At 45.3% G+C, this 211510-nt stretch overlaps 4 protein-coding genes across 10 annotated transcripts; 3 read left to right on the forward strand and 1 right to left on the reverse strand.

Moving 5' to 3' along the window:
• Positions 1-6421: 6421 nt before the first annotated feature.
• On the forward strand, positions 6422-18595 carry ICMT (isoprenylcysteine carboxyl methyltransferase). The gene is made up of 5 exons (XM_051988706.1): positions 6422-6663; positions 10356-10444; positions 11364-11533; positions 12770-12987; positions 14918-18595. The coding sequence occupies exons 1-5, from the start codon at positions 6478-6480 to the stop codon at positions 15098-15100; spliced, it is 846 nt and encodes a 281-aa protein (XP_051844666.1). The 5' UTR covers positions 6422-6477; the 3' UTR covers positions 15101-18595.
• Positions 18596-20318: 1723 nt separating this feature from the next.
• On the reverse strand, positions 20319-36024 carry RNF207 (ring finger protein 207). 7 transcript variants are annotated; one of them, XM_051988699.1, is made up of 18 exons: positions 35288-35691; positions 34631-34824; positions 33475-33607; positions 30662-30806; positions 30473-30554; positions 29323-29398; positions 29111-29236; positions 28648-28766; positions 27863-27935; positions 27209-27277; positions 26237-26305; positions 25989-26086; positions 24462-24648; positions 23607-23792; positions 23065-23116; positions 22148-22265; positions 21639-21722; positions 20319-20627 (listed from the first exon to the last, which is right to left on the reverse strand). In XM_051988699.1, exons 2-18 carry the CDS (start codon positions 34819-34821, stop codon positions 20522-20524), a joined length of 1914 nt encoding a protein of 637 aa, XP_051844659.1. In that variant the 5' UTR covers positions 34822-34824; positions 35288-35691; the 3' UTR covers positions 20319-20521. The 7 variants fall into 7 exon arrangements, with proteins under 7 accessions (XP_051844659.1, XP_051844660.1, XP_051844661.1 ...); XM_051988700.1 differs by having other exon boundaries at positions 27863-27968; positions 28720-28766; positions 35288-35690; XM_051988701.1 differs by having other exon boundaries at positions 28720-28766; positions 35288-35688.
• A 7418-nt stretch (positions 36025-43442) lies between these two features.
• Positions 43443-53671, forward strand: RPL22 (ribosomal protein L22). Its single transcript, XM_051988707.1, has 4 exons — positions 43443-43547; positions 45668-45772; positions 50468-50592; positions 53471-53671. Exons 1-4 carry the CDS (start codon positions 43536-43538, stop codon positions 53613-53615), a joined length of 387 nt encoding a protein of 128 aa, XP_051844667.1. The 5' UTR covers positions 43443-43535; the 3' UTR covers positions 53616-53671.
• A 10870-nt stretch (positions 53672-64541) lies between these two features.
• CHD5 (chromodomain helicase DNA binding protein 5) lies at positions 64542-207218 on the forward strand. The gene is given in 42 exon segments (XM_051988709.1): positions 64542-64777; positions 102397-102587; positions 132911-133090; positions 135810-135928; positions 137541-137779; positions 140348-140472; positions 143846-143969; positions 144671-144837; positions 145198-145416; positions 148495-148701; positions 148980-149046; positions 149049-149190; positions 150918-151049; positions 151604-151712; positions 154079-154270; positions 154589-154789; positions 157260-157397; positions 157561-157682; positions 159167-159340; positions 160766-160907; positions 162873-163004; positions 163811-163928; positions 165799-165923; positions 168638-168869; positions 171541-171669; positions 173127-173299; positions 175293-175467; positions 177009-177101; positions 177533-177621; positions 177750-177883; positions 178539-178683; positions 179512-179662; positions 185519-185613; positions 186554-186686; positions 186926-187015; positions 189177-189314; positions 190627-190735; positions 191148-191280; positions 194323-194518; positions 201898-202061; positions 202281-202395; positions 206818-207218. Coding segments are annotated over 42 exon segments (6066 nt in total). The 5' UTR covers positions 64542-64689; the 3' UTR covers positions 206937-207218.
• Positions 207219-211510: the final 4292 nt, after the last annotated feature.

Here is a 211510-nt window from a genome sequence, read left to right on the forward strand (position 1 = left end):
TTTTTTTCAAACTATCAGTAAATAAACATTGATTAAAGGATAGAGGCCAAAAGTGAGATCATTTCTGTCCTGGAGGAACTTATCATCTAGCTGGAGGAGACAATGTACAATATTTTGGGGGATACTAGAAGCTGGGGGTGGAATCAGTTTAGGCTTCATGTTATGATTTCATTGAGCTAAGGAATTTCATTTAGGAGGCAGGTTGGTGATTTCTTCATAATTTATAAGGGGCAGTTAGATGGCCCAATGGATAGAGTGCTGGCCCTGAAGTCAGGAGGATCTGAGTTCAAATGTGGCCTCAGAACTTAACATGTTCTAACTGTGTGACTCTGAGCAAGTCACTTAACCCCAATTGCCTCAGCAAATAATAATAATATTAATAATAATTTACAGCCTTAGCTGTTGACTAGAGCATTAAAAGTTAAGTGTCTTGCCCAGGATCACACAACCACTATAGGTTGGGGCTTGGATGCAGGTCTTCCTTGCTGTGAGACTAGTTTATATCCCCTAAAGTCCCTCTGCCTCTCCAATTGAATCAAAATAGACTTGTTACATCTAAGACCAACAAGTGTGTTTAGCTGTAAAGTGGTCACATCATTTAAAAATTCATTTGTGCAATCCATTGCCAGTGAATGAATAAAAAAAGGCATTTGTTTTTAATACTATTATTTCTATGGGCAAGACACTGAATAGTTTAATTTTTAGTCAGCATAGGAATGAATACAGGATAGTTTCCTCTCTCAATACCTCAACTTAAAGAAAAAATAATTTTGATTTTCTCAAACTCCCTCTTCAAAGTGTTTTTCTCTTCCTTGTTTCCTTCTTTAGAAAAGATCATTAGGCTGTTGTCTTTGATGAAAGTTGAGAGGGACAACAGTTTCTGCCCAGAATCCAATTGTCTCATCTGAATAACTTTTTATTTCACTGTTTCACAGATTAACACAATTTCTAGGGAGAACATTACAGAGAAAAAGAAGGTGTTCAGTGCAGATGTAAATTAGCAGATGCAAATGATGAATTTGCTTGGCTTTTTTTAGGAATTTTAGGAATGAGCATTTCCAGGAATCCCAAACTGGTCTTAATCAGTGGTGATGAAGCAGCCAGTGAGCTCCCTCTAGTGTGCATCACTGCTTCCAGGTCAGCTCCTAGGAAGGGTCTAGATATAGTGTATTTAATCCCTAAGATAAAGGCCTGGATGGAAACTTAAGACTTGAGTCTGGAAAGACTGGTCATAAGTACCTGAAAATAGGTGAATTTTTATTTTAAAAAAATTTGCTGTTACAGATTTTTACAATTTAAAAAAAGTCAGTTTATGAAAGTCGATATTCAGAACTTGTTTAATGCTAAAGGGAAATATCCTAAAACCACAAAGTTTAGATTATATAAGAGGGATTAAGACTGCCCTCTTGACTGTCACTTAGAAATATTACAAACTTCACAATTTGCGGAGGCCACGAGGTGGCGTATTGGGCATCAGGTTGCACTTCCAAGTCAGGAATATATGAATTCAAATCCACTTCACTTAATCTTTTCTTGCCTCTGCTTCATCCTCTGTACAATGACTTCTAAATTCCTTTTTAGCTCTAAAAGTTGCGTTTAACCCAATTTTTCCTCCCTTCTTCCAGCATCAGAAAGGACCAGAAAAGCTGGAACTGGAAGAGAACTGCAGAGTTTCATCTAGACCAACCCATCATTTTACAGAGGGGGAAACTGAGACTCAGAAGTAAATGATTTTGCCACAGATAGTAAGCAGACAAGGTAGAATTCAAACTTCTATCTTCCACTCTGTTTCATGCAGCCTCACAAATCAAAATATCTTTAGATGGAGCCAAGTCATCAATAATGTGACAGAAAGTAATTATCCCAACTTCAATTCAAAATGAATATTATTTACATGGCAATGGGGTATGGTGATTTGAAGTCAGAAGATCTGACCTGTCATCTTTGTGGCTCTAGAACTGGAAATCTGGCCCCAAAGAAGAAATCAGAAAATGTGTCTCTCTCATTGGGGAAGATATGGGGTGAAACACCATAATTACTATTGATTAATTGGTTAGAATTACTTTTTTCATTTTTTTTGTTATCAAAATATTTTCATTAATATTTTTCTCAATAGTATTTTATTTCTTCAAATATTTGTAAAGATAGCTTTCAATATTCATTCCTCCAAGATCTTGTATTCCAATTTTTTTTCCTCTCCCCTCCCAAGATAGCAAGCATCCATTATATGTTATGCATATACAATGCTTTAAAACATATTTTCATTTTTGTCATATTGTACAAAAAAAAGACCAAAAGGGAAAAAACTGTGAGGACGAAAAGCAAGCAAACAAACAACAACAAAAGGTGAAAATACTATGCTTCTACCCACATTCAGTCTCCATGGTTCTTTCTCTTTCTGGATTCAGATGGCACTTTCCATCCCAATTCTAGTAAAATTGTCTTGGATCACCAGATTGCTGAGAAGAGCTATTCACTTTTTTTTTTTTTTTAAAGGAGAATGGCTATCTGGTTGGGATAGGAGAGGGGGATGTTTTTGGAGATGGAGGGGATATAAAAAGCAGAGGATATTAAGCAAAAAAAAATTTTTTTTAATAAGGAGGTTTGATGAGATGACCCATTAAGTCCCACATTTTGCTTAACAGTCCTGATGTTGAAATGTGGATATAATCACATAGGAGTTTGTGTAATTTTTGTTGTCTTTACCTCCACATATGTGAATTTTAAACTTATCACCCATCAATCATATCTAAATAATTGCCTCCATGAAAGTTGAAATACTTTGACATTTCTGTGAAGTTTGTTATTATTGCCTCTATGTAGGTGGCTGTAAATTGTGTGCTGACATTTGGTTGGACTGTTAAAATTCAAAAATTAATTTTTGTAAAAAATGTGGATATAGACAAAGAATTGGGTGGAAGCTGGGATAGATTATTGGATCTGCAGTCAAGAAAACCCGAGTTTAAATATGGTCTGAGACATTTACTAGCTTGTGAACCTAGACAAGTAAATTCATCCTGTTGATCTTAGTTTTCTCAATTGTAAAAGGGAAATAATAATAGCTGTACCTCCTCTGAGCCTGTGAGAATAAAGTGAGGAAATTTTTATTAAGTGCTAAATAAATGCTAGGTATTATTCTAAATGTAGCTAGGTGCCTCAGTGGATAGAGCAATGGGCATGGAGTCAAGAAGACCTAAGTTTAAATGTGGTCTGACCTTGCATAGCTGTGTGACTTTGGACAAATAAATTTATCTAGTTTGCCTCAGTTTTTTCATCTGTAAAATGAGCTAGAGAAGAAATGGCAAACTATTGCTGAATCTTTGCCAAGAAAACCCCATATTATGAAGAGTTGGACAAAGCTGAATAAAAACACTCTTCTGTTTTAGTCCAAAATAAATCCTTCTCTTAAAGCATACGTTGTAATACTGTACTAAAAAGAGCCCAAGGTGTTTTTAACCTGATTTTTTCTTTTCTTGTTATTCCTGCTCCTTTCCCACCCCCCCACTCCCACCCCCCCCAAAAAAAAAAAACACTACAGTGTCAAAAGCGTGGGTCCTAGTGGGAATGGCCTGATTTTTCATACCTTAAAGAAGTTTCTCCTTGACCCACCCACTTCCTCCCTTAGGTGCCTTTGAGCAATCTTCCTCAAACCTCCTCCCTTCAGGCCAGCCAATTCTGTGCCCCAGGCTCCAAAATTACTTTTCCCCCCGAACTCATCAAAACTCTAAGGAACTGACCCCATTTGGCTGTAGAGAACTAGAATCAAACTAATCCACACTCAAGTGTGAATGACAAATCTGTGGCTTAATGTGTTAACTCCACCAGGTTGTATTTGCATTTTAAAAGGAGCCTGGGAATCCTAGCTAAAGGATCGCTAATCCATGAATTTCAGCTATTTGGAGTAGTAGTCTTTGTCATCTTTTATCTGGAAGACCCCAGATTTCTCGTGCGGATGGAGGAGGATTCCTCTAAGGTCATATTCATCTCTGGACAATTCTAGTGATGGGGTTTGAGGCCAGTAGATTTCATAGTTGGAGTGGTAGTGGTTAGGGTTCTGGATCTGAAATCAGGAAGGTTTGGATTTCTTTCCCTTCTCACTCAGCTCCTCGCAGTGTCCCTCATTCCCCGTATCAGTTGTTTGTCCCCACATCTGGGATGAGCTCCTTCTCACCTCTGCCTCTTAAGATCGCTATCTTTCTTCAAAGGGCAGCTGAGATGCCACCAACTTCATCACCTCTCACCTACATTATTGCAATAGCCTTCAAATTAGCCTCCTTGCCTCAGATCTCCCCCAGCCCCTTCACTCCCAATCCATCCTCCTTTCAGCTGCCAAAGTGATTTTCTGAAGACTCGGAGGTCAATAAAATACAGGGACTTCCTATTGCCTCCAGCATCAATTATATGATTCCTCTTTTTGGCATTTAAAGTTTTTCAAAACCTGGCCCACTTTTATCACAAATGACACTCTACATTCCCCTCTGCAATCTTTGCATTGGTTGCCCTCGTGCCTGCAACTATTTCTCTCCTTACTTCTGCCTCCTAGCTTTCAAGATCCCACCTGAACAATGGGTGGTGACCCTGGGCAAGGAAAGGCTCTTGAAGTGGGCTGCTTTACTCTCTAGCTTTCTGTTTTGCCTGTGGAGGTTGGGTTAAATCAAAGGTTCTTACCCCGAATCCTGTGAACTTGTTTGTTTTAATAAATATTTTGATGTTTGTTTCAATTGAAATTTCAATTAATTCAATTTCCAAAAAAAAAAAAAAGTTTTCAATTAAAAAACAATCCCACCTCCCCTCAAATTCTATATTTTGCAAGAGACCCTTCTGTTCTTTCCTGATACTATTTCCCCATTTACAAGTGAGAGTTTAGTTGTTTTTTTAGTGTCTCCTCTTTAGTGTCACATTAGAATGTGAGCTGCTTGAGGGCAGAGTGTAAAGACTTTGCTTTTGCTTGGCACATAGTTGGTATTTAATAAAACCTCGTTGCCTGACTGGGTAAAACCTAATTTCTAATGTTTTAGTCAAATACAATGAAAACATCTTGTATAAATTCTTTCCTTTCCCGGGGCCTCAGTTTCCCTATCATTTGTAAAAGAAGGGAGTTGGACTAGATGATTTCAGAGGGCCTTTCCAGCCCTGGTCTGGGGTCCTTTTCCCATTCTGGGGCCTCAGTTTCCCCATTTGTAAAAGAAGGGGGTCCGACAAAATGGTTTCAGAGGTCCCTTCCAGCTCTGGATCTGGGGTTCTTTCCCAACCCAGGGCCTCAGTTTCCCCATCCGTATAAGGAGAAGGTCGGACTAGATGGTTTCAGAGGTCCCTTCCAGCTCTGGATCTGGGGTTCTTTCCCATCCCGGGGCCTCAGTATCCCCATTTGTAAAAGAAGGGGGTCGGACTAGATGGTTTCAGAGGTCCTTTCCAGCTCTGGGATGGGGTTCTTTCCCAACCCGGGGCCTCAGTTTCCCCATCTGTAAAAGAAGGGGGTCGGACTAGATGGTTTCAGAGGTTCCTTCCAGCTCTGGTCTGGGGTCCTTTTCCCATTCCGGGGTCTCACTTTCCCCATCCGTATAAGGAGAGGGTCGGACTAGATGGTTTCAGAGGTTCCTTCCAGCTCTGGTCTGGGATCCTTTTCCCAACCCGGGGCCTCAGTTTCCCCATCCGTAAAATGAGGGGGCTTGGACTAGTTGCCTCGGAGGTCTCTTCCAGCTCTGCTCTGGGGTTCTTTCCCAACCCGGGGCCTCAGTTTCCCCATCCGTAAAATGAGGGGGCTTGGACTAGTTGCCTCGGAGGTCCCTTCCAGCTCTGGTCTGGGGTTCTTTCCCAACCCAGGGCCTCGGTTTCCCCATTTGTAAAAGAAGGGGGTCGGACCAGATGGTTTCAGAGGTCCCTTCCAGCTCTGGGTCTGGGGTTCTTTCCCAACCCGGGGCCTCAGTTTCCCCATCTGTAAAAGAAGGGGGTCGGACTAGATGATTTCAGGTCCCTTCCAGCTCTGGTCTGGGGTTCTTTCCCATCCCGGGGCCTCAGTTTCCCCATCCGTAAAATGAGGGGGCTTGGACTAGTTGCCTCGGAGGTCCCTTCCAGCTCTGAGTCTGGGGTCCGTTCCCGTCCCAGGGCCTCAGTTTTCCAGTCTGCCCCAAGAAGGGTTCGCACCAAACAGCCTCCCAGGTCCTAGCTCATTCTAAGTCAGAGGCTGGGCTGTTCCCGGAGGACTGGCGGGGCGGGGACGAGGGGGTGTGGCGTCCTCAGCTCGCGCCAATTTCAGGCCAGCGTCCCCGAGGGCGGTGACATTCTCGCGATACTTGGCCGCCCAGACCGGGGAGTCCCAGTCCGGGCACTCTCTCGTCAGAGCGCGGCTTCGGGCGGCGCAGTGCGCAGGCGCGGCCGGTGGGCCGGCGGGATTCCCGGGGCTACAGCGGCGGCCGCGGCCGCCGCCCGAAGCCGCTGTCTGACGCTCGCTCAGCCGCTCGCAGTGCCCTGAGCGCCATGGCTCCGGCCGCGCTGGGCTCCGAGGCGCGCCTCAGCCTGGCCACCTTCCTGCTGGGCGCGTCGGTGGTGGTGCTGCCGCTGCTCACGCGCTCCGGCCTGCAGGCCCGCACCGTGCTGGCGCTGTACGTGGCGGCGCTGAACGCGCTGCTGCTGCTACTCTACCGCCCGCCGGCGCGCTACCAGGTGAGCCCCCCCGCTGCGAGGAGCCTCGGCCGGGGGAGCCGCCGGGGCCGGGGACGCCCACCTGGCTCACCCCCATGCCAGCTGCGGGGAGCTTCAGCTTGGGGGGAGTGAAGGGGAGCAATGGAACCGGGGTGCCCACCTGAGTCACCTCCCTTCTAGCTACCAGGACGCTTAGTTTGGGGGAGCCAGGGTATTAAGGGGAGCCGCCGGGACCACGGCTGCCCACGTGGGTCACTTTTCTGCCAGCTGCGAGGATCCTAAATTTGGGGGGAGTTCAGGGGAGCAGTGGGAGCAGGAGTGCCCACCTGGGTCATCTCACTAGGAACAAGTAGCTTCAGTTTGGGGGAGCCAAGGCGTTAAGGGGAGCGACGGGACTAGGGGTGCACATCTGGGTCATCTGGTCACTGGCTATGAGGAGCTCACTTTGGGGGAGCCAGGGCATTAAGGGGCGCTGGGTCACCTTCCTGCTACAAGTAGCCTCCGTTTGGGGGGAGTTACGGGAAACAGCCGAGATCGGGGTGCCCACCTTCCCCCCTCGCTGTGAGGAGCCAAGGCATTAATGGGGGCCGCTGGGAGGGGGAGCTGTGTGGGGCCAGTCCGGGAATCAGGAATGGGGAAACTGATGCCGAAGGGGCTGCAAGTCTGGGAGCACGGGTGAGCTGGGGTTGGGGGATCCAGGGAGCAGCCCTGGTAGCGAGGGGTAGGGGCTGCCTGTGTCAGCTTCTTGGGAGCCTGGGGTTTTAGGACAATCAGGGAGCTGTTTGGGGGCTCTGCTTTGTACCAAGGTCCTAAGCCTGTGGGATCACGGGATACTTACCTTGTTTGGTTCCTTGTAGATACTGGGGAGCTGCGCTTGGGAGGTATGGGGGTTCCAGGAGAGGCGATTATGGGAAGCTGCCCCTTTTTAGGGGCTGAAGCCACTAGGAAGGGCTTGGGACTTGAGCAGTGGGGAGCTCTAGTTTGGGGGGGAAGATGTACAGTTAGAGGAGATCTATATTGGGGGGCATTTGTGCTGAAGAGCTGGGGAACACGGGGCTGGTGTTTATTTGGGCCATTCCCTTTTCAGCGATGAAGATGGGAGGATTAGTTTTAGAAAGTAGCAAGGAAAAGGACCCTGAATGAAACCAGGGGATACTTAACCTGGTTTAATTCCTTGTAATAGGGAGCTGTCATTTGGGGGATCCACAAAGCAGTCATGGGGAACTGGAGCACAAGGGGTCCGTGGGAGATGGGATGGTGCTGATCTGGCTCAGTTCCTTGTGAGTAATGGGGAGCTGTAGTTTGGGGGTTCCAGGAAGCCTCCTACCCCAAAGGATATGGACCATGGGGGGTCTTGTGAGTAATGGGGCTCTCATTTGGGCAGGGTACAGAGAGCTCGTGGGTCTTTGAAGAGCTGCTACTCTTACCAGATAGGTAGGAAGGATGTGGGGTGTTGGAGACCAAAGTCCTGCATGAGTAATGGGGAGGGGGGAGGGAGGGAGAGTATGGTATATGGGCTATTAGGGAGACCGGTGGTTATGGGGGCAGGGAAAGAGTTGATGGTCCCCTGTACCAGTTATGAGAAGTAGAGTTTAGAGGAAGTTGGGTAGGGACTGTTTAGAAGGCCACAGTTGTGGAGAGCTCCTGTTTCTGAGGTGGGGGCCACAGGTTGGGGTCATTACATGCAGTTAGCGAGGGTTTGCGGAGGGGTAGGCGGTCCTGGAGCCTGGCAGGTAGGCTTGGGTGCCAGGTTTGGAAGTGGTAGTTCCTGGGATCATTTCTAAAGTATCAGGAGAGCAACTGGGGGGAAGATGTACAGTTAGAGGAGATGGTTTCCATGGGGGATGACAGGAGTGGGGTTGCAATGACCGGGGTTATTTGTCAGTAAGTTAGGGTGTGGTTAAGGTGGGTAGTAGAGAGTAGTGATCAGGGGGTCAGTTATGAGAAAGATTGTTGGGGGGAGATCACTGGGAGGTACTTAGGGATAGAATTGGTTAATGTGGGATATGGCTGGGGCTGCCTTGGGGAGTTTGGGATTAGGCTGTTAATCAGGATAAAGGGAAGCCAGGGATTATGGGTTAGGTGAATTAGTGTCTGAGTGGAGGATGATGAGAGTCTGGAGCTGCATTCTCTCTCCCCCTGGAAAGAGTTCATATCAGATTCCATTCAGTTGGGTTTTGTTGGTGGGGTGCATTTGGGGAGACTGAAGAAATGAATGTTAGGGAGAATAAAGGGGTAACAGAACGTTGGCACGTGTTGGGGCTATGGAAAAGGAGTGGGGTACAGATTTAGGAGGTCCACAAGCTGTGTTGGACAGAGTGAGTAGGGGACATAGGGCTTTAGGGGGTTTAGGGGAGACAGGGCTGGGAGTTATGTGTGCAAGGTATGTGAAGACTAATTTCAGGGCATGATAGGGTCCAGCATTAGAGCTGTGTGGTGGAAATCACTTGTTCTGTCATGGACTCCTCTGTGACTCCGTTTAGGGGTTTTCTTGACAACTCATTTTATAGATGGGAAAACTGAGGCAAATGAGGTAAAGTGACTTGCTCGGGGTCACATAGCTTTGAACTCAGGAAGATGAATCTTCTGGACTTGAGGCTCTGTCCACTGCACCACCTAGCTGCCCCATAATAGTCATTCGGGTTTAGGGCTGGAGAGCAGGTGCTAAGCATTTGGCAGGGGGTTCTGAGAGCCCTCAGTGTGGTGGAAGAGGTTGTTGGGGATGCCTGGAGCTGGGCTGTAGTGCCAGAGCGGTTGGGAGCCTGGGGGGAAGGGGCTGAAGGCTGAGGGAAATTTTCTGGTGTCCCAGGGACTAAGGCTGGGAAGGAGGCAATGGGGGAATAGTAAGGGACAGGGGGTTGGGATCAGAGTGGGGGAAGGATTAAGGCAGTTGGTATAAATTAAAAGTCAAGGGCTGCGGAACAGAGATAAAGTGGGGGATTCAGAGTGGTTGAAGATATGGGCACTGGAAGGTTGGGGGTGAGGAGCCTTTGTGGGTGTGAGGGATGGCAGTTAAGGAAGGCTGCAGTGAGGGGGGCCTTTGAGAAGGGCCAGGACCTTTAGGTGACTGCATTTCTGGTGGGAGTGGATGGGAAGATCATTATTAGAGGAGGGGAGCTCCCTGAAATCTCCTTTTCCACATTCAAGTCTGGTGGCTGGCTTCCCTGAGGGTGCAGGGGAGGTCTTGGGAGGAAGGCCTGACACCCTCCCTAGCCCGGGAAGTGGGTGTTATTCGCAGTTGGTGCATGTCAGCAGCTGCAGCAGAGGCAGATGTGTGTGGGGTGCAAACATGTGACTTTCTTTTATGTAACTGAAGGTGCCCTGCCAAGTTAAAAGGGCCAGTCCCTGCCTTGGCCCCAGAGGCTCGTGCCCTCTGGGGCTCTGCCCTACATCTTAGGGGTAACCTTGGGGAAGTACATGTTCTTTGGCTGTCCTCTCAAAAGATTAGATTCACTAATCCCCTTTACAAAATCCTGAATCGAGGCTGGGAAAAACGCTTGTCTTTGAAATGTCTGAATGTCTGTCTAAAAGGTATTGCCACATCTGGGTCAGCATTCGGAGGTTTTTGCATTGTGGCGCAGAATCCTGTGGGGATCGTGAGGTGATAGAGCCTCTCTCTCCCCTCCCTCTCTCTCTGTCTCTCTCTTTCTCCTCCCTTCCTCCCTCCCTTCTCTCTCTCCTTCTCTCCCTCTCCCTCCCCCTCTCTCATTCAGATAGCCATCCGGGCCTGTTTTCTCGGCTTCGTCTTCGGCTGTGGATTGCTGCTAAGTTTTAGCCAGTCTTCTTGGAATCACTTTGGCTGGTAAGCAATAAGGGGTTTGTTTTCCAGTGAGCGGGTGGGGTGGGTTGGTATGGATGGAACAAGAATTAGAACTAGTGCCTCATTACCCCTTTCACCTCTTGGTCACAGTATTTCATCTCTGACTTTCCGAAGGCTGTTCTGTACTTGTTACCAAGTCATACCTCTCCAGTTTCTGATCAGACTCCTAGGTCTCAGTTATTTGGATGAATCCTTCTCATCTGGCCCTGTTGTTGTCAGGAGACGGGTCTGAATGACCATCTCCCTGAAGGTGTCCTCCACCTGTGTGTGCAGTGATGTGTCTCGTCCTGACCCGAATGGGATTCAGAACAATGACATCGAGGTGAAAGGCTCTGTTTGGATTCATAGGCCTTTTCCATCTCTAATTTCTATTAGGTCACATCTAGTGCATCCCCCACGGGCCATTGTAGGATTTTCCCCTACAATATGATTTCAGTCCCTTGAGCCTTCTAGTCCCTGACCTGGATTTGAACCAGTGACCTAAAGGTAAAGAGCTTTATATCCTATTATCAGTACTGTGAGCCATCTAAGCCTTCTTTGCTGGAATTATGTTGCAGTTATGTTAAACTTTATAATTGACATACATTGTAGCTTTATTTTGTGCTGTTACTCCATTTTCATGCTTTCTCACATGTAATGGCCATTTTTAAGAGGTCTGAACAGCAAACAGTACAGTAACCTAATGTTTTATTGTTTGTGGAATTGAAAAACCAAGTCCCAGTAAAAATTCTTGCTATACAAAAGAGGAATAATTCTGCAGCCGGTGCTGGGTGTTGGCTCTGGACTAGCACCCATTTCATAGACTCCATGAACAAGTGAACAGCATCACAACCTAGTTCACTCTAGACTTTGTCATCTATCTCTCCTTCTCTTTTTTCTTTTCTTTCTTTTTTTTTTTTAGGTATATGTGCTCCTTATCATTATTCCATTACTCTGAGTATTTAGTGACAGCAGTTAATAATCCCAAAAGTCTCTCCCTGGACTCTTTTCTTCTGAACCATAGTCTGGAGTATACAGTAGCTGCTGTCTCTTCTTGGATAGAGTTCACAGTTGAAAATTACTTTTGGCCAGGTTGGTATGTATATCCTTTCCCCTGGGGTATGGGATTTTAAGGAGAATAGCGTTTGACTTTCTCGGGGGTATAGATACAATTTTTGTCTCCCTTCATCTAAATCATTTAGGAAGGATGAATCTTTCTGCTGGGTAATATTCCTTGATTTTGAAGTCAGGGCAAAATCACTGACTTTTTTTCCTTTGATATCCAGTATGAGATGGTATTTTATTTAAATCCCCAGCCTTCTATAGTTCCAGATCAGGTGCTGTAGACCCTTGAGGTATTCTGGTGCAGCTTAGAGACTACCCCTTTTCTCAGAATCATTTTTTTAAAGTGCAAAAATAGAACACATAGAATTACATTAAAAACCAGTTATATAGAAATAGTTATTTTAAAACCCCCTTAAAAAACCCAAATCCGTTAAACTCTCGTGTCTGTAATATACTCTGATATTGAGTGACATTAAGACTGTGGTTTTGTGAACTACTAAATAAAAGGTTGGTTCTCAAGATGGTATTTTATTTAAATCCCCAGCCTTCTGTAGATCCAGATCAGGTGCTGTGGACCCTTGAGGCATTCTGGTGAAATTTAGAAACCACCCCTTTTCTCAGAATCATGTTTTTAAAGTGCAAAAATAGAATACATAGAATTACATTAAAAACAGTTATATAGAAATAGTTATTTTAAAACCCCCTTTAAAAAACCAAATCCGTTAAACTCTTATGTCCATAATATACTCTGATATTGAGTGACATTAAGACTCTGTTTTTGTGAGCTACTAAATAAAAGATTGGTTCTCAAAGTCAAGTTCGGAAGTTGCCTTTTGAGGGCCCTGGCCAAATGTGCTTGATTCATTCCTGCTATTTCCTTCTTCGCTGCAACCATGATCAAAGTACTGAATGATGGAGTTGATGTTCCTGGCAGCTGTGGCACATAACTGCTCATACAATGGTCAAGCTGATTACTTAGAGGAAATAGAAATTATGTATTGGAGCATTGCCCTTTAATTCTTTGCCTTGTGTAGAAGCATTTTATTTTATGTAGATGTATGGACTATCCGATTTAAGAATATTATGCTGATGTAATTTGGCTGTCGCTATATCATGAGTGTTAACATGTGACCCTGGCCAAATAATTATGTCATCTTTCTGTCTTTAAAAGATGTAATTTCTTGGAGCTGGATTTCAAAGAGAGGTAAGCTTCTAAGTGGAATAGTCTGATCGTTTTGTTTTCTCTTGTGTCTTTTATTGCAGAAATGAAGCAGATAGTGTGGCTCAGTGTTACAGGGCTGCTTATGGTGGTTTTTGGGGAGTGTCTTCGGAAAGCTGCCATGTTTACAGCTGGTTCTAATTTCAACCATGTTGTTCAGAACGAGAAATCAGAGACACACACCCTAGTGACGAGTGGCGTGTATGCGTGGTTCAGGCACCCCTCTTATGTTGGATGGTTTTACTGGAGTATTGGAACCCAGGTACTGTCTGTGATTGGGGATCCTTCTTTCCTGTACCTTTTTTTAAAATCAGATTTTAATTGTAACATGTAACATATACCTGAAGCCAGGAGTCAATAGGGGGTTTAATAGTGTGGTATCTTCTGCTTGATAAGAGTCTCTCTCAACTCGTGGCTTCCTCCTTTGCCTCAACATAGCAGGTGGTGACTTTTCTTCCTGAAGTTGAAGGCACCAGAACGTAAGCTGTGTCTGGTTCCCCCAAGCCAGAAGAACTTTCCATATAGCCCAGCATGTCTGTCCTTTGAGAATAAGCATTGCTCCTTGGAAAGAGAGCACTCATCTTGTGGGTGAATTTTCCCCCTCCAGGAACTCCCAAAGACCTTCCAAATAGTAGAGAGCAGTTTCAGTCTGTATTAGTGAAAGGAGCATCCACAACCACAGAATCAATGTGCTTTCCCAAAAGGTGTGAAATGTGGTAGGTCTCAAATGGATGTTCCCTAGATTTGCAAGTGTGAGGGGAAGCTGGCTGCTGCTGACTGTTTCTGCTTTCTACTCTCTGGCACAGTGAGAGGGACAGGTGATCAACAAGGTGCTGGGGAGAGGCTGGCCAGAACCTAGGAAAGGCTTGCCTTGCTAATTCAGCTCTGTCACTGGTTAGCTCGTTTAATGAGGTCACACTGACACTTTGGTCCAATGTGACCTAAATAGTCTCTCTTTCTTCCTTGACTATACATCGTTACATTGCTTTTTGGAAGCCATCTCTAAGATGGAAAACTATTAGACAGGGCTCAGTGGGGGGGAAGAGGGGAGGGGTCAGACCGGATCATCCACAGAGAATCCACTCACTCTCCAGATTCTACTTCATTCATTACACAGCATCTTATTGCCCTCAGCTACTTCCTCTGGCTTTAATATTTTCCCATGACAGTGTTTGAAATCTTCTGTAGCTGTCAAGTCTGCGAACATCCAAAATTCACACTTTGCTTGATTTCTGAGAATGTGGACATTTCTATCAACTGCTCTGAGATGCTGTGAAAGATGTGCTTAGGGATTAGAGATGAGGGTGGGATCGGGATGGACACATTTAAGGGAGGAGGAGGAGGAAGCTGTGGCTTTTTATTTTAATTTGCTATTTGGTAACTGGAAAGAGAGTCACAGTATCTGGATATTTATTGCACTAACTCACATTTATATAGGTTTGGGATATACTTTTCACATATTATTTAGTTCTTATTCTGTAAGGTAGATGGGGAAAGCCTTCCCTGAGGTGGGGAGGGGAGGGGGCTTTCCCAAAATCATACAGCTTGTAATTATCAGAGCTGGGATTTTTAACTCAAGTCTCTGCCAGTCCTAAATCCAACACTTTCCATTAACCCATCCTCCTTCTCCAAGGAGTAGAAGGAGAAATGAGAGATCATCTAATACCACCCACATCTGTGAGGGAACTAAGCCTCCCAGTGCTCAGTTTTTAATTTCTAAAAGGCCTCTCATAAATGATAAACAGACAAACCTAGATTCAAATTCAAGGTGATTTAACTAATTGCTAGATTGATTTTAGCTCCTAAAAGAACAGTAATAAGGTTCCTGAACAGTCCTCTCTGGCATAAAAAAATGAATAGCATCCAACCCCAAGCTTCTACTATATTCCAAGAGAGTGACTTGGGGAACTTAATGGAAATTGGATTGATTTAATAGATTCTGAAAACTTTAGAGCTGGAAGGAACCTGAAGAGAGCATTTCATGTAATCATTTGTAAAGTTGGTTTTGTTGGTGGGAGGAAGGAGAAATAGAAGGGGAGAGAGAGACGGAGACACGAAAAAGGGAAAGAAGGAAAGGGAGGGAGAGAGAGAGGAAGAAAAGGAAGGGAAAGAGAATGTGCCTTTGAGTGAATGTGGGTGAGTTGTTTGTGTCCCAAGTTCAGTACTTCTGATTTCCTCCTCTCCTTCTCTAGGTGATGCTCGCTAACCCAATATGTGGCATTGCATACGCTTTGACAGTCTGGAGATTTTTTAGAGATCGAACAGAAGAAGAGGAAATCTCATTAATTCACTTTTTTGGAGAAGAATATCTAGAATATAAAAAGAAGGTGCCCACAGGCCTACCTTTTATTAAAGGAGTGAAGGTGGAACTCTAATCCAAGGCATGGCATGAAGGGTGACGGTGTCTCTGAGGAGGTGACGCCAGCTCTGGGCGCATGAGGAAAGGAGCCACATGAGCTTCTCTGTTAGAAATTGAAGGATTCTCTTAGTCATTTTGTATTTTACCAATTATGCTGTGGAGAAGCACTAAGGGCTGGGCAGTCAGAAGGCCTTGAAATAGGTTCGAGAAGACACAGATCCATACTCATCCCTGGCCATGACAGGTAGGACTTGTAGCTAAAAGCAAACTAGGAGGAAGTGACTCCATCTCCTCTGGTGGCGTTCCTCAGAACAGAACTTGGTGACCAGCTGCTTAGCCTTTCCATGGCCCACCAGGGAGGAGCTGGCTGTGGAAGAATCTGCAACACGGGTGGATTAACTGCTTCCCAATAGTAATGCTATGAAAAGGCAAAAAAGGTGTTATGGGTGTTGGGTGGGGATGGGGATATAAGTGCTTCTTATTTGCATTAGAAACTGGATTGTCAAACTTGATTTAACAGGCAAGCTCAGACCTCACTGCTCTGACCTCTTGGTTTCTCTCCTTTTCAAGTGCATGAGCATCGATACCATGTTGAAAATATTTGCTTATAAGATGCTTTGGCTTTCCCCATTTCTGTAATTTTTTTTTTTTTTTAGCAGCAATGTTATTCACTCATTTTATTTTTTGTTTTAGACTTCACATGTGTATTTGGCAGCAAATAGGTGTGGGAACTTAACATTTTAAAATGATTATAGATTGTCTTAAGGTGAGTGAGAACTCTTTAAAATTGAAAATTTTCCCTACCAGGCAAAATGTGTAACTAGCAACTTTCCAAATCCAATGACCTTTGTGGGAAGATTTATTTCCTACTTTTTATTCCTTCCCAAAGGGTGGCGTTTGTGAAAAGTGAGATACTTCCCAGTATCGGGACCTCTTTTTGTTGCTGTCAGAAAGAGGGAGTAGGGAACAGAAAGCTTTCATTGCAGATGTTTTGAAAAGCTCTGCTGGCCAGTACTCACCCATTTAATTGCCTGCCTATTGGCTGTACTTCTTGCATTTCATCCAAAATTTACAATCTAACGCTGTTAACCCCAGTTCTTGGTGGTTCTCTTTTTCCAGCGTGCTTCATGATTTTTGGCATTTGATGATATGTTACTACAAATTTGAGTTCATTTATGAAAATCAATTTTCTAATCCCACCTGGGATCCTCGTTGTTCTTTCCCAAGTGCAGGGGAAATAATTGATTTTACAAATCAAATGTACAAGCTTTAAGAGGTAAAATGCCTGTTGGATTCTGGAATCGTTACAGAGTTAGTCTGGGTGTGAGATCATTTGAAGTGACACTAGCTAGCTATGAACGTGAAGGCATCTGGGGCCAGTGGGGAGAGCATTTCTACCACTGATTCACCATGAGGCCTTGTGCAAAGTCAAGTAACCCTTCTGTGCCTAAATCTCCCCATGAGCTTAGTGGGGATAATGACACCTACCTCACAGGGGTGTTGTGAGGATTCATTAGAAAGAATGTCTCTTACACATTTTTAACTCAGATGAATGAGAGAGATGTTGTCTAAGAGAAAACTACAATTCGTGCAAAATAGAAAAAATGATTGTGTGCACCCATTATATGCACACACACCTAAAATGTATGTTTCAAACATCTTAGGTCTTAGCAATTTAGAAATGTTACTTATTTCCAGGTTTCATGGCTTCATTTATTTTCTGTTCCTATATACCAAAGAGGCTTTACAAGTTCTTTGATTACTAGTAGGAAAACTTGCTGGTAGGAGAACTGCATGAAAATTGCTAGACTTTCAGTCTTTGCTTTAGTTACAAACTTGAGATAAGATTAAGAAAAAGGCACTTGCTGAATTTGTGGTCCTTGGGGTTCTTGGCAGCAGCCCTTTGGCCCTTGATGGTAAAATTATGTGCACTGTTAGTGGCTCCAATTGAGTTAATTCCCACTTTATTCTTCTCCAAACTCAGCTGAGCTGAGAGACTGGCATCCCCCCCGGCACGTGAGGAAGGATTTATCTTTGCTTGAATCCAGCAAGGACCAAATCCAGACTTCCATTTCTTTTCTTGAAGGCCACACATTTTGAACTTTGACTTTTACTGTGGCATGTGCTCTTGGGGGGGACAGGTTAATTACTATACCTGTGTTTCGTGGACCAGAAGCCTACAGGTATCAGGGTGTAATTATTTACTCATCCTCTTAGATCCCCAAGTGCATTATCTTCATTTTACCAAGCCCCAATCCCAGGCTACCCTAGACCTCCAGGTCTTCAGGTTGTACTGTGACATTTTGCTGCTATTCAGCTGCCCTGGATACTGTGTTTCACTCTGGTTTATAGAAAAACCTTGTGGCATTCCTATGGGAGCAGGTGAGAAATCAGTCCTACATTAGGGCAGATGTTGGCAATTACTCACGGGGAGAAAACAAAAATATTTGAGGGCAGGATTTGAGTACTTATGACTTCCATCTGATACCATGAGCTTCAGTTTCATTTAAAATATATAAACTTAGCAATAACTATGTACAGTACAGATAATTAGATGGATAAGTTCACTGCTTCTCTGGCATTCACTTTACAGTTGACATCACTAATTCCTTCTAAATAATGAAGTGGCAGGAGATGCTTTTTTATATTTCAAAGTTTTTAAATGGATATATATATGTAATATGTATATATATTCTTATCTAGAAAAGGGGTCCTGTGAAACCCGTGGGCCCAGAGCTGTGTAAAGTGAAGCAGCATTTCTTTAGCTGGCCTTGCGGTTATTCACAGGACTCCTCAATGAATCAGGTTGGGTTGAGTTTACAGGGAATGAGTAGGACTAGGAGCCAAATCTATTTTTACAAGGTCAGTAAATGATGACATGAACCTGACTGTTCCTTAGTACAAATTGCTGCTGATGCCGAAAAGGTAGTCAATTTTATTAGTCCTGTCTTTCCCTCCATTTACATAATATTCTTCCTAATTCAGCTAGATTTCTGAATGAGGGGGGGAAAGTATATATAGAAATATATTCCTAAACCTATAGGTTATTAGTATAAATATCTTTGTTTAAGGCTCAAGGAAACCTTAATCCCAACTCACTATAGGCAATCACCTCTCAGTAATGAGTTCAGTCAACCACTGTTCCTCCTTGGCACTTTGTTACTTACTGCCTGGGGTAGCATCTGAGCTCCTATTCTATGTGGCTTTTGTACTAAGTTAGGGATGTTCTAAAAATCTGAGTGTTTCTCCCTTGGGGGATGCTCATTGTATCATTGTTCTGCTCCTACAAAAGCTTGGTCACTTGGGATGGGCTAGGGACATGGTCCTGTGTGCCTGATTCTTGGAAGCTTGCCCCAGACCCAGGATGTATTCAATTAATGGAGTAATTATTCTACTCTTCTTTTTACATGAAGAAAATGTTTATTTAAATATTTTTAAATGAATTTTCTTTCACAGATATTGATTATTCTTTCCAATTCTTAAATAAAATTATTGATTTCAATATTAAGAATGTGTGGAGTTTAAAACACATTTCTCTCAAATTGCATTGGATGCCAGGGTGCTGACCTCTCTCTGTCTCTCTGTCTTTCTCTCTCTCACACACATTCACACCATATATATATATATATGTTTGATGTGTGGAGGGGGGAGAGAATCAGTGACAACCAGGAAATCAGGAAGGGTGGCAGCAGAACTGAAAGTCCAAGAAGTGGAGCGACAACATTCCAGGTTTGGGACCAGCCTGTGCAGGGTCCAAAGCTGGGGGCTAGGAAATCCTGTTTAGGGAACACGTTTACCTGTTCATCTGGAGTAGGACATGTATGAAAAAGAGGAACAATAAGTGAGGTTGAGAGGCTTTAAATGCCAAGCTGGGGAGTTTTACATTTTTCCTTACAGACTACCTCTGAGGGGCCACTGAGCTTCTTGAGCAGGGAATGATTTGCTTTCCGTGCTTCTGGAAGAGGGCCCTGATAGCTGAGTGGAGGATAGAGTGAAATGGGCTAAAGACTGGAAGCAAGGAAATTATGAAGAGGCTGTGGTAATTGTCCAGTGAGAAGTGGTGAGGGCCCCAAGGAGGGTTAGGTTAATGGCTCAGGTACAAAGTAGATTGTAGCAGCAAATTCTGCATAACCTGAGGAAATGGCCAGAAATGGAGATACTGTCCAAATGTCAGCATAGAATAATGAAATCTGTTTAGGTGAAACTTAATCTTTCCCTACCTGCTTTAGTATTTCTTATCAGACAGGGCTTGAATCCAAAAGCCTGCAAGGCTTAGGCTGCTTCTGCTAGGTATTAGCTATGAGACTTGGGTCAAAGTCTCTGGTGGAATGCTGGAAAGTGTACAGGACTCAATTAGATGGGGCACCTGGGTTAAAATCGCACACGCATATGTATGTTTGTGCATCTTAGATAAATGACAACCATTACTGAACCTTTCCAAAATGAGTATTCGGAATATTTCATTTGCTTACCTTCTAGATTTTTAATGCAATTAAAAAATAGACTCATCCGCCTCTGTAAACATAGTTACCAAGAGGAGGGATGTTTAACACAAGCTACCTGTTACTCAACAAACAGGAAAATCAGCTTCAGGATGGACCAGTGTGAAATATGGGTCTTATTGAGTCAGGATGAGGATGGGAAGGTATAGATTAATTTGGGATCATGTGGAAATAATTTCTTTTAGAATATAAAAAAGCTTTAATCCAAGTGGCTTTTTAATTAGAAGCAGTATCTGCTGAATTATGCTTTCATGTAGCAAGTGAACAAATGATAATGGCTGTATTTGGGGAAGAAACTGAAAACGGAACTTGCTTTTGGAGAAGATAACCTTGATAGTTATTTTTGTCAAACACTTCTCTGAAAGAGAAGAGAATCTGGAAAGATTTGTTTCCTCCCTTTATGCTAAACCTATACATTAATTAAAGAATAAACCTTTCTAAATTACATGGCCCTAGTAGGAAGGCTTTGGCTGAAAAGAAATTGGAATTAACCATCTCTTAGAAAGAGGTGTTGGCAAAACCTCCCAAAACTTGGCCTAGGACTGGACAGATGGCTAAGGGATAATTATTGACATGTCCAGTGGGGATAGATTTTCATTCTGCTTTGAAGTTTAATTGAATAGAGGAGAGTTTCTAAATCTCATTACCCAAAATGGTAGTTTGATGCTATAGCTCACTTGTGGGTCTTCAAAAGGGAAAAAGGGAAAAGTTAGCTCAAGCAAGAATAAAACCTTAATTTGAAAAGCCTGAGCTCAGTCCACAATTTATTGTTGGCAAAATTACCCATTATATTCAATAAGTGTGATGGAAGGAAACCTTTAAATTTCCTTAAAAAAAAAAAAAAAAAGCCTGATAAAGCAAGTTCCTTTTGCTAAGATATAGATTCTTTGCTAGCTGTGATATCCCATATTTCTCTTTGGATTTGTTCACGGCCTTTATTTTTCAGGAGTTCTTCTGAGAGTCTGTTCGGAATTTGGTTGTCCCCTCTGTTGTACTCCTGTATCTTCTCTTTTCTCTTCAGAACTACTTGTTGGCTCATTCCTACAGAAGGAGATTCACCTGAAAATTTTTATATAACTGCTACACTTCCCCCTCTTCCCCATTTCATTATATCCCCATATTCCTGGGGTTTAGCAGTTGGAGAATGATACCTGACATATCCCTTGCAAATGGGTCTTATCAAGGGTATCTTGTTTGCACAATATTTCAGCCCACCCTTTCCACTGCAATTATATTGGAACAGGTAGGTTTCAATCAACTTCCTTTTCACATTTAATAGAATTTGAACTATTTTACTCAAATCAATAAATACTGAACATCCACAGCTGGAACAGAATGTAATGGTTAGATAAGAACAGCTCTAACCCTCACGGAAGAAACACAGTAATATTTTGAAAAGCATCTTTGCTAGCTGGACCTAGATATGTCATCTAGAGCACTTAATCTCTTAGTGCCCGAATCTTCTGGACCTAATGGCTTCTAAGATCTGTTCCACCTCATATGATCCAACACAAAATAAACAGACCTAAAGAGACTGGGGGTGGGTGGGGAGCATCAGAGAAGGCATCCTGGAGGAAGTTGGTTTTGCCCCAAGCCTTAAAGAATGGATAGGAACTGAGAATGTATTGAATCAATGTCAAAAGTTTGTTGTTTAGTTATTCAATTATGTCTCTTTGTGTCCCCCTTGGGGGTTTTCTTGGTAGAGATATGGGAGGGATTCACTATTTCCTTCTCCAGCTCATTTTACAGATGCGGAAACTGAGGTTAACAGGTTAAGTGACTTGCCCAGGATCACACAGCTCATAAGTGCTGAAGATGAATTATCCCTATTCCAGGCCCTGTGCTCTATGCATTATGGCATCTACTAGCAGCCATGAGTCAAATTGCCAGACCTAACTTAGGACTCTCTTTTACTTTAATATGTTGCTGTTCAGAATTTTCTAAGTTTTAATTCTGCTAATTAAATTTAACATTTTTTGACTACTGTTAGAAAAGGGGGGGAAAAACTTATTGTATTGACTTTTCTCTCTGGACAAGACATCTTTCATCTACCTGGTTTGATTCTCATTGATCACCACCATATCTTCATATATTTTTTGTAAATTCTCTGATTGCTCATCAATAGGTTCTTGGAATCTGTCAGAAAGAGAGTATTTTAACTGTAACCTTTGGTAGCTAACAAGTTTAAGCAAAGACATAACAGGCTCTAGTTGTGAATTCCCTCCTTGCCCAACTCTCCAGGAGTGTCTTGAGATCTGGACTATTTGTAAGGATACCAGATCTTTTCCTGTGGAAACGACTACATTTTACCACTCTTCCTGGCAAGGCTGGTGATGTCCTCTTTTAAGTCCAGGAATGTTAACCTTGAATCCTGAGGAAGTTCTCACCGATACAGAGGGAACATGCCCCTGCCAGTTTTCTGACAGTGTTTTAGGAGCTACCCCACCCACCTTGCATCTTACATAACATCCTCCACAAAAACCTTTGCAGATACAAACCTGCAGATCCAGCATCTCTACTTGTTCAAGAAGAATAGGTGAGGAGTTAGCGCCTTTTCTTACCTTGGCTCTAGCCGTTCCTTCACTTTAGCGATGGAGCGGACGTAAGGGGTGATCTGCTTGGTGATATTGATCAGATAGCTATTCTCTTGTCTCAGCTGGAACAAATCATAGAGCTGGGCTGCCCAGAACAAGAAAGTTCAATTTGAAGAACGGCCCTTACCCATTAAATTTTTGTCATAGCATGAACACATTTGCAAAGAGTTTCACAAATATCTCCACAACAGGTGCCATTATTATCCCCCTTTCACATAGGAGGAAACTGAGACAGGTTAAGGCTTGTCTACTCTTAGTCACAGGGCTCATTGGTGGAGCTACTCAGGCTCTGGACTCCAGGACCATGCTCTATCCCCATTACCACCTAGCTACTTCCTGGTTCTTAGTCTGAATTTGAAATATCCATCTCCTTTCCCTAATTGAGTACCTTTCTCACTTATTACCCACTTCATTTTGGGACAGGAGGGGAAGAGTAATAGGGCAGTTAATGAGGATGTTAGTTTACTCCAGACCCAGATGCAATACCATCTAGTCAGTGCAATTTTCTGGGATGTTTTATTTCTTATTTTAAACAATGTTTTATTGGTGCTTATGAAAAATCAATATCATTTCCCAATGACTTTTCTCTTCCTAACCTTTTTACAATTAATAAATCAGTCCCCTGGGCATGGCTGATAGGGGATGCTTCATTCTGCATTTGTATTCCACTATTTCTCTAGTGGGAAGTTGGAGGCATCCTTCCTATTCAGACCCCTGAAATAAAGATTGGTCACCACCACTAATACATTTCCTTTTCAATATGACTACAACATTTCCCTTCCTATTTATTTTTCTATAGTATATATCTTCTTCCATCATGCAGGAAATTTGTTAGGGTGAGTCAGGGAAGTTTAATCTCTTGGCAGGCACAATTCCTTGGGTACCTTCATAAATTTCTTGCTCATTTGCTATTCTCTGATAGGTTTCTTCCCATGTCTGAAAGAAAAAGGGAAAGAGTTGGACTGGCCTGCCCATCAGAGCACTATGCTGTAATAACAATAGCTAGAATTATATGTATTACAAGGTTTGCAAAAATCTTTACAAATATCTCACCTCCACTCTGGGAAGCAAGTTTTAGGATTACCTCATTTTACAGAGCTGAACGCTCGGCCAGGCAAAGAACAAATGGCTTTCCCAGGATCGCATAGCTAGTGTCTAGGGCCATATTTGAACCCAAGACTTCCTGACTTCAGTCTCAATCTACTGGGGTTAATGGTCACTGAGAGACTACTCTATCCCACCTATGCGTCTCCTATTGAAGAGGATACCTGCTTTAACTGAGCTCTAAAGACCTCTCACTTCTACATACATGCAAAGGGAATTCATTGATCACTTCGCTTCTGGCTCCAGCTTCCCCCACCACTGGGTGTCTTCTGAGGGAGGAGGAAAGACACTCTGGAGACATTTCTCCCTGGAGATGTCTTACCTCTTCAAAGACAGGTCTCATCATCTCTACAGAGGCGTACTTGGAAGCAATGTGCCCATCCACCTGTAGGGATTTCTGTAGGATGTCACTCATGATTTCTGCCTTAATGAGGGAATGGTGCTTGGTGAGGTCCCGATGCAATTCTTGTACTTGGTCCTTCAGATTCTGGATCTCAGATTGCAAGGTCTGTGTTCAGAGAAGCCCAGATTTGGGAGTGAAGATAGGAAGGGAATAACATTTATATGGTGTCCACTGTGTGGCCAGCTGTGCTAATTTAAAAATTAACAAATACTATGACAACAACCCTAAAAGGTAGGTGGGGGTGTGAATCCAGGTCCTGTGTTCCATGAGTTGTCTCTGGTACCCAGGCAGAAGGGAATGAGCTCTGAGAAAGGGCTTTAGGATCCCAGAGTAACTAATTTTTTTCCTTTGTCAACTTCAGGGGCCACCAGAGTTTTTGCCCATTCTCATGATGGTGTAGCAGCTGATGGATGAGAGGAATACGGATCTTTGTGACCCCTTTAGAGTTTTCTTGGCAAAGGTACTGGAGTGGTTTGCTATTTCCTTCTCCAATTCATTTTACAGCTGAGCAAACATAAATAAGTGACTTGCCCAGAGTCATATGGCCAATAAGGATGATGAGTGTTCCTAGTACTAAAGCCAACACTCTATCCATTGTATCACCTAGCTGCCCACTATGAGAATAGCCTGGAATTAAATGGATATTTTATCAACACTCTCAGGATAAATTGCAAAGGTTTTTGTTTTTTCAGGAACCCTGCAGTATTCCTCCCTCATATGCAGGATTTGCTCCTGACCAAGAAGGGGAGACAGGTTGCTCAGCTGGCCCCTTACCCTGTATGTCTCCTCATAGTGGCGGCAATGCTCTGTGAAGGGGGTATCACTTCCCTCTGCCAGCAGCACCTTTGTACTGATGGACCGGTGCAGTGTGGGCTTGTGAATAGGAGACCCAGACATCTTTCCGCCTGGGGATGGGCAGCCAGAACTGAGCAGAGCCTTGGTAGTTGAACACCCAGAAAGCCTGTGGAGAAAAGGAAGTGACTGAACGGATGTGTTGGGGGACAGGATGGAGATGAATTGGCTATATCCTCCTCCCCTAGCACCAGCTGCAGAAAAAAGCCTGGACTCTCATCATCAAGGTTTAGGAGAAAGTTTATCAGTGCAAGCCATTTCTTAAGGACCCTGCTCAGTGAATGCATACTGCTGCCCTAAACCAGACCCAGGGAGTGTGAGTGCCCATACAGGGTTATATGAAAAGCTGCTTTGAGACTTGCTCATTTTCTCCTGTCCTTGCAAATCCCACTTTATCTCTTTTATATTCTGACATCATTTTTCAGACAGAGAACTATTCTGTCTAGGTATATGATATGGAGACACACTACCTCAGGCTGGGTAGACTGGCTCATTCTCAAATCGTGCAAACGAAATTCGGAATTCGGGGAGTTGAGCTTCTCATCTGCCTTTGAGGCCGGAGACCTTGCTCCCCTCTCTGGGGACTGAGTCAAGGATATTGGGGGAAGCCAAGAATCAGTACTGGCATCCATCAGCCTCTCCCTGGCCTTCTTTCTCTTACCTGAGTCTCCTTAGCTCTTTGAGCCAGCCTTGTCCTGCATTCCCCCAAACCACTTGAGTCCTGCCTCCCAAGCCTTTGGCGGTTCCCATGATACTTAAGGAGTGGCGGTTCTTCCTGCCTTGAAGGTGCAGCCAGTGTTTGGGAAGGAAGCCCGAGCCTTTGGCAAATAGCCACATATCTCTTCCTCCCTCCGGCCCTCCCAGCCCCACTCCAGCGCCTCCCTAACTCTGTAGCTTCCGTCCCTGAGCTGCCAGGAGATGACTCATGCGCCGATGCTGCAATACCAGGTGGAGAGTGCTCCCCATACCTCAGCGTCTGGCCCCAGAGTAAACCTTAACGTTTCAAGGTACAGCCCCTGCTTGTGCACCTTTCCACCTCCCAACCCCCTCTTCCCACCTCTTCCGGGCTCCATTATTAGGTAGCCAGGTAGAACTCCGCCAGTCAGGGCTCACGAGAGGGCCGGGAGGGCCCTGGGGAGCCAGACGCCCCAGGGCTCCCCAGACTTGCGCCTCGGGACTTCAGCCTCGGCTCCTCTCCTGTCTCGGAGCCCGGGCAAGGTGCCCAGGTTCGGAGACGCACCGCACCTTCCCTGGAGGAGGGCGTGCCCTCTCCACAGCCGGGCGCTCGCGGGAAGCGCTGGTTTCGGCCAGTTCCCAGCCGCTTCCGAATCCTCCGGTGTCCATCACGTGTCAGTATCCCCCCGTCCCCACCCCGCCAGGGTCCCAGTGCTCCGAGCCGACCTGAGGGCTGTGGGGACAGGGAAGGACCACACTGGCCACACTCCTCACATGGTGGCTGCAGCCCCGGGCGCCGGCGCCCTGCGCGCACCTAGCAGCAGCAGCGGCTCCAGACAGCGGGCGAACTCAGCGCGGTGATCGCTGGTGATCTGGGGGGGCATTGGGAGGCAGGGGGGTCAGGAGCGGAGTTCTTGAGCCTGGAAACCACTTTGCTCAGCTCCCCGCCTCCCTCACCCGGTCCCTGGCACCCGCATCCGTCCCTGGCACCCGCATCCGCCCCTAGGTTCCCGCATCTGCACCTTACTGCTCTGCGCGGGCTGCAGGCGGTGGGGTCGGGTGACGATGCCCTGGAGACGATCCATCAGTTCCTGTGGCAACCGGAGGGGTGTTTTTCAGGGCCCTGGGACTTTACAGCCTCGGGGGAGCCTCTATTCCGACCCGCCCCCCTCCCCCAGTCATTTCCTAGCTAGTCAGAAGCCGGGCGGTCTTCTGGGGTCAGGGAAGGCAGAATGAGTACCAAGGGAGGTGGGAGGCGCCATATTCCTCCTGGTGGCGTCCCCTCAGTCCTGCCCCGCACTCAATCCAGCTCTTAGGGAGCCCGAGTGCGGAGACCTGGAAAGGAACCAGAAGGGAAAAGGAAAAGGGAAGGTCCCTTCTGGCCGACTTCCCATATTCCTAGAGTAGCCTTCCTCGGAGGTGCCAGAGGCAGCAGAAACAGCCGAGGCAGACAGGGCTGGACTAAAGGCGTTTCTGTCACTCAGTGGAGTTTGGCCCAACTCCCTTGCTGCTCAGTCTCCTTTCTCTTCCCCCAGGAGCTCCTCCATCTCCCCATTACCCTATCAGATGAGTCCCCTCTTTCTCCCCAGCCCCCAACCACAAATCCTCATCAGGAACAGAGGAGCTATTCTTGGGAAAGAAATCTAGTTATTTATAATCATCCACTATCATGTCTGTGAGCCCCCAAGGCTTCCCATTTGGGTTTTAAAGATCCTGGAGGGAAGGTCCTGTTTCAATTCTCTTTGTTTTCCCAGCATCTGATTCCTAGTAGGTTCTTAGATTATTTTCTTGAAGTGGATGAAAAAAGGAGTTGGTCAACCCCAATGATTCTGCACTTGTTGAAAAGCATGGGGAAAGGTCAGTGAGCAGTGCCATCCACCTTGTTCCCACTCCCATCCCCAGAGAAACCCTTGACAGTTCAGAAAGGTTGCCCAGCCCTGACCCACAGGTGAATACCATCTCTTTCCTGAGGAACCCTCCATGGGGTGACTCACATATCCCAGGTCCAGGAACTCTGCCTTGTTGGCTGAACTGAGGAAAGCTGAGCAGGTGACCAGGTGGACCTATGGGGACAAGGTAGGGCCCACAACTGATCACCCACAGGGGGCATCTGAGTGAAAAGAATGATTGCCACTGAATGATGCTAAAGTCCATGGGAGAGGGAATTTTCTAAACAATTGATCTCCCAGGTCCAAACAATTTTTTTTTTTATTTGTGTATGAGTCATATTCCCTTCCTGTTAGCTAACCTCTGTGGGAGCAAGGGCCAGTCTCATTTAAACTCTATACCTTCCCCAGTTTAAATTAGGGTTCTGAACAGAAGAGACCTCAGTTTTCTCAACTGGAAACTGCAATAATAACAGCACCTACCTTGCAGGATCATGAAGATCAAATGAGATAATATTTGTAAAGGGCTTACCATACTACCTGGCACACAATTGGTACTATATAAATGCTTATTCCCTTCCCTTTCCTCATTTCCTAAACATTTATTGAACATTGAGGGAAATTCAGATGGCATGGAAATTCTAAGTGAGAGAAAGGGGAGGGGAGTAACTGCCCAGATATCTCTTCTCCCACTCCAGCCACTTGCTAGTTTTTTGGCCCTGCTCACTTTGGGTAATCAGGAAGCTGACTCTGGCTCTTTACCTGCAGTGTGGGCAGCAAGGATAACAGGTGGGAGAGCTGATCCTTGAAGGCCTTGTCTTTCTCTTCATACTGGCTGGGGAGGCAGGAGAGGTAGGTCAATAGCACCCTGGATTCAAGGTTCAGTATGAAGAAGGGGGAAGAGAAGGGAATATGCATTTATATAGCATTTCCTACGTTCCAAATACTTTATAAATGTCTCATTTGATTTTCACAACAACCTGCAAGGCAGGTGCCTTTATGATTCCAATTTTACAGCAAAGGAAACTGAGGCAGACATAGGATAAGTGACTGCCCAGGATCACACAGCTAGTAAGTGAATTTGAACTCAGATCCTCCTAATTCCAGGCCCAGTACTCTATTCACTGTATTACTTAGATGCTCTCACTTAAATTCACTTAAGAACTCTGGGGATTTACTCTCTGGGTCTCTAAACCTCCTCACAGTGCAAAAGGAGAACGTTCTTGATTCAGGATCTAGACTAATTCCATGATATTGGAGAGATAACTAGCAGTATCTCACATTGGTGCATTTTAGAAAATGGTCCTTTTCCTTTGGATGAAGATGCCCCATCTCAAGAGCTTTCCTGAAGACGGTGACAAACACTATGGGTACAGTTCTTAAATGCAGTTTATAGAGAGAGTGCTAGGAAAGTCCTAATATGGGGGAAGCAGTGGACTTGGGATGAATGACCTAGGTGTGAGTTCCAACTCTTCTGTGTGACCCTAGTTTTTCTGGGTCCCGTTTTCCTCACTTGTAAAATAAACAAGAAAGCTCCCACTACTTACCCCACAGGATTGTGTGAGGCAAGTGCTTTTTCAACATTTAAATGAATCAATATGATTCTTGGCCCTACCAACCTCCGAACTGCCTTCAGTAACAATGCCTTCCTCTCCGTCAGCTTCTCCTACAAGAGACAGATAATGCAGCAATCTGACTTTGGGTGGGGTAGAGGGCATAAAGGGTTGCCCAGCTTACCTTTGGAGAATGGGAGTCTGCAACTATTGTTCAAGAAAGCAGAATGGGTTGAGAGTTAGGTAGAGTAGAGAGTTCCCTAGCATTGAATGTCATCAAGTAGAGAGTGTAGAAGGAGCCCAGATATGAGTTGGGCCAAATGTGCATCTGAAATTCTTTCCAGCTCTAAGGTTGGTTGGTTCGTATGGCTTGTGTGGCCACCACCATACCCGAGTGGTCCCTCAGGAAGATCCACGATGGATGTCATCTTGCTCTTGGAGGGGGGGGGGAACTTACTTGCAAGCTGCTGAAGAGGGTGTGGATGGCGCTCTCCTCCTCGGCTGCACTGCGCTTCACCTCCTCCACCATAGTCTGCAGCAGGGTGATTGCCTCCCGAGTGGAGGTCTGCAAAGCCTTCACAGCCTTGGGAGGAAGGGCAGACTTGAGATGACCGATGCCTCCTCATCTCAATTCCTCCCAGCTCCCCAAAGCCAGCACCAATTACTCACCATGACAATTTGGTCCAGCTTCTCACAGCCCTGCACATAGGCTGTCTCTATGTCGATACAGTGTGCCCGGCTTTCCCTGCAAAGATGACCTGCCTCAGGGAACCCCTAGACATCTTTTCATGGGGCCCACAAATCCCTCCCTTGGTCTCCTGATATCCTGGTTCCCAAACTTGGGCTCTACGGAAAATTTGATATGATAACCGGTTGGTGTGACTGTCAGACTAGATTCTCCCTCCCTTCCAAGCCATCCCCGGAAAGGGCTGAAGTTAAACCCCAACCAAATAACCCCAGAGCCTGGCCCAGAATCCATGGTCAAAACCACAAGCTGATCAATTCAAATCCTCCAGCAGAATGGCAAGTCCATGAAGGTGAGGCTGTTTAGTGCTCCATCTTTGTATCCCAGGTGCCTAAGAATAGGGATGGGACCTGTGCACCTTCTCTGCTAATTGTAGCATTGTGATCACTTAATGTCATGCTAAGGATCATACACCAAGTAAGTATCTGAAGGTAGATTTGAACTTGGGTCCTCTTGACTTTGGAGCCAGTATAATAAATAAGTGGTTATTCAATAGAAATCCACAATGGAGTGGAACCCATTTGTCCTTTCCAGCCTTACCTTTATTTTCCTTCAACTCTCTACTCTCCACTTAAACTAGATTAGATTCTTCCCATCTCCTTTCTCTAAGGACCCAACATTATCTTGCCTCCACTATAGTTTTTTCTCTGTGTGAAACTTCTCACCATTTAAAGTCTTGCCCAGTGAGTTCCCACCTCAAACTCTTCTTCCTCTGAGTTTTTCCTGATCTCTACAATGTAATAACAGTCATGATCTTCCACTTTTGTTACTCACATAGTACATAGGAAATGTGGTTTATCCATTGTATAGTCTTAACCTAGTTGACTGTCAGTTCCATGAGAGCAGCTATCTCCCCTAAATCCAGCTTGGTGCTTCATCAATGTTAGTTGAAGGATGGAAAGAGGGGAAGGAAGGAGAGAATGAACATAGAAAGGAAAGAAGGAAAGAGAAGATGAAGGGCAGGAGTCCAGAGAAGGAAACAAGGGGTGAAGGGAGGAGAGGGGAAGAAAGGAGGTGGGGATAGAAAGGAGTAAGAGGAGAGAAAATAGAGATGGAAGAGAAGGTCCTACATACCCCTGCATGTCCCGGAAGCATCGAATGCACAGCATGGACTTCTTGTCAGTGGAGAACATAATGTAAGGCTCACCATGCAAAGCTATAATAGGGAGACAGGTTCACTGGTTGGGGGGGGGGGGAATGGCAGGGGTAAAATGGTACTCAGTGGTTCCTTATTTCACTTGGAGACAAGGATTGGGTACTCACAACATTTCTTGTGGGTGTCCTTGATGCGTTTGCCCAGGGCCACAACATCGTGGCGTGAGAACATTTTGGCTCTGTGAGTCTCCTCCCGGCAGTGAGCACAGAGTGGCTGACCACAAGTGTTGCAGAAATAGGTGGTCTCTGCATCCTAGGGAAGAGGAGAGAGAAAAAAAGAATTTGGGACACATGGATTGAACCTGGGTCAGGTTTGCTTCATGTTTGAATTCAAGAAATAAGTCTTCCTGACTCCAAGGCAGGTGCTCTTTCCCATGCTCCACCTAGCTGCCCTGGTCCGTAGTAGGTGCTTTATAAATGTTTAGTAACTATTGACTTGGTAAATATGAGTAATTCTTTAATGAAGAACCTTCCAATATCAATGCAGGTCACCATCTTCTCTGTAATTTACAAATCACCTAAAACACTGAACAAGATGAAATGATTTGTTCTATAAGAAGTTAAACTCCCTGGGCCTCAGTTTCTCCTCCTGGAAATGAGGAGACTTGAATAAATAGCCTATGGGATCCCTTCCAGCTGTAGCTCTTTAAGTCTATTATCTTAGGGCAGGGACTGCAGCCAACTTGTGTCAGAGATGGGGCAGGGTCTTTGTGGCTCCAAGGCTAGTCGCTTCTCCCGGCACAAACATAACCAGGCTTACTAAGTGTGTGATAAATGAATGACTCAATGAGATTGCTGCAGGATATAGCAGAGAGATTGCTTGGTTTGGAGTCAAACTATCTTCATTTGCATTTAAGCTCTTCAGACTCTGAGCAAGACATTTAAATCTCTGCAATTAATCTATGGCCTGAGTCTAGTTCTTGGCTTAGACACAAGTTTTGTGACTCTGCGTATTTTCCCCATCTGTAAAATGAGAGGGAAAAAAAAAAACCCTACTTGTGCTATCTATTTCACAGAGTTGGTGAAAGAAAGTGTTTTGCCAACCTTCAAGTGTTAGAAAAAAGGTGAGCTGGTGTATTTAGTGTCCCAATAGCATAGGGAGTGGGTGGAGAGCTGGCTGCAGAGTCGGGGAGATTCAGTCTCTAACTACAATCCCGGTAAATGCCTCTTGGTGCCCCTAGGGAACTCTATTAGCTATGAACTGTGGAGAAAGTGGTTGCTTGCTTTGGTGAAGGGGATTTCCTTGTTGATGAATAATTCCCTGTACTGTTGAAATCATAGATCTAATCCCTACTCCTCCGTTTCCTCTCCCCCATCTTGGGCTTTTATTCAAAACCTTTTTTTAACAGAAAGGGAAATTGACTCCCAGAAAATTTAACTTTTTATAGAACAGATATCAATATACATTTGCAGAGGGAGTTTCCTTACTGGGAACTCTCTTACATCAATAATGATAGATTAGTCTACCTATCCACACATGAATATTTATTTTTTAATTAATTAATGAAAGCAAATTAAAAAACAAAGATCGTTATTATTGTTATCCAAAATTCCAAGATATCTTCTCCAAAACAAGAAAAGAAAAGAAAAAGCCCTTATTTTGGGAGGCAAAAGATAACTTGCTGATCTTTGAACAAAGGATAAATTGTCTTAAATCTCAAAGGAGACTGAAGGATTTAGAACTCGACAGAAGTTCCATTTTGCCAGTAAGTGATAAACATGGAACTTGCACCCAAGTCTTCTGATTCTAAACCTATTTTTTTAAAACCCTAATAACTGCTCCTATTTTCATATGAACCTCCAAAGGTTCTCCAAACACTCTCATCACGAAATTCTTGTGAAGTAGGGACTGAAAGTATTATTTTCTCCATTATGCAGATAAGAAAAGAGAAGTTATATGACTTGTTCAGGTTCAGTAAACACCAAGGGTTGCTTTCCAACCAGAGCTCTTCCGATCACAACATTCTGTTATCTCACTCTGGTCTCAGCCCCCCCAGAAAAGTGTGGTTGGTCATGGGAAAGGAGTTGGGCTGGGGAAGTCCCGTGACTGAGCGCTAGTGTGTGTTGGGGGATAGAAGGGTGAAGTCTGGCTGTAGTTTAATGGAAACAATGGTGGATTTGGAAGAAAGGGGCAGGGTTCAAATTCCCCTCTTCCCTCCCCTTTCCCCCCAGTCTCCAGATTTATAATTTGAGAAGAGTCACTTGTTTATTGGCTTCAGTTTTCTTGTTTGTAAAATAAAGGGACTAAAGTCTGTTCTAGTCTAAAATAAATGATCCTATTTCCCAGAGTTGTTGAGAGGACCGAATTAGATATTTGCAAAGTGCTTTGAAAATCTTGAAGTGCCATATAAAGCTATTAATATAACGCTATTTATTAGCGAGTGTTTTAAGAACAGGACTTGTCTTTACGCTCCCAGTACCACCACACCAGCGGCACCAGTACTACCATCACCACCATCATCATCCCCACACCATCATCACCATTATCATCATCAGCACTACCACCAGTTGCAGCACCTGCACCACCACTACCACGAGCACCATCCTCCTCCTCTTCCTCCTCTTTTTCCTCTTCCTCCTCCTCTTCCTCCTCCTCCTCCTCATTTATCCACGGCTCTTAGCGCAATGCCTGGCTCACAGGCCACATAGGCGCTTAATAAGTGTTTATTGACTGACTTACTAAAAGCAAGTCTTTGGGGCAGTTAGGTGACGCAGTGGATAGAGCACCAGCCCTGAAGTCAGGAGGACGTGAATTCAAATCTAGGTTCAGACACTTAACACTTCCTAGTTGTGTGACTTAACCCCAATTGCCTCAGGGGAAAAAATAAAAGTAAATCTTAATGAGACTAAACGATATCTGCCCCCTAAGCCGTAATTTCTCCGTGGATATCTCCCCACTCCCTCCCCCCACTCTTCCTTGCCTGGGTCTGGCATTCCAGGTCACAGTTGGCGCAGCGCACAGCCTCCTCGGAGTCCGAGGAGCCATCCACCAGAAACTGCAGGAGCCGGTCCACGGGAGGCAGCCCATTGGCCCCCTTCACCACCGTCTGGTGGCTGCGGACGGGACAGAGGCTGGAGCCGAGCCCGGGTCTGGTCCCCCCTCCCTGGCCCGAACCCCAGTTCCCTCCTGTCACACTTATACACCAAGACCTAAAAATAGTGGAGAGGCGCCCGGGAAAACGGTCCGTCACCTGCCTCTTGTCTCAGTTATAAATAGCTTCCAGGGCCCACTTCTATCGCATCCCCTCGGGCTGGCCGAATGCTTGCTTAAATGGGACTTCTGTGTTCGCGATCTCCAAGCTCATAAAAGCCTTCCTTCTCTCTCCTCCCTCCCCCCTCTCTTTCTTACTTAAGTCCCCTCTCTTCCCTCGCCTGGCGGCTTTAACCTGGTCTGGGTGATTTCAATATTCACTCAACCCCAGCGCTCATGGAAAATTTGGGTTGTTTAGATCCAAGACTCTAAAGTCCAGGAAATGAGCGGTGTAGACCCGATCCCGAAATCAGGAAACCAGATTTCGGGGATGACTTAGCAGAAAGTCGGCTGTTCCGTGGCGGGCAGTGAAAGCGCATAGTTGTGCTATCTGGGGCCCTCTCGCAGGGCTCCCATTCCAGGGCTAGTTAGTTTGTGCGTCCCTCCCCTCCCCTTCCCCCCCCCCCCCCCATCTGCAGCCTCCCTGGAGGCTAAGGAATGTAAGAGAAAGGTAGGGAGCGAGCTGCCCCTCAGTGAAACACCCCCCCCCCCCCCCCCCCCCCCCGCCAATCCTCCCAAAGCAGGAAAACTTCCCCTTCTGGGGCAGCTTCCTTCCTCCCAGTTTCCGGAGCTTTGATCTCCACCCGGGGTCTCCCGCGGGGAAGGGGGCCAGTTTCGGGAAAGGCTCGGAGACCCGGCTCCCCCAGCCTTGCGCCCAGCCTCGGGACCACTCCGGGGCCCTTTGTACAGAATCCCCTCCCTGCGAACCTCTCCCTCATTCCGAAGCCCTGGGCTCAGACTCCTTGCTTAGCTTCCCCCTAAGCCCAAAGCGCCCTGGGGGGCGTCCAGCCCCGGGCCTTGGGCCCACCCGAAAGCGCACTGCTCACCCACAAAGCGGGCAGGCGAGCCGGCCGTCAACGGCCCGGCCCCGCAGGCAGCTGGCGCAGAAGTTGTGGTAGCAGTCTAGCAGACACGGGTGCTCGTATTGCCCGTGGCACAGGAAGCAGACGAGAGGGTGGCCATTTGAGGCTTCCAGGGCAGCGAGGCTCTCCAGCGGCAAGAAGATCTCACCCGACATTTGCTAGGAATCGGAAGTTGGGTTGGGTGGGAGAGGAGAAGGAGAAGGTAACAGGGGAAAGACCGAGTCAAGTCTGCTTTGACCCCCTGTGCTTTGACCTCGGCTTCCAAGGACATCTGCCTGGGATCATAGGGATGGGGGGAGTAATACTGAAGGCCCAGAAGGTATCCTGGGGCTCACTGTGGCTCAGCGCGCGCGAGGGGAGGGGGTCAAGAAAAAAATCGCTCTGAATTTGGGGCACCCCCGAGTTTTGGGCAAATATAACTCTCCCCTACTGGCTGCCTCCCACCTGGACTGTGGCCCTCGCTGAAGCCCCGGCTCCGTTGGAGAACTGGGGAAACACTTCTGGCGCCGACGGCCCACGAGAGACCATGGGTGTGATTGAATTTGTGCGAGGATGAGAAGATACTTCATGATTCCCCTTGGGGTGAGAAGGCAGGCAAGCAGACTGCGGTTCCCCTCCTACCTTCTCAGCAGATGTTTCCAAGGCACCTTTCCCACCTCTGCTCAATTATTACTCGAGTTGTTGGGAAAGGCGCTGGCCAGGATGCCGGACTAGGTTCTCTAGAGTCACAGAATAGGGCATCGGGTTCCCAGTGGACGCTGGAGTTTGCCCCTCTACTCGGGGGAGATCATTTGGTCGGCTTCTGTCCTCTCTGGCGGGCAGGAGGAGGGGCGGGCATCAGGCCTTCCAAAGGCCAGGGGCTGGGCTGGACAGCACTATGCCCATTCCTGAGGCAGGGCGGGGCTGCGGGAGGGAGGTGGGGTGGGATTCTGGCACCTTGTGGGCAGGGAAAATAGACCAGGGAGGGAGGAGGCCATTAGGGAGTTCTATGGCACCTTAGGGGCAGAAGCACCGACTGGTGTTGGTTGCTGGGAGTGAACTCTTTATCCTTTTTGGTCTGGACTGAGAAATTCCAGACCTCCTTTCCTGCCTCTCTCCCTCTGACCGTATTCTCTATTCAGGAATCCCTTAGCTGGCGTTCCCTGGGTCATGCTCCATCTGTATCCGGCTCCATTCTATAGGGAACAAAGATCTGGTTCCCAGTAACTCTGTCTGCAAAGCCCTACTTCTGGCTACCCTTCCTCCTCAACCCATATTGGAACCCTCCCACCTTGGCCAACAGACCTGTCACCATTCCACTTAAAATGTATTCCATCAGGCCTTTGACAGCCTGGCCACCAAGCTTAGAAAACTTTTCCTCCTCCTCATCTTTTCTTGGAATCCCCAGTTCCCTTCAGGGTTTATAAAATAGCTAGCATTTATATCAAGCAATTCGAGATTTGCAAAATTTTGACAAATATTATGTCATTTTATCTTCACAATAATCCTGGGAGATAGCTACTATTATTATCCCCGTTTTACAGATGAGGAAAAGGAGGCAGGCAGTAAAGTGACTTGCCCAGGATCAGACACTGTTAAATGTCTGAAACTGGATTTGAACTTAAATATTCCTTATTCTAAAAGTAATATTCTTGCCACCTCATCTAATGTTTAGCTCAAGGGTGACCAGCCCCATAAGGCTATTTCTGATCCACCCCATTGGTAGGAAATCCTCTTCTATCTCCTGAAAAAGGACTTTGCATTTTCTTCATATATTCCTTGTATTTCCATGTCTATCTTTATTAGTGTACAATATAAGATTCCTTATTTACTGTACAATGTGAGCTTCCTGATTGGGGAGGGAGGGAGGGTGTGATTCTTTTTTTTTTTTTTTTTTTTTTTTTTTTTGCTTTCATATTGCCTGCCTCTAGCTCACAGTGCCTGGATTTTTGCAGAACCTTAAGTGCGTGGTGAATTGAATTAGCAGAACTATGCCAGATTTTGTTTTCTAATCTTTTTTTTTAATTTAGTAATATTTTAATTTTTCAAACACATGCAAAGCTAGTTTTCAACATTCATCTTTGCAAAACCTTGTGTCCCAAAGTTTTCTCCTTCTCCTCCTTCCCCTGCCCCAAGACAGCAAACAATTCAATATAGATTAAATTTGTGTAATTCTTCTAAACATATTTCTGTATTCATTCATACTACATAAAAAAAAAAAGATCAAAAGGAGGAAAAAAACACAAAGAAGAAAAAAACCCAAACAAGTAACATATGTTTTCTAATCTTAGCTGGACTCTCTATTGAATCTCTATGGTACTCTTTCCCTGAACATTTCAGACTTTTTCTTCTTCCCTCAAGTCTTCCATAGCACATCTTTCTGATATTCTCAGCTGAGGTTCTTATGTCTTATATCACTAAAACCCAGTCATTCTATGTAAGCTCTCTCTTTTCCCCTCTCCTTGTCTTACCACCCTCATATATCTCCTAATATCTTTTTCTTTGCTCCGGTCTCTGATGAAGAGACGGCCCTTCTGTTAGGCAGTCAATCCCATCTACATCTCAGCACCTTCTACCACTCACAGCAGATTGCCCTCATATCATCTCCCCAAATCTCAAATTTTTGCTCTCTATTTACTAGGTCATTCTCCAACCTCTCTTCCTCAGCCTTAACAATGATCACTAGATCCTACCATGACTGCTGGTATCATCTATCTCTTCTCTCCTCATCTAAAATCCTTGAAAAGAGGCAGTTCCAATAGACTTGTGATGGAAAGTGCCATCTGCAGCCAGAGAGAAAACTAGGGAGATTGAATGTGGATCAGAGAATTATATTTTCCCCTTGTTATTGTTGTTTGTTTGCTTGCTTGTTTTTTCTTCCTTTCTTGTGTTTTTTTCCCTATTTGATCTGATTTTTCTTGCACAGCATGATGAATATGGAAATATGTTTAGAAGAATTGCGCATGTTTAATTTGCATTGGATTACTTGCTGTCTTGGGGAGGAGGGAGGAGGGAGAGAAGGAGAAAAATTGGGAACACAAAGTTTTGCAAAAGTGAATGTTGAAAACTATTTTTACATGTGTTTGGGAAAACAAAATACTATTTAAAAATAAAAAATTCAAAGTAGAACCCTGCAAAATAGAATTTTTTTTAGCATAAAAAATAAAGTCTTTAAAAAAACTCCATTATGAAAGTTGGAAAAATCCATCTCCATTAAGTGCCTCCATTTCTGTTCACTCACTTCTAAACTCTCTGTCTTTACACATCTCCATCCAACATAACTGCCTCTTCCAAAGTTACCAGTGTTCTAATTGCTCAATTGAATGGCCTTTTCTCAATAAATGCCTGTGGCCTCTGTTTATTTAACTACTATTGACTATCTCCTCCTCTTTGGCTATGCTCTTCTTTCAGGGTTTTTGTGATATTGCTCTCTTCTGGGAACCCCTCCTACTTGATTCACTGCTTTCTCTCAGTGTCCTTGGCTGGATCTTCATCTAAGTGACATCACTAATGATGAGTTTACCCCAAGGTTTTATCCTGGGTTTTATCCTTTTTTCTCTCTACACTCTTTCTCATACTCTCATACTCTCCCATGGATTCAACAACCATCTCTATGTCGGTGACTCTAGTCTTTTTCTTGAGCTCCAGTCTCAAATCATCAATTTTCTATTAGATCTTTCAAATTTCATGTCCAGAAGGTATCTCAAACTTTAAAACAAAACTCAAAAAATAGCCTTCCCCCTAAACACATCTCTCATCTGATATTCCCTCCTCTTCTAGGAGATACCTTTATCTTTCCACTCGCTCAAGCTCACAGCTTCAAAATCCTCCTAGAGTTCTCATTCTCACTCATTTCACAGACAATTTTCTTATGCCTACTAGATTGGTTAAAATGATAGCTGCCCTTCAATTGTAGAATGGCTAAACAAGTTGTGGTATATAATTGGATGAAATACTACTGTACTTTAAGAAATGATGAACTGGTTGATCTAGAAAAACATAGTAAGATTTGAACCTATGAAAGATGACTCAATCCACCTCCAGAGAAAAAATTGACAAATAGAAACATGCATAATATGGACTTTACATATTTTGTGCATATGTATATGTGTGTGTTTATAGATATGTTTGTATGTATATATTCTCTAGGGTGGGGTGGGGAGGAAAGGAGAAAAAAGTGCACAGCAGAGAACAAAAGAAAACTCAGAAGGAAACACAGAAAATCTGGGTAGCTTTGAAAACAATGTAGAATTTATACATAAGTTCAAAAAAACAATTTGAAATGGAATTTTAGTGTTATATTGAATCCTCTTATATTCTGCTGTGTACATGGGAATGTTTTTTTTTTCTTTTTTTCTCATTTAACTTTAAAATGAATTAAAAAAAAACACAAAACAAATCCAGACAGTTGTAAATCTTGTCATTTCCCCCCTCTAGAAGATTTCCCCTCTATGTCCCCTTTTTCCTATTTGTACCCTCCTGATGCAGACAATCACCTCTGGGCTGGATTATTTTGGTAGTCTGCTAATTGATCTTCCTACCTCTAGTCTCCTACTCCCATTTACCCTTTACTCATTGACCAAAATGACTTTCCTAAATTGTAAGTCACACTACCTGTTTTAGGAGCACAGTCACACCCAAGATAGGCTCATTTTCTTTAAAAAAGATAGAAAGCATCCTTGAGAATTAATTGTTGCAGAATAAGTTGAGCTAAGTGTCATGCCTGTATGTACATGATTCCATATTTCTACTTCTTAGAATTCTTATTTTCCTTTAAGTTAGATCATCTTTTTAAAAAAAGTTTTACGTTTTCTTTTTTTTAATTACATGTAAAAATAATGAACATTTTTAGATTTTGAATTCCAAATTCTCTTTCCCTCTCTCCTTGAGAAGGCAACCAATTAGATGTAGATTATATATGTGCAGTCATGCAAAGCATATTTCCACATTAGTCACGTAGCTAAAGAAAACACAGACTAAAAAAAAATAAAACAAAAACAATTCAAGATAAAGTTAGAAAAAAAGTCTGTTCAATTTGTACACTCAGATTATGTTCTTTCTTTCTTTGGAAGTGGATAACACTCGGAGATGTCTTGAATCATTCTTTTTATTGCTGTTAGCTTGTCTTTCATAGAAAATTTTCCTGGCCTCCCAAGCTTTAATTCCCTTCTCTTGTCAACTTGTATCTACTTTGTTTTGTGTGTATAGACATGTTTATATTATCTACTAATATAGCCTAATGAGTGTGGAACGAATGAAAGCTTATTTCTTTCTGTCTTCAGCTTGGCTCCATCACAAATGTCTTCACCTGCTAAACCCACACACCCGAAAGGTGATCACTCTTTAGCTTGTGATGTCTGTTGCAGGTTAGAACTCAGGCTCATCAATTTGCCATTTCCTCTATAACCCAGAACAACTAAGGAAGATCTATCAAGCACATTCCCATTTATCAATTAGCAGGGATATTCGTTCTGCTGCTCTTTTTGCTGATTCCCTGGATACACAGGCATGACGATGATGAAATACCACCGGAAGCCATGATTCAGTGCATCCTGGGAGCCCAGACTCTCTGACTTGTCAGGCAAGATTCCTCAGGCTCAGGGATCCTGCTGACATCTGACTTGGGTACTTAGACAGCCTGGGAAGTTACCTTATAAATCTCTTTCCAATATCAATATATTGGTTTCATCACAGAAATCCCCAGGGTTCCCATCTACTCTCCATCCTCCATCTCCATCCTGCCTCTAAAAATGATTTAATTAGTCCTCTAAAATTAATTTTGTTGATGGATTTATTTTAATACTATAGTCATTTCTATTCTAATTAATTGTAAGTCCTTCCTTCCATCAGTCCTCAGTCCTTTCACCATAGTCACATTTCCTGCTCTACTCCCAATCCTGAGCAGCCTTTCTTTGAAACCAAGAAAAACAATAACCTACTGACTCAGAGATTGTGTACACATTTCACATTCCGCATCTGTCTGACTCACTTATTTCCTCTGAAAATGTTTTCTTATGTTTTCTCCAGGAATATTGTTCAATTGTTTAGTCTTGTCTTAATTTTCATCACCCCGTGGCCCATACTATCCATGAAGTTTTCTTGGCAAAGACACCAGAGTGGCAAACCAAGTTAATTTATATATGTTTCTAGCATATATAGTTTATAGCTAGTTTAAGTGTCTGAGGCTTATGCCTCTTCCCCCAGGAAAAGATCAGTCATTTCTTGTTCTCCTTCTCCTTCTCCTTCTCCTTCTCCTTCTCCTTCTCCTTCTCCTTCTCCTTCTCCTTCTCCTTCTCCTTCTCCTTCTCCTTCTCCTTCTCCTTCTCCTTCTCCTTCCTCCTTCCTTCTTCTCCTTCCTTCTTCCTTCTTCTTCTTTTCCTCCTCCTCCTCCTCCTTTTTTTTTTTAAATAATAGCTTTTTATTTTTCTAAATACATGCAATGATAATTTTCAACATTCAACTTTGCAAAATCTTTTGTTCCAAATTTTTCTTCCTCCCTCCCCCCTTCTTTCCCCTCCCTTAGACAACAAGCAATGCAATATAGGTTAAACACATGCAATTCTTCTCAGCATATTTCCATATTCATCATGCTGTGCAAGAAAAATCAGATCAAAAGGGGACAAAAAACCATAGGAACAACAACAAAAAAAGGTGAAAATAGCATGCTTTGAAGATTAATCATTTCAATTGTTCAGCAGGAGGCTTCATTTTAGGTTATTTTTGTTGGTGTTCTTGTGGTCATTGAGTATATTGTATAATTTGTAGATTTCTCACGAAATTTGATGTGTGTTTATATATATATATATATGTCTAATATTTCAAGTGAAAGATGTCATGGCTGCTATAATCTTTGAGTTGGAAGGGAATTTGGAAGTATACCCGATCCAACCCTTTATTGGTCTGCAGGATAGAGTGGCAAGGTCTTTCATTAAAAGAAAAAGAAGTGTCAAGGACTACATCATCCTAGTCGATATCACCCTGGCCTTGGCCTTGGAACCAAGAAGATATGGATTCAAATCCTATCTTTTATGGGCATCTAGATGGTGAAGTAGAAAGAGACTCATCTCCCTGAATGCAAATCTGGTTGCAGATGCTTCCAAGCTGTGTGACTCTGAGCAAGTCATTCTACCCTATCTGCCTCAGTTTCCTCATCTGTAAAAATAAGCTGGAGAAGGAAATGGCAAATCAACCCAGTGTTTTTGCCAAGAAAACCCCCAAAGATTACACAACATTTTTGGATGCCATTTTCCTCATCCGTAAAATGAGAGGGGTTGGGTTGCATGGTCTCTAAGTCTATACTCCTATGACTTTGTAAGTTTAAATTACATATTCCTAGATACATGCTTTGAGGGGGTGGATTTATTAAATACCTACTGTGTGCTAGGTGCTTGTGAGAAAAAGACAAAAATGAAACGGTTCTTACTCTCAAGGAAATTGCTTTCTACTCATTTTAAGAGATAAGAAAAACAAAGTATCTATTAAGTAAACACTAAGCAAGTTAAGTGTAGGCAGAAATCTGTAATGGCTTCTGGTAACATGAATGGGGGAGAAGAGAAAGGGGAAAAGAACAAGCATTTATTAAGCACCTATTAAAGCAAAGAGCTTTACAAGTATTATCTCATTTGAGTCCCCTTCATGGGGGGAGGCTCCTATTATTCCCATTTAACAATTGAGGAAACTGAGGCAGACAAGATTATTAAGTGTTTTAGCCAGGGTCCTTGAGCTAGGAAGTGTCAAAGAAGTCCCAAAGCTCTCACAACCTGGCTCCTTTCTCACGCTTTATTCCCCTCCAGGAATTCGGCAGTCCGGCAATACAGGCCTATTTATTGTCCCATTTTTGCCTCTTTCTGTATCCTCAGCACCAACACTGTTGGTTGTTGACAGTATTTTATTTTTCCAAATTTTCAAATTTTTCCAAAAACTGGCAAATGCAGTTTTCAATATTCATCTTTGAATGTTCCGAATTTTTCTCCCTCTTCCCCAGACAGAAGCAATCTGATATACCGATTAAACACGTGCAATTCTTCTAAACATGACTCTTATCGGCCCCGTTTGGCGTTTTCTTGACAAAGACATTAGAATGGTTGGTCGTTTATTTTTCCAGTCCATTTTACAGATGATGAAATGGAGACAAGCAGGATTAAGTGACTTGACCAGAGTCACCAGCTAGTAAGGAGCTGAGGTCGGATTTGAACTCGGGGCTTCCTGACTCTGCTATGCCGTCTGGCTGCCCTGGCATATAGTCGGAGCTTAATCGATTGGTTAATTAAATCCATAAGTTAATCAATTGCTTCCTAGAGAGCGTTAGGGTTTGCAGAGCATTCTCCATATGCTATCTCATTTGATTTCCATAATAACTCTGGGAAGTAGTGTTTTTAATAAACCCATTTTACAGAAAAAAACAACTGAGGCACGTTGCAAAGTCTTGAGCAGGGGGTGTCTGATGGTTGAGAAGACGAGACATCATGACTCTAAAGAAGAAACAGCCCCTGCCTTCAAAGGACTTACTTTTAGTAAGGACACACGTTTCCAAATCGGTAAATACTCTCTACGGAAGAAGCGAGGGGGGAGGGGCCCTTGCGTGCTCGGAGAGCATTCCCACCCCCATCTCCCGTTCTTCTTGGAAGAGTCCACAAATCCGGGCTCCCCCTTGCATTCCGCCTCCAATGGAACGTTCCGGCTTCCCGGCGGAGGAAGGAAGGAGGAGGGAAGTATGCACTTCAGGTAACACTAATCGCTCCCCGATCGCCGAGCCCAGGGAGGAGGCGATGGAAATCCAGAGGCTTGATTGAGGGATTGGCTGTGCCTGGATCCTGCGTGCTGGGCGTGCTCGCGGAGGGTTTTGCGCCTGCGCGGTGCTCGGCGGTCTCTTTCTGGCTCCTCGATCGCCATGGCGCCCGTGGTTAGTATCGCGCTCCGTGCGCGGCCTTCCCTGCGGGCCGCCCCGCGCTCGCTCTTGAGCTCCCGGGGCTGCGGTCCGACCCTAGCCCTAGTTGGGGGGTGGGTGGGGTGGGAGATCGGGGCCAGGCACAGCCGCCTTCGCCGCCGCCGGCTCCGCCTCGGCGCCGTCCGGTTGCTGCACGCTGCTTGGGGAGGAGGCCGAAGTCGGGGCCTGGCGCCCGGAGGGGCTCGGGGCGGGCTTGGGGCCCGCTGCCCGCGAGCGCCAGCTTCTTTCCGGCTCTCTGGGCCCCCAGCCCTGGTGTGGCCTTAGTCTCTGTTCCCGGGGTCTCACCTTACCTCTTCGTGAGCAGCGGAGCCGGGGCGGGGGGGAGGGGGACGTCCCGGGCATACCACCTGGCCACCGCCCCTGCTTCCCTTGGGTGGGTTCAGCGGCGGGACGTGGGGTCCGAGGTTCCCAGTAGTCCTAAGGCGACTTCTAGGCTGATCATCAAACTTCTGAGCCTCAGTTTCCCTCTCTGAAAATGGGGAGAACTGCCGCTGGAACGGCGGCGGCCGTGTTTGAGAGAAGAAGGAAGTCTTGCAAACTGCTAAGCGTGTGAAGACGCGGGCTTTCGAGGTTCGGGGACTTGAGTGACTGCGAGCCCAGTTCATTAACGGGGGTCCCTTCTTCCGTGACGGAAGCCTGTGTGTGGCCGAAGGGCCCGAGCGAAGCCGGGAGGACCTGGGTTCGAGTTCCACCTCGTGCCTCGTAGACTTGGCCCGTCCCTGCCTTCCCTCTCGGGCCTAATTCCAGGCCCTGAGCTTTAGACTTGGAGCTTCTGGGGGGCAGGGGCTGTACTTGGGTCAGTTTTTGCATCCCTCCCCCCAGAGCTCTATACAGCTGAGTGAGTGAGTCTGTGAACACATGGCAGGCGTCAGTTTCTTTCGGTCACGGGAGGAGTTCAGTTTCTTGTCGGTAGGGTTGCTAGTACCGTCCTACCTTCATAGACTGAGTGAGGAAGCTCGACTTTTTTGATGGGAAATTCTAAAAGAAAATCACCACTTTTACGATAGCATTTGAGAGTTACTGGGTTCGAGGCATATTCTCCGTAGTTGTCGATTCCAGTCTTTGTATCTCTCATTTGATAGTTGTGTGACAAACAAGGCACTAAACCTTCTCATATATCCTCAAAGATTTTGTTCCTCTGTAAATGCATGGAAATTTGGAATAGACCTCTCCAAGTCTTTAGCATTTTGTGCTTCCAAAACCGGTGGTCTTCAAGCACTGTAACTATTCAGGAACAGTGTAATTTTGTGAAAAGTGTTATTTAGCCTCCTTTTTCTATTCTGATTTGCAAAAGGGATAACACCCCCTTTTCCTCAGGGTTGTTGTGAAGATCAAATGAAATAATTATGAAGTGTTTAGTACAGTCTTTGGCACATAGTAATTGCTGTATAAAATTAGCTGCTATTATTGTGTAGGGAGCTTAGGGAAAGAATTTTTTCCTTAGTCTTTGAGCGTGTGGTAGCCTTGCTAAGTTTCTATTTTGAATGTTTTAAGAGTTGAGTAATTGCAGTGAGTGTTGGGGTAATACTATATATAATTGGTTGCTTAGGGGACTCCTGATTAAAGATTAACCCTATTTAAAAGGTAGAATGTCTTTAAGAAGGGTATTGGAGATAAAAATATAAAACTTGGCCTATCTCTCAATTCTAAAATTGTTCAGTACCTACTGTGTACTAGTCACTGGAAGTGTAAAGATGCAAACAGGATAGCCCCTGCAGTTTAGGGGTGGGGTGAGAGTACAAGATAAATCTCAATGGTATACACATCAGGAAATTACTACAGATAGGAGAAAAGTTAAACAGTGACCAGATTCAAGGAGGGAGAGATCTCTTAGAGCATATGAGAGGATTAAAATAGGTTGCTGCAAATTTCAGAACTACATGCTGGGAAAGGAGCAAGAAATCACAGTCATGAGGTCTTAGAAATAACACTCATAATTTAGTATTCAAAGTATACAGAGTAAAAATATAATTAAGTTCAGGAACGATTTGATTAAATCCAGGCACTTATTTCTATGCCAGCAACTTTTAGGCCATGACCCTCTACTTACAGACAATATTTGTGTTTTTCTGCAGAAGAAATCAGTGATGAAGGGCGGCAAAAAAAAGAAGCAAGTCCTCAAATTCACCTTGGATTGTACCCATCCTGTGGAAGATGGGATTATGGATGCAGCTAATTTTGTAAGTTACACTCCTGAAACTATTCATTTTTTAAATGATAATAAACTTTGCCATAGTTTTGTAAGTATAGGTGTGGATTGCATTCTTGAAATGACTTTAAGAAGGGTCAAGAATCTTTAGTTAGAAACTTTTGAAGACGGGAGAAAAGGTATTTCGTTAGCTAATTTCTAGACTTTGCTTGTCTGAATGTGATGACTTCAAGCCTTATCATAGGATTAGCATCTCAGATTTGGAGGTGAAGTGGATAGTGTCTGGTTTGGAGTCAGCAAGTCTCATCTTCTTTAGCTCTGATCCTGGCCTTAGACACTTTCTGGCTGGGCAACCTTGGTCAAATTAGCTTTACCCTGTTTGCGTCAGTTTCCTCTTCTATAAAATGAGTTGGAGAAGGAAAAGGCAATCTACTCTAGTATCTTTGCCAGGAAAGCTCCAGTTGATGTGGGACATGACTGAACAACATGGAGATACTGAAACTTTGAAGAGTTCACTGTATTTGACGATTTGTTTTTAGATTTTGGAGTGCATTTTGGTATCTTCTGAATTAAAATATAATTGCCACCTTGGGTTAAATTCTTTTGATCTCTTTTTGAACTAGCTTCTTTCAAGTGCTAAATTATTTGGGTTTCTGTTTTGCTTTTTCTTCTTACCCCCATGAAAATCCTGTAGAAATGGAATCCATTTCTGCTTTGTGAGGCTACTAATCAGCTCTTTGGTCTTTCTTTGCTTTCAGCACTTAATTGGTGAGGAGAGCTCACATATAACATTGTTTGGAGAAGATTCCCTAAAAACCTTTTTCCTCCCAAATGTCCTTTTGTATTTTTAGCTCACCAATCTCGGGGGATTCACCTAGTGTTATAAAGAAAATATAGCAAAAATATTTGTAAAAGCAAGATTCCTAATCCCCGATTTTTGAGCGATGCTTTAAAGAACACAATTGGTATAGTTCCTTGTAGTTTGTAGAATGTCTGAATCAAGAGCCTTAAAACCCATTTCATCCAAAAAGCTCTATGCCATCCAGACAAATGGTCATCCAGAGTGAGGAAGCAGTGGCACAGTGGTTTAGATGCTGGGGTTTAAATCCAGGGCTCTGCCAGCTATCCCAGCCAAGTCACCAGTCTCTGGGTCAACTGTCAGATGAGGGGGGTTCATCTAGAAGAATTAAGGTTGCTTTCACGTCTCATACTATGCTCTTTATGGAAAGATCGTTCCCTTTTTAGCTCTGACTTTTTTTTCCCTGAGGTAATTGGTGTTAAGTGACTTGCCCAGAGTCACACAGCCAGGAAATGTGAAGTGTCTTAGACCAAATTTGAACTCAGATTCTCCTGACTTCAGGGCTGGTACTCTGTCTACTTCGCCAACTAGCTGCTTCCAGCTCTAGCTTCCAGATTTTCCTTTTGCTCTGGTCTCTTTCCCCTTGTTCAGATCCATTTTTTCACTGCCCTTTTGCTCCTACTTTCCCTCATTCTCTTTTTGTTCTTTTTAGTTTTCATTCCTTGGCTTTTTCCTTTCTCCAGACATGACCTGGTCTTCTCTGTGTTTGAAAAGTCTTTGCTCAGCTCAACCAAATTCCTGGGAAGGTGTGTGTCTGTACTTCTTGCCTCCATTTCCTTGTCTTCTATGTCCTTGAGTACTTCCAGAGTTGTTATGAGGATCAAATGAGATAATATTTGTTTTTTGTGGTTTTTAAAAAATTTTAATAGCTTTTTATTTTTCTAAATATATGCAAAGATAAGGTACCTTTGTAAAACCATATGTTCTAAATTTTTCTCCCTTCCCCCTTTCCAAGACAAAAAAAGCCAGGTCAAAAGGCGAAAGGGAAAAAAAAAAAACTCAAGCAAACAAATAACAAAATAGCTGAGAGTACTATGCTGTGATCCACATTCAGTCTCCATAGTCCTTTCTTGGGATACAGATGGTATTTTCCATTTCAAGTCTATTGGAATGGTCTTGAATCAGCTCATTGTTGAGAAGTCAGGTCCATCTCAGACGATCATCACATAATCTTGTCGTTGCTGTGTACAATGATCTCCTGGTTCTGCATCAGTTCTTGTAACAATCTCCAGGCCTTTCTGAAATCACCTTGCTTTATAGAACAGTATTACATCATATTCATTTATCATAACTTATTCAGCCAATGAGCATTCACTCAGCTTCCATTTAAGAGGTAATATTTGTAAAGGGGCTTTGCCCTGCCTGACCTATAGTGGGTGCCCAATAAATGCCTATTTCCTCCCTTCCCTGCTCACCTGCCACTGAGGATGCCTGGCTTTCTTCAAAGGCCAGTTGAAGTTCTGTTTCCTATTGAAGGTCTTTTCCTGATCTTCCCTTTCCACTCCTCCTCTCCATGTGTTAATGCTTTCTCCCTCTTTGGATTGCTTGGTGTATAGGTACTTCCTCTTGGCGGAGGTGACGAGAGTATGTGCAGATCAGGGAATGGGGGGTGCTGTGACTGCATCTGTCCTGAGCAACTGTCAAGGCTTTTCTTTTTTTTGTTGGTTAATTGGTTTTTTGTGAGGCTTTGGGAGTTTTAAGTGACTTGTCCAGGGTCACACTCGTAAGAGTCAAGTGTCTGAGGCACTGAGGTCCTCCAGACTCCAGGTGGGTGTTCTGGCTCCTCCTGCACCACCTAGCTGCCCATGTTCCATTTTTGATTCCTGTTGAGCTTGTAGTCCACTGAATTCCCAGATTTTTTTTCAGATGAATGATAAGCATAGCTATAATTTACTCCATATTTTTTTTTTTTTTGTGAAGTTGATTTTTAAAACCAAGTTTAAGGCATTGCCTCCACCCTTCTGTCACTTTTTGTGTTTAGTTGCATGTCATCTATAGTGTAAATGTGATGAGCATCACTGAAGTCATTGATAAAAATGACAAATGTCTTGGGAGGCAGGGGTGTGTGTATCCCCAAGATACTCCTACATACTAGATATCAAACTATTATTCAGCATTCCCTGGCTCTTCAACCAGTAATTGTGTGATGGTTTACCTTTCATCTTCATGAAGGTAATGTAAGAAACTTTAGCTCATGCTTTCTGGAAATCTCTAATTCTCTCTTCCAGTCTAGTAAGAATCTTGGCGTGACCTGCTCCTCATGAAACAGCAGCTGCTCACTTATTTAGATAGCCATTAACAACCTTGAGATGCGTCAGTATTTGACCTGGAGTCAGTGATACTTTGTAGGGTTCAGTCTGTCTCCTATTTTTGATAATTAGAATATTGTTTACTTTTTTTCCCATTTGATGCTAGTTTGGGAATCATGTGCACTGTAATTTCCTAGGATGGACATTGAATTAGGTGACTTGAATTTACTATTGTGGTGTGATTGATGTGATTTTTTTTTTTTTCTGTCTTGTGTAATGAACTTTATTAATTGTTTTTGTTGTGGCTTTTCTCTTTGGCAGAAAAATTAGAAGCAAAATAAGAGCTGAAGAGGTCTTTTCTCTGTTCTGTCCATCTTTGGCTGTGGTTGCATGTCTTTTTTGATCATTTTCACATTCCCTCACCCACCTACCCCCAATAGTTTATGAAAAAACCCAATCCTTTTTGAGGGCACATGGGCCTTAATGTACTAGGACCATCGTATGTGGTCGAGTAGCTCATTTTACACTCTTGAAATTCTGATGCCTTTCCTAAAGGACCCGATGATGGATTCTTCTGCATCCTTTCCTTGCTTGCAGGTTCTCTTGTCTTTAAAGCTTGGGGGTAGTTGATCAATAATAACTTTGTTGTGTACCTACAAGATACATGCTCCCTTCTTTGTGCTTGGAGTTCTTTTTGTTTATAACTTGTAATGATAACATAAAAAGTATTTGTAAAAACACTTTACATGTCTTAAAGTGCTATAATAAAGCTACCTAGTATTATTTGAACTGCTACTTTGTTCTCTGTGTATTACAATGCAATTGCTTTTTCCCCACAATGATTCCTTGTTACAGTTGAGGATTCACCCTTGACCTAGTTGTTTGTCTTGAGCCCCATCCCGTTACCTTCCTTGTGATGACTGCTTTCCATCTAGCTGAATAATTCCTTTGGCCTGTGCTTCTAAGTGGCTTGTTCATTCCTGTATTCCCATTTTAACCTCGATGTTATTGCAGTATTTCTATGCCATCAACACTAAGTCTAAGTCTATCCTGTACTGTAATATTTGTAAGTGGTAATTGTGTTGTTGTGATGAAAAATCACGCTGTCCATTTCTTCTGTACTTTGTGAATCTGTGATGATCCTCTTGGTGTGAGTTCCCCTCCCAGGGAACTTTCAGGTTAGATTTTAATTGCAAATCTCCATAGCATTAGTATCCCTCATTCATCTTTGGTAGTGACTTAGTGCTAAATTTTCCTCCCACATGTTCTAGGAGGTGAAAACATAACCCTCATGGAAGTTGCAAGAATAATTTCAGTGCTATTGGTTTTATTTATAAATTATACCAAAAACTGTAAATTCATATTTGTATTGTAAATATTCCTTTATGGTCATAATTGTATTTTTTGGGTCTTGGAATTTGGACCTCTCGGGATTTTAGGGATTGCAGACAATCACTGTTTTTTTTTGTGAAAAACCAGGAGGATCCTAATTGCTTATGGATGCATTTTCCTTACATTTAGAATCTAGAGAGAGTTGAAATGGTAAGAGGGGGGTGGGGGGGAGGTGAGCCTGCTGTGCAGCTGGACGCTCTCACCAGGCCCTCTCTGGGTTTTACAGGAGCAGTTTTTACAAGAACGAATCAAAGTGAACGGAAAGGCTGGCAACCTTGGCGGCGGAGTCGTAACCATTGAGAGAAGCAAGAGCAAGATAACCGTGACGTCAGAGGTTCCATTTTCTAAAAGGTGAGAGGGTGGCTGTTGGTGGAGGAAGTGAGAAAGTGGGGCCTGGACACAGGAGGGCCCCAGGGCCCAGGCTGGTGGGAGTGGGAGAGGAAGTGCTTTGCCAGAAGAGTAAGTGGAGTTACAGTTGGGCGAGGTGTTAATCACCACCGCCATGGGATTAAAGGAGACAGTCATTTTGCCTCAGACTTGTCAGATCTCCCTCTATGAGCACTTCATCTCAGATGAGCAGTTTCTTACCTGTAAGATGGAGCCCATGCACCTGGATGCAGTGCCTATCTACTGGATTTATCAAGGACATACAAATAGAAAGTGACATCATAGCTTCTAAGCTTTGGGGAGGCAGCAAAACCTTGTAGATACAGGTGGTCTCTTCAGGGAAGCTTGTACTAAAATCATAAGAGCTACCAGATGCCTTTTTTAGCAATTTCATTGGAAATGTAAGCTTTCCCCAGTGTTTCAGGATAAATTGGAACAGTTTAGGGATTTATCTTTGATCCTTAAAATTGAATTTTCAGTGCCTTGAGTCTAGTCATATGGAACTCAGGTTAAATGTGGGAGCCTTAGGACTAGGACACTCAAATTTTAAAATGTATCTTCATGTTTGCCTCTGGAGATAAGTCTTTCTTAGATGAAAGTAACATTGGTTTTTGCTGTTTAAGGAGTATCAGTTACTTGGTTACATTGAGTTGATATTTTCTCTCTGAACACTAAGTAGGAAGCTCTTGAATTTACTTTCATCTCCAGCTAAACTCTGGCTAATAGTTTTCCTTTGCACTCAAAATCAGCTACCCATCTGGATCCAGGGAGTCTCCTATGTTTATTCTGAAAGAAAAGTACATAGAAACACAGAGCCTTAGGAAATGGCAGGGCTTCTTGTCCCCATCCCCTGCTTCTAGGTAGCCTGTACAAAAATTCTTCCAGTATGGTGAATGTGCAGTGCATTTCTATTCAGTGCCCTTAGAATGTCAGGAAAAGTATCTAGAGAATTCTTCACTTATTCAAAGTTTTAACACCTTCTCTCCCTTTGCTACAGAAAAAGTTTTCCTGTATATTTAATCTAATTCTTTCTCTACTTTAAACCCATCTCAGTTTGTTTCTAGAGGGAAGGAAAATTGATTAATCCAGGGATCCATGCATTCTTGATCTTTTCTTATATATTTTTTCTCTTACTAACCATCTTAATTTCTTGAAACATCTTTTCTGTTTTCTAACTTTTTTATTATTCCTTCTCACCCTGCTCTGGTAGAGTGTAGGAAGAACCTTGTCAAGATGTAGAAGATAGTAGCAAGAGTATATGTAGCAGTAAAATGTAGTGCCCTGGAGCTAAGACTACTATTTGTTCAGTGTTTCTATTTAGGAATTTAATTGGGTGATGATTTTTAAATTTCCTGGCTTAGTGTGGGTGATTTTCTTTTCCACTGTGTGTAGGTGTGTGAAAATCCTTTATCCCAGTGACCTTTTGGGGCTTAACACATATTTTAAAAACTCTCATCAAATAATAGAAGAATCCTGGCTAAGATCCAGAGTGGAAACTAGATGTCATTTCACTAGAGGGTAACCCATTAAAATGGCTACAAATCCTTTTTTTCCCCCTCATTGTAATGGTTGGCATTTTATGATTGGACACAGAAATCCATTTGTTACTTTTTAGAGACTAACTTAAAAGGCAAGAAAAGTGAACACCAGTAGGCATATGCACAGTGAATAATAGTGACTTATTTAAGGGCACTGGTGGAATGAGATTAGCAATTAGGCCAACTGATTGAACTTCCAAATAAATTCACTCTCAAGAGATGAAGTATCATTTTAGGGCGATAGCCTTTTTCTATTTTTAATTTTTCAATAGTATTTTATTTTTCCAAATATATGTAAAGATAGTTTTCAGCATTCATTTTTGTAAGACTTTTGTGTTTCAAATTTTTCTCCTTCCCTGCCTTACCTCCCCCTCCCCAAAACAGCAAGCAATCTGATAAAGGTTAAATATGTGCAAATTTTTGAAACATTTCCATATTTGTCATGTACAAATAAATCAAACTGTGAAAGGAAAAAACTATGAGAAAAAGAAACAAAAGAGATAATACTATGCTTCTATCTGCATTCAGTCTCCATAGTTCTCTCTAGATGTGGATGGCATTTTCCATCTCGGGTGTATTGAGATTGAAGGGTTGATAGTCGTAAGAGAAGAGCTATATGTGATACTATTTAGGAGATAACTCAGTGTTGATTTAAAAAGAATTCTGTATTTTATTTTCCCCACAATTATATGTAAAAAGTTTTTCAGACCCACCCTCCCTCCTTCCCCACTTCCTGCATTGAGAGGGAAAACAGTTCAATATAGGTTACACGTGTAGTCATTCAGAACATATTTCCACATTAGTCATTTTTGTGAAAGAAAACAAAGACCCCCACAAAACAATAACATTTCATATTAGCCATTTTTGTGAAAAAACAAAGACCCCCACAAAACAAAACAATAACGTTGACTCTTGCAAGAAAATTCAGAGTAAGGGAGATAAGCTATCTTGGAACTTTTTGGAAAATGGAGTTAGAGACATTAATATTGTATATTTGTTTCTCAGCTTGAGATCATGACATATCCTTGCAGCAATCCCTAAAAGTCATGTAAGAGTTATTCTCTGTTAGATGGACAACTCTTCTTGGCTTTATTCTTATTAACTACTATTCATATTACTGCTGCTTGGGCCCCATACATGGGGAGTGCTTGAAACCAGTCCTCAGATTCTCTGCTCTCCATGCAAGGTGGGAAAGACAATGAGCCTTGGGTCTGGGTGTTGGCCTGTGTGGTGAGTGTGTTGGAAGGGAGGCCTCTTTTGTGGCCTGCCATGTGGCCTAGTCACTGAGCATCCTCTCTCTGCAGGTATTTGAAGTACCTGACAAAGAAATACTTAAAGAAGAACAATCTTCGGGATTGGCTCCGAGTGGTGGCCAATAGCAAGGAGAGTTACGAATTACGGTACTTCCAGATCAACCAGGATGAAGAGGAGGAAGAGGAAGAGGATTAAACCCTCTTGGGTCTGGAAACCTTTTGTATATGGTCTTGAATAAAACTTGAACCAAAGTGGTGGTTATCCTTGTCTTTCTGCACTGTGGATTGTACAGGATACTGGAAACAATTGGAAAGGGCTTTGGTTGGGCTGCTGTGCACTCATCAACATTGAGCTGCTTCTTCTTGGGGATTTCAGTTTGGAATGTAACAGTGCCAAATTGGAAGTGAAAAAAAAAGTCATTTAAGGGACCTGAGGCAAATTCTGACTGCTTTGAACAGGGGCCTTCTGCTTAGAAGAAGGCAGTTAAAGATTTGAGCCCTTCCGCTTAGTGACTTTGGAGGAAAGTATTTCCCTTAATTAATAAATCTTGTCTGTCTCTTTCCTCAAGGAAATTGATATACAATTGAAACAAAGCTGGGGGCTCTTAGTTCATTAAAAAAAACCAAAACCAAAAACAAAACAACCAAGAGTTGATTTCCCTTTGAGGCCCTTTAAATCAGATTGGAAACTTAAAAGTACTTAAAAAAAATTCCTGGGGCATTTGGCTGAAATACTGAATTTTTTGATGGAAAAATTAGACCTGGACAGGAAGCTGCTTTGAATAGCCCTTTTCCTATCCAAAGTAAAAGACAGTCCATTATCTTGAATGACAATCTGTCCTGCAGAATGGGGCATGGGGTGTGACAAAAATATGATTTGAATGGAGTAAGTCTGTACAAGGATATATTAGTCAATAGCCATTGTTGGAAAAATCCTCGTTATTTTTGCTGTTCAGCTGCAGACAGTGGCCTCCAGCAGGGGGAGCCAGAGATAAGGAACAGGCTTGTTTTTACCCAACCATAATGGTGGTCTACACTGGGTAGACCAGTGGCAAAAAAAAAAAAAAATACTTGTTGATAGAGTGTGGGCAACTAAGAACTGTTAAGAGGAAGCAATTCCTACCAGGCTGGCTCTAGAATAAAAACTGACAAATTGCCCTCCGAGTTGGCAAACTTCAGGTACTAGAATAAAGCCTGTGTTCTTGGGGAGGAGAATGAGATAATTTGTCTCTAATTCGATTTTCAATTTGCTATGTTAAATTAGAAATGGGGAAGGGATATAATTGAAGTTCTAATGACATTGCAGTGAGGCAGAGAGCCACCTTGAGATAGACTCAAAGATGCATTTTCCAAGTATTTTGGGGAACAGTTCTGCTGGAGCTCTCTCCTGTTTACAATTAAGGGTATTTGGATGTGTAACACTCCCAATGTCTGCACCCAATTTCCCTGGCTCAGCAGGATGGTTGGAGGTGGTGGGCCCGTAGCCAGGAATCAGCTGAGACTAGCTCTAGAATAGACTCACCTGGGAGGGGTCCAACTTTAGCCTCCTACTTGTGGGTTGAAGCAATCATGTGAAAGCTTGGTATTTGGACTTGAAGAAAATTTCCCCGGACAAATTTGTTGCTATGTAAATAAATGTCCCTGAAAAACTGTTCCTGTAGCCCTCCTCTGTAATAAGAGAAGGATCTCCCCAACTTAGAGAGTCTGGGTCATTCTTTAGAGTGGCACGGGGATTATATGTGGGATTATATTTGTTACACTTATTAAATTGCATTAAATGTTAGATGTGAGAGTATAGCCTGTTCCAGGGGTCATCCATCTACCCGAGAAAGCACTGTCTGCAGAGGATTCTAGTGAGGTTGTAAAAAGTTCTGGGTTGAAAATTGGCTACTAAGAATTTTAAAAATTAAAGCTCATCCCAGATTTTTAAACTTGTATAAGACTTAAGTTCATTGATTTTTTTAAAAAAAAGATGCTTTTTTGAGCTCTTGTAATGAGGCATTTGATCATATTTTATATTAAAGTGGCTAATGTGGCTATGGTTCTTGTGCGAGGACTATTTTTTTTAAAAGACCTGACTGTTTTTTTTTTTTTGTTTTTGTTTTTTTTGCTGTTTGTTTTTTTACATTACACTCATTTCCCAGTATAATCTAAGCCAAGTCTATCTTACAGTTTGTGTGTTACTCCATACTGGGATTTGGAGTTAGAAGTTCCTCAGTTCAGACCATGGTTGGGCTATTTACTGCTTATGTGGCTTTGGCAAAAACATTTAACCTGTGAGAACTCAGAGATCATGATTTCTTCCCATCCCTTCATTTTAAAGATGAAGAAAGTGAGACACGGAGAAATTGTAAGTCGCCTAACAATTACATAGCCAGGAAACAGCAAATCTGTGTCCAGAGCGATTTCTCTATAACTGTTAAATGCGATTTGGGTTTGTGATCTCAGAGATGCCTTTCCGCTCCAACTCTGTGACTGACTTCTACTGAGGAGATGGGGTGGCTTTCACTATCATGTTCAATCATGATCCAGGATTGGTCATTGCAATTCCATTTTGAATTTAGCTGCCTCTTTTAATGTCACTTAAATTTCCTTTGATGCCTTTTGCATTCCCCCCATGAATCTCCCTGTCCTATTGAGCCCTCCCATATACCAACATTGAAACAGACATAGTGACCACATCAGTATAAACCTCATCTCACAACCATATTCCCCCGAGCTTTCGATTTAGTGGAGGGAAGGGGCTTCGACCGTTAATTCTTCAGGATGTAAATTGATTTGACTTTTGCACTTAATTTGCCTTGTTTTTAGTTTTTGTAGTCATTGTCTATATTCTCATACATTGTTTTTTCTTTATTCATAGCAAGTTTTCCCACATTTTAAATTTCTATTTAAAATTTCTTATGGCACTTGTAATACTCCATCACGTTCATATGACAACTTGTTCCCTTGTTCAGTTGTTCCTCAGATGATGGGTATCCACTCTTGTTTCAAAGCTTTGCCACAATAAAAGGTACAGTTATGAATATTTTAATGCCTGTGGGACTCTTCCCATTTGGCTCTGACTCCTGGGTATATGCTCAATAGCAGAATCACAAGGTTACTGTGTAGGGAGAGTTTAGTGACTTTCTTTAACTGATTATTTATTGGTCTCTACAGCAACCGAAATCCAATCCCCTGGAGTTATCCAAATATTTCTTCTTCAAGTGAGTATGTGATAGGTTACATTTTTTCTGAAAGTGACATTTGTCCATCCTGATTCAGTGCCTGCCATGTGTTGGACATTTCCTTTTTTGTGGTTGTGAGACGGGTGCTAACAAATTCTTGATAGTACTTCTTATTTACTTTCTCCTCGGTACTTGGATTTGCTAAAATCACTTGAACATTGGATTTACTGGGTCTCCCAGTAGAGAGGCTGCAGGATCACTTTGCTTGCTTTACATTGATTTTTAGTTGGACTCGTGAGGTACCACTGCCCATAAGAATGAAAATCTAAATTGTGATTTTCAATTGCTAAAGCTGAATTTTAGACCATTTTTTTTGGAGATGCTGCTCTCCCTATCTGATTGACTAGCATGTGATCCTGCTTGGTTTGAAATACACAGGAGCATTATAGACCTGAGTTAAATGAATTCATAATTTAAAATGTTCAGGGTTGTCAACGTTGGCTGTAAAATACTTCTTCACTGTGGATGTTACAAACATTGGACATCACTTGAGTGATAACATCCTGAAATGCTGATTTCCATCTAGAAGTTCTTAAAGCTTAATATTTGTTCACTCTCAGCCTTCAAGCTCATTTTTCTGAGTGTCCCTTTTCAAGTATCAAAGGAAAGGGTTGTTTTTTTCCCCATAGGCACCAAACAGCATGATGGTAATTCTAAAGAAAAAGCTTCCACATATCAAAACATCCTCTCATGTTATAGAATTTACCGTCCCTTTCAAAACCAAAAGTTATTTTTAAGGCCCATTACACAGTTTACCCCGTGTAACCTGGGTGCCAGGGATTGCCTACTCAGATTTGTACTTCCTGGATGACTCAGTATAGACTTGTGCTTATTTGTAGAATCAATGAACAAAATGGAAAAAAAAGTGATAAACGAATGAAAATACAAATTTATGAATTTCGCAAAGGGTTAGATTTAGAGTCATGTCTCTGAATGTTGCTTTTTGAGTCTTAATGACTTGGTTTTGAGTCAACAGGCTATTGGGCCACATTGGGTTCTCTGGTCAGGTTACATCTAAAGTAGTCATTTTAGTTCTGGCCCTCATGTTTTGTTAAAGACATTGACAGACTGGAGGATACAGAAGTAGGGTGATGAGGGTGGCAAGGGATTTTGAAGCCATGCCAGGTGGGATCATTTAAAGGAATCGACTGATGTGGAGAGGACGGGCTTCATGTTCTGGTTTTCAAATCTTTGAAGGTGCCCAGGTCAAAGAGGGCTAAGACTGTTTCTGCCTGTCTTTGGGGGCAGCACTACCCATAATCCCAGGAACCTGCAGAAAATAGACTGAAGACTGATATAAGATGACTGTCCTCATGCTTCTTCCAGCTTGACACACATGATTTTTGTGAATTTTTCCCTTTTTAGTTTATTGAAAGTGTGAGAAAGACATTTTTCATTCTAGGCCCTGCTGGCCATGCAAAGGACAGTAAAGCATACCACCCTCAGCTAACTTTTGCAGCTTGTGGCATAGTTGGGAGATTCAAGGCCACTCTACATAAATAGTATATGGATCACAAAGCTAAGAAGTGGAAAATTGAGTTCTCTGCCTCTTCCTTTGTGATTCAAAAGTGTACCACCTGAATAACTTGTGCCTCAGTTTCCTTATCTGCCAAATGGAAGTAACTTTTGCTTTATCTACCCTATAGAGATTGTGAGAATCAAATGAGGGAAATTTGCTATTATTCAATTAGATAATTAGGGGAAATAAGCATTTATAGAGTATCTGGCTTGTGCTGAATACTAAGTGCTTTACAAATATTCTCATTTTATATCTTCACTACAACACTGCACAGTGGGTGACCTGTTGTGATGGAGTCATGGAGTTTTTATAAGTGGTTTGCCTAGGGGTCACACAGCTAAAAGTGCCTGAGGCTGGACTTTACCAATAAGAGCACCTTAGCATCTGGCATCAAATGTAGTCTTGGCCTCTTCCTCTGTGACTTTGTTCACCTTTAAAATGAAAAGTGTGTGAACATCCCATAAGGTCTCTTCCAGCTCTTGACCTTTGATCCTCTGCTGTACCAACCCTAGAATTAATAGAGCTGGCAGAGGCCTTGCAAGCCTTCCACCTTTCCTACTTGAAGGGAACTGAAGGCTGAATCATAGTTGATTAGTGGCAGCAACAGACTCCAAAGCCAGGTCTGATCATTCCATGGCCCCATGCTGGTTCCATTGGTTTCTGTTGTTCTAGTAAACTAGGGAATCTGGCTACATTTGACTGCCCCCATGTAGCACCTTGGCTATAGGAAAGACTGAATGTGTCCCTTAGAGAACTTGGAGAAACTGCTGAATGGAAGGGGAGGCTTTGGTTTTTAGGCCTTTGATTATTTCACTGCCTTTGAAGGGGCGAAGCACTTTAGAGCATCAAGATGATCGACTGGAAGTGCTATGTGGACATTAGGGCTAGCCCAGGAATATGGGGTTTGTATCCCAGAGATGTAATTAATGCAAGGTGAAATTATTCAGGGTTCAAGGAGAATTTTTAAAAAGAGAAAATTTTTTGTGTGTTGTGGCTACTTTCTGGCAATGTTTTCCTCCCCCTACAAAAATAACCTTTTCTAATGGTGATCTGTGCTTAATCCAAATTCCTTGATACATTGGTCAGATCTGATGACGTGTACCTCATTCTGCATTTCCCATCTCCTACCTTTCTGCTGAGAGGATTTGTCTTCACTTCTTTTAACCTCCATGTAAAAATCCTGCTTTTCCAGACCCTCTTTACTACTGGTGCCCCCATTTTGGGAAGATCTCCACTTCTCCCCATTCAACTGTGAACAGCTGTGAACAAGTTGGGACTGTTTGTGTGTTTGTTGGTATCCCTAGTGCTTATCCCTTTCTGCCTGGCTTTGGGGCAGCATTACCCATAATCCCAGGAACTTGCAGAAAATAGACTGAAGGTCTATTTTCTACTTAACACAGTGCCCGGCACATCATCCACTTAATACCCATTGATTTGTTGACTCTTTTGAGTCCTAATTGAGCAGAATTCCAGTCTTCAATTTCCTTTACATTAATGTGATCATTGTGTCATCTCTTCTTAGTCTTTAATTACTTTGCTCATTCCAGTGTTCTCAGATTTCTTTGAATTCTTCATATTTGTCATTTTTATGTCAAAATGTCAGTTTTTTTTTTTAATCATCCCTCAATTAATGGACACCGCTTTCCAAAAAACATTTATCATACATATTTGCAAAGCCCTGTGCTAGGGATTAAGGTATAGAAATGAAATGAAAAATTTCTTATTAAAAAAAGAAAATCCTGTCAGTGAATTCTTAGAAAAAAGAGCATATCAGAATGGGTAGAGAGCTGCCTGACTTCAGTCAGGAAGAGCCAGGTTCTGGACATCCCTGTAAAGTCTCTTCCAGTTCTAGATCTTTGATCCTGTACTGTACCAACCCTAGAATTATAGCGCTAGCAGAGACCTTGAAGTCCTCCCCCTTGACATCCTGGCTGTGTGACCCTTAGCAAATCACTTGACCCAAGTCAGCTATCAGTTTGTTAATCACCTGCTCTGTGTCTAGCGTTATTCTTAAGTGCAGAGGATACAAAGAAATATATAGTGAAGTCAGGAACACAAGGTGAAAATTTGTTTATAATCCAATTGGGAATATAATGCACATGTGTAATATACATATAGATCCTTCATCTGCTAGTTTTACAACTGTTAAATTTTGCTTTAGCCTAACCTAGCCTATTAAAGTGTTGGAAGTCTTAGCTACTCTGTGATCACTTCCACAGTTAATGATATATTTTATAACTGAACAGGAGTCAAAGGCAATCTCTTAGGCTTGGAATGTTATTCTATTTACTTTTTAAAAAATCAGGACATTTGTCCTTTTCCTCATGCTGTAGCACATCTGTTCTCCACAGTCCAAGTCTTTGTTTTTATAGATGAAGAAACTGAAACTTAGAGAAGTATATTATTCATGACTGTGTAGCTCGTTAGAACCAGAACTGGGATGGGAGCTCTAGTCCTTGATTCCAGATTTAATATCCTTGCTACTTCACCAAAGTGGAATCCACAAAATGGATTATAAACCCATTGAGGGCAGGGACGGAGGTTGATTTTTCCTGTTGTCTCTTCCCACCTGCTGGTACATACTAAATGTTTAATCAGTGTTTGTTATATTAATTTTGATACAGTTCATGATAGGATGTATGGAAACCAGGATGTTATTTGTGTAGAGTTTTTAATTCTTTCTGCTACGCAGCATTATTTGTCCCCTTCTCTTCACTCACACCGCCTCTCAGGACTTTCACCTCTTTCCTGGACTATTTTAATAGTCTTTTTGGGTGTGGGGGGGAAAGGAGGCAGTGGGGGTTACATACTTGCCAGGGCCACCCAGTTAAGTACTTGAGGCTGTATTTGAACTTGGGTCCTTGACTCCCGGATGCTCTTTGTGCTACCCACCTAGCGCCCCTTAATTTTCCCTGTGCTTCACTCTTTCCCTTTTGTGATCCATCTTCCATGTAACTGCCAAATTGATATTTCTAAAACATTGTCTAAGTCACCTTCTTTATCAAAAATCTTTGATGACTCCCTATTTATCTCTATAGGAGAAGTCAAAATTCTCAGCCTGACATTTTAAAGCCCTCTACAAAATATTCTCCCTTCACTCCTATCAAAGTAATAAGCTAATGTGAGTCCCCCTACACAACATTCCACTTCCCACTTCTGTACTTTTGTCTAGGCCTTGACCCACTTCAATTTGCTGCTGCCTTTTCTCCTTATAGAATCCCTAGTTTGCTTCCAAGCTCAGTTCAGGTGTCAATTCATACCAAGTCTGTCATTTTTCACGGAAGTAGACTGGGATAGCAGGAAAAACCCTGGCTTTGGAATCAGAGGCTCTGGGTTCAGATTTTCCCTTTGGTAAATATTCCTTCCTATTTAAAAATGAGGATTTGGACTAAACATCCATGAGATCCCTTATAAACCCAAGATTGAGTTCTCTTTCTTCTTTGAAATGACTTGCAGTTATTTATTTGTATGCATATCAAACACCTCTCTCTAGTAAAAAAGTTTCTTGAGAGCAGGAACATTTTGTATTTTTCTCTCTGTACATCTAACACTTAGACATACTGCTTTTGTACACAGTAGGTGCTTAATAATTGTCTCTTGAATTAAACTGCTACTCGGGCTTGGGAAGGTAGGTATTGAATGGTGATAGTGGATGAGACAAGAAAATCAGTGTTTCCCCAAAGTGGGATACGGCACCCTCAATTCCTTTGAATTCCCAGTACATTAATTATTAAACATTGATTATATGCAGACCAGTGTGCCAGAGCAGATGCAAAGTTTAGATAAGACAGAGTCCCCTCATGGGGTTTGCAAATGCCCAAAGACAGATGGTACTATTGTGTTTGGGGTGGGTGTTATTTAGAGATTAAGTCCAGGGGGAAAAAGTGTGTATTCCTGATGGTGGGGAGCCCTGACGATATTTGCTGGCTGGTGTTATTTGGGGAGGCTTGGTGGTGACTGTTAATGGTGAATCACTCAGGAGGCGGCTTCTCCCTCCCTTCCCCTCTCCCCCCCTTGTAAGACAAGAAAGTGGGACTTGGAAATAGACGTTAATGATATCTTGCTAGGAAAAAAAATAAAAAACCAACCCCAAAACGTGTGAGCTGCTGATGCTGGGTTCCCCTTGGCTAGGTGCTCAGGAAGCAAATGGATGGGATGTTTTCCTCCTAGGAACCTAAATTAAGGAGGAGCCAATTGGTTTGTTTCCTAGAAAGCCCCGGAGACCGGCACCTTGCTGGCTGTTTTCAGCCTGCCTTCTCCGAGGCTCGGAGGTATACACTTCAGCGCCTTAAATATCTCCATCTGTAGCAGGATTTAAAAAAAGCTGGGCCTGGAGGTAACCCGAGATGCTCAGCTGCCCTGTGGTCCAAGCAGAGGCGGGCCATCCCAGCAGCCTCCGTCCTCCCCACGCCTTACTGCTCGTGTGAGCAATGAGGACCTTTTATCTGTGGCTGGCTGGCAATTAATTTGGCTGTGGCTCGGGAGGGATTTAACTCTGCCCGATTTCTTTACTTCCCTGGGGAGGTTCCGGGCCCTCCAGCCACCCTCTGACTAGTTTTCAGGCATTTAAAGGCAGAATCCTCTGAATGTTCTTGCCAAGAAAAGACAGCCCCAGGCAGCATTGCCCCCACTCAGGACTCCCCCTGCCCCTTCCTCTATCCCGGTGGCAGTTTCTCAGATCCCAGGAGGAACTCTGGGAAGATTCTTTAACCCCAATTTAAAGCGATGATGGGGGGGCGGGAGGAGGATGAAGTCTTCTGCCTGATAGGTTAAGTGCCCTGCTGGCCACAGACTAAGCGGGCGAGACCTTTGATTGATTGATCCTGGAAGGTAAACGTGGCTCTTCCCCGGTGGGTGCGGAGTATCCGGATGCTTGTTCTGTGCCCGGGCTGGAGATGCGATCCAAGGCGCTGGCTCGGTGTGGCGGAGCCTCCGGGAGTGGGGGTGGGGGCGCGGGGCTGCCCCCTCGAGAAGGGCCTGATGACAGCGCTTTTGCCCGGCCGGGCCCCGAGGGGGCCTTCCGAGTGCGGGCTCCCCGCACGTGGCTTCAGAAAGTTCGCCAGCAAATCAGAGCAGCTCCATGTCTTCTCAGGGAGCTCGCTTCATGATCAGGGCTCTGTTTTGACAGCTTTTGCTATTTTTTTTTTTTTTTACCTCCCCAGCTCCGGAGTGGGAATTCGGCCGCCTCTTTGCCTTTTGTAAGAGTTCGCGGCTAGGGCTGGAGCGCTCACCCTTTGCCTTCCTTCCCCGAGACTCGGCTTCTTTGGCCCCGAGTTGAAAACACAGGTCGATGTCTGTCTCCCCAGGGGATTACTGAAAAGAGCCTAGCATGAAGCCAGAGTGGGGAAAGGGGGCTTTGGAAAGAAGCTGGGGAACCAGGGCCCAAGCGGCTGCCGGGTCACTGCTGGAGGAGGAGGGAGCAGTCTTCCCCACCCTCCCCCTCCCCCCGAGGAGCGAGGGGGTTCCTCCTGGAAGGTCCAGGGTGGATACAGTGTCCTTCTTGTCCCCCCGGCGTCAGAGAAGCAGGTGTCTGGGTGTGCACTGCCATTTGTGGGGGAGGGGGCTGGGAGGTGTATTCTACATACTGTGAGAGAAAAGCGGGGAAGGCTCTCATATCCCAAACTAGCTTTATTTCCAGGTATTGTCCCCCCATCTAGAGCTCGTGGAACCTGCCCCCTACCCCTCCTGCCCTTCTTGGGGTGGGGTCTGGCGCATCGTGCTCCCCCCGTGCAGCCCCACCGCATCTAGCCATCCAGACTAGGAAGGGGGAGCCGAATCCCCGACTCGGGCCTTTGGGTTCCTTGTAGGGAGGGCATATTTTCCCGCCGCCCTCCACCCCCCCGCTTCTCGGCCCCTGCCTGTCATTCCCTCTGTTTCCTCTGTGGCCTTACAGGGGCGCTCAGCCGTCTGGCTGGTGGCTCCCCAAGCCTCCCAGGCCACCGCGGGAACGCACTCCTGTCGGTCCCGGGCTTCCACTAGCTTCTTGGGCCCGACCCCCTCCGATTCCTCCTCCCCCACAGTCCCGGGCCCTCTCCAGACTAGGCGCCCCAAGTTGGTCCCGGGTGCGAACTCCTGGTGCTGCCGGAACGATGGGATGCGGTTGCCACGGCAACCAGACTGGACGTCACAATCCGGGCATGTGTGCCCCCACCCCCCCACCCCGCCCCCCCCGCCGTGCCGCCGGCGCTGCCGCCGCCGCCGCCTCCCTCCCTCTGCCGGCGGGCGGCTGCGGGACTCAGGCTGGGCTGCGGGGCGCGGGTGGGCGGAGCGCTCCGGAGTGGCCGAGCCGAAGCGCTCGGGGGGCTTTTTGTGGAGCTTATCGACGCGGGCGGGAGAAGGAAGGGATCGGGGTCCAGGGCTGAGATTTGGGGGGGGAACGGGGGGGGGTACGGGTAGCCGCCATCTTCTCGCCAAGCCGGCCTCGCCCGCCGCGCCCGCAGCTCCGGCAGCGCACGGGTTAAGCCTGGCACCGCGCCCCGCGGGGGGGGGCTCCCACCTCCCCTCCCCTCCCCCCCGTGCCGGGCATGCGGGGCCCGCTGGGCACAGAGGAGGAGCCGCCGCAGCTGCCCGAGGAGGAGGAAGAGGAGATGGAGAACGACGAGGACATGTCAGGTGAGCAGGGAGCGCCCGAGGTGCCCGGGTGCCAGGCACAGGCATGGTGAGCGGGAGGAGGACGACGCTGGGCACGGGCCCTGGGGCAGAAGCGGCGCTCGAGACCCGCTCGAGGGAGGAGGGAGAAGAGGAAGGGGAGCTGCACGGGCTGGGCAGGGCGGGAGAGGGATCTGCGCCAGGTTGTCTCCCGGGGAGGGGGTGTCGCAGAAGGCTCGGGGCCCCAACCGGGGAGCCCTCTAGCTAGGGGCTCTGGGTCCCGGGGAGGCTGTGCGCGCTTCGGGCAGCGGGGATGGGGGGAGTGATCGCGTCGAGCCGAGCGCTTGGGCTGGAGGCTGGGCACGGGGAGGATGGGTGGGGGGCCGTGGGCAGCGCCCTGGTTGCCCTCTGTGTAGGAGGGGGCTGGGCCACCTTTTCCAGGTCTCTCTGGGTAGTAGAGCCGAGGCACTGGGCTGAGAGAGGCGGGAAACGCAGCCGGGGTCAGCCCTTGTGCCCTTGAGTGTGGGGTGTGTGTGCGCGTCCGTGTGTGTTTGTGGGGACTTGGAGGTGGCCGGGGAGGGGGGGACCGCCGTGGGACGCGCCCTGGGCGATGGCACGGGAAGCTTTGGCCTCTGGGTGTCTACCACAGGAAAGGGTCCCAGGCCTTGGGCCGCCTCTCGAGTTTCAAGCCGAGGGTGGGGGTGGGGCCCTCCAAGGACTCCCTCCAAGCAAAGAGTGGATCTTGGAGTGGGCGAGTGGTGGGGCTCTGGGAGCGTTTGTGGCTAAGGATTGGCTGGCCCGGGCTATTCCCTTGCCAAGTAACTAAGGACCTAGCTGGCGTGGGCTTGGCCCCTTTCTGGCGCTGATGGCCACACTGTGCTGTCCCATTCTGCTAAAGGCTGCCAGAGGACAGGTGGGTGTCTGGTGTCCACCCAGAGGATGTCCCAGCAGCTCCGATCCTGGTGCTGGTGGAATGGCAGGGCCAGGGACTCCTCGCCAAGCTTAAGATCCCTCCCCAGCCCCAACGCTCACACTGTGCCTCTCCAAAGCCCAAGTTCAGACAGTTAGTCCTTTTTACCTGAAGACCTGGATCCATGGGGGGAGGGGAAGGTGGGGGAACCGATGCCTCCCACTGTGACAGATCCCTTTGGAGGTTCGGGGACTGCCCCATCTCCCCTCCCTCCTCCTAGTCCCACCACTCAGTAGTCCTTCCTTTGCTCTTCTGTGGACTTCAAGGATACTAAGAAACCAGCCGCAGGTCTCTCCCTGTAGGTAGCATCCCTCTACCTGGGGGTCTCAAGTGCAACCTTGAGGCACGAATGGGGAGGGAGAGAAGAGGCTGATACTTCCTCCCCGAAAGGGACTTTCAGAGCCCAGAGTCTTCCTCTCTCACTGTCTGTGTGCCAGGCCCGTTTTCCCTCCTCCACCCTTGGGATATTGGAGCCTCAGACTGGAGATGGAGCCTTTCTGGACCTCACCTGCCAAAGCTTGGGAAGTTAACCCTTCTTGTTTTGTTCTGCTGTCTCTCTTCCCAGCCTGTCTCTTACTACCCCTCTGCTCCTCAAACAGAAATGAAGTTTACCCACTGCTTATTGGCTCCCCAAACACCCCAACCTTGGGGATTTATGATTATTTTAAAATAAGCTTCATGTTGGGAAGGGACAGGGTTCAAACCCCTCACTCCAGTTTACCCAGCAACCTGTGGGGTTAAGAGCTCTCATTAGCCAACAAGTCAATCATCCACTTGTGGCTGAGCTGCTTCTATTTATCTGCCTCCTCCTTCCACCCCCCACCCCCCACATGCTGATCCATCCATCTCCAAGCATTTCTCTAGAATTCCCTCCCTCCCTCCACCTTCTTCTCCAGCCCATTAATGGTTTCTAGTCCCGTTACTTGGGGCAAACTGAGCCTAATCCCTCATGCACCTAACCGCTCCTCAAATAACAACTGAAGACATATCTTTTCCCTCCTAAATCTTTTTCTTCTCTGGGCTAAACCAAATTATGGTTCCTTGATATGGCGGGATTTCAGAGGCTTTTGCTGTCCGACACAAAGCCTTTCCTCATCCTCCCTTCAAGTTGCCCAATGGCCCTTCCCTTTAAAGTTATATATTATTTTATATGTACATACCTACACATACAATTTTATATACATGGTGTCTCTCTGGTGGAATATAATTTCCTTGGGGACAAGAATTGGTTTAAGTCTGTGTCTCTGGTGGAATATAATTTCCTTGGGGGCAAGAACTGGTTTGTTTTCAGTCTTTGTGTTCCCAGTACATAGCACAGAGCCTGCTATGCAGTAGGTTCTTAATAAATGCTTGGAGACTGATCAGTTGGTTCTGGTTGGCTGCCTCTGGCTATCTGCTAGCTTTCTAAACTGTAGTATCTAGAACTGAACACAGCATTGCAGAGGGCAGAGGGTGGAGTGGGTCTCTCACCGCCTCATTCCCGAAAACTGACTCTCGATGCACACTTCTCAGTTGTGATGAACACCTAGCAACCTCTGAAGACACAGTGATTCCAAGCATTTTCTTCTAATCTCACTACCCTTCTCTTAGAGGGAGGGATTGTCCTGTAAAGGAAAGAGCCCCATGTTTGGAGTCAAAGGTCCCACGTTCAAATCTTAGTTGTCATTTATTCTTTGAGTGCCCTTGGATAAACATCGACCCCTCTGGAACAGTTTCTGTACCTGCAAAATGAGAGAACTGGGCTGGATGGATACCATGAATGCCTTTCCTCGGAGCTCTGTCACTCTGTCTTGAGAGTCAGCAGTAGTAGTTAGTGCCATTCTAAGCCCTTATCTTTACCATTTCATCCCAAATGATCCTGATCACTCACTTTTACCTTCCAGTCGAACTGGAACTCTTTTTTTCTTTCCTACCTTTCTTCATCTTGGAACTTTTCATGCCTAGAGAGAATTCCTTCCTCCTTCTCCCCCTCTACTCCTACAAGCTTCCTCTATTGAAATAGTCCTTCCTCTCTCTCTAAGGTTCAACTCCTCTCTGATCTTTGCAGATAAAAATGATCTCTTCCTTCTCAGAAAAACTGCCAATCTGTATTGGTGGAGAAACTGTCCAGAGAAGGAGTTCCCTGTGTGACTGAAATCTTAGGTCTGGCCTCCAATAAAAAGCTTTCCTTTGCTCTTATTTCAATCTTTTAATGTATTCTGGTTACTGTTTCTCACATGCTTCTCCCCCCTTCCCCTCCAAACTCTCACTAGATTGGATGCTTCTTGAGGGCAAAGGTCTGTGTGATTCATTCACCTTCATGTCACAGTACCCGGAATAGGGCTTCATAAATGGTATCTACTTAATAAAAATATTCAAAATGATCGATCGATGCTCTGGAAGGAGACACAGACTTGGAGTGAGAAGACCTGGATTGGCTCCTCAGTCCTACTTGGATCATATCCACATTTTTAGATCTCAATTTCCTCATGTATCAAATGAGATCACTTTCTAAAGTCCTTTTGGATTCCATACCTGACTTCTAGTCCCAGTTCTGTTCATGACTGGCTATGTGTGATCTTGAGCAAATTGTGTTTTTTTCCCTCAGCCTCAGTTTCCTCATTTGTAAAATGAGGAAAACAAAACCTATTCCACCCCACTGGGGTGAGGTAAAGAGCAAATGAAAATATGTGAAAGTCCTGGGAGAACAGCAGGAATCTACAAAAGGTAGGACTGAAGATCATTCTTCTAGGGCTCCATTGAATGACCCCAACATTTTTTTTCTCTGCAAAAATATTTTGACTTTTCTAGGGGTCACACAACCAGTATGGGGAAATTCCCAGGGAAATGCTGTGCTTGCCATTCAGGAAATTGGCTCAGCCTGCCCAGGAAGGACCTGCTTCAGATGTTTCTACTCCCCGAATCTCTTTTGTAGAGCTGAAGAAAGAATGTTTTTGGCCACGTGCCTGGCAAATGATTATCTCCACATGCTTGAAAACAGCTCTCATGTCCTCCTGGAGCTGTCTCTTCTCCAGGCTAAACATCCCCAATTCCTTCAACTCCTTCTCATAAACAGACTCAAGACCCCTTTCTCCTCCTGGTTTTCATCCTCTGGACACGCTATGTAGCTTATAAGTGTCCTCCTTACTAGATGATGTGCAGAAACTGAGCACAGTGCTCTAGATCTGAAAACACCCATAAATCAATGTGTCTTCTCCTCTGCCTAATCCTAACTCACCATGTGTCTATGGCTCTCTGCTGCTTCTGGGATTTTCTCCCTGCTCCACTTCTCTTTGCTCTTGTTTTTTGTTTTCCTCCTATCCGAGTCCCATTCATTGCCTAATATCAACAAATTGAACAGATAGTGATTTCTTCAAGTCCCATTCATTGCCTAATACCCGAATGTCAACAAGTTGAAGATACCTTCCTATTTTTAGTGTGATAAATGAAAGAAGTCACTGACTTGAAGTTAGGGAGCGGGGTTCAAATCCCAGGGGTAACATTTAAGCTAGATGACCTTCAGTTCTCTGAACCTCAGTTCCCTCATGTGTAAAATGGGAATTATAATCCACCAACCAACCCACCCGCAAGCATTTACGATGTGCCAGGCACTATGCCAAATGCTAGAGATCACCCAGACAGAAGTGCAAAACATTCCTCAGGGAGCTTATATTTTAATGGAAAGGCAATATACTCACATAATACGGAGATACACAGTATTAGTCAATGAGCAAACATTAAGTGCCTACTGTGTGTCAGACACTGGGTGGTTGGATGTCCTTCATGACATCAAGGAGTTGATGCCGTGCCATGCAAGTAAATTGGATTTAGGTGAGGGAGGGCTGGGCAAAGTCACAGTCTCACTTTCTCCTCTGGAGCCATCTGGGGCCAGTGGCAAGATATAGATCAGGATGACTGGAAATGGTCCTCTAGACACTGGGAATACAAATGTAAAGATAGATCTATAAAGAATTAAGTATTAAGAGTTAAGCTAATTACTATATTAAACTCTGAGGCTATAAACAATCAGAAAAAAAAAGGCCACCACTCACAGGATACTTAAATGGGAATGGGAGACAAAAATGCATATGCAGTTCATCATAAGGACAAAGTGAATGACTTCAAATAAACTGTTCCCAAGGGACACTAGCAGGCTCAAGAAAGGACACTCTAAGGCTTAGGAAGGCTCAGAAAGAAGGTGGCACTTGAGTTGATTTTTGAAGGAAAGCAAAGATTCCAAAAGGCAGAGGTGAGGAAGGAATATGTTTCGGGGAAGAGACTGGAAAGGGAGTGTAGTGTGGCATTCAACAAATACCTCTATTGCCCACCTCGGGGTTCTCATGGTAGTTCCCATTTCTGTCTCACTTGCTCATTGCACAGCCCCCATTTTTTACCCCTCAGCTATACTTACAACCGCTCTGTAACATAAATGATATTATATCCATTTTACAGATAAAAAATCTGAGGCTTAGGGATGGAATCATTTGCCCATGGTTACACAGCTAATCAGGCGGCTAGCTAGCTAGAGGGGCTGACACTAGAATCAGGAGGAACTGAGTTCAAATTCAGCCTCTAGCTGGGTGACCCTGGCAAGTCACTTTATCCTGTTTGCCTTAATTTCCCCATCTGCAAAAGAGTTGGAGAAAGAAAAGGCAAATATTTGCTTAGAAAACTCCAAAAGGGGTCACAGAGAGTGTAGGACAAGATTGAAATGGCTCAATGGACCTAGTCAAGAAGACTACTTTCTGAGTTCAAATTCAGTCTTAGAACACTATAACTGTTAGATGCAACTGGGAAAATGATTGAACAAAAAGAATAAAAGACAGTGCCAGTGTCAGAGGTACCACTGAAACCCAGGTCCCCTTGACTCCAAAGTCATTTTCCATTAAACCAAGTGGCTTATGGGAAAGCAATAAGATAAAAAATAGAAAAATCATTTTGTGTGGGTGGAGTATTGAGGTCAAGAATGGTTTTAAGTAAGGGTTCACATCTGAGTTGAGTTGAATGGGGTTTTAATAGGTAGATGTGAGGAAAGACAGCATTCCAGGAAGCCTGGGCAAAATTGGGATGTGGTATTGGCGTTAGTGTTATGTGATGAATGTCGAGTCAATTCGGTCTAGAAAGGGAAGACTGAATCGCACTATGGATGCTTTCGGCGCCTTACAGATGAGTTTATATTTTTTATATTCTTAGGATAATTGGTAATAATAATAATAGGAAAGCAAGGTAATAATAATAGGGGAAGCAAGAAAGCTTTCTCAGAGGAGTGAGATTCAGATCTGGACTTTGGGAATATCCATTGGGTAGCTTCTTTTGATGATTTGCAGAAGGAAGAGACTGACTGGAATATTCCGAGTGTTTCATGTTGTCATAAAACTTTCTAACCCTGGAAAGACTTTCATTGGCTTTCCTTAAGGAAGGGAATCCCATTCATTACCTCTCAAGAGTGGTCCATTCCACTTTTGTAGAGATCCAATTGTTAAAGAAGTTCTTCCTTGTAATAGACCTAAATGATGTAATCTTTTTATTACTTCTATCAATTCCTTTAGTGTTCCTTTTGAGGCAAGGACAAATTTAAGCTCTCGTCCATGTTTTAAATTCTTAAAGACAGATAGTATTCCAACCCCTTCCCTTTAGTCTTCTTTAGTTTAATACTTCCCTAGTTCCTTCATCTAATCCTCATACCAATCTATTGATGAATATTAAGTACCTACTATATGCTAGAGCAGCTTGGTGAATAAAGTCTGGAGTCAGAAAGTTGTAGTCGAGTCATTTATGTTGTGTTCTACTCTTTGTAATTTCTGATTTGGGCTTTTCTTTACAAAAATGCTGGAGTGGTTGGCCATTTCTTTCTCCAGCTCTTTGTACAAATGAGGAAACTGGGGCAAAACAGGGTAAAGGGACTTGGCCAGGGTCACACAGCTAGGAAGTATCTGAGGTCATATTTGAATTTGGGTCTTCCAGATTTCAGGCTTGGTGCTCTATCCACTGCATCGCCTTGCTGCTCAGAAAGACCAAAGTTCAAATATGACCTCAGACACTTATTAGCTTTGTGATGCTGGACAAGTCATTTAACCCCTTGCCTGCATAAAACTGGAGAAGGAAATGACAAATGACTCCAGCATTTTTGTCTGTGGACAGTTGGTCTACAGGGTCACGAAGAAGTGGACACGACTGAACAACAACATATGGAACTGTGCCAAACCCTGGGGATGCTAAGAAAAGCATATGATATGAACACCTTTTGTCCTTCTAGTTGTCCCCTATTGAACTTTCAATTCAACTTGTCCCCTATTGGACTTTGAACACCTCTTGTCATTCTATGTATGTGCATGTTTTATGTGTGTATGTATATATACATATGGATATATGATTATTCTTTTAGACATATTTGTTCAATTATACACTTAAATGCCTTTTTTCCTTCTAGTTGTCTCCTCTTGGACTTTGAACACCTTTTGTCCTTCTAGTTGTCCCTTGTTGGACTTTATTTCCTGCTTAAACTATGGTGCTCGACAATTTATACAATACTCTAGATGTTGTCCAGTTGGGAGGACCATCCTTCCCTATTGCTGGGAGCCTTGCCCCTCTTCATGCAGTTTAAAGTCAGAGTGGTTCCCCTTCCTTATCCCCACTATGGCTCCTCTGCAGATTATGGAAATCTTTAGTCCCTTCTCTGGTCCCAGTGGTGCTGACCTACCTGGACGTACTGAGTCGATGCAGGGCTTAGTCCTCTTTTCCTTCTCCCCCTTTTCTCTTCCCCTCCCCAATTTGATTTCCTACCTTGCTTGCCCTGTGTTCCCAAGCAGGCAATGCCTGGCTTCCTTCTCTCCCAGGATTCCCCCACCTCCCCGGCAAGATGCCCTGCGGGCTGCCTGCTGGGCCCCTGAGCTCTCTGCTTCTCAGTTAGGGACCAAAACCGAGTAGGGGCTGGGTAGGAAAAGTTGCAGCTTGTGCCCAGAGGGGCTGATTTTTCAAGTGTCAAGAGCTGTCACACATATTCTTAAAATTCAGCAACAGTTACACTAATTACTTGTCAAATCTGTTGCTTTCATTTCAATCTCCCTTTCCCCCTTCCTTGTGAGCCCTTCTACAGGAGGAAAACAAGCCCAGTTAGTAGAAAGGGCTTTGCTCTAACTGGGATAAGAGAGGCACCTTTGTCCAGTCACTCCTCCCTCACCTTTTTTGTTTATTTTTGGGTGTGTATGTGTGTGTGGTGGGGGGGGGAAGAGAAAAAAAAATGTGGCTCTTTCTTATTCATAAGAACCCAGAAAAGAGAGGAAAAAAAATGCAGCATCCATGTGTTTTCTCTCCATCCCTGGGGATCAGCACAGAAAATTCCCTCTTCTGAAAGAAGTAGCATAGACAGCATGCTATAAGGGAAAAGAAATGGGCTCCAATTTAATTCATATCAACTGAACTCAATGTAATTGAATCTAATTCTTCCAACGAGCATTTATTAAATACCTATGATATTCCAGGCTTCTTGTTAGATACTGATGATACAAGGACAAAACAAAACAAAAACAAACCCAGAAAAACAATACTACACATAAAAAACCCTCAGACATTTCCTCTCCAGGGAGCTTACAGTCTAAAAGGAAAACAGCATCGACATGGAAAATTAAATATAAGTTATAGGGATAGAGAGTGGGACTGTGATTTTATTAGCATAGGTAAGTTCCCCTCCCAATATGTCTTTTTTAGCATAGGGAAGTTCCTCTTCCAATATGTCTTTTCTGAAATAGCTTCCTAGATAGCTGCCTACAGCTCTTAAATGTGACTTGTCTAGGATCTCCTAGTCAACAAGAGAGGCGCTATTTGAATCACTCTTCTTGAGTTTGAGGCTAGTGCTCTCTCATCTACTACTTTATGCTGACTCAAGAACAAGTTAGAAAGTAATTACTGGGACCAGGGTACTAGTGACCGGAACGGGGACAGAAATCACTATAGAGATGGCCCCCTGAGTTGAGCCTCCATCCAATCCAACCCAACGATCATTAGGTAAACGCCATTGTATCCCTGTCCTAGGCAACAGAAGCAAAACCAACTCATAAGAGCTGAGTTCTAAACCTGGTCTTCCATTAATACTCTGTGACCTTCATATCTAAATTACTTCTTTCCTCACCTCATTTTTTCCCTCTGAAAACTGAAGAACATGAATTCTGACGTCTCACTCAATTCTGGAATTCTGTGATTCCACAGATGATTCTCTAGTGTCTAGTGATGAGGGCAAGATTGAACCTTTTTTTTTTCTTTTTAAACTCAAGAATCATGGCAGCACAGAAGGGATCTTGAGATCATAAAGTTTGGTCCCTTCTTTTAATATATTTCTTGACAGTATTTTTTACTAAAGTAGGATACAAAACAAACCCATAAAACCCTGTATTTCTATGTATTAGTAATAAAACTGAAGAGAAATGATAGAAAAAAGAGCAAACTCATTCAAGACAGCTACAAAATGCTTATGTCATCTTTGAGCCCATCTATCAAAACTCTATGATATTTATATAGATGCAATTAGAAATAATTTATTTTTGGTTTTAGCTAAAATTAAACTTTTTTTTTCAATGAACAAAAAATTAATTTTCTCACAATCCCATCCTCAGTTTTCTCTTTCATAAAATGGAAATAAAAGTAGCACCTACTTCTCGGGATTGTTATGAGGATGAAATAGATATTCATATACACAAAAACATATACATACACACATATGTATACTTATTTATACACAGAATTTGTATATATGTCTCCTTTGTATACTTTGAAGTACTATACAAATACTAGCTATTAACAAGGACCACACACTTTCTCAAAGGCTAATCAGTCAATTCTCCTCTTGTTCTATTCTAGGGCCAATTCATTTGTCCATTTGTAGTATCTATTAAAGATATTTTGTAATAATGGATCTATTCTATGGGCTCTCCATTCAATTGCATTCCATAACCTGTGTAAGGGCAGCTAGGTGGCGCCATAGTGCATAGAGTGAGCTTATCTTTATGAGTTCAAATCTGGTCTCCAGACACAAGCTGTGTGACCTTGAAGACACTATCTTTTTTGCCTCAGTTTCCTCAGCTGTAAAACGAGATGGAGAAGGAAATGGCAAACCATTCCAACATCTTTGCCAAGAAAACCTTAAGAGTCATACATGACTGAAAAGAGTTTGCCGAATGTTCTTCATCCACTTACTTTTTCCTGTGTGGATAGTTAGACCAAATTCTTCAGAGTGGTCATGAATCATTTATGCGATGTTCTGGGACTTGATGCAATTACTCAGCATACCTTCCATGAAAAGGACAAGCTGGAGGACCACATCATCCTTTGGGAATCTCTCTATGAGTTTCAACTCCCTCTTATTAAAGATGAGGGGGGGATGATGTTGAGAGATCTTAAATAGCTTGCCCAACAAAGACTCATAGGGAATAAATGGCAGAATTAGGCTCTGAACGCAGGTCATAAGGTTAAGGATTTAGAACACGCTGAAAGGGAGCCTCAGAAACTGTTCAGTCCAATTCTCTTCCATTATAGTTGAGGAAAATGGGCCCACAGAGTTAAGTGATTTCTTCAAGAAGCTAAGAGACAAAGGCAAGATTCAAACACATGCCTTCTACTGCTACATCATTTCTTATTTTCCTAAGGATGGAACTGGGTAATATGTTTGAACAAGTCCCTCCAAAGCATCTGAGCATCCTCCTCGTCAGAGAAAGAGGAGTCAGGAAGAGTTTTCAGTTCCTTATCTCTTTGCTATCCAGAGGGCTCTGAGATGGTGATGCCCTTGAGAGCTTTATATTTTTAAACAATGCTCCAGACCCAGCAGCTGGGAAAAAAGTGTCATTAATGTATGAAAAATAAATATATTAATGCTGTCTAATGTGTCTGGAACGGGGGTGCCCTGAAACAAGAAATAATTATTAAGCATTGGTTATGTGCCAGACTGGGGGGGGGTGCAGCTAGGTGGTGTAGTGGATAGGGCACTGGGTCTGGAGACATTCAAATCTATCCACAGTCACTTATTAGCTATGTGATCCTGGATAAGTCAGTTACCCAGTTTGCCTCAGACTCCTCATCTGCCATGAAGAGTTGAACAGGATTGAAAATGACTGAACAACAATATGTACCATCCTTGCCCAAAAGGAACTTACATTCTAATCAGGGAGAACAATCCATTTTTAAAAATCCCCCAAAAAGGTATAAAGGGGTAGAAGAGGAAAGGAAAAGGTACTCTTCTTTGGGGCATGAGAAGTAGAAAATGATTGTCTATGGGAAAGATCACCAGAATGGTTCAAGAGGAGAAGGAATCTTTCTAACCAGGGACTGTGACTGGGGACATCAAAGGAGGTAACACCAGAAATAGGTCCTATGAGTGTCTAACCCTCCTTTTTAGGAAGGAATCTGATTATAAGCATTGTTCATAGTTACTTATTTTTATGTCATAATACTTACCAAGGCTCAAACTTAATATCAAAGCAACTACATGATCATTTAAATAAAAGTTTCCCAACACTGGAAGTCTTTACAATGGTTAGTAGAGGAACTGGTCAATCAAACATTTGCGACCATTTGTTTTTACATCACAACAATCTCTGGAAATCTCCTCCCCATTTCCTATGCATTGCCCCATCATCAGAACTGAATGCTTTCCTGTAATAAAGAAAAAGAAGCAAAATCACTCAATATGGTGACACCCTGTCTGGCAGTGTATACAACATTCTTCCCTAATGGCACTGAGAAGGCCCTCTTTCTTATGTGGGTTGAACTCAATGACCTGTTTCACCTGGAGAGGTTAGGTGCCTTGCTCAGTGACAGCCAATATGTTTCAGAGGCAGAACTTAAAACTAGTTCATCCTGACTCCCAAGCCAGCTCTTTATTCACTCTATCACTCTGCCTCTTAATAAATCTCCAATAGAATCGTGTATCTTCTTGTCTCTGCTTCGGTTTCTTCCTATGTAAATTGAAAGGGGTTGGACTAAATGGTTGTAAGGTCCAGCTGTGAATCCAGATTCCTATGTTCCTAGGAATACCCCCATGGCCCTACTTTTTAAAAATAACTTTTTATTGATAGAACCCATGCCAGGGTAATTTTTTACAACATTATCCCTTGCACTCACTTCTGTTCCGATTTTTCCCCTCCCTCCCTCCACTCCCTCCCCCAGATGGCAAGCAGTCCTTTACATGTTAAATAGGTTACAGTATATCCTAGATACAATATATGTGTGCAGAGCCAAACAGTTCTCTTGTTGCACAGGGAGAATTGGATTCAGAAGTTAGAAATAACCCAGGAAGAAAAACAAAAATGCAAGCAGTTTATATTCATTTCCCAGTGTTCTTTCTTTGGGTGTAGCTGCTTTTGTCCATCCTTGATCAATTGAAACTGAATTAGCTCTCTTTATCGAAGAGATCCACTTCTATCAGAATACATCCTCAACAGTATTGTTATTGAGGTATATAATGATCTCCTGCTTCTACTCATTTCACTTAGCATCAGTTCATGTAAGTCTCGCCAGTCCTTTCTGTATTCATTCTGCTGGTCATTCCTTACAGAACACTAATATTCCATAACGTTCATATACCACAACATGGCCCTACTTTTTATTGCTAGAGAACTTGGGGGAAAAAAGTTGTTTCTCCCCTTTTTCTCATTTGACCCAGTAACGTCCATACTTTTCAACCCATGGACCACTCCAAGGGATGAGCAATCCTTTCCTCCTCTTCTGTCTTAAGAAAAATATTTCTTTTGACCATTAGATACCTTGGTGCTGTTTTTGAGAAGACATAAAGGATGTCAGGATATGATAAATAAATGACTAGTTCACAGAGAGAAGAAAGGTATGGACATTGATAAGGAAAGAGACCAACATGCAGATGCACCTTGAGGACTTTCTGCTTTAGTTTGAGAGCAGCTGTCCATGGTGCTGGCCTGCTGCCGCCTCTCTTGACTGTTAACTTTAGGCATGTTCACATTTCTTTGGAGAAATGGCTTAAGATAACTTGACTTTATCAAATATAAGAGGGATTACACACACAAACACACACACACACACAACTTAATTCTTGGACTCAAAGTAGAGCTGTAAGTGTGGATGGAAAATATGGAAGAAGGAGCAAATTTTAGTTTAGTATAAGGAAGAAATTCCCCAAAATTGGAGCTATTCAAAAAAAAAATTAATGGGCTGTCTTTTTAGTCCATTGGATAATAGATTTGGAACCAGAAGGGAGCTTTAAGTTCATCATGTCCATTCCCATGATTTCATTTATTTATGGATTTTAAAATTTTATTGAGGCCTTCTATGTTTATTTTCATGCTTTACTCACCCCATGAGCCCTTCCTTTTAATCAAAACTAAGAAACACAAAGACCATATCTGACAACATATGAACCATTTTACATCTATAGTGACAATCTTGCCTTTTGTCTCCTTATTTCTCCCTCCTCCCTTTTCCTCTTCCCCCCAAAAAAGATAGCTGAATTTCTGCAATTTTTTTCTGGGGCTGAGTCATTATAATTGCAATTTATTTTTGTTTTATTCTTTTCAATGTTCTTACTTACAATTGAGGTAACAGAGGGCAATATGGTTGCATGTCTTGCCCTGGGTCACACATTTTTCCTGACCCTAAATTCATTGCCTATTACATTGAACAATAGTTTGTTGCCTTTTCAAGTGGAAGAGTGATTGGGTTTTCACTATGGAGCTCCAAAGAGTAGAACTCAAATCAGTGAGTGGAAGTTACAGGAAAGTAGATTTTGGCTCATTATATAAGGAAAAATTTCCCAGCAACTAGAATTGTACAAAAAATGTAGTGCCTTTTTCAGGTGTTGGGTTCATAATGTTATAATTTAAAGCTGGAAATAACCTTGTTTTTATTTAGTCATTTTCAGTCATGTCCTACTCTTTGTGACCCCATTTGGGCCTTTCTTGGCAAAGTTATTAGAATGGTCTACCATTTCCTTTCTCAACTCCTTTGGCAGATAAGGAGACTGAGGCAAACAGGATAAAGTAACTTGCCTGATGTCATATACCTAGTAAGTGTCTGAGGTTGAATTTGAACTTAGGTCTTCCAGACTCCAGACCCAGTGCTTCCCGGGGAGAATATAAGAATCTCCAATAGATAAACATGTTTTCATGCTTAGTAATGGAAGTTCTGGGTCAAAGAGTATAGATATTTTAGTCATCTAATTTGCATAATTTTAAATTGCTTTCTAAAATGGTGGTGCTAGTTCATAGCATCATCAATAATGTAATGCTCCCATCTTTCCTCAATCTCTCCAACTCTTATTGTACCTATTTTTTCTCATCCATGACTACTTAGAAAGCAAAACCTTAACGTTGATTTGGCTCTCTCTTATTATTGATGATTTGGAGCATTGCTAATACTTTGTAGTTATTCTATTAAGAACCATTTCTTTATGTTCTTGACCACTTATTTTCTGGAGAATGACTATCAAACTCTTATTAGAGAAAGTCATTTGACCGTAGCCCATTTCCTTCTTTATCCTAGCTGCATTAATTATTTTGTTCAAATTTGTTTAGTTTTGTGTAATTATACTTTTTATTTTATCTTTTATAATTGCCTTTCATTTTTGAGTTAAGAATTCATCTATATAGAATTCATCTATAAGAATTCTATATGAGAATTCATAACTATAAATTGTATATGATCTACTTCTCTTCTAATTTTCTTTTTGTAGTATGCTTTTTAATATCTGGATCATGAATCCATTTGGAATTTATAGTGAAATATGGTATAAAATGCTAGTGTAGGTCTTATTCTTGCCAGATTGCTTTGCAGTTTTCTCAGCAGTTCTTATCATATAGGGAATTCTTTTCTAGATGATTTGTTTTCCAATTTATTGATCATTGTTATTGAGTTCTATTATTTCCTATTCTCCCCATTTAGTCTGTTTTATTGTTTTATTTCACATTTTAAAATCAGTACTAAATAGTTTTTGATGATTGCTATCTTATAATATAGTTTGAGTCTTGGAAATGCAATTTCTCTTTCATTCCCACTTTTCTCTTCATTATTTCCCTTGATATTCTAGATCTGTTGTTCCCAAAATGAATTTCTTTATATCATTTATTCAATTCTAATCAAATGTTCCTTTGCTAGTTTGGTCATTATGACATTAAATTAACCTTAGTAGTATTGTCATTTTTATTACATATACATGACCTAACCATGGACATTGGACATTTCTCTAGCTATTTAAGTAGTTCTTCCTTTCTTTAAAGTGCACCTTGTAATTGAATCTATATAAATATTTAGCATGTTTTAGCAGATTGACTAACAAAAGCGTAAGAATTATCTAACAATGGAATAAATAGCCACTTGAGGAAGTGAATCTGAGTTAGGGGGAACCTCAGAAACTGTGTAGCCAGAAAAAATGTAAGCTCCTTTAGGTCAGAAAGTGTTTCTTTTCATCTTTGCATTGCCTAACACAACATCTGTCATTTAATTGGGAGTGAACAGATTCTTATTGGTTGATTCGTTTACTGATTTGAAAGTTCAGCCCATAATTTAACAGAAATCCTCAATATTGGGAAGCTTTTCCTTATTTTCCTTATATCTGTCTAGAGGCAGCTAAGTGGTATAGTAGGTAGAGTGCTGGACTTGGAATCAGGAAGGCCTGAGTTCAAATCGAATCTCAGATATTTATGTAGCTTAATCCTATTTTCCTCAGTTTACTCACCTCTAAAATAGGATAATATCATTTACCTCTCAGATTTGTAGAAGGATCATAATATGAGGAAAGCAAGCAGAACTCTGAAAATAATATTCATACAAGTCTTCCTATGTCAACCAGTAAACACTTATTAAGTATCTTCTATATGTCAGGCACTGTGATAAAAGTAATGATTAAAAAGTGATTAAAAAGAGGCAAAAATGATTTCTGTCATCAAGGAGCTTACAATCTATGTTTCTCTGAATCCCTCTATTAATCATTGCTTCCAGTACAGTAATAGTCCATCATGTTCATGTACCTCAGTTTGTTTAGCCATTCCCCAATCGATGGGCATCCATTTTGTTTGTAATACTTTGTTACCACAAAAAGAGCTATTATGAGTGTTTTGGTATATATTGCACAGGGAGTGCAACTTAGGGGACAGAGAGCTAGTTATTTTTCAAGCCTAGTAGATCTGAACTCAATGTCATCTCTGATACACATAGTCACTTCTCAGTGCTGGAAACAACTCTTTTAAGACTATTAAGGTTCAGAGAAGTTATTGATTTGCATTAGTAGAGGGAAATTCTTATATTAATGACATCAAAAGTCTAGCGATCCCTTTTTTTGGTCATTTACCTTATATATCTTATACCAGGGGTCCTCAGACTTTTTAAATAGGGGGCCAGTTCACTGTCCCTCAGACTGTTGGAGGACTGGACTATAGTAAAAACAAAAACTTTGTTTTGTGAGCCTTTAAATAAAGAAACTTCATAGCCCTGGGTGAGGGGGATAAACGTCCTCAGCTGCTGCATCTGGCCCGCAGGCCGTAGTTTGAGGGACCCCTGTCTTATACCATATATATTTTTGGTCTATCTTATCTTACCTTATCTATCTTATCATCCAACTATCTATCTACTCACCCAACAGTAGGATCTCTGGGTCAAAGGCTATATAGTGTTCTATATGTTTTCTCATAAAACATAGTATTTTGTAGGATAACCAGATCCATTAACAGCTCTACCAGTGTTATCAACAGGTTTGTTAATCTTCCTTCAATCTCCCTCTCTTTTTAAAAATCTTTTGTCATTTTTGTCCATTTTATAGCATGAGAAATCTCAGGGCTGTTTTAATTTGCATTTCTTTTATTACTAAATCCATGGAGCAAACTTTGATAATGCTTGGTAAGAGTTTATGGTTGTTTTTGTTTGTTTCCTATTTTTTGACCACTATTTTATCTATTTAGTTATCAGCTTTTTATTAATTCATGTAGTTAGTTCTAAGCTGAAGAGATGCTATTGTCCCAGCTTTGCAGGTGAGGAAACTGAGTCACCAGAATTGGGCAAGGTCACATAGCTAGTTCGGACCAGAGCTGGGATCATAGTTAGGTTTTCAAGCTTCTAGGAGACTTTCCAGTAAGTTTTCTCTTTTTCACTCTTAGCTTTTTAACAGGGGAATCCATTAAAGAGTCATCAATAACCCAGTGTGTGAGCATATTTTGGTTCTTCCATCCCACTTCCATGGTATTCCCAACAAGACGGCGGTTGTACCTTAACTGAATTCTCTCTTTGGCTGGTATTTCTGTGTCTAGGAATAAAGCCCAGCATGTTCGAGAATAATGTGTTGCTGATGGGCAGAGAGCTTTCTCACAGAGTCAGAGACTGGGGCCACTTTGGGCTTGGATCTTTTTAGTTGGGGTTTCAGTTGTTCTTGGAAATGGGACTGTATGTCTGTTAGGTCTTGATAGTCTATAGATCAAGCAGGGATTGTTTTGAGTTAAAAGATGTAGGGTTGCATCCTTACTAGCTGGACAAATCATATAAACCTTCTGAGTCTCAGTTTCCTATTCTGTAAAGTGAGATAGCAACATTTTCATTACCGGCCTCACATAGCTTTCATGAGGAAAACACTCTCAAAATCTTAACACGCTCTGTATAAATGTGAGCTACAATTATTAATCTTAGGGCAGAGATATCATCCTATTTGAGGTCATCACCATTTGGTATCTAAATAGGATTGAAATTGAATGCATACCAGTTTGACATCATCCCTCTTCTCAAGGAGTTTCCACGGCTCCCTATAAATGCAAACTTTTATGCTTAACATCCTCTTTCCAATCTTATTTCATATTAATTCTCATCAAGCCAAATTGCCTATTCACTGCTTCCCATCACGTCCTCCTCCTCCTCCTCCTCCTTCTTCTTCTTCTTCTTCTTCGACAATCAGTTAAGTGACTTGCCCAGAGTCACACAGAAGTGTCTGAGGCTGGGTTTGAACTCAGATCCTAGTGCACTTCACGGCTAATGCACTATCCACTGCTGCACCCTGCTCTTCCTTTCTCCTCATTCTCAGTATTTTGTCTCTTGCCTCCATACTCCTTCTGAAATGCTCTCCCTCCTGACTCCTCACTTCTTACAAATCCTACCTCCATTTAAAACAGCTCATACACCTCTTCCTATCAGAGACCTTTCCTCATCCCCCTCAGTTGTTAGTAGGGTCAGAGAAATTACTCTATAACCACCCAGTACTGAGTTTTGGATTGACTTCAGCCCAGTGGAATATAAGCATTTTGAGGACAGAAATGGCTTTTTTTTTTGGTCTTTGTACTCCAGTGTCTAGCTTAGTGCTGATATTAGGTACTTGATGAGTGTTTGTGGAATTGAATTTAAAGGAAATGTGTGAGGAAGTGAAGGATATGGAAGATTCTGGGATAAGGAGAGAGGAGAGGCAGTGATTGGGAAGATAAGAGTTAATTTCTCTCTCCCTTTCTATTTTTCTCCTTTCTTACCTTCCTCTTCTCCCTGTCCCTTCTCTCTCCTCTCTCCCTTTCAGCTTCAGCCTCTCTGTATCTTTAATTGAATCCCTTTCTGTGGGTTCTACTTGGAAATGTAAAAGGTATGAGATAAAAAGGCTAATGTGTCCTAATTATAGCTGGGGCTCAGATCGATAATGGCAGCTGGAGGCACATTGTGAGGCCGGAGCAGAGCAGACTCTGCCAGGCAGCCATTCACGTGCATGTACACAAACAGACACACGGGCCAGGCTGGGCTGGGCTACCAACCAGGTACAGAGGAGCTGGGGTCCCAAGCATCTGGATGGATGCTGCCTAGGAAAACCCCTTCCTTCCCCCGTTCCCCACTGGGAAAGATGTGAGAAGGGATATTCAGACGCAGAGATGTCAGGTGTGTTGTTCTAGTGAAAGAGAATTGCATCGGTTGTCAAAGGAAAACAAAGAGCAGATTCTTGTTGGTTATAAGTTAGATTAAGTGACCTCTGGGCTCCATTCCAACTCTGGGATTATGGGATTGATTTGAGCTTGATCTTGATCACTGATGTGATCTTTGGTCAATCAATCGTCTCAGAGCCTCTGTTCCCTCATTTCCAAATCCTCTAAGCGCTCTTCTGGCTCCAAATTCCCAAGTCCCACAATGTTGTGAAATATCACCTCACCCCCAGAACTCTTCAGCTGCCAGGCATTTGGGTTCAGGCCATTCCCCCTTCCTCTTGCTCTGATGATGTCACAGAATGGGCATTTTTACCCATGATCTGAATTGCTTTTTCCTTCCTCCAGTCTCACCTGTCTGTCATTTATTCTTCATTGTACTACACTCAGCTGCCATCTCGTGGATTTTACCTCTGACCTTCTTGCATTTCTGGCCACTTCTGTCTACTGACCTCTCACCACCACTTGGTTTAGGACTTCATCAGCCTCTCTTGTGTGGATTGTTGAAAAAATAGGCTCAAAAAATTATCAAATTGTTCATACCCTTTGACTCAGCAGTGTTTCTACTGGGCTTATATCCCAAAGAGATCTTAAAGGAGAGAAAGAGACCCATATGTGCAAAAATATTTGTGGCAGCCCTTTTTGTAATGGCAAACATCTGGAAACTGAGTGGATGCCCGTCGATTGTGGAATGGCTGAATAAATTATGGTATATGAATGTTATGGAGTATTATTGTTCTGTAAGAAATGACCAACAGGACTGATGCTGAGTGAAATGAGCAGAACCAGGAGATCATTGTACATGACAACAGCAAGATTATACAATGATCAGTTCTGATGGACGTGACTCTCTTCAACAATGAGATGATTCAAACCAGTTCCAATTGTTCAGTAATGAAGAAAGTCAGTTATACCCAGAGAGAGGACTATGGGAAATAAGTGTGGTCCACAACATAGCATTTTCACTCATTTTGTTATTGTTTGTTTGCATTTTATTTTTCTTCTCAGGTTTTTTCTTTCTTTCTAGATCTGAGTTTCCTTATGCAGCAAGATAACTGTATAAATATGTATTAAAATACTGGATTTAACATATAATTTAATATATTTAATATGTATGGGACTATCTGCCAGCTAGGGGAGGGTGTGGAGGGAAGGAGGGGAAAAGTTGGAACATAAGGTTTTGCAAGGGTCAGTGTTGAAAAATTACCCATGCATATATCTTGTAAATAAAAAGGCTATAATGATAAAGAAATAGCTTCCAACTGAACTTCCAATGTTCCCCTTCTCCATCCCACCCTCCATACCCACAGCTGCTGTGTTGATATTCCCAAAGCACTCACCTGACCATGGCACTCCTGGGCTGAGGAAGCTCCTTTTTGCCTCAGGAGATAAATGCTTACTCTTCTGATGTTTAAATCTTTTGCAATCTGGCTCTAATCTGACCTCCTTGCTGGTCCCATACCTGACATTATCTTTTTTTTCCTGACATTTTTTTTCTTTAGGATAAAGCACAGATATGGATGGAATGCTTCGGATTCTGTAATAGCTGTCAAGGTTTAGTTCAAGGGTTATCTCTTTCATGAAACCTTTCTTTTTTTAAATTAAAGCTTTTTATTTTCAAAACATATGCACTGATAATTTTTCAACACTGACCCTTGCAAAATCTTGTGTTGCAAAATTTCCCCTTCTCCCCCCCCCACCCCCTCCCCTAGATGGCATGAAACCTTTCTTGAGCCCTCAGCTTGGAGTGCTCCTATCCCCAGATCCCTTTCTCTTTATTTTGTATATACTGTGTAATTCCCCTCCACCCCCCACACTTAGAATGTAAACTTCTTGAGGGGAGGGACTGTTTCAAGGGAGTATTTTTAACTTGGTATTCTTAGTACCTAGTCCTTTAAAAGTGTTTTTTATTTTAATTTTTAAAAATTTACACTGTATCTTTTACCTTCATACCACCCAAATTTCCTCCTATATCTCTCCTCTTCCCAGAGAACCATCTCTTATAACACAGAATTTTTGGGGGGAAAAAGGAGAAAAAAATCAGCAGACAATATTACTACATCAAATAAATCTGACAGTGTATTCAATGTCACGCATCTGAGGATCCTCCCTTCTTTCCCTATCCCTGCAAAGATATGTGGGCAGGAGGGTGGATATTGTTTCACTTCTTTTTTTTCTGAGGCAATTGGGGTTAAGTGACTTGCCCAGGGTCACACAGCTAGGGAGAAGAGTGTTAAGTGTCTGAGGCTAGATTTGAATTCAGGTCCTCCTGACTTCAGGGCTGTTGCTCTAGCTACTGCACCAATTAGCTGCCCTGAGTATATATATTGTTTCCTTGGCTCTTCTTACTCCACTTTATATCAGTTCCTGTGCTTCTCTTATTTAGCCTATTTCTTCCATCACAGGAATATTTCATCATATTCATGTACAACAAGTTGTTTAGCCATTTGCCAGTTAATGGATGCCTATTTTGTTTCCAGTTCTTTAGTACCACAGAAACGGCTGCTTTAAATATGTGATGGAGGATTGGGTACATGTGTAGACTCTATTAGCATTCTAAGATGGTTCCTCCTCAAAAATGATTTCATTTTAGCAAACTTAAGAAAAAAAAGATAGTTATCTGTACATGTGCCAGGCTCCCATTACAAATAAATAGTTTTCCTTTTTAAACTATATTTTTTTCAATTAACATTTTTCCCCCCTATATCCCCTTTGGAAACACACACACACACACACACACACACACACACACACACACACAACCAAAGATCTTGTAACAACTTTGCATGACCCAAAAAAACAAATGATCACTTTGGTCATGTCAAAAACAATGCATGTCTCATTCTACACCTTGAGTCTAACATCTTTCTGTCAGACGCCATTTTGAGTTCTCAACAATGGTCATTGCACACAGTCCTGCAGTCATATTAAGTTTTAAAAAAATTTATTTCATACCTCATATAGTACTTTAATACTTAACCCCTTAGACAAGTCTCATGGTTTAACAGAAAGGACTGAATTTGGAGTGAAAAGAGACCTGAGTTTGAATTCCATCACAGGCCCTTGACTAGTTACATGACCAGAGGCACATCATGAGATAATAAAATTTCTAAGTCAGATGTTCAGCAGTCATTTAGACCAATCTGTACTTGAAAAAAGGATATTGACTACTCCACATTTGCCATGTGTCATCCAGTCCCTGCTGCACATCTCAGGTTAGGGGAAACCCAAGACCTTCTAAGAAAGCTTATCTTGCTTTTTGACATCTCTGATTTTTGGGGGCAGGAGTCCCCTTGACATTGACATTGACTTAAAATTTGTCTATTTGCCATTTCCATTTATTCCTCCTGGGCACATTTGCCCTGAGTAATTTTATCAAATCCACAAGAAACCCTACATATCCTTGATTTGAATCCTTTGAAATCTTTTTTCCCAAAATGCAAAGGGGATGCCAGACTATTCCTTCTCTCTCACCAAGTCTGGGATGGAGTGGCCCACTTTTCACCCAAGGCTCCACTTAGCAGCTACTTCCTCTTTATTGGCAAGAATCCAAAACAGAATTACTTATTATTCTTTGTGCAGGATGAAATTATCTGTAGCAAGGGATTGCTTTGATTTTAAGAGAGCTCGATCCAGCAGAAATACATATAATACAATATCGTCACCACATAATGTCTCCATGCTAGGTTGAAATTTGTGTCTTGTTTCCTGAATTCACTCATCAATGGTTTCTTTCTGTCCAAGTGGTCTGTAGCCTACTTCAATGATGACATTATTTCTCTTTCTGCCTCTATTAATCTTCACATAAATGCTTTCTATGATATTTCCCTTCTATGGTTCTTCAATTTCTTGCTTCTGTATCCTTTTTTTTCTCTTATACACCCCTCACCCCTGTTCAAGCCCTTTTCACAATCTTGACTAGTGTGATGGTTTCCCAATTATTCTTCCTGTCTCAAGTCTCTTCTCACTCTGATCCAAATTACCAAAATAATTTTCCTGATTGCAGTCTGTCATCTTTCATTCTGCATAGGTTACAGTGGCTTTTAAAATCAGATGTTAAGCTATTCTGTCATTTAAAGTTCTTGACAGATATGGCCCCAAGAAATCACACATTACACTTCACCACACACTGCTACCCAGACAAATTCACCTTCTTGCTAATCTCATATATTTTATCTCACATCTACATACTTTTCCACTGGTTATCACCCATGTCTATAATTTGTTCCTTCCTCATCTCTTCTTCTTGGAATGCCTTTATTCTTCAAGACCTTACCAAAGTAATACCCTATGAGTAAGACATCTCCTGAGTCCCTCCTTTAGTGGTTAGCATCTTTCTGCACCCCAATATTATATAAATTTTTTGAATGTATTTCATATCTATATATAATCTTTTATTGTTTCTGTTAGAATGTAGGTTCTTTAAAGGCAGAGAGTGTTTTGATTTTTATATTTTTAACTCTGGTACCTAACAAAATGCCTAGTATATTATACTTCATTAATACTTAACTGAGCAATTGGATTTACTCGAGTGTACTTCTTAATATACAATATTATTTTACTCATTTTACTCCTTCCCACCCTTTACCAATCTTGTTTCTTTTGAATGAGGTATGTATCCTTATAGAGCCATATCCCAGTCATGAATCTCATTCCATTAAATCTCAGTAATGCATATGAAGAAAAATTTTCTTCTTCACACATTGTACCTTTGTGTCATGGACATCTGAAGAGATGCAAGTTTAGTTATTGGTTCCTTTCTTACATTTTTATCTCTTTCTGCATGTCTCAATTATACTTCTTCCTATATTTTAAAGCTCCAGCACTGTGTTAGGTGCTAGAGTTACAAAAATAGCATCAGAACCATCTCTACCTTCAAGGAATTTATATATATTTTTTGTAGTCAAAGAATTTATGTTTTGTCCAAATGAAACCTGAAACAATTAAATTGTTATATTATATATTATTCACAAAGCAATATAAAACATGAAACTCATAAAACATTTGTTTTTTGTATTTTTGTTTTTCTGAATGGGATATTTCAAAGGTTACCATTACAACAATTGCTGAGAGTGAAGGAACTTATATTCTAACAGTGAGACAAAAAATATATTGATAGATATTAAATACATTCATGATAAATGATGAATATATAGTTTTCTTTTTTCCTTTCAGTTTAAAGTTCATTTAATTATGTAGAGAGCTAAAACTCCCCAGTCGTTGCACTGAGGTCGGTTCAAGCACTTAGGGCTAATTACTGATTGGATGATACTGTATGGGCATATGCTTGGAAAATGGTTCTTCCCACTATCCTGTGCTGGCTCAATGATTGGTGTATACAGAGGATTGTAGGAGGGACTAGGGGGTGGAGTAAGACTAGCCAGAGACACACTTTGGTAGTAGACGAGGGAGAAGGTGATTGCGGAGATTTTGCTTTCATCCTGTTCAATCTTGCGTCTAAAGACCAAGAATAAAGACTAAGGGACTTTTGCTTATCCTGACTCTGGCTGATTCTGAGGTGTCCTGGGTGCTAGCCCAGTCGTCACAGATTAGATTCGCAGAAGTCCAGAAAAATTCGATCTGGTTACCTCTTCTAGATATCTAGACCCCACCCTTGATCAGAAGCCTGTCATTTCTACATTCTGAACTATACCCAGAATGATTATTTTTTTCTTTCATGGCTCTTTATTAAGCATTTTGTTAGGCACTGGGAAAGTGTACATAGTCTTTGTCTCCCTTGGAATTTATTGTCTAGTAGAAGGATGGAACAGGTGAAGATTTAGTAGCAAATATGGGTTTTTTGGATTACTATTGCTTATAGAAAGTCAAGAGATTCAAAAGACAAAATCAAGTTTGGGAAATGAGCATCTGATTCAAAAGATGGCATTTGATGAGTTGATAATATTGATTGTCTTTCCTAAAATTGACTTTTTCTATTTCTTTTTAAATCTTTGTAACAAGTGGTAATGGGGGGAGGGATATGTTGAAAAATGAAGGTGGTGTAAAATAGAATATAGCAAATTTTTGAAAAGAAAAAGGTCTCTAAGAAAGGGAATTTAGATTTCTGAATGTAGTTCAGATTGTAGGAATGACAGCTTCTGACCATCCTGTTTTTTCAGTACAATAAAGGAAAAGTGTTCCTTTATGACTTGAGTTGAATTGCCATTAAGATCATAGACTTGGACTTGGAGAGATCTTGTAGTCCAAGCTTATAAATAGCAGAACCTTGTTCTTCTGATCAGTTCAAGTGGAGAACATCCATTCTCTTTCTATTGTATCAATAGTACTATGAAGGGCAGTTTGTAGGTAGAATCCATTCCTTCATTCTCTGAGGATCGCAGTCTTTGATGATGGGGTGGGGAGTTACCCAGCAGAGGGGAAAAGGAGAAATCTTCTTCAAAGGGAGAGCTGTACACACTTCTAAAAACCTTTGGCAGGGAGCTGAGCTTTGGAAAAAATCATTGGATACCTAAGACTTGATAGATCAGTTATGAAGATTGAAGAAGATATTTATGGAGGAATAAGATCACTTTTGAGTATCTGAAAAACTGTCACAAAGAAGGGAGGATTAGCTTTATTCTGCTTGGTCCCAGAAGGCAGAATTAGGAGGAGATATGGGAAGAAATCAGGAACATCACAAAAAACTTCCTAAATAGAACTATTCCAGAATGGAACAAGCTGCTTCAGGAAGCTCATCAATGTAGATCTTTAAAATTGGAGATCGGATGGTCCCACATGGAGGGAGATGCCTTTTCAGGTAAAAGTTGATTAGGTGATCTCTGAGATTCCTTTCAACTCTTGAGATTTTGTGACTTTTGCTGAAGCCTAAGTCTGGGATGATTTCGTGCACTTTTTTGAGATTTCTTTTCTTTTGAGGCTGATCTGGAAGTGAGGGATCTGAGAAAATAGGAAGCTATTTCCTATAGATGCTTTGAAGGCTGAAGTGGTTGTCTGAATTCTAGTTCACCCAATCCGAGAAAGGGTTGAGAAAGAAAATGTCTAGATATTTAAGGTCATTAAATCCAGGAATTGGAAGAGAGTTAGATCATTTATCAGTATGGAGATGGGGTTATGTGTGTGGTTCAGTAAGATCAGAGGCTGCTATCTAGGTCTGGAGAAAGAGATTAGTGCTGAGAGACTGGGGAGCAGGATATGGAGCAAGGAAAGTGATACGGAGGGGCAAGAATCATAAGTGATGTAAAACACTTTGCAAACCTTAAGGAAAGTGTAGTCATTGTACAGGGTTGCTAGACTTTGTGTCAGGATGACTTGGGACAAATCTCATCTCAGATACTGGCTGTAAAGCATCACCTCACTTCTCAGACTCAGTTTCCTTAGCGGCAAAATAAATATAATAATAGCACCTCCCTCCTCAAGTTATGGCTCAAATTAGTCTATCTATCTATCTATCCATCTATCCAGTCATTCATCTATCCTCCTATACATTCATTCTCCCGTTCATCTATCTATTCATCCATCCATTCACCCATCCTCCTCCTATCTATTCACTCATCCTCCTATTCATTCTCCCATCCAGTTTCCTATGTATCTATGTATCTGTCTGTCTTTCTGTTTATCTAAACATACACACATAGTTTAACCTTAAAATGATAAAGACCAAAGGAGGTGACTTTCAAATGAGCAAACCCTTAGCACCTTCTTTACAACTTATAGTCTTTAAGTTGCCTAGAGCACTGAACTATGGGGCAGCACGTATAAGAGATGAGACCTAAACTCTGGCCATTATGTAAATTTCGCTTCTCCTCCTCCTCCTCCTCTTCTTTTTCCTCCTCCGCCTCCTCTTCTTCCCTATTGGTCCCACGAGTGCAAAGACTCTGTCTTATCTAAGCTTTTAACTCCTCCAGCACCAAGCACAGTGCTTGGCAAATGAAGGACGTTTGCAGAATTGAACAAGCTTCTGAGTCACACTTTGTACAGGGCAGTGTGTCCTTGGGCTCAGGGCACGCTGCCGATTTCCCACCTAAGAAAGTACAAACAGTGTCTGTTGGCTCATGTCCCTCCCCTCCCCCCAATCCAGGATGCTTTGTCTCTGTACCGAGGGGATCCTAATTGGGAAGATGAGACGGACCAGCCCAGTAACTAGGCAAGGCCAGTCACCAGACAAGGCTTCTTTCAATTGCTGGTCCCAGAGAGGAGAATACTGGGTGTCTGGGCTGATCAGCCAGTGGGGCTGCATTAGTATTACATCAGCCTTGGAGCACATTACATAACAGAAAGTGTGGAAAAAGGTTTCCGGCAGTGGCGTCAGGAAATCAATCTTACCGAAGCAATGGAAGAAAGAGGGGGAGGGAAGTAGTAGAAAGAGAAGGAGGAAGAAGGGAAAGAAGAAAGAGAGAAGATATAGATGGGAAAGGGAAGATAGAAGGAAGGGAAGAAGGAGGAAGAGAGGAGGGGGGACAGTGAGATGGAGAAAGGGAGAAAATAGAAATGGGGGAATGAGGAGTGAGGGAAAGGGAAGAAGAAAAGGGATGGTTAGAGAATTGACTGAGAAGAGGAAGATAAAGAGAATGGAGGAATAGAGGAGAGAAGAAGATAAGAGGGATAGGTAGAAGAAGGAAAAGAGTGAGGAGAGGGGATAAAGATGGAGAGAGCAGGAGAAGAAAGTGGAGGAAACATCCGTGGAAAAGAGAAAGGTGGGAGAAGGGAAGAGGAAGAATGGAAAAGGGAAAGAGGGAGAGGAGAGGAGGGGAAGAAGTCAGAGGAGCTGTGTTTACAGTTGTTGACAGTGTGTAAAGTTTGCCTGGATCAGGCAGAATAGTGACATAATTTAGAGCAGAGAGAGAGAATCAAGCTCATTGGAAGTCCATCCAGTGTAAGAGTTTGTGTGGATGAGGCAGTGAGATCATTTAGAACAGAGAGATAGAATCAGGCCTATTGGAAGTCCATCCCTCAGGGATTTTCCTGGATTCTTGCCCTAAACTATCTCACTATTTCTGGAAAAACAATAACATGCATTTAGTTTAGGCATTGATGATCTGGTGGCAATGAGACTGCTCTTGAGTCCACCCTTGGAAGATACTCTGTTTCTGATATGCAACCCTACACTGGGCTGTTAGCTCCCTTCTGGCATCTTAAAAACAACATATCAGGGAGTCCTAAAAATGCTTGTCCTCCACTTATATTTTTCTCCATGTGTGAATGCTTTGCTTTATTTTTTACTTTTAAAAACTATCCTTTCACAATTCCAGAAGACTTGGGATAGAAAATGCCATCCGCATCCAGAGAGAGAACTATGGAAACTGAATACGGATTGAAGCATAGTATTTTCATTTTTTATTTGTTTTTTCTTTTCCTTTTAGTCTGATTTTTCTTTCTCAACATGACATATATTTAATGTCTCTCAGTTACTTGCTCTCTCGGGGAGGGTGAAAAATTTGGAACACAAAGTCTTATTAAAAATGAAAGTTTGATAAATATCTTTACATGTACTTTGAAAATAAAATACTATTGAAAAATTAAAAAAAACTATCTTTTCATTTTTATTGATATCCAAAATGACACAATCATTTAGGAAAATACGCATCCCCAAACCCTACTCAGTAAGCCATTTCTTGTAACACAGAATTAAATAAAAAGACAGACAAAAAGAGCAGTTTAGCCCAGTTAACGGAACTCATGGTCTTCCACCTCTGCAAAGAAGGTAGTGAGGCACAATTTCTCATCTCTTCTCTGGCTTGCTCCCACTTTTAAAACCTGGGGCTTGGCTGTTAGCCCTCTTCCCCTCTATACTTCTTTCTTCATTCTCAATACACTCTAGCCTGAGATAATGAGCATTCTCTCAGCACAGCCCTGCTGTGTGCTCTTAAAATCAAAGAAAATCAGCATTGGGAGGGACCTGAGAGAGATCATCACCTAGACCAGCTGAAGTTCAGAGAAGAAAAGTAATTGCCCAGAGGTCACACAGTAAGTAAGTAAGTGGCAGAGCCAGGATTAGACGCCAAGCCTCTTGGATCCATTTATTTTCATTATTTATTTATTTATTTTTTTTGCAACTGGCTATTTCAAGCCAACTTCTTTGATCTTGTCAACTCTGGTTTTAAGGTTGGACTGAATCCAGCTCTAATCTCTGTCTAGAGATTGGCTTGTTAGAAACCAACTAGGTACTTTGGACTCCTTGGTATATGTGTGATGTTCCCATCATGTACATATGTCTTGCAAATTCATGTGTATTTCATAAGCCAGTTTAGAGGGGAAAGTTTTTCCGATTATACTTAAAAGCTACATTACACACTCTAGCCTTGGTTTGATCCTTATATTTTGGTTTGTGTATTTTTCTTTTTCTTTTTTAAATGGAGAGAACACATCTTATTGATGTGCTGTATTTTGTTCTTATATTACAAATATTTACAGATTACCCAGAGTCTGGAAGAGATCTCTTGTTGCAAAATAAAACAGTTAAATAAAAACAAATACAATGACTTTATCTGAAAATACCTGCAACATTCCACCTCTGTAGCATGCCCCATCTCTCTATTGAAAAAAATAAATAAAAATCTATTTTCTCTTCTTTCTACCCCTTGATCCATTAGAAAAAAGAAGAAAAGCATATTTCTTGAAACAAATGTGCACAATCAAAAACAAATTCCCTCAATAGCTGTATACTAACTGTATAATATAGAGAGAGACATACACACACAAACAAATATGTCTGATTTTGCAGCCTAAATCCATCACCTCTCCATCATAGATACCATGCTTCATCATTGGTCCTTTGGAATCATGAATGGTCTTAATTCTTACAGCTTTCCAAGTTATTTATATTGTTGTTATTGTATTCAATTGTTCTATTCGTTTCATTTTTCATAATTCTTTTGATGTCTTTTTGACATCACATTTATATACTACACACATTTATATACTACCAACTTAGTCATTCATTTCCCTAATTTCCAGTTGTTTTTCTTTGAAAAAAAGAGCTGCTATAAATATATTTTGTACATACATGACCTCTTCTTTTTTTCTTTAATCTCTTTTGGACGTAGACATTAGCAGTGATGTAGCTGGGTCATAGGGTATGCACTTTTGGTACATAATTTCAAATTCTTTCTAGAATGATCATTCCCATTTGCAAATCTACAAGGCTCATCACTGTGTCTGGCTTCCCCACAGCTTCCCCAACATTTATCATTTTCCCTTTTTGTTACCTTTGTCACTCTGATGAGAGTAGATAGTTGAATCACTTTTAATTTGTATTTCTCTAATTAATACTAGATGAGTAGTGATTTGCCTTTAGTATATTGTGTATATAAATCTCACGCCCATAACTAAATTAGAGTAAGGTGAAGACTGAGTTTAAATCCCAGCTCACAGTACTGAGGGTGTGACCTTGGACCAATGTCTTAACCACTCTGACGCTTGGTTTACTCATCTTTATGTAGCACTTCTTAACTACTCCCAAATTCAGACTGATTGGGGGATAACTATTTAACCCAGAGTGAGCCGTAACACTTTAGGTTACTCTATCATCGAGTATATCAAAGACACAATTCCGATAGCTAATCACTTAATTAAAACATGAAACACCATCGCTTTCAGGGAGGGTAATGAAATGGTAAAACATTTTCCCTGCTCATTCACAAGAGGTTCAAATCTCTTACACCACAAGGAAAGTCAAAATCTAATTCTCCTTTAAACCTCTTAAGACTTAGCGCATCAGAAGGACACAATCACTTTGCAACTTACAGTCTAAGTAGTGGAAGCTTGTAATGTAGCTCATTCTGCTTTTTGGAGTCTTTCCCAGCAATCCCTCTGGGGAGACTGTAGCCATCATCATCGTCCAGACAGGATGCGGGTGTTCAGGATGGCATCACTATCTTCCCATGTAGTCATCTCTCTCTCTCTCTCTCTCTTTCTCTCCCTCTCTCTCTCTCTCTTTTTGTCTCTCTCTCTCTTTCTCTCCTCTCTCTCTCTCTCTCTCTTTTTGTCTCTCTCTCTCTCTTTCTCTCCCTCTCTCTGTCTCTGTTTCTCATTTCATCTCTGTCAGTCTCTCTCTCTGTCTGACTCTCGTCTGTCTCTGTCTCTATCTGTCTCTCTCTCTGTCTCTGTCTCTCTCTCTGTGTCTCTGTCTGTCTCTCTCTCATCTCTCTGTCTTTGTCTCTGTCTCTCATCTCTCTGTCTCTATCTCTCTGTCTCTGTCTCTCTGTCTTTCTCTGTCTCTGTCTCTCTCTCTGTCTCTGTCTCTCTGTCTCTGTCTCTGTCTCTGTCTCTGTCTCTGTCTCTCTGTGTCTCTGTTTCTGTCTTGCTGTTGGTTCTCACAACCCTGCTTTTCTTATTTTGATTTCCAAGTTAAGGCTCTGTCACACTCCTCAGCTTAGGTTCCCTCCATTTCTTCTCTTCATGTGCGTGCCATATCTCTTCTCCTTCCAAGTATCCTCCACCTCACACATCCGGAACATCCAACACAATGCACTCCCCACCCTTCTGGAAGTTCTATGTTCTGGAGCTTTCTCTAGTGAATAGGTGTTATCTCCCCTTACAGCTCTGAGCAGCTGGTATTCCTGGAGAACCATCCTTAAGGACAAAGTCATTCTGCCCATATTATATCCTCCCCCCATGTTGGTAAAAATAAAATTAAAAAAATTACAGAGTCTGCAAATTGCAAGGGGTGTTCAGGTACATCTGTAAGAAAACAGGAACATTTAATAATTGGCATAAAGCACAATCACATACAATTATCTCAGGTACATGATATGCATTCAGGCACACGGTATATAAAGCTATATAACATATGGGGGGATCAAATACACAGGTCACATAATAGGAAAGAATACATTTGGAATCAAGACACAGTGATCTTGGACAAGTCAACTGGTTATTCTGGGTCTGTTTCCTCCTCTATAAAATCTTGACATTGGACACTATGACTTTGGGTTCTTTCAAAGGTTTCCTAGATTTAGAGATAGAGGGAATCTTAGAGAGACGGCTAAGTGACATAGTGGATAGATTGCTGGGTTTAGAGGTAGAAAGACCTGGATTCAAATTTGGCCCCAGACACTTCCTAGTCTTGTGACTCTGGACAAGTCACTTAACCCTTTATGTCTCAGTTTCCTTATCTGTAAAATGAGCTGGAGAAGGAAATGGCAATTCCCTTCCTCCTCCTCCTCCTCCTTCTTCTCCTTCTCCAACTTCTCTTTCACTGGGTTCAGTCTTGGGGGACCCGAACACATAAAAGATTCAGGCCAGGGATGATTCTTTGCCCTGCTAGTGGCAATCCTCTCTGGTGCAGCAGAAACTTTTCCTGTTGCTAGTCAGCTCACGTGACAAACCTAAGACTTTTATGTGAGATACATATGAAGTAGACAGAAGGTAATCTGAGAGCGAGGTTGTAGTACTTGGGAATTGGGGGTCCCGGAAAAGGTCTTCTGCAAAGGGAGATGTTTAATTTGGGTCTTGAAGGAAAGCAAGGATTATACAAGTAATCAGGTAGGAAGGGAGGGCAGCGCAAAGCCTTGGAGTTGGGAATAGACATGTATAATGTATGATGAACAATAAATAGGTCAGTGCAATTGGATCATAGAGAGCAGTGATGTGAAGAGCTTTAGGCACAAGCCAAGCAGAGGAGCTGCTCTTCTCCTCTCAGGGATCAGTGCCTGGCATATGTAATCAGTTGATAGATGGAGGTAAATAGTGAGATTGGTTTATGGAGTTGGGGTGGGTCAGACCTGTGTGCTGGGAAAATCATGGCATTATCATAGGATCACAGCTTGAGATCATCTCCTCCAAGGCCCTCTTTTTACAGATGAGGAAACTGAGGCAGAAAACTCAAGATCATGTGGGTAGTAATAGCAGACATAGAATCCACCCTGATGCATTATGACTTTAAAGCCATGTGAGATGGTAGAGCTGCTATATTCAGTGGGACTCTCCTAGGGATGTGGAACTGGGTACAGAGGTTACAAGTGAGGCTGTGGTAAGTTAGAGGAAGCTATGGATGATTCATATATGATCTAGATAGATCTAGATAGATAAAAAGAAAAATATATATAGACCAGTAATGCAGTGAGATTTCTGCAGATCTATGGGACTATGGCCTAAAGCATCTTCTGTGTTATATATTGGGCCAAAGGATCATGGAGGCAGTATGGTGCCGTGGCTTTGGCATCAGAATACAGCATCCCATTGCCCCGGTAATCCTTTGGCCCAATAGTTAGCACATAGGTAACACGTAGGATGATTAGGCCCTAGCCTTGAGCTGCAAGGGGCCTTAGAGGCCATCCAGTCCAACCCCCTTCATTTTGCAAATGAGGACATTGAAACTTAGAGAAGTTACTTAAAGTCATCTAGGTGGTGAGAGAGATGGGGGAGGAATCCGGGTACATTGGCTTCAAATCCAGTTCTCTTTCACCTGTACCATGCTACCTCTGAGTATCAGGCTGGCATTTAGTTGGGCAAATACAGAAGTCATTTGCCATGTTGAGGTTGTGGACTAGGGTACACGTCACCCCCAGGTCCGTATTCTGATGTATATAGGCCCCTCTCCCACATGTCAGACCGGACACTGGATGGATGGTTCTGGGAGCGCTGTCCATTCAGTACTCTCAGCCCCACCGCCCTAGAGCCTCAATCCTGCTAGGCTGTTTCCTAGTGAATCAGGCTCTGTGGTTGGCCTTTATGACTGGATAGAATAACAACTAGCATTTACATAGCACTCTAGTCTTTGCAAAGTGCTATATGTGTGTTATCTCATTTGATCCTCTCAACAATCCTGTGTGGTAGGTTTTATCATTATCCCCATTTTACAGATGAGGAAACCGAGGGCCCCCCAATAATAATAATAACTAGCATTTACATTGGCAGCCAGGTGGCACAGTGGATGGGATGCTGGGTTTAGAATCAAGAAGACTTGAGTTCAGATCAGCCCTCAGATATTTAGTTGCTGTATGACCCTAGACAAGCCAACTTCACCCTGTCTGCCTCAGTTTCTTCATTTATAAAATGAACTTGAGACAGAGGTGGTAAAGCTCTCCAGTATCCCTGCTAAGAAAACCTTAAATGATGTCAAAAAGTTGAATACAACTGAAGAATAGTTCTTAAAATAACTAGTATTTTGGACTGTGTTAAGTGCTATATCTAGATTATCCCATTTAAACCTCCCAACAACCTTGTGTGGTAGGTTCTATTACCCCTATCTTACAGATAAGGAAACTGAGGCTCTCCTCCCTCCCCTCTCTTCTGGGTAGAGGAACTCCTCTCTCTGGGGCCTGACTTGGCTTAGTTCTTTGATCTTAGAGAAGATCCTACTGTACAGTTTCCTAACATTGCAGATTCTCTCTATAAGAATCACTCATATCATCATCATCAACTTTTCTTCTTCTTCTTCTTCTTCTTCTTCTTCTTCTTCTTCTTCTTCTTCTTCTTCTTCTTCTTCTTCTTCTTCTTCTTTCTTCCTCATGAATCTCCTCCTCCTCCTCCCCCTCCCCCTTGAAGCCCCATACAATCTCTGTGCTCAGTACCAAGCTCCCTGAGAGGATCTCCTTGAAGCAGCTCTACTATCTCACAACTTGGAGCAGCTAATGCACCCTGGAGAGTCACATTAGGTGGCACAGTAAATAGAGAGCTGGACTTGGAGGCAGGAAGACCTGAGTTCAAATCCTGCTTTAGATACCTACCAGCTGTGTGTCTTGGGAAAGATACTTAACCATTATCACCCTCAATTTTTCCACATCCATAAAACGAGACAGCAATAGCCCTTATCAATCTCTCAGGTTTCTTTGAGGAACAACTAAGATACCATTTGCAAAGCACTTTGCAAACCTTAAAAGTATTTATTTAAATTTTAGTGTTATCGAATGTAAAGGAGGGATAATTGAGTTATTTACTTCCCAGTAGCTTTCCAGGGAAGAAGGTGAATATTAAGCCTCTTAAAGCCTGATAGAAGTGTGTTAGTTCTGTATGCTCTTGGCTGTGTCTCCTGTAAAGCCCAGCCCAGGGCCAGTTTCATGCCAGGCCTGCTGCCGCGCTCAAGAAACAGTTATTGATAAGCTTCCTTAAGGCCATTGTTGTAAGTTGGCAGATGTAGGGTTGGAGGCAGAGGGAGGAGGGCACTGGGGTCATAAGCTGCCATATCAGGGTCAAGGGAAGGCAGTGGTATGGAGGAAAGAACTCTGAAGACCAGGGTTCAAATCCCTCTTGTTTCCCTTAGGCAAATCAGTTTGGATTTCAGTTTCCTCATCTGTAAAAGGAGAGGGTTGCACTAGAAGGCCCCTAGGTCCCTTCCAGCCCAAATCAAAGATCTTAAGGGAGTGGTGATGGAAGGTTAGGTGATAGAGAAAAGAAATATCAGGGCTGATGTGAAAGGAAAAGGGACCTGGGCCTACAGGTTAGATGCCAAATTAATTTACCTAAAGTACATTACCACTCACTAGCTCAAGGATCTTCCGTATTACTCCCATGATAAAATAAAGATCTTTATAGCACTGAACATTTCACAATTTGTCTCTGGCTTGTTCCTGTTCTCTCTTATGTGTGGATCTTCCAAAAGGGACTTTGCACTTCCAGGATGCACTTCTTTCTCAGCTCTACTCTGAGTCCTAAATGTGTCTCAAGATTCAGAGCAAATCGGCATCTCAAACTCAATGTCTTTTCTGATCTACCCAGTTATTAGGGCTTTCCCTCCACTTCCAAGTTACCTTGTATTTACCTGTAGTATCTGGGGGATCCTTTAATGTGGATCACTATAAAAACTGCCTTTTTTGGAGGTCAGTAGTTTCGTACCTACTCAAAACCATAAATCAGAGCCCCCATCAATGTAATTCTTTTTACCAGCTGACCAGAGAGGACAAAGAAATCTAATCAAACAATATACAGCAAATAAGGTGACAAGAAAAGATTTCCCTTCTGCACAAATGAGACACTTTTCTCCCAAAGGTTACCACACTGGGAAAAAAGGTACACACACACACACACACACACACACACACACACACACACACATACAGAATATGTGTGACTAAGGGAATACATAGGGAGAGCACAAGTATGAGTAGGTGTCCCTTTATTCACATTATTTACAATTTCAAATGAAAAATTCACAGTAAAGAAATTCACATTTCTTTATTCTTGTCTTCATTTCTCATCTAGTTGTACTAGTTGGGACTTCTTTAATTTTTGCACCATACCTCTGCTGCTTTCCTCCTTATTTTTTTGTGATTATCATTAGATTGTAAGCTCCTAGAGGGAAGAACTAGCTTTCTTTTCTTTTTCTTTAATTATAGCTTTTCATTTACAAGTTATATGCATATATGCATGGGTAATTTTACAGCATTGACAATTGCCAAACCTTTTGTTCCAATTTTTCCCCTCTTTCCCCCCACCCTTATCCCCTAGATGTCAGGTAGTTCCAGTACATGTTAAATATTTTAAAGTATAAGTTAAATACAATATATGGATACATGTCCAAACAGTTATTTTGTTGTACAAAAAGAATTGGACTTTGAAATAGTGTACAATTAGCTTGTGAAGGAAATCAAAAATGCAGGTGGACAAAAATAGAGGGATTGGGAATTCTATGTAGTGATTCATAGTCATCTCCCAGAGTTCTTTCGCTGGGCGTAGCTGGTTCAGTTCATTACTGCTCCATTGGAACTGATTTGGTTCATCTTATTTTTGAAGAGGGTCACGTCCATCAGAATTGATCATCATGTAGTATTGTTAGAACTATTTTTATTCTTCTTTTTTGCATTTGTCTCTCTAGCATTTATCATTGTGCCTAGCATCCAGTAGATGCTTAATAAATGTTTATTGACTGACCGTCACCCCAGAAATGCTTCTGTTTAGAATATATATGTGGAAGATAGATACATGTAGGGAAAAACATGCTGCAGTTGTATGTGGGGTCAGTGTAACCAGCATCTCTGATGCTGTAGAATTGCTATTATTCTCTAATGATGTCATTGCATTGGTCTTTCTTGCTAGCTCCTCAGAATTTCATTAACCATTTTGCATTAATTATTACGATAGCGTCTTCTTCACTGGTTGCCAAGCTGCTCTCTCTTGTCATCTTTTAGGCCCAGCTCTTCACGGCCATTTGCTAGACTGACTTCTCCCATCTACTAAGGTTTAATGGCTAGAAAGTCACTCTCTGACTAGGATAGGTTGAAACTTTTTTTTTTAATATATATCTCTGAGCCTATGAGATATCCCCCCAAAAGAATGAACCCAGGCTAAGATTAATTCTATTTTCCCTTGTTCCCTACTGATTCCTGACAGCTATCTGACTTAAGGTTGGAAAAATCCCTTATAATTCTGTTTAATATCTGAATGTGAGACTACCTGAACTTACCTCCCCCCAAAAAACCACACAGGAGTTCAGTGGATACAGGATGAAAAAGCCCACTTTATTCCCCAAATCCTCTTTGTTGGCATGCAAATAAAATTAGGCAAACATAGATTGGCAAGATGAAGCACTTGGACATTCATTGGGCATATTTGCCCCTTTTGTTTAGCTTTGCTCAACTCAGAAAGGGAAATCTCTTTAAAGTGCATGCTGGAGACCTCAGTAGGCTCATTGAGTCTTGAAGGCTTATTTTTATTCTTGTCTTTATCTTACCACCTATGTGTCAGGGCACATAAAATGAGCTTAAGATGTGTTTGTTGCATTGAAATTGGAGAAGGGGAAGGGGTCTGGGTGTAGGAAGAAATGGGAGAAAAGCAGATGGACTATGGTGGGATGTGTGGGGATGTGGGATATGGGGGAGATGTTGGGGGGAAAGCCTGGAGAGGTAGAAGGGAAGTGTGATTTTATTCTTGGAGGCCATGGCTAATTCCTGATCCATCCATATCTTTCCCAGGGCTTTCTCCTTACTCCTCGAAGGGCCTGAGTAACACCCCTGTCTTTTGGTTGCCTCCCGAAGAAGAGGATGGGGGCCTTGAAGGCCTGGAAGAGTTCTATCCTGAGGAACCAGTATGTGTTCCCAAGAAGAAGAAATCCAAAAAACTCAAGGAGAACAAGACATCTAAAGTGAAACGGAGAAAGAAAGAGGTACAAAAATGGTCCCTTGGTTGGGCTTGAGAAAGGCTTGGAGCCGGGGACCAGGGACATAGATGTTGGCAGATCCAGGAAGGCTCGTCTCTATGTCTGTATCTATATCGTTATCTAAATGATTAGTTATATTGGTGGGAAGGTAAGTTAATTAAAGTTGAAAGCACAGCAAATTAGGAGGCTGGAGAAGATGCTGTGTGATTCTGGAAGACTGGGGTCTCATTTCAGTCATAGACCTTGGGCCTTGAGAAGTCTCTTCCAACCCCTCATTTTACATACTTACTGATAAGTATCACAGGCAGAATTTGAACTCAGGTCCTTTTGATTCCACTGAGCTAGTGTATTTAAATATTAAGAGAAAAAATAGCTGCTATTATATATAGTCCCTAAGTCTGTGGAGCGTGCTGAACATTGTCCTCTGTCTTGATCATTAATACTATGTTTAGTCTAGGGTGCCCTATATTAGGAGGAAGGACTGTGATAGTCTTTAGACTCTTAGAATGATGGAAGAGGAATGGTTAGACATGTCCTTTCTTTAAGTCCCTCCTTTTTCTGGAAACGTTTCCCCTTCCCTCCTAATCCCAGTGCCTTCCATCTGTTCATTATGTGCTATTTTTCCTGTATCTACCTTGCTTTGTATACATGCTTGCACGTTGTCTCCCACATTAGACCGTAAGCTCCACGAGGACAGGGACTATCTTTTGCTTCTTTTTTCCATCTCCAACATGTAGCTATGGAGGAAAAAGTGAGGCTGCTGACTGAACAACCTGCTTTCACTTAAATCCAATTCATTTGCATGTCACAGTATCACCTTCCCTATATCTTTCTCTGAGAACAAGGAACAATGCTTCCTGACACATAGTAGGTGCTTAATAAATGTTTATAGATCTGTTTTGGGAGAAGAATTGGAATGACCGTGTGGCAGTTGCCCACATGTAGATTTTAGCTTGATAAAGGTGCAAATGGGTGAAAGACCTTTCCCTTGAGGACTTGTGTAGGGACTGGATGCCCATTTATTGGCATGTTGTAAGAAAAATTCTGACTGAGCCACAGGTCGACCATCCTGGCCTCTGAATACAGGAGATAGAGGATGGCCTGATGTGGAAGCCAGGAAGCTTGCTTCTGAATCCCAGATTCTGGATCCTGACCCATCCTGGCCATAGTGCCATCTTCACATCAAGACCCAGTCCCACTCCATCCATTGCCGTCATCTGCAGGTTCGGTTGCGAACCCTTGTCCGGGAAGGTCTGCACGACTCTGTAGGACTCTGTACCGCAATGCAGTAACTGCGGCTGTCCCCCAGGGAAGACTGTAAGTCTCCCCAACACATAATTTAACCTCAAGTGTTCCCTAGGCAGCTCTTTCTATTGGGAACCAGAAGGGTCCTTCTATATTTATGTTCCTCCTCGTCCCCGCCCCATTCACCCTTCTATCTCAAACAGTCCTGGCTGTTCTGAAGGCAGAGCTTGGTGATTACTGAATCCGGGTCTCAATTCTGAACGAATGAATGAAAAGAGCATTTATTAATTGCTTACTATGTGTTGAGCACCATGCTAAGCATAAGGCACATGACCCTTGCCCTTGAGAAGTTCATGCTCTAATTAGGGGGGACAAAACATGTAAGAAATAGTAGCTGCAGGGCCGATGGAAATGCCTTCAAGTCCTGAGGGCGCTGCAGTGGGAGGACGGCAAGGAGTGGAAGGCTTCATGTTTCCCAAGTAGTTAAAATGGCGGGGGGCTACTGTAGGGCTTCTCTAGCAGGGTAGATAGGAAGGTCCATCTCATCTGGAGTGAATTTGTGGGTTTAAAACCTTGGGAACTGTCAAGCCATAAGAGAAAAAGCAAGGGGCTAGAAGACCCCCAACTATTGAATATAGATTTGGGGCCAAAGACTGGGGGGAGTCAAAGGGGATAGGGTGCTCGCTCTCCCCATTCACCCCCAAGCCCCTGCCAAATTCTAAATAGAATTTAGAACTGAAAGGAACCTTAGACATCATCTAGCCCCGAGTCCCCCTCATTTTATAGATAGAGGGAACTCAGATCCATAGACTCGTTCACAGTCACTCAGTCTCGTAAATGGCAGAGGAGGGTGTTAGGTGGTGACTCACCCAGATGGGAATAATTTTCTTAGATAACTTTGGAAAGAGGGCTTCGTTGGAGGCTGGAAGACCCAGATTCAAATTCTGGCTCTTTAATTAACTCCCTGTGTGAACCTGGTCAAGTCTTGCTCTCTCTGGTGCTCAGAGAGAAGCATAGAGTACTCTCTTCCAGAAAATTCTGCTAATGAGACCATCTAGGGCAAACCCTGACTTTTTACTGCTAGAAAACCGAGGCTGAAAAGAGGAAAAGTGGTTTGTGCAGAAACTTGGTCCTTGTCCTCTGAGCCAGAGCCTTCATCTTCCAGTCTCCTCACTCAACCTCCTCCCAACGTCCATCCCCCCCCCATATACACATACACACACCTAGACACCTAAACACTAAACACAGACACACCTAGACATAACACACATGCACACACATATGCAATACAGACACACGTACACACAATACACACATACACATTCATCCCTCCCCCCCCATCTGAACACTGACCTCACACTGCTAATCAGGAATATAGAACGAGATCACCCTACTAAGCTCTGGTCCAACTCCAAAGTGTCCTTTCAGATGTCCCCTGTCTCTGTCCTCGTCGTCAGCCTCCTGCCCTCCCCTCTCCCCACCCTCCTCTTCCCCCGACTTTCTCCTTTTCCTCCCCCTTTTCTCCCGTCCTCCTCCCCCCTTCTCTTTCTGCCTCCCCTTCCTCTCCTCCCTCTCCCTTCTCTCCTCCCTCTCCCTCCTCTCCTCTCTCTCCTGCCCTGGGAGTCTGAAAGAGCGGTCCCTTTCGGGTCCTTCTCTGCCCCGGCCGCCGAGCCCTGCAGGCTGAGGCGCAGGGACCTGACAGCGGGCCGGGCCCCGCCCTGGCTCTGCCCTTGTGGAGGCTGGGAGCGCGCCTCCTGCGGCTCCTTAACTGTAAAATGGGGCTGCTGACGGCAGCTGCCTCTCAGGGCTGCTATCGGACTCAGGGCCCCGTGAGGTGTCTTCCGTAACGTCGGGGATTATTGATACTGATGGCTCGAGTCTCGGGAGGTGGTGACAGAAATCTGTTGGGGACGAGGGGAGCTGTGCTCCCCAACCCCCTCTGCCGGCTCTGCCTTGGGTGACCAGGGGGGCCCCAAGAGGGGGCTGGGACGGACGGACGGACGGACTGGAGGGCCTGGAAAGGCTCAGCTCAGATTGCTAGGCTGCTTCCCGAATCTCCCCCTTCCCCCCCAAGTGTAGCAAAATGGTTGCTGTTCCGGGAAGCGGCAGCGCTCGCTGATCCAGCTGTTGGTACCTTGAGCACCAGCTGCTGGAGTCCTGGAGCTGCCCTCTCTCATCCTGCATTTTAATTTCGCTGGCTGAGCCTCCGAGCCCCGCCCCCTGGCTCGGGCTCCCTCTGCTCCTTCTCGGGGTTCGGGTGCAGACAGCTGGCTCGCTTCCCTCTCGTGCTCCCCTCACCGTCCTCCCCTCGGCGTCCTCCCCTCCCCTCTCTGCCCCAGCCTCTTCCCCCGCTTGCAGGCCCTGGAGCCCGCTGCCGCCCAGCCACCTCACCCCGACTTCTAGGGGAGATTGAAATCTCCTTGAGCCCGGCAGAGGGGCTGCCCCCAGTGCCGCCTGAGCGCGGACTGCGCCACTGCCCCCTCGCTCCTTTCATTTTGTTGAAACTAATAAAAAGATTTCCTACTTTCATTTTTTTTCTCCCCCAAGGACCCTCAAAATATGGCCAGATCTGTACAGGGCCCAGCAGGGGGGAGGGTCTTTACCTTACTCTGTCACTTGACTGGATTTTAGTTCTTTTGAATAAGTCCTCTCCCTCTCTGTAATTTTCTTCCTACCCCTTCACCCTCTCCCTCCTTCCTTCCTTCCTTTCCTCTCTGTCTCTGTCTCTCTCCCTCCTATTTTCCTCCCTCCCTCTCTCTCTCATCACTATCTCTGTCTTCTTGTTTCTCTCTTCCTTTTCTCTTCATCCTCCTTTCTCCCTTTCCCTTATTTTCCCCTCCCTCTCCTCTACCTCCTTTGCCTCTTGAAGTCCTCCTTTCTCTCCCTGTTCCCTTCTTTTCTCCCTTCTCTCTCCCTTTATCATCATCCATCTTTCTCCTTTCCCCACCCTACTTTTTTCTCTTCCCTTCCCCTTCTTTCTTCTTTCTGACTTCTTCCCTTCCCACCTTCCCTTCTTTCTTCCTGCCCTTCCTCTTTTCTCTCTCCTCTACTTCTTTCCACGTTCTCCTCTTCTTTCCCATCTTCTCCCCCCTTCTCCTTTTTCTCTTCTCTTAGCCTCTCCCTCTTCTTTTTCTTTTCCCCGCCAATCCTTCTCCCTTTCCCCTCTTCATTTTCTTTCCTTGCCTTCTCCCTTTTCTTCTCCCTCTCTCTTTCTGTGTCTGTTCCCCTCTTTGTGTCTGTTACTGTCTCCCTCCTCCTTCTTCCCTCTCCCTGTCTCTGTTTCTATTTCTCTTTCTCTCTCTCCCTCCCTTTTCCCCTCCTCCCTTCCTGCTCTCTCTCCCCCTTCCCCTGTATTTTCCTAATTCAGCCTTGGTGTCCTTGAAGTTACAATGGAAAATGATGGATGCCTGGCTCTAGAGGTAATGGAGAGGACAGCATGATTTACTGGGGAAAAGGCAGAAAGGGCACTGAATTTATAGTCAAAAAGCCTGGGTTCAAATTCTGTCTCTTGCTCCTTTCTTTCCCGCTCTGGGCTCCATTTCTTGACCCTACATAAAGGGACAGGGCTTGGGGACCTCTCTGGACACTTCCATATCTCTACCTGAGATTCTATTAACTGTCTCTGCACAACACTTTTATTTCTCAAGATGAATCGGCTCCCCACTCTGCCCCACTGTTTCCTCCTTTGTGCCTTGCAGATTTCTAATCATGAAGATAGGAGGCTGTCGTGGTGGGGCAGGGAAGTCCTGGCTTTGGAGGCAGAGTTCAGAACTCTGATGTCTTGGAGTCATCCCCTATCTGAGCCTCCTCCCTTGTAAAGTAAGGAAGCTGGCCTAGAAACACTGAGAGGTTTCTTCCTGCTTCAGATCCAGTATTCTAGTGAATGGGTTGGATCAGTAGGCCTCTGTGGTCTCTTGAGACTCAAATTCTATGATCTTCTGGCTTTTTCACTTGCAATACAATAAGAGCCACTATTTACACAGGCTTGAAGGTTTATGAAGCTTTTTACTTACATTATTTCATCAGAGTCTTACAACAGCCCTTAGATAATCAGTACTACAGGTACAGTGTAGATAGTACAGCTAGCCCTCCTGGGGGCTCTGTCATCCCATGTTCTAATGGCCCTCTCAGCTCTGACATCCTATGTTCTAAGGGTCCTCCCAGCTCTGACATTCTCTGTTCTAAGGCCCCTCCCAGCTCTGACATCTCATGTTCTAAGGGCCCTCCCAACTCTGACATCCCGTGTTCTAAGACCCTTCCCAGCTCTGACATCTCGTGTTCTAAGGGCCCTCCCGGCTCTGACAATCCCATGTTCTAAGGCCCCTCCCAGCTCTGACATCTCATGTTCTAAGGGCCCTCCTGGCTCTGACATCCCGGGTTCTAAGGGCCCTCCCGGCTCTGACATCCCGTGCTCTAAGGGCCCTCCCGGCTCTGACATCCTGTGTTTTAAGGACCCTCCCAGCTCTGTTATTAGTGTTCTAAGGGCCCTCCCACCTCTGACAACCTGGGTTCTGAAGGCCCTTCCAGCTCTGACATCCTGTGTTCTAAGGGTCCTCCCAGCTCTGACATTCTCTGTTCTAAGGGTCCTCCCAGCTCTGACATCCCGTGTTCTAAGACCCCTCCCAGCTCTGACATCTCGTGTTCTAAGGGCCCTCCCGGCTCTGACATCCCGTGTTCTAAGGGCCCTCCCGTCTCTGACATCCCGTGTTCTAAGGGCCCTCCCGTCTCTGACATCCCGTGTTCTAAGGGCCCTTCCAGTTCTGACATCCTGTGTTCTAAGGGCCCTCCCAGCTCTGACATTAGTGTTCTAAGGGCCCTCCCACCTCTGATCTCCTGGGTTCTAAGGGCCCTTCCAGCTCTGACATCCTCTATTCTAAAGTTCTGAAATTTTAGCTCTAACATTTGTGTTCTAAGGCCATTTTCCAGCTCTGGCAGTCTTTATTTTCTAAGCTCTCTACTAGTTCTGACATTTTGTGTCCTCAGACCTGTCCCAGCTCTAACATTCTCCATTCTAAGGCCTCTCCTCACTGATATTCTATATTCCAAAGCCCTTTCCAGTTCTGACATTTTCTATTCAAAACTCTTAGCTCTGCCATGTTATGTTCTAAGACCCATCCCACGTCTGACATTCTACCTACTGGGACGTGGGTGCAGCTTCAAAGGGCAGTTCACTGGGGAAACCTGGTTATTGTCCCCTTCTATCGGGTTTCCTGTTTAACTGGGCTACCTTTGTCTTTTAAAGCACATACCTGGTTTTTGGGCCAAAAATAAAGGTGTTTGGTAAAGATGACCCTCCTGAAGTTAACCATTTACAACCCTCTTCTTTCTTCCCTCTTTCCTTTCCCCCAAAGACAGATTTTCCCCCTTCTCATTCTGTGAGCTGGGTTGCAATGAGTCTAGTCTTTCAGTCTGTTAATAAGCATCGATTTAAGTCCCTATTACTTGACAGACAATAGGTTAAGTTCTGGGTATACAGAAAGAGCAAAAGACAGTTCCTGTCCGAGACTTCTCTTTGGACTAAGAAGGGAATTATGGTTTCCCAGTTGATTCTGTTTTAACTGAACCAATTCAGGTTAAAAAAAGTTGGGAAAGAGGTATAATTGTGAAAATGTTTCTTTGCTCCAAGGGCATATATCATTCTCTGAATTCCAAAACTCATCTCTTTTTTAGAATAAGGGAGAGAATGGAGTTCCCTCTTCCCATTTTATGGATAGGAAAACAGATGCAGAGAACACCATATACTTCTGAAGAACTCTTAGAGCTTTACAAAGTACTAATCTTGAAATAACCCTGAGAAAACAACTACCTTGTCTATATTTTTTGTCATCTTATAGTCGTATACTCTGGCCCCGCCAATAGAACGTAAGCTTCTTGACTTTAGGGACTATTTCATTTCTGTTTTTGTTGTAATCATTCCATTCATAAGCCCTTATGGAACTTATCTTTTGCCTCTTTTTGCATCCCTGATGCTTAGCACAGTGCTGGGGGGTAGATAGGAGTCCAAATAGAGCTGCTCTGGGATCCTGGGAGACCTGAGTGCAAATCTGCCATATTTGACAACTGTGTGAATCTGGGCAAATAAATCACTTAGCCTCCAGTTTCCTCATTTGTTTTTAAAAAAGGGGGATAATAATAGCACCTACATCCCAGGGTGGTTGTAGGCATCAGATGAGATAATAACTGTAAAGTCTGGCTCATAGTAAGTTCTATATAAATGTAAGCTATTATTATATTATAATATTGAATATTATCCTATAATTTCTATATCATGATATTATATTATGTAAGATTTATTATGTAACATGTTATATAATTTATGTTTATGATATATTATATGATCTAATATTATAATATATTATTATTAACTTTTGACTGAGTGCCATCTCTGTGTTAAGTCACCGAGGCTACAAAGATAAAAATGAGACGATCCCAAACAACTGCCATTTGGTGCTAGGCACATAGTCAGCCCTTAATAGATGTTTGATGACTGATTGATTGACAAGGAAACTGAAGGGTCACGTTACTTGTATCAGACCTGGAATTCTCACTCAGGATTCTTTTCCATGGTATTCCAATGCTTAAAAGACTGGCCCGTGTGACAAGAAAGCAAGCCCACATTAGAAAACAAAACCCTGAGAATGGTGATTATTTGGGCAAAAGGGAGCATCCTGACCCAGTATCCTTTGCATAATCCTTTGGGCCATCCTACTTCCCTGGCCAGTGGCTTTGGATTCAGGGATATTTGGGGGCCATACAAAGGAAGCATGTTGAGATGCTTAGTGGGATTTGCTCTCCTTCTAGCATCATCAGTGAGAGCTGCTACCTAGTGTACCCACTCTGTTTCCTTAGGGTGCGTTCTGTTCCAGACCTATCCAGGAAATTCAGCTCTAGACTTAGTTCTGGAGAAGTCAAATCCCTAATGGGGGGAGGGATTAATTTCTCTTCTTTCACATTCTTTGATTCATCAAACTCCCACCCCAGTATCCTGGGAATAATTATTTATGGATTAGGCTTAGATTCATTTAATTCTTCACAAAAGAGAAGGGGGCGAAAAAAGGAACCCAGAGTATTATATAAAATAAGTATAAGACAGGTATTTATTTTCCACTCACAAAAGAAAAGCTAAAAGACAAAAAAAAGAGAATGTTTATTGAAAGGATTTATTTATTGAAACATGGAGTTAAGTGACTTGCCCAGAATCATGAAGCTAGTAAGTATCTTAGATTGGATTTGAATTCAGGTCCTCCTGATGCTCTATCACCTAAGTGCCCCTGACCGACTGTCTTAAAATAGGATTCAGTAACATATTCAGTAATATAACAGTGTCTTGGGAGGCTGTTACTTAAGTCTCATCAGAACAGAGCTGTAGTTTCCGGAATTCTGAAAAAGGATGGCTGCATTTCATCTTGCACTGTCCAAACAACGCCCTTAACCTCCAGTCGACTCCACCCTGGGATGGACCTGATGGGCCTCTTGAATTCATAAAATCTTAGCCTCTTGAATTCATAGTGTCTCAGCCTAGAAATATGTATTTGAAGCTTTGAGATTTGTTTGGTCCATTTGGGAAAAGAAACCACAAAATGGGGCCCAGACACCAGTTAAATTGTTGGATTTGGAGCTGATAGAGACCAAGGCCCAAGATCTTTATTGGACATATTAGGACAGCTGGGAAGTGACAGGGAGGCTTTGAGTCCTGGTCCTCTGACGGAACTCTGGGGCACATCCCTGGCATTCTGCCTTCGGTCTCCCAGCTCCAGATATAAAGCGGCACCATCCACATTCACCAATTCAGGATCAAACACATCCAAGGCCTTCAGAGTCAGCTGGGAAATGGGCACAATCTCTCCCTGTTCTCAGTTTGGGCATTACCACCTTGGGAGGTGGACTGGAGCCTCACCAGCAGCCCCTGCCGACTCCTCTTGTGTGGCAGATTGTTGGCTTTCCTTCATCTTCTCCTTACAGGGGCATGGATCTAAACTTGGAGCCCTTCCCACGGCCCCTGGCCTTAAGTGGAGCGCCAGTGGGACAGTTTTTTGGTTTTCAGCCACGGAGCCTCCTATTGTGGAGGGTGGAGGGCCAGGAGGGGAGGCAGTCTAGACAAGAGAGAGTAATAAAGTGCATTTATAATGACTGCAAGCTGGAAGGAGTTCTCTCTTTGGAGGACAGGGAGCTTCAGTCTGTGTCTGTGTCCAGAAGACTTAGAAATGAAAGCACAGTCTAATGAATGCATTATCTTTAAAAAAAATTTTTTTTACCTCTTTTGTGGTAAATCAGGCTTTCTGTTTGCCAGACACATAATGTCAAAACTAGCTCAGGTCATCTCTCTCTCTTCTCTCTCTCTGTCTCTTTGTCTCTGTTTCAATCTCTGTCTCTCTTCTCTCTCTCTCTCTCTCTCTCTCTCTCTCTGTCAGTCTCTGCCTCCTCTCTCTTCCTCCTTTCCTCTATCTCTTCCCCTCCTTTTCTCCCTCACTCTATTCTTTCCCTTCTTCTCTACCTCCCCTTTTCTTCCTCTCTTATCCACCTCCTCTTTTTTTATTACCCTTCCTTTCCTCTTCTCTCTCTCATCTTTCTCCCTATCCCTTTCTCTCTCTTTCCGCTTGCCCCCTTCTCTTCCACCCTCTTCTGTTTCCTTCCTTCTCCTCTCCCCTTCTTTCCTTAATTTTCTCTCTCCTCCCTCCCTCTTCCATCCCCTTTTCTTTCTTTCTCCTCTTCCTCCATTTTCCTTCTCCCTCTTTTCTTTCTCTTTCTCTCTCCTCTCTCTTTTTGTTTCTTTTCTCTCCTTCCCTTCCTCCTCTCTTCTCCCTCCTTCTCCTTACCTCTCTTCTTATCCCCTCCTTTATTTCCCTGCCTCCCTTCATCTCCCTCTCTCTCCCTGTCCCTTTGCTTTCTTCATTTCTTCTCTGCCCTATTTTCTGTGCCATCTCAACTTCTGTTTTATTAATTTCTTGTTCTCTCTCCACTCTCATTTTTTGTCCTTTTAGACTTAAGCCTCTCTGTGTTCTTGTCTCTCTGGATTTTCTCATTTCTACATCACAAAAGACCTGTTTCTCCCTACATCTCCGTCTCTTTCTGTGTTTCTCTGTCTGCCTTTCATCATCTCATTATCTCTGCCTGTTTTCTGTACCTCTCCTCTAATTTCTGTTTTATGAAGCTATTGCATTTGAGGAGTGTGTCTTCCTTTTCTCCCTACATCCACCCTCACTCAGAGATGCTTTGCTGTGGCCATCTTTAGGTGAAGAGCCTGGGGGTGAATTTGTACCTGTCAGACAGCAGAATCTGGGCAGACCCAGCTATTTCCCCATAGCTGAGAGCATGTGGTGAAAAATAAATGGATATGACCCAGAGAACCAAAGAAAATCACAGATTGAAACTGAGAGAAGAGGCACCTGCTGCTGAATCCCCCCTACTTTTGATGGGAGATCACACCTCCCATTAAGGGAGTGAATTTGATTTTGGCTGTAAGGTTGTGGGTCTTGAATGTGGAAAAAGGGAAATCTGCCTCTGATTGGACCCTAGAAATGAAGTAAGAAACTCTAGCCTGAGTTTGTAGCTGGTGTTTGGTTAGAAGCTCGAGTGAAAACTTGTGAGATTCAGACCTGTCTCTTTCTATAGGAATTAGATTTCTCAAAAGAGAATCAAAGGGACCTCCCTCCTTCCTTCCTTCTGCCAGTCCCCTCCCCTTCTTCAATCTCCACGGTCCCCCTGTCTGCCACCCGATGTTTCCAGAGAAGCTTGTGGGCTCAGCTCTGCCCAAATGGGTTCCTTTCTGTGTTCCCCGGGGAGGGCCTAGGGGCCCCGTGATTTGTGGGGAGGGTCCACATGAGGGGCTGCAAGGAGTGAGGTTGGGAAGGGGCCAAGCTGGGCAGCGAGAAGTCTGGAGATTCTCATTTCCATAAAATAACCAGGCTCCAGACTGAACCTGAGCATATGTAGATGAAGGTCCTTGTCAGACCGAGCAGGAGCAGGAAGGAGAAATGATTTCAACCTATACTGCAGCAGTTACCATGGCAACCAATTATTCAGTGCTAAATTATAACTGTTTATAACACCAGCAAATGGAAAAGGCCCATATTTCTTCCACCACCCCCCTTTCCAATCTTGAAGGACCCCAAATCGGTAATGACCAACCTGCTGAGTCCTTCCTTTTGATTTAAATGATTTCTTTTTTTTTTTGGGGGGGGGGAATGGAGGGAGAAGATGAAAATCCATCAGCGTGAGGCATTGGATGGACTGATAATGCCCCAGTTGTGGGAAACAGCATCGGGAATGAGGAAGGAGAAAGTGCTATATAAGCCCCCCTCTCTTGTCTCTCTGTCTCCTTCGGTTGTCATTATGATGTGGCCTTGATTGAAAATGGGGGGGCAAGAAAACTGGACAGAATCCCCAGCTAAGAATGGACTGGAGTTCCCTTTAAGGTAGCCTTGCAGATAGATCCATTTTTGGAGCTCAGTTTACCAGCTGAGGAATAGGCCCCACCCTTCCCAGCTGCCAGGCTTTGAATGGCAGTTCTCATGACCAGAGTATTAGCTTTGAAGGTTACAGGATCAAGGTCATATGTAACCTAGCCCTTAGTCTTTTTATTTTTGTTTGTAGATTCTTTCTTTTCCAGAAATGTGGCTAAATTTTCTTAGATTCTGGTGATCTAGATCTGGCTGGTTAAATGTTTCATTGGGAAATTTATCATCAGATGCTTGAAAAGAGTCTTCTTTCTGTGTCTTTCTTTCCCCATAATTTAAAATTTCAGAGGTAGCTAAGCTTGGTGGTGCAGTGGGTAGAGCACCAGCCCTGAAGTCAAGAGGACCCGAGTTCAAATGTGACCTCAGACACTTAACACTTCCTAGCTGTGTGACCATGGGCAAGTCACTTAACCCCAATTGCCTCAGAAAAAAAAATCTCAATGAAATTCTATTTGGAGGGAGGGGTTAGGACATTTTCTTGTCTCTTGTTTCTTGGCTGATTTTACATTTCAAACTTTAGGTTTTAGGACCTTGGTTTTGTCAATTCACAGAGGTGATACAGTGGTTAGAGCACGAGGGGGGGAATCAGGAATTCTGTAGGAGTTCAAATCTGGCCTCAGGCACTAGTTGTGTGAGCTTGGGAAAATCACTTAACCCATGTTTGCCTCAGTTTTTTCATCTGTAAAATAAGCTGGAGAAGGAAATGGCAAAACCACTTTAGTATCTTTGCCAAGAAAATTCCAAATGGGTTTACAGAGAGTAAGACAGGACTGAAATCACTAAAAAATACCAGACTAAGACGGGACTGGAATGACTAAAAAACAATGAACTCTGCAGTCCCACCGATGTGCATCCTTCCACCACAGGTGCTGATTGACCTTCTCATCCAATTGAAATCTTGTCTACATCCTCCATTTGTTCTCCCCTGGTGGGGTGGGGTTGGTCCTGTTTGGGATGATGATAATAACCTCCTTATTCTAGTATTTTAAAACATAAGTCTTGCTTTAAAAACATTATTCAGCTCAATTAATGCATTTGCTAAAGAGCTGCTGTTTACCAGACACTGTACTGGAGATAGTTTCCTAGGAAAGATCATTTCCTGGGCTCAAGGGTTTGTGTGTTGTAGGAGGGGAAAGAGGTGGTGAGATCGTCTCCCTAGATGCGTAAGACCAGACGCTGAAGGTAGCTCCTGTAGACAGATGTTATTATTATTATTATCCCCATTTTTCAGATGAAAACGTGTCTGGGTTGAGATTCAAACCCAGCTCCCTCGCAGTGCTCCTAGCATTTCATCGTAACGCCTCATCTCATGCCCCTGTTCTTAGAATGATTCACCCCCTTTCTTTGGAAGGAAATATTTTGACAAAAGTTGGGGCTAGAGGTCTGAAAAAATTGCTCAAACAACAGCTGCCTGGGTGCAAAATTATGCTAACAAGCCCATTGGATGCTGGGAGAAGAAAATCCTGAACATTGTCCATCTTCCCCAGCTCTCTGCTACCGTCCCATTCAGGTTCCTAGAGGTCAGGGGGGACATTGTGTCCGCCAGGAGGTAGGAGTCCTGGTGGGAGTTGGACTCCGTTTTGGGGAGCCTCAAACCCGGTGGGGGGCTGCCTACTCAGGGTCAATCCTTCTCCTTCTCCATTTATTTTCTTTGTCTCCTTCTCTTTTTCTCCTTGCTCTGGAGAGGGCTTCTCCTAATCCCCTCCTCTTCCAGCTCCGCCAGGCCCTTCTCTCATTTCTCTGCTCCTGGCCTCCTGCCATCTCTCCCTCCCCCTCCCCAGCATTATCACACAATTATTATCCTGTCTTCTGGAAACTCTCTCTTCCTCAGAGCTGGGATGTGAGGCCATTCTCGTGGTAGCCTCTCCTGCCCCCTTGGATGCAGTGCCAAGGACAGCCTGCCTTAACACCCAGATGTCCACACTGGCGCTCACTCCCCCCTTTCTTCTTCCTGTGTACTGGTGTGATCAAATGAACAATAACTTCATCTTTGCTTCCTCTCTCTCTCTCCCCCCCTCTGTCTCTGTCTCTCTCCCTCTCTCTCCCTCCCTCTCGCCTTCTCTCTCTCTCTCCTCCCTCCTTCCTTCTCTCTCTCTCTCTGTCTCTCTCTCTTTCTCTCTCTTTTCTCTCTCTCTTTCTCTCTCTTTTCTCTCTCTTTCTCTCTCTTTTCTCTCTTCTTTCTCTCTCTTTCTCTCTCTCTTTTCTCTCTCTTTTCTCTCTCTCTTTTCTCTCTCTTCTCTCTCTGTCTCTTTCCCTTTCTCTCTCTCTCTTTCTTTCTTTCTTTCTTTCTTTCTTTCTTTCTTTCTTTCTTTCTTCTTTCTTTCTTTCTTTCTTTCTTTCTTTCTTTCTTTCTTTCTCTCTCTCTCTCCTCTCTCTCCCCTGTCTCTTCCCCTCTCCTTCCCTCCCCCTCTTTGAGCCTGAAAACAGCCTTGGGTGGGAGGGAAAATGGGACTTCTAGGATTTGAGATTTGGAAAAGACACTGGCAGCAGACAGAGCTCAGGGAGATGGTGTTTACAAAGAGCTTTAGGCATATAATCTCACCGAGGGACGCAGCAGGTCAGTGCTGTAGATGGTGTTGTTCCCACTTTATGGATGGGCAGTCTGAGGCTTAGAGAGATGAGGGTAGTTCAGCAAGTTTGGACCTAGGTGTCTGACCCCATGCCCTATGATGCTCCCTCTGCTCTAGACCAATGTCCCACTCTTAGCACAGGGCCATCGATTTAAAGTTTGAAGAAGGGACTCTGGTGGTCACCTAGTCCAACCTCCCATATTTTACAGTTGAGGAAACTGAGACAAAGGAAGATTTTTTAAAAGTGATTTAAAATCTAAGGTTGCATAGGTAGTGGAGAGCATAGATTGAGAACTTGGAGGGACCTAAAAACTCATCTAGTTCACTCTTTCTCATTTTATAGTTAGGAACCAGGGCCCCAGGCCTTGTGACTTTCCCAAGTTAAAAAAAGCTGGTAAGCAGTGGAGGCAAAAGATAATAATAACAACAATGGTGACTTTCATTTACTTGGGCTTTATGGCTTACAAAACTATTTTTACAAGGGTTCTGTGAGGGGAATTAGTATAGCATGTTGTTCCCATTTTACAGATGAGGAAACTGATGTTCAGAGAGATTGAGACTCTCTCAGTGTTACACGCCTTGTGAATGAATCAGTAAATAAGTCAGAAGTAATCAGAGCCAGGCTTCAAACCCACATCTGCTAGCTCTGAAACCACTTTCCCACTTCCATCAGATTAGAAGTTTGTAGAGAAAGCCCTGAATGTGGGACTTGTTTCAAAGCTTGGCCTTCTACTATACTTTTATGACTTAGGGAGAGACTATCTTTTTAAAGACTTGTTTCCTCATCTACGAAATGAGAAAGTTGACCTGAATGATCCTTGAAGCACATTTCTGCTCAAAAACTATGGTTTTATTGTTACTCCTTTTTTACAGATGGGAAAACTGAGACCCAGATATGCAAGGAGGTGATTAGATATGAGTCTCTTACCATTTGATTGTGATACATGTCCCAGTTACTTGTTTTTTGAATTGAAGGGAGATGAAGCTGATTTGCAATGATGAAAAAGGAGAGCATCATCTTTCTCTTCCCATTATCAGTCATATGTTTGGGTCATTTAAATCCCTTTTTGGTTAAGGACTGGTGTGGTGGTCGAAGGGGAGGGAAATGCCATTGGGCTGAGCTGGATCTTAGAACATAGAGTGCCAGAGGTAGGAGGATTCTTAGAACAGGGAACGTCAGAGCTAGTAGGGGCTCTAGAACAGAGAATGTCAGAGCTGGGAAGACTCTTAGAAAAGGAAATGTCAGATCTGGGAGGGCGCCTAGAATAGAGAATGTCAGAGCTGATAGAGCCCTGGAACATAAGAGTATCAGCTTGGAAGAGTCTTAGAACAGGGAATGTCAGAGCTGGTAGGGCTCCTAGAACAGAGAATGTCAGAGTTGGAAGAGCCCTTAGAACCCAGGATTTCAGAGCTGGGAGGACCCTTAAAACCCAGGATGTCAGAGTGGGAGGACTTTTAGAACATTGAATATCAGAGCTAAGAGAGATCTCAGAACATAAAATATCAGCGCTGGGAAAGATCTTTGAAGTGGAATATCATAACTGAGACCTTAGAACACAGAATTTCATCTCAGAGGGATCTTAGAATGTAGAAAATTAGAATTGGAAGGAGTTTGGAAGAATCTTTAGAACACAAAATATCAGGGCTGGAAGGGACCTTAGAACATGGAATCTCAGAACTAGAAAGGCCCTTAGAACACAGAATATGGAAGGGACCTTAGAATATAAAACATCAGAAGTGGAACCGATCTTAGAATGTTAGGGTAAGAAAGGTGTGTCCCTGGAAAATTGTCTTCAGCTCATAACAGGGCAAGAGAACTTCCCTTAAGCCCAGTCTTAATTCATACAGGAATGTGTGGGCAGGAAAAGGAATCAGTGGAAGGGAAGGGGATGGAAAGCCTGAAGGTTCATCCTGTGATCATCAGTGTAAAACTTAAAGGGACTTATGTGATCATTTATTCAACCCCTTCATTTTGAACATGAAACGAGGTTCAAAGACATTAAAAGACTTGCCCATATAGCAAATGGTAAAGAGAAGATCTGAATCTATGACTTCTCATTCTAAATCCAACACTCTTACTACAATACTTAATAATTTCCAGGCCTGGTGATGGCTATGGCTTTGAAAAAGTAGAAGATCTGGGTAATTCTGGGACTTTTCACACACAGTAGGCCTTCTGAGAGAATCAGTGAGAACAGTAGGGAGGGAAGAGGAAAATGGGAAGCAGATGGGTGTGAATTTTTAAAAATGTTCTTTTTTTAATACTATAAACTTGACAAGTAGCAACACATTCATTTCTATGTACACAGAAGACTATAACAAAGGATTGTATATGAGACCATCAATGTCCATTCCCTATATCTTATTTTTAGAAGAAAACCACAATTTTAACGTTGTATTACAAAACCATCCTCCTTTTAAATGTCTTCCTTTGTTCTTCCTTCTGCTGTCTTTTGTGCATTTAAAAATGTTTTATTGATGCTCTTTTTTTGGTCATCATTAGCGCCACCCTCTTTCCCTTTTAGCTTTTTCCTCCCTCCACCCCCACTGCCAAGATAACAAAACAAGCTTGTAACATATAAGCATGGTCAAGAAAAACAAATCCATACATTGATTGTGCCTGAAAATGTATGTCTCATTCTGCCATATGGAACACACTAGGAAATAGAAAATCTGCTTTATCGGTAGGTTGCTGGAGTCCTCGCTGGTCAGTGTTCAGAGTCTTAAGCTTTTCAAAACTGTTTTCCTTTATATAGTGGTTTTTGTGTAAATTGTTCTGATTGTGCTCACTTGATTCGGCATTAATTCATACAAGTTTTCTTAGTTTTCTCTGACACTATCTCTTTTATCATTTCTCATTTTTTTCAGTCATTTTTCAGTCATTTCTGATCTTTTGTGACCCCATTTTCTTAGCAGAGACATGGGAGTGTTTTGCCATTTCCTTTTTTAGCTCGTTTTACAAATGAGAAAACTGAGGTAAACAAGGTGAAGTGACTTTCCTAGGATCATCCAGCTAGGAAGTGTCTGAATCCAGATTTGAACTCGGAAGCTAAGTCTTGTTGACTTCAGGCCATTGTATCACCTCACCGTCCTTATCATTTCTCAGTACAATAACATTCCATATTGTATTCATAATTTCAATAGCCATTACCCATTATTTTAAACTCAGAGCAATTCCCTCATAGAAGCCTCTTTCCTGAGGAAGCTCCCACATATATACCATCGGTTTTTTCCCCCATTATCTTTTGAGTGTCTCTGGTTGGAAGGCAAAATCTTTTGTGCTCCGCATCTTTCTTTTCTCCACCTTAATCTAAGGGCACTGGCCATGGTACTGAAAGCCAAAGACTTTCCCACCCCATCTCTATGCAGGTTGGATTCAGAGACCCTCAGAATTTTGAAAAAGCTTAGAAACTATCTCTCCAACTTCCTGTTCCATATATCAATCCCCTGTACAGTTTTCTTGGAAAGGAATCATTGGGCCTCTACTAGAATGTCTCTAGTGATAGAGTATCTTCATTGCTTCCTTTCCGTGTCAGCTCTAATTAACAAAAAGGTTTTTTCATGACATAGTAGAAAGAGTGCTGAACTTCAAGTCAAGAGGACTCGAATTCAAATCCTACCTTTAATGCTTACTATCTGTATGACCTTGGCCAATACACTAAATGTCTCTGAACCTTTTTTTAATCTGTAAAATGGGCATAATTTTTTTTTTTTTTTTTTTTTACGGATTTCATTGGCACAGAGAACTCTGGATCCATACAAAGATGGGCCCCACTTCTCCAACTTATAATATCAGAGAATCTCTTAGTGCTCTAAGAAATTAAATGGCTTTTTCAGAGTCACACAGTCAATATGTGTCAGAGATGGGACTTAAATTAAGACCTTCTGGACTCTTTGACCCATTTAACCTCTCCCATGCCCTATCACTATTAATACCAAGAATGCCTCATAACAATGATAAAAGCCTTGAAGTAGCATCATTATGTTGACCTAAAATTTGTGCTTTTCACCTTTTGATCTTGGTACTGCTCTCTGAAATCAACCAGCCTCTAAAATACTTGAACATAGTTCTCATCCCCAGTCCAATACATAGAACATTTATTAGGTGATTGTTACATAGAAGATACCATTCATGGTGTTCTTTCTGTTTGTATTTATATCCCCACTTGCCTAGCATGGTTCCTGGTGCTGGCTTATTGGCTTGGTGATTTGACTTGACTAAAGGAGGACTCAATCAATCAATAAATATTTATTAAGTGCCTACTATGTGTAAAGCATTGGGGACATAAAAAGAAATGAGACAGGTCTTGTCAAACATAGTCTGGTCCTTCAAAAAGTTTTCAATAAAACATTATTTTGATTTCTTTCAACATCGTGGTGCCCCTCTTCCTTCCTAATTCATTGCTCCACTCATGTATTCTTAAGACTCTAATCTAATCTACTCAAAAGTCTTCAGTGACTCCGTATTTTTTTAGGGGGAATTCAAGGCCCTTGAAATTGGGCTTTGATGTCTCTCCAGTCTTGTGCAGGTCTCCTTCTGTTTCAGCCAGACTAGATGGCCCTCCATGTCTTGTTCTTCCCCTGCCCTCTCCCATCTCTCTGCCTTTGCTTTGTACTGTTCTTCATACCTGGAATGGATTCTTGGTCCACTGAAGGGGGTCCATTCTTTCCTTCAAATTCCATCTCAGTTGTCACTTTTTCCATGCTTTTCCTAAAATGCAAGTCTGTTCACCTCCTTGCCCCTTTCTCCCTACTCAGTAAACTCCAGTGGCTCCCAGTTGCTTCCAAGAGCAAATACAAAATGCTTTTCACTTTTTCTATCCTTTTCCTAAAATGCAAGTCTGTTCATTTCATTCTCCCCTCTCCCCTATTCAATAAACTCCAGTGGCTCCCAATTGCCTCCAAGAACAAATACAAAATGCTTTTTACTTTTTCCATCCTTTTCCTAAAATGCAAGTCTGTTCACCTCATTGCCCCTTTCTCTTTACTCAATAAACTTCAATGACTCCCAATTGCCTCCAAGAGCAAATACAAAATGTTTTTCACTTTTTCCACTTTTTTTCCTAAAATGCAAGTCTGTTCACCTCATTCTCCCCTTCCCCCCACTCAATAAACTTCAGTGGTCCCTAGCTGTCTCCAGGAGCAAACACAAAATGCTTTTCACTTTTTCCACCCTTTTTCTAAAATGAATCTGTTCACCTTATTCCCCCTTTCCCCCTACTCAATAAACGTCAGTGGCTTCCAGTTGCCTCCAGAAGCAAATATAAAATACTTTGCTTGATATTCAAAGCCCCTTATAACCCACCTTCCAGCCTTCTTACAGCTACTCCCTAATATATACTCTTCAATCCAGTGGTATGGTCCTCTTTGAGAATGAAGGACTAACAATAACGATACCAACTGGCCTCCTAGCTGCTGCATGGATAAAACCCTGTATCTCTTGGCTCTGAGCATTTTCTCTCTCTATCCCTCGTGCCTGGGATGCTCTCCCCCATCATCTCCAATTTCTATTCTCCCTGGCTTCTTCTATGTCCCAACAACAACGCCCAGCTTCTACAGACAGCCTTTCCCAACCCCTCATTATTCCAGGACCTTTCCTCTTTTAACCATTTCCTCCTATCCAGTATGTAGCTTGCTTTGTACATCTGTTAACATGTTGTCTCCCATATTCGATTGCGGGCTTTTTGCTGACAAGACTTGTCTCTTGTTTCTTTTCGTGTCCCCATTGCTTAACACATAGTAGGCGCTTAATTAATATTTACTGATTAATTGATTCCTCCTTTAGTCAAATCAACAAGCCATGGTTCCAATGCTAGGAACCATGCTAGGCAATGGGGCTATAAATACAAACAGAAAGAACACCACGAATGGTATCTTGTATGTATTTATATCCCCACTTGCCTAGCATGGTTCCTGGTGCTGGCTTATTGGCTTGGTGATTTGACTTGACTAAAGGAGGACTCAATCAATCAATAAATATTTATTAAGTGCCTACTATGTGTAAAGCATTGGGGACATAAAAAGAAATGAGACAGGTCTTGTCAAACATAGTCTGGTCCTTCAAAAAGTTTTCAATAAAACATTATTTTGATTTCTTTCAACATCGTGGTGCCCCTCTTCCTTCCTAATTCATTGCTCCACTCATGTATTCTTAAGACTCTAATCTAATCTACTCAAAAGTTTTCAGTGACTCCGTATTTTTTTAGGGGGAATTCAAGGCCCTTGAAATTGGGCTTTGATGTCTCTCCAGTCTTGTGCAGGTCTCCTTCTGTTTCAGCCAGACTAGATGGCCCTCCATGTCTTGTTCTTCCCCTGCCCTCTCCAATCTCTCTGCCTTTGCTTTGTACTGTTCTTCATACCTGGAATGGATTCTTGGTCCACTGAAGGGGGTCCATTCTTTCCTTCAAATTCCATCTCAGTTGTCACTTTTTCCATGCTTTTCCTAAAATGCAAGTCTGTTCACCTCCTTGCCCCTTTCTCCCTACTCAGTAAACTCCAGTGGCTCCCAGTTGCTTCCAAGAGCAAATACAAAATGCTTTTCACTTTTTCTATCCTTTTCCTAAAATGCAAGTCTGTTCATTTCATTCTCCCCTCTCCCCTATTCAATAAACTCCAGTGGCTCCCAATTGCCTCCAAGAACAAATACAAAATGCTTTTTACTTTTTCCATCCTTTTCCTAAAATGCAAGTCTGTTCACCTCATTGCCCCTTTCTCTTTACTCAATAAACTTCAATGACTCCCAATTGCCTCCAAGAGCAAATACAAAATGTTTTTCACTTTTTCCACTTTTTTTCCTAAAATGCAAGTCTGTTCACCTCATTCTCCCCTTCCCCCCACTCAATAAACTTCAGTGGTCCCTAGCTGTCTCCAGGAGCAAACACAAAATGCTTTTCACTTTTTCCACCCTTTTTCTAAAATGAATCTGTTCACCTTATTCCCCCTTTCCCCCTACTCAATAAACGTCAGTGGCTTCCAGTTGCCTCCAGAAGCAAATATAAAATACTTTGCTTGATATTCAAAGCCCCTTATAACCCACCTTCCAGCCTTCTTACAGCTACTCCCTAATATATACTCTTCAATCCAGTGGTATGGTCCTCTTTGAGAATGAAGGACTAACAATAACGATACCAACTGGCCTCCTAGCTGCTGCATGGATAAAACCCTGTATCTCTTGGCTCTGAGCATTTTCTCTCTCTATCCCTCGTGCCTGGGATGCTCTCCCCCATCATCTCCAATTTCTATTCTCCCTGGCTTCTTCTATGTCCCAACAACAACGCCCAGCTTCTACAGACAGCCTTTCCCAACCCCTCATTATTCCAGGACCTTTCCTCTTTTAACCATTTCCTCCCTATCCAGTATGTAGCTTGCTTTGTACATCTGTTAACATGTTGTCTCCCATATTCGATTGCGGGCTTTTTGCTGACAAGACTTGTCTCTTGTTTCTTTTTGTGTCCCCATTGCTTAACACATAGTAGGCGCTTAATTAATATTTACTGATTAATTGATTCCTCCTTTAGTCAAATCAACAAGCCATGGTTCCAATACTAGGAACCATGCTAGGCAATGGGGCTATAAATACAAACAGAAAGAACACCACGAATGGTATCTTGTATGTAATAATCACCTAATAAATGCTCTCTGTATTGGACTGGGGATGAGAGCTATGCTCAAGTATTTTAGAGGCTGATTGATTTCAGAGAGTGATTTCACCAAAAGGTGAAAAGCACAGACAAATTTTAGGTCAACGTAATGATAACTAATATTCTGATGCTACCTCAAGGCTTTTATCGTTGTGATGAGGCATTCTTGGTATTAATAGTGGTAGGGCATAGGAGAGGTTAAGCGGGTCATAAGGTCTTAATTTAAGTCCCATCTCTGACACATATTGACTGTGTGACTCTGAAAAAGCCACTTCATTTCTTAGAGCGCTAAGAGATTCTCTGACATTATAAATTGGAGAAGTGGGGCCCAGTTTTGTATGGATTCAAAGTTCTCTGTGCCAATGAAATCAGTAAAAAACATTATACCCATTTTACAGATAAAGAAATGTTCAGAGACATTTAGTTTTTTGGCCAAGATCATACAGATAAGTAAGCATTAAAGGTAGGATTTGAATTCGGGTCCTCCTGACTTGAAGTCCAGCACTCTTTCTACCAAGGAACCATGCGAGGCAGTGGGGAAATAAATGCAAACAGAAAGACAACATGTAAAAGGGAAATTGATGGGGCAAAGGGATAAAAATGCCCATTCCGGGAGTATTGTAGAGAAAATTCAGGGGATAGAGTGAGCTTCCAAGGTAAAGATGTTTCTGGAGGCTTTGCAGAGAAAGATGGAAGAGTCGGGAGTGCAATCTGGAGAGGAGTAAAGAAACCCAATCCAATGATTAAAAATTTATTAAGTACCTACTATGTGCACTAAGTGCTAAATTCTGGGGATACTCTTAATAAAAAAGAAATGATAGCTGCCCCCCAGGAGCTTACAGTCAATGGATTGTGAGGGAGCGGGGAGCCGACACACAAAAGGAAGCGGGAAAGGAGAGTGTTCCGTGGAGTTGAGACCAAGTGGATGAGCACGTATGGAGTGGGTCTGGAGGAAGCAGCCAATTGCAGGGACAGGGTCTGGGCCAAAGGGGCTTCCTATGGGTGTCATCCAGGTGTGAGGGAATCTCTTGCATGAAGAAGTCTGAAGCACCAGGGAGTGAGGAATGAGGGAAGGATGTCCTGTGGAAAGGTTTTCTCCCTTCTCACTGACCTCAGAGAACCTGGAAGTTAATTGTAGCTGGTATTAAGATGTATTAATTGAAAGAAGTCCAGACCATATGCTCTAGGAAAACCCGAGGGAGGATCTCTTAGATCCGGCTGAGCCGGGTCTGGGCTTCCATCTTACTGGACATATAAATGAGAGGCCAAAGGAGGAAGTGGGGTCCTCTCAGCTGGAGAAAAGGGGAAGGGGGATCGTTGGGAGTCATCCAGAGCAGGGTTCTTAACTGGGCTTGGGAACTTGGTTTAAAAAATGTTTGATCTCTTTACTTAAATATATGTGACTTCCTTTGGTAGTCTGATGTATTTTATTTAATGACTTAGAGAAAAGCAGCATGGTGCTGGGGAAGAGCCCTGGGATTGAGGCAGCACCTGTGAGCCGAAAGCCCAGCTATGTGGTTTTAACCTTCGTGGGGCCTCAGTTTCCTAATCTGTAAAGTGAGGGGGTAGGAATAGATGGCCTCTCTGGTTCCTTTTAGCTCTAAATCTAGGGTCCCACTGCGACCCTAGGATCATTCTCAGTTCCCAGGAGACTGCAGCTCCATTTCTGGTCCTCACCCCATCTCCTCGGGGACACAGGATTTGCTGGAACAGCTGGCTTGTGTCAGTGGGGCCTTTTGGGAGGAGAGGCCAGATCAGCCTCCCAGAGTGCCAGGCAGGCTGAGTCAGCAGTCCAGGAAGCACCCTGGTTACCGGAAGGGGGAGAATGAGGGGGAGCCCAGTGACCAGCCTTGACCAGCCACGTGCTGCTGGTTCTGGCTTTAGTGGGGAGAAAAGGTTTTCATCAGTCTGTCCAGGCAAGGTTCCCACTGAGGAGTGCACAGCATAGGGTCCAGACAGCATGGGGAGTGGGGGTGGGACAGGAGACACCCCTAGAGAGCCCAAGGAGTCACCATGGGTGGGAGGGAGTAGTGAGGAAGCATGGGGGTGTGTGTGAGAGAGACAGAGACAGAGAGGAGGGGAGGGGGAGACAGACAGACAGAAACAGACTGAGATAGAGACACACACAAAAAGAGACAGAGAAAAAAATTCTCAGAGAGAGAAAGAAACTGAGACACATACAGAGAGACAGAAATAGACTTACACAGACAGACAGAAAGACAGACAGACAGAAAGACTCTCAGAGAGAGAAACAGAGAGATAGAAACAGACTGGGATAGACACACACAGAGACAGAGAGACAGACAGACAAAGAAAAACAGAAACAAAAACTGAGTCACACACACACAGACAGAAACAGAAAGAGACAGAAGAGACAAAGACAGGAGAGAAGGAAACAGAGACAAATACATGAGAACCAGACACAGAGACAGAGAGACAGACAGAGGCAGGCAGTTAGAGACAAAGGAACAGAAGAGAAAGAACCCAGAGGGACACACACAGAGACAAAGGAGATAGAAAGACAGAGACAGACAGAGAGACAGAAACACATTCAAAGAGAGAGAGACATACACACACACAGAAAGACAGACAGAAACAGAGAGAGACAGAGGAACAGAGGAGAAAGACACAGAGAAACAGAAGAGAGGGAGACAGAGACAGAGAGGAGGGGAGAGGGAGACAGACAGACAGAAACAGAGAGAGACAGAGGAACAGAGGAGAAAGATACAGAGAAACAGAAGAGAGGGAGACAGAGAGGAGGGGAGGGGGAGACAGACAGACAGAAACATAGAGAGACAGAGGAACAGAGGAGAAAGATACAGAGAAACAGAAGAGAGGGAGACAGAGACAGAGAGGAGGGGAGGGTGAGACAGACAGACGAAAACAGAGAGAGACAGAGGAACAGAGGAGAAAGATACAGAGAAACAGAAGAGAGGGAGACAGAGACAGAGAGACCAGAAACAGTCTGAGACAGGGAGAGACAGAGACAAAAGAGAGAGACACAGACAGACACACACACAGGGACAGAGAGACACAGAGGATGTGCTCATGTACTATGTGCCTCTCTAAGGTATGAAGGCTCATACTAGGTGGTTTCTGCTGTTCTCCCACCTCATGGACCATCTTAATAGCTTCTAATCTTTTGTCTCTTCTTTCTTTCTCTCCATTTCTCTCTCCCATTTCTCCTTGTTTCTTCTTCTTTCCCTGCCTCCCCGTTTTTCTCTTTGCTCTGTGTCAACCTTTAAAAAAAATCCCCATTAAAATCACATTAGCACTGAGTTAGGTGGCTTGCAACCAGGGTCACACAGCTTAGAAACCAGAGGACTTTCTGACTCCAGCTGGGAATGATTGAACAAGAACATGTCACACTGCCCCCCACGTCAAGCCACCTGATGGATTGTTATTGCTCAGTCGTTCCCGTTGGTTGTGTCCAACTCTCCATGATCCTGTTTGGGATTTTCTTGGCAGAAATACTGGAGGGTTGATCGTTTCTGTCTCCAGCCCATTTTACAGATGAGGAACGTGAGGGTGAGGTGACTTGCCCAGGGTCACGCAGTTAATATGTGTCTGAAACTGAATTTGAATTCAGGTTTCCTGACTGTGCCCAGCCCTCTAGTCACTGATTACAAAGATTAAATATTTATTAATATTCCCTTAATCCCTGTTTGTAGGATCGCCCCCTCCCTATTTCTGCCTTTTGTCTGACATTGCTCCACTCTGGCGAAGGCCTGAACTGTCCCAGTAGACACTGGGCTTCCCGCCACAGATCATCCCCTGCTCCCCTCACCTGTCACATCGATCTCCTTCGAGGGAAGGTCCTGCTCGCTCCAGCGGCTCTCCGTCCCCTGGCAGTCAGAGTTCGTCATAACCCGCCCGGTCCCCAGCTTACCTCGAGCTCTCTGTGCATTCTGAGATCCAGACCCTGCCCTCCCTCTCGTCCCCGGGACAGGACATTCACCTCCTGAGCCAGAGCGTGGCCCCTCAGGCCCGGGGCGCTTCTCTTCCACCTCTCTGCTTCCCGGCATCTCTGGCTCCATCTGAGGCCCAACAAGGCCCCGATTCCCACAGGAAGCCTTCCTCATCCCCTTAATTCTGGGGCTCTCCCTTGGAGATCATTCCCCATTTATCCTGCTGATGTCTTGCTTTTTGTACGTAGTTGTCGTATGCTGCCCCTGCCACTGATGATCCCCTTGGGATCCCACACTATTTTGTTGGTATCCTCTGTGCTTAGCGCAGTGCCGCGCACTTATTAGGCGCTTAATAGATGTTTATTGGCTGACAGCATTCTTAGCCCTTCTCTCCCTTGACCCACTTAAGAAACATTTATCTGAATCTGTTTTTTTTTCGGGGAGACAGACAGACAGAAACAGAGAGAGACAGAGGAACAGAGGAGAAAGATACAGAGAAACAGAAGAGAGGGAGACAGAGAGGAGGGGAGGGGGAGACAGACAGACAGAAACATAGAGAGACAGAGGAACAGAGGAGAAAGATACAGAGAAACAGAAGAGAGGGAGACAGAGAGAGAGGAGGGGAGAGGGAGACAGACAGACAGAAACAGAGAGAGACAGAGGAACAGAGGAGAAAGATACAGAGAAACAGAAGAGAGGGAGACAGAGACAGAGAGACCAGAAACAGTCTGAGACAGAGACAAAAGAGAGAGACACAGACAGACACACACACAGGGACAGAGAGACACAGAGGATGTGCTCATGTACTATGTGCCTCTCTAAGGTATAAAGGCTGATACTAGGTGGTTTCTGCTGTTCTCCCACCTCATGGACCATCTTAATAGCTTCTAACCTTTTGTCTCTTCTTTCTTTCTCTCCATTTCTCTCTCCCATTTCTCCTTGTTTCTTCTTCTTTCCCTGCCTCCCTATTTTCCACTTTGTTCTGTGTCAACCTTTAAAAAAATCCCCATTAAAATCACATTAGAACTGAGTTAGGTGGCTTGCAACCAGGGTCACACAGCTTAGAAACCAGAGGACTTTCTGACTCCAGCTGGGAATGATTGAACAAGAACATGTCACACTGCCCCCCACGTCATTGCCACCTGATGGATTGTTATTGCTCAGTCGTTCCCGTTGGTTGTGTCCAACTCTCTGTGATCCTGTTTGGGATTTTCTTGGCAGAGATACTGGAGGGTTGGTCGTTTCTGTCTCCAGCCCATTTTACAGATGAGGAACGTGAGGGTGAGGTGACTTGCCCAGGGTCACGCAGTTAATATGTGTCTGAAACTGAATTTGAATTCAGGTTTCCTGACTGTGCCAGCCCTCTAGTCACTGATTACAAAGATTAAATATTTATTAATATCCCCTTAATCCCTGTTTGTAGGATCGCCCCCTCCCTATTTCTGCCTTTTGTCTGACATTGCTCCACTCTGGCGAAGGCCTGAACTGTCCCAGTAGACACTGGGCTTCCCGCCACAGATCATCCCCTGCTCCCCTCACCTGTCACATCGATCTCCTTCGAGGGAAGGTCCTGCTCGCTCCAGCGGCTCTCCGTCCCCTGGCAGTCAGAGTTCGTCATAACCCGCCCCGTCCCCAGCTTACCTCAAGCTCTCTGTGCATTCTGAGATCCAGACCCTGCCCTCCCTCTCGTCCCCGGGACAGGACATTCACCTCCTGAGCCAGAGCGTGGCCCCTCAGGCCCGGGGCGCTTCTCTTCCACCTCTCTGCTTCCTGGCATCTCTGGCTCCATCTGAGGCCCAACAAGGCCCCGATTCCCACAGGAAGCCTTCCTCATCCCCTTAATTCTGGGGCTCTCCCTTCGAGATCATTCCCCATTTATCCTGCTGATGTCTTGCTTTTTGTACGTAGTTGTCGTATGCCGCCCCTGCCACTGATGATCCCCTTGGGATCCCACACTATTTTGTTGGTATCCTCTGTGCTTAGCGCGGTGACGCGCACTTATTAGGCGCTTAATAGATGTTTATTGGCTGACAGCATTCTTAGCCCTTCTCTCCCTTGACCCACTTAAGAAACATTTATCTGAATCTGTTTTTTTTTCCTTTATCTCTGTTTTTCCATCTTCAACATTTTCTTTGTCCTGCTCTCTTAGCTGTCTCTATAGTAAGCTGAATTATCACCCCCTTCTCTTCTTCCCTGTCTGTCCTTTCCTTTTCTCTTTTTTTCTCTCTTCCCCTCTCCTCTCTTCTTTTCTTTTCTTCTCTCTCTCCTCCCCTCTCCCCTCTCCCTCCTCCTCCCCTCTCCTCTCCCCTTTCTCTCCTCTCTTCTTCCCTCCTCTCTCCATGTTTTGCTCCCCTCCTTTCTTCCTTTCCCTCTTCTCCCCCTCCTTTTCCTTTCTCTTCTCCCCTCCTGCCTCTCCCCTCTCTCTCTCCCTCCCTTCTCCTCTTCCTTCTCCTTTTCTCTTCCTCTTCCCTCCCCCTCCTCCTTCCCTTCCTTCCCTCCCCCTCCTCCTCCTTCCCTTCCTTCCTCCCCCTCCTCCTCCCCTCTCCTCCTTCCCTCCCTTCCTCCTCCCCTTCCTCCTCCTCCCCTTCCCCCCTCCTCCTCCCCTTCCTCCCCCTCCTCCCCTTCCTCCCTTCCTTCTCCCCCTCCTCCTCCCTTTCTTCTCCCCTTCCTCCCTTCCTTTCTTCTCCCCTTCCTCTTCTTCCTTCCTTCTCCCCTTCCTCTTCTTCTTCCTCCTCCTCCCCTTCCTCCCTCCCTTCCTTCTCCCCTTCCTCCTCTCCCTCCTCTCCTCCTTCCTTCTCTCTTCTCCCCCCTTATTCTCCCCTTCTCTTCCTCCTCTCCTCCTTCTCCCCTTCTCTTCCTCCTCTCCTCCCTCTCTTCCTCTTCTTCTTCCTCCTCCTCCCTTTCCCCTTCTTCCTCTTCCTCTCCCCTTCCACCTTTCCTTCTTCCTTTTCCTCCTCTCCCTCCTCTCCTCTCCCTCTCCTCCTTCCTTTTCTTCCTTTCCCTCTCCCTCCTCCTCTTCTCCCTCTCCCTCTTTGTTTCCCTCTCTTCTTCTCTTTGACTCCCTCTTCCCCCCATCCTTCCCTCCTCCTTTTCCTTCTCCTTCTCTTTCTCTCTGGCTCCCTCTCCCTCCTCCTCTTTTTCTCCCTCTTCTTCTCCTTCTCCCTCTTTGTTTCCCTCTCTTCTTCTCTTTGACTCCCTCTTCCCCCCATCCTTCCCTCCTCCTTTTCCTTCTCCTTCTCTTTCTCTCTGGCTCCCTTCTCCCATTCACCTTATATAACTAATTACTACATTAACATTATTTAATCCAAGAGTCACTAGCTTTCCTATCAAACCTAATTGGGTTGGAGGTGGGGAATAGGATCTTTCTCATCTTTTCCAGTCCTCTGTGAGGGGACAGTGTGGTTTGTCCCTTCCCTCCCCAGTGGCGATGCTGTGTTTTTAAGCACCCTTATCTATGTCGAAATGCGTCATTCTCCTCCTGTACAGACAGGAGACCACATCCAGAAAGCCAAGCTTGAGAGCCACCTAAATTGCCTTGCCTCCTAAGGAGGGAGTGGCAGTCGCAGCGGGCAGGAGCAGGAATGGGGGGGCTCCTGCCGTGGGGATGGGGGTGAAGGGTGATGAACATTAGGTCCTTAGTTACCAGGTCCTTAGTTACTATCCAGGAGAATGCTTGGGACATGAGAATTTCAGGAGACCTCCAGGTTGTGGAAGTTGTAAGGGTGTGCCCCAGTGTCCAGTGGGGCGTGTGTGTGTGTGTGTGTGTGTGTGTGTGTGTGTGTGTGTGTGTGTATTCCCACTGCCTTTTGTGGCCGGGGGGAGTCTGAGAACACTAGTTAAAATTCAGAAGTCTATAAAAACTTAATGGCAGCGGGAGCTGAGGAGAGCGCAGCCAGAGGGAGTAGAAGGTGCTCTGAGTTCTCAGCAGTTTGCCTCCCTATCGGGAAGTCCCTTTCAAAGACAAGCTCTCTGGGCTGCCTGAATTGCCTTTTCATGTTGGCCAGATCGTTCGCCAAAATAGAAGGCTTGCGCCTGGCCGGTCTGGCTTAGGCCTTCCTTGTGTCGGAGTGGTCTGGGCTTCCTGTGGTTCTCCTGGGCCGGGCCTGGTTGGCTGGGGAGAAGCCGGTCTGGGTCACAGAAGGGACTGGCCTTTGTCTATCTGTGTGTCCGGGGAAAGCCCATAGGGACAGTAATGGGGCCTCAGCGCTATGGTGGGTTTTGGGGGGTATCACTCTCCTTGGTGGGGTGGGAAGGGTCTGAAAGACTTCAGTGAATTCTGCTTCAGATGAGCGACCCCTCAAACTCCTCTCAGCCTCAGTTTCTTGTAAAATCCTGGCGCAGTGATACAGGTTTTATCCTTTTTGTACCGGATAGGCATCTCTTTATCACTCACCTCCCAGGTCTGTTGTGAGACTTAAGTGAGATAACGGATGCAGAGTGCTTTGTAGATCTTAAAGCTTTTTATAAACGTGAGCTGTTATTGTTACTGTTATTATGATCCTCTTCCAGGGGAGCAACGATGAGCTGTCTGATAACGATGAGGAGATGGAAGAGAAATCTGACAGTGAGGGGAGTGATTATTCTCCTAATAAAAAGAAGAAGAAAAAACTCAAAGAGAAGAAAGAGAAAAAGTCCAAGCGGAAAAAGAAGGATGAAGAAGATGATGATAATGAAGATGGAGGTTTAAAGGTAACTAAAATTAGGACTGGGAAGGGTGTTGGTCTTGGGACTAGAAGGAACCAATTTCTGACACACATTAGCTGTTGTGACTATGGGAAAAATCTTTTCCTTTTTTTGGCCTCAGTTTTCTCACCTGTAAAATGGTGATAATAATACCTGTGGTATGTGATGGAGGAGGAGGAAATGGGGGATGTTCTAAGGATTAAGTGGAATAATATGGTAATATTTATATATGACATAATTTAGATACAATTTACATATAAATTATATACAATATAATTTAGATACAATATTTACACAATATTTTTAATAATATTATATACAATATAATGTAGATACAATTTGTATTGATATACAATATAATGTAGATACAATTTAGATGGATACAATATTTATACAATATATTTAATAATATTATATCCAATATAATTTAGATTCAATTTATATTTATATACAATCTAAGTTATTTATGTATACATTTATGTATAAATTATATACAATATAATTTAAATACAATTTATACAACATTTAATAATATTAATACAATATTTATATATTTCATATTAAATTATATGATCAATATTATATATAAATAATATAATATTCAATAATACTATATCCATAGTACTTTGTTGTTTTATCTCTTTATGACTGCATTTGGGGTTTTCTTGGTAGAGCTACTGAAGTGATTTACCATTTCCTTTGCCAGCTCATTTTACAGATGAGAAAACGGAGGCTGTTAACCCTGTTTGGGTTAAATGACTTGCTCAGAGCCACACATTGTGAAAGTGTCTGAGGCTGAGTTTGAACTCAGGAAGATGAGTCATTCTGACTCCAGGCCCGATGCTCTATCTCCTGTTCCCTATAAAGGGGACCTTTGCAAACGTTCAAAGGGTTCTATGTCAGCTATTATGAGCAGTCCATCAGCAAGCACTTACTCTGTGCTGGACCCTTTGCTAAGTACTGGGGATTCAAAGACAAAACCTTGCTTCAGGGAGACTGCATTCTACTGAATGTATTTTATAATTTTACTGGATAGATTGGAGCTCTCTACATATGAGCAAGTTTAATGTTTAAGACTTAGCATGGAAGTTGGCACATAGTAGGCACTTAATAAATGTTTGCCCCCTCCCCTTTCTGAGGTTGAGAACTTTGAGGTTCCTTTTTTTTTTTTTCCTTTCTGAACGTAGCAGCTGTTCATTCCCAGCTAGTTGTTCTCAGAGGCATAATCTGGGCCAGGTATTTGAGGAGGGGTCCATGTTAGGAAAAGTGTACCCTAGAGGAATTACTGTGGGCAGAGGGGGGAGGCTTAATCCCAAAGAAGCATTTGAAATAATGGTAATAATAATAATAAATAACGATAAAATAAAGGGCTGCTGCACTGGCCCTTTGGGGCAGCTCCTTAGGGGGATGGTAAAGACCTTGTTCTTGGAACGGCTCACAAGAGCTGAGAATTTTGTCAGCATAAGGAATTCCCGCTATGGGAGCTCCCCTCCCCAGAATGTTGGGCCTGAAGTCAGGAAGCACCATCTCCGGAGTGCAAATCTGGCCTCAGACACTTACCGTGTGACCCTGTTAACTCTGCCTGCCTCAGTTTCTTTATCTGTAAAATAACCTAGAGAGGGAAATAACCAACCCGTATCTGCCAAGAAAATCCCAAATGGGGTCACGAAGAGGCGAACGTGATTGAAGTGTCTCAATCACATTTGTATTGGGCACCTGGGTGGTGCGATGGGTGGATAGAGTACCGGGCCTGGTGTCTGACTTCAAATCTGACTTCAGACACTTCCTAGCTGGGTGACCCCGGGAAATCACCCTATTTGCCTCAGTTTCCTAACTATGTGTCCACGGGGAAAGTTACTTCATCTCTATTTCCTCATCTGTATAATGGGGATATTAATGCTTTTCTTACTAACATAAGCCAGCATGACAATTATTTACTATAGAATTACCACTGGGAAACTTTGAATAGTTTTGAAAGATGACTATGAAAGATGAAAGATGAATAACACAATTATTAATCAATAAACAACACAATGGTAATTATATTAATATGAACTGATGTCTCACTCCTCAACAGAAGACACTTTCCTCATGCAAGAGTTCATAAGATTATAAGATATGGTTTTTCCCCTATTATATAGTCTTTTTGCTCAATCGACTAACTGGGGCTAAATGTGTTTAATATATATTATATTATAAGCATAAATATAAGAAATATAAGTTAATGTTTATTATGTTAACATGAATATAAATAATATTATTATCTATCATATTAGAATTATAATAATGAGCAAGTACTTACTGAGTGTACTTCAGGGGCAATGCTCTTTCCACTCTCATTCCCTCTCTCCATAGCCTCCTCCATTTGTCCCCTCCTCCCACACACAGTGGAATCCTGGGGGTTGAGCTCAGGGCCAAGCACTTTGGGAAGGCTAACTGCCATGGACTCTTCTGGGCTGCCATATTGACTTAGGCAGCTTTGTCTCCCTGGGCTTGGGGATTGGAGTTCCTTTCTCAGTGACACAATCTCCGCAGGGTCTCGTTGCTGAGCATCCTAGGGAGAATCAGAGCTATTTTTTTAGAGTTTGAGAGAGTTCTTTTTTTTTTTTTTGAAATAAATTACACCCATAATCCTTCCTCCTCCCCACGCCCCTCAAAAACGAACCTTAAAGGGAAAATGGCCGCTTGTGTCCCCTTTTCCACCTCCTCTCTCTGGCTGCTGTAGGAGCCCAAGTCCTCAGGGCAGCTCATGGAGGAGTGGGGCCTGGACGACGTGGATTACCTGTTCTCGGAAGAGGATTACCACACGCTGACCAACTACAAGGCCTTCAGCCAGTTTCTCAGGTACACGGCCCGCCCGGTGGGGTAGAGATGGGCACCTGGGACCAGCTCCCACTCGTGGGCGGAGATGGAGAGAGGGGGGTCCGGGCTTGGGGAGCGAGCCCGCGGAGGGCCGTGTTCCGAATCAGTAAGTACTACGATCACAAACAGCTGTGCCGGGCAACTGGGCTGACTGGGGAGGGGAAGGGCACAAAGACAAGACAAGAGCAGTTCCTCCTTTTGAGAAACCAGTCAGCAGGCGCTGCTTAAGCAGCTTAAGCAGACCCCTGTGTCTGGTACCATGCCGGGCACTGGGGGTTTGAGTGCAAAGAATGAACTCGTCCCTCCTCTTAAGGAAGCTACATCTAATCAAGGGAAAAACAAGCACCTGTAGGAATAGACATGGCCTAAATGGAGAGAGTTGGTGCCTTGAGAGAGCGCCGGGCCTGGGTCAGGAGGGCCTGAATTTGAGTGGGACCCGGACGCTCACTAGCGGGTGACCCTGGGGCTGCCTTGCCAAAAAGAAGGAGTTATAGAAGGAGTGCCGGGTTCGGAGGTGGGGCGGTGAAGTTAAATCCCCTATCTCGGACTTAATGTCCCTGTGACTTAACCTTCCCCAGTCTCCGTTCATGGCATGTTGGAAAGCCAGGAGACCTGGAGGATAGGATTGGGTTTATAGCGCTACTCTACTACTGGGACTCAGTTTCCTCATCTGTAAAAATGGGGTTGGGCCACGTGCCTCCAAGGGGCCTCCTAGTTCTGAATCTGGGATCCACCATCCGAGGAGAGGCAGGGTGGAGTAGCAGGTAGAGTAGCAGGCGAGGGAATAGTCGGGGGCTTTCTGGCCGTGTGACTCCGGAGAAGTCACTTCTCATCATGCTCTGCCAAATGGAGGAGGGGGGCCGGATCGCCTCGTGGGCCAGCAACGACCCTTTGATGTGGGCAGAGTCTAACCCTGAATGAAGGGGGTGTTTGTTGACTTCAGTGCCCGTGGGCTGAGGGGGCCCCACCTCCTTTTGGGTCCATTCTCTTGCCCAGGGCTGGAGTCCATCTGGTCCATTAGCCTACTCCTGGTCTCTGAAGTCAGGTCTCTGGCCGAGGCTTCAGAGTTCCCGCAGACCCAGGATTTCTTGGGGGTTGTACTGGGGTAGCCTAATAATCAAGCGGGCATTTGTGTGGTGCCTTAAGATCTGCAAAGTATTTCACAGTGATCTCACTTGATCCTCACAATAACCCTGGGAGTTAGGATTAACTTATTATTATTATCCCCATTGTACAGCTGAGTAAACTGAGGAAGGCAGAGGGCTCAAGATCACATGGCTAGTAAATATCTAAGGCCGGATCTGGATTTGGGCCTTCTTCACCCCGGGCCGGAGCTCTATGCACCATTCAGTCATCCCAGCAAATACTTTGGCTTGGTTCAATGGGAGACAGCCTGGGAGAATCAGGATCTGGGGATTTTGTCCTTCCCTCTCATCTCCGTTCTGCCCAGGCCGTTTCCTTCTCCATGCCTCAGTGTCTCAGTCTGTAGAATGGGACTAGCAACTTCTTTTGCACCCAGTAGAGCGGAGGGTGCTGGTGGTTTGATGGATCTGCAGTGGGGGTGACTCTCTTTGGGCCCTTCTCCCCTGCTCAGGCCACTCATTGCCAAGAAGAACCCCAAGATCCCCATGTCGAAGATGATGACGGTGCTGGGGGCCAAGTGGCGAGAGTTTAGCGCCAACAATCCCTTCAAGGGGAGCTCGGCGGCAGCGGCGGCGGCGGCAGTGGCCGCTGCCGTGGAGACCGTCACCATCGCGCCACCGCTGACCGTCAGCCCGCCTCAGCCCATCCAGCCCATGCCCATCCGGAAGGCCAAGACCAAGGAGGGTAAAGGTAAGCGGCCCATCGCAGCTGGAGGCGAAGTCCGACTCCCATCAACTGATCCGTGAGCATCTATTAAGCACCTGCTGTATGCTAGGCATTACGCTAAGCACCAGGAACACAAAAGCAAAACAGTGATTCCTGTCCCCAGAGCCAGTCAGCAAGCATTTACTAGGCATCAACTGTATGTAAGGTACTATGCTAAGCACTAGGAACACAAAGCGAAGCAAAAAAGTGGTGTCCATCCCAAAGAGCCTTGTTCAGTAAGCATTTACTAAGCACCAACTGTATGTTAGGTACTATGCTAAGCACCAGGAACACAAAGAAAAGCAAAAAAAGTTGTTCCTGTCCCCAAAGCCAGTCAGCAAGCATTTAATAAGCACCAACTGTATGCTAGACACGATGCTAAGCACCAGGAACACACAAAAAATGTGGTTTATGCCCCCAAAAGCCAGTCAGGAAGCATTTATTAAGCACCTACTATATGCTAGACACTATGCTAAGCACTAGGAATATAAATAAAAGCAAGCCTCTTATCACAGACATACATAGAGGGATGTAGGCAATAGGGATGGTGTCTGGGGTGAGAGAATGGGGAAGCCACACTTTGGGATGGGGCTGTGGATGTAGCCGTCCCTCTGTCCTATTGTGTGAATAACAAGATCTTCTCTCTAACTGGCTCACCAAGGGACTCAGTTCTGCCTCTCCCAGTCAACAAGTATGTATTAAGCACCTGTTGTGTCCCATGTCATGTGGCCATATGGTGACAGCTGGCCTGGAAGCCGAGAAGGCGTGGATTCACCTACTGACCATGTGACTCTGGACACGGCACCCGGCCCCTCTCCTCCCTCAAGAGTTTCTCTAAGGTGCACAGAAAGTGCCAGGTTCCATGGTCAGGGGAGTGTTTCCTTACCAGGGATTCCCTGCAGGGTCAAATCACGGATCCACTCCTCATCCCTACTCCCTCTCATGAGAATTAGTCCATTATCAGTCAGTCAGTGCACGGAGCATTTCCTCCAATGGCTTGGGGGGACCTGGAGTTCCCAAAAACTATGCCAGCAGAATACCCTGCCCCCCCGGGGAGTGTTGGAAGGCTTTTCATAAGTTCCCAGATGAACTGGTGGCTTTTTTCTGGGGGCAACCCCAACGATGTTCAGAGTGGCTCATTCCCCACAAGGCTGGCTTCCAGGGGACAATTTCCCTCTACTCTAGAAATTTTCATCAACAACTGCTGAGGAATGGAGGGGTCTCGATCTGCTCTGCCAGAGAGAGTAGCCACAGGGAGAAAAATCAGAGCTCTGGCACTGAGATATTACAATGCAGAGGGAGATGGGACCAGAGTGAGGGCAGTGGGGCTTTGTTCAGAGCTGTCCATCTGGGTGATCTGTGCCAGTAAGGAGAGGGCTTCAGTTCCTTCTCAGCTGGGCCCAGAGCCCCTCACTGGGTGCCGTAGCCCCAGCCCAAAGTGTGCCTTTCCCATGCTCTCCCCCCAGCCATCATCCCTCTCCTGAAGCCTGGCGGTCTGCCTGCTGAGCAGAGGTCTCTGGGAATAGAAGATGGCCAGCAGGGTTGAGTGGAGCAGAGAAGAGACTTGAGAAAAGAGCCTGAAACGGGAGATGGAGAGTTTTCGAGAACTCTGGAGGGAAGGGGGGGTTCAGCTGAGGGATGGGCCCTGGAGGCTGGCAACTTGTAGAGAGCGAGAATGGTTGTAGAGAGATGTTTCCAGGTGAGAAGGGGCAGAGAAAGGTGGCAGGAGAGCTCACGCTTGACGCCAACATCGCTGCCACTGACGTTAATGGTGGCAGGAAGGAGGTGAGAAAGGTTCTGTGAGTTATTTGGACAGAAGGATCAGAATTCAGACAAAGTGCTTTGGGAAGGCTTCCAATCTGAGGTTTGGACGGACAGACAGATCTAGGGAGGCAGCTCCAGCAGGGAGCACTTATTTGGGTCCTTGCTACTGGCTTTGCTGATTTTCATTGATAGAAGAAACTTCCTCTGGGAAATCTGTGTTCCTAATATTAAAAAATGATCTTGCACCTTAAGTGGGAATAAAATGGCTCCAGTTGGCGTTTGCATCCCCTCTGATGGGAAATCCCAGAGAACTCAGTGGTTTTAGTCCAGTCTTTAACCCCTTCAACATCCAGAAAGAGAACTAAGTATTTATAAATGTTATATATTTATATAACTTTATATTTATTTGTACAACACTTCATATTTATATAACACTTGGAGCACTTTACAAATAATATTTCATTTTTATCTTTGCCCCACCCTGGGAGAGAGTTGCTGCTACTATTATTCCCATTTTACAGATGAGGATACTGAGGCACACTAAAGTTAAATGATCTGCCCAGGCTCATACAGCTAGTAAGTGTAGTTGAGGCATCCTATCTCTGCCTGAAGACTGGATGGGGGAGTTCAGTACCTCCCAAGGCAGCTTGCCTCCTTTCAATGCGACTGGTTCTTTTGTTGGGGTACAGAAAACTGAAAAAAGAGGTCAGCCCCTTCTTAGCTGCCAGCAGGGGGGTGCTGTGTCTGTTGGGTTGGGCAATTGGCGTGACCATGTTCTGTCTCGTTTAGGGCCTGGTGTGAGGAAGAAAATCAAAGGCTCCAAGGATGGAAAGAAAAAAGGCAAAGGGAAAAAAATGGCCGGCCTCAAGTTTCGGTTTGGAGGGATCGCTAACAAGAGGAAAAAGGGCTCCTCGGTAAGTCTTCGGCAGTCAGTGTGAGTGCAGGTGTGCAGGGGGCATGAAAATGTGTGTCCGGGTGTGAGCAGGGTGCACCCCTGGGGGTCACTCTGCCTTGTCTGCTTCAATTTGCTTATCTGGAACCTATTTCCTTCCAGAGCAGGTGGGATAATTAAATATTTTGAATGGGCTCAGCACATAGTAGGTACTTAATAAATTATCATTTCCTTCCTTCCTTCCTTCCTTCCTTCCTTCCTTCCTTCCTTCCTTCCTTCCTTCCTTCCTTCCTTCTATTGGAGATGGCATTTCAGCTGGGCCTTGAAGTCAGTGCTTCTAAGAAGTAGAGGAGGGGAGAAGGGAGTGGATTGGGGGGGGGGACCATCTGGTCCAGAGGAGGGAGCAGTAAGTTTGATATCTGGCTGGAATGTAGGAGGAATGTGGAACTTATCTACAAAGATAGATTGGAGTCAGATTATGGAGGGCTTGAAAAACCCAACACAGGAGTTTGTATTTTACCCAGGGGTAAGAGGGAGCCCCTGAAACTTCTTGAGCAGGGGAGAAGCTCGGTCAGTATTATGTCAAAACTCTCAATTTGGCAGCCGAGGGGAAATCTCCTTTGGAAAGGAGAGGGACTGAAGACAGAAACCAAGGGCCATAGCTTAAGGGAGAGGGCCAGTGTCATGGCCATGGAGGAGTGAATGAGCATTTATTAGTCACCTACTATATGCCAGGCAAGGCGCTAAGCCCTTTACAGACATCTCATTTGGTCCTCACCGTAGTCCTGGCAGGTAAGCCATCATCTTCATTGAAGATATGGAACAACCCGAGACAGGCAGAGCGCCCAGCGAGCAAATGTCTGAGGCGGGAGCCGATGGCTGTGGGAGCCGGGGCGCAGGGTTCTCTGGGAGCTGGGGCGCAGGGCTCTCTGGGAGCTGGGAGCCGATGGCCCTGGGAGCCGGGGCGCAGGGCTCTGGGAGCTGGGAGCCGATGGCTCTGGGAGCTGGGAGCCGATGGCCCTGGGAGCCGGGGCGCAGGGCTCTCTGGGAGCTGGGAGCCGATGGCTCTGGGAGCCGGGGCGCAGGGCTCTGGGAGCTGGAGCGCAGGGCTCTCTGGGAGCTGGGGCGCAGGGCTCTCTGGGAGCTGGGAGCCGATGGCTCTGGGAGCCGGGGCGCAGGGCTCTCTGGGAGCTGGGAGCCGATGGCTCTGGGAGCCGGGGCGCAGGGCTCTGGGAGCTGGGGCGCAGGGCTCTCTGGGAGCTGGGAGCCGATGGCCCTGGGAGCCGGGGCACAGGACTCTGGGAGCTGGGAGCCGATGGCTGTGGGAGCCGGGGCGCAGGGCTCTCTGGGAGCTGGGAGCCGATGGCTCTGGGAGCCGGGGCGCAGGGCGCAGGGCTCTGGGGAACCGAGGCGCAGGGCTCTGCCCACCGGGGCCCCGCCCGGCCGTCTCTGTGGGGTGCCGAGAAAGGGCTGGGACCGTGAGGAGGGAAAGCTGACGAGAGGGGCCGGTAACGGCCCCGGGATGGCGCGCCTGGGGGAGGGGAGCGGGCCGGAGAAGTTAGGAGGGGCCCAAAGGGAGGAGGAGAACGCGTTTAGCTTGGGCTCTACAGGGCGCAAAGCCGAGGCTGGGGGCCTGCTAAGTGCGGGAGCAGGTCTGGGGGCGGGATTCTGTTCTCTTCTCCAGGCTTCTTTCCTGCTCCTTGCTCCTCCAGGAAGGAGGCGGAGGACTGGCGGGGAGCCCTGTCCCCGAAACCGCCGCCCTCCCTTCCCGGTCAGGAGGCCGGAGCAGGCTACGGCCCGCTGCGCCCCAGCCCTCCGCTTTGTGTGGCGCGCGTCGGGAGCCCGCCCTCCCACGCCACCATGCGGAGGGGCTAATTAGCCAGCTCTGTAATTATCCGATTAGGCCTCGCTGGCTTCCCGGGCTGCTTTCCGCCAGGTTTCGAGGGAAGGTGGGGAGGAGCAAGCGGCGGCCAAGCGGAGCCGGGGCCGGGCTCTCCCCGCCGCCCCCACTGCGCCCCTCTGGGGTTGGCTTTGTCTTCCCTGCCCTCTCCCCAACCAACACGCGGACGGAGGCCGAGAGGAGATGGACGGTTTTAAACCCAGAGTTCTGCCCAGGAAATGGCAGTTTTGTTTCTTGGGGAGGAGGTGGGAGGGGGGGACGGGGAGGGGGGCTGAGCTTGGTCACTGAATTACCCAAAGCCCAGTTTTGCTTTTCAGTAACCATCACCACCTATCTCTCATCCGGGCAGCTAGGTGGCGCATTGGATAGAGCACCAGCCCTGAAGTCAGGAGGACCTGAGTTCAAAAATTTTGTCTCTTCTCTCCCTTTCTTCCTCCGTCTCTTCTTCCCTCCGTCTTTGCTCTTTCTTTCTTTCTTTCTTTCTTTCTTTCTTTCTTTCTTTCTTTCTTTCTTTCTTTCTTTCTTTCTTTCTTCTTTCTTTCTTTCTTTCTTTCTTTCTTTCTTTCTTTCTTTCTTTCTTTCTTTCTTTCTTTCTTTCCTTCCTTCCTTCCTTCCTTCCTTCCTTCCTTCCTTCCTTCCTTCCTTCCTTCCTTCCTTCCTTCCTTCCTTCCTTCCTTTCTTTCTTCTCTGTCTCTGTTTCTCTCTTTCTTTCTCCTTCCTCTCCTCCTTCCTTTGTTCATTTGTTTCTTTCTCCTTCCTTCCTTCATTTCCTTGTTTGTTTGTTTCTCCCTCCCTCCTTCCCTCCTTCCCTTCTACCTACCTTTTTTTTCTTTCTCTTTTATCTGCTTGCATTTTTTGGCATTCATTTTTAAAAAGCTGCATTACCCTTAGTTGTGCCCAAGTCTTTCTTAAGCACATAGCGAATGTTCACAATTTTCCCCATGACATATGCAAACCCACCCTTCCCTGGGATTTATGTATCTTTGGGGACCCCAGGTATTGTCCCCTGCCAAGACAGAATGCAAATTCTTTGAGGATGGGGATTGCTTCATTTTTATTTTGGTATTCTCAGGGCCTGCCACGTGGTAGTTGTATAATAAATGCACATTGATTGAATGATGAGTAGTGATGGAATTAAGCAGTCTCCTGTCCTCCTTGGCAATAACTACTGATCTCAGAGATGGTCTTGCCTCTCTGGTCCATACTTGGACGTTTCTTCTGCCTACAACAGTAGATAGATGTCAAGTCTGAAGTCAGGATGGTCCTGAGATCGAATCCAGTCTCAGATATTTCCTAGCTTTGTGATCCTGGGCAATCCACTTAACTCTGTGTGCCTCAGTTTCCTCAACTGGAAAATAGGGATCATAACAGTACCTATGTCCCAGGGTTGTTGTGAAAACCAAATGAAATTGCATTTATGAAGCACTTAGCACAATGCCTGGCATATAGCAGGCAATTAGTAAGTGCTGGTTCCTTCTCATCCTTTCCCCTGCAGAGTGAGGAAGAGGACCGGGAGGAGTCAGACTTTGACAGCGCCAGTATTAACAGCTCTTCCATGCGCTCGGAGTGCTCTTCAGCCTTGGGCAAGAAGGGGAAGAGGAGAAGGAAGAAGAAGAGAAGTAGGAATTCTGGGAATGGTTGACACAAAGGGGGCTCTTCTGATGGTTGTGGGGGAGGAAAAGAGAGTGCTATGGGCAAGCTCCAGCATAGCCTCAATTTCCCCATCTGTAAAATGAAGTGGATGGACCAGAATAGAGTGGGTTGGCTTGTACCACTCTAAGGACTCTTAAGGTCTGCTCTACCAGGTTGCTACATGAGCCTCAGTTTCCCTATCTGGAAAATGAAGAGGCTAGATGATCTATAAGCCTTTTCTTCTCCTACTGGCCGTTTCCAGCTATTAAGCAAGGAAGCCCATTCTCATGCCTCCTCCTTCTATGGACATCCCTTAGCTCCAATCTAGGGCTTCCTAGTCAAAGAATAAAAAACATTGTGAGCATCTGAAAAGAGTTCAGAGGTCAAGGAGTCCCCAGAAGGGTCACACAGGACAGGACAGCAGCCCTTTACCCCCTCCCCTCTCAGCACCCCCTCCCCATTGGGCTGCTCAGTCCCTCCAATCATAGGCTCATTCACAGTGAACTTGATAGACATGGAAATATGGTTAGTTTTGGCTCCTAAAGAAGGTGAGGAGGGGCGGGGAATATTCAGTTCAAAGGAATGACTCACAAATAGTAGAATTTGAGGCGTCCACGGGTGGAAGGTTTTGGACATGGGGTAGGGCCAGCCTTGACCCCCTTCTCTGTCTGCTTCTCGGGGGCCTCAGTCGAAGATGGGGATGGCTACGAGACAGACCACCAAGACTACTGTGAGGTCTGCCAGCAAGGGGGAGAGATCATTTTGTGCGACACCTGCCCCCGGGCCTATCACCTGGTGTGCCTCGATCCGGAGATGGAGAAAGCTCCGGAGGGCAAATGGAGCTGCCCCCACTGTGTAAGTGTGGCCCTGCTCCCCAGTTCCCACGAATGTCCCAGAGGCCTCCCCAGGCCTGCGGGTCTCTGGCAGAGATGCAGAGTCTGAACATGGTGGGCTCCCAGTCAGAGCCCCCTGCTGGGGTAGCTGCATCTCCAGCAAAGGAAGAAGTCTCTTTACCAGGATTCTCCATCCAGAGCTACAGCCTCTTCCAGTACATTGGTTTCCAGGGAAGGGTGGGATGAGATGGAATCCGGGAGCTCGGGCTTGCCTTTGCTCCGGGATGGGGGCTGAAAGTCCCTCTTGTAGCACAAGGAGCTGGGGGGGAGCGGTGGGACCTGGGGGGGCCAGGCCCAGGGAGTCCCTTCTTTCCCAATGCAGGAGAAGGAGGGCATCCAGTGGGAACCAAAGGATGAGGAGGAGGAGGACGAGGAGGGCGGCGAGGAGGAAGAGGACGACCATATGGAGTTCTGCCGCGTGTGCAAGGATGGCGGAGAGCTTCTCTGCTGCGATACCTGCCCTTCCTCCTACCACCTGCACTGCCTGAACCCGCCACTGCCGGAAATCCCAAATGGTGAATGGCTCTGCCCGCGCTGTACAGTGAGTGTTTCACCCCTTCCTTGGGCTGTTAACTCCTTGCCCCCAGTGGGGGCTCTGCCGGGCCACCTCCAGGGGCTCTGCCCCCCAGTGGTCATCTCCATTCCTGGCCAGGTGTCCAGTAGAAGTGCCCTGACCCAGGAGTTAGGGAGAGGTGGCTCAGTGTGTGGAAAGGGAAGGGGGTTTGGGACCTGAGGAGCTGCGGTGGAGTCCTAGCTTTCCCCTTCCCTGCTGCAGTGATCGTGGTGGGGTCAGTGACTGAGCTTTTCCTGTCAGGGACTTGGAGCAGATGAGTGTCTTCAGTTCTAAACTATTGTTCTAAGCCAGGTCCTAGCTCTGACATTCTATATTCTAAAGGCCCTCTCAGCACTGACCTCCTGGGTACTAAGGGCCCTCCTAGCTCTGACATTCCCTGTTCTAAGGGCCCTCTTAGCTCTGACATCCTGGGTTCTAAGGGCTCTCCCAGCTCTGACCTCCTGTGTTCTAAGGGCCCTCCCAGCTCTGACCTCCCGGGTTCTTAGGGCCCTCCCAGCTCTGACTTCCTGGGTTCTAAGGGCCCTCCCAGCCCTGACATTCTCTATTCTAAGGGCGCTCCCAGCTCTGACCTCCCGGGTTCTAAGGGCCCTCTCAGCTCTGACATTCTCTGTTCTAAGGGCCCTCCCAGCTCTGACCTCCCGGGTTCTAAGGGCTCTCCCAGCTCTAACCTCCTGCGTTCTAAGGGCCCTCCCAGCTCTGACCTCCCGGGTTCTAAGGGCCCTCCCAGCTCTGACTTCCTGGGTTCTAAGGGCCCTCCCAGCCCTGACATTCTCTATTCTAAGGGCGCTCCCAGCTCTGACCTCCCGGGTTCTAAGGGCCCTCTCAGCTCTGACATTCTCTGTTCTAAGGGCCCTCCCAGCCCTGACATTCTCTATTCTAAGGGCCCCCCCAGCTCTGACCTCCCGGGTTCTAAGGGCCCTCCAAGCTGTGATTCTCTGATTCTATTATTTTCCTTTGAACTGGCTGATAGGAGATGGCTGTTTGCATAGCCCCACAGGCACCTCCGTTGAAAGACTTTATAAAGCTGGGCTCCATTTTATATGGGGCCTGTCCCTTCTGCAAAGCATGGGGTGTCTGGGCCCAAACTTCAGTGTCTGTGCTGTGTTCTCTCTCCCCGCTTTTGCTTTTTCCAATGAACAAGTATTTTTTCTCTCTCTCTCCCCTCCCCCTTGCATTGGGGATAAAGAAAAACCAAACTCATAACATATACACAGTCAAGAAAAACTGATCCCCCTTTGCTGTGGCCGGGAACCTGGGTCCCTCACCCCTCCGCGTGGCCCCTAAGTACAGCCTGTTCCCACACAGTCTGTGTGCCACCCTCCTAGGGTCCCCCTGGGGAGGGGAGACAAATGCTCTCCGCAGGTCCCTTCCTTTCCCTCGGGAACCAAGTAATTAGATGGCAGCCTCCTCAGAGTGCTGGTTCTGGGCCATGGGGCTGAGCCTCAGGCAGCTGGGATTTGTGCTGACCACCCACATGGGGCCAAGATGGGGATTCTTTTCTTGGCCAGCTGCTGGATTTCAGGGGCTGCTTCTGCCTAGGGGGGGTTAGGGAGAAAGGGCTGTTCCCTGTGTCCCCCCAGCTCACTGCTCCCCTCAGGACCCTTGCCCAGCCCCCTTGATCTATCTCCTCTAGCATGTGTGTGTATATGTGTGTGTGAACACATGGACACACAGATGTATAAGATGGTATCAGGACCTTGGGCTTGGCTTGGGTTTGATCTCCTGCCCCTTTGAGCCCTCCCTGGCTCAGGTCCTGTCTCGGATACCCACACTTGCCGGCCTTGGACAAGCCCGGTCACTTCTGGACTTTGGGTTTCTCCTCTGTAAAAGGGAGCTGGTTCAAGTGTGTCCTTGCTTCCTAACAGGACCGCGGATCCAATCCCCCCTCGACCTCCTCGTTCCCCAGGGGTATCTGTTCTTTGTCCTGGCTTGCTCATGGTCAGCTCACTTTGGCCATGTAGATACTGGACTCACTCTAAAGTGACCAGCACTATGGCATGGTGGGTCGAATGCTGGGGTTGGGGTCAGAAAGGCCCGAGTTCGAATTCCATCCAGGGCACTTATTCTTTGGAGCAGCAACATGGGTTAGTAGAAAGTCTGGTTATCAAGAAGGCCTAGAGTTGAATTCCAACAAGTCTGTAACAGCTGCATACCTCAAGTTTCCTCACCTGTAAAATGGGATCGTAGTAATAATAGCACTTACATCATGGGGTTGTTGAGAGAACCAAATGAAGCAATGTCCGCATAAAGTTCGAGAGACGTGTGTTATTGAAAGTAACCTTGCCAGACAGTAGACCCCCAAGTAGGGACCTTCTAGACCTAGCCCCTGGTATGGGCAGCTGAAGAAGGGGCCCTGTCTCTGGGAGTCCCACAGGCTTCTGGGATGGGGTCATCTTCCTGAAGAGGAGGGGATGTGTGAGGTGCAGGAAAGGGCACTAGATCAGATGTCGGGGTACTGGGTTCTGTGCCCAGGACTATATCATTAGTTTGCTCTGAAATCTTAAGGAAGTCCCTTCAACTCTCTCGTCCTTCCTCCCTTCCTTCATCTCTCTCTCTCTCTGTGTCTCTTTGTGTCTCTCTGTCTCTGTCTTTCTCTCTCTTTGTCTCTGTCTTTCTCTGTCTCTATCTCTCTGTCTCTGTCTTTCTCTTTGTCTCTGTCTTTCTTTCTCTCTGTCTCTGTCTCTCTCTCTGTCTCTGTCTTTCTCTATATCTCTTTCTCTCTGTCTCTGTCTTTCTCTGTCTCTGTCTCTCTCTGTTTCTCTCTGTCTCTCTTTTTGTCTCTCTCTCTGTCTCTGTCTCTATTTTTCTGTCTCTGTCTTTCTCTCTGTCTCTGTCTTTCTGTCTCTGTCTTTCTCTCTGTCTCTCTATGTCTCTGTCTCTCTCTGTCTCTCTCTGTTTCTCTCCGTCTCTCTCTTTATCTCTCTCTGTCTCTATTTCTCTGTTCTATGGGACCTTTTCAGAGCTGGTCCAAAACAGGTAATCCTGTCTTGGAGGGGGCCTGGCTGTTAAACAGCTGGGGACCCCTCTTTCCTTCTCTGTCCTCAGTGCCCACCCTTGAAAGGGAAAGTTCAGAGGATTCTGCACTGGAAATGGACAGAGCCGCCCGCCCCCTTCATCACTGTGCTGCCCCCGCCCGATGCTGACCCGAGCATCCCTCTGCCCAAGCCTCTGGAAGGCATCCCTGAGCGGGAGTTCTTTGTGAAGTGGGCTGGATTGTCCTACTGGCATTGTTCCTGGGTGAAGGAGCTGCAGGTGAGGAGGAGGAAGAGGAAGGGAGGGGAAGGGCCTCATTTGCAGATGCAGACGTTGAGACGTTTTCCAGTTCCAAGGGGCTTCCATAGCCCATCTCCACATACAGTCTTAGGCCAGGGGGAGATTCACGGGGAGGGAGCTTGAAGGAGGAAGATTTAGTTCCTCTCCTTTGGCCATCGCCGTGGCTTTGCCCGAGGCTCAGAGGCGGTGTCTGTCCCAGTTGGGCCAGGCATGTGTGTGTCCGGGTCCTGACTTTGCCTCCTCTGTCCGGGGACCAGCTGGAGCTATACCACACGGTCATGTATCGGAACTACCAAAGGAAGAACGACATGGACGAGCCGCCGCCTTCGACTATGGCTCTGGAGATGAGGAGGGCAAGAGTGAGAAGAGGAAGAACAAGGATCCCCATTACGCCAAGATGGAGGAGAGGTTCTATCGCTATGGGATCAAGCCCGAGTGGATGATGATACATCGGATTCTGAATCACAGGTGAGAGGGTGGAGAGCCTGGTGCCGGTTACTTCTGAGTCCTAGACTGAGGCAGGGAAGGGCATGAATATATTTTAGGAAGGTTTTCTTTTCTTTCTTTCTTTCTTTTTTTAAGAAGAAGAAAGGTTAACTATTCAACATGTAAAGGACTGCTTGCCATCTAGGGGAGGGGGTGGAGGGAAGGAGGGGAAAAATCGGAACAGAAGTGAGTGCACCCTGGTATGGGTGCTATCAATAAAAAGTTATTTAAAAAAAATGAAGAAAGGTTGAAACAAGGTTTCATTTCCTTAGAATCTCCTGGCCCATAAATTTTATCTGGTCTCACCTAAAATTTGCCTTTCTTTTAGTACCAGGTTTCATGTCTTTCAAGCCATTCATTAGAGTGGGTAACTGGGGCTCTTCTCCAGGGTACTGAAATTTAGGGGGTGCTGTTAGTATGTTTAACAGGTAGAAGAAAAAACTATGTTTAGCACCTGTTGGACCAATCAATAAGTCAGTTAAGCCTACCACACATAGTAGGTTCTTCCTAAATTGTTGAATCAAAAGTATCGAATCCATCCCTGGCAATAACCTTCCCTAGAGCGACCTGATGTTCACAGGGGCTCCTATCTTGAGCTCTCTTCCTTTAGCTTTCCTATCCACTGAATTTGTCTTTAAATTTTTGGTATTAAGATACCAGAATTGCTAATTAGGGTTCTGATGCTCTGAAAGTTCTCTTTGCCTAACTCAAGTGCCCATATACTGGGCATCTTCGGTATTTTGATTCTTCTCTTTGGGAGAACGGCCAAGGGGAAGAGGAAACCAAGACCATGGAAATCAAGATGCACGATTTTCACCTCTGTGAAATTGCATATTAAAAGCACTGTAAATCCTCCTTCCTCCCCCAGCCCAGAGCTGGACAGGTGAATTTTCCCAAAATATATTATCCCAAAGCCCTGATAACTACTAATTATTTATTGAAAAATCCATCAATTTTCCTGGTCACAAGGCAATCCTTCTTACTTTTATTGATTTCAGGACTTGGTGCAACCATCACTCATGCAAACCATTCTCACCTGTCTCTGCTTTTCTGTGGAAGCCATTAATTTCTTTCCAATCTTGCAAGTCTGTTTCATGTGCGTTTTGGGCACATACCAGAGGCTCCCTCTGTCACAAAGAGACCCTGCCCCCTCTATGATTCAATCAATTGATAAAGTGCCTACTGTGTGTCAGCTGCTGTTCTAGCAAATATTAACAACATGGAATGGGCCCCACCCTCAAGGAGCTTTTACTTGGGGAGGGTCCAGATAAGAGATGGACAAAATAAACAAAAATCCAAATGGGGAGTGGACTCCGTAATTTTTAGGGCTTTGGGTTAGGAAAGGTCTCATGAAGGATGCAGCATTTCAGCCGACTTGACAATCTCCAGGGCAAAGGCTTGGAAAGGGGAGATGGAGGCTAAGTATGGGGAACAGCTAGGAGAAAACAAGTAGGTGGGGCAGTAGATAGAAGATCTGAGTTTAATTCTGGCCTCCGTCCGCCATCTCAGGTTTCAGTAATGTGCATTTGCCTAATTAAAATCTGCACCTGTATCCCCTGGGCTGCTGAGAAGGACAGAGTGCGACAGTGTATTATAAACTGGAAAGCCCTATGCTCACGTAAAATCTCAGTGTCCCCTCCTCCTCCTGCCCTCCATACGTGGCCCTTGGGCCCAGAAGCCAGTTCTATGTCTGTGTGGCTCTGTTGTAGCTTTGACAAGAAGGGGGACGTGCATTACCTGATCAAATGGAAGGACCTGCCCTATGATCAGTGTACCTGGGAGATCGATGACATTGACATACCCTACTATGAGAACCTGAAGCAGGGCTATTGGAACCACAGGTACCTGCTGGGGTGGGGCTGGGGCCAGGGCCGGGGGTGCTGGGACAGGTGGGGGCTCCCCTGGAGACCCAAGGGATTCTTGGATTCTCGTCTCTTCCACTTCTCTTTTTCTCTTTCTCTTTCTCTTCCTCTTCCTCTTTCTCTTCTCCTCTCCTCTTCTTTTTTCCTTTCCTCTCCTCTTCTCTCTTCTGCCTCTTTCTTTGTCTCTCTGTCTCTCTCTGTCTCTGCCTCTCTTTCTGTTCATCTCTATCTCTGTCTTTGTCTTTTTCTATCTTTGTCTATTTTCTCTTTCTCTGTCTTGTCTGTTTTTCTCTCTTCTCTCTGTCTTTCTCTTTTCTCTGTCTCTCTTTCTCTTTCTCTTCTCTCTTTTCTGTCTGTTTATCTGTCTCCTCTCTCTTCTCTCTCTGCGTCTTTTATCTCTCTGTTTCTGTCCCTCTCTATCTCTGTCTCTCTTTGTCTGTCTGTCTCTGTCTCTCTATTTCTTTCTCTCCCTCTTCTCACCCCTGGCTTTCCTCTCTCTTTCCTGCTTCTCTCTCATTTCTGGTCTCTTGTAGGGAGCTAATGTTAGGAGAAGATTCCAGGCCGCCCAAGAGACTGAACAAGAAGGGGAAAAAACTGAAAGATGACAAACTGGAAAAGCCTCCAGAGACTCCCTTGGTGGATGTGAGTGGGGACTGAAGGGGAAGGATGGGAAGACCTGGGTTCAAATTCTGCACCTGATACTGACCAGCATAGACAAATCATTTGGTTGGGCTGAGCCTGTTTCCTCTCCTATAGAGTCTGAATAACAAGACGTGCTGCAGTGAGATAAAGTGTTATGGTTGCCAGAGCTGAACATGGCTCTGAGAGCCCCTCTCCCCAGATCAAGTCCCCGGTGTGACATTTAAAGCTCTTCATATCCAGGCCTCTCCCTCACACCAGGGACCCCACAACACAGCTACCCCAGTCCCCTGTCCATCTCATCTCTGCGCTTTTGCGTTGGCAGTCCATCATGCTGAAAATGCCCTTCCTTTTCACTTCTGCCTCCTAGAAATCCAACTTAATCCTCCCCCGACTTCTGCAGGAGGCCTTTCCTGCTCCCTTCTATTAAGATTATTTTCTATCTGTTTTATAAAAGATGTGTCCCTAGTTTTAAACTTAGAATTTAAATTGGAATGTAAGCTCCTTGAGGAGGGAGGGGGTCCCCAGCCCTTAGCATGGTCCTTTGAATCATCATTCTGAGACTGATTAGCCCTAGGACCCTGAGAGAGTCATTTCACTTCTCTGTGCCTCAGTTTCTCCAATTCTTCCTTCTGTTGGAGATACTGACAATAATACACCTCCCTTGAAAGATGTTGTGAGGACCCGGTGAGGTAATGAAGTTTTGCAAGCCTTAAAAAGCTTTGTTGCTATTTTTAGTTTTGCTGTTACTTGTGGAGAGGTCATACTTAGCTTCTGAAGCGAATCTTTCCTTAGGATGTCAAAGCATTTTAATCCCAGCTTGTTTGTCTTGTGGGAACAAACCGTCCTTTTAAAAATATATCCAATGGCTACTCATAGGCCACATTTCTGTGGCACCCACTATGTGCCAAGCATGTTCTAAGTGCTTTATAATTATCATCTCACTCGATCCTCACAACAGCCCTGGGAGGCAGCTGCTTTTATTATCCCCATTTTACAGATGAGGTAATGGAAGCTTTCCACGTACAGAGAGAGACTGTTAAGCAAAGCAGACAAGCCCATTGGCTCTGACTAGTGTCTCCTGATGGACATCTCATGCTGCACCCATAGTCCACCATCTTTCTGTGGAGAGGACGATGGATTATTTGATTAGAAGGCTTGAGCTTCCTTCCTACATTGATCAGAGTTCATAGATTCTTCAGTTTCTGGTCTTTTTTTTTACATTATTATATAAATATCTCAGAGCAGCTAAGTAGCACAGATAGTAGAATGCAGGGCCTGGAATCAGGGAGATTCATCCTCCTTGAGTTCAAATTCACACTCAGATTCTATTTACTAGTTGTGTGACTCTGGGTAAGTCACTTTACCTTGTCTGCCTCAGTTTCCTCATCTGTAAAATAAGGTGGAGAAGGAAAAAACCAACCCCTCCTCCAAGAAAACCCCAAATGGGGTTATGGAGAGTCAGACGTGACTCAAAAATGACTTTAGCAAATCTATTTCCATCTTCCTTCTCTGCATTCGCTGTATCCATCTGTACAGATCTTCCCATTTTGTGATATATTTCTCACTGATCATTCATTATGGTGTTATAATCCATTATTTTTATATTTCACTATTGGTTCATCTGTATTTCCCAATCAGTGACTGGTCCCCAGTTTCCTACCAGCTCCTACATCTCTCTTGTTTATATCTGTGGGACCTTCTTCTTTGTCTGGAATTTATGACCTAAGAAGTTGGATCATTGGATCAAAGAGGTTAAAAAATTCAAGAGATTTTTAAAAAATCATTCCAAATGAACTTCGAAAGTGGCTGGGCCATTTCACAGCCCCACTGGTATCAGATCACGTTGCCTCATTGTATTTAATGGCCAGCTGCTTGGTCCTAGGGAGGGATGATCTTAGTAAGAGGTGATGACAAAGCTTTGAGGTTTACAAAGGACTCTACATCCGATATGTCATGTTGGGATGGATATCGGGCTTCGGTTCAGACTGGAAGGAGTGGAGAGACAAACTAGATAAGGCTCCTATAGCCATAATGTAGAGGGGGCTATCGCTTATAACCAAAGGTTAGTGTGAAAATAAAAATATGATTTTTTCTTATCCAGATCCCTGACCCCATGAAATCTTACTTTTACCCATGGATTCCTTTTAGGGTCCCTAGGTCACAGGTTATTAAGAAATGATAGTTTGGTGGAGTGGATAGGCTGTGGGGCTTGGAATCAAGAAGTTCTGGGGCAGGAAATTTTTTGGCCTTTTAAAAAAATTTATTTTAGTGTCTTCAGCTTTCAGCACAGAGCCATTCAGTAAATGCTTGTTGATTGATAGACAATGTCTAGCCACGTGAGCCTGGGTCTCTTTTTCCCCAAACAGCCCACCGTCAAGTTCGACAAGCAGCCATGGTACATCGACGCCACAGGAGGCACCCTCCACCCTTATCAGCTGGAGGGACTGAACTGGCTGCGGTTCTCCTGGGCCCAGGGCACAGACACCATCCTGGCCGATGAGATGGGCCTGGGGAAGACCGTCCAGACCATCGTGTACCTGTATTCCCTCTACAAGGAGGTGAGCCCTTCATTTCCTCCAAGGGTTGGTGTGGTACAAGAGGAACCGCTCTCCCAGGGGCCACCTGTGAGATCGTGGACAAGAAGGGAGGGGTTGGATTTGGCTTAGATGCTTCCAGGCCCTTTCCCTCTGAGTCTGTGACTTTGGGATGAGATTCTTTCTAAGGTCCCTTCATTCTTTGCATTTGCGTGACCCATGTGCAAGTATGGCCCTAGTGCCTGGGCTTAATTGCCAGTCTAAATCAGTGATTTTACAGAGGGCTTTTTGGGGAGAAGAGGCTAAGGTGGCAAACTCACTGGGCCCTGTCTCCCTCCTCAGGGTCACTCTAAGGGGCCGTACTTGGTCAGTGCCCCGCTGTCCACCATCATCAATTGGGAGAGGGAATTTGAGATGTGGGCTCCTGACTTTTACGTGGTCACCTACACCGGGGACAAGGAGAGCCGATCGGTGATCCGGGAGAATGAGTTTTCCTTTGAAGACAATGCCATCCGGAGTGGGAAGAAGGTTTTCCGCATGAAAGTAAGAGCTGCTGGCTTTTGTTTTGGGTTTTCTTGGGCTGGGGAGGTGGGAGGATTGGGTTCATTACTCAAAGGAATCAAACACATTATGTGGAGGAGTTTTTCAAGACCACATCATTCCCCAGGGGTAGCATCTTCTCCACTGGGATTTTCCGCAGAGCCTTTTATTTCTCCTTTATTATAATCACCAGTACATTAGACTCTCTGCTCGGAATCATGCTTTTAAATGCACAAAATAAAACACATGCTATTACAAAGGAAACCAAAAGTTAGTGTGAAAATAAAATACTTTTTTTTTCTTTCAAGTTTACTGACCCCTAAAATCTAGCCACGGATTCCTTTTGGTTTCCCATAGATCGCCGCTTATTGAGAAATAACAGTTTGATGGAGGGGCTAGATTGTGAGGCTTGGAATTTAGCAGCTAAATCATACGGGGATGGCAATCTGCATAAGTGAGGGAATTCCATAGTCTGGCCCAGAAGAATAAAAAAAAAAGAAAACCCAATGAAATAACTTATATTAAATGTTAAATAATTTTTTATTGATATTATTTAACATCCATTGATTCTTCTTTTATAATAGAAGGAAAACAGAACAACTGTGTATGAAGCATTCCTCACCCATAATCGCCATTTCTCCTTTGAGAGCAAGTAGGGAATTTTGTGCGCTCTCATATTTTTTCCAGTCCTCAGATTGATGAACATCATTAACCAGACTTCAGAAGCAGTCTTTTAGTGACTTTTAAATTCATATTCTATTTACAGTTTACTTTACCTCATCTTATCTTCAACAACCACCCTGGGAGGTAGATGCTACTATTGTACCCATTTTATAGCAAAACTAAAACAATCAGAGCTTAAGTGGCTTGCCCAAACATCACACAGCCAGGAAGTTTCAGCAGATCTTCCTAACATGACTCTGGGTCCAGTAATTTATCCACTGTACCACCTACCTGCCTCTTTAGGATACGTCGATTTTTTTTACCTTTTATTTTGCTTTTTTAGGGTAATAGCATGGTTCAAATAGAATTTTCTTTTTCCAGTTATGTATAAATAAGACAAATTTAAACATTATTATTTTTTTAATTTGGAGGTTTTGACACCTTTCCCTCCTCCCCCAAAATGGTAAGCAGTTTGATATAGGTTATATATGTGCAATCATGTAAAACACATTTCCACCAAGGTTATATCTTAGATGTGCTAACTAAAGGACAGGTTAGGAATTCCTCTAAAGACTCCAAACTATTTTAGCTTCTTATCACTCAAGGATCTGTTCTCTGTGATTTCATTTAAATGATGTTTAGTAGGCTGATTATATTTTAATAACCTCAACTCACTATAGGAATGAGATGGAGCCACGCTGATTGTTCCTGTCTTTCTATTTCCATGGTCTTCTTTCTTTGTGTTTTTTCCCCACATGGGAGACAGGTTCAAAAATGGAATAGGCTGCAAAAAACATCATAAAAAGGAAAAAAGCCAGAACCTAGCTGAGCAAAAATATTCATAACTGCTCCATGAATAAATGGAAATGGAAAAACAAATTGGAAAGCACCCCTATTCCCACAACTAGAGAATGACTGACTATATTGTGGCCTATCAGTGCAATGAAGAAAAAATGATAAATGTGAAAAAACTGACTGTAAAGACTGTCTCTAGAGGAAAATTGCTAAAGATGCTAGTGGATGGGTGACTAGAATGCTTGAATGCTTGTTAACTTTATTTGGGGGGATTCTGCCTTATAAAAAAGACTAGTTAGCTAGGATAACTGTCCTATTTGGTTTTTAGGTCTATTATAAGAAATAAAAATATTTCCCATTCTGAATGTATCTCTTTCAAGCTTCCTGTGGGAGAATTTCTTGAGGGCTGTCAGTGAATAAAGCATTTAGTTTATTTTTTTTATTTTGAAAACATGTGCACAGATAATTTGACAGCATTGACCCTTGCATAGCTTCGTGTTTCAGATTTTCTCCTCCTTCTCCCCATCCCCTCCCCCAGATGGCAAGCAATCCAATACAAGTTAAACATGTTAAAATATAAAGCCTTTATTTTTTAAGGATTTACTCTGTGCATAGCACTGTGACACTCAGAGAAAAGGAGCAATCCCTTTTCTTTAATGTTAATTCCAAATGGTTGAACCATTTGGTGACCAGAACCTTCTGGGTTTTCATCAGATGTGTCTGTAGGCTGCAACAAGTGCAGAAGGATCCAGCTTGATGGCTGTGGATGGAAGCACTGTTGTTCCAAGGCTTTGAGATTCAGGCTTATCTCATCAGGGGCCTAGGGGAGAGGATGGTTTGATCTGTGGATGACAGCCCCTTGGGAGCTTCCAATGATGGCGGAACAGCTTGAATCGGAGCAGGGCTGATGGCTTGGGGGTACTGCTCTGCTGCTCAGCAATGGCTACAGGGGCTGAGGTAGAGAAATAATCTATCTCAACCTTCACTTCCAAACTCTTCCTTTCCTTCCATGTAGAAAGAGGCACAGATCAAGTTCCACGTGTTGCTCACGTCCTACGAACTCATTACCATCGACCAGGCCATCCTGGGGTCCATTGAGTGGGCTTGTCTGGTGGTAGATGAGGCTCACAGGCTGAAAAACAACCAGTCCAAGGTGAGCTTATCCAGGGAGGTGAGGGGGGAAGAAGCCAGCCACAAGCTGCTCTTGTTCACCGACTCATTGTGGGGCCGGACGGGACATGGGAACACTGACTGCTCCTTGGATAGGCGGGCACGTAGCGGAGGGGCCAGGACCAGAACAGTCTTTCTTCTCCTAGTTCTTTAGGGTGTTGAATAGCTACAAGATCGACTACAAGCTGCTGCTTACAGGGACACCCCTACAGAACAACCTGGAGGAGCTGTTCCATCTTCTAAACTTCCTGACTCCAGAGCGGTTCAAGTGAGTTAGCCTTTGTATCCAGAAACCCTGAACTGCAAGGGACCTCAAAGGACAACTAACTCAATTCCGACCTAAGCCAGGGAATTTTGTCCACAATTTCCCTTCCCTTGCAAATTAGTCATCCCATCTCTGCTCCAGTATTTTCCATTTATAGAAAGAACCCTTCAAGATTTGCTTTATACATATGTACCAATTTATATGTAAACATATTTGCCACGTAGAAAGTATATTTATATATCCTTTATAAATCATCTCATTTGAGTCGCACAATAATTCTGAAAAGTGGGTACTAAAGGTATGAAGGGCTCTAAGTGCCAAATAGAAGATTTTATATTTGATCCTGGAAGTTTTAGGAAGCCACCAGAGTTTATTGAGTATGAGTATATTCATCTTCGCTTTGAATAGAGAATATATTGGAATGGGGAGAGACTTGAGGCAGGCTGGACCACCGGCAGGCTGTTATTGCACTGGTCCAGAAATGAGGTGATAGAGTGATCAGAAGAGAGACAATGAAATCAATAGATTACTGAAGCAGATTAGGGGTGAGAGGTCTAATAGAGGGTCGTCATCATGACAGTGATTGAGGGTGATGAGAGTTCAGGATGACAATGGGATGGGGGTGGATTATGGTGATGCTCCTGTAAAGTGATAGAGATGGTACTGCTTGCTGATGTCTTAGAGGGCAGAGAGTTCAACCTGCTTTACACACGAGGAAACCGAGGTCTAGGGTTACACAGTAAGTGTCTGAGGAGAGTTACTACCTCAGTTTTTCTTCCTGGCCCCTTTAGCGATGTAGTGATGATCAGGGAATCGGCTTGGTTTAATGGGGTAAGCCAACTTGACTTGGATTCAGGAGAGAGATGTGTGTTTGAATCCTGGCTGTGCCTTTGGGCTCATTATTCGACCTGCTGGGATCCCTGTTTTCCTCATCCCTATTAAACTGGGAGATAGCATTATTTATTGCATCTACCTGATGGCACCTTGTTAACCCCAAAGCACTTCACAAATGTTACTTTATCAGGGTGAGTGTTTGATTCCAGGTGTAGATTGTAGCCTGGATGTAATGTCAGGGATCACTAGCTGTTTTTGTGGCCAGTCTGGTGATGAGCAGGTCTCTGAATCTGATTCTTGGATCTTAGGCACATTATGGTATATATCTCTTAGGACCTTCCAGAGCTTGGACTATGGAGACACGGGAGCAGAGGATTTTAAATAATAGATTTAAGCTGACTCAGTTTTCTTTTGGCTGGCCCCTGCTCACATCCTGGATTCTGGATTAAGACCCAGCTTAAATCCCACCTTCTACAGGAAGCCCTTCAGAGTCCCCATCTCTGCTAGGACCATCCTGTCTACACAGTAGATATCTTTTTGTTTCCCTCATTTGGTGATAATCTCCTTGAAGCTCTCACCCTTAGCACAGAACTTGGTACATAGTAAGCTGCTAATAATCTTGGTTGTGAGTAAGTCTCCTCTTCTCTCGGCAGCAATCTGGAGGGCTTCCTGGAAGAGTTTGCTGACATCTCCAAGGAAGATCAAATCAAGAAACTGCATGACCTGCTGGGGCCCCACATGCTGCGGCGGCTGAAGGCTGATGTGTTTAAGAACATGCCAGCCAAGACGGAGCTGATCGTGAGGGTGGAGCTGAGTCAGATGCAGAAGTGAGTTTTCTCTCCCTGGCTCCCAGCCCTTCCTGCTGCCCCCTCCTCAAGCAGCATGGAGCTCCTCCAGAGCAGGCACTGGCTCTGGCCTTTGCATCTCCAGTGCTTAGCGCACAGTATGTGCTTTACCCTAAGTACCTATTGTGTGCTAGTGTAATTATGATTGTCAGTGCTAGGTCTGCAGCTGGAAGACCCATATACTCAAATCTTCTTCACCTTAGTTTGTAAAATGAGAGAATGGGTTTGGATGATCCCTGAGATCCCGTTTATAATTCTCTCTTTCCTGTGTGTTCATTTCTCACCCCCACACTTCCCTTTCTGGTCTTAATGAACTGGCTTCAGGATCCTGTCCTTTAAGGGCAGAGGGAAGGGCCTGGGGTCAGGAAACTCTGAGTTCAAATCTGGCCTCAGCCATTTAATAGCTGTGTAATACTAGGAAATTCAGTTTCTTTAACTGTGAACTGGGGATAATAGTACCTACCTTCCAGGATGTGAGGATCAAATGGAAACAATAATTCTAAATATGTTTATTACTGTATTCTCCTTACCACTACTGGCACTGTCTAGGGGGATTCTCTGTGGTGGGGAGGTAGGAGGACTTTCCTCAACCACATACCTTATATATATATATCCTTTCCTCTGGATTTGGGATTTTAGAATCACCTTGGAGATTTACTAATGACTAATTCAAGGTCATACAGTGGATAAATGGTATTTGAACTCACTGTTCCATGTTGTAGTTCAGTGGGAAGTGCCCAGATTAAGAATCTGCATTGTCTTTCCCCACCTGCTTCTCCTGCTCTACAAATTCTGCTCTACAGCCTAGGTGGATAGAACAACACCATTGTTAAATGTTAAACACCATGTTAGAATCATCATTGTTAAGGAACAGCCTTAAGTATGTTCTAGCTTTGTGATCCTGGGCAAGTCATTTAATCCTGATCTGCCCTTCCCTCTCCCCCTTCCCAGAAAAAAAAATTATAGAGCAGTTCTATTGGGGAATAAAGTACTCCAAGAACCAATCACTCAAGGTGGCACTAGCTCCAACCCAGGCCATCTCCAAAGGAGTGAAGCCCATTCTTTTCTGGTTCCCCAGAAGTAGGATATGCCATGGACCTACTAGGATCAAATTGTATTATCTCTTACTTTGTGAATTTTATAGCCATAGAAAGTCTTAAGTTTTCAGAACTTCAGTTTGCTCATCCATAAAATGAAGATTTTTATCTTGTACTTGTAGACAAATTCATGTCGATTAGTGGAATTTAGATTTGTGACAGGGGCTATTATGCATAGTGGGGATTCATTGCATTGGAAAAAGTTGCAGACACAAATTTTAAGAGATATCCCCTGTCCTCAGTCAAGTGTATAAAGAATGCCTTAGGACACAATGTAAAACAATTGCTTATGTATTGTCTCCTGCTATAGGAAATATTACAAGTTCATTCTAACCAGAAATTTTGAAGCCTTGAACTCCAAAGGTGGTGGGAATCAGGTATCACTACTTAATATCATGATGGACCTGAAGAAATGCTGCAACCATCCCTATCTTTTCCCTGTGGCTGCCGTGGTAAGTTCAGTTACTCAAAATCTTGAGTTATTCATCTGCCAAACTCTATAAGGGACCATTTGATATGTTTGCTTGGTGTACTGTTGGGAGTTACTGATGACCTTTCCTCCAAGTCCCACTGCCTCCAAAGAATCTTGCATCTCCTTCCCTACTAAAATCCCATCTTTTCCAGAAAGCCTTTTCTGATTCCCTTAATATGAGTGCCTTCCTTCCACTGATTATCTCTATCAATATGGAAATTGGTCTATGATTTTCTTTTTCTGTTTTAGCTCTTACTGGTTTGGGTAACAACATAATATTTATGTCATAAAAGAAGTTTGTTGACTGCACCAAATAATTTATATAGTATTAGAGCTGTTTTTAAAATTTTTGGTAGAATTCATTTGCAAATCAATCTGGCCCTGGAGATTTTTAATGAGAGTTCATTGATGTTGTATTCAATTTGGTAATTTATATTTTCATAGATATTCAGATTGTCAGATTTATTGGCATATAATTGAGCAAAATATTTCCTAATTGTTGCTTTAATTTCTTTTTTTTTGTTGTTGCTGGTGATTTTACCCTTTTCACTTTTGATACTGGATATTCACCTTGTAAACAGATTGTTTACATAGTGTCTCCCCCATTAGACTGTAAGCTCCTGGAGGGGTTTGTTAGCCCAATAATAGGTACTTAATAAATGCTTATTGGCGCTCTATACGGCTCCCAATAATGCACAGGGTAATTGTGGGCCATAATTCCCAAGTCATGACATGTGGCATGAGAATATTAATCAGCTGACAGATGATCAGCAGAGTGCAATTGTTTATTTTGCTAATTGGTTTGAGGATACACCAAGGTGCAAAATCCATCTCTCAGCTGTAAAATTGAAGAGGATGAATCAGATGATCTCATAGCTCTGTACCTATATTCCTTTGCTCATCTCATTTCTAAAATGAAGTTAAGAAAACCAATAGTAGCTTTCTCATAGAATGTCTTGGATTTAATGAAATAATGTTAAGCACTCTACAAGCTTTAAAAAATTCCAACAAATGCCAGTTGAACATGGGGGAGATTTTTCCATCTTACTCTCAGGTTTTCTTTTATTTCCAGTTTCAAATTCAATCCCTCCCTCACTCCTAGATTCCTAGTATCCTTTTCTGTCTGTAAAGAAGGCACTACATTAGTACAAAGTCCTCCTGAGCCTTCCCTTCATCCTCTACACTGCTGCCACAGACTTCCTCAATAAACTCCTGTGGCTCCCTATTACCTCTAGGAAACACAAATCCTTCTGTTTGGGGTTTAAAGGTCCCTCATGACAACCAGAGGGCTATCCCACAATGGAAGAGGGCAGCTTCTTGCTGTGCAGAGGCTGCATGGCTGCATATAATTAAATGCTGCAGTTGTCCCTTCTAGCCCAAGTAAACTGAGCCTCTTGGAGTTCCCATCTCTGTCTTCATGCCCTTGCAAAGGAACTCTCTGGTGTGGGGACTGCTCTCATTCCTCATCACCACCACTTAGAAAATCTATTTTGTAAAAGTTCAAATGTTTACATTCCTACGTGGGAAGATATGTGTAACTCCTCCTGGAGCCTCTTCTCATTTGCCCTGACAGAGCACCTCCCTTAACCAACTCTCACCTTGTTTTGGGCCTCCAAGTCCCACCTTTGACTCAAATTGGGCAGATCTTTTAACCCCAGCATTCTCCAAGCACTATAAGCTCTGTAAGACACTGAACTGGTAGAGAAAGTGAGAAACTGCCTGATAGAGGAGTTTCCTCCTCTGGGAATTCCCTATGCTAAAGAAATCCTAGGTCTTGTCCCCAGTCCCCTCCCGCATACCTTCATATATGCTTGTTTCCCCTCAAATGTAAGCTCTATGAGGATAGGTTCATTTTTGCCTTTGTATCCCCAGGTCCCAATACTGTACCTTCAAAACATTAATTGGTGCATAACAAATGCTTGTTAATTGATTGATTGTTAAACAGGAGGCACCGGTCTTACCCAATGGCTCCTATGATGGCAGCTCCTTGGTCAAGTCTTCTGGGAAGCTCATGCTCCTACAGAAGATGCTGAAAAAGTTACGTGATGAAGGGCACCGGGTTCTGATCTTCTCGCAGGTGAGTGTTTCTTCCTTGTGCAGTTTGGTTCTTTGAGTTTAGAAGGCTCCAAGCATATAGATGGATAGGAGGTAGATATGTAGAGGGCCGGAACTCTGGGGAAGTATACTTAAAACAAGGTGTTATCTCAGTGGAATGGATGAGATAATGGTTCTCTAGTTCATATATATCTAGTATGATATAATGATATATAATCTCTCTAGTTTGATATAATTGTGATATAATCACTCTAGATTGGCTTATACTCAGTATACTGTAATGATGTAATTGTAATAGGGATTTAAGGACTGAGAAAGCTGGGGACAAAGTCAGGTTCAGAAGGAGACTGGTTGAGACTGGCAGACTGTCAGACTGCTAGATGAGACTATAGGTCAGACAGAGCCTTAGACACTTAGTAGCTGTGTGACCCTGGGCCAGCTCAGGCTTGCCTGAGAGCATCTCTGCTTGCCTTGGTTTCCTTAACTGTAAAACAGGGACCTTCTAGGTCTACAAGAAGCCTTTCCAGATGCCCGTAATTCTAGTGCTTTCCATCTGTCAGTTACACCCCCCCCCCCATTTACCCTGTATTTGGGTCCTGTTTGTAATATGTTTATGCTGTCCACCTCACTGGGCTGTGAGCTCCTTGAGAACAGAACTTTATATCCCCAGGGGTTTAGTACAGTGCCCGGCACACAGTGGGCACTTCATGAATGCTTTGACCTGACCACAAAGCTGGTGGCTTGGCTTTTCTGGTAAACCAGGCCAGGGGAGTCACTGGATTGCTTTTCCTCCCGTGATCACCATTGGACACTGGCTTCTCCCTCCAGATGACCAAAATGCTGGATCTGCTAGAGGACTTCCTGGAATATGAAGGCTACAAGTACGAGCGGATTGACGGAGGGATCACGGGAGGTCTTCGGCAAGAAGCCATCGACAGATTCAATGGTACTCCTTGGTTTCTTTCTTCTAGAACCCAAGGCTGAGCGATGCTACTCTGACTTTCCCCTTTCCTTCCCGAAAGAGAGGTTTTATGGATGTGCAAGGCAATGGCGGTATAGGCTGGGAATGTTGGGATTATACTTAATGGTTCCTTTGCTGGAGGGGATGGAACTTTCCCTCTGCTGGAGGCACAGAGCAGGAATTTTCTGAAGGATTGTAGTGTGTCTCTGTGTATGTGTGTGTGTTAGTACGTGTGTGTGTGTGTGTGTGTGTGTATTGGGTATATGAGCACATGTGTGTATTTCCGAATGAGTTCAAAAGATGGCAAAATAACTAAGATAAAATCTGAAGAGGAAATGGAGAGGTTGTTTTCTCCTTAGCTGGGCTTTGGGAAGGGTTAGCCATACATGAGAAAGGCTAATAATTATGGGTTTCCAGTAGTGCTAATTTTAGTGGTCATAATGTTTCAGATGTCATTCCATTTGTTCTACTAGACTTAACATTTGCCAGTCCCATTCTTGTTATTGTGGCTAGGAAATCAGGCAGTTGAGCCATGGTGGTGAGTAAGGTGGCCGAAGCTTTCTAGGCAATAATAGCCTACTCTGGGTTCTGGCCTTTCTCCTCCCTGGTGATACTAGCCTGCAAAAGTCAACAAAAGGGCATGAAGAATGAGGACTGCTGGCCTAGCCTTTAAAGGCTGCTCCGTGTATCTTAGGGAAAGAAAAAAGGTTCCTTGGTGGCTGGGAGGTGCTTCTGGGTGGGTTTTCCTGTGAGCCAGGGTCCGTGTTCCCATGTGTTGTGTGTGTTCTGGATTGGGTTTGAAGGTGGAACTCTTAGATGATGAATCTCTGCCTTGGAGTGAATGATTGATTGGTGCATCCTGGATGTCATCTCTCGGGCCTGCCTGTCAATGGGTATGAGGTTCTGGCAGTCAGAGGTTGTAGGACCCTGGCAATATTTACAACCATGTTAAGATGAGCTGACAGCCTAATTTGCAAGCTCTCTGTTTTTGCCTAGAAAAACACAAACTAAAGGAAACAACTTAAAGAGAATGGAAGGTCTTTGAAAGAATGAGAGGAAGCTCTCTAGCATATTTGGGGGTGGTTCTGCCATGGAGAATGGATCCAGAAGGAGCTTAGGATGAGAAGATGTGGATGTGTTTGCGATCTGAACCCCAAACCTCTGATCGTGAGATCACAGACCCAAGGAAAGATCAAAGAGTTTAATAATCTGTATTGGGCTGATGATGATAATTATTAACGAATGCATTAATCAGGGTCCTGTGTTTATGCTTTGATAATCTGTGAAGGTTCTTAGATGATGTGGATGTGTTTGCGATCTGAACCCAAAAAACTGATTGTGAGGTCACAGAACCAAGGAAAGATCAAAGAGATTAAAAATCTGTATTGGGTGATGACTATAATTATTAATGAATGCATTAACATATGAAAACATGGGGGTCCTGTGTTTATTCTTTGATAATCTATGAAGGTTCTTAGAATCTATGAATATTTTGTACCTGAGGACTGTTATGTGAAAATACTGCTTTGGTTGACTTGGCCAGGGAAAGTTCTCTCATTTCTTTTCACCTTCTCCCTTCCTTCCCCTTTCCCCCCACCTTTCTAGCTAAATTCTTAATTATTCTCTTCTTGGCAGGTTCTAGTGGACTGTGAAAAATTAATGAGGAAAATAGACCAAAAAAATAAGCCCATCACAGTTGATGATTCAGAAGGGTTACCTTGGCCCTAGGGAAGGAACTGGCTAAGAGTTGTTGGCCAACTTTCTGCCCCTGCCCTTGAGTCCCCGCCCGGTTGCCATCTTCCCTTGGGAAGTCTGCTCCCTCTTACCTCTTGACGTAGATCTTTGTTCTCCCCAGCTCCTGGAGCCCAGCAGTTCTGTTTCCTGCTCTCCACCCGGGCTGGGGGTTTGGGCATCAACCTGGCCACTGCTGACACTGTGATCATCTACGACTCAGACTGGAATCCCCACAACGACATACAGGTCTGTCGATGTGCACCTTTCTGGCTGTGCTCCGGGCTGGCCACTCTGGGTAGTGTTCATGTGTAAGAAGCTCACGACCCTGTAGGGGTCCCAAGATGTTTCGTCTTCCCCTTAGAGAGAGAAATACCAACCCAGCCTTGAAAAGCCTGCCCCCCAACCACAGAGAATTCCTCACTTTGGCTTCTTGTGCTTCCCTTTGCCCACCTCTCTTCCCTCCTCCCTCTGGCCTCCCCACCCCAAGATTTCACGGTCAGATCCTCCCTTTCTGGGTGGGTCCTTGCCCAAATGGCCGGGGCGGGGGCAGCATCATGGCAGCTTCAGCTGTGAAATCACAGACAGAGGGGGCTGCTGGTTTTGGAGGGAGAGGGTCAGCTGTCCAGACACTTAGGAAAAGACTTCTGGACTGGGCTCTAGGTCAGGAAGAGAAGAGCTCCAGGCTGGAAACGCAAACCATTGATTGGTTCCCTTTTAGTTCCAAATCAAGCAAGTCACCCAAGCAAGTGACTTAGCGGTTTTGTGCCTCCGTTTCTTCATTTGTAAAGGGGGTTGAACTTTATGGCCATGAAGGCCCTTTCCAGTTCTCAAATCTGTGATCCTTGCAATGATCTGTTATTTTGTCTCATTCTAATTCATGTCAACAAGCATTTATTAAGCATCTATTGTGTGCACATAGCAAGACAAAAATGGAGATAGTTCCTGCCTTCAGAAAGCTGATGGGATGGGACTGGGGGTGGGGAGTACAAGGCAAAATCTCACAGAAACTTGGGAGACCAGGGAGAAGCCTGGACTGGTATTTTTTTTAGTTCTCAATGGGGAAAGGCAACTATAGTCAGAGGGGTTCTCAAACTACAGCCGTGGGCCAGATGCAGTAGCTGAGGACAATTATCCCCCTCACCCAGGGCTATGAAGTTTCTTTATTTAAAGGCCCACAAAACAAAGTTTTTGTTTTTTACTATAGTCCAGCCCCCCTCCAACAGTCTGAGGGACAGTGAACTGGCCCCCTATTTAAAAAGTTTGAGGACCTCTGGTCTAGGAGAATCAACATTAGAATTCAGAGGCAGAGAACCTGCTACTGAGGGATACTGAGAAAATCAAAAACCAAAATGAAAATAATAACCTCTGCTCTTTCTGCAACAATGACTGCCTATATTGCAGGTGCATCTGATGTAAATAGAGGTAAAGTCTCAGGTTAGACATTTTCCTAAGTGACTATGGTACAGATGCTTAGGCCCAGTCTATTGAATCACAGATGGTCAGAGGTGGGACCTGGTAGGTCCTTCACTGTAGCCCTTCCCCCTGTGTCCTTCCCTGGCTCCTCCTTGCTCCTCTCCCTTGGTGCTCCGTCCCCCTGTGCTTTTTCCTTCTTTCTTGTTTCCTGCTCCTTGTCTCCCTCCCTCCCACCACCCCCAACTTTGCAGAGTAGGGACACCAAGTTCAGTTCAGGGACCCGTCCAAGGTCAGGTCACTAATTTAATGTCCCCTACCCAATTTTGACTGGGCCTCCCCTGTTTCCTTGTCTGCTGGCAGTAGGTGATGAGGAGTCTGGCTACAGAATTATTAGTACCAGGAAAGGACAAGCAGAAAAGTAGGTTGGGAGTTGGCAGAGGGATCAGGGTGGAAGCAGAGGAGACAAACCACCAGGCTCTTGAGGGATGGAAGGAGGTACCCTGAGAGGCGAGCCACTAGGTGTTCCCAGGGATGAGATGAAGGAGCAGGTGCATGGCGGAGGGAGTGGGGAAGATGGATGGACACACCCACTCGGCCCCCATCCCCTACACTCAGCCCCTCATTGCCTCTCCCCTCCCCCCACCTACCCCCTCCCTTGCCAAGCTCAGAGGTATAAACAAAGGCGTCCCCAACATGGAGAATTCACAGTCAGGGCTGGGCCCTGCCATGCCGCACACATCATACCTGGGCCAGGTGGCCTGGCTGAACCTCAGTTTCCTGTGGTGTTTTTGTGGTTGTTGAGCACCTGGGGGCCAGTCAGCAAGGACTTACTAAGCACTTACTGTGTAAGCATCTGAGGCCCACATCCAGTACTCCATGCACTACTCCACACAGCCACGGTACAGAGGCAGCAAGGGGTGCTGGGGTGCACAGAGCCGTGAGCCTGGAGTTCCAATTACCCTTCCTAGCTGTGTGACCCTAGGCAAGCCACTTCACCTTGCTTGCCTTGGTTTCCTCGTGTGTAAAATGGGAATAATCACGATATCTCCCTTCCAAGGTCATTTTGAGGATCAAATGAGATGATATTTGGAAAGTGTGTAGTATACTGTGTGGCAACACAATAGGTGCTACATAAAGGCTTATTCACACACACCCATACTGTTTATCTCAGCATTATAAGCCCACATCATTTTACCCCTGGAGATTTTTATTTTGAGATGCTTTATTGATCTCCTTTCTGAAATCACCATCCCTCCCCAGCAGCTCTTCCCCAAACCATGCCTTCCTTGTAACCAATACACATGGTCAAGTAGAACTGATTCCCAGGTTGTATTTGCCTGAAAGCATGCCCCACTCGACTCCTGTGGTCCACCACCTTTGGGGCAATGTCAGGAGCTGGGCCTGCGCCACTCCCCGTACCACTCCCCGCACCACTCCCCCCACCACTCCCCACGCCATTCCCTGCGCCACTCCGGGCACTTTCCTGCCCTCTGGCTGTGCTTGTGGTCTGGACGGTCATGTGAATCGTGAACGAATGCCCCCCACAGGCCTTCAGCAGAGCCCACCGCATTGGGCAGAACAAGAAAGTCATGATCTACCGCTTCGTCACGCGGGCCTCCGTGGAGGAGCGGATCACTCAGGTAGCCAAACGCAAGATGATGCTGACGCATCTGGTGGTACGGCCGGGCCTGGGCTCCAAATCCGGATCCATGACCAAGCAGGAGCTGGACGACATCCTGAAATTTGGGACGGAGGAGCTCTTTAAAGATGATGTGGAAGGTAAGAGCCTGTGTGGCTGAGCTGCTGGCCTAAGCTCCCGGGCTGCCCACGCAATCTGATTCCTTGGGCTGAAGGGACTGGGACGAATCTGTCTCCAACCCTGTCATATCTGAATCTAAGGTCTTATGGTCCCTCCGTGTCTCTCAAAATTAAAAAAAAAATTTCATTAAATATTTCCCAATAATTAAAAAAATTAACAATCATTTAAAAAACTTCAGTGGGCCTTAGGCCTTGGCACCTCATTTTATATATTTACATGGTGCTATTTTTGTATGTCTTCTTAAAATTTATTTCAATAATTTCTGATTACATCAAGCTGTTTTATGCTCATGATATCACTTTATATAACTAGCCACTTTTTCTTCTCTTTGAAATATTTTAATTACTATTCATTTTTATTTAAAAAATCACTCTTCCCCAAGATCACCAATGCCCAATGGGACCTTCTCTTGTAACAAAGAAGCATGGTCAAGTGAAATAAATCAACACAGTGGCCATGTCTGAAAATTGTATGCCTCATTCTGCACCTGTAGCCCCTCACCTCTCTGCTGAGAGGCAGGAGGGGTACCCTTTACCATTTGTAAAGTGAGAAGTTGGGACAAGATGGGCTTTAAGCTCCCTTTCAGCTCTAATCCTATTATCCTTTCATTATCAGTCCTGTGAAGTCCTGGTGGGTCACTGTATTGATCAGAGTGCTAATATTGTTCAGTGTTGTTTTCCGTTATATTATCGTGATCATTTTGTTTTTCTGGCTTTGCTTGCTTTGCTCTGCATTGGTTCATCCAGATCTAATCAAGTTTTTTTGATTTTCTCATACACACATCATTTCTTGTGATGTAGTAATATTCCATTACATTTATCTATCACAATCTGTAGGTACCTGCTTTCCTTCAGGCCTTTGCTATTAAATGTTGGTATAAATATTTTTGTATCTTTGAAAACTTTTCTTCTGACTTTCTTGGGAAAGATTCTTTGTAGTAATATCAGAGGGTCAAAGGGTATGTATGATTTAGTGACTTTTATTTAAAATACAAGTTTAAATTGTTGTCCAGAACTGTTGGGGCAGCATGGTACTTAGGTCCACCAACAATGCATTTGTGTATCATGGCTCCATTGAGGAGCCACATATTACAGCATGTCTCCTGAGAGGAAATGCCCTCCATATCTTTGCCATCCATTCTTCCTGCTTACCCTTTGTTCTGCCAGATCTAACAATTGGCAGATATCTAATATTGAATATTTTCTTTCTTTTTAAACTCAATTTAATTTTATTTTCAGGTTTACATTTGCTCTTTCCCACCTCCCACACTCTCACCTCCATTAAGAAAATAAGAAAAACAAAACGCCCATTATAAATATGTATAGTCAAGCAAAACAATCCTCACACTGTCCCATATCCAAAGAAACATGTCTTGGTCTGTACTCTTGTCAGGTGGTAGATGACATCTTTCATTGTGAGTCCTCTGGAATCATGGTTGGTCATCCTGTTGATCAGAGGTCCTGAGTCTTTCAAAGCTGTTTGTCTTTATAGTATTGTTATAAATTGTTTTCTTGAGTCTAATGATTTCTCACTGGCAACTCAGCCTCCCAATCACCAGGGCCAGGAAAAAAGAATCCTTCATTCTCCAGATCTTTATTGAAGCTCATATACAATGTAAGACTTAGTATTTAAAACTGGCAAGGATGGGGAGGTCTCATGTAGTTGAGTTTAGGCAAAGCCCTGACCATCTGGAGCTTGTAGAGAAGGTAAAAATGTTCCCTAATCCTAATGAGTATATTGGCAATTTTCATGATGAAAAGACTAAAGAATTACAAAGATGCTGTTTGCAAAGTAAAACTTCCATGAAGTTAAGCGGTTGGTAGGTTTGTCTATGCTAGTGGTTCCCAATTTTTTGTTTCCTGAACCCCTTTCAGCAACCACAGAAAAATAATTATGGACAACCAGGGTGGTTTAATATGCTTCTTATGATATTCTTCCCAATTATTTATTACTTAAGGCACCATTAAGGCACACTTAGTGTGAACCCTTTGGACCATTGCTGTGAACCACCAGTCTGCAGATTGTCATTGGGAATTCCCAGTCTACATCACCCTGAACAGCTGCTGTAGGGATTATAGAGTGGGATTGACCCGTTTGTGGGATATGGGCTTGCCCTGGAAGGAGGTGTGTTTGTAAGCAATGGAGAGGCCCCCTAAGACAGGCCGTAGGATTCCTAGGCCGTGTAATTCAGAGCTGGAAGGGACTTTATAAGCCACCTGTCCAACCTCATTTTTGACCGCAGGGCCTGACGCAGGGTAGGTCCCTAATGAATACTTGCCGATTGAGCGATAGGAAGCCGGGGCCTTGAGATGCTCGGTGATGTGGCCAAGGTGACACGGCAACGGGCTGGAAGTCAGGGACATCAGTTCAAATTCAGCCCCTCTGGGGATTTTGATGTCCACCTGTAGCATCTTGGACGAGTCCCATAATCTCCACAGGCCTTGGTTTCCTCACCTGTAAAAGGGGATGAGTAGGATCCAGGCCCTGCCCTCATGGAGCTGAGAGGGGAGATCAGAGACCCCCGAAAGGCACTTCAGCCCCAGCCCGAGAGCGGCTCCGGCCCCCTCTCCCCAAGCCTGCCGCAGCGCCGCCTGCCCGAGCCGGCCTTGCCCGATGCTTTTCTCCCATTAGGCATGATGCCTCAGGGTCAGCGGATCAACGTGCCCGAGCCCGTGGCGCCTGCCCCCGATGTCCAAGCCTCCAAAGGTGGTGGCACCTTGGCAGCTGGGGTGAAAAAAAAGCATGGCAGCACCCCACCAGGTAGGTCGAACCTGTCCTGCCCCTAGACTCTGGGCCTTTTCCGGACTCTGCGGTGGGCCTGGCCTGGAGCCCAGACGATCCCCGGAGTGGTCGCCGCCCCTTTGGTCCCTCCCCTGGCCCTTTAAGGTCATTCCTGTTGGCGCCTGCTCTCAGGGTGCCATTCAACATTGCTCTTACCACCCCTCCCCCCCAACTCCTTCCAGGGCGCAGCTCAGATCCGGCCTTCTACAAGAGCCTTTTCCAGAAGCCTCAGCTGCTCTGGGTCCCCTTAGCTGCTCCCTCCCCTGTTAGAATGTGAATTCTTCACGGGCAGAGACTGTGGGTTGGAGGTTTTCCTCTTCTTATCCATGTGCCCAGTACACAGTAAGTGCTTACTAGCTGCTTACTGACTGGCTGTGACCCAGCCCAGACTCTGCAGGAACAAATAGGGGCGCGGACACGGGCCAGTCCGGGCTCCTTCATTGTGTCCCGTCGCCTTAAGTTCCCCCCCCCTCCTCCAAACGTTCTGAGGGCAGGGCAGGGCAGGGCAGGGTCCTGTAATAAAGAACAGGTGGCGTTCGGGTAGTGCTCCCTACGCGCCATCTCCCCGGAACCTCCCAGAAACCTGAGCTAGGTCGTGCCCTGGGCACCGCTGTCCCCATTTACAGGTGAAGAAACAGGGGCTCAGAAAAGTTAGCAGGTGGAGTGGGCTCGGCGTCAGGAAAATCAGACACAGACTAGCCGGCTGGTGCTAGGTGAACCACTTCACGTGCCTCAGTTTTCTCATCTGTCAAATGAAGGGGTTGTACTGTCAGTCCTAGTGGAAGATCCCCTGATCTCTTTGTGCCTTGGTTTCCTCACCTATAAAATGGGGAGTTTGGCTCATTGGCTCTACGGTCCCTTCCAGCTCTCAATCTCTTTTTCTAGATGCCTTCTCTGACAGCTGTTAAGTACTAGAGGTAGTTGTTTTTTTTTGTTTTTGTTTTTGTCAAGGTGTCTCTGATTCCAAGCCCAGTGTGCTGCCCGCTGGGAGAACACTGGCTCCTTATCAGAAAAGATGGATAATTTCCATTCCCCTACTCTAACTAGACTCATCCCTTGTAATAACAGAGTACAGCCAAGGAAAACTAGTGAACACGTGGTGCATATCTGGAAAGGTATGCCTTCCTAGGTACCTGTAGCCCCCCACCTCTCTGCCGAGAAGCTGGAGGCGCCCTTCACCAAGTGGCGACATTTGTCACCCCTCCACCCCCATGTTTCTCCTTTCTCGCGGCAGCTTAGCGCTTCACACGGTGCCTGGCATTTGTGTTCATTGGACTGGATCGGATTGGCAGAGGAGGTCACTGAATGACCCACAGTGCTGGCTCTGAATTAATGGTGGTCATTAACATTTGGAGTTTCCCGAAGCCTCCTGCCCCCTCGCTGGGGCTCCCAGAACTTGGGCCCTTTCTCACTAGGGGCCCTTTCTTATGTGCCAGGTGACAACAAAGATGTGGAGGACAGCAGTGTGATTCATTACGATGATGCTGCCATCTCCAAGCTGCTGGATCGGAACCAGGACGCCACGGATGATACGGAACTGCAGAACATGAATGAGTATCTGAGCTCCTTCAAGGTGGCCCAATACGTGGTCCGGGAAGAAGATGGAGTGGTAATGAATCCCGCTTTTCTGCCTTCTCTCCTGCCCTAGCTATGACCTTGGGGGGCCTCCCCCACAAAAGGAGAGTGGGACCTGGCCAGTCCCTTCATCCGTGAACCTGGTAGCTCTTGGTACACGGCCCTGGGGGCAGCACAGGTAGTAGGCACCCTAGAAATACTCTACAGGGAGAGGTTGTCCTCCAGGGTGCTGAGTGGACTGAGGGGTGTGTGTATGTATGTGTGAGGGAAACACCTGGTCTTTGAGTTGGGAGAATCCTGGTTCTAGTCTTATTTATTTATTTTTTATTTGTTTTTGCTGAGGCAATTGGGTTAAGTGACTTGCCCAGGGTCACAAAGCTAGAAAGTGTTAAGTGTCTGAAGGTAGATTTGAACTCAGGTCCTCCTGACTTCAGGGCTGGTGCTCTATTCACCGTGCCATCAAGCTGCCCCTCTGATTCTAATCTTGCTGGCTGAATGAACATGGGCAAATCCATTCATTTTTCTGAGCCTTGGTTTTCTCATCTGGAAAATGGGGACAATTGTGCTTATACTACCTGCTTATGGGGGAAAACACAATGTATAAATCACTATATGAACAAAATATAAAAATGTTACAAAATGTGATTTATTATTTTAATGATCTAATTGGAAAGGTTAACAGTCTCCATGAAAAAAAAACTCTTCAGAACACAAGGCAGTCTGTGCCATATCTACTGAGAAATGCCCCAGGATCCAAGGACCTGATTCTGCCATGTACACCACTTGTGTCTCACTGATTGCCTTTCTGGACTTAGTTTCTTTATCTGTAAAATGAGATGAGACTAAATGGCCTCTGAGGTCCCTTTTCGTCTAAACCTATGATCCTAAAAAAAGTGTCAGAACCCAGGACTCGCACCCAGGCCTTTGGAATGAAAAATTAGGGGTCTTTCCACTGAACCATGTGAGCTGATGTTCAGGCCTTAATTGGAGCAGGCAGCCTCTGAGCATCATTCTGGCTTTTAACCTATGATCATGGGATCTGATGAGTTTAGGATTGAGGGAAACAGAGGAGGAACAGGATAATCAGGAAAAGATCATGGAGGAAAGGGGGGGGTGATCTTATCTGGATTGAAGAGAAAGAAAAGAAGGAAGGAAGCAAAAAAATAAAGGAAGGATTGAGAGAAATAAGGAAAGGGGAAAAAAAGAAAAAAGGGGGAGAGAAAGGAAAGGAGGAGGGAAAGAAGGTGAGAAGGAAGGGCAGGAAGGAAGAAAAGGAGAAGGGGAGGGATGGGAGGGACAAGGGGAAAAAGAGATGAAAAGAAGAAATTCAAGGGGAAGGAAAGAATGGAAAGCCAGAAAAAGAGAAGGGAAGAAGGAAAGCAGGAGAGAAAAGAAGGAAGAGGAAGAAAGAAAGAAAAGGAGAAAGGGAAGGAAAGAAGGAAGGAGAAAAAGGAGGGAGGGAGGGAGAGAAGGAAGGAAAGGAAGGGAAGAAGGAAGGGAATGAGGGAAGGAGGGAAGAAGTAAAGGAAGAGAAGTAGTAAAGAAAGGGGAGGGGGGAGGGAAGGAGGGAAGGAAAGAAAAAGGAAGAGAGGGAGGAAGGAGAGAAGGAGAGAAGAGGAGGAAGGGAGGAAAGATTTCTTAAGCCCTCCCCATGTGCCAGGCCCTGTGATGGGGATGTAGATATTAACCAGAGGAATGAGCTCCCGTTCTAAATGGGAAGACAGTAGACAACAGGGCCTGAAAGTGGAGAGGGAAGAGGCCAGCCCAGGAAGGTCCTTGGCTTTGAGGACCAGCCTGAAGGCTGTGGGGCCTGGGGGCAGCCTGGCCTGGGAGGCCCCAGGGTGAGCAGGGCCTGCCTGGGTGTTGAGGGGAGGAGACTTTGGAGTCCAGGAAGTCAGCCGCTGGGCCCTGGGCCAGGGGGGTCTTTCTGACCGTCCTCCCCAAACAGGCCCGAGGAATGCTGGGTCCCCCAGCAGGGGGGCTTCGGCCCAGCTGGGCTCAGAGCTGGCTCCCTGCTGTGTCCCCAGGAGGAGGTGGAGAGGGAGATCATTAAGCAGGAGGAGAACGTGGACCCCGACTACTGGGAGAAGCTCCTTCGGCACCACTACGAGCAGCAGCAAGAGGACCTGGCCCGAAACCTGGGCAAGGGCAAGAGAATCCGGAAACAGGTCAATTATAATGATGCATCCCAGGAGGACCAAGGTATGACAACTGCCCTGGGGTCAGGGGTCAGGGTTCAGGGGAGGGGCTCGGAGCACGGGTCAGCACTGGCTCCTGTCAGCACCCCTGGCCGGCTGAGCAGTAGCTTTTCCCAGAAAGTAGAGTTTGAAGTTTGGTTTTTTGAGGCAGAACAGGAGCACCTTTTGGTGACAGAACATCTTAGAACATTAGAACCGACAGGGACCTCTTAGTGTAGCCCCCCCTCATTTGTCAGAAGGGGGAATTAGGACCAAAGAGGGTCAGGCCAAAACCATGTGAGAGTCAGAGCTCTGAGGGGTTTTTTCCACTCGTTCAGAGTGGTTCCCTCCTGACCCCTGTTTTGTTGGCAGAGACACTGGAGTGGTTGGCCACTGCTTTTTACAGATGAGGAAACTGAGGCAGACAGGGGGAGGTGACCTGCCCAGGGTCACACGGCTAGTGACACAGGCCCCTGAGCCACCAGCTGCCTCCCCGCTCACTTTAGGAGAGATACAATTAACAGGAAGAAGTTTCTGACAGCCGATAGAGAAAGCATCCGCTCACGACTCCTTGTAGCCCACGAGCCATTGGCTCTCATGGCTGCAGGGACCCTGGCCGAGGCTTGGAGAGAAGGGGGTTATTGCTTGAACAGGCTCAGGGGCAAGACTTCATGGTCCTGTGGTGGCTGCAGGCAGTAAATAGGGCAGGAGGTCAGGAAGACCTGAATTCAAATTATCCCTGGCTGCAGGCAGTAAATAGGGCAGGAGGTCAGGAAGACCTGAATTCAAATTATCCCACAGGTACTTTCTAGCTGGGTGACCTTGGGCAAATGACTTCATAGCTGTCTGCCTCAGTTTCCTCATTTGTAAAATGGTTATAGTAATAGCACCCACCTCACAAGGTTGTTCTGAGGACCAAGCGAGATAGTTATAAAGTGGTTAGCACATAGTAGGTGCTTGGAACACAGTAGGTGCTATATAAGTGCTAGCTGCTGCTGCTGTTGGGAAGAAAGCATTGGAGAGAGAATCGTAGCTCTCCTTTTTCCTGCCAGTTATAGAGGACAGAGCCCTGGGTTTGTGTCAGACTATGGACATCAGCCCCAGAGCCCTCTGGGTGTGACTTTTGAGCAAGTCACTTCTCTGGGGGTAAAATGTGGGGCTGTGGCCGGACTGGGTGTGCTCCGGGGCGCTAAGTCACCCACCGATCCGCCACGTCTCAGCAAGCGTCCACTGAGCGCCTACTGTGCGTCAGCCACCGCGAGGAGTCCAGATGAAGATGCACAGCTAAGAATGAAGCGGCCCCAGCCTCGGGGAGCTTTCATTCTATGGGGGGAGCAGGGTGTCGTTTGCTCCATGGGCTTTCCATGGTGCCGGGGCCGGAGGGGCTTTCTGCAGCTGCCACTTGGGTGGTCTCGAGATCTGCGCTGCTGGCTTTCTGGATGCCTCGTCCCTGCTGGTCTGGCCCTGGCCCGGCTGGAAGCCTCAGCCCCTGGGGAGGGGGCGGTAGGCGTGGCTGGTCAGGGTCACTGCCTGTCCCCTTGTTTTCCTTCTCCCCGGGTACGACAGAATGGCAGGATGAGCTTTCGGACAACCAGTCGGAGTACTCCATCGGCTCTGAGGATGAGGATGAGGATTTTGAAGAGAGGCCAGAAGGTCAGAGTGAGTTGGGGTGTCGGTGATTCCCCGGGAATGAGGGTGACCCGGATCTGCGCCGTGGCAGAGGCTGGGCAGCCCCCACCCCAGGATCTCAGGAATCCCCCGGGACGTAAGGGCTGGCTGAGAGGATGGAGGGGGCTTGGACGGCTCCAGCCAGACCGGCGCAGCTTTCCCTGAGCTGTTAGTGCTGCGGGCTCCTGTGGGCCGAGGGTCCTGGGAGACCCCAGACTCCTGCCTTGTCTTGGGGGTGGAAGCCCTCAGTTTTGTGTGTGTGTGTGTGTGTGTGTGTGTGTGTGTGTGTGTGTGTGCCGGAGCAAGGATCTGGGGCTGCAGACCAGAGCTTGGGAGTCCAGCCCAGCATGGTCCTGAGCCCAAGGCGTCCCTTAACCCTGACCCAGCCTGATGCACTTCCCTGGCCGCTGACTGTCCTTTAGGTGGGAGGAGACAATCTCGGAGACAGTTAAAAAGTGACCGAGACAAACCCTTACCCCCTCTGCTGGCAAGAGTCGGAGGCAACATTGAGGTGAGGGCTCCTGGGGACCCTGGGGAGCCCCATTCCCACCCTTTTCTCCCCTTGCACCTACTCCCTCCTCCTCTCCCCCTTTTCCTGGTCCGGCCCCTTCCTTTGGTCACCTGTCCCTCCCTGCCCAGGTCCTAGGGTTCAATGCCCGGCAGCGGAAGGCCTTCTTGAATGCCATCATGCGCTGGGGCATGCCCCCCCAGGATGCCTTCAACTCTCACTGGCTAGTCCGGGACCTCCGAGGGAAAAGCGAGAAGGAGTTCAGGTAAAGGGGTGCTTGGGCGTCCCCCTTGGCCGGCGTGATGTTGGGGCATCCACAGCCCTGGCCCAGGGCTGGCTCTGTAGACGGAGGGCCCCAATCCCGCTCATCCTCCCGACGTCATTCTCTGACCTGGGCCACGTAACCGCCAAGCTCCCTTTCCAGCTCCTCCAGGACTTGGGTCAGGGTCTTGACTTTGTAATGACCCGGTCCTGGGTCTCCCGTGAGCTCGTGGGGGCAGGGACGGCTTGGGTTTTATTTTTGTGTCTGACGCCTGGCTCGGGGGAGCCCCTTACTCAGTGCTTGTTGATCACAATAGACAAAGTACTGCTATTGGGAAGACGCTGCTTCCCCCACGGCTGCCCCAAGTCCCTGCCTGCAGACAGTGAGAATTTGAAGCTCCTGTCCCTAAGACAGGGCCCTGTACTGATGGCCCAAGGCAGAGCCGGCCGAGCCCCAGGATTTCTCTGAATCAAGGGATTGGAGTAGATTTTCCTTTTTTATGTTCCATGATTCTCCCTGATAAAAATTCCCTCCTGGGAGAGCCCCACCCTTCTCTGCCACTCGTGGCAAACCCTAGAAGGGATAGCATCAGAGACAAGAGGAGTCTGCTCTCCCTTGGCTGACCCTTGTGCTGTCGTGGGCTCCCTGTTGTCCCCAGGGCCTACGTGTCCCTCTTCATGAGACACTTATGTGAGCCAGGGGCCGACGGGGCAGAGACCTTTGCGGATGGCGTCCCTCGGGAAGGGCTCTCTCGACAACATGTGCTCACTCGGATTGGAGTCATGTCATTAGTTAGGAAGAAGGTGGGTGAGTAGACTTTTACATGGGCCTTTCACGGACATCCGTCCTGGTTCCTGGCTCTGCTGAGGAGAGGGCCTGGGCCTGGGGGCGGGAGATCCTAGTGGTGGTGGGCAGGAGAAAGAAGAGAGCTGGCCGACATGATTCTAAAATGGAGGACGGGATACTAGAGATTCAGGGGAGACAATCATCCCTGAGCCTTAGAGTGCTATAGAAGTGTGAGTTTTCATTAATCCTAACAGTTATTATCATTAGAGCATTGTTAGTATTTATATAGTGCTTCAAAGTTTGCCAAGCACTTTACAAATGTGATCTCCTTTTATCCTCACCACAACCTTGGGAGGTGGGTACTTTTATTATCCCTATTTTACAAATAAGGAAACTGAGGCATACAGAGGTTAAGTGTCTTGATCAGAATTTTACAGCTAATAAGTGAGAGAAGCCAGATTTGGACTCAGGTCTCAGCCCTCTAGTCATTGGACCACCTAGATGCTATTAATGTGAAGGCTGGATCTTGCCTTGAGCCTCTGGGTCACAAATACCCCATGGGTAGCATTGTGGGCTGGAGAAGGGGAAGCAGAGGTTCTTTCCATCCCATCCCTCTGATTCCACACTGATTTTGGTGATTTCTCAAACCCAGAATTGGAGGGAAGAAGCTTATCTAAGGTTGGTTCCCAATTGTCAGGGCTTAGACCCATTCTTTGGGAGGAGCAAAGAAAATGTGGACCCCTTGGTTCACTGTTACCTGTGTCTGGATGTCATATCTTGTCCCAATTTGTCCCATCTTAGAGGATCTTTGCAAATCAGTTGTGAATGTGACCTCCTTGACTTAGGTCCAGGAGTTTGAACACGTTAATGGGAAATACAGCACGCCTGACCTGATTCCTGAGAGCAAGAAATCCAATGAGATCGTCTCCTCAGATCCCAACACCCCTGTCCCAGCCAGCCCAGCCCATATTCCTCCTGGCCCTTTGGGGCTCCCAGGTATGTTCAACCCGAAGTGGCCAGTTTGGGCCTGGGAGGGAAGGGGGGGTGTTCTCCTTGGAATTTGTCACTTTCCCACTTTCACTTCGTGTCTGGAAAGAATAGACAGTTCTGACAATGAGATTGTCCTTGTCTTTGGACTGTGTAGTTTAAGGATGGAAGAAGGATAATGTCTAAGAGAAGGGGAGCAGCAAGATTATATCATGATTATTCCCCTCAGACTACACAGGTTCTGGACACCATATATTTACTTTGCCTGTGTCTGTCTGTGTCTGTGTCTGTGTCTGTGTCTGTGTCTGTGTTGCTTTCTATGTTTGTGTCTATGTCAATGTCACTTTCTATATCTGTGTCTGTGTCTGTGTCAATGTCACTTTCTATGTCTGTGTCTGAGCCTGTCAATGTCACTTTCTATATCTGTGTCTGAGTCTGTGTCAATGTTGCTTTCTATGTCTGTGTCTGTGTCTGAGTCTGTGTCTGTGTCTGAGTCTGTGTCAATGTTGCTTTCTATGTCTGTGTCTGTGTCTGAGTCTGTGTCAGTGTTGCTTTCTATGTCCGTGTCTGTGTCTGAGTCTGTGTCAATGTTGCTTTCTATGTCTGTGTCTGTGTCTGAATCTGAATCTGTGTCTGTGTCTGTGTTAATGTCACTTTCTGTGTCTGTGTCTGAGTCTGTGTCAATGTTGCTTTCTATGTCTGTGTCTATATCTGAGTCTGTGTCCGTGTTGCTTTCTATGTTTGTGTCTATGTCAATGTCACTTTCTATATCTGTGTCTGTGTCTGTGTCAATGTCACTTTCTATGTCTGTGTCTGAGCCTGTCAGTGTCACTTTCTATATCTGTGTCTGTGTCTGAGTCTGTGTCAATGTTGCTTTCTATGTCTGTGTCTGTGTCTGAGTCTGTGTCTGTGTCTGAGTCTGTGTCAATGTTGCTTTCTATGTCTATGTCTGTGTCTGAATCTGTGTCTGTGTTAATGTCACTTTCTATGTCTGTGTCTGAGTCTGTGTCAATGTCGCTTTCTATGTCTGTGTCTGAGTCTATGTTGCTTTCTATGTCTGTGTTCACATCTATATCTACATCTGTTTATGCCTGGGTCTATGTCTATATTTGTGCTTATGTCTCTGTCATGTCTATATTTGTTCCTGTATCTGCCTATATCTCTATTTCTATACAAAGACACATAGATGACAGATACTTTTTAAGATGTATCCTAGGACCTCTAGTTTTAACTTTTAAAAAAAATTAATGAAAATCTACCTTTTCTTTCTTTTACTTTTTTCTTCTCTCCTTCCCCCTTCCCCTCCTCCTCCCTCTCCCCTTCCCCTCTCCCTTCCTCTTTCTGTCTCTGTCTCTTCTCTTCTTTCTCTTCCTCTCTTCTCTTTTCTCTTCCTCTCTTCTCTTCTCTTCTCTTCTCTTCTCTTCTCTTCTCTTCTCTTCTCTTCTCTTCTCTTCTCTTCTCTTCTCTTCTCTTCTCTTCTCTTCCTCTCTTCTCTTCTTTTTTCTTCTCTTCTCTCTCCTTCTGTACCTCTCTTTCTCTGCTTTTGTTTCTCTGTCTCTGTCTTCTGTCTCTATTTCTATCTCTCTCTGTCTGTTTCTCTGTTTCTGTTTCTGTCTCTCTCTCCCCTCCTCTTTCTTCCTCCCCCCCCTCTTCCCCACTCCTACCTCTGCCATTGAGAAAGCAAGAAAAACAGACTCTTTATTCCAAATTCATGCCTTCAAGCAGAGCCCTCTGTGGCCACAAATCTGCGTCTCACTTTTGGGGAATCATGTTTTCTGGTTTCACTGATCAGGGCTCCTGGTGCTTTCAGAATGGTCACTGGATTATAGGCAGAGCGTCACTTGGCGGGTATGGGGAAATGTTCTAGAGCAGAGTGATCTGGATGGTGAAGAGCCTGGAGGTGAGACCATTGTAGAAGGGCCCGAAATAACTGGGGACGTCCAGCCTCCAGAAGGAAAGTCTCAGGAAGAATGTGATGGCCGCCTCTGAGGATCTGAAGGGCTGCCCTGTGGAAGAGGGCCAAGCTGTGGTGTCTGACTCGGGAGGAACGGAAAGAGGAGGAGCTACAGCGGGGAGGTGGAGGGAGGAGGTGCTAAGAGGTAGATTCAAGATTGATGGAAGGAAAAGCACTTGCTCCCAAGAAGGAAGTGGCATGGGCTGCTGTAGGACAAAGTTAGAATCCTTTCCTCTAACTGCACCCCATCCCACCTCCCCTGGATTGCGGGGTCTTGAGTTCAAATGACTGGATCAACAGGACAATAAGAAGCATGATGTCTTAGCAAAAAGAGCTTCTCTTGAATGGACCAAGATTGGGTTTCCCTAAATAGGAGGGAAATGTAGAGGCTGTTGAAGGGGGCGGCCTAGAGGGAAATCTTCTGGCCTCCCTGGTCCCGAGGGATTAAGGCGACTGGTCTCCTTTGTTCAGATCTGCCCCTGGCTGGGCAAGCTAGAGAATTCACTGGCAGCCCATTCTAGTCAGAGGGTTTCACTGGCCAGCCTGGGTTCTAGCTGAGGTGCCCACCTGGGTTATGAACAGGTGTTCAAAGTTCTCCTGGCCCATTTTAGGTTGTGCTGAAGGGGAAATAGGAAAGGAGAGATTGAAGTGTGTGAGAGGGAGGAAAGGCAAACAGGATAGGAAGTAGGAGAGAGAAAAAGAGGGGATGGAAGGGAGGGAGGGAAAGAGGAAGCAGAGAGGGAGGATGGGGGAGGGAGGGAGAAAGAAAAAGGGGAAGAGGCAGAGGATGAGAGAAAGAAAAAGAAAGGGAGAGGGGAGAAAAAAGACAGGATGAGAGAGAGGAAAGAGGGAGAAAGAGAGTGGAGAGTGATAGAAACAGGGAGATAGAGGAAGGGGAGGGAGGGGGAGGAGAGAGAGACAGACAGACAGAGACAGAGTCACACAGGGAGAGACAGAGATAGAGAGCAAGAGAGACAGACAGATAGACCATGATAGTGACAAAGACAAGAGACAGAGATAGAAATACACAGGGAGAGGGAGAGAGAGAGAGAAAGGAAGAGGAGTTCAGTCTCTTTGTTCACTCTATCTATAAAGTCGCCTGCCAATTCCCTCTCTCTCTCTGGTCCACTCCCTGAACAAAGGACTCTAATGGGCTTTTAGTTCCTGGCACGGGGCTGCAGGGCAGACATTTGCATATGCAAAGACTTTGACAAGTTGGAGAATTTCCGTCTGGAGTCGGCTCCTCACCCAGCTGGTGGTTTTGCAGAGCAACCTTCGGGGGTTGGCTCTGCAGATCTGTGCAATCCTAGCACTGTCCCTGTACTTAGGGGGATGATCTGGTGAGAGAGAAATAAGTGGGGAGGTTTTTTCCCTTTCCTCCCTCTTCAAGTAGAGCCTTTCTCAGGCTCCAGCCCAGCTAGGGCCCGGGCACTTGTTCCAAGGGGGCGGCTGCAAAGATCCCCTCCATTCAAGGAGCACCAGATAGCCACTCCTGTTTTCCAGCCACACTGGGCGCTATTTCAGCCTGTTATTTTTATTTTATTATCTCTCGTGTTATTTATTATATCCTAGGAAGTTCACTTTGACAGCTCGATGGAAGCCAGAATAGAATAAGGGGAGACTGGGTGAGGGCAGCTACATAATCCTGCAGTTATATAATAATCCAGGTTGAGGTAATGGGGTTTTCCCCCAGGAGGCAGGATGGCATTAGAAGGGGACATAGATGACAGATGTCACAAGGATGAAATCAGTGAGTTCCGGCCTTATTAGATACAGGGGCCCCTGGGCCAGGACTGTGAGCCCGAGTGACTGGTGGTACCCCAGACAGAATTAGGGAAGTTTGTTAGAGGGGGAGATTTTTGGGGAAATCGAATGAGGAGATAATTCTTCTTGATTTTGGATCATTTAACAAGGACACGGGAGCTTCCCTGGGAAGGTCCACACTTTTCCTGGGGATGGGAAATATCTCTGCTCACACTAACTCTCAATGGCTATGGGATTCCACCCCCCCTCTTTATGTAGTGAGTTTGGAGGGAGCCCCCTTTTCCTTTACCCTTCATGACATGGTCTCATTGACACTGTCTGTTGGGAAACTGAGCTTCCCAAGGCTGGAAATAGGAACACATGATGCACACACATACATACCCACACATATATGTACATGCACATACAAAATCACGTACATGTGTACATATGTGCAGCAATGAGTAACAACGCACAAAACACCACAATATACATCATATGTGTACAGTAGACACATGTGCACATTTGCCCAATACATATAAAACACAGCACATGTTTGTCTATATTTACACACATACATAGTCTACATGCATATATATGTATGTATACACATTTACATATTATTTATATATATGTATATGTATATGCATGTGTGTGTGTGTGTGTGTATATATGCAGACATACATATGTACACACACACACACAGCTCCTTAAGCTGCTCTGCACACTTTGGCGTTTCCTTGCCCCTCTTAGTTTAGTGTTCCACTTAAGTTTAAGCAAAATGTTTTTTGAAAGAAAGAATGAATCAATGATCAGGGAAGATGAGATGCGTACATGGCAAGACAAATTAAGTACAAGGAACCCGGGATATTTAACCCGGGGAAGGAAAGGCTCCAGAGGCCAGGGGAACAGCTTTTCTCAGATGTGAAGGGACTGAAGTGATGGAGGAGAGGGATGAGAATGATCTGAGTGGGCACCCGCAGACTCAGCCCGGAAGCCGCAAAGTGGCCGGGTTTAAGTTCCAAATCAAGAGAGGCTTCCTGTCATCTCAGCTGTCCCAAGGTAGAACAGACTGGCCCCGAGGTCAGCGGGCTTCTCCCTGAAGGGAGGAGGTCCCTTAAGAGGCAGGAACAGCGTTTGTGGGGTAGGTTCTGGATTAATTCACTGCTGGGGTCCTCCTGGCTCTCAAGATCTGTGTTCCATCAGAATGTACTCTCCTAGTGGTGTAGGGGGCTATTTCGCCTGGTACTTAGTAGGTACTTAATCGATCTAACCCTAATTGATCAAATTTGTGATTTCATGAAAATTTTTAAAAAGTTCGTGCGGTTTTTTTTTTTTTTTTTTTAGAATCTCCTAGAGTCAGTAGGGGTTTATTTCATTCCCTGGCACTTAGTAGGTTCTTAATCGATCTGATCCTGATTGGTCAATTTTGTGATTTCATGAAAATTTTAAAAAAGTTTAATTGGCGCTTTTTAAAAGAATCTGCTAGGGTTGTTAGTAGGGGATTATTTCATCACCTGGAACTTAGTAGGTACTTAATCGATCTGATTCTAATTGATCAATTTTGTGATTCATGGAAATTTTAAAAAAGTTTTATTGGTGCTTTTTTTTTTTTTTTTGATTATAGTCATTAAATCCTCTCCTTGTTAACAAAGGAGAAACAGTGGAGTAAAATTGACTAGGTCTGATGGCACATCTACACAGCATTTTATTGCTGTATTCTCCCCACATTTTGACCAAGAGGAGGGATGGGCGTTTCATCATTTGTGCTTGGGGATCAGTCAGTCCCTCATTTAAGAAGCACTTAGTCGGGAACCGAGACTGCCGAGAGCTGGGGATTCAGAGAGAGTGCGTGGCGATCCCACAGTCGGACTGGAAGGAGCAGTCAGCTTACCGGGCAGGTTGCCGCATTTACTCTGACGTCAGCTGCCTTTTAAAAAGGGCCTTTAAAATGTATGTGGTTGGACTTTTTGTTCCGAGTCCTGCTTTCCTGTCTCGGTCCTCGGAAGTCTTGCCGACGTCTCATGGAGTTGTCAATAAGAGATAGGCTTGGCCCGGGACTTCAGGCGGTGGGGAAGATGGGGGTCCCGGCCTCTGGAACTGGGACCAGGCGGTTGGGAGTCCGTAGAGTTGGGTATTGAGCCCCCCACTCTGTGGTCATTTTTCAGGTATTCTTGTTTCAGACAAAATGGAAGCTCAGCTGGGCTTCCTGGATGAAAAAGAGCAAATGGAACCGAAACCCCCCAAACCTCCTGAACTCCAGGTAGGAGAGAGGACCTTGTGGAGACCCGGACCCAAAGGATACCAGGGTGCTGGGTGGGGGAGACAGGCCTGAAGCTAGGGTATTGAAAAACGGCCTTTGGGGAAATGAGTCCCTTGGCTACTGGACTCACAGGAGGAAAAATAGGGGCTTTCACAGCTTCATTAAGCCCAAGGGGTCCCTGCTTTTTTTGCCAGTTGAAAGGAAGGGCTCTGGATAGTCCTGTTTTTCCACATCTCTCAATGACTATACCTGTGTTTCCCCTTGCTGGGTCTCCCCTGCAAACAGAAGGCTTTGGAGCAGAGACCTTGAGGCTCTTTGAGGGGAGGGAGTCTGGGAAGCACCTGGGATGGTGGGATCTGGGCTCCTTGGATTTCCTGGCTCGGAGGAGACAGATTGGTTTTGGGTAACGCTTTAGTAAGACTTCAGGCTTTCTTCCCCCTTCACTGCAAAAACCCCCAAGAGGAGACTGCGTGGCCCTTTGGATAGAGTGTCAGGAAGACCCAGGTGCCATAGACACATATTGGTCGTGTGAGTCTAGTCAAGTCATTTTGCTTTTGTTTGCCTCAGTTCCCTCATCTGTAAAATGAAAGGGTTGGACCTGAGCCTCCCTTCCTAGCTCCAAATCTCTGAAACTATAATGAGAATCAGGTAGGTACCTACGTGTGTTATTTCACTCCCATTTTACAGATGGGGAAACCAAGGCTCAGATTTTTATAAAAGTGATTTGTTTGTGGTCACACAGCTAGGAGGGTCAGTGGCAAGATTTGAATCCACTTCTTCCTTATGGCAAACCCGGTACTCTATCCACTGAGCCATCCTGTTCCTATGTCGGCTCAAGAGCCTGGTGCTTACCTGGTGCTGAGGACATATGGGGTCAGTGGAGGACATGGGGGGCTGTGACCCCCGGATTGCGTGACCCAAACTCTCTCCCAACCCCCAGCTTCCGAGGATGCCCTCTGACAAAGGGGATGGAGAGGATAAGCAGGAGAATCTGGAGAACAAAGAGCGGTCCCGAGAGGAGAGGAGGGAGGAGAAGGAGAAGCGGGACCCCTCCCCGGATCGGCTGCTCAAAGGTGCCTGCCTGCCCGCGGGCCGGGCCCCTGCAGCCCACGACCCCGGCCCCTGCAGCCCACTCCGGCGGGCACTCTCAGGAAGCGATCTCTCTCTGCGCCTCCTGCCTGGGGCAGCCCTTTCCCACTCGACCAGGCTGCTTCTCCACCCTTGGGGGCCCTGGGCCTGCCTCAGCCCTCTGGGCAGCCCCTGGGGTGGACTCTGCCTGGGACCATCCCCATCTCTCTCTTGTGCCTTCCAGAAGATGTTCTCCCCGAAAAGGAAAAAGCTCTGGAGAAGGTGGAGCTAAATATGAACCACGGCCGAGGGGACGACAGAGATTTCCGGCCAGGTACAGGCCGGGGAGGGGAGAGGGGAGGGCCCCCAGAAACCCTGGCCCACTCAGGGGCTCCACAGGCTCCCCTGCAGGTGCCTCGGCCCAGAATGGCTGCCTCTCCAGGGCTTGGCCCCCATGCTTTCCTTTTAGGCTGGTGGCGTGTACCTTGTTCTGGTTGGTGGAGGTGGGGGTGGGGGTGGGGGTGGGAGGGGGTTGGAAATTAAAAAACAAAGAGCTGACATTTCTGGTCAGGGAGAGCAAAGCTCGTCGGCATATTAGTCATAACAGCCAGTGAGGTAGATGCTATAATTACCCCCATTGTACAGATGAGAAAACTGAGGCAGGTTAGGTGACTTCATCACAGTTAATATGTGTCAGAGGCAGGGTTTGCGCTTATGTTCCGATTCTAAATCCAGCGATCTGCTCTTAAACCTTCTGGGGCTCCCTATTGCATCAGAAATAGCTTTTAAAGTCCTTTTCTTGGCAGTTGAGGTCCTCTGGATCCATTACCCACCTACCTTTCCAGCCTTGTCCCCTGTTCCTCCCCTTCTGGCCCCACTGGTATTCCGTGGCTCTAGTTGAGTGTTCTCTCCTCCGTGCTTGGCTTATGCCATTCGGATCTCCTTCAAAGCCCTCGTATACATGCTGCCTCCCCCAGGGAGCCTCCCCTGGTTTTCCCCAATCAGTAACAGCCCCTCTCCCACCCCAGTCCCCATTTCATCTGGCACTTTGCACCTCTCGAAAAGCACTTACCGCACAGCATTGTCTCTTACCGCTGCTGGGTGTGAGAGGCATGTGGTTCAGCGGACAGAGAGCCGCCTTTGGGGCCAGGGAGAGCTGGGGAGAGGCTCGACCTGCCTCCTGTCAGTGAGACCCCCCAGTGCAGACTCCCTGCCCTCCAGGAGCGGGACAGCAGCCCTCCAGCTCTGTTCTGTCCCGCAGGGGCTCTTAACCTGGGGTTTTTGAACGTAATTTGGGGGCTCTAAACCTCGGGCCTGAGCTGAGGGCAGGGGAGCTGGCTGGGAGCTTTCCGGAGCCCCACGTCCGAAGCAGCCTCCCACTTGGCTCACTGAGGGGCCGTGCTGGTCTGGCCCTTGTGCCGGCCGAGTCCCCATGCTGGGGACAGAAGCTTGTTCCGGCCTCCTTGTCCCCCCTCCCTCTGCCTTCCCCCGGACCAGCGTCTCTCTATCGAGCTCGTGCTGTGGGTCAGGCTTTGTGCTAAGGGGTTGGGACACAGGAAAGGGTAGAAAACATCGGCCCTTGCAGTGGAGGAGACCGTGTGCCAGCAATTAAGAACAAGCACTAGAGACAGGACAGATTGGAGGTAAGACATGGATAGTCAGTGGTCAATGGAGAATTATGAGGAAGGCCCTAGAATTTTTTATTTTATTTATTTTAAAATTATTATTATTATTTGCTTTGGCAATTGGAGTTAAGTGACTTGCCCAGGATCACACAGCCAGGAAGTGTTAAGTGTCTGAGACCAGATTGGAACTCAGATCCTTCTGACTTCAGGGCTGTTGCTCTGTTCACTGCGCCACCCAGCTGTCCCTTTAATTTTTATTTTATTTTATTTTTTTGAGGCACTAGAATTAAGAGGTATGGGTAAAGGCTTCCTGTAGGATTTTAACTGATTGAAGGACATCAAGGAAGCCAGTTGTATGCTGAAAGTGTTGTACAATCAGCTCTCTAAAAATGTACCCGGGCAAGTTTTGAAGTTGAATCCACTTTTTCTCTATCACTTTCTTATTCTAGGCAGTCAACAAAAGAAAAAATGAAATCTGTTGTAGCAGGGGCCAGTTAGCTCAGGGGGCAGTGGAAACTCAAGATCAGGGTAAAGAAGGAGATTAGGCCCAAAGATAGGAGATAGAATGAAGGGTTCAAGGAACGCTAATGGTCAGTTTGTTGTAACCCTAGAGTGAGTAATTAGTCTGAGGAGTCTGTAAGTTACCCTAGAGGTAGTAGGGAGCCCTTGAAGGTTCTTAACCAGAGCTTTGCTCCGGGGACAATATTTTGGGCATAATTAGCAGCAGGAGATTGGATGGGAGACATGGGCCAGGTGACAGGAAGTCAGGTATCCTTGACCCTCAGAACCCTTTCTTCCCCTGGCCGGAGACAGAGACGAAGGGCGGATTTTTCAGATCCTTATTTGCAATGTGGTTTTGTGCTCTGCCAGAGGACTCCAAGGTAGAAGAGAAAGAGATGGTGGAAACTCAGCAGAATGGTGAAAAAGAGGAAGACGAGGACGGGAAGAAGGACGACAAGAATGGGAAATTCAAATTCATGTTTAACATCGCCGACGGGGGTTTCACAGGTAACGGCCGGGCTGTGTGGACCTGGGACCCAGGGGTGCAGGCTAGAGAGGGGGAGGGGGCAGTTGTCCTTCTCCTATGGGGCATGGGCTCCCTGTCAGGGCAGAGTGGGGGGCCCCTCAGGACCCCCGCACAGGCTTGGGGTGCAGAGCCCCATTCCAGGAAGAGCCCAGTGATTGCGAGCTTGAGTGGGGCTTCCGGGAGAGAATCGCAGACATTAGGCCCGTAATTTACCGTCTTTTCCTGGCCCCCCCAAGCAAAAGGGTCCTGGTCCTGTGCCTCAGTCCCACCCTCTAGGTGCCAAACCTCCCCCCAGGCTAATGAGCACCCGTGAAAAGTGCGGGGAGCTCTGTGCTAGCCGCCAGGGAGAATGGGGATATTCAGATTCGTTTCTGAATTAAGACTTTCTGGGCTAGTGCCCCTAGAGTAGGTTTCCCAGTAGGAGCAGAAGCATTTTGCAAGAGGTAGGGCAGCTAGCTAGGTGGCGTAGGATGGGGGGTGCTGGACCTGGGGTCAGGAAAACCTGAGTTCAAATCCTGCCCCAGAGACTTCCTAGCTGGGGGATCGCGGGCAAGTCACTCAAGCCCTTTGCCTCAGTTCCCTCTCCTGTAGAGTGCGCACCCTTGCCTTGCCGGTCCTCTGCAGGAGCAGGGATGCTCTTCGGAGCCCTTTGCGAGTGCCAGCCATTTGCCTTTCTCCCCTGGGGTAGGGGACTTCCAGTGTGGAGCTTCCCTCCACCGAAGGATATTGGCAACTTTTCCAAGTCCTCCCTGAGGGAGGGGAGGGTGACTTGTCCGGACACCCGGCCAGGGAGTGTCGGGGCAGGATTTTTGAATCCTGCCTTCTCCTGATGTCAAGGCCAGCCCTCTATCCACTACACCACACTGCAAGTATTATTATCCCCATTTTACAGATGAGGAAACTGAGGCAGAGAGCGGTCAAGTGACTGACCCATGGCAAGGTGTTAATGGCTAATAATGGCTAAGTGTGCTACCCCACCCACTCCCTTCCCCCTCCCCCTCCCCGTCCCTTCAGGTAGCCCACAGACATTGTCACAGGGGGCTCCTGGACACGATGTTACCCTTAGATATGACTTTGATGGTGGGATCATCAGGCACGGTGACAGCTTATCCCATAGGGCAGACTTTGGGCTGAGGGCGGTGAGGGGTTCCCAGGTCCCTCAGATCACCCGCTGCAGGCGGCCTCCCCCACGGCCTGTGTCGTCAGCCCCACGCACTGCCCCCTCCCCATGGCTGTCTCACTTCTCTCCACCCCGCCCCCTCCCCTTCTCTCTCCTGTGTCTCGGGCCTTCAGAGCTGCACACGCTGTGGCAGAATGAGGAGCGGGCGGCCGTCTCCTCGGGGAAGATCTACGACATTTGGCATCGGCGCCACGACTACTGGCTCCTGGCGGGGATCGTGACGTATCCTTGGTGACTGGGAGGCAGAGGCTCCCTCGGGAGGCGGCCTCAGTGGGACCGTTGGAGAGTGGCTCTCTCTGCTTTGTATACCCAGAGGCAGGAGAGGAGGGGGAGATGGGGAGACATGAGGAGAGCTGTTCAAAAGAAAGGTCCTAGATTTGTGCCTGGAACAGATTTCAGAGGGCCTCCAGATCCACCTCCCCATTTTACAGAGAAGGAAACTGAGTCTTGGGCAAGTGACTTGCCTAAGGCCCTGCAGGTGGCCAGGAGTAGAGGATTTGAATTCAGGCCCTCCGACTCCAAATTCGGAGGACTCCAGAGACCTCCGGTCTCTCACCACGGTGCCCGCCTGTGCCCTCCAAGGCCCGCTGTCTGCCCACGTCCGTTTCCCCCTTAACGTGTTTCCTGTGCTCAGGCACGGCTATGCCCGCTGGCAAGACATCCAGAATGACCCTCGCTACGTGATCCTGAATGAGCCCTTCAAGTCGGAGATCCACAAGGGCAACTACCTGGAGATGAAAAACAAGTTCCTGGCCCGGAGGTTCAAGGTTGGTCGCCCAGGGCTGACGAGGGAGGGGGCGGGCAGGAAGCTGGGGCCCCGAGGATGCTCCTCCCAAAGGTCCCACGGCAGAATAACGGCGGAGGAGGAAGGGGACAGTCCAGGGTGTCCTGGCTTCTGGCTCGAGTTTCTTGGTCCCGCCCCATACTCTGGAGCTCATTCTTTCTACTCCACCAAGAAGGGAAGGGGCTGGAAACGAGATCAGGACAACCAGTCAAAAGAGTTGAGAAATGAATGGGGCAAAAAGTGTGTCTTAGTTTTTGCTAAGCCTTGTGTTGTGCTGGGGACACGAATAAACACAAAGATGAGACAGCCGGCCCTCAGGGAGCTCGCCTTTGGTCACACACAAGCCGCGCCGTCTCCTCTTCTAACCAGGGTGTCACACACACTGGGAAATGGTGGCCAGGGATTGATGCCTTTGGGTTTGGGAAGTTACGGCATAGAGGGCCGGAGCAAAGGAAATAAGATCGACTCGTGCTCCTTACCAGGAGCAAAATCGGGGTGAGGAGGATAAGGGTGAGGTAGAGTGGCTCCAGAGCTGGGAATCTGGGGGTTGGGGAAAAAGAAAAGCACACTTAGTCATCAACACCTTGCCATGGATCAGTCACTTGACCACTCTCTGCCTCAGTTTCCTCATCTATAAAATGGGGATACAGTCCTGGGGGATGGGCTGTGTAAGGCACTCAATATCAGGCCGGGACTAACTGGAAGTGGGAGGGCACCAGAGAGAATAGGGAAGATGTGGTGGGTCACTCTCCCAAATATTTGGAGGGCTAGGATGGGAGTTTGGGAGAGATTAAAGTTCTCTGAGAAGCCTGCTGTGGGGGCTTATTTAGTCAATCATTGGCTCCCTCCTCACTTTCCCTTACATTCTCCTTCCTTCTGATTACATTTCCCCTGGTGCAGAGAAACCAGGGAGAATAGTGAAAGAAAAGAAGGGGAAAAGGGAAAGTTGGTCTGTGGTAATGGAACTGTGAATAGGTGATCACATTGCTAGAACGTGAGCTCCTTGAGAAAAAGGGATTGTCTCACTCTTTATATTTGCTTCCTTGGCATGTGCTTGGCATATAGAAGGTGCTTAATAAATGACTGATTGATTGACCAGTATGTATTTATTGAGCACCTCTCTCCCTCTAATTACTTGGATCCATCCACTCCTCTCCTTTCCACCCACATATTCACCCTCATTCCTTCTCCCTCAGATACTTGCAAGGTTTCCTAATTAGTCTTCCTGCCTCCATACACTCCCTTTTCCAATCTAGCCCCCCCTTCCCACCCCCCACCCCCTCTCCACACACACACACACACACACACACACACACACACACACACACACACACACATCAATCAAAGTCACTTGCCCCAGGTCACACCACTAGTAAGCATCTGAAGCTGGACTTGTCTGAGGCTGGACTTGAACTCAGGCCCTCCTGACTCCGGAGCCAGTACTCTATCCACTGTACCACCCCGCTGCTGCTTGCTATTTAAAGACCTTCACAACCTGCTTCCAGTTTCCCTTTCCAGAGTTATATTAGCCGCCCCCCTGCCGGGCAATTTGCTGTCTTGCTCCGTTTTTTTTTTTTTTTTTTTTTTTTTTTTTTAGTTTCAGCACCTTGGCTAGCGCCGTGCTGCTTCCTGCTTTTTAATGCTTGCTTTCCACCCCCCCCCCCCCAAGTTTTTAAGTTCCTTTAAGGCTTAGCTTAGGTGCCTCCTCCTAGAAGAAGCCTGCCCTTATTTCCCTCTCCTGAGCTTCTCCCCTTACCCCTCTACCCCCTGTATTCATTATTTGTTCTTTCTCAAAGTAACTTGGATTTTATTTTTCACACACACACACACACACACACACACACACACACACATTTTTAAAAAAATCAGATTTATGCTTTCCATGGTGTTGGGAACTTCCAGTGAGAAAACCCCCGCTCCCAGTACAGATCAATACCTGCACCACAATTCATCTAGGAAATTGTCTGGAGCACCTAGATGAGCGATCAGCCAGGATGTATCGGAGACGCTCCCTCACCGCCTCCCTCTTCCTCATAAGCACCTGGAGAACAAGGACCATCTCTGTTTCATTTCTCAGTGACTCTAGCACGGGAGCAGAACGAACATTTGTTGATACTGAAATACAATTTTACACTGAAATATATATAAGAGACTCTCTGGCCCTAGGAAGCATATAGGTTAATTGGGAAATCAAATATCCGGACACACACAGCTATAGACAGAAATTCAGACTTAGAGATACACATACAGACACATCGGTTGGTGGTTTTTCAGACCATCCTACTCTTCGTGACCCCATTTAGGATTTTCTTGGTGCAGACCCTGAAGTGGTTTTTGTCATTCCCTTCTTCCCAGCTCATTTTACAGATGAGGAAAGTGAGAGAGACAGGATTAGGTGACTTGTGCAGGATCCCATAGCTAGTTAAGTGTCTGAGGCAGGATTTGAACCGGGAAGAGGAGTCTTCCTCACTGTAGGCAAGGCACCCTTTCCGCTGTGTCACGTAGCTGCCCCATCCCCGTCGTACAGGGGAAGAAAGGGAAATTAGCAATTCAGTGAAGTGACTTGCCCAGGGTCACCCAGCTAGGCGAGGGAAGAAATCACTCCAGGCTTGTCCTCCTGTCAGTGGGTCACATCCAGCCCTGACTGGAAGCCGTTGCACACACATCCAAACAGACCTCTCCCAAAAACCCCTCCCCACCCAGAGTTCACTTGTAGCCTGTCGGGCTATACCCAGTGTGTATCCAGTGAAAGCTCTAAGTGCAGATTCGTGGGAGGTCAGGGGAAGGGAAGGTCACTTGGCCAGAGCTATCGGGAAGACTCCCTGAAGAAGGTGGGAATTGCGCTGAGTCTGGGAGGCCGCTTTGGGTCAGGGAGAAGAGAAAGGAAGGAGCCGGGTTCTCTGCCTGAGATTTCTCTGCTCTTACAGCCTGGACAGTTTGCTGGGTGGGGGAGGGGGCTAGAAGGGTTCCTGGGGAGAAGGGAGCTCCAGGAGGGATCTTGCATCAGCCCCCACATTCATTGCAGCTGCTGGAGCAGGCTCTGGTAATCGAGGAGCAGCTTAGGAGGGCCGCGTACCTCAACATGACTCAAGACCCCAACCACCCAGCCATGGCTTTGAACGCCCGCCTGGCGGAAGTGGAGTGCCTCGCTGAGAGCCACCAGCACCTGTCCAAGGAGTCCCTCGCTGGGAACAAGCCGGCCAACGCTGTCCTCCATAAGGGTGAGTGGCCGGAGCAGCTGCGTGGAGCACGCCTGATGAAGAGAGCCTCCCTCAGTGCAGGCCAGTACCTGGGGAAATTGCCTGGAACTTTGGAGAGGTCACCTTTGTTCTGTTTAATGCTAGCCGACATGGCTGATAGATACTGGGTCTGGGGTCAGAAAGACCTGAATTCAAATCCAACCTCAGACACTTCCTAGCTAGGTGACCCTGGAAAGTTAACCTTTTATTCTGCTCCGTTTTCTCATCTGTAAAATAGGGACAATAATAGCACTTTCCTTCCTTGTTGTGAGGATCAAATGAGATCATATTTGTATGGCTTTTTTTTTTGCAGCCTTAAAGAATTTTATAAGGGCCAGCTATTATATAAATGCTGGATATTTGTTTTTATTGATTTCTTTTATTTATAAATCACCTATATTTTCCCATGTGTATCTCCCCCTTTACCTTCCCAGAGAGCTATTTCTTATAATGAAGAAGAAGAAATAGGGGGAAAAACACAATTCTTCAGAGCTAATCGACACATTAAAAAAAAGTCTGACATTTTATGCAGTGTTCTAGATCCACAATCCCTGACTCTGCAAAGAAGGGATGGGATGTGGAGCATGTTCTCTGTCTTGTGGGCCAGGTTTTATCCTTGCAATTCCCTCCCCTTTTGTAATGGACTGCTTGCTCACGGAGTGCCAACAGGAGAGGTCAGGGGACCTCAGGCTGCCTTAGGAATGAATAATGATAAGAAAAATTTAACATTTATATAATACTGGGAACTGTGCTAAGAGCTTTCCTTTATTTTATTTATTATTATTATATTTTCATGTTTTATAGATTTTGTACTATTATTTTTATTATGTTTATATTATTGATTATAGTTTATTTAGTTTATATTATTAATATATTATATAACATATAAATATAATTAACACAATATGTTATTATATATTATTTTTTTACCAATATTATCTCAATGGATATTCACAAGAATCTAGGAATTTAGGTGATGTTAGTTATCATCCCCATGTAGATAAGGAAATTGAGGCAAACAGGGTGCAGTAACTTGGGCCAGGGTCACACAGCTCAGAAGTGTCTGAGGACAGATTTGAAATCAGACTTCTGCCTCTGGACCTGGTGCACTCTCCATTGCACCATCTTCTTAGCTGTCCCAGAAAGGCAAAGCTAAGAATGTGCTGATAGCTTGGCTGTCATGACTGCTGCCCTGCTCAGACTCCATCATGTTCAGTTCTGGAGATCAAATTTTAGAAGGGACATTCATGAACCAACAGAGTATCGTGAGGAAGGTAACCAAAATGAGAAAGATCATCCTGTGTGAAGAAGTTGAGGAAATGGGAAAGTTCTACCCAAAGCAATGGTCTCAAAATGTGGTCTGGGAGTCCCTGTGACCCTTTCTGGGGATCTGAAAGTCAGAATTATTTTCATCCTAATATTCAGATGTTTTAATTTCTAATATATTAAATATCAGTAGATCTAACCCACACAAACAAAAGTTTTTTGGGGTCTTTGATAATTTTACAAGTATAGAGGAGATCAAAAAGGTTGAGAACTGCTGACCTTGAGAAATTTTGAAGGGGAGAGGTTCTCTCTGTTCAGGCATTAAAAGGGCTTTTATATAGAAGAGAATTTACCTTTGCTTTAGAACTGAAAGGAACCTTAGAGGCCATCTAGTCCAATCTCATTTTACAGATGAGGAAATGGAAGTCCAAATAATGGAAATAATTTTCTAAGAGTTATATAACTCGCATGTTTCTGAATCCTCTATACCAGTGGTTCTCAAAGTATGGTCTAAAGAATCCTGGGGATCTCTGAAACCCTTTTAGAGGGTCTACAAATTCAAAAATAGTTTTTATTTCCAATATGGTAAATATCTATACATATAACCCAGATAAACAAAAACGCTTTGGAGAGATCCTCAATAATTTTTAATAGGATAAAGATACTGAAAACAAAAGTTTGAGAACCACTGCTACCATGCTGCCTCTCAGGTGGAATCAGGAGCAATGGGTATGAAAACCACAAGGAGGCAGTCTTGTTAACAATGAGAGCCTCTTAGGGTGGAAAGGTTGTGAGCTCTCCATCACTGGAGCCGGGATAGGAAAGGAGCAAGTTGGATTATATGGCTTCTGAGGTTCCCAGTAGCCGATGTAGAAGGATTTAACGCTTTGAATCCTATCTGTGGTCCCATGGTGCCTGCTTTAAACAACTTAACTGCTTAACTGCTGAAGAAGTAATGCTAGGTTGGACTGGAGAGGGATTTTTTTTAAACCTGGGCTCTATGAATTTGTTTTTTTCCAAAAGTAGGATGACTGTATTTCACTGTGATTTGTTTTCTTTATAATCTGATATAAACTATTTAATGCATTTTACTTAAAAAAACTCTACTTTTCTGAGAAGTTTTACCAGATTGCCCAAGAATATTCATGGCACCATAAATGTTTAGGTAAAGTGGTCACTGAGTTCTGTTCCAACTATGGGCAATGAGGAGCTCCAGCCCTAAATGGAGAGTGTCTTGGATGAATCGGGGTTCATGGGAAATGGAGAAGAGTGGGTGATTATCCTAGGCTTGGGGAGGCTGAGTTTTTGGTGCAACCTTCTCTTTGTCCCACCCTCTCAAACCCCTCACGCAAATTTTTTTAAAAGAGTATTTTTGTCTTTCCTTATTCTGGTGCAGTGAGGGTAAGGGAGGTTCAAATAAAGAGAGTCCTTTAGACTCCATCATTAAGCACCCCCTGTACACCATCCCGTGTTCTTTGGGTACTCAGTGCCATTCTATTAACAACTGTGAGACCTTGGGCTTCAATTTCCTCATCTGCAAAATGAGATTGTTGGATTAGATGGCCACTATGGACCTTGTCGAACTCTAAATCGATAAACCTATACTTACTCTGTAATTTGATCATATGATCAATTTACAGAGTAATTTGATAATCTGATAATTCAAATATGGCCTCGGACACTTCCTAGTTCTATGAACCCTAGTCAAGTTGGGTTCCTCATCTGTAAAATGGGGATAGTAAGAGCACTTCTCAGTGTTGCTGTGAACCTCAAATGAGACAATAATTGTAAACTATGTGCCTGGCCCATAGTAGATACTATCTAAATGCTCGTCCTTCCCTTTCCCCCAATCTGGTATCTAATTTTTATTTTTCAGACTCAATTTTTTATTTCATTGATACTGTTCCCAATGAGGAAATGATTCTCTATTAAGGCATGCCATGGATCATTGATTTAGAGCGGAAAAGGATCTTAGAGACCATTTTGTCTGTCCCCCAGTTTGAAAAGTCAGGAAATTGAGCCTCATAGAAATTGAATAATTAGCCTCAAGTCACACAGCTGGCAAGTATCAGGGGCAGAATTTGAATCTATGCTTACCAGCTCCTAAGCGCCATCCTTTATTTCAGTGCTTAGTACAGGGGCTGGCACATAGTAGATATTTAAATAAACATTAGCCATTATACCACCTAAGAGGATCAACCAAGTCATGAAGGAAAATAAGTTTGACTGGCCTAAGGACATTATACTGTTCCTCAGAGTGCCAGATCTAATGTCAATGGTCAGTAAGAATTTATTAAGTGCCTCCTGTGTGCCAGGCATTATGCTTAACAATGGGGATACAAAAAGAAGCAAAAGCCAGTCCCTGCCCTGAGGAAGTTCAGAAACTAATAAAGGAGACAAATATAAACAAATATGTACAGACAAATTATATACAAAATAAATGAGAAAAGGAGGATTTAGAAGCTAGAATTAAGAGAAATCGGGAAAGCTTTCTGAAGAAGATGGGATTTTAATTGAGACTTTGAAGGAAGTGAGATGAGAAAAAGGGAGAAGAGAGTGTCTTAGGCATGGGGAACAGTTAGGAAAAAAGGCCCTCACCAGGAGATGTCTTTTTATAGAATAGCCAGGAAATCAGAGGACATTTTGGGGAGTAAGAAGACTGGAAAGGGGGGTTACGAAAGGCTTTGAATGCCAACCAGAGCATTTTGTATTTGCTCCTGGAGGCAATAGAGAATGACTGGAGTTTATTGAGTTTGGAGGGGGAGTTGATGGGTCTGTAATGTTGTTTTAGGAAAATCACTTTGATGACTGAATGGGGGATGGACTGAAGTTGGGAGAGACTTGAGGCAGGCATATCCACCAGTAACTATTACAATAATTCAGATGTGAAATCATGAGGGTTTGCATTAGAGATGGCAGTGTCAGAGGAGAGAAGGAGGTGTATTGGAGAGATACTGCAGAGGTGAGACTGACAGGAGATGCTACAGAGGTGAAATTAACAGGAGGTGGTGCTGCAGAGGTGAAATTAACAAGTGATTTTGCAGAGATGAGATTGACAGGAGATGCTACAGAGGTGAAATTAACAGGAGGTGCTGCAGAGGTGAGATTGACAGGAAATGCTACAGAGGTGAAATTAATGAGGTGATGCAGAGGTGAAATTAACGAGATGCTGTAGAGGTAAGATTGACAGGAGAGGGTGCAGTGGTGAAATTGACAGATGCTACAGAAGGAAAATTAACAAGAGATGCTACAGAGGTGAGATTGACAGGAGATGCTACAGAGGTGAAATTAACAGGAGGGTGCTGCAGAGATGAAAATTAACAAGAGATGCTGCAGTAGTGAGATTGACAAGAGATGATGCTGCAGCAGTGAGATTGACAAGAGATGCTACAGAGGTGAAATTAAGAGGAGATGCTGCAGCAGTGAGATTGACAGGAAATGCTACAGAGGTGAAATTAACAGGAAGTACTGCAAAGGTAAAATTAACAGGAGGTTCTGCAGAAGTGTCTTAGCAATAGCTTGGATATGGAGAGTGAGAGATGGAGAGCAATCCAGGAAGACTCTTAGGCTGGGAGTCTGGGGGACTGGGAGGATATTGTCCTTGACAATAAGAGGGAAGTTTAGCGGTTGGGGAAGGTTTAGGGGAATTTGGGGGCATGTTGAGTGTAAGATGTCTACTGTATATTTAGTTCTGGGTGTCAGGCATTTGGCGACATGAGACTAGGAATCAGCAGAGATGTTAGGACAAGATAGTTAAATTTGAGAATCATCAGCAAAGAGACAATAATTAAATCCACTGGAGCTGATGAGATCACCAAATGAAGTAGTATAGAGGGAGAAGAGAAGAGAGCACAGGACAGAACACTGAGGGACAACTACAGTTAGAGGGCACCACCTGGATGAGGATCCGACAAAGGAGACTGAGAAGGATCAGAAGGTCTGATAGGCAGGAGGAAAACCAGGAGAGAGGGCTATCCTGAAAACCTAGAGAGAAGAGATTGTATCAAGGAGAAGAAGGTGATCAACAGTATCAAAGGCTGGAGAGAGTTCAAGAAGAATGAGGATTGGGAAAAGGTCATTGGATTTGGCAACTAAGAAATCATTGATAACTTTGGAGAGAGCGCTTTCCATGGAATGTGATCAGAAGCCTGATTATAAGAGGTTAAGAAGAGAGAAAGTGGAGGCACTTAATGTAGGTAACTTTCTTAGGGCATTTAACCTCAAAGAGCAGAAGAGGTATGGGATGATGTTAGCAGAGATGGAAGGCTCAATAAGATTATTTGAGGATGGGGGAGACATGGGTATCTTTGTAGGGCATGAGCCAATAGCTTGGGAGAGATTGAAGATGAAAGAGTGGGGATTACAGATGGGATGGAATGGAATCACTTTTGCCAATAGAGGGGTTTGCCATGGTAAGAAATAAGGCCATCTCTTAAAATAAGACAGGGATAATGGAGGGGTGACATTGATAGAAGGCAGCCAAGGGGAGTGCAAAATAAGAAAGAATGAAGGAAACTCACAGAAACTGGCCTCAATTGATTCTGTAAGATATGAGGCAAAATTCTCAGGTGAGAGAGTTGGGGAAGGGAGGTCATGGGAAGTTTGGAGAGAGATGAAAAGGATCAGAAGGGCCACTATGGACAGGGGAAGAATGCATTGAGGAGGGAGGTATAGTGGGATTGCCTAACAGCAATGATGTCCTATTTGAGATTATGTGATTTTGTGGTAGACCTAGTCAGAATGATTGCTTGATTTTCTCTTTTGTTTAAACAGCATATGTGTAGGTAGTAGATGGGGGGAGTGATCCAAGACTGAAGTTTGGCAAGGTGCAACTGGTAAAATAGGAGAAGAGAGTTAAGAACTCAAGAGATGAAGTCAGGGTAAGTTGAAGGGGTTCACCAAAAGATCAAGATGGGGAGAGGAAGAGACAGTGGCTAGCACCCAGAAACTAGCCGAGGAGATAAATGAAGGATGGAAGGGTTGGTACAAATGGAATGTTTGATAAAGGAAGACAGGAAGAGGTGAAAAGTTAGGAGGTTATGGTCAATTAAGGAGATTTCAAAATTCTTGGACCATGGCAATGATCCATTTGTGGGGTGATGGAAAGATTAAGAGTACAACTATTTTTACGTGTGGGTGAAGTGGGGCGGAGTAGTAGTTCATGTTCCATGAGTGGTTAGGAAGTTTGGGAGAGACAGTGTGAATGCTTAAGACCCTTAATTTGAAGGCAGGAGTTGGGGAAGAGAGAATATTGTGTCATGTACCAAACTCATTAAGGAAGAAAGGGAAATGATCTGAAGGGCTCTAGGAAACAGCCAGCAGGATTTTGATTGTGTGGTAGTTAGGAATTGCCTTGAACCTCAGAAGAGGAAAATTTACTGGGTGATGGAGAGAGGAGAACTCTAAGATAGCAGTGGGAACAAATACCCATCCTTGACCAGTGAACCTAGAGGATGAGGAAAAATGAAGGCAATATTGGAAATGGCGGTCAGGGAGGCTGTGTCATTAGGGGAAGTCAGGTTTTAGCGATTGAGAAAAGATGGAAGGAGGAGTGGGAGAGGAAATGATTGAGGATGAAGGCAAGTTTATTGCCTATGGAACAGGAATTTCTGAGGACACAAATGTAAAGGCTGGGTAGTGTGTGAACGGGACCTTGCAGTGGGAGGATTGAGAGGAAGGTGAATAAAGAATTGGGTGATGAGCGATGTTGCCTGAGGTTTGCAGGGTGACCTAGAGGGGGTCCGGATGACTGAGGTATGTAGGGTGTGACCAGGTGTGAGTGTGGATTCCCGAGTGGAAGGCACGACTCCTCGGGGAGGATGATGATCAGGCAGGACACAGGTGATCATCCCGGCACGGGATGGAAGGCTCACGCTCAGATGGGAGGCCTGCCTCGATCCTCCTCTTCCCTCTGAAGGTGCTGCAGGCGACAGAGGTTGGACCTTCACAGCAGGAGATGAGAGTCCTATGGCCCGCCGACTTTCTGTCCCTCCCGTCCTGCAGTGTCACTTGGTCCAGGGGAGGGATTGGCACCTGTGGAGGCAGAAGGGAGGCTAGGATTGTGGTAGTGGGTTGAGGGCCCTTCTATCTTGCAGTACTGAACCAGCTGGAGGAACTTTTGAGTGACATGAAGGCTGATGTAACCCGCCTGCCCTCCATGTTGTCCCGGATCCCTCCCGTGGCTGCCCGTCTACAGATGTCTGAACGCAGTATCCTGAGCCGCCTGACAAACCGAGCCGGAGATCCCACCGTCCAGCAGGTCAGGCTGGCCCACCTGGGCCTGGAACCTTCCCCCCGGGCTCCGCGCCCCCAGCTCTGGCCAGGGAGCAGTCTTCTGAGATGCTCCACGGGGGGCACTCTGTCGGGCCTTTCCTGTCCTCTCCGTCGCGGGGAGCCAGCCTGCTGAGCTGGCCTAGGGTGAGGTTCTGGGTGGAGATGGGACGGAGGCAGCATTGAAACCTCAGCCCTCGCCCTCCAGGGTTCTTTCGGCTCCTCCCAGATGTACAACAACAACTTTGGGCCAAACTTCCGGGCTCCTGGACCAGGAGGGATTGTCAACTACAGCCAGATGCCCCTCGGCCCCTATGTGACTGGTAGGTTGGACGTTACTAGCCCATCCTAATGGAGATTTGTTAAGCGGCAAATTTCAGGGGACCACAAATGAAACCAAAGGACACTAGGCAAGCCAGATGTTTTCTTTCTTAATAGATATTTAGCCGTTTTCAAGATTTTCCTCTGTTGCAGTTCTCATTTCCAACTGAGGTAAGGTGACCCTTATTTCTCTCTGCTAACCACATTCTATGGTTCCATCCTTCAGGGGTTTTGGTTTTTTTTAGGTCTTCCATCTAAAGGGACAGCCAGTTCTGCTCCAGGTAGCGTTAAAGAGGCAAGGCGATCTAGAATGTCATCATTAAGATTGGAAGGCAACTTAGGGAACATCTGGTCTAATGGGCCTCATTTTTCAGATGAGGAAACTGAGTCCTGGAAAAATGACATCACAGGGAGTGAATGGCAGAGCTGGGACTCAAATTCAGGTCACGGGACCTTAGACTGAGAAACTGTGCAAAGACCTCAGAGGATCTCATTTTACAGAGGAGGAAACCGAGGACTGGGATGGTTAAGGGGCTTATCTGGCATAAAGGACCAGAATCAAAATTTGAACTGGGTCCTCTGATTTCTAAAATAGAACTCTTTTCCCTCTCTCCTCCTGTTTCCATGTTCTTCTATTCTTTTGAGACTCTCCCTCACCCACAAGAATTCCCCATCTGTGTCCCATGCTGACTGCCTCCAGCCTCCCCCTCTTTTCTCAAACTCTACCTATTAGCCAGTGAGACTCCCCCCTTCCCCACCCCTCCGCCCCGGATTTTAATCCTGAGACCTTCAGTCTCTAGTACAGCGTAGGCTGAGGTGAAAACAGGGATCTGAGTAGTGAAGGTCACATCCTCACCATTCCCCTGGTTAGCCGAGATCAGCCGAGATCTCTGCTGAGAGAAGGGCAGGTGTGGAACCAGGCTGGCCACATCTGTCGCAGGAAGGCTGGCAGGGTGTTCCCTAGGCCAGGTCTCCAAAGGGGTCCCAAGTCTCCAAGACACTGGATCCTCCTTGAACGTGGGTGCTGAGTGTGGGATCTACTGAATCTCTAAGGCCCCATGATGGAGGAGTTACCTTGAAGACAATCTTCTCTGTCTTTATACCTTGTCTACCCCGACTCAGCCTGATGAGAAGCCTTTATTAAGTATTTACTGTGTGGTTAGAATCCTGTCCAGGCTTTAGTAATTTAAAAAAAATTAAAACCTAAAACAATTATATTTAAGTGGCTAGAGAACCAGCTGTGGTGCCAGGGAGAACCGAGTTTGAGGCCTGCCTTGGACATAGATAGACTGGCTGTGTGATCCTGGATAGTAATTTATCTCCATAGTTCTCTCTAGTAATTCTCTAAAGACCATAAGCTGTGGAGAAAAGGTGACAGTCGGCATTAGGAGAAGGAATTTCCTTGTCTGGGAGTTCTCCACATCAGGGACATCCCAGGTCCAGTATCTGTTCCCATTCAGCAGGCTTTTTATAAAGTCTGTGTGCCCACTATCTGGCACAGTGACTGGCACAGGGTAGTCTCTTAAATACTAGTTGTTGATCCCATTTAGCTCCATCCATTAACAAGCATTTATTAAGTGCTTACCACGTCTCAACCACTGTGCTGGGCCATGGGACATAAATTCGGCCTTGCCCTCACCTGGTCATCCTACCCACACATCTTTCCTTTACTCCGAAATTCATCATTCACATGCCAAGCGCCCAATTTCTTCCTTTTCCATTTCCTTATCCTGCAACATCCCCCAGTTTGTTCTCCACCCTCTGATCCCTCCTTCCTCTGCGACCTTGTCCCCATCACCTTTGTGGACCTTACTTCCTCCTCTGTAGAATGGACCAGCTGATGGGAGTAATCGCAGCCACGGCCACCGGTGACACCATCCACATTTCCTCTCCCTTGATGCTCTGGGGCTCCCCGACTTTTTATTTCTGAGCCCAGGAGTCTGCTCTCTTCTTTTTCTCCTCTGGATTTTTGTCATAGTGGTGCTGGAGGGGTCTTGTGGGGGCCTCGGAGACGGGGCCTGTGTGGGGCTTTGTCCGGGCTTTGTCCAAGTAGGTCCCGGCCAGCCAGGATCTGAGTCAAGATGGTGCTGGTTAGCTGGGGCTCAGGGACCTCTGGCTCTGTGAAGTTTTGCAGCCCACTGGGTGAGGGTCCTTGGGGCCACAGCAAGGAGTGCTGAAACCCAGGGTTGGTTTGTGGGTGAAGGGCGAGACGGACCCAGGTGGGCAGCAGGGCCATGTTAGGAGCTGGAGGGAGAGCGGGGTCCTCCTGACGCTCAGGGCCAGCCCTCCTCGGGGGCCATGTTTTGAGACACGTTTGGGGAGCCCTGAATGAAGTAGAGAAGCGACCAAGCGCTTGGGGGGGTCAGTATGTGCCTCATTTGCCTGTTTCTGTCCATCTTCGGGTTGCAATGCAACCTGCCAAACCTCCATCACTGCTTGTTCAGACTCATGTTCTGCCTCCATCGTGTCGTGTGCCTTCATTTCGCTTCTCACTCCACCCAAACCCACCATGGATAACTCTGTGGAGAAGGGGGAGTGCTTGCAGACCATGTGGGAGGGAAGGGGAGATATGGCGGGGGAATAGCCAGGACCCTCTCCCAGCTCTGAGAGAACGGAACTCCCATGGCCGCCTCCCTCTCTGGGCTGTCCATCCCGGGGTCCCCCCACTGAGGCATGGCAGTGTGGCTCGGGTCAAGGCGGTGGAGTCCGAGTCTTGTCTCTGACACTGAGACTTGTGGACTCCAGCAAAGACCCCAAACTTCCTGAGCTTCAGCCCAGGAAAAAGTCCTGACAGAGGGATACTGTGAGGTCCTCCCAGATGGCGTAGGCAACGTGCTCGTAAAGTCTTAATTATCATGGAGTTTAACTCAGGTCAGAGACACCTCCTCTGACCAGAAATAGCTGAGGGGAGATGTCCTGGGTCTTATTCTGAGGGAAAAAAAGAGCAGAAGCTCTTGCAGGTCTGGTGCGCTTTGGGTCAGTCACCTTTGTGTGACATCATGAGTTAAGGTTGGCCAGAGAGTTTATACCAATGGTCCTATTTGATCTTCACTCAGTCCTGTGGACCCTTGCAACTATTCTGTACTCCCTCCTCTTCCTCCATTCCTGCCTGAGCAAATGTATTCTGAGATGTGGACATCTCCCAGCTGAAAAAAGTGGGGGCAGGATTTGAATCCAGGCCTTCTGCATCTAGTTGGGGGAGTCTTTCCCCAGGATGCCACCCTGCTTCTGTAAACTTTAGCCCTTTTTTGTCTAGAGGAAAAACACTGGGCTCCTGAGGGCACCCAACTGTCCCGGCTAAGGGGCAGCTATAGGGATCATTTATCTATCATCTATCTACCTAATTATCTATCTATCTATCCATCCATCTATCTTTATATAGCTCTATCCATTTTTATCATCCTTCTACTTATATTTCTATATTCATTTGTATCCATCCATTTATCTATATTAATCTATCCATCCATTTTTCTTTTTTCCCTCTATCTATATCCATCCATCTTCTTATCTTTCTATATTCATTTTTCTCTATCCATTTATTGACTTATATTCTTCCATCCATATAGTCATCTTAAATTTTTTCCCTTCCTTCTATTTATCTATAACTATCCATTCATGTTTCTTTATTTATATCTATGATCTACATATCTTTCTGTATTCTTCTACCTATGTTTATCCATCCACCTTTTTTTCCTTCCTTTCTTCCTTTTCCCCCTTCCTTCCCTCCTCCTTCCTTCCCTCCCTCCTTCCTTCCCTCCTTCCTTCCTTCCCTCCCTCTCCCTCCTTCCTCCCTCCCTCCTTCCTTCCTCCCTTCCTCCTTCCCTCCCTCCTTCCTTCCTTCTCTACCCATCTATATCTGTCCCTGCACTTACCTTTCTCTTTTCATCTATGGTTCTCCCTCTGTCCTCCTCCTCTCTGTCTCTGTCTCCCCCGCGCATTTACTATTTACCCTGCACTTTTCCACATGTCCCTATTCACCCACTTCTGTTTCTTTGCGTTGCACCTGTCTCCATCATCCGCGCACCTCTCTATCCGTCCCTGTCTGTAGCTGTCTAAGGATCAAAGCTGTAGCGCTAGAAGGAACTTGTTTAACTTCTCACTTGATGAGGAAGCGGAGCCCCAGAGAAGGGACGGGCTTTGCCCCTCCCCGCTTCCCCGGCCCACAGCAGCTGCGCATGCTCATAGACTTGGAAGGAGCCCTTAAGAGGTCACTAGGCCCCGCCTCTCCCCCACCTGAGCAGGCGGAGGCCCAGAGAGGGGAGATCCTGGGCCAGAAGCGCCGGGCCAGTAAGTGTCTGAGGCGGACGCCAGGGGGCGCTCTGGGGAGCCGCGGCTCTGCCCCGTGGAGCCCTCTCCCAGGGGGCGGGCCGAGCCCGGGGGGTCCTTCGGGGGTCGCTAACACCTCGCTCTCTGTGTCCTTGCAGCCACGCCCACCGGGCCACCCGCCAGCCACCCAGACAGAAAAGGAGCCGACGCCCTGAAAGATGGTGCTGCTTTGGGACGCAAGGGGAAACTCAGTGACGTCATCTGCATTGAAGATTAAGTCCCCGCCCTCGAGGGCCCGATGCCCGGAAGTGCCGCTGTGTCATATCAAGTGTTCTTCCAAAAAAAAAGAAAGAAAGAAAGAAAGGAAAAGGAAAAAAGGGAAAAAGGAAAAAAGAAAGAAAAAAAGAAAAACAAATAGCGACTTAAAAAAACAAACCCAGTTCCAGAACTTCTTAGAAGGGATTCCATTTATTTGTACATCTTTTGCACTTTCTTATTGAAGACTCGAAGAGTTTGTCTTGATAAAAGTTGAATGAATTATGAAGGATTATAATGTTAACAGTATTTATGTCTCTGTTTTTATCAACATGCATAAAGTCCGGAGGGAAACCTCGCTGGAGCCCCCATTTCTAGACTTGTGAACCCTCCCCCGCCAGCTGGGACAAGGCTTCGTTTTCTCGGGCGGCCCCGTTTGGCTCCCGACTCCTCGCCATCGTTGTGTTTGAGCAGCTGCATGCACCTTCTGCCCTCCCGCTCCTGTCCGTCCCCCGGCACCACCTCGGGCCAGAGGCCCCGACTCGGACCCCGGCCTCCCGAGCCACCGCGAAGACCTGCTGGGGAGAAGCTCAGCCGGAGGCCCTTTGCCGTTTCTGCCACTTGTCCTTCTGCCGCTGGCCCAGAGGCGACTGGGCTCGTTGTAAGCTCTGCCTGGAAATGCTCTCTCCGGGAAGGGCCACAGATCCGGACCCTCCGGGAGCTCATCTGGAAGAAGGTGCTGATTCCTCGGGCCAAAGCCCCCTCTGCCCCCGGCTCTGTCCCCGGCCCGGCCCGGGCCACCGCGGTTCATCGGGGACACCTGGAATCACTGGGGGGGCGGGGGCAGGGAGCCTGACAACAGGAATAAGAGACTCTTGGCGAGGAAGGAGGAGCTTGTGCGTGTCTGGGGAGAGGGCGTGGGGGACACCATTGTTTCCTGTTGTTGAGGAAGGCTAGTTTGATTGACACCAGCAGGTTGAAGTTAGTTTTAGTTATCTATCTTGGTCTCGGAGGGAGGATGGAATGAGCTCCAGGGGGCAGAACCAGGCAAAGGGAGGAGAAAGGGTGGCAAAATGGCAGATCTGGGCTTGATGTCCGGAAGAACTCCCAACAGATCTGCGTGTCCCCCTTTCCCCCGGGAATGGGTTACCTTGGGATTCCCCCTCGTTGAGCGCCTTTGATGCTAGAAGACCACTGGTTGGGGGACTCTAGAGCAGATTCATCTTCGTACATTAGTTGGAATAGATGGCCGGGAGAGATCCCTGGAAGGGTGACGGATGGTAGAATTCCTCGGTTCTACTCGGCACAGAAGGAGTTTTGAGAGTTGAGAGTCTGCTTCGAGGCAGAGGGGGAGCCCAGAGCCTTTCCATCCTGTTTCTCCAGCACCAGAAGGTCCTTTTTTTTTGTCCCTTTCAGCAGCCAGTCTTTACGTGTGAAAGGGATCCTAACTTAGACCTTCCCAGTTTCTGCTGCTACTCTTCTCCAGACCTACCGTGGGCCAGGTATCGGTGCTTAGGGAGGAGAAGGGCAGTTGTGGCCTTCAGAGTAGATGGAAAGGGGTCTCTCCTCCGGGAGCTCCCAAAGGGGACTGACTGGGCTTCTGTCTGAGGCTAGGAGGGGCAGCACCCACCAGAGTCGGGCTTAATGAAGCCCTGGCTGCATGCCGGGCGCTGTTGGGTGCCTAAGCAAAACCGTCCCTGTCCTCAAATTGTTCACATTTTATTAAAAAGGAGATAGCATGTTCTTGTAGGGAGTCGGCTGTGGGTGATGGAAAAGGTCACGCATCTGCTGCTGATGTGACCTGGAAAGAGAGATGGGCCTTGGTTCTGGATCTGGTTCTGCTAGCTGGCTGACTTGTGCCAAGTCCCTTCTCCTGGCTGGTCTCCCCCATGGCATGAGAGGGTCGACTCTGCTCTCCAAGGCCCCTTCCCACACCTCCAGGATAGGACAGGGCTCGGAGAGACTCCTCTGTCTCTCTCCCCGAGTTTAGATGACAAGTAGAAGTGGCAAGAGCATTGGATTAGGGAAAAGCACTTCAACTTTGGTCCGAGGCAGGCCCGATTGCAGTGTGTGTGTAGCAGATTCACCCATGCCGGCTGCCGCCCTTGGCAGTCCATAGTGATCACTAAATGCCGTCTCCATAAACTTTATGTTCTTCAGTTAGTAGTACCTCCTCCCCAGGGCCTCCTTGGCTCAGGCCGACAGGTGGGGCTGGGGGGGGGTATGCATGCCTGTTGCAAGGTCACTCTCCTCCTCCTTGGCCAGACATTAGGCGCCCTGCTTTTCCCGGCATTCTCGGGGGCAGCTCTTGCCAGGGGGTGCTCGGAGCCCTCCGGAGCCTGAGATGACTATTTCATCAGCTGCCTTCAGATCGTGAAGTCTTTGGCCAATAGCCTGAAGGGGTCCAAGGCCACGGGCGCCATGTTGGTCCTCTCCAAGGGCTGTGAGCCGCTCCCACCGGCTGTCTGTCGCTTTATTCATCCAAAGAACGAGTCGGCATTGCTGCTTAGGATGATCGTGCTTGTTTTTCTGTCCCCTTTCTCCCCGGCTGCCCTCCTTTATTTGGCTTCCTCCCCTGTTTGCTCTTGCTTTGAGTAGCATCTTCTTGATCATCATCATTCTGCTCTCCGAGGACCCTCCGGGCTCATGAGGGTCCTGGTCCCTGCCCTTCATTGGACCTGGGTGCCCTCCTTGGCCCTAGAGGGGGCTCTGTGGGCTGGGGTCACCCATGACCACACTCTTTTCCCAGACTGGTATTTGGGGAGCTGAATCCCTTGAGAGGGGTGCCTGATAGACCATCCGCAGGGATCCTCACATTTTTAAGGAGGAAGAAAAGTCATCCTCTTGTCCAAAGTGGGGGGAAAGTCAGCTGTTTTCAGTGTCTCTATTTGGGAGATTTTCAAGCTCCCTTGCAGGGGCAGATCAGGAGAGCCTCAGTCATTGCCTGGTGAGGTTATGAGCCCTTTTGGGGTTTAACCTTGGGCAAAATCCCTTCCCTTCTATGAACCTCAGTTTCCTCTTCTTTAAAATGAGGGACTCAGCCTCAAGTTTCCTCCCAGGTGCTCCTGCCACATTTTCTGGTGTTATCACTTAAATCAGTGACTTCTCTGACTTCTAGAGGGCCTCAGGGCTGAAAGTCTGGGAAACCTTGGTGGCCTCTTGTGCTTTGCCTGGCTGTGAGAGGGATTTCTGGGTTTGCAGCCTTCCTGCTCTTCCAACGCATCTCTCCTTTTCTCCCTTGCTAGTCTGTCTCCCTGGACCATGAGTGGATATAATTTAGGAACTTGTGTTTAATCTTTCTCTTGGGGGAATCTCCCCGGAACTCCCCCTTCCAAATCGGCTTTTATTAGTGACTGGGCTGAGATTGTGGCTGGGGCCAGGCTTGGGAGAAGGCCTCCAGGTAGAGGGCGAGGACCCCTGGAGCCCCTTCCCCGAGCCCTTCCCATGCCCTTGAGATATTCATTCTGGTCAGGTGGGAAGGAGTATTCCTTATTTCTCTTTTGTTTCCCCCATCTGGGTTTCTGGGAAACCTAAAAAGCTTATCCTAGCTTGGAGGAAGCCTGTCTGTTTAGGCCTGAAGGAACTAGGGGAAAGGCCTTTATCCAGTGCTCAAGTGTCCCTGAGGGGCACTTAAACTCCTGGGGGGAAGTCTCTTCAAATCCTCCCTCTGCCTGGGGAGGAGAGGTCAGGATCTGTCCCAACCTTCTGGGCCAGAGAGAAGGTTCTGGGTTGGAGACAGGAAAAGGAAGGTTCTGGGCCGGCCCTAGTTAGGTTTGGAGAGGAGGAGCAGGGCCTGGAGAAGCGGAGGCAAGGGCCGCCGGGCCAGCTTGGGGGATTTGGGGGGACCCAGAGGCAGAGCCTCCAGGAAGCCAAAGGAAGGACGGGCAGAGTCCCGAGGATGCCAGGGCAGGAGACCCGCTGCCGGACCTCTCCGCCTTAGTTGGGCAAAAGGGCCCCGTGATGGTAGCCAGAGGCCCCGGGTTAAGGGGCGGCCCGGCCCCCAAGCTCTCCCGGCTGAAGCATCTTTTGTCGAAGAAATTGGCGTTTTATGTGACCTGATGTTTACAGCCCAAAGTCATTAAGTTTTTGTGTTGAGAAATTTGTCTTAATTTCTAGATTTTTTTTTAAGGGAAAAAAAAAGTATTTTTTTAGGTACGAGAATCACACTGGATTTGCGGGTGTACGTGTTTGTGCTTGTGTGCGCTAGGAGCTCGTCCAGTCACTAGGGATTCAGGACCTGGCCTTTCCTCCGCGGGGGAGGGAGGGGGGCTGTTCGGGCTCGGCTTGGTGGGGGTCTCCCTCAGTCCCCGCCCCTCCCCCCCTCCCGGTCCAGCGGGCCGCCCGGCCAGCCGCTGCTGGGAAGACTCTTCGTGGGCCCGATGGTTTTTTCCTTTTTTCTTCTTTCCTCTTAACCACCAAGCGAACGCTTAGTTCCCAGCGAGGTTTGGGCATCCCGGAGGCGGGCCTGGGAAGGCCGGGGAGGGGGGCTGGGCTCAGGGCTCCCACGGGCGGCTCCCGCCCCGATCCCGCGCGGGGCCGCCGGGTGGGCAGGAGGGCGGACAGATACTGTAGCCGACACGCTCACATCTACTTTGT

Source organism: Antechinus flavipes, chromosome 3 (assembly GCF_016432865.1).
Source record: "Antechinus flavipes isolate AdamAnt ecotype Samford, QLD, Australia chromosome 3, AdamAnt_v2, whole genome shotgun sequence".
Taxonomy (NCBI): Eukaryota; Metazoa; Chordata; class Mammalia; order Dasyuromorphia; family Dasyuridae; genus Antechinus; species Antechinus flavipes.

Coding starts and splice junctions, on each gene's coding strand:
- ICMT (XM_051988706.1), top strand. CDS start 6,478: ATGGCTCCGGCCGCGCTGGGCTCCGAGGCGCGCCTCAGCCTGGCCACC. Junction 10,445..11,363: donor TCTTGGAATCACTTTGGCTG/GTAAGCAATAAG, acceptor TTTTTTTTTTAG/GTATATGTGCTCCTTATCAT. Junction 12,988..14,917: donor ACTGGAGTATTGGAACCCAG/GTACTGTCTGTG, acceptor CTCCTTCTCTAG/GTGATGCTCGCTAACCCAAT.
- RNF207 (XM_051988699.1), bottom strand. CDS start 34,821: ATGTCGGGTGAGATCTTCTTGCCGCTGGAGAGCCTCGCTGCCCTGGAA. Junction 29,399..30,472: donor TGCTTCCGGGACATGCAGGG/GTATGTAGGACC, acceptor TCATCTTTGCAG/GGAAAGCCGGGCACACTGTA. Junction 29,237..29,322: donor AGCTGGACCAAATTGTCATG/GTGAGTAATTGG, acceptor CTTCCTCCCAAG/GCTGTGAAGGCTTTGCAGAC.
- RPL22 (XM_051988707.1), top strand. Junction 45,773..50,467: donor TTATGGATGCAGCTAATTTT/GTAAGTTACACT, acceptor TGGGTTTTACAG/GAGCAGTTTTTACAAGAACG. Junction 50,593..53,470: donor GAGGTTCCATTTTCTAAAAG/GTGAGAGGGTGG, acceptor CTCTCTCTGCAG/GTATTTGAAGTACCTGACAA.